We start from the raw sequence: 288,358 nt of genomic DNA, 5'->3' as shown, positions 1-288,358 counted from the left end.
ATTATATATAAAATATCTAGAACTACCTAACACATAGGAGGTGCTTTTTAAAATTGAGGTAAATTTTACATAAAATAAAATCAATAATTTTAAACTGTACAATTCCATAGCATTTAATGCATTCACATTGTTTCGTATACACCACCTCTACCTAGCTCCAAAACATTTTCTCAGACCAAAATAGAATGCTGTATTCATTAAGCAGTCACTCCCTATTCTCCCCTTCCTTCAGCACGTAGGAGCCACCAATCTGCTTTTTGTCTCTGTAGATTTAGTATCTATCTAGATATTTCATATACATAAAATCATATGAGGTGGGATCAAAAAAACCAGAAATTTGTTTGTAAAATTGTGCATTTATATTTACATGTTTAAACTTCAGTCACCTTTAAAGTACTCCCCATTTGATGCACTGCACCTATCAAGGCTTTTTTCCACTGCTCCAAACAACTTTTGAGCTCCTTGATTTTGATGCCTTTTAGTGCTTCTGCCATTTTTTGTTTCACCTCTTGCACATCAGCAAAACATTTCCCTTTGATGATTTTTTTAATCTAGGAAAACAGAAAAAAAGTCATTAGGGGCAAGATCAGGTGGATAAGGAGGGTGGGGCACAGATATCATGCTGTTTTTGGACAAAAACTGCTGAACACTCAGAGCAGTGAGGCAGTTGACATATGGCTGCCATTACTAATACAACAATGACTATTTATATTAGCTTAATAGTTGGTAGATGCCCTGGAGTGAACTTCCTCAATGACTAAGACTTCTGTCCTAGAATATGATGGATTATTATAGTAATCATATTCTAAAGGGCTCTTCAAATGAATATTAATATTTATATCCTGTAAGGTATACAAACTTTAAACACACCTCTACTATGTTTCTGATTTAAGTCTCGTCTATTGGTTGTCAAAGGAAAGAATTTGGGCATATAGAAAGCAGGAACTTTCCCTTCAGATACTTTGCCTCTTTCAAGTGTTGCTTTCTTTTTTGATAAATCTGAACATGATTATTTTAACCCTTACCATCTCCTGGCAAATACAGTTTTTCTGCTTGGACATATGAAAAATTCACTTTGGCTTGTTCATTACAAGTCAACCATGTCTGGGAAACTGGAAACTGGGATTGGAGACAGATATATTTAAATTCCATTTTGCAGCTGTTGTGCAATGATTGATTAACTTGCTGTTGGCCACAAGGGTAATTATCATAACCTAAATGGGAAATGTGTTGCCCAAACCAGCCTATAAACAGAAACTAGTGGTGACGGATTGCAGTAAGTCTGAAAAATCTGAGTTCATATTGGAATTCTTAACCTGAATGATTGCATCAAAAATTAAATCATAATTAGTCCAATTGGTGTTTATTCTTATCTCTAAAAAAGATATGTTAGATATTATAGAAAGCAATCACTTTTGCTTGTTTTTGTTCTTTCATTAACTGACCTGAAATTTATTAGTGATCATTAGTGGACGGGGAAGGTTAGTTGCTGAGAAGGGTGAGGTGGCCTGAAGATTTTAAAAACTAAATTTAAACCCAAAGAGAATACGCCTCAAGAGAGACATTTCTTGTGCATTATGGACTCTATATGATTCAAGACTCACCCAGAAAGGCAGAATATATCACATATTTGTAAAATAGTATAATTTGATACAGTGAATTGGTTTGAAATGGAAAAAAGTTAAAGGATGCTGAGTGACCTCAATAGTATTAACTGCAAGAAGCAGTTACTACTCCTCTGGTTGGTAAAACTAAAGGGAAGGAATGAAGTTACCAGAATCCTGGAGCTTAAAGGAGGGACCCCCCCCATAACTGGGGCTGGAACCTCTGAGGAGGTCCACAAGCTTATGTCAGGAGAAATTGGATGCTGTAGCGGCCTACTGCTAGAGGGAATTTGACAGGACTTGAAAACGGAAATTGAGTTCCCTTGCCCTTTATCCAACTATCTAGTCTTCTCTGACTGTTTCTCATTGGCAGAATGTTACAAAAAGCCAGACAGCAAGAAAGTCTAGTGAGTATATTTTGGAGACTCTAAATTATAGCTGAGAAAAGAGTATAGAAAGATGGACTTAGGGCTCAGAAATAATAAGCATATAACTAGCACAGATTCTTAGCAAATAAGTTGTGGGTATTGTCGTATTTGGTTAAATAGAAAAGATAGTGCATACATTTTTTTTCAAACATAAGAAATGTTTTTTAAACAAAAACGATTGTCATGTTTTTGCCTTATCATAAATTCAACTTATAACATTTATTTCACTCTGGAATTGCATTGTTGCTTTTTGTTATAAATCAAGAGGCTGTATAAATGTGGTCCATTTCTGGACTTTCTTCTGCTTCATTCAAATATATATTTGTCTATCCTCATTCAGGGATGAAACTTTTTCTCCTACTATAGCTTTAGGATTGTTCTTGGACTCTCTATATGCTTTACAGTTTTATACAATTCTTGTAATTGGCGTATACACTTCTACAAAATGTCTGCTAGGTTTTTATTGGGATCACATCAACTCTAGGAAAAAGTTACATCCAGCAGTTTAGAGATTTTGAATACATAAACATGGCATATCTTTCTATTTATTTAGATCTTATAATATTTAAACAATATCTATAGTTTTCAGGAAAAATAACTTGCATATAGGTCATTAGTATTATACTTATATAGCTTATGTTTTTGATGAAATAATAAATGTTATTTTTAAAAAGTGTTGTCTAGTTATTTGTTGCCAGTTAAAAGAAATACAATTGACTATGTATCCTGGGGACTTGTTGAATTCACTAATTAGTTCTTGTAATTTGTATATTTATTTTCTTGCATTTTCTAAATTCATAATAATGTTATCTGTGTATAATGACAGTTATACTACTTACTTTTCACTTCAGGTTTCTCTCTATCTCTCTCAGACTGTCTCTATTTTGGTATCTCTCTTCTTTTTTTTTTTTCCATGAGCCAGGGAAGGACTTCTAATATAATGTGAAATAAAAATGATGATCATGTACATCTTTTTTTTCCCTTACCTTAGGGGAAAAGTATTCAGTATTTCATAGTTGAGTCAGATATTATCTGTAGGCTTTTTGTAAACACTCTTTTGTCAGAATAAAAATGTTTCTTTGTATTTCTAGTTTGCTGAGAGACATTGCTTATGAAAATTGATAAATTTTATTAATAATTTTATATATCTAAAAAAATCAGTGCTTTTCTTCTTTGTCATTGAGGGAAATTACATAATTTTTCTAACATTAAACCAAGTAATAATTCTGAAATGAACTTTACTTGGTCATGATAGTTTATGTATTTAATGTACCATTAATGCTAACTACTATGTTTTGATTATTAATTTATGTTTATGTTCATATGAGAGTTAGACATATAATTTTATTTTTATGTAATATCCTTGCCAGGTATCAGTATTAATAATCTACTGGACATATAAAAAAACATTGAGAGGTATTTTCCTTTTTTTTTACTCTAAAAGTTTGTGATAGAGTGTTGTTTTTTTAAAATATTTGATAGAATTTACCAGTAAATTCATCAAGGTCTAGAGTTTTGTTGGTTTGTCTGTTTTGAGAAGAGAATTTTTTGAATGGCTAAAGAAACAAATAGATTTAGCAGACGAAGTGAGAGGTTCCCTGTCCCATCGCTCCCTCGGTGCAGATGAAAGAACTAACTCAGAAATGAATTTTCTGAGGAAAGAGGAGCGTGAGTGTCTCTCATAGGAGATCACTCTTTTCTCAGTCAGGGTTTTTAGTGAGTTTGCTACATGCAGAAATGCTCAGGGTGAGTATGCAGACCTCCACCAAATGGTTGGGAGTAACAACAAAGGGAAACATAAATCAGCACAGGGAGATAGGTAGCAAGACTGTGAGGTGCCAAGGCATATCACAGGAGTCCAGAAGTCTCTTTTTCCTTAAACATTTTGTTTCCACATCCTACTGATAAGATTTTTGGGATACACAGAGCAAGCAGACTTCATTAGCTTCAAAGAGCACATTGCATTCCTATTCTAATTGCATTTGCCAGCTGATTAAGGCTTATAGGACCATATTCTGGTCCTGGCTCCACACAGCGACTACAGTCTTCTGTACCATACATACTGGTCTCCCACAATGAAGGACTATATAGAATTATTTCTTATTCCAATTTCAATATGTTGCATTTTCAGTGAATATTTACATTTCAAATTAGTTGTCAAATTTCTCAACATAACTTATTCATGGTTAATACCTTTTATGTCTGTAAGATATATAATGATATTCTTTTCCTATAAGTTCTGATTTTGCTATTTCTCCACAATTTTATCTTGATGCTTTCTAATAAGGTTTTATCATTTTTAATGGTCTTTATAATGAAAGAATTTTAGGCTTCGTGGATATTCTCTATTGAAAGCCTCTTTCTTGTTTTATTTATTTCTGTTCTTATCTTTATTATTTCTGGTTTTGGTTTACTTGGATACTCTTGGTGTTCTTCCAATTTCGTGATGTCAAAGCTTAAATAATTAATTTTAAACTGCTTTTTTTTCCTCCTAAAGCTAAAAAGGAACCTCTTCTCTATGTACTGTTTTAGCTTCATCCTACAAATATTGACAAGGGTGATTTTCTTATCACTTTTCAAAATATTTTCTATTTCCATTCTGATGTCATATTTGGAAAATGAATCATCTATGTGTGTATTGATTAAGTTTCAAACAAATGAGTATTTTTAAGTTATCTTCTTTAAGATTTTTCCCATAATAGTTGGTAACTAGAGAACATATAGTGTATAATATCTATTTTTTTAAATTCATTGATATTTGTTTTGTGGCCCAGCATACTGTTTATTTGGGTAAATGTTTTATGGGCACTTAGAAATAATTTACATATTGTAGTTTCTTTGTATAGATATAAATGTGAATGTGTTCAACCTGGTTAAGAGGGTTTTTTCAAATCTATTACTTCCTGATATTTTTGTCTATATATTTCTTAATTTCTGAAAAAGATGTGTTAAAGTTTCAAAATATAATCGTAAGTTTGTATTTACTCCTTTCAGTTCACTATTTTGTCTTATGTACTGTGAAGCTGTGTTATCAACTATATGCACATTTAAGATTATGTTTCCTGTTGAATTGAACCTTTTATCACTATATAATGTTATTCTCTACCATTAGTAATTAATAGACATTTCTCAGAAGAGGAAATACAGATGTTCAATAGGCATAGAAAAAGATGATCAACTTTACTAATCATCGGAGAAATTCAAGCTAAAACTGCAATGATATATCACTTCACACTTGCCAGAATGGCTATAGTCAATAAATCAACAAACAACAAGTATTGGCAAGGATGTAGAGAAAGGGAACCTTCATGCACTATTGGTTGGAATGCAGATTGTTGCATCCACTAAGGAAAACAATATGGAGTTTCCTAAAAAAATTAAAAATGAAACTTCCTTATGACCCAATGATTTCACTACTGAGACTGTACCTGAAGAAACCTGAAACACTAATTCAAAAATATATATGCACCCTTATGTTCATTGCAATGTTATTTACAATAGTCAAGATTTGGAAGCAGCCAAAATGCCCATCAGTAGATGAGTGGATTAAAAACTGTGGTATATCTACACAATGGAATACTACTTAGCCATAAGTGTAAACACATCTGTGTTTCTTTCAGAGGACTCCAGGGGAGAAGCCATTTCTCTGTCTATTTCTAGATTCTAAAATCTATCTACTTTCCTTAAGTCATAGTCTTCTTTCTCCTTTCTTAAAGTTAATAATATCGCATTGCTCTGATTTTAATTATCTCATCACATAGTTTTCTTTGACTCCAACTAAAAAAAGTTCTCCACTTTTGGAATACATGCAATTATATTGGACTGAGCTCAATAATCCAAAATAATCTCCACATCTCCAGTTCCATCATTTTAATGACATTTACAAAATCCTCTTTGCTGAGTAAGGTAACATTCACAGGTCCCAGAGATTAGACATGAACATCTTCGGGGACTATTATCCTGCCTACCATAGGGCATTGTTTTACCTTTCACATAATTATTGATATAGTAGAATTAAAATCAGTAATTTTAATGAATTTCTCTGTTCAATGTCTGTTTTAGTCTGTTGGAGCTGCTATAACAAAAACACCTTGGATTGAGCATCCTAAACAATAAACATTTATGTCTCACAGTTCTAGAGGCTGGGAAATTTAGATCAGAGTGCTATCAAGGTCATGTTCCAGTGAGGCTCTGCTTCCAGGCGTGCCAGCTATCTTATTGCATCCTGACAGAGACCAGAGAAGAGGAGGTCATCTTCCTGGCATCTCTTCTTAGAAGGTCAATAATCCATTCATGAGGGGTCTGTTTTACCTCCAAATACCATCACATTGAAGATTTACTCTTCAATATATAAATCTTGAGGGGACACATTCAGTTCACAGCTATTTCTTAGTAACTATTCCTTTTATATTTCCCTGTGGTCATATCTGAAAAATTGTATTTTTAAAAATAATAATTTTAGTGAAGATTTTAATATTTCTATATTTATATGAGTGAGCCACATAAACTCTTAGATGTCATGTAATTTTCTCTGTATCTGCTATTTATCCATTTTTTAAATTAAATAATTGGTTTGTTTGAAGTTTCTCATAACTTTCTTGCTTTGATTAGATAATGAGTTGTATAATTAACTGCATATTCCCTGCAAAGAGAAAACTATTTAACTTTTACCACCATTTCCTCCCATAGAGCATTACTTTTAATACTGTCTTTATTCTTTCATTTTAAATTGCCTAATACTTGCTTAAGGAAAATCTTGTCTCTTCCTCGTGAATGCTTCTCCTTTCCTCCAAACAGGAAAACAGTTTCTTTCTATTTATACTTCTGTCTTTCATTCTTCCAGTTTAACAACGGCCAGATTAACCATCCGCTCCACTGCCAACATAGAATGACGGCCCAGCACATAACTTCTAGGCAATGTAACCTTAAACTCAATTATCAGCTTAAGGGAACCAATAGTTTTGGAAGAGTTCTTGAGTATCAATAGCTTACCCATTCGCCTAAGATTGTAAGATCTGTCCATGGATAAAGCAACAGCAGTAGAGAGAGTTGCACACTTGGGTCATATTATTTTGTCCCCACAGAACTACTCTCGGTGCATTTCACTTTGACATGATGAACATTGAGGAACATTACTAAAAACAGCTTGTGAATCACATTGCTGTGTTTCCTCTAGAGGCGCATTTGCAGACACTATTTACTGCATTTTGTACAGTTCTCACATGAGAACATGAGACTGGATTTTTCTTTTTCTCAGAAGAAGTAATTGTCCTCCCCAGCAAGTGATTAGTTTTTAATCTTAGGAATCTTCAGACACAGGCAATTGACAATGTTTTTTTCTTGCTTAGACTTGCAGAGAGCTCTTAGTCAATGTTGTGGTACACTTTTATTAGCCTATTTATGGTATAAATGTGGTGTACTAGTGATTCACATCTCCATCTTTTCTTTAGTATCCCCATTTTTTAAAAATTTTCTTTCTGAATTTTCAAACACAATAGAATTTTTTTCTTCTAATTGCAACTAAAAACATTTCTGATTGTTATACATATTATATATTAAATACAAGAAATTACCTAATACAAAATGATTTCTCTTCTAGTTTGGTAAGTAATTTTAATTTTAATATCCATTATTTACATTTTTAATGTGTTAAGGTAGGTGAATAATTAATAATTACAGAGATTATATTAATTTTGACTCTTTAAATGCAAACCTAGAAATCGAATGTGTCTAACTTCAATAAGAAAAGTAAGTATTGCAGCAATTTATACTCACACCATCGAAGGGAAGTTTCTAGTTTGGAAATTGATAGAAACTAAAGCAGGAATGAAACAGGGACTACAGAAGTCATATTTATAGAAAAAACACTTTGCTTATACAACACATGATCACCAATTGTTCCTGTGACTTCCATCTCTGGCTCAAAATTCAAAGCTCTAGAGGAGACCATCTGATTGAGTCACATGTCCATACCCTCGAATGTACTGGGGCGGGAGTGAGATACCCTGCCACTTCAACTGCCATAGTAGGAGGCAAACACCTGGTTTCAACAGTCCACTAGGACTACATACAGAAAGACAGTGAAAGTTTTCTGAAAAGAAATTGATGTGCTGGTAGGAAAAAGGAATAGATTCCTGTGGGACTGAAAAAAATATCCTTCACAATGAAGTAAGATACAATTTTATTTGTAACTTTTGTTTGTCACCATTGGTGACAGATGATGAGAAACCCCAGAGAAGAAAGGTAAAGGCTTTATATTTTAATCATTCTCTCCCTTCCAAATTGAGATTCAGCAACGGAGGCTATAAAGACAAGAGCAAGACAGAAAAGAGTGCTGTATTCACCTGCCTGCAGAACAGCAAGCAGTTATATTTTGGAAAATTGCAGAGAGATGAAGTAAGAAAAGCACAAAGTTTGGAGTCAGAAACCATGGACTTAAATTCTGCCTCTGCCTTTTATAAACTGTGAAAATTGGGGTTAATTATTTACCCTCTCTAACCCTCAACTCTAATATATACAGAATGGTTTCTTGTGAGCATTTAATAAATTGTGTAAACAAAATTCTTGACACATATTCCCTGCCACATATCTGACCTTTATTTTTGCTTGAAATGAAAATTCACTCACACACACACACATATATATATAGATAGATAGATTGCCCTTTGCTCATGAGCTTTGAACTTTGAACTTACCAACTTTCAAATGTAAGTTCAGTGTAAACACCTGTGCAATCTGCCCATCCCTGCTAATCACATATGTCAGTTATTTTGTTTACTATCTCTAGTGTATTGTTGTATTTAGTCTTATTGTTGATAGATTCTCATAAAGAATATTAATTCCATCATGTTCAATGAGAACAAAAGCACTGTTAGTGCCAGCAGTATTACAAGAAGAAACCAAATGTTGGAAATACAATTAGAAATATTTTCCAAGATATCAATAAGAAAAGGCCAAATGTTACTGCACGTCATCTCATGAAACTTAGGAAGAAATTATTTATAAACTGCATAATTGGAAAACAGGATTTCAAACTTATCAAAGCTTGTACATTTCAGGAGAAAAGTTTAAATATATAATGAAGAATAGAAACTGGCCAGTGCCTTGTGAAGGTTAAACTGTTACCTGTACAGTATGACAGGAATATCCAACTCAATCTTTTCCTGGTTTAATTCTCAAAAATCATGTGTAAGTAATGCTTAGATATCACTCACACTCTAACTTTCTACCTACATATGCAGGCTCCTTTTCTTAAAACTTTTGGACATGAGACTTAGGGTCATACCTCAGGGATTGGTTATAGGCTGGCATCTTTATTGTCAACTTGGACTCCTCACCAGCCACATCTAAGATATTTCTGCATGACAAACAGAAGTTGGAACTAGGTTTCATACAATCCCCTTCACAGAATCTGGTTTCAAGTTATGGTCATCTAATGAGAGACCCTTGCCAAAAATCTGGAAAGTGAAACACAAAGATAAATCATTAATCTCAGGAGACAGTTATGTACAGACAAGTAGGCTGGTGTCAGAGGTGATATTAGAAGTGAACTTCAGGCTAACCTTCTAAGAAAGAGCTGCCTTGCTGCTGTAGGCTAAGATTGCTGATGGCGGCTTTCCTAGCCTTTGTTAACTAGCACTTACAGTCATTGAGTAATTCTTTATTTTTTTTTCTTAATTGTGCCTCCTAATATAAACTGGTGTTACTGAAATACATAGAGCAATTTCTTTGTTCTCTGTGGATTCCTGACTATAATCAAAACTACTCTTAATAAAGTGAAGAAGCTGACTGCTGATCTGACTTTGTTTTATAATTTCAGCAGTGAAAAACAATGATAAACAAAGACAAGCAAATAAACAAAAATTGCAGTGAAATATAATCACATTCACTTCTACTCAGATTCTGTTCCTGAAGTAGTATGTCTGGGTGAGACTGAGGAACATGAATTTTAGTCATCTCTCCAGGATGATTTGGATGCAAGTGACCTGAGATTATAATTTGAGAAAAACTAATGTAAGGCTTTGAGTTCTATTGAAATTTAACTGTTTCCATAATGCTTTAATCCTTTCCATTTATTTATTTGTATGGATCTTAGCACAGCTTGATAGGAGACTGTCAGGAGAGGGCATGTGTGCCCTGGGAACTTGATGGAAAGATAGATAAAAATGAAGCTCGAAATTCCAAACATAGACTTGACAATTGCTTTTCCCCCTTCTGATAAACTGAGAGAAAAGAAATTGAAGAACTAGTATCAAGCATATTTCTCTTGGGAACTTCTCAAAGTTTTAAACTAGACTTGAGGAAAGAAGTAGATATCTCGACCCATTGCCATTTGTCAGTACCCATTGGTTTATTGGCATTGAGAAAGGAAGAAATGCTCTAGTTTAGAAGAACCTCTATATCAGTTCTCTTTTGCCATGATAATGCTGCACAACAAACAACTGTAAAGCCTCAGTGGCATACAACAATACACATTTATTTCAGTTCCTGGGTCTATGGATCAGTTGGAAGGGACTGCTGATATAGGCCAGACTTAACTGATCTTGGTTGGCCAAGTTTATTATACATCTGGTGGGTTAATTTGGGCTTAACTGGCCTATGGCGATCTCAGCTCTCTGGGTTCTGCTCCACATGGTCTCTCATCCTCCACCAGAAAAGCCAGGGTTTATTCTCTTTGTTGACGTATGTGCCTGAGAGAGAGTGATAGAATGGAAGGCCTTCAGAGGTTTATGCTCAGAACTGGAATATATCACTTCCACCGTGTAGCACAGGAGCTCAGCTCCAGTCAGGTTTACTTCAGATTCAGCGAAACTGAAAAACGACAGTGGATTGGAAAGGGAACTCATAAAAGTTTAATCTCACTCCTTTGGGCAAGGACAGGAACATGGAGGCCAGGGAGAATAGGTGAGTCACTGGAGCCAAGCGATCATCCACCTTCACTCTTGTCCTGCAGCGGCAGGCAAGGACATAGGGAGAACTGGGAGCCAGAATCATCTGTGATGCCTAAACAGCAAGGCCTGTATATATACATGAAGTTAACAAAGGCGGCACCCGGCCAGTCTGAGCTGTGTAATGCTTACGCAGAAAGAATTCTCTTAGATAATGGTGACCTAGGCAAATAAAAATACATGCATGTGAAGGCAACGATCCTGGCTACGGTAACCCTGACATGACACATCACATTTTTTTGGCCAAATCAAATCAAAAGGCCATCAGATTCAAAGGTAAAGAAATAACCCTCTTGATAGAATGGGCTGCAAATACATTGCAAAAGGCATGAATAAATAGAAGAAACATTGGGCTATTTTGCAATCAGTATCCACATGGGGTCAGAGTCTTGCAGGACAAAGAATGTGCTGTCTATACTACAGCCTTTGTCTGCTCTTCCTATTTCATTTGCTCCCAGCAATCTGGGAAAATAATTTTTGCCATATCTGTGGCCAATATTCGATAGAATGATTTTCTTGTTCAGCTAGTAAAGAGATGAGAGAGAACTGAATGATAACATCCCAATTCCTTTGACTACCTTGGAAAAGAAAAAAGCGTTATACTTCACATATAGGCTTCAGTGCCAAGTTAACAATAGCTACAAATTTTATTCACTGCCAATAATTCCTGGTTTTGTCTTGGTACCTGCAGAGATCCTTATTGCTAGCTAAGAAAAAAGAGAATGAGTTTTGTTTTGTTTTTCCTGTAAGTTTCAAGTTAAAAGAAAGAACACAGTTTATGGTCCTTCATAAAATACAAAGGTAAAAAATAAATGTGGGAAGAAAAAGAAAAAAAAGAGAGCAGGGGTGAACACTTCCCCTTTGTAATGAACAAGAACCTTCTGATTCTGCCCAAGACTTTTTCCTATTTATATGGCAGGTGAGTCTTTAAAATCATTATGTAGGTCCTTATGAGCCAGTTCAATATTCTGTTTTCCAGGGGACGGCTAAAGAAAATATGTTATTTGGTAAAGTTAGTTGAATAAGTTCAAGTCATGATTCCTAACTGCCAGATGACAGACCCCGAGCTATGTTAAATTCAATAAACAAGTTTAATAAACCAAACTTGTCTTCTTCTAAAGACTCAAGGAAGTTTCCAGAGGACTTGATTTATTTAATACAGCAAAGGGTTACTAAACCCTTGTAGCATGTATCTCTCTCAGTTTTAATCCTTTCATGTTTAAAAGAATAGATTCAGTTTATATTTACTCTCAGAATTTCTGTTGTGAAATGCCTTCTCCAGAATGTCAGCATTGACTAGGCAATGGAATGCATGCTAAGCAAACCCAAGATTAATTTTTAAAATATGATACTATTTATTACTAGGTTGTGTATACCCAAAGATAGCAGCAGAATATTTTTAAATATTATTTTTTGCTACCATCAATGGCAAATTCTTCCACTTACACATTCGTATTCTTCCTTCTGTGTGTGGTATTGTTGACTTTGTTCTCTTAACTTGATCAATTAAACATATTGAGGAAGGCATTGACTAGTGTGAAATGAAGCAAGGTGTTGGTAATTATGTCTCTGCTTCTCCTTTCTTCCACTTTTGAAAGTCTCCAGGTTATCCCACCTCACCCCATAGTTCTCAGTCTATTTTCATCCAGCCATTATTGCTTTCCATGTGATCTAACAGAAGAAAAAAGCTTCACACAAGGTGGCATGCACTTAATGTTTTATTAAATCTACACTTAGCATGTTTACATACCAGGCGGGCAGAACATCAGTAAAATTGTGCTCATCCACAGAAACGGCACTAGGTTAGCTACCCTCAAATGACGAAATTAAAAAAATAAATAAATAAAGGAAACAGATTTATGTTGTCCCTTATGCTGCATCCATAGTCACTCTCAATATTGACTTCAACTTCTGGCATAAATAACACCAATATCTATGTGGTCCTCCTGTAGTCATCAACCAGTCCTAAGCTCCTACCAGAATAGGGAGAGAAGGGATGTCTGGTTCACCTTCCATGTAGCCACATAACATCTCAAAGTAATAAATACCTTGTTCATTGATCCATAGCAGTCCCTAAACTAAAGGTGCATCTTGTAAGCAATGGCATGTTAGATTCAATAAAATATGGGACTAAATCTGTCATTCACTGTTCTCTTGTCTGTCCCCAGTATCCCCCAGTGACATTAACTGTGAAGCAAGATTGCCTCACATCAGACAGAGCTGCTTTGTTAAGAATCTGTACACTGACTTAAGGAAAATCCATGCTAAAAAAGATTATATAGTGACATTATGGATTATGTATAAATAAATTAGCCTTCATTTGTATAGTAACTTTTATTAGAGTCTAACATGTGCTTCATTTTAAAGGTTGAGTTTGGTTAAGACACAGTTTTGGAATGTTTCCCCAAGTTTGATGTATCTAAGAGGTTCTGGAATAGCAATTGAACATGTTCCTCCTGTACTGCCTTAACATTTGGAGGACTTGAGGTTAAAAGATTCATTATTCTGGGTAGTTCCACAAACATAACTGGGAAGATGTATGTCAGCCTCAAGCAAACAGATTTGGGATCAATATAAGGTGGAACTCTCTGGTTATCTAGACAATTCAGCATAGAGTGATCTTGTGAAATTGGGAGGTTCTTATCTCTGCAGGCATTTGAAGCAGAAGCTTCTGTGCTTCCCTCAGGAATTGTGACCAGATTGTTACTTGGGTGATACATGTAAATCCAACATCAGAGTCAAAGCTCCTGTGGCATGACAATATGTAGAACGCCAGATAGTCTATATTCAGAAGCATGTCCTAAGTACAAAAGCTATCAATTTGCCATTCCTTGAAGGAAAACAAGAGAATGAATCAATATTTCTTTCTTTTCTTTTTTTTTTTTTAGTATATATGATATTACAGTTTTATGTTCAGATATGATCTCATTTTTCTCTCCTTCAGCCCATGCCTAACACTAAAGCGTTAAAAAAAAAAAAAAGGAGACCATTGAAGATGGGCCTTTTAAAATAAAAGTGCTTTAGGTTACTTTTCAGAAACTGCTGACTTCACTAAAATAAAAATAAAAGTAAAAACTATAACCTCTGAAACAGTAGCAGCCATTGTTCAGAATACTGCCTTGATGTGGTTGGGGAAGAATTTAAAGTGTATATTACTCTGAAAAGGACTTAGTAATATCAAAATATAGAAGAATGTAACTCTAGTGGGTAATAAAATTCTCCCAAATCCTGACATGCATTTACAGCCTCATTCACAGTTTTCCTATTTCATTTGATACAATATAACCCATGAATGGAGCTCTCATAAATCCTGCCTTTCTGCCTTCTGTCCTATCTTGTATTCTTATGCCCTCCTTCCCCACCTCTATGTCTTTACTTCCTAGTTCCCTATATTCACCATCGCATAGCCAGACAAACAGCTGCCATCAGACTGGCTCTCAAAAACTCTGTCTTTTTACTCTTATTGTTACACCTTCAGATTACAGCCTGACATACACAAGTGGAAGCCTATCCTTCTCAGTGTAGGAGAAAATTACCCAAAGAGGGACAGTTGACCATGTCTCCTAAAAATTGGTTTTGTCAGGATAAGCACAGCTAAATAGGGGAACTGAGTCACACTAACCAACCTTAGGCAAGACTAGCACATACATTCCAATGTGACTGTCTGCATTTATAATCCATACATAGTTGTATCCTAAATACTTGCTAACAGGTTGTAACATTCTGTTCTGTTCACTGTATAATGTCCAAAGGAAGAAAATACCTACCATGAGAATTGTTTTGCTTATCTACTTATTTGTTTTTCTTGATAGCATCTACAAAAAAACTCTATAATTTACCTCTAACAAATATTTAACAAGTATAATCAGCCTGTTTCATGGACCATAGATCTATTTTTCTTTCTCTATTTTCTACAGACTTTTTACAGCTTCTCCAACATCTTGCATTGACTCTGACTGATTACAGGGTCCCTTCTAAGGTATCTAAGCTTAAATTTCCCTGATGCTGCTGAAAGAACCGGGCAAACTACCAACAGACATATGCAAATAACTGAGCCCAGGTGAATCTCCTCCCCTCTACCCCAACCTCTGGCTCATCAAAAACCTGGCTTCTCTATCTCCAAAACAGAATCAGAATGATTTGTTTTCAAACTAGGATCACAAATACATAAAGGATGATATACAAACCTATCTTGAAAATAAAGCATCATATACCAGGTGCTTCTCAGCCCTTGCCAGGAAGTTGTCTGTTGGTCATAAAGCCAAATGAAGCGTAACAGGCATCTTAGTTGAGTTTATACCATGATTTAAGACTAATGTGTGAAATTAAGAATTGTCCTCAGCTCTTAGGTCTGTTTATGTTTACTGAGTGGCATGTGAACTCAACCAAAACAAAATAATGATGTCCCCCAACAAAAGAATAACCTGAGGTTTCTATCAGGATTGGGTTCTGGCTGGCAAATAGAGCCATATTCAGTGTACTAGTCAGGGAAGTCTTCAAGAAAGAGTTTGCTCCAGGAAGAATGGCTCTCAGAACAAGACCACACCCAGCAACAAAGGCCTGCTGGATGGCAAGCCCCATGATCTGTGAAGTGTGGGAGTTGTATAAGAAAGTGTTTCCCCCACCCAGCCATCCTTTTGGTTATATAAAACTGCTAGTCTTCTAGGGAGTCTATTGCTGGAACAATGAGGGCATAATTGGTGACTATGACAGTCTAATAATTAAAGGCATTTACCTTATTTTCTCAATACTGTATACTTTTATGTTTCCTCTGATTTTAGGGGCAAGTTAGTAGTCCCTAAAATGAGTAATACTGAAATTCCTGCCAAGCTGTTGACACAGGGACCCAAACTCTGATATAATTTAACTTAAACACTAAATAAATATGACATTGCCTGAAACAGTAAGGTTGAGAAATAAGACTTATGCCCAATATGTTTCTAATACTTTGAAGTCAATCTTCTTGCAAAACTCTCTTTAACTAGAAGGAAGGCAGTGTTACTCTCTTGATCTTGCATTGAAATATCGTGAGCCCTGAACAAGTAAGTAGTGGTGGCAATGGCTTTAGAGAAGAAGTCCACAGAATATGTATCAATTCCAGGCTGCCACCTTGTTATGACTTTGTTAACTTTGGTTAAGTGGGGTGCCGGGGTGCTGGGTGATGAGCCACAGTTCAATAAAAGACCACAGAGATTGTGAAATAAAGATTTATCACTCACTGGGTCTGGAGAGGGTGCACAGGGAGAGGAAGGCAGAGCACAGGCACACAGAGAGATAGGACCCGGGGGACGTGCCTTTATTAAGTTCTGTGGGGGGAGTGCTTTGGGGTCCCCATGTTAAGGGCAGATTGCTCAACAGAAGCTGAAGAGTACGGTTTTGGTACCACAATGGGGGTCTTGTTTAAAGGGCACACAAGGAAAAGCGGGACACTGTTAATCACAAGGGGTATTGGGGAAGCTGTTTTGGGAACTCACCTCTGTGAGTCTGGGGGCTGTTTGTTATCTAGGGCATGCATTTGCATGGCGGTGGGTAGGAGGTTGTGTCAGTTTAAGGCCGCTTGACCAAACAAGGTGGATGCTGAGGCAGCAATACCATGGAGTAGCTTAGCTCTATTACAAACTTCTGTTATGGAAGTGGGGCATGTGACTAATTCTTGAGAGTACAGTGGGTGACACAGAGCAGCTGCCAGCCAGCAAAAGCATCTGAGCTCACAGCTGAAGAGTTGCTGGCACCAATCCAGCAAGAGAAGCCAGTCTTCTTATCCAGACCCTGTACCTATTGGCCATCCCGTCCATTTTTCACCCTTGATCTGCTGTGTTCTGTATTACAGCACTGTATGTTTCCCCTGAAGGATTCTATATCAGCTGGCATCCATCTGGGTCAAGACGATGAATAGTACCGGGGCGGGGGATTGGAGGGAGATAAAGAAGCCAGGGTATCTACCTCCACTGTACTTCTGGAAGCTTCCTGAGCAGCAGTTGTACCTCTTTCCTGAAACCAATTCCTGATAGGCTGTCCTCTTGTGGTTGCAGCTTCCACCTGTTCTTCCTTGTCTCTCCAGGTCAGGTGTGTACTGGCTTCTTGTTGCTGGTCTTAGGGTTGCTCATGATCCTCTGTTGGGGTTCTCAGCCTTCGTAGCCTGTAAGTAACTACTTCCTTGCATCCGATTTCCTTTGTTGTGAATAATTGAAGAGATGTCTACTTCTTTACTAGACCAGGGTCTGTAAATACCTCAGATGAGAGGAAACAAAGCAGGTCTGCCTAGTGGCCCCTTGGTGGCGCTATAGGGAATGCCGACAACTTCAGGACTGGGCTCAGCTACCAGGGAAAGTGAGGGATGACCAGGCTTAGTTTAAGATGCAGTTAAGTCACATCTTGGAAATTCTCAGAAACACTTGTGGAGTAATAAAATTTCATTGTGCGTAGTTGAGAGCTTGGTATCAGTGAGACCCAGGCACAAATTAATGGGACTTTATTTATACTCGTGGAGTGGTGAAAGCTGGGACATTTAGGTTGCAAAAGCATTCCATTTTGAACTGTAGTGCTATTGATTTGTCATTATGTGTAATGGCATTCAACATTCCCTTAAAAACTAATTAACACAGTTATCATTTCTTCTATGAGAAACGGAAAAGAAAACTGAAGAGATATCAGTCTGATGATGCTGTCTTTTCTGTCATTAAAGATAAGGAAAACTTTCAGACTTCAATGTCCATTTGCAGTCCTCTGGGAAAGTTCGGTGGGCTTACAGAGGACACTATAATTTAAACTCATAGGTTGATAGACACAGGCAGCCCTAGTTAAAAGCCATCAATAGCTAATGCAGTTTGGACAGTTTAATTATGTACTTGTCTAAACACTTGTCACACTTCTGGTGACTTCAAAGCAGTATAGTTGTCTTTGGCACTAAAAATTGCAAAGTGTTTATAATTACTTTTATGAGTGCTTCTTCGGAGTAGATCACCGGACCAGAAAAGAAATGAAATATGAAGAGGTTAAGTAAATTGACCAAGACTAGTCTGAATTGACAGGGAAAAAAATAATTTGAGAACAGTTAACTAAAAAGTTCATGTAAGATCTTTTGTTTGGGGGAGGAAGTGATAGGAGGCATTTAAATAACTAAACTGATTAATCACTTAAACCACAGATCTAATATTAAAATTTATGTTCCCCAAGTCAGTGACAAAATACTTAGTGTATTGCTCGATGTTATGTTTTTATTGAAATTATAAACCCTTTGCATTGTCTCGAGGAATTCTAACGCCTTATGTTTGAAGTGTTACATATTCATATCGCCACCCAGTGGGCTGCTTTGTAACGAAGGCAGACATATGGTGTAGGGAGGAAAATGTAAGATCAGATGATCCTAGAGCCGTTCATCCCTTCTGGGCACCTTATCTCTCAGTTGCTTCACCTCTAATGTTGAACCTGAAATTTTTATTCTGAATATTAACTCCCAGAGAAAGAAATTCAGGATCATGTTATTAACAGACATATCTTGCCTCAAGGAGAAACAGATGAATGAAGTTCCCAGTGGCCAGGAAAACATGAACATATGTTAAAGTCATTAATGGCTGTGTGGCTTCTGTTTGGCAGCAAGGTGTAATGACACAATTGATTCGTTTTTTCCTCATTATGAGGTGTTAACAAGGAGAGTAATTATGACAAAGAAGATGTGGATGGTGGTAGTCTTTAAATTAGAGGGAAAGGGTAAATCTAACACACAATGTATTTTTTGTATAAACTGTATTTTATACAAAATCTATTTGATAATAAATTATTAGGAGATATGTCTATTATGTTCTTAGAGATTAATCAGGACTCTGTTTTTGTGTTTTCTTTTCCATTGTCCTATAACCACTATAGGATAAAGTTATCCTTACTTAAAAAAGTGGTTTATGTTGGTCTGTTTTCATGGTAGTCAGTTATCAGGGTCGTTTCTGTAGGATATGTTTTGAAATGTAGTAGTACTTGTATGTCCAAGGTACTAAGAGTTTATGCCTTTGCCTTTAGAGACAAGAGTGTCCTTGTAACTGACAAGCATCCTTAAAAGAAACAAACCTTTTTTTGTTGCACCAGCCCCCTGCATCTGCACCTCTCCTTCAGATTTGTAACAAGAATTGCCAATAGAAAGAAATGACTGAAGCCATCCTCTGTATCATTTAAACTTTTCTAGCAATTATGAGAGCCAATAAATACTGAACATTTACTTTGTAACTGTGGGAATCTTCTGGTTATTACAAATTTTGTCTTCAGAATGAATGATATTTTGCTCTACTAAATTACCATTTTACATAATTTTTCTCATATTTTTTACTCCTTTTCTAATTAGTATTAGCTAATTGGTTAAGCATGTATAAAAGTGTAACCAAGAACTAATTACAGAATAGTCATGGGGGCATAAAGTACAACATGGGGAATGTCATCAATAATATAATTATGTATGGTGTCAGATGGGTATGAGATATATCGGGATGATTACTTACTTAGTATGTTATATGTCTAATCCCTGGGGTGTATACTTGAAACTAATGTAATATTGTATGTCAACAGTAATTGAAAATAATTAAAAAATGATTTAAAAAGAACAAAAGGGATACTTGGAATGTATAAAAATTCATTAATCCTTTTGGGCTCTTCAGTAGGCTATGAAATATATTCATATGTGTATGTATACATGTGTGAATATATATTAATGTTTAAGGGGTTATAAATATTACAAATATGCATCTCAGCTCAGTGTTTAATACTATTATTTGGCATCCTATTAAGTTGACTCTGGTGATAATGTTTTTTTCTTTTTCTATCCAAGACTTTTCATTTTATCTTTAACTTTACAAAATTATAGGTGTACATAAATTAAAAGGTCTATGTTTTTTATTAACCTTGAAAAGTTTTTTTAACCAAAAAATAATAGTCTCCTACTGCTTGCTCCTATTTCACACTCCTCAGAACACAAGAACTTGTATCTCTTGTAGATGAATCTTTGGTATATGAATGTCTTCAAATAATGTGAGTTGATATCCTTCTATAGAAGTGAGGAATCTGTTCCTTCCTTCCCTTACTTAACCCCACAGGCTGGACTTACTGTCTATATTCCACACTTGTATTCATAATATCCTAACCTTGTCATTCTGTATAGGCCATCTTCTGAGCTTGCATAATGCTATGTTAATTATAATCACAACTGAGCGATGTGGTACAATAGGATTATTTTTATTTTCCTGAACAATTTTTTCTTTTGCTTTCTCTCCAGAAAGAGATTAGGGATTGCTTTATATTTTATTAGCTTAGTTTTCTATGTTTTAAGTATAATGTACCTCAAAGCCTTTAACCAATTGCCCACATATTCTCTGAAAACACCCAAACACATCAGGTATTCCACTGAGTCTATCATCTCGAAGGATTCTCTCCCAGAACCTTCTAGCTTGTTTCTATCTAAACTGGTTATCACCAAGCCTAGAGTGCAGCTAGCATCCAAAAGTTTCCCTCCTATACGTCCTGTGTTTGGATTTTGTGCTTTCTTTAACCCTTGATTTTTTTATTGGATTACTCTCCTATTTTGTGGAGCTAGTTCTGAGAAACAAGAGAGGTAAAATTTTAAGACCTTGCCTGTCAAAATACTTTATTGTACTTTCATGTTTGATTGATAGTTTGACTGCATGTATAATTCTAGTTTGGAAATAATATTTTTCTCTGAATATTGAAAGTATTCTTTCACTGCCTTCTAGCTTTCATTGTTTCTGTTGAGAGGTATCATAATTCCTGACTTTTTGTATAAACTTGTTGTCCTGAGTCCTCTGGATTTGTATCACAGCAGACTTTGTTTCATGTCAATTTTAATCTATTGGGTGGGCATTCACTGGCCCTTTCAATCTGAAAAGTCCCTTCTCTTGTAGAAAAATTATATTGAATTATTTTATTGATTTTCCCTCCCTTGTTTTCATTCTAAATTGTTACATTTTGATGCTAGATTTTCTGAATGCTCCATAATTTCCTTATATTTCTTCTCTTTTTTCTATTTTGGTCATTTTGTTCTATTTCAACTTTATCTTCAACTCTATCTCCCAAATCTTCTATGTTGGCAGAATGTAACTTTTCTGTATTATTCCTTTTTGATTCTTTATGACTGCAAAATCAGTTCTCATCACTCTGAGAATATTAGTGACAACTCTTTTTACTAGTTTTATCTCTGAAGTCCCCATTTTCTCCAGTTTTCCCCTCTATTTTTAATGTTAGAAGATTTCCTCAAATATCCAGTAACCATTGTTAGTCATTTACATAAAACACTAAAAAACTGATTAAAAGGTCATGAGTGGAGCTTCCACATGTGTGATTTGCTGGAGGATGTCTTGGCTGATCCTTTACCTAGGAAACTGATGTCAAAATTGGGCTGGTCATATTTCCCAGAAAAGAATCTTAAAATATCTTGCTGAGCAGATAAAGACTAGTTCCCTGTGTTCTTGAAGTTAAGAGAGCTGGGAAATAACAGCATCTAGTATATATAAGATCGGTCCAGAAGGTATCCGGCCTTGTAATGTGAAAAGAGACATTTATTGAACAAAATACAAAAAACACTGTACATAGGACAATTATGCCTCAGTTCCCTTCAAAGTAGGCACCTTGGGACTTCAGTCAGTTGTCTCAGCTGCCTTCAGCTGCGCCATCGTATTTTCCTGAATCTCATTGACAGTCTTAAATCTCTTCCCTTTCAAAGGTGATTTTCGTTTTGGGAAAAGCCAAAAGTTGCAGGGCAGCAAATCTGGGCTGCAGGGGTTGGTGAGTGACCTGGATGATTTGATATTTTGCCAAAAAACTCTGCAGGAGACCTGATGCATGAGTGGACGCATTGTCGTGATGAAGCTGCCAATCGCCAGTTGCCCATAGCTGTGGCCTCCTGGATCAACTGAATAGTTTCTGCAGATGTTCAAGTTTAAAACAAAATTCGATGCAGATTCATTGATCTGCTTGCTCAGTTATTTTGAATGTGATGGCCACACAGTACACATGCTCACTCAATGATGACTACTGCCCCCTCTGACTAGTACAGTGACATCGTCATTGTTCATGCATGTGCATTCCATTCCACTCTCTTTGACTGCCATGTTACATTGATGCCTCACAAACCATTCTCATTATACTAGCAGTGGCTGGACAATTTTCGGACAGACCTCGTATAACTTCACTTCACTCCAAACTTCTCTCTCATATCTTTGCTCTCAATTATGTTGGCATTTCTCAGACAAGGGAATGGCTGTTTTATGTTTTTCAGAAAATAAACCTCCAGTCTTTTGTCATAGTAAAGGAGGGGCAACATCCCACTGTGTGAAATCTTGGGTGGGTATCTGCTTCACAAATTGATTTGTTTTAATGCAATCCCTCATGACCACTTTCAGAAGTACCTGATATGGCCGTTCTCGAAGTGAGACAAGAGCTTATACTTTCTCCCCTTGAATCTGAGTGGACTTGAGGCTGATTCTACCAATAGAGTCTGGAAGACCTGAGGCAATGTGGTTTTATAGTCTTGGTTTTGAAAGACCATGCAGGTACCATTCTGCTGGCAGAAATACTCCTATAGTCCTGAATCATCAAATAACAGCCCAACTGCTTTGAGACCACTTAAGAAACCATATCCAAGCACCCTAGTCAAAAATCCCAACAGAACCTTTTGTTGGCTGAGCCAGCCCAGTCATAGGCTGTAAGTGAAGAAGCCATCTTGAAAGTGGGTTTTCCAGCCTAACCTCCAGCCATTCATATCATCTCTGTTTTGGCCCCAGACATCACAGAGCGGAAGACAATCATTCTCACTGCATACTTTCTGAATTCTTCATCCACAGAATTTGTGAGCACAATAAAATGGCTATTGTTTTACACAAGTTTTGAGGTAGTTTGCTGTGCAGCAATAAATAATCTATATGCCCAGTATTACCGAATCAAGAGCCATTGATGGGTCTATTTACAAAAGTTGATTCTTGGGTTGCTTCAGGTTCAGGATTCTGTTTGCTCAGGTCTATTAAGTCTTTTGCCACTAGTAGAACTACGGTTTCTGTAATTTCTTTTTACTGTGCTTCCAGTCTTTGTGGGGATAGGTCTTTAAAAATAAATTTCTTTGCACTCCCCTTAGAGGAGTGTGTAAAGGATATGTCATAGGCACCAAAACCCATGTTGCCATCTTTACCCCAAAATCCGATATTATCTTCATTTGAAAATATTTCCTACTGCTCAGATATACCCCACTTAATTGAACTCCATAAGTAAAGATTGCCATGAAGTTTACTTTCTATCCTGTTAGTGGGGTTGAGTACATTTGATACCAAAGAAACTTTTCACATTCCTCATAGATGCTGCTACCAATAATCCTCTGTAACAACAGCACTTTCTTTATTTGAACTATGTCTAATTTTTAGAACTATGTTATGCCTTGCAAAATTATTTTAATTTCTATATAACCCACTTAAAATGCATTATTGAAATGTGTATCCCTTTATTTACCTTAAGAAATCAAAACACATCAAGCAGCACATATATTCATTTCATTGTAACTCTCTTGAAAAAGGAAATTTTGAGTGCAGTGTACAGATGTCATCATTCCATTTTCTTGAAAGTTCCCTAAGACCTTGCTATCTCAAGTAACACTTCAGCTTGATAACTTAACCCTCTGTCAACTAAATCCATTCACCAGATTTAACCTGAAATTTCACCTCTTTCCAGCTAGTCAGAGTGTATCTTTTTAACAATACCTCCTACAAGATAGTATCTTGATCATTTTTTTACTCTAGCTCAAGATTTATTTCTTCTAAGAAACCTTATATGATGGAATGAAAAGAGAACTGCACTTGTCTCAAAATAGCTAGGTCCATGGACCAGTTCTTTTCTTAAAGTCTTGGCTCATTTCCTCTGAGGATGGGGGTACTTTGTTACCATCTCTGAATTTTTGGATTATCGTCATTCACCTATAAATGGAAATAATAACCCCTTCCTTGGTGTTAGTGTATGTATGTGTACGTATGGAACATTGGAAAAGTTAAGGATAATAGAAAATTTGTACACAAGTGTAATGAATTATTTTAAGTTTTAAACCAAAAGTGAGGTGGCCAATAACAAGCATATAAATCACTATGCTATGTATGTCATCCTCACATATGGCTCCATTTCACATTTTCAACCTTACTTTAGCTTCTTGCTTTAAAACATTCATGGGATATGTTTCATTTTATGTTCCTTGGAAGAGTTTTGATTAAAGATGGATGTAAACTTTAAAATATATTAAGTTAGACTTCCGACCAAGATGGAGGCCGAGACAGAATTGCTGGGTCTACCTCCAGAGCTAAGAAGGAATACAAGTACCTCAGAACTAGAGAAAACCAGAAGTTACAGAAAATCAAAGTGCATGGAAGTCCAACAAACAAAGATATAAAGAAGAAATACTCACCCAGACAGGTAGGAGGGGCGGAGCCAGGGCGGAGAGGATGCAGTGTGGTGGCGGCAGCGGCAAGCCAATGGAAAGTGCAGTTATATGTTTTAAAAAGTTAGGAGAGACACCTGGGGAGCATTTCCAGCTTCTGATAAGACCCAACAGATCTTGGTCCCAGCGCCAGGGAAAATCAAGTCTCATTGCTTCTGACTGTGCAAACCAGTGGGAGTTGGGGTGGAGGAAGAAACTGCCAGTCTCTCAGCAGAGTCCGCTTGTATAAAGGACCTCTATGGTCCTAGAACATCTGCAGACCCACCCACTCTGAAAACTATAAGGCAACAGCTAAAGAGGTGCCAGTCCCATACAAAAGTGTGAGAAATGCCTAGAAAAGGGGCAAGTGCTGAGCAAGCAGCATTGTTCCTGCTCTGCCCCCTCCCCCACATACAGCACCACAGTGAGGTGAAACAGGTCACCCTGTACTGACAAGTACCTAAGGCTCTGCTCCCTATAATGTAAGAGGTGTGACAGCGCTTGCCTACATCACAGAGGCAAACACAGAAAGATGAGGAGAAAGAGAAGTATGACCCAGAAGTGGGGGGCAGATCAAGGTCCCAGTGGCACAACCAAACAATGAGCAGATAGCACGCCTAACAGATGAGGAGAGAGACAGCTTAACAGAAGCACAGTTTAAAGCATTGGTGACTAGGATGCTCACAACTCTGACAACAAAGATTAAACAGGACAGGAAAGAATAAAGGTTATCCTGGCTGAAATGAAGGAAAATCCATATGACACAAATGGTGAAGGAAAGTAAACCAGGGTTCAAATCAACAAACTGTAACATAATGAAGAAACAAACAGTCAACCCAGTACAGAAGGAGGAAATGAGAATTAAAAAAAAATGAGGAGAGGCATAGAAACCTCTGGGACAGCTATAAATGTGCCAACATCTGAATCGTAGGGTTGCCAGCAGGTGAAGAGGGAGAGCAAGAAATTGAAAAATTATGTGAAAAAATAATGAAGGAGAACTTCCTTAATTTGGGGAATGAAATGAACATACAGGTTCAGGAAGCACAGAGAGTCCCAAACAAACTAGACCCAGGGAGGACCACACCAAGACACATCATAATCAAAATGCTAAATGTTAAGGATAAAGAGAGAATCTTAAAAGAAGCAAGAGAGAAGAGGATAATTACTTACAAAGGAGTACCTATGAGACTGTCATCTGGTTTCTCAAAAGAAACTTTGCAGGCAAGAAGGGACTGCCGGGAAATATTCAAAGTGATGAAAAGCAAGGCCCTACAACCAAGATTACACTATCCAGCAAAGATATCATTCAGAATGGAAGGGCAGATAAAGTGCTTCCCAGACAGAGTAAAGCTGAAGGAATTCATCATCACCAAGCCATTATTATATGAAATGTTAAAGGGACTTATTTAAGAAAGGATATCAAAACTATGAACATTAAAATGAAAACAGTATCACAATTATCAACAACAGAAGCTAGGGAATGGAACAAAGGTAAACTAAACTGACAACTAGAGTGGGAACAGAATCATAGTTATGGGGAGCATATGGGGGGAGGGCAGCTGGGAGGGGGAAGGAAGAGAGGGAGGGAAATTGTGCAGGAATTAAGAAGCAAGGTAGGAGGGTGGGGAATAGACAGGGGGATGTTGAGAAGAGCTTTATGCACAACCCATGGACATGGACTATGGGTGGGGGACTGCTGGGGGGAGGGGGGTTGCTTGGTGGAGGGAAGCAAAGAGAAAAGAAATTGGGACAACTAACAGCATAATCAATAAAACATACAAAATATATATTAAGTTAATTAAAGAAACATGTTTAGCATAAAAATTTTGCTTCAAATTCTATTAATATTTGTTCCTACACCCTATAGTAGGCCATATTTAAGAGAACGCATGTATATTAATGGATGTGTGTATCACAACATACATTTATTATGTTGCTTAAGATTATTTCCTAAATGAATCATATCATATTATATTCCCAAATTAATTATGATTAATTTAGAATAGAGAAATTGCGTAATGTACTTTGTTCTTTTACCAAATCCAACTGGATTGAAATGGGCAATAAGCAATTTCTAAATACAAACAGACTATATTTGGCAAAATATTTTCCAGCAAAATGCCAGGTAGGGAATTGAGGATGGAGAATACCGTTTACCTCACAGTTCCAGCATTATGGCCCCATTTTATACCAGTCAGTTGTTCCTCCCTTCTCAGTTGTATGACTTCTCCAGTCTTCCTACTGAAATATATATCCTACTAAATATGTTTTAGTTTTATATTCCAATATTTACATCTGTCCCCAGTGAGTCACTTTCAGCTAGTCTGTAGTTGCCTGCAGCATTTGCTAGTTTATTTCAAAATAACATTCAGAACAACTGCCTAATGTTGTCCATATTTATTTCACTGACCCTGAAGTTGAGCATTGGCATTGGTCTTTAATTTTTAAACAAATGGTAGCTGGCAGAAGTTTGCTAATAAACCCACAAAGTACTAGATAAAGGAGGAAGTAATCCTGTCTCAAAATAGTTAACATATGGCCTTATCAGTCTAATTATATGCATTGGCTGGATAGCTTTAAAGAGCTATAGTGAATAATTCACCCACTCACATTGGATTTCACAAGCTGAAGATATTCTTTGAAGTGGATTCAGACTCAAGAATGACAGAAAATGCTTCCATCATCTTTTATTTATGAAGGAACAAAATAAAAATCTAAATAACCACAGATTCTTCATATATAATGTGCATGATTTCATTTTTTGAGTAGCCAGCCCTAAACGTATTTTTTTCTCTTGCAGCAATTTCTGTTTATGTTTCTTTTTTTTTTTTATTTTGGTTTTTCAATTACAGTTGTCCCCTTTTCCCCTAATTTCTCTCCCCCACCCAACCCACCCCCTCTCCCGCAATCATATCCTAACATCCAGAATGGAGAGTTTCAACCCCTGAAACAAAGTGTATCTGAAGAAGAATCTCCAGTAATTATGTGTCCCATGAATGAATGGCCCAGTCTATACTGTAGGAATCTGTTTATGGTATTCACAGATATTTTGGTGAAAGGCAATAAGGAAATGCAAAGAAGAGGAGCTGTGTGGCATAGATTCATGGCTAGAGCTCTGCAACAACTCTCGTCTTCATTGTGGGAGTCTCTAGGCTTAAGCTGATTATGATACAAGAATCTAATCCAATTACAAGTACATCTAGAGAACCATGTAAATTTACCCTTAGTGTGGATAACTTACATGGCTTTCAATTTTCCTGTCATGGACTAGTCATGACCTTCTTAGTACTCTACCTGTCAACAGTTTCTGAATGTCTCTCACTCTAGTCATTCCATTTACATTATAGTCCAAGTATTTAGTTCATGTCTATAGTCATGAATGTGAAGAAAAACCATATACCTATCTTCTTACACAAATTAGATTTAAGCCTTTTCCAGAACAATCCTTTTGTAAAATTAATGTCTAGTTAATTAATGATATGAATATTTTTCTATCAATATTGAACAGGAGATGATTTGACTTTTCAGTCTATTCTCCAATAATTAACACCTACGTTGGTACTGTAAACGAAAAGATGTAGTATTCATTTTGCTGACAGAATGATTTGAGACCAGGAGGAAATGCTATTTGACAACCTCTGCATATGCTTCATTCTGGGGAGAAATACATTCTGCTACCTGTCCAATCAATTATGTAGACAAAATGAATTTCATCATAATTCTGTCAACAAAATGCTAACTTGGTTAAATTATTCTCTCCACAAAATGAATTAACTTAAAAATCCTTTTGTCCACAAAATAGATTGAAGCATTTAGTGAAGCCTTGTAAATACCATCATCTGTTGGTTTAATGTGTGTAAAGCAAACATGTGGCCTGGCTATGTCAGCATGTCTCGTTTTTCAGAAGTTGTAGGCCAGTCTATTGTAGCCTCCCTTTTCATTTAAGGTCAAGGTAAGAGCAAAGACCATCATCCAGAGCGCAGTATATGGTAGATAAATACAGCACTGTCCAAAACTTCTATAAGTTTAAAAGCATGCACTTTTACAAAGTATAATCTAACAAGCTTGCCAACCAATTAAGTCTTTAATTAGGCCTCCAAATTCAACAAGTCCTTTCAGAGATAATTCTTCAGAAAGAAAAGAGACTAAGGCTTCAACTCCCCAACAAGTTGCTGCTAAAGAAAATAAAAACTTTAAGAATATTATAGCATGCAATTTTAAAAAATATCTACTGTCACCTATCATGATATTTTCTTCTCTTTTGGCACATAAGTTTTTTTTTTTTTTAAATACATGCTTTGGAAAATGCATGAGATGTGGGTACTGAATGTTTTTGTAAAAAATAAATAAAAAATAAACTAGAGAAAGAAAAAAATAGTTAGACCCAGCTTACATTACTTGATAGCAAGTTTTCTTAAAGGATTGTTCATCAATGTAATGTCCAGTAACATGTAGTTTGATGTACATTTATTTTAAAGCATTAACTTCACTTGTTTAAGAAAATATGGAATAGCAGTTTAAAAGTAATATTTTTCTTTCAATTACTGTATTTAGTAAGTCATGTAAATTGGCATGTTTCACCAAACCTAAATCCAATTAGAATAGAGAACTTTGAAACTATTAAATTTAGTCTTGAATTGCTATAAATATTTTGTTGGCTTTGGAGAGACACTGTTACCTCTTCTTATTCCAGTACTTGTCAAATTATTTAATTTGAAAGATGATCGTGCTTCACATTACATCTTCACAGGATTATCTTGTGTGATCAGAATAGAATAGACTAGACAGAGAAAAAGACTTAATGGAAAAATTAATGAACTAGTTTCCTAAACACAATATTGCTCATGATTGAGAGACATAAGCTTTAGGGGAGTTATAACTAATGGAAGGAAGGTGACATTGGAAGCAACAATACTTGCCTGATAAAGCCATGCTGTTTTTAAAAACAAAAAAATTGTGTAACAATGCTATGCCACTTAAAAAACAATGCCCTCACTTATTTCACTGCCACTGTGAAGTAAATATACCACTAACAAATGTTGTAGAAACCAGCAGATTTTCTTTATAACTACAATTGGTAATAGAACCATTTAAACAGAATATGAACTAAATTTTCCCATTTGGTTTAGACTAGACACAAAATGAAAATCAGTAAGGGAGATGTTTTATAATATATAACTTCATTGTTCTATTTCCCAAAAATAGTCAACAATTAATTGTTAAAAATTGAATAAACTATCATAAAATTTATTTTTCTCAAAGTACACCTGATTTTATGTAACTTAATCAAGATATTTTGCTTTCACCCTAAAAAAAAAAATGCTCTTCTTTTGCATAAATAGCAGCAACATGTGTAATAAAAACTACCATGGAAAATGAATTGCTGGACTTGTCTATTTTTGACTGAAGTGGAAAAATTCTCATTTGCAGAAATTGAAATAGAATTCTGATGTGATTTGTTCCTGCTTGGACCAAACATGTGCATATGAATCAACTTCTTATTCTTTTTCAGTGAGATTATTTTGTAATCTGTTTTGTATAGAAGACACAAACTTTTGTGTCTCCTTAAATCTGACTTAAAACTGTCAGATTTAAGAGAATTCCAGAGGATAATATAACCCAAGGTATACTGCTAATGACAATAAAGATAAAAGGACAATGATTGAGAAAAAGATACAAGTTGTGTATAAAGAGTAGGCTGTGACAATGGACCAACTGAGTTGACTTATGACAGTTCATGAATTCTATCAAGAAAGAATGACTAGCTGGAAGGTCATGGGCAAAGACTCAATGCATAATAAATAGCATTGTCCTTAAACTTGAATACTTTAAAATATTGTAATTCAAAACTATTATCATGATTCTCAAATTCCATGCTAGAGAGACTATATTCCACTTTTTTTCTAGTTACAAGTTAATAGTTAATCAATTGTATACTATCTATAAATATAATATTAATTAACATATAATTATATTTAGTTTTTATGCATAATTAATATGCAATGTATAACTGATGGTAATATGTTATATGATTAACTAATATATAATCTATAACAAAATATAATACTATATACTCTGAATATAATTTTACGTATATACTAAAACAAAACAGGACATGGATATATATTATAATTACACAAGCAGATATAGGTATATTACCAAAGGAAGTCTACGAACCACTGATGATTAAATATTAGTCACAGAAGCTGATTCAAAACACATCACATAAAAATGCATAGCATTTTAATCTCATACTATAGATGAGCAACAATGTGAAAATGATTTTATGATGTTATCTGTGTCCATTCTTATTTTATTTTATTTTTTGTTTTGTTTCCTTACAATAACACATATCACATTTTAATTAAAAACATGCATCTAAAACTAATATACATATTTAATAAACACATAACAGTAATATATAAAATAAAATGATGATACATATTTTTATAAACTACATTTACCTTAAATTGTTTCTCAGGCTAATATTATATAGTCCATTAGAGTTTGTATGTCTTTATGAATGTATTGCAGCAAGTAGCATCAGGAGATACTCACATATTTTAAAATTCTGTTGAATAGAAAAAATCAATCACCATTTATGCAGGAATAATATCAAAATTCTTGTACATTTTAAGGGCCAATTATGTTTAATTCACTGTTCTATTATCAGTCCTTGCACAGGGATTGGAAGATAGTGGAATGAATGATAATATAATTCTCAGCCTCTGTTTCTCTCCACATGCATATATTAGGAAACTTTCCCCTCTTTTATCCTTAATTTATCCACCTCATTGTTTCTCTTGGTCATGTGCTCTGGTCCTCCCCCTCACTGCCAGTTTTGCTCTAAGCCAGCTCTTAATTTGCTTTTAGTCAATGCGTTAAAATCAAGAACTATTTTCTCCTTTGGCGTCTCTTGTTACTAATCTGGTGGTGTTCAGCGTAAGTTTGATATTGAAAAAAGTATGCTTTTATCATTGTAGCCTCTTACCTCCTCCCAAACCATCTTCTACAACTGCTTGGGTAAAACAGAATTTACTAAGGCACAGGGTTCCTGAAGGTAGGCACAATCTCAGCAAAAACATACCCAAGTGTCAACGACATACAACTGAGACGATCGTTCAAGGGAATTGAACAAAGGGCCAAGTTACATTCTCCTCCAGCCTTATTCTTCTGTGTCAAGGCCAATAACACTTTGAATTCCAAAAGAGAAAAACAAAGTCTTTGTTACAAAGCATCTACCTTTCTTCAGGCATTCTTTCTCATCATATGTCTTAATTTTATTTATTTATATTTTTTATTTTTTGGTTTTTCAATTACAGTTGTCCCGTTTTTCCCCCATTGCTCCCACTCACCCACCTCACCCCCTCTCCCACAATCATATCCCTCCCCATTGTCCATGTCCATGAGTCATTTATACACGTTCCTTGACTAGACCCTTCCCTTACTTATCCCCCTTCTCTCCCTCCCCCCTCCCCCCATTGACTTCTATTCTGCTCTTAGTCCTATTTAGTTCATTTGTTTGTGTTGCTCTTTAGTTTCCTGTATTAGGTGATATCATATGGTATTTTTCTTTCTTTGCCTGGCTTATTTCACTAAGCATAATTCTCTCTAGTTCCATCCATGTTGTTGCAAATGGCAGGAGTTCCTTCTTTCTTTCTGCTACATAGTATTCCATTGTGTAAATGTACCACAGTTTTTTGATCCACTCATCTACAGATGGGCACTTAGGTTGTTTCCAGCACTTAGCTATTGTAAACAGTGCTGCAATGAACATAGGGGTGCATAAGTTCTTTTGAATTGGGGTTTCAAGATTCTTCAGGTATAATCCTAGTAGTGGAGTCGCTGGTTCAAAAGGCAGTTCCATTTTTAATCTTTTGAGGTAATTCCATACTGTTTTCCATAGTGGCTGCACCAGTCTGCATTCCCACCAACAGTGCAGTAGGGTTCCCGTTTCTCCACATCCTTGCCAGCACTTGTTCGTTGATTTGTTGATGATGGCAATTCTGACAGGTGTAAAGTGGTATCTCATTGTGGTTTTATTTGCATCTCTCTGATGGCTAATGATGTTGAGCACTTCTTCATGTGTCTATGGACTTTCTGTATGTCCTCTTCAGAGCAGTGTTTGTTCAGGTCCTTTGCCCATTTTTTAATTGGGTTGTTTGTTTTCTTGATGTTGAGTCATATAAGTTTTTTATATATTTTGGAAATCAGTCCCCTGTCTGTGATGTCATTGGCAAATATGTTTTCCCATATGGTTTAATTTTAATAAAGATTTGTTGCAGGTTGGTTTTCTGGAAATCAGACCAGGGGTGGAATTTTACGCACAGGTTACTTATGAAGAGATGCCCTGAGAAAGCAGCTCTTATAGACAAGAAGGAAAGAAGAAGGAGGGCAGAGGAAGAAACAAAGCTGTGAAGCAGAACTGAAGCCTTTACCAACTCCACAGCAGAAGAAGTTGAGCCACCCATGTAGTGGCCAGGACAAACTCCTCTATAATCCCACATCACACACTGTTGTACCAGTCATTGGAAAGGAGTCTCCCAGGGTGGGGCTCTAACCATGAGAAAGGTTGCTCTCTGACCCTGAATAGATACCTGAAGTGGCTGTCTGCTGACAGAACTCCCAGCAGCTGGGAATACAAGACCTTCATTGATTGGGGACCTGGAGGGAGTGTCACTAAATCCATAATGGATCTACATCAACCAATTCAATCCTTCAGCTCCAATAACAGTGAGAAGTAAATATTCTAAGGACTGGTGGCATAATCTAAAATGACGTACATGGTATTGTGTTTGTGTGTATCCAAAAGGGTGTAAAACGCAGGAGATAGGGAGCGGGGTCTTTAGACATGCATTCTTTAACAGGTTTGAAGCCTCAAGACTGCATGTCTGAAGTTTTCCCAGCACATTAGAGATAGAAAGTTTCTCTTCACTTTCCCCAGGCTTCTGGGTTGTTAACTATTGATGCATTCACACAGATTTCCACACAACAATAATTCATAGAGATGGTAAAGTCTAAATTCATACTTAGGAAGGGAAATAATTTTTCCAGTTGTAATATTAGCTATACTGATCCCACCAAAAGCAATAAATATTTATATGATCATACTCACCAGGGTTGGTCTCTTTTATTCACTCTTCTCCTTTCAAACTATGCCTTAGACGTAAGGCATAATAAATTATGTCTTCTCACCTATATTTCCTTGGAGAAATTATATTCCTTCTTTGGGATCCAGCTGTGGTGTAATGTTCTCCATAGACATTTCCTTAATTTTCAGCATTGAATTGAAACTCTCTTCTTTGTCACCATATAATATTTACTGAATAACTCCAGTCATTTATCTTAGTATAGAATAATTACTATTTGTATGGATTTCTTATCCCCTGAAGTGAAAAGACTTATAATATAGGGGCAGTGTTTTGTGTATTTTTGGCTTAACACTGACTAGACTGCTAGTTGTCACAAAGTAGGAAATAGGTATTTGTTACTGAAGGGAAAAATGACAGATACCACACAACTGAAATTCTGGACAAAGAAAATGCTCTTAAATAGAGAATTTGAGTGAAAAAATAAATTGATTAATATCCAGTTTCCATTATTTAAAAGCTTAACTACTATATGGTGGGTTGGAAAATATTGTTATGTTATCATTTTACATCCACAGGCCAATTTTATGATATAGCTACACAACAGATGTAGAAACTGAGGCTTAAAGAGGTAAAAACACAAACCTGTTGAAGGTAATACTGCTAATACAGGTGTGTGTCAGAGCCAAATGATCTGACACTGTTTTTTCTGTACACTAGGCAAGACCTTAGTGGAACCTTAACTACACAAGGTTGCTGAACTGCTTTGTTGATTTATTAGACAATATGAGAGTCAAATAGAATATTGTAGGTAAAAGAGGTATATAATTGAAAAATTTAGAGTTGTAAAACTCCTAGATATCGTAAGTACTTTTTTAATTATTATTCTACGAAGCTCCACACTTAAGGTTTTTATTATTAAATAGCTTACATAACTAATGTCCTGTTCCTTAGAATATGTGGCTCTTGATAGAAAGGCTATTCTATTATATTTTCTGTCTTCACTAGAAAAAGAAGGAAAAAGTGATTCTAGACCAATGTTTTCTATTTTGTATTATAATTGCATCTATTCCAAGAATTGTATCTTTAAAGAAATAATAGAAAAGAAGCTTGCTGTGAAAAGCAAAGAAGCATATCAGTGATAATCTTCATGTGAACAGTGTCAGTTTTTTGAGTTGCCAATGTTACACAATAATCAGTATTTGGGAGCTAAAGTGATAATTTGAGATTCTCTATATTGTATCACTAAACACCATTTCTCATCTACTTTTCTTGTATAAGATGAGAAGTTAATGTTTAGCAGAAGTTCAAATTAACAATAACAGGAGCAAAATGTTGCATTAATACTTAATGTAATGCTATTTGAGAGTACAAAAGGAATAACACCATTCAAATGCAAATGCATCTGCAAGGATGCTTTCAATGTGAACGCTCTGCAAGGAATGCCTTTATCTTGCTGGAGTTTTTCTTGTAAGAAATATGAACACTAAATAATGATAGCTTAGATTCTAATATTTCATTATGAAGCTACGATGTTTTTCTCACTTCCTATGGTTCTCTAAAATAGTAGTTCCTATATTTTTGAACTGCAAATATCAGTTGTAGGTTTACAAACTTTCTATTTTAACAAAAAAAAAGTGACAGTTTTTATAAAGCTACCATATAATGCCAACCATAATTTTAATAAATAAAAGAAATTTAACCTATTAACTACAAAAATAATAGACCTATAACTGAATATTTTTTATTTTATGAAACACTATTCAAATAATTTCCCTCTTCTTATTAAAGGACATGATATCTATATTTGACATATGGCATGATTCTGATTTTCATCTCCATTAAAAAAAAAAAAGATACACAGTTTGACCTTGGATCTGAAATGATGTCTTTTTCTATCACTCTTTCCAGTCGTCGTCGTCGGCAGCCGTCCGTCTCGAGAGACGATGGTGTAGCTTCTTAAGAGTCTATCTGCACCGCCGAGAATGGCTGCGCAGTCCGACTCGGGAGTGACATGGTATCTGTCTCCTCCCGTGTTGAATCGACATCTTGTGATGACGCTGAAGCTACAGAGCCTGGGCAGGGTGATATGGAGGGTCTGCTGTTGCCCATGCAACAGACCCCCCCTCTCTTCGCAGCTGAAGGGTCCAAGGGAAAGACGGAGTCGATACAGCTTGGGTTCAGGTGCGCCGCAGGAGTTGCCAGTGTTGACTACAACGTCAAACCGCCTTAGGGACTCCGGCTCCGGATTTTCTGTCGGGGTTTACTCCCTTAGCCTTTCCCCTGAAGGGATATGCCGCAAGGCAGCGGAGGTTTTTTTTTTTTGGAATCAGAGTTTTCCTTCTCTGATGTGCCCTGACTGGAAGATCGAACCAGCGACACTTAGCTCGCAGGCCGACGCTCAATCCACTGAGCTAAACCAGCCAGGGCACTCTTTCCAGTAATACTTACTTTAATACTAGATTTTAATTAAAAAGTTAAATACTGAGAAACTTCACTCTGCATAGTATTTCCCAGACTTTATAAATCAGAATACATTCTATGCCTCAACTTTTTTGACCACATATTTGAAAAAGTAGGTTTTTATTATAATGCTAAATTTCAATAAGAAACAAATACTCTACAAAAGAAATCAATTGAACATTTTATAACTTAGGAAAATTAACAATTTTTCAAGAGATTTGAACCAGAGGGTGCTTTTTAATAATAAAGTTATTTTATATTTTTTGGTGTTATTTACAGAACCTAATGAAAAAGGCTGCCTAATCCCCTAAGCTATTATATCACAGTATCTGAATTTATGCATATGTTCAAAATTGTTTCTTATGCTTGCAGAGAAGGACATTAGTGTCAGTGGGGAGTATGATTCACTACTTTAATATGTAATCTTTATGAATTCCAAGACATAAAACATATGATTTCCAGTAAGCAACTGGGTAAATAACAGTTGAAATAAATTGGTTAAGAGAGAATTTCCCCCTACTCGGTGATTCTCATTAATAGAACTATGTTCATTCTGAGGAAAATAAAGAACAAATAAGAATCTGAGAGATGAGTAGAAATAACAATTATAGATTTTTATGAGAAAAAAAACGATGAGCTAAAACTGAAACACTTGGCCAAACAGCAACCAGCAACGCTATATATCAATAACTATGATTACTCGACAGGTGCAAATACCAAAGAGGCAACCAAATTGTTCGGCAATTTGCACGAAATCATAAGTGGGAGTAGCTAAACACCAAATAGTTTTCTATAGAAATTTTGGAAGATGAATTATCTCTCTGACAGTTTAGAAGTAGATAATGTTGGACACTAAATCTAGCATTTCTAAGTTCCAGGAGATTATGTTTTCTCATTATTCATATAACTTTAGCCAGAAAAAGAAGCATCAAAGAACCAGTGTTTGAGCTTTTGCTATGTGAAGTTCTGAATTTCGAGGTTGAGCTATTCACCTTCATGTTGCATCTGAATCTACTCTGGAGAGGAGCTGCTTGACCAAAAATTCCTCAGGGCAGAACCTAGCCCTGTTGTCTTTTGGGACTGACTTCAGGACAGGCCATACTAATTAAGTGTGGTCAACAGGTATTTAGGAGGTCATCAGAATGTCAAGGTGTAAGGAAAGGAAATGGCACAGTCAAGGTGGAATGTTGTCTATATTTGAGAAAAGTAGTAGATAATGGCATATATGGCGCCAACTGAGCAGAGCCCAGGATTATGAGTTTTAGGTCCAAGCGGGAGGAGAGCTAGTGGCAGTAAAAATGAAATTTCTGTGAAGGACACCTGATCCTGTGAGAGTTTAAGAAAGACCTTGGAACCAGAACAAGAGTTAAGACCACTAATAGGGAATCAAAGCAGGCAATTGAACACACATGTAAAAACTAGAATATCCTCAATGGGGAAATAGGAGAGAAAACTGGAGCTGAGTCACAGGAGAATAATGGAAAACTCAAAGAAGTAAAGGCCAGCAGATGCAACAGTGACAGTTAGAGACAAGGCTGATTCATAAGCTTTAAAAACTATTATTCTGAGCTTTCTTACTTGATACCCTTCCTCTAATCTGAACCAAGCTCACATCTTTTACAAAGATGAACCAGAAAATGTGATTTAATTGCGCCCATCTCTGAAGACTCTAATCTTTATGTCAGAAGCCCAAGTTCAGTGTTTAGTGTTCAACTTATTTCAAAAACAAAGACAGTTACACATTTAAAAATTTTTCCCAAAGGTCTGTTGGAGGAAGGGAAGCTGGCCATAGGTAGCATTGGTAGTATTAATATAGAAAGTATAAAGTACAGATACTATTAGTTTCTAAAGCTATGTACTAACATGAATTGATATATTGCCACAAATTACCTGGAAAGTGTACTGTTTATATTAAAAAAAAATTTTTACCTCCAAGAAATATATTAAAGTTAGCTGAAATCAAGTTAATTTATTTAATTCAATTCATTATTGTTTATTGTTTAATATATCATAGACATTGGACTAGGCCTTGGAAATACAGGGATGAATAAAACTATGACAAATAATAGTTCCCAAATATCTTGAATCTATTCAAGAAATACATGTAATACACACATTCTAGGGCAAATATTTATGATTCAGTTATAAATGCAGTAATAGGATTATGCATACACTAACAAACTCACATACACAGGAATGTAGAATGGGAATGATTAACTCTGATTGAGGACTATGGAAAAGGTAAACAGTGAACCCCATCATTTGGACACTAATATTTTCTCAATCTCTGCAAAAGGCAAAATAAAGCATAATCATAAATATAGTGGGTTGTATGACTAATTTTTAATGGGGCAGGACTTGAGAAGAATGGTCGGCAGCCGTCCGTCTCAAGAGACGATGGTGTAGCTTCTCAAGAGTCTATCTGCACCGCCGAGAATGGCTGTGCAGTCCGACTCGGGAGTGACACGGTATCTGTCTCCTCCCGTGTTGAATCGACATCTTGCGATGACGCTGGAGTGTCCTCTCCAGTGAAGCTGAAGCTACAGAGCCTGGGCAGGGTGATATGGAGGGTCTGCTGTTGCCCAAGCAGCAGACCCCCCCTCTCTTCGCAGCTGAAGGATCCAAGGGAAAGACGGAGTCAATACAGCTTGGCCTCAGGTGCGCTGCAGGAGTTGCCGGTGTTGACTACAACATCAAACCGCCTTAGGGACTCCGGCTCCGGATTTTCTGTCGGGGTTTACTCCCTTAGCCTTTCCCCTGAAGAGGTATGCCGCAAGGCAGCGGAGGTTTTTTGGAATCAGAGTTTTCCTTCTCTGATGTGCCCTGACTGGAAGATCGAACCAGTGACTCTTAGCTCGCAGGCTGACGCTCAATCCACTGAGCCAAACCAGCCAGAAGAATAGGCTGAATTATTTTGTTAAATTTTAACAGTTAAGGACTTCTGGTCAAAATGGAGGCATAGATAGGTAGACACGTTTCACTTCCTTGAACAACCATAAGAAGGATCTCAACTAACCTCAAAACAAAAAAAATACCCAGGATGGCTAGAAAACTGAACTGTATGGAAGTCAGACAACCAAGGATTTAAAGAAGCCATATCCATCCAGACAGGTAGGAGAGCCAGAGCAGACAGAACGTGATGTGGTGGCAGCGAGGTAGTAGCAGTGAGGCTGGCAGAACAGGTGGTCCCACATTCACATGTGGTATATAAAAACTGGGAAGGATACCTTGGGAGCAAGGGACCCCAGCCTCAGGCCAGACTGCATGGCCCAGGGTTCTAGCACCAGGAAAATAAAGCCTCATAACTTTTGACTGTGAAAACCAGTGGGGGTTGGGGAGGTGGGAGAAACTGCCGATTTCTCAGGAGAGTCCATTTAAAGGGCCTGCATGGTCCTAGGTGTATGCAAACCCACCTGCTCTAAGAACCACATCCAGGGCAGCAGCCAAAGGAGCACCAGTTGCATACAGGAAGAGGGTGAAGTGACTGAAAATGTGGCAAATGTGAAGCAAGCCTCCAGCAGCCAGGTGGCAGCACTGTCCCCTCTTCAACCCCTCCCTCACATACAGAGGCACAGAGCAGTGAAGCAACTTTCCCCACCCTGGTGAATACCTAAGGCTCTTACCCATACAACTTAACAGGTGCACTAAGACTGGGATTCAAAGCAGCTCTACCTAATACTCAGGAAAAAAACACAGGGAGGCTGCCAAATTGAGGGGACAAAGAAATATGGCCCAAATGAAAGAACAGAACAATACTCCAGAAAAATAACTAAATGAAACATAGATAGCCAACCTATACAGATACAGAGTTCAAAACACTAGTGATAGAGATGCTCAGAGAACTCATTGAGTATGATAAAAGCATAAGGGAAGAAATACCAGCTACACTAAGTGAAATAAAGAAAAATCCACAGGGAACCAACAGTGAAGGCAAGGAAGCCAGGATTCAGACCAAAGATTTGGAAATTAAGGAAGAAATAAACATTCAACCAGAACAGAATGAAGAAACCAGAATTAAAAAAAATAAGGAGTAAATAAGAAAACTCTGGGACATCTCTAAACATGCCAACATCCATATCATAGGGATGCCAGAAGGATAAGAGGAAGAGCAAGAAATTGAAACTTATTTGAAAAAATAATGAAAGAAAACTTTCCTAATTTGGTGAAGGAAATAGACATACAAGTTCAGGAAGCACGGAGGTCCAAACAAGTTGGACCCAAAGAGGACCACACCAAGATACAACATAATTAAAATGTCAAAGATTAAAAATAAAGGGAGAATCTTAAAAGCAGCAAAAGAAAGGAAGAGAGCTACCTACAAATGGGTGCCAATCAGATGATTTCTCAAAAGCAAATTTGCTGTCAAGAAGGGACTGGCAAGAAGTATCCAAAGTGATAAAAAACAAGGATCTACAGCCAAGATTACTCTATACAGCAAAGCTATCATTTAGAATGAAAGGGCAGATAAAGTGCTTCCCAGACAAGGTAAAGCTAAAGGAGTTAATCATCACCAAACCCTTATTATGTAAAATGTTAAAGGGACTTATTTAAGAAAAAGAAGATAAATTTTAATAGTTAAGAATAAATCAGTAGCATTTCTAGGCTATCATCTTCTTATTTCTTCTTCCTGTCTACTTTGGTGCCACAAATTATAATACCATTTCATTCAGCACAAATGCATACAAGTGTCATAGTTAATTTTTAATCTCTGATCATAGTCCTCAGCAGTGGAACAGGAAGTCTCAGGATATAAGAAAAAGTCCTTTCATGGGCATAGAGGGCAAAGCAGAAAAAAGAATCCTGAAATTAATCAATTCTTGAGCCAAAAGAAGTAGTTTGAAGACTGTTAAGAAAACTTCTCTATTTCATTTTTTCTAATTTATGAAATTATAATCTATATAAATAAATATGATTTTAATTCATAAGAATTTTTTAATACAGAGCTATAAATCTGACTAGGGTCAAGTACATGGCTTAGTATATAATATCTTAATAAATATTCACTGAATAAGTTAATGGGCGAATGATTTGGAGAAAGAATATACTGGACAACATAAAAAATCAAAGGGATTGTTTTAATATTCCAAACCTTTCTAATGGGATTATTTTTTACTTTAGGAAGACTATCAAAGTGGTATGCGCCCATAGCATTTTTGTAGCAAAAGAGATAGTCTTGCCTATTTCAGGGAGGTAGTAGAGCTTACTTATGCTGATCCAACTTTCATATAAGGGGTGCTCTCTGATCTGCTGCTACATTATATTGCAACCTTGTGCAAATCACTTAATCCTGGTTTCCTCACTGGAGACAGAGCATGGCACTGACAGGCAGTAACATTTGGGTAGTTTGAGATCTCAGTACTCCATGCCATCCCCAAAAGTTGTTAGCATTAATCATGGTTAGCTATTTTCAATTTATCATTTTTAGTTGTAAAGGTGGACTTTATTAATAAATAAATCATTTAGCTATGAATGTGCAATAGTCCCAAACAACAACAGAATGGTTATTACCATTTTGAAAATTTTCCTCCACAAAAATTTGGTTGGGTCTGTCATATGTTTGTGCAGAAGTGGTCTATTTCAACTCAAAAAATGAAACTTTGGGATTTCTAATTGAACTCTGGAGTGAAAATGAAGCAAAGCTAAGTTACTGATCACACACCAGCATTAAAAAGTGATTTTCAGTCTTTGCAAATGGACAGTCTGAAGGCACAAAGCACGTGTTCCACTAAGCTGCAATGTTTGGTGATCAGGCACAGCAATTCCAATCTCATCTGATGCTCTGCTGTTGATTGCTGTTCTTTGTGTCATGGCTACAAAAATCTCAGAATAGCAGTTGCAGGATGAAGATGCCATAAGAGATTATAAAAAATTAGTTTAACTTTATATAGCATCCTTCATGTGCTCTGTGTTTTAAAAGAGGAAATGAGAACTCATGAAAGATATTTTGAATGATAAAAACAGAAATTAACAACATTATTTGTAGATGGATATAAGCCAGTCCAGTGGCAATGGAAACTTGTCCCACAAGGATACATGAAATACAGTCCACTGCTCTAGAGCCATTTGTAGGCATTGCAGGACCTCTGGCTCTATAAACACAGCCTTTGACTATATTCTAAAACTGCTAATAAAAACTCTGAGACCACTTCTGTTTTATTTTTATGTGAGCAGAGTTCCATAGAATTGTTTAAAAAACACTATCTTATTGACTCCCCACTTTCAATCAGTACATTAAAATAATATCACAGCTGATTTTTCTATGACTCACAACATGAGGTGGACAGAATAAGACAGGACTGAAACGGACTAACCCTAATAGCATTCTTTAGGAGTTAAAGTTTAATTGCTTGTCATTGACCCAATTATATTAATACTGTGTAATGCCTAAACACAACATATTTAATTCTTTAGCAAGCTTGAGAGGGGATTTGAGAGTTCCAGTGTAAAGTGCTTTCTCTTGTCCTTGTCTTGTAACGAAGTACTTATTATCTAACCTACTATAGACAGTACTTTGATAACAAAGGAAAATATAATTAGATGGTAAAATGCCTTATGCTAAAAACAATTAGATAATATTGATTAACTCACATGTATATTCTTTAGGAAAGCCTTTTCTGCCCACCACCACCTTTGCAATGAGGTCAGAAAACCTGCTATATATGTTCACAACACGAATTCTCCCTCATGGCACTTGAAATGGTGCTCTGATAGAACCTGTCTGGCTACTAGACCATAACCTTCAGGTTTTGCTTGACATTTTGTCACCAGAAATTAGTGCAGAGTACATTCAGTTATATTTATTGACATGATGAATAAATTATTTCACAAACAAGTACCTATATACTATCAACCACAAATGTCACCTGGCTACTATTCTTAAGTATATCCTTTTTAACAAGAAATCATCTTCATGTTAGACCCTAGATTTTAACCATATGAATTGGAGCAAATTCAGGGAACAAAGCGATCTAAGGCTTTAAGAGACAGAAGTACTAACTCACTCTCCTTTCCTTTAAGATTTTTACCGGCAATTTCCACATACCCAACTCAGAAAAGTCAAGTTTCTTTAATCCAGTTGCCTCCCATAGAGAGACACTGTGCTTCACTGAGACACCATATTTGGCTCACTTAAAACACTTCCATACACTCCAGCCAAGATGGAGGCATAGACAGACACGTGGCATCTCCCTGCACAACTAAGAAGGGATACAACTACCTCAAAACTAGAAACAACCAGAAGTTCCAGAAAACCAAACTGCATGGAAGTCCACAAAACAAAGATAAAGAAGAAATAACTCACCCAGACAGGTAGGAGGGGTGGAGCCAGGGCAGAGAGGACATGGTATGGTGGTGGCAACAGCAGCGGCAGTGGCAGGCCAATGGAAAGTGCAGCTACACATTTTAAAAAGTTGTGAGGGACACCTGGAGAGTGTCCCCAGCTTCTCACCAGACTGTGCAGATCACTGTATTAGTATTGGGGAAATTCAAACCTCATTGCTTCTGACTGCAAAAACCAGTGGGGGTTGGGGCAGAGGCAGAAACTGCCGGTCTCTCAGCAGAGTCTGCTTGTTTAAAGGGCCCCCATGGTCCTAGAAAGTCCTCAGACCCGCCCACTCTGGGAACAATGGTCAGGGTAACAACTAGAGAGGCACCAGTCCCATACAGAAGTGATAGAAGTAGCTGGAAAAGGGGCAAGTGCTGGGCAAGCAGCATATTTCCCTCTCAGACCCCTCCGCCACACATAGCACCACAACGTGGTGAATCGGGTTGCTGGTACTGATGAATACCTAAGGCTCCACCCCTTACAACATAACAGGAATGACAGCTCTACCTAAGACACAGAGGCAAACAAACACAGGAGCCTGTCAAGATGAGGAGACAGAGAAGTATGGCCCAAAAGGGGGAATGAATCAAGGTTCCAGTGGGAGAACTAAGTGATGAGAAGATAGCCAACCTGATGAGGAGATAGCCAACCTAAGAGATGCAGAACTCAAAACACTGGTGATAAAGATGCTCACAGGCTTGATAGATATGCTTGAGTATGGCAAACACATAAGAGAAGAAGTGAAGACTATGCTGAGTGAAATGAAGGAAAATCCACACAAAACCAATGGTGAAGGGAAGAAAACCAGGGTTCAGATCAAGGATTTGAAATATAAGGAAGAAAAAAACAGTCAACCAGTACAGAATGAGGAAACAAGAATTGAAAAAAAATGAGGAGAGGCTTGGGAACTCTGGGACAACTTTAAACGTGCCAACATCTGAATCACGGGGGTGCCAGAAGGAGAAGAGTAAGAGCAAGAAATTGAAAACTTATGTGAAAAAATAATGTAGAAAACTTCTCCAATTTCGTGAAGGAAATAGACATACAAGTCCAAGAAGCACGGAGAATCCCGGGAGAGCTGGACCCAGAGGGGACCACATCAAGACACATCATGAATAAAATGCCAAAGGTAAAAGATAAAGAGAGAACCCTAAAAGCAGCAAGAAAGAAGCAGAGAGTTGCCTACCAAAGGGTCCCTCTAAGACTATCAGCTGATTTCTCAAAAAAAAAAAAAAAAAAAAACTTTGCAGGCAAGAAGGGACTGGTAAGAAGTATTCAATGTGATGAAAAGCAAGTACCGACAACCAAGATTACTCTAGCCAGCAAAGCTATCATTTAGAATGGAAGGGCAGATGAAGTGCTTCCCACAAAAGGCAAAGCTAAGAGTTCATCATCACCAAGCCATTATTATATGAAATGTCAAAGGGACTTATTTAAGAAAAAGAGGATCAAAACTATAAACACTAAAATGACAACAAACTCACAGCTATCAACAACTGAATCTAAAAAATAAAAACAATATCCAACTAAGCAAACCAGAATAGGAACAGAATCATAGGTACGGGGATCATTTGGAGGGCTATCAGCTGAGAGGGGGAAGGGGGAGAAATGGGGAAATGGTACAGAGATTGAGAAACATAATCGATTGGTACAACATAGACAGGGGGAAGTTAAGAATAATACAGGAAAGGGTGAAGCCAAAGAACTTATATGCACAATCCATGGACATGAACTAAGGAGGGTGGGATTGCTGGAGAGAATGGGGGTCCTAGGCAGAGGGGAGCAAAGGGGAAAAATTGGAACTACTGTAACATAATCAATAAAATATACAAAAATAAAACATAAATAAAATAAAAATAAAACACTTCCATCCAGAAGAAAAAGAAGCAGTGTAGCCAGTGGCATTTGCCCTCAAAAAGATTTCCTCATAAGTAACAAAAATTTTAGGACAGCACTGTGATAATAATATTTTAGAGATGTAATTATATAGCGCTTTTCTGCCTAGGGGTTCAAGGCATTATTACATTTGTCCTTCTAGGTAGCTTTTTTAAAATTACAAATGGCTCATCATACAACAGCCAAAGACAAAAAGAACAATATTAATACTCAGAGACCATTTTCTTGATTCATGCATATTATTTATCCTCCCATTAAAGTTTCACCATTCAAAAGATACCAATTGAAAAACCACAATTATCCCTACTGTTTCTTAAATAAAAATAATCAGACTCCATAGTTCATTTATTCTAATAGTAATTATCCATGATTTTCTTTATTCTGAGTCTCAGATTCTCTGCAAAAAAATAATACTGACTAAAAATCATCCAGGGATATAAGCATATAAATGTTTTTATTTCATTCCCTAGTTATGTTCTTCTTGTGATCCTCACATTTTCTCCACCATCAAAATGGAGAAGTGTACAAAGTCTGTCATGTTGTCAAATGTATTTTAAAAATTAATATTTAATTGTGTGCTGAAAGTGAGAAGATAATCAAGAATGAAATATAACAAATGAAATCTTTAACATTGATGGAAAAGAGCAATACTGTCTCAGCAGCTGCCACTGTTATGAATTTGACATTCATGATTAGATTGAATACATACAATAATAATGAGCAGTAGCTATGATTATCTTCATTTTGCAGATGAGAAAACTGAAGGCCAGTGAGGTTAAATAAATTTCCCGAGATTATACAGCCAGAAGATGATGGTAAATGGTACAGTTTTATGGAAACCTAGCATTGTGATTTCAAAGTTGGTACTTTCAGTCACTGCTTTATACTAGATGATTCATTAAGTTTGTCCCCATACACAGAGGACAAGAAGAGACAGAAGAAAGAAGAAGGCAACTTTAGATTGGTAGGTGGCCAGTTTAATAAGCAAGGGAACTTACATCTGAGGCTTGTTTTGGGCAGCCACAAGACAAGTAGATCTCCTTACTCAGCCAACAGAATTTTTTTTAAAAATATATTTTATTTATTTATCTTTTGTAGAGAGAGGAAAAGGAGGGAAATAGAGAGGCAGAGAAACATTGATGTGAGAGAGAAATATTGGTTGGTTGTCTCTTATACATGCCCTGACCAAGGACTAAACCCTTACCTCAGGCATAGTGCCCTGACTGGGAATCAAACCAGCAACCTTTTGCTTTGTGGGATGACACCCAACCAAGTGAGCCACACTGGTCAGGGCACACACCAGAATCTTAAAAGTTTACATAGAGGCCATAGCTAGGTTCAGTCCCATATACCATCCAGATGGTCTCAACAACACATAGGTCTCTCAAGGCTATGTCCCTGAAAACGGCCCCCACTGTGGAAACGGTGGGTGGAACATACCTGTGTATTCCAAGGATGGGGGTGGAGTGAGGAGCCTCTGACTGCACGCACCCAGTTTGCAGGTTCACTGCAGACATGTCCTCCTGAGGACCTCCTACAACAAAGTTCTAAAGATGAGAGTCATGTATGTATATCTTTTCAACCCTACTTCCCAGGTTTTTTCCACAGAAAACATGCAAATGTTTATTGATTAATGCACGTGTCTTTCCAGGTAGGTTTTATAAAATTACAAATAGCTCATCACACAAAAGCAGTTTTTGTCATTAGACTATCCATTAAGAAGGTTGAGTTCAGTTTACCACATAACTAAATACTTTGTTTTTCAAAGAGGCAGAAAAATTAGTTGCAGGTGAAGAGAAAAAAAGTTACTGCTGCTACAAATAAAATTAGCTCCTGAGTAGGATTATATCCAGCCATGCAACAAGTTGTCTTGGAAAAAAAAAAAAAAGAGTTGATGAATTCAGTTTGTTGAAGTATAATCCCTAAGCCCAAACAAAATTTAAACATTATCAATATTATTGTATTAATTTTGCTTCTTGAATTTATTTGTTCAATACTCAACAGTTATTGAATTCCAGCTTGTACTCAACTATATTTTGCAGTTTTTAAGATTTGTAGCCCTTGATCTCAAGTTTCTCATAGTTTAAGACAATTATAACAAGTAATATTTTTGATACACAATTTAATTTTGGAAGATTTTATTAAGGGCTTAATATCAGCCTGACTCCATGCTAAATGTAATGGAGTTAGAAAAGAACTACAGTCCATGATATCAAGAATTTATAATATTTTGAAGACATAAGACTTACATAAAGTAATTTTATACAAGACAAATAGAACATATTGACAATATGATTTAAGGAGAAGTTTAGCAACATTGGATGTGTGTGATATAAAGTAGTTGCTATGAAGGGGAATTAGCGACACCCATAAATAAGTAGAAGTAAGGTGACTCAACAATGAGAAAACTGGACACGGGTTCCGAGTTTCGTTAAGTTTTAGGAGAGCAGAAAATGTGAATGTGTTAGAGGTAGGATAATTCTATGAACTTCACACAAAGATCTAAATGATTGTACTGATCTTGGGACAGAGCAAGGAGTTGACTGAGTGCAGACATGGTAGCTCTGAGGAGAAGACGATTCGCTTGGACAGGTTCGGTCACTGGGGTTTGAGTAAGAAGGAGAGGGGTAATGTTGGACAATGAGCTGTGCAGTCCAGGACAACAAGAAGCAACTGGAAAGATTAAACTCTTCTATCCCCACACCTTCCCAACTGCTAAAGCTATAATCAGAAATTTCTGTAGCGAAGGGAGTAGCCATAAAGAGATTTGTGGTTCAGGGATGGGTATGTCTCTTACTTCCAAGACATGTAAAGAGCAGTGGGTTCATGGTGGGTGGGACTAATTCTTCTTGGGATGATATCATAAAGGACCAACACCATAGTTTAAGAGAAGGCTTGAAAAATAATGGAACACTTAAGAAAAGTTTATCTTCCTTATTGGGATTTTATGCTGCGTTTGAGAGTTACTTTTTGTCCTTTTGAGGCTTGTGTTTATTTGTGTGTGTTCAGAAAGAGACACAGAAGGCAGTGTAGTTTTGGAAATGAGTACACACTAAGGAAAACCCTGTGAAAAGTTACTTCTCTCTGAGCAGTGCTGGCCGTGACTCCTATTAGGTGGCCAAAGCTCATTGGTTGTGTGTCTCTTCCCAGCTCCCATTTACTTATAGCATGATGGGAGGATTTACACCACATATATGGGCAAAACAAATAAACCTGGGTTTCTTGATTTGGAAATCCAGTTGCTAAACATTTACCATCATAACACTGTTTCTCAGGTACTTTTCCCTTGGATTGGGCAGGGAAAAGGTCATAGTTAGTGAATAAATGTAAAACCATTCCCTTGCAAATTGTAATTCTGTCATTTTCCGTTCCATTCTATAATATTTAATAGTGCCATCAACTTGAAGGCTGTGTTGTAGATACACGTGAGATATTAAAATGATGAAGGAAAATTTTCTCATAGCATATTTATCCCGGTATATCATCCGTGTGCCTCACTGTTGGCATGATTCAATAAACCCTCAGGCAAGCAACAGATCATGCTTCCTGCATAGGCCTCTTGTCCCAGCAGCTGTCAGTGTCTGCTGTTTGCTTCAGGATACAGAAGGAAAGGAATGCATATGGGAAAGAAACAGACCATGTTTTTTCTTCTCCTTGGAGCGCTTGGTTGTGCAAACTGAGGCAGTCATTCCTGTTGTCAACTCACTATTTCTGGATCTTCACCATCCAATCTCACGTTAGGATTGCAATTTCCTGTCTCTGTGAGAGACAGGGGCATGAGGTGTCCCTCGTGCGACTCGTTCTGGCCAACGTGTTATAAACATAAGTGGCATATTGTACTTGATGTTAGCACACATAACTGTTATTGTGAGACTCTCTAGAGATTTCTACCCCTTTAAAACTGTTCAAGAGAGCCGGTGCTTCATTTCCCCGGATCTCTAAGGGGCTGGGATGAGGGGAGGCCCCCCGCTGATTTGATGCAGACATGGAGTTTGAGTAAGACATAAAATTCTGTGTTACTGAGGTTTCCCTATGGTTTGTTACTGTCTCATAATCTAGCTTATTCTGATTGGAACTCTTGCCTGGAGATCTGCTACATATTTAAAGATACCAAATTCGACTCTCTGGGTGGTTCTGTGCAAAAGGACAATTAACAAAGGTAACCCTGTGATAGATGTAATCATGGTTTTCCGTCACTCATTCAGGCAACTTTAAAGTTACCTTTTATAGAAACTTGGTATTATACTGTAAAAAGTCTCTTTCTAGTATTTAAAATTTTTCAAAAGAAGTCCTAATTTTTTACAGATAAGATGTAATATATTTGATGGTAGAAAGTTAAATATACAGGAATAGCTTTGAGTTAAGTAACTAGAAATAACAATATTATCTCCATCCCCCAAATAAAACTACAGAATGAAATTTTGGTGTCATTTTCTCTCCCAGGTCTTCGGTAATTCCATTTCATCAAGGTAAGTATGAAATAATATAAAATAAGTAGAAATTTATTATAAAATTAACTATCATATTCATAATGAGAGAGAGGAGGGAATAGATTATTGACAATAGCAGATGAAACATCATTAGATATTGATGAATTTTATGGTAATATAGATTTCCATCATTGATTGATGATAGATGATACTAGGCTCCAAATTAAGAAATGTCCTGATAAAATATTGGACTTTTAGAAAATGTAACTTCAGGATGTAAATGATGATTTCTATGATACACTAAACATATTTTAACTTGGCAAATTTTCCAAAAGTCAACATATTTGGTGTTCCATAGCTCTGCTGGAGACCTGGAGGAACAAGGCTGTTCTGATTGCATTTTATAGAAATGAGTGCTTAGAGATTTGCCAAGCATAGTACATAAAGAGACAGGGAGCTGTTTTCCAAGTGCTTTATAAAAAACTCAAACCTGTTCAGTTGTCTTCAATTTTGTAGTTTATAGCTAGTATTTGGGACATCACATAAGCTTCTATTCACAAAAGTTGTATTGTCAGCCTCAACATAGGTTTAAAAACATCACAGGTTATTAGTTAGCAGACTCCCTGGGGTAAAGAAAGAAAATGCATACATGAGTAAAATAGTTTAAGGACCCTTGGCTATGACTCTCACATTTGATGAAAACTTAATTAAGAAAATGACAAATCGTTAAATAATCATAACTGCTGACTTCAGGGAGTTCCCAGAATTTGACATATTTCTGAGTCAAAAAACAGCTGTGAATGGTATAAAAGGTAACAATTTGTTTAAAGAAATGCATGTACTTCATAGAATTACATATATAAATGTATATTATACTTACAAGTGTAGATAATAGGTAGACTGGTCCCCCTACAATGACTCAATTGTCTATACATAGCAGGGCTTTTTTTCTCAGAGTAGATACTTTTATTCTTATTTTATATGAAAGAAAACAGAAACATAGAAATAATATTTAATTAAGGTCAAACAATGAAGCAAGTGGTAGCACTTGGAACTAAAATTAAAATCTGTCTCCAAAGTAGAAATGAGGAGTTATTGGTTAGTGGGTACAGAGTTTCAGTTTTGCAAAATGAACAGAGCTCTAGAGATGGATGCTTATGGTTGAATAACAATGTGAATATATTTAATGCCACCAAAATGTTAATTTAAAAAAGATTGAAATGACAAATTTTATGTTTTGTATACTTTACCATGACTTTTAAAAATGCTAGACACACAACAGACAAATCTCTAGTTCTAATTCCAGAGATTTTCCCAGTATATTCTACAGAGAACCACTAACAATTTTAACTTACATATGATTCCATGACATCGAAATAGAAAAGTAAGTGATCACCTGGTCCATGTCCCCTCATGCATGGGGATGGCACTGCTCTTGAATTTGATAATAATAACCAGGTCTGGATACACACAGAGATCCCCAAGTTCCTATCTGCACGTTATTATCTCTTCGACTTTTCTTTTACTGAAATATGGAATAGAAATACATGCACTTAGCATTGAAATTATTACCACGATAATAAGGATGGTAGGAGGAAGGCACACACATCCCCAACTTAACCACCACTCCCCACGATGCACAAACCATTTCAGCTGGAAGGGAAGGTCGATATCATTTTGTCCATTCCAAAGAAAATGTCTGAATTCTGTAATCAAATACATGTGGTGAAATATCTGACTAATTTATCCACCTCTCAGCTCTTGGAAATTCATACTAAAAATTAGATAATCAAACATTCAAAACATTTCTCTGAACATAAATAAAAGCAGAAGTCACATTAAATTGGCATTTGTCAAACCATTTTTCTTTTTCCTTTTTAACTAAACATTGTAGGAGGAAAGGTTTTGCTTCTTGGTTCCATGCTCCATAGGCTTCTGCAGTGTGCACAGCCCCTCCTGCCCACGGCGCCTGCACAGCGCCTGGTGTCAGCATCTTCTCCCTGCACACCTCTTGGGCAGTTTTGTAGCAGAGGACATCTGGCCAGACACCTTCTTATGAACAGTTTTCTGGCCCTTTCCAGAAAATCTCTGCCATGCAATAGCTGCACCTTCTCCAAGTCTGGATATCATCCCAGGTCAGGGCAGGGTGGGGAAGGGGGAGATGGATCTACTGTTGGCGTTCTATCGCAGTCCTTTTGATAATGACTGTTACATGTTGTATTTGCTATAGTCTTGTATTCTTTATATTCTCTTTGTTTCATACTAGTCAACCCCCTATAACTCCACTCCTGTGTTAATACAATAGTTAATAATTCTTTATATTAAAATTTCCCTGTTCGAATAATTGTGTGGGTTCTCTCTCCTGATTGAACCCATTCTGATACACATGGCCAGTAACTGATGCTGATTTTCAGCTAGGGGTTTAGGTGTGGCTTTACTGGGGCTACCAATGAGAACCAGCATGTGATATCTCCATGAGGTTTGGACTTCTCATGACACAGTGACTGGGGTCCAAGAGAGAATGTTCCAAGAAAACCAGGCAGGTATACAAGATTTCTTATTATCTACCCTGGGGAGTGCAAGAATATCCCTTCAGCATTATTTAGTCAAGCAAACACTAAAGCCACAGTTTCAAAGGGAAGAAAGTAGCCAAGAATTCACCTTAGTTGTATCTATCACATCATATGAGATTACATATGGTAGGTATTTTTATATGGAGACATCACATTAATAAAATAGTACATTCATCTGTTCTTCTTTTATTGATTTTTCCTTTGATTCATTTATTCATTGAATAATATTTCTCAAGTGTTTTCTCCAGGGCCAGATCTAGAAAGATACTTCCTGAAGTATAAATGCATTCTAAGACTAGCTCTACCCATAGTGAACTTTTAGTATTGTTAGGCAGGTACAATTCCTGCACAATTAGATCTAAAAACTGTAAAGTGTACCACAAAGTGTTAAATTGAATGCAATAAAGTGCCAAGTGCATAAAATTGCAGTGAGACCAAGAACAGATCCCAGGGGTCCTGACTTGCAGACCAGTGTTTGATTTACCAAAAACAAAGCAAAAGAAAATACAGTATTTAATTCAAAATAAAGGTCTGGTTGCTGAAATATTTCAGAATAGGCATCCATCATCTTTACATGTCACAACCATGTCAAGAAGTCCCAAAGGAAATTATTCCTGTGAAAACATTGGTTTTCTTTTCTTTGTTAAAAATTGTTCCAAACATCTCAGTCAACAAATAAGAGAACTGTTGTGATTAGAAGCCTCTTTTGTATACAACTGGCATCCAAACCATGTCTATTTTTGGCACAGCCATATTTTATTGACGTCATCATTTTCAACTCAAAAGCCTAAAGGGATTCAGAATCACTATACTATCAGCAAGCTTAGAGATGTAGAAACAGCTCACAGCAATGCACACCCGAAGACTGATTTCTAAACATCACTAGGCATTTTTTAGTAACAAAACTAGAACCAAAACTGACCCAAAAAAGCTATTTAGCTTTGCAGAGGCCATTATTTTCTTTACATATATTCTAGAGAGTAATTAAATTCTAAGCAGCATTAGAGTTATTTCTCACATCAAAGGTAAAAAGACTAGAAAAATCTTATCATATGATCTGTTTCTAAGTGAGGAGATAAAATAAATCGCAAAACAAGAGCCTCACCTGAGACTCCTGCTAGAAATAAGGCTTCTCTGAATGAAGATCCAGGAAATCATCTTCTACTAAGGATGCAAACTGAATTCCACTCAGGGAATTTGCTCTAGGAGACAGTTGTAAGGAAGATACAACTGCCTTTAAAGAAGCCATTTTGAGTCAGAGTGCAGAATGTCATCAAAGAATGATACAATTTTTCTCTTACTCGCTCCTGTGTACGTGGGTGATAAAGAAAAGAATTTCTCAATAAATCAGTATAACACATATTGCTCCCCAAGTGTATCCTGAAACATTGGTCCACCTCAGATTGCTACAGAGCCTCAATGTTCTTTTCCTCTTTCTTTCATCTCTACTTACTTCCTACCTCCTGAATATCTTACAAAACCAAATTCATTTAGAAACATCACAACAGTCATTTACTCTGTATTTTTCCTCATCATTAAGGATGACACTATTTTCAAAAATAAAGCCTGAATGTTGGCCTCAAATAAGCATTTATTCAAATTCTAATTCGATTATTTTGCTAAAACCTATTTGAAACAATCAGTTATTAGAACCATTAGTAATTAGAAATTACATGTGCTAAATTTTCATGCACCCCAGAATTTTGAATAGGCTGTACGATATAATAAAGAGGACTACTTAAGAGGCATTATTTAAAAAGGGATAATTTTCCCCTTTAAAATCGTATTTATAGTGAGTGTAACTTAAATGTGTCTGACTTTATGTGTTTTTGTGTGTGTGCGTGCATGTATTGGGGGTGTCTTGAATAGCGGAAGATGTTTGATGGGCAGGAAAAAATGAATAGAATGCATAGTTAGGTTGTGTAATCTGCTTCAGGGAAAATAAAATCAGCATGCTAGACTGAAAAAAAAAGTCTACACTTGTCAAGAGGTGGTACCTGGAGCAAAGAAGTGTCTATGCTCCCATCACAACCTAACCAGGTGGCTCTCTCAGTATTTTAGAGTCATCCATCTTCCAATCATAGGGGGTATAGCACTGAATTGCTGTTGTAATTTTATTTTGGTGATGATGATGAAAAAAATAACCAGTTCTTTCCCTCCTTCTTGGGGCTCTCCATTACTTGTCTAGCCCAGTTTTTTTTTTTTTTTTTTTTTTTAATCCATATCAGTTGATATAGACCAAACTGGTTATCTTTAAGTATATAGGACCTGAGAAGCCATTCTCTTAATGAGTATTTAAATATGCAGGGTTTCCTGGTAAGGATAAATTCTGAACTAGATTATTAAAAGAGTTGATGAGCATAGATAATTTAAGAAGACATTTTCAGGAATTTCAGGAAGGACATTAAAAATGACTGTCAAGATTCAAAACACAGGTCTTTTGCCAGACTATTATAATGTAATTAGTTTTTTTATGAAATATTTTATGGTTTTATTTTCAAATGTCTACTATCCTAAATCTAACCTCTTTATTAGTAGGATAACCCACACAGGGTCAACTTGCATCTATAATGGATGGAATGCTTAATACCACATTTAAAGATAATCTATCTTCTTGCTCTTGCTTATAACCACAGCTCTGGTCTCCCATTGGGCCATATTCTATAGAACTATAAGTCTCTGAAGTTATCCAGAAAGATGTCAATTAATTGAGATAAGTTTATAATTACATATTATTTATTGTCATCAGTGATATCCCATAATGATCAGGTGACATCATAACATTATTATTTTTTTTATCCTGGAATTTTCCTCCACTGTCACATTTTTAAAAATCCTATATGTTATCTAGTTAACCATATGTTACCTGTATCTATAGAGAGAGAGAAAAGGAGGGAGAGAATAGACAAAGAGATGACTACACCCTTACATACACTTCTATTCCTTAAGATACTATCTATGAAATGTAATTCTATACATCTTCAATTATGCTTGCTGTTACCTGTGTAATATTATCAGTATTTTACCAAATAACCCAGTACTTCTCTGCTCTAAGTATTTATTGAACATAAATACAGTTTCCTATAGTGCATTTTAGGATTGTCTTACCTCATTTCTCTGAATTTCTTCCATTATAGACACTCCTGGATTTTGGGGGAATTTGGGGGGCTCCAGTTAAAACTTCTGCCTACAATGGGAATTAAATACAAACTAAATAACATAAAAAGGTCAAAAGTAGTAGAAAATCATTACTCCAAAATTTGCAGAAATTATGAAGTAAGAGTGCTTTCTGTGACCCCCTCACAGAAAATGTTGGAGACATGGGATGGGGGGCATCTAAATGCTCAGTATAGTTTTTTTCATTCATACAGTATCAACAAGCTTCCCCGTTTGGCCTCCTCATTCACTGGTTGTGGCTTTTTCTTCCTTTAGGCTCACAAGCTAGAAGAGAAAAACTCAATTGTACGAAAATACGGAGTCAGCACTTAGTAAAGAGCCTATGTAAACACAGCACCTGAACTGAATGCTGACATTTCAGTACCAAAGCTTACCTGACATCAGGTTTTTCAATTAATTGCAGCAAAATAAAAGGGGAACAGCTAATCATTTGCTTTCGGAGAGTACCATGGGTTTATCCAGAGACTATATTATAATTTGCCCATAAAAACATTGTGTCACTGTTATGTTGCAGGCAAAAAAAAAATTAATAAAAGGAAAAAGAAAAAGGGAGTAGCTTTTCATTCAAACACTAAAATCAGAGGCTCCCTGTAGACACAGCATAAAAGCAGTAGGCTTTTAAAAGGCAATTTAAAGGTGACCTGTTTCTAAAACACTTTCTTTACATATTTCACACAGATTTCAACTTCTACCTCAGGAGTTACTTTTTCTGGAGTTATAGTATTTAGCTGTGACTATGTCATCTGGAACGTGAAAATCTCTTTTCTTAAAATATTTTGGTCCATGAATAATTATATATCATCCACCAAGAGCCTGCATCATAGAGGAAAAAAAAAGACATTGTTTTACACCATTAAGAGTCCCCCTTTTTCTCTTTGAAACCCTAGAACAGTCTATATTAAGGATAGAAAACATTCCTTAGCTGCAAAGAGAAGCCCAATTTTTTAACAAATGATTTATCATGTTAGAACAGAAAGCTGTGTTAGCAAACTAATGAAAATGGCTGAAAGTGTAGCCACTTTGCCTGGCAATTATATATGTGACAGATTCATTTATCTACCTGTATAGAACCTTAATTTACACCAGCACTTAACAGTTAATTGTTGAAGTGCACTTTTCAGCAATAATAGTGAGATTTTTTGAGAGTATCCTGAAACAGAAAACACTTCGAATAAACATGCATGCCACTAATTATTCAATCAAAACAACACCGAAAAGTGCCAGAGAAAAGAGATAACAGAGAAAAAAAAAAAAAAAAAAAAAACAGAAAATACGATTTGTATAAAGAACTTAAAATATCAGTTATTAAATGATAAAATGACATCGCGTTATCTCTGGACCAATGAAGGATGGATTTACAAACAGTTCTTGAAAGACACTTTTTAAAACATCTTCATAGAATACTTGTTTATACTACTTTAGAATTAAAAAAATTACTAGAAATCTTTGAATACAATTAATACCTTACAAGTGTTTGTAAGCTTCTACATTATTTTTTCAACTTTCTGTTTTATGTGCATTTATTGTCATAACTTTCTATATATTTTCTATTTTCTTTAAACTGTTACCTAATGAAAATCTCTTATTTAAGTAGATTAGTGATATAAAGAGTATTGCATAGATATTAGCAACTTCCATGCTGCACTGCTTGCCTAGTAAGCATAAAATATGAGAAAGAAATTATAAATTGTAATTGTTTACATATCAAGTCAGTAAAAAACATAATCAGAAGGATTTGAATAAGAGTATTTGGAAGTCTCTCATCATATTCAGGAGTTTTATTATGCATTTTAAATGGCACATTACCTGAGTATTTAATGAGTATCTTGGAGAAAGAAGAGGGATTCTCAAGGCAATAAAGGGAGGGCCTGAGAAACTTGGGGCAAGACAATTAAGAACAGGAATACTGACTTCAATTTACTTTCTGAGTGTTCACAAGAAAGGAATCACTATAAGCTTCAATTTTCTCAACTCTAAAAAAGAATTATGCGAGAGTGAGAGCAAGAAGGAACTGATTAATATGGACAACAGTATGGGGATTCCAGGGGGCAAGGGAGTGAGTGGCAGTGAAAGAAGTTAGAGGAGGGATAAATGGTGATAAAAATAAAATAAATAATTAAAAAGAGGATAATGATGCTTTCTTCATGAGTTGTGTGTGCCTGTGTGTGAAAGAGAGAGAGAGAGAGAGAGGGAGAGAGAGAACAATTAACTATGATATTGCAAACCACTCATTACAATCCCTCATCTTCAGCTGTTGCTCAATGCTTACAATGACCATGTCTCTCCTCTATCATGTATATACTTCAGATTTTCCTCCTTTAAGATTTTCAAAAATTTAACCAACAAATAGTGAGTAGTTCTTATAAGCAAGGATTTTGTTCAGTCTTACATCTCTGTATATAAAAAACCCTCAGATTTGTTCTTCTGTCTACTTTCCTGCCTTTCTTCCTACTCTTTCTAACGGTATTTTCCTAGATCTATCCCCAAACTGCCAACTATTGCCTATAGTTTTGCCTGTCAGTGAGTAAGAAGCAGTCACTGCTTCCTCAAATAGTCTAGGTCCTCTTCTCTTGATCCAATGCTTTCTAAGCACAGTCTGAACTCTACCATTCAGTTGTTGCCCTTTGTCAGTCATACTTACCTCTGATCCCTCCTCCAATAGGGGCACAAGGATGTACCTGGTGCCCCAAGGATCAGAGGTGCATTTATCTGGCCCAGAGCCATTATATCAAGAGCAGAATCCAAAGCCATGCTTAAGAAAGAAGAGAGAGGGAGGTTGTGAATGGTCCACTTGGGGATTTAAAAAAGCACTACATTTTTTCTGCTTATTGAATGTACCTCTTCTGCCAAAGCAAGGTTTTCATATGGCTCCCAAGAAAGCAATAGATTTGTATAGCCATACAGATCAAGTTTTCTTTTTTATTTTACTCTACCTTCTCTTGATATAGAATGTGTATATTGACTAAATTGTGCTTCATTTTTTAAATCAGGATGTTGAGACTGGACAGAATTTTCTACGTTATCTTGAACAAATGTTCACTTTACAGTTTTAATTTTACTACAAGGAACTTGAGTTCAAATAGACAAGGGAGTAAAAACTAGTATAGGATATTTCTCAAATATCTAACTTATACAGAGCATTAGGATTCTTGCCTATAGAAATCTTTATTTTACAGAAGAGGAACTGAGGTTCATAATGCTTCTGAGCCAGCTCTAACTTAACGAGCTGATAAGTGGAAGAATTAGAATTTGAACAATGTTGTACTAAAGTATTTTGACATCGTCTTTTAACATTGGAGAGATCTTCAACTTAGAGAAGTCATGTGACTTGCCCCAAATACTCTAACTAGTTAAGGTAATAGGTAAAAAAATGTAAGTTCAGACTGCTGTTTTCTATTTTAGTGCTTATTTCCACCATACCAAAATGCCTGAAACTTCTATTTCACAGACACAGTCTGTGAATATAATAAATTCTAATAAATCTATTGATTTTTTTTAATTTGGAAATTTTCTTTATTATTTTCTTAAAGGCAAGTTTTAGTGGACATGATTTGTAACATTAATTTACCTTTAGGATTTGTAAAAAAATACTTTAAAAATACAATTATAATTATCTTTTATTAGAGCTAAAGCTTTTGACATGGAGAAAGGTACATAGTGTTTTAATATTAGGGACACGTAGTCATTACATAGTCTTTCTTGAGTCTAGAAACATATAATTATATAGAAAAATGATTATTAATGAGATATTCACATATATTCCACAATCTTACACTTTTAGATTTCAATAGCTCTAAGTAACAAAAGGTTTTTTTACAAAAAATTTATCCCTCTGCAATGAAGAATTTTGAGAATTTTTATCTCCTATTTTCTGGACTTGTTCAGTGCCTCATAGATTTATTTGAGGAATAAATGAAAATGCATAAAGCTATTAGCATAGTAGCATGTGTATGTATTCTTAAGTTTAGCTTTATCCATTGCCTTGCAAAGTATATTTTCAAGTTGACTTAAACTGTTAGTTATAACAGCAGAATTTATTAAAGCTGAAACAAATATGATAAATAAAACAATATACAAAAGAATAAAGCTAGATCATTCCCTTACACCATATACAAAAATTAAGTCAAAATGGATCAAATACATTAATATGTGAGCTAAATCTATAAAACTCTTAGAAGAAAACATAGGGGCAAATCTTCATAATCTTGGATTTGGCAATGTCACCATTAAGCACAAACAACAAAGAACAAATAGATAAATTAGACTACATTAAATTAAAAAATGTGTACAACAAGAGATACTATCAAGAATGAAAAGACAACCTATAGAATAAGAGAAAATCATTTGTAAATCATATGGCTGATCAGAGTTTCATAACCAGAATACATAAATATCTCTTATAACTCAACAATAGAAAGAAAAGCAATCCAATTTTAAAATAGTCATAAGACTTGGAGACATATTTCTTCAAAAATATATACAAATGGCCAACAAATACATGAAAAGTTGCTTGAAGGCCATTAGTCATTAGAGAAATGCAAATCCAACAAAAATGAAATACCGTGTCACAGTCGCTGGATATTTATAAACAAATAAACAGAAAAAAAGCAAAAAATAATGTGTTGGCAACGTTTTGGAAAAATTAGAATCTACCTACATTCCTGGTGGAACTGTAAAATGGGATAGCCATTGTTGAAAACATTTTGACCATTCCTTAGTAAGTTAAGCATAGAATTACCATACAACATGCAATTCCAAACTTAATTATATACCTCTAAGAACTGACAAGGCAATCTTGAAGCAAAAGCTTGTGCACAAGTACTTAGAATAGAAATATACAAAATAGCCAAAGGGTGGAAACAACCCAAATGTCCATCAACTGGTGAATGGATTAACAGAATGTGGTATATCCACACAATGGGACATTATTCAGTCACATAAAATATTCAGTCACATAAAACCACAGTACTGGCACATGCTGCAACAAGGATGAACCTAAATTATATTATTTTATTTATATGAAATAACCAGAATAAGTAAATGCACAAATGAAAGCAGAATTGTGTTTGGCAGGGATTGGGAGAGAGGGGAATATAGAGTGACTGCTTAATAGATATAAGGTTTCTTTTGGGGGTGGTGAATATTTTGTAGAAATAGTGGTGATGGTTGCACAATATTGTGAATTTGCTACATGCCACTGCATTAGTGTATACTCTAGAATAGTTAAAATTATAAATCATGTTTTATATTTTACCATGATTTTAAAACACCCACACCCTTTTATGTATGTAATATATGTAATGTATATAATATGTATGCTCTCTATGTGTCTATGTATAATAATATAAATTCAATCCCCATGATAGTAACTGATAGTTTGATGAGAATATTTAATCATAATCACAGTTCATTGTTTCTACATTTAATTGATGACATGTTCAGATTTCTGATCTTTCCAATATTGTTGATCTTAGTATTCATGAACAAGTTATAAAATGCCATGTTAATGGCTTATTTACATTTAAATATGAGTCACAACAAGCAATAAAGAGAGAACAGTTTTGAGAATTTTTTGTATTTTAATGAATAATAATTCCTGCCACTTTGTTAATGAGAACACATTAAATTTCCTCAAATAATACCTTGCTTTCACATGCCCATTATCTGACATTCTTTATCTGATATTTTAATTATTAATTTATACATTTATTTTATAATTAATGTATTATTTATTATCTACTAGCATCTGTTAAGAATTATGTATACAACACAGATCCTCGCATTGAAATATCTGAGTAAAATTAATACCATAAGAGCACAGTTCACAACTATAATTCTATTACTTCAATCTTTAAAAGGTATATATGGAAAATCTGTAAGCATGTTGCTTCTGACACTCATCCAGCTAGACATTTTCATTACTGGATTAAGAAAAAATAAAAGTAATAAATGCTCAAAATATTCTAATACAAAAGTGTATATATTATAAAAAGTGAAATCTGCTTCCATAAACATCTATCCATCCACATATAATATTTTTAAACAATCATCTCAGTAATAAATGCATACAAAGTCTGTCCAGAAAAAGCTCAGCCATTGTTAATATAATGAGAACAATTTGCATAAAATTGATGTAACCTGGCAGCCAAGGAGAGTGACTGGAATGCACATGCATGAACAATGACAACTTCACTCTACTGGTCAGTGGGGGCAGTAGATGCCATTGAGTGAGCCTGTGTACTGTGTGGTCATTGCATTAAAAATGACTGAGCAAGTAGAGCAATGAATCTGCATCAGAGTTTCTGTTAAATTTGAACATTCCAATGTGGTAACTATTCAGATGATTCAGAAGGCCGCAGCTATGGGCAACTGGTGATTCGCAGCTTCATCATATCGTGCCTGCTCATGCATCATGTCTTGTGCATTTCATCTTATCCAGAGGTTTTGGTAAAACATCAAGTCACCCAGGTGACTCACCACCCGCTGCAGTCCAGATGTGGTGCCCTGTGATTTCTGGCTTTTCCCAAAACTAAAATCACCTTTGAAAGGGAAGAGATTTCAGACTGTTGATGAGATTCAGGAAAATATGATGGGGGAGCTGATGGTTTTGGAAGAACTGAATGAGGATCCAAGGTGCCTGCCTTGAAGGGGACTGAGTCATCACTGTCTTACATACAATGTTTCTTTTATCTTGTATCTTCTTCAATAAATGTCTCTAATTTTCATATTACATGGTTGGATGCCTTCTGGACAGACCTCATATTAGTCAGTTACCATGTTCCCAGTACTTTTCTAAGCACTTAATATAACTATCCCTGATTTAATCTTAATGAAAATTCTTTGTAGTATTTACTATTAATATCTTTTTCTCTAGGCAGTGTTAAAAAAGTCATGATATAAATTGCTTTTTTAAAAGACAATTATAGTTCAAAATCATTCTTCCAAATAGAACACCAAATAGTCTCTTTATTTATAGTATGCTTGGCAGAGAATGTTAGATTTTTATCAGTATCAGTATCTCTTTGCCAAAAGTAATACCATTTTTGTCAAATGACCATTGAGCATACAGGCAGTACTCTTGCTGTTAAGTTTGACCATGTGACTAAGTTCTGACCAATAAGATTTTAGCAGATGTATTTTACTGCAGCTTCTGGACTTGTTCTTAAGAAAGGGCAAGCGCCTATTCCTTACCCTTTTCCTTTCTCACATTAGTGCATTCTACATCTTGAATATGGTTATTTCCTAGCTGGATCATGAGGAGGATGGCGGGGCAGTGGAATGAATGAAATCTGAGTCCCTAGGGGCCTCATGAATAATGATGGCATACAAACCCTACATTCGTATGAGAGAGGAATCAATTTCTAAGTTGTGCCAACTATTTTAATATTATCTTTGTTTTGTGTTTTATTCTTTTTTGCTTTCTATTACTTGCAACCAAGTTATATTTTAATTAAACAGTATGAATAAACCAAATTTTAAACATTCCCTATTTTTCTATTCCTGGATATGTTTCTTCAGTCTATTTCTTTCTGCTAAAAAATATGTTGCAGAAAGTGTCCTTATTTTTATGCTAATATGGTAGTATACTAGTGATCTTCTATTACATTCGTATTCCTAGAAGAGAGTCTTAGAAGTGGAACTAGTAAGCTAAATAACTTGCACCTAGTAAATATCTGGTGGTTGTGTTCATTTTAGGGTGGTACCAAGGTCCAACAGTATATGAGGTTAACTCAAATTCCTACAGCCTTGCTAACACTGTATGTATCTTTATAATTTCTTTCCATTTTTTGTGACTAATAAGAATGCACCTCATTTATTATTTTAAAATTATTTCTTTAGTCACATAAAATTTAATAACTTCCTATTTTATAGACATTTATTTTTATTTCTAAGTCTATTCATTACCTATTTATTTTTTTGACTATTTTCATGTGGCACAGATGGTAAAAAGGTCTTTTGAGATAAAGCTATTAACCCTTTTTTACTTATGTGTGAAATATGTATGCGTTTTTAAAATTATTTTATATATCCCTTATATAATAATGACTTGAATTTGTAATAACATTTTTTTCTTTATAAATTTGTGTAAAGTTTAGTGAGAAACAATTGCAAATAATGCTTTTCTATATTATTTCTCAAAAAATATATTTATTTTCAAATGTAGATGTTATTGACTTTATTTATTTATTTATTTATTTATTTTGGTGTAGGTGTAAAACAATGATTTAATATTTTTCTTTGACTAGACAGGCACTTACTCCAGAATAATTTATGCACCAGTACATTTTTCCCCACGGATTTAAAAATCTCACCTTTATCAGAAATGTTATGGTATGATGATTTATTGCCCCAAACAGTGACATGTTTATGAAGTGTTGTAAAACATTTTGATATCTAATCAAAAGTTCTTTCCTCATAAGTTTTCTCTTTCAATTTTTTGGCAACTCTGAACTAATAATAAAATTTACACATATTAATTATTTTTCCATAATCATCTAAATGTCTTGCTTTCTTTTATTTAAAAAATGCACAATAAAAAAATCTTATAGTCATCCATTAACTATTTTTTAATGTGTTTTATTGATTATAATATTACATTTGTCCCAATTTCCCTTCCCTCTGCTCCCCTCCACCTTGTGGCCCCCCTCCCTCCAGTTGTCCCCCCCTTTTAGACCATGTCCATTAGTTGTGCATATAGTTCTTCTCAACCTCTCTCTGTCTATTCCATTCCCTCCTACCATGCTCCTTAATTTCTATATCATCTCCCTCCCTCTCCCCATTCCCCCTCCCTGTTGACCTCCCCCCAATATGTTCCCCGTACCTATAGTTCTTTTTCCACTCTCGTTGCCTGTTTAGTTTGCCTTTGTTTCAACTCCCTAGCTTCTGTTGTTTCTTGTGATGCAGTTTTCATTTTAGATTTCATAGTTTTGATTCTCTTTTTTCTAAACCAGTCCCTTTAACATCTCATATAACAGTGGTTTGGATCTAATGAACTCTTTCAGTTTTATTTTGTCCTGGAAACACTTTCTCTGCCCTTCTATTCTGAATGACAGCTTCGCTGGATAGAGTATTCGTGGTTGTAGGTTTTGGATTTTCATTACTTTGCATATTTCTTGCCAGTCCCTTCTTGCCTGCAGGGTCTCCCTTGAGAAGTCAGCTGATAGTCTAATTGGGACCCCTTTGTACATGATTCTTTTCTTCTCTCTTGCTGCTTTTAAGATTCTCTCTTTATCTTTAACTTTTGACATTTTGAATATAATGTGTCTTGGAGTGGTTCTCCCTGGGTCCAGTTTTTTTGGAATTCTCTGTGCTTCCTGGACCTGTAAGTCTATTTCCTTCCCCAAGTTTGGAAAGTTCTCCTTTATTATATTTTCACTCAATTTTTCAAGTTCTAGTTCGTCTTCTTCATTCTCTGGCAAGCCAATGATTCTTATGTTGGGCCTTTTATAGCTGTCCCAGAGGTTTCTGATCCTCTCATCGTTGCTTCCCGTTCCTTCTCTATATTCTGGTTTGTTGAAATGAACTCTGGATTTTTTTCCCTCACAATCTGTCTCGTATGTGGTTTTGTTCCTTTCGTTATGAGTGTTTTTTGCTTCTTTCTCATCTTTTTCCAGATCTTTTGTTAATTCTGTAAGCCACCTGATAACAATGGCCCTGAACTGAGCCTCTGACAGTTTTCTTATTTGTTCATCTGTCAGATTCCTCATCTGTTGCCTGATGAGCTGTGCCACCGGGATTTCTATAGTTGTCTGCCTCATTTTGACAGGTGCGTTTTGTTTTCTTGGGCCGACTATAGGGGGCAGTGCCTGTGTACTTGTCACGACCCAGCGACCAGCGCCGTTCCGCAACCTTTCTCGCTGCACTGTGGCGCTTTGTCTTCACAACCCAGCGACTGGCGCCTGTCCGCAAACTTTTTCGCAGCGCTGTGGCTCTTTCTTTGGGGGCGGGGGTCCAAGATGGATTCACACAGTTATTTCGCTAGGAGACCAGGATCCATCCTCCCGCCCCCCTGGGCCTCACTGTTCAAGGCGATGTGGTGGCTGCCTTCCCCAGCGTTGGGGTCGCGAGCTGCTGGGGTTCAACTGCAGCCAGGATTGTCCTCCCTGCCGCTGGGATTGTCCTCCCTGCCTCTGGGATTGTCCTCCCTGACGCTGGGATTGTTCTCCCTGCCGCTGTCCCTGGTGCTACCGCAAGCAGCACCGCCCCCTTTCGCTCACCCTACCTGCCCAAAGGGTGCCGCTGGTTTATAACTTCATACGTTGGGCTTCTGTGTAGCTTTATTTTCTGGAATTTCTAGTTACCTTTTATTTTTGAAGTAGTTGTATTCCTCTTTAGTTGTAGAGGGAGACCGAGCGTGTCCGTCTAAGCCTCTATCTTGGCCGGAAGTCCTCCATCCATTAACTTTTACATACAAGGAATTAAAAAATGAAACAAGTGTTATCGTGGTGCATGTTAGATGTTTTATAAAAACAGGTGGACTCAGGCAACTTTGTGTCAGCTACCAGAAAGGTTCTTTAAAAAACATTTACTTCATAATATATTCAGGGTTCAGGGCATACTCCACAATTATACTGTTTATCTTGTTGATTCCTGTCATATGTGTGTACAGTCCCTAGATATGCCACAACGAATATAAGGGAACCGTACAATTTACCCCTTGTTCTAACTATGGTAGTTCTTACAAGAGGAACCACAGGTCTAAACAAAAAATTTGATCAGGTCTTCTCAGCTGCTGTGGCCTCTTCTCTGTTACCAGCTGTACTACCCTCTTCATGTTAAGTATTATCCTACTCCATCAGGTAGGATACTGAGCAACTTCTCTGAAAAATATAGCAGCTTTATGTGAACACTCCATTTCAGCAGTGTGTATCAGCCTAGTACATTAATGCTTCCTTCCACTCAGTAATGTGATAGGTAGCTTTGTCCTACTGTAATGAAAAGAATAATATCTGAGCTTCAGTCCTACTTCTGTCATTTGTCAGTTGACTGATCTTGAAAATATCCATGTCTCCTTTGAACTCCAGTTTAGTCATGTACAACATGAGGATGATAATTTTACTTTGCCAGGCTGTTGAGTGTATTAAATGAAACAATAAGATTAAATGTTTACTATAGTACCTGACTATACCACACCCTTAACATATAGTGAACAATGATATTTTTGTCAACTTCATATGTTAACAATCATGTGTTTTATTTTGTAAAATTGGACATAGAATTCCAGTACTAATCTCCAGGAAAAGTAAGTTAAAACATACTGTTATCACAATATATAAAATATCAACATAGAAGGTATGAGGTATATGCAAAAATTTGAACTTCAGTACTTTTGTTTCTAAAGCCTTTAAACTCTTGAGTTTTATGAAGATTTAAACATTTTAAATTCAATATCAATATTAAATAAAAATTAGTTACTTGGATAATGGATGGCTCTGGTATTATACTAAATTTCACCAAAAAAAGAAGCTATATACATAATTTTGATGTCAGAGCAGATTTGTGAGAAACTGGTATTGATTTGGAAACAGCATGAGATCCTAAATTGAAAAATGTAACTTCAAATAAAAATGTACAGGTTAGAAAATTTTGGGCAACTGAATCTTTCAGAGATTCAGGAAAGTGCACTTAATTCATATTTCATCATACAAAATGATTCTCTTAAAAATTTAAAAGGGAAATTTGAAACTTCTAATCAAATAATATATACATGAGTGGCTAAAAAGTCATTTTTATTTAATTGTACATATTGTATAAAGAACACACATTGATTGATTATAATATTCTAAGCAAGTGTACAGAAACTAAATGACGTATGTGATGAAGAGTTCCCAATATTTCTTACAGTGAAATATTACTCAGGACTGAAAAGAAATAAATAATCAAGCCATAAAAGGACATGGAATAAACTTAAATGACTATTATAAGTGAAAGCAGCCAATCTAAAAAGCATGCATGCTGCATGAGTCTACTATATGACACTCTGGAAGAGTCACAACTATGGATGCAATAAAATGATCAGTAATTGCCAGAGGTTGTGGTGGGGTGTAGGGGAGGTGACTAGGCAGAGCACAGAGGATTAGGAGGGCAGTGAAAATACTACATATGGTATTATAATGATGGATACATGTCATTATACATGTGACCACATGAATAGAATGTACAACACCAAGGGTGAGCCCTAAGGTGTACTGTGGGTTTGAGGTGATTATGATATATCAATGTAGATTTATCCCTGGTAAGAAATGTAGATTTTAATGAGTAATGTTGATAATGGGAGGCTATAGATATGTGGGGGCAGAAATTATATGGGACATTTCTGTATCTTACTATAAATTTTGTTGTAACCCTAAAACTGCTCTAAAAAAATGAAGCATTATAAAAGGACATTGGAGAGTTTCTTTAAGAGTAGGAGAGAAGGGAAAAAGCACACTTATTTCTTTAAATGTATCAGTGGAAGTTTTTGTTTATGAGAGGTACAAACAACCAGGTTTTCAGATTTTCACAGAAAAAGAAAAAATATCCACAAACAAAACAACCCTGAGAGACACCATCAAAGCTTGTATTTTACTTTTAAATATGGCATAATATTAATAATTTGTATGTTCCTGAGGAAATGAGATTTTGTGTTGTCTTGTTTGTTTTTCTTGTTCAATTTCCTTAGTTGAACAAAAGCCTTCAAAATTATTTTCATTTTAACTACTTGCAAAATAACAATCACATATAATTTTTGCCCATTTTCTCCTTCATAAGGTTAAGTTCAGTTCAAACTACTTATATAAACAAAGTCGATACTTCGTTGTCCAGCTTTTGCCCATAAAATCGACCTGTGTAAATCTCTTTGTAATGCATTTTAGAAGAAAAATATTAACACTCCTTTGATAGCACGTCCAAATTTTTACTTTCAATAACAAACTTTTTACTAAATATCTTCCTTTATTTTGCTTTGTAAAACTTTATTTTATATCTAGACTATTTCTATTTATAAGAAGAACAACCCTTAATATTTTCTCATTTAATCCTAAGACTCCTTTGAATATCTTCATCAATCCAACTTTTATGTATTTATGTTAGATTTGCATTAGATATTATTTAGACTGTGCGATGAACACCCATGAGGATTTGTTGCCTTAGATATCGCCTGTTTCTTTGTCTTTCAGTCCATCCCTCCCATTGTTGTCAATCTTTGTAATACCTAATTCAAGTGTTCCTATTGCTGTGTAACTTTAAAAATTCTGATTTTTTTTTTACTTCTCCTAGCAACACACAAATAGACACAAAGAAAGACACACACACAACACACACACACACACTGACTAAAAAAGTACAAAATTCTTAACATGGCAGAAAATGCAATTTTAGCTACATCCTCCATATGCTCCAAGGCAAATCTATGTTCCAATCAAGTTGATTTGCTCATTTTTCCCCAAACACAGCTGGCATTTTCATATTACTGTGTCTTTCTACCTGTTGTTCTTGCTCCCTGAAAATGTTCTTTTTCCTTATGAACCTCACATTTTTTATGTAAGTTTTAAGGACTTCAGCAAGCAGTACTCTGTGCTCTTTCCTTTCTTCTCTAATTGCATTTGCTCATCTATCATTGTATTTACCGTATGCTATAGATGGTTTTATATTAAAACATGTGTTGCCTCTCCCTTGTGAGATGGTTCTTGAGATACTCCCTATTCTAGGGATAACAGTTTGGCCACAAGATCTGTTTTACTGTTTTATTCAATCGAACAGAGGTTTTTGTTTGTTTGTTTGTTTTGTTTTTTCTTCCTTTTTTTCCCCTCTTTGTAGAAGGCAAATAGCTTCCTCTAATTCTCAATTTCCCCTTTAGTAATATGAGACAAATAATGACAGGTAATATAGCTTAACTGCTTAACAGAGTTCTCAGAACATAGTACTTGCTTAACAAACTCTTAAAATATGTTAATAATTGTATGACGATTGTTTTTCAAGTTTATTCAAAGAAAACGGCATAAAATCAGGATATTCAGCCTATAATAGTCATTACATGTGACCACTCACTATTTTCAATGCGAATTTTGTCTTCAATGGTTTTTAGTTGGAATGTCTCATTAGACATTGTGAATGAAATTATGTAAGCCTTAACTGGGAAGAAGGGATGGTGGACTGGTTCTTTAGCAATTCTGTAACATGGCAGCATAAAAAGAAAGCAGAGGATCCCCCTATCTAGGATTATACAGGTGAGAATATATTGAAAGAACTGTCCTGGGTAGCAATACAAACCAGTATCTACCTTTCACATTGATGACATTGATGACACCTTACTGATTGTCAACTTTGGATAAGGTGGAAAATTGAAACCAATGCCAATTGAGCAGTTCTCCAATACACCATTCAACATGATTTTCAGCTTTAAGATCTGGGGAGAACAATCACACAGTGATGTATCATTCGCTCTCTCCCACAGAGCACATGTTGTCTACTCTTCTCCAAGCAAGAGGATGAGAAGAAGCCAAGAGCAGACTTGTTCAAGTTCTAGAATAGATTTCAGCATCTGAACCAAGGCCATGCTTGGCAAGCATGATTATTTTCCAGAAATAATAAAGCCAACTTATGAAAACTGCTCTTGAGTTCCAGCATACATTTAAATATAAATCACTATTTATGAAATATCAACTTATACCAGTATTCTATATGATCATCATTATCAAAAACAAATAACATAGTTTAAAGAACTAATTTAAGTTGTTAGCATTAAAAGATGTGATTTCTACTTTTTAATGGACAAAGCTTATGTGTAATTATTCTACAAAATGAATATACATATTTTTGTCACATGATAAATTAAAATTTACCTCATGTCTTCCAACAGATGTTTAGAACTAATGGGAAGTTGGATTGAAAGTTTAGTTTTGGTTAAATTAACTTTGTATTCCTCTGGGTAGATAGGGTGTGTTCATGGATTATAACAATAAATTTATTGAAAATTTATTAATCTGTACTCCAAATTCAGCAGGACATATAAAAATATCCAAAATATCCCCCTTTTATTCTTCTTTCATGTAGAATCAATAACACATTTTATTTTTATCTTAACTATATCTTATTGCATAAATTTGCTGAATATTTGTCTTTCAAAGCATGGATTAATCTAGGGAAAATATCTCACCCCCTCCCCCCAATCCCCTCATCTTAAAAGACAAGGGTGGAAAAATTAAGCTATTTGTGCAGAATATTTTAGAAGCAAATTAGGCCTGGGACAGTGTGTCTGTGATAAGAGAATCCTGTTAATGATATTTCTCTGAGATTTAGTCTGATAATGCCACTAGAATTAGATTATCCCAGACAAGTTAACTCCCATTACATCACAAGCATTCACTCACTGCCCTCTTTTGGTAGCTATTGTCAGCTGATATATTTGGAATTAAGTTTATGAATCAATCAGCAATATTGATAATGGATAATGTTCCTAACACAATGCTATTAAAATGAATATGTAGGTTTGCATTAAAGTACTTTTTCATTTCCTTTTAGTGATACTTTAATATAACTTTAAATATAACTACTTTAATATTGCAGTTGTATTATTCAAACCACTAGCATAAAAAAGCCTGATTGGAAATAAATCAGGAGGTCTAATTACAAGCCCCAGATGCTGAAACGCTCTTCCACTTCCCTGTTCACTGTAATCAGATGGCTTTGTTGTGCTTATCCAGCAATACAAAGAATTTGAGAAAATCACTGTGTTACATAATTGCTGCATTTAGCTACATTTGTTGGTTGTATTTTGGACTACTTTAATGCTGGACAATTCTGCTTTGAGGCATAGATTTATTTTTCAGACACTGCAATTGTTTAAACATTACTAGAATGTCTACATTTCTCTGTATACCGCAGATATAATTAGTAGCAATTTGACACCCTGCCTTAAGAAAGGCCTCCTACTAAAGCTTTATGAAGCTGTTTATGTGATATGATCATAGAACAATGAGAACTATACTTTATAAGCTCCGGTCATAAAACACTTGGTACCTGCTTGTTGATATGTGAAATACCACAATTGTAGACTAACTTTCCTGCTGTACCTCCAACATTTAAGTAGACACACTGTGTCCCTGGGAGTGGTTGGTCAGACGTAGGTGAAATCACTCACTTTCCCTCATGTTCTTTGTTCTCATCTGATTTGTGAACACTATCAGTGTATGAAATGACTCCTTTTTACAACTGGCAGGACAAGCTGAGGACCGTGAATATTGTCTGTGGCTATTCCAGTAGCAAGAGAAGTAAAGAATCTCCCCCTTCTTGATGGGCCAAAGCATAGCTAATGCTGCTTGCAATTTATCAGATATAAATACAATTAAAATCCGGTTTAAGTCATTTATAATAATAAAGTGTGTTAAATCAAGTCTGGGTCTTTGTTCATTTCTTCTTCTTTTGTCTTTTTTAATCACCATCCCATGCTGTAGATGTCTACTTGACTTAATTTGGGAGAAATCAGGATAGGACAGGTTAGGCTCTGCTAACAGCTCCATAATCTCAGTTTAAAACAGCAATAGTGTATTTCTGCCTCATAGCACATGCCCATGTGTGTCTGCTCCTCGCAGTTACTCAGGCTGATGGAGTGGCCTCCTTCCCTCTCATTGCCATGCCAGAATGAGAAAGAGATTGTGGATGCTCCCACTCTTGGTGACATAAGTTCTGTTCACAACTCATTGTCAAACCACAAGGGCCCAAGGAAGTCCAGTTTTGCCACATGCTTGGGAGGAGAAATGAGAGATATTTAGTGAATATCAACAACTACCTCATACCCTTTCTCCAAAAGGACCATCCAGCCCTTCGAGAGAATTGCTATGGCTTCCTGCACTTACTAGAATCTTTTACCACACTGTATTTCTCTGCAACCTACAGTTTGGTCATTCTTCTCATTCTCCTAATTGGCCACTGAGTTAACATCTTACCTTCTTTCTCCTTGTGTTTCCATTATTCACTGCTTTCAAGGAGCTAACATTCTGGAGGAGGATATGGACAAATACATTAGAAATAGCATAGTGAGATTTAAGTGCCATGAAGTACAAGTAAAGTATCACTGTCTCAGGATGGTGGAGTTACAAGAAATTCCAAAAGGGTGATAGTTGATTTGAAATAGAGAGATGAAAGATTATGCCATAAGAGTACAGCCGTGTTCAATGAAAGGAGACTGGAAGAATGCAGGGATGTGCTAATTATTCAGCACAGCCATCTAAAATTCAATTTTTCAAAAAGAATCTAATTATGTCTATCTTGGGTCATACACCTACCACTTGGCTAAAGGAGAGTAGAACAAACATCATTTTTTACAAAAACATCAATAGTATTTGCAATTAAAATGGCTGATTATTACTAAAAAACAAAGATACATGATAGGTTGTTAGATAGACCAGATGGATAGATAGCTGATAGAAAAAAGAAAAAAAAAAACAACACAATCTAGTTGTCCAGTGTAGTAAAGCAGTAACAAAAAAAAAAAAAAAGACAAGGTTTTGCATGTAAACAAAGGATTTAGATTTCATTCTCAGGGTGATTTAAAACCAACTAAAACAATATAAGAATTGAGTGATAGGTTCAGAGTGCAGTTTAGAAGGATCTCTTTTCCTCCCACAGCACCGCAGAGGATAGATTCAGTGGGACTTAAAGTAGGGAGAACTACTACTATAACTTAGTAGTAGGAGGGGACCATAAAGAAACAGTAATAGAAGTATAGGCAAGGAGAGAAAAACGAAAGATATGTAAAGAATATATAATAATCAGAAGTTAGACATTTGTAGTATACCGGGTGTTCAAACAAAGGAAAAATACAAGATGACTAGGCTTTCTGCCTTTGGCAGATGGGTTCATTGACTACAGTGAGCAGAGGAAAGGAAACCAGGTTTCCATGACGGGTGTGGCAATGAGCTCAGTCCCTCACAGCCAGCCCTCTCTCTTCACTATCTTTGCAACTGAAGGGAAATATCTAAAACAGAAAAACTATTTTATCATTAGTAATAGCTGAAAAACAGGATACCAGCCAGGCTCACACTGTTCTTAAGGGTGAGCTCATTGTTGCATATTCTATGAGATTTAGAGGAAAATTTCCAAAGAAATAACTTTTGGAAACAGCTTTGAGTCACCAAATGATTGAGTGCTGATATATAAAAACACCAACTGATAGGTAAAAAGCATAATTTTCAGAAAGAAAATAAAAAATTCCTTTCATCTGCGTCCCTGCCATGAAAGGTAGAGCAGTGTTTCAACCATCACAGAATTGACTAAGAGGACCTATGGGTGCCTCCAGTTTCAAATATTTTCACTCTTCCCCTTAACTAATTTAATCAATTAGCATGAATCCCATGTTAAGTGGGCTTCTTATGTTTTCCCTTTCAATTGTCCCCATTCTTTTACAGGTCTGCTTGGTCACAACACTATACAACTGCATTGTCCGTGCTGAGAGACGCCATGTGACTTGCTCACATTCTCCTGTGTGCCCCGCCCACATACCCAATCCTCACAGCCACTGCAAATCCATTTTAAGGAACTGTAGGAAATTCACAAATAATCATTTTAACAAATTTAACTATAAGGAAATTAAGCTTTACCTTGGATCTACCTTTCAATTGTAGGAAGTTGACTTGAGCTGAGAAAAAATATTCTTCATTCACTCATTTATTCACGCATGCATTAGTTCAGGTAATAGAAAGACTCTTACATGCAAGACACTGAGGAATTAAAATATAAATCAAATAGTGCAAGACAAGGAATATATTTCAATAATGAAAACATGACATAAAATATATACTGAGTGACAACCATTTGGAATAAAAATAATAAATTCCATTATGCTTGTTATTCCCCACAAAGATGAAGTCACTCTTTCAATTTTCCTATGAGAGGTACCATGCAATCAAATCTGACTTAGTTTTTGGAGAAAATTTTCAAATCAGGGGACAAGTGAGGAATTAGTGCAATTATGGTGAGGCCTTAGAGCAAAAAAATGTAAAACCTTAACATGTGATTTACTTGAAAATGGGTATTGCTATATTTTTATCTTTTAATTAATTAACCTTGAATTTTTAATAACAACTTTGTATATAGACTGGATTCTAAGATTATAAGTTTGATAAAGGATCAGATGACTTCTGTCACTAGAACCAATTCTTCATTATTTTACTCTTAGCATTATTCTTTCTACACGATGCCACTTAATAGACCACAAGCACACTTTCACTAGGGCCCTACTTCAGGTAAGAAATAATTTAGTTATCTAGTCAGCTTGGGTTTCTATAACAAAATACCATAGGTTGGGTGCCTTAAACAACAGACATATATTTCCTGTAGATCTGGAGGCTGGAAAGTACAAGACAAGGAACCAGAAAGTCTGCTTCATGGTAAGGAGTCCTCTTTTTAGAATGTAGGTAGCTTCCTTCTCACTGGCTGCTCACGTGGCCTTTCCTAGTGGGGTGCACATGGAGAGAGAAAGGACTCCGGTCTTTTCTACTTCTTATAGGAGCATTAAACCCGTTACAAAGGCTCTATCCTCTTGACCTCCTCTTAACCTAATTACTTTCCAAAGACCCACTTTCAAACGCCATCCCAGTAGAGACTAGGAAGTCAACATATGAATTTAGGGGAGACACAAACATTCAGTCCATAAAGTCCTCAATAGAAAAGAATGAAATGCAAAAGGCGATTTAAGTGTTTCCATCTACCCTTAACGTGAAATATACAAAAGTCTACTTTAAGAGTCAAGGGAGCTTTGGTCAAATTAGATATAATGTGTCATGTAATTCCATCTGTACATCACAAAGCATTTTTAATAAATTCTTATTTTTATGTAATTTCAAACTTAGAGAAAAACTGCAAGAATAATACAAGAATGTCCATCCATATATACTCCAACCAGATTTACCTGTTGTTAGTTGTACCTTTCTCTCTCCCTCTCTATCCCTACTTTTTATTTCTCTATCTATATTTATATACAGATATACATATGTGCATATAAGAGCCTCAGGTGGTACACAGGAAAATATTATAAACATTAAAGAGAGATATTTAATTAGGTTAGGACAAAGTCAGACCATTATAAAATATGGAGTATAAAAGAAAAGCATTTTCAATGGAGTCAAACACAAAACAAGAAAAAATAATTAAAAACAGGATAGATAGAAAATAGACAAATAGCTAAAACAAGGTCTTTTAAAAATGTAGGAAAAGGTAATTCAGTTTGAGAAAAACACAAGTTACATGTTCCATACTAAATCTGGAAAGGGAGGTTGAGTGGAGATAGGTAGAGAACCTTGGCTAATATAGATAAGAATCTATACTCTTTGGCCAGAACAGAGCTGTGATTAGTGTTGTGTTCAGAAACAGGAATGGGGGGTGTAAAAGAAATCAGTTATTAGAGTATGACAGAGACCCAGGTGATATGGTACTGGGGTCATTACTCTGGGGGCAGCAGTGGGAATGATAAATATCATACTCATGGTTGAGCTGAAAATTGAAAAGGATATGTGTATGTATTTAATAGATACGTTGTGCTCACCCACACCCTGGTTACATGGCCAGTATGCCCATTCCTTAGCTGCTATGAGTATTATTTCCTAAAGGCTTAAAGCTGCTTCATATCTCAGGAGGTTTACCTTCCACTGAACAGCAATGAGCTGGCATGGGAAGTGACCCGTCCCAGCTCTAGAAGTGCTTATAATCAGTTACTGATTGATACTGGGGTGCAAAATCCCACCTCTTTTGGTCAAGAAAAAAACAATTCTATAATTGGGTTTATGCTTCAGAGACTTGCCCCTGTTCACCCACCCTTTAGCTAAAACCACATTCTTGCTACGTTCCTTTCCCTTCTCTAGCCTACTCCTCCCAATTCTTCACTGGTATTTCCTGAAGAGCTTTCCTACAATAAATCAGCATTAAATCCCTGTTTCAGGCTGTTTCTTAGCAGCCCAATCCAATATAGTGATGTGTGTTGTCTTGGAGGCTAAAGAAACTGAAATACTGCACATGAGACACCAGAGTAACATGGGCTCTCCTTAACAGAAATCAAAATATAAGAAAGAGATTTTTTTTTAATGAAAAAAATAACAATTCGTTTAGTAAATAACAATTTGTTTCTTTTGAAGAAAGAAAAATGAAACTTGCAAAATGAAGACCTAGTTCTTGTATGGGAGGTTAGATACAAAGAGGAGGTAAAAATGAATGAATGAATGAATGAATGAATGAATGAATAATAAAAGAAAAGAAATAAAAGAGCAAAGAAAAGAGGTCCATGGGCAAAATTTTAGGAATAAATACAATCTGGGGATGTCAAGAGGAAAAACCCGTGGAAGTAATTCAAAAGAATCCATCTCCAAAGGAAATGGGATTTCCACAAAGGGAAACATATTGTAAAGAGAATTCAAAAAAGATATAACCTGAGGAAAGGTGAATGCTTTGGGCAATGAAGAGGAAGTTGAGATCAACTGACAGGTCAGTTAGTGACTTCTGTGTGTTAGTGGATAAAGAAACTGAGCTGCAAGAGACTGCGTGCATTTTAAAGGTGGAAGGCAGCCATCGTGATTGCTTCTGCCAAGCATTTACTAGACTGCATGGTTCAGAAAACACTGGGGTGTCTCTCTAGCTAGCACTCTCAGGACACAAGAACTTGAAGTTAAGCAGCAAATGGACTGTTTATAGTGGTATCAGAAAGCTCATACTTGATTGATTTATCCTTGGAGCTTCAGAGAGAACATTTCAGAAAGTCTTTTAGTCTGAAAAGTTTGCCTCTTTGATTTATTTGTATCATCTTTATTCCCACTGTCTGCTCCTAATGTTCTCTGGTCTGTGAACAAAACGGAAAGGAAACACGGTCTCAAATCTCACCCTGTTGGTATCATTTCCTATACCCTTCATGTATACGAAATTCAAATATTCTCATTTCTCTTCAAACTCCGATAATACTGTGTAATTTAAAACTGAGAAAAAAGGTTCATTTTAAAGTAGCCTATAACATGAACTTGAAACATTAAAATACTATCTCCTTAAAGCATTAGCAGTCAAAGCAGAGAAAATAATGTATTAAATTCTTAACAGCAAAGCAAAGGCTTTTCCAGAGGAACACTTATAAAAATATATACATAACATTTACATATGGTACAGAAGTAAATTACTTTGCTGAGAATCCTATTTTTATATGCATACTATCATTTTCTTCTTTGCTAATATTACTACTTTACCGTTTCTGTGACCCAGGACTACCAGAGCACTAGTGTTGTGTTGCCTTTAAGTAACTGTGAAACACATTTCAAACTGTCCAAGCATTCAGCAAAATCAGAGTTTTGTTTTTTTTTTTAATTGTTATTGTTGTTGTTTTGGTTTTAAGAGTTATAGTGGTGATACAAGTAAAACTCCATTCTATTTTGGGGGGAATAAATGGTTACCAGAGAGCAAGAGAAAGGCAGGCCCCATAACAGAATTTTACCTAGACCAAGGTTTTACTCAACATTTCCACTGAGCAGGTGAGAGAGAGAAAACAGGGCGTGAATCTGAAGACATGGATTTGTTCACCTTTAAAAAACTGATACATATAGATAATAATAAAAAAAAATTCTCCTTCTCTCTACAAACAAAAATGCTGTTAGTTTTATCCCCCAGATCAATACTAACCATTCTATATAACCAACTCAGAGCACTTGGTAATAAGCACGAGATAGTGAATTCAATTCCATTTTTGTGAGAGAGCTGCAAGTCAATATGTTTTAAAGAAAAAAAAAAAAACCCTAATTTTTAGGCAGGGCTCTGACAAGAACACATTTATAATACATCACTTTCAATATTTATATAAAGATAGTAAATGGGTCTAGTTAATGTTAAAAAATATGATACTAATTACTGTCAAATATAACACCTCTTACCCTTGAGAGTTATCACTCTTATCTGGCATAGTATTTCAAAATGTGCTTCTGCTACCTTTGTATGTGTGAAAGAATATTTGAGTTTTCAAGGGTTAAAGGGCTGCAAGATCTCTGAGTAGAAACAGCGAGGTCACATGTAATTTGGCAAACGCAGTAGAGAGAACAAAAGGGAAGAGGTGGAGAAGGGAAGAGACGAAGTGCAGAGTGGGAAGGCAAACCCAGTGGAGGAGAGCAGAGGTTGAATGTCCAATTGATTTTACGAAGGAGCAGAGGTCTGTTCCCAATACACACTTGCAATATCAATGGCTTCAATGTTTATTGCTTTCCTTTCCACATAGCATGTAGGAAGACACACTCATTAAATTGTACGAGTTGTTTTAGGAGAATTTAAGTCCACAACCTCAGCCAGCAGGCAAAGTACACTGTACATACGACTTGATATAGAATTAATTTCCATTCTATTTGATGTTCAATTGGTGCATTAAAAAAAATTTGCTACTCCAATTAAATAAAAACTGTACTTAAACTTATCACATTGACCTAGAGAGTCTCTCTTCTTCAAGACCATAAATAAGACTAAGCAGAAATCATCGCTTGGTCCAATTGTCTTCAAAAGAAGCAATACATCAAAAATCTTTCTAGTTTTTCTTCTAGACCTTAATGGTCTTACTTCTAATCTCCTCTGGGATTACCACTTGTTCATTGAAAAGTTCTTGCCTCTCACTTTGCTTCACTAGATTTAACTGGTTTCAACTCTCTCCTGTCTAGGTATCTCCAGAGTGAGACCTTTAAAAATCATTTAGACTTATGGTATATTTTACATTCAAAGACTCTAGTGGATGGCTGGGAAAAAATACTATACGTTTTAATATTTCCAGGTGTGTTTAAGACACTGGTTCTGAATTTTCTTTAGGACGTGATGATTTATAAGGTATATGAGTGTAGGGAGATGAGGGAGGGAGTCAGTTTGTCCAGGGTCTGATCACTTGGAAGCAACCATGCAAAGGGTTCTCTGAGGCATTCAGGACAGATCACAACTGTGACCTCTGGCCCGAAGTTGCTTCAGCTCCACCCATACCACCTTCAGTGCTCACCCAAAGGTGAGGCCCTGCAACTTATATGAAACTAGCAGTATGGAGAAAATTTGTTTGTGAAGAGAACAATATTTCTTAGACTTCTCTAAAGGTTGGCATCACTGTTTGAAAACCATGCCAATTTGATTTGCTTTAGAAAATGTCATATTGTTTTTTGTGTATTAAGAACTCTTTATTTCATGTGTTTCAGAGCTTTAAAAGAAAACAAAAGTATCTTTAATAGCTATTGCATAAAAATAAATAATAGCTACAATACAACTCAGGAGATCAGTTTTCTGAAACTATGACCCAAAAATAACCTCAAAAATTAAGGTTATCATATCTAGTCATCCTGAATGATGATCTAAGTTAAATTCACATCCTATTCAAATATTTATCCCACATGTGTACCTTATCACATCAAATGGCAAGTAAAGAAAAATTATGCTCATTCTCTTCCATTCATGAGAAAGTAGATATATGCTTTTTATGAAGATTGTCAAAAATAAGGAATGAAATAAAAGAGGCTTCTAATTTAACCAGAAAATAAACCTAATCAGGGAACCTCTTTCACAAGCAGTCTAGTTTAATTGATGTTTTACCAATTACCTGAGATTTCAGTAGCTGCTTAGTAGATATCAGAAATACTGAAAATAGGTGCTTATAAAAGGAAATCTAAGTTTGTAGATATTATGCTTGTTTACAGTGAGCAGTATAATGTCTTTGTTTTAGATAATAAAGCTTTTTTCCTGTCTTATAAAAACCTATACAAAGCTCTCAAAAGTAGTCAAACTTTCTTTGTAAAGATCACCAATGACCAATAATCACATCTTAAAAACTAAATGGTATCTCCTCATCTAGTTCTCTGTTTCTGAATGACACTGCTGACTATCTTCTTTATAAAATTGGAGTCTATGACAACACATTAACTGAAATCTTCCTAGGTAACTAGGGCCGGCACTTCTTCAGGCTCGGTATTTCGGTTCATCCATACAGGGTCTCATTTCCTCATTGCCACTCTTACTATCTCAGGTCAAGGCTTCACTGTTTATTTCTGGATTACCAAAATGTGTTTTGCTTATTGTTTATTTGTTTATAGTTATTCTCTCTCCAACTCCTGGTCATCCTGTACTAGGTTTGCACTGTGACTTTCTCTGGCCACAGAAATGCTGGCAGAAGTGATGGTATTTTAGTTCTCAGGCTTAGATGCCATGTTTCTATGCTGGCCCCTTGACGAACTTCTGTCATCCCCTCTAAAAAGAAGTGCCCCAAGTAATTGGTGTACTCCTAGACCACATCCCATCCTAGAATGAGAGACACAGAGGAGTCCTGAACATAACCTGCATCTGAAAGAAAACTTCCCCAGGTGCCCTGCAGACTCAGGAGTGAGAATGGTATGCTTATTGTTATAAACCATGGAGAGTTTGGATTGTTTCTTAAACTGCATTTTTGCAATAAGTACATACTTAATATAGTGCTATTATCATTGTACACTTGAAGCAAGCAAGATGCACAGGAAGCCATGTAGGCAAGGGAAGCCCAGAGACTCTGACTCGGGTCTCTTACTCAAAACTCTGTGGTCATTACGCCATCCCATTTTGCTCAAATATTTCTTACTAAGCTTCCCATGTTCTTTGAACATTTGCCATCACACAATTTTTCTCATTTCTGTTTACATAACATTTATTGACTTATTACTATGTTCTATACACAATTATGGGAGCCACTTATACAAAATTTCATCCTATATAAACGAAATATGTCTCTAGCTCCTACACAGCTTCTCTGAATGGAGTCATATCTGAAAAGGCACTGCTCATAGCAAAATTTACTTTACAAGCATTCTGATGGCTCGCAATTTCACCCGAATGAATTCCTTAGTGTCCTATAAAGCCTTATGTGATCTAGCCCTTGGCTGTCTCTTGGACCATATCTTTTACTTTTTCCCCACTTTGCTCCAATCACACTAGTCTTCATGCACCAGAGAGGTTCCTCTTTTAAAATCCTCCTGGAGGTTTGTCAACATTATTAGCATTTTCAAAGAAAAAAAATGCTTAATTTTGATCATTGTTTTTATTCATGTTTGTGTATTATTTTTTTTACTTTTCTGTATCTTATTTTATTTGATTTTATAAAATTACTATTTGCCTGACTTCTAGTATTAGATGCTTAGCTTACCCTCTCTCTTTTTTTTCTTTTCTAAATAATAGATGTAAGGCTATAAATTCTTCCCAAGAACTACTTTTTTGCATTCTACAATTTTGCTAAGAAGTCTTTTCATTCAGTTCTAAGTATATTTCCATTAAGATTTTTTCATTTGGTTCATTAGGTGTTCAGAAGTGTATATGTAATATAAAATATATCATTTTAAAAATATTATTTTGAAATTGAAATGTTTGGGGGTTGAAATGTTCTTTGGATGCCCTATTTCATTAGGCTTGTTAATTGCTTTATTAAAATCTCTATTCTCATTGATTTTTTTTGTCTGCTTGATCTACCAATAGGTAAGAGGTATGTTAAAAATCAATTTTTCAGTTTGACTACATATGTTTTAAACTATATTATTAGCTTCATAGAACATTAGAATTAGAATGCAATACTTATAAATTGAATCTTTACAAAACATATTGGACTTCTTTATCTCAATTAATGTTATTTTGCCCCCTAAAATCTATTTAGTCTGATGTTAATATATTGAATAGAAGCATTGGATTTCTTTTAGTTCTTATTGTCGGTTCATGTTTGTTGGTTTATTTTAAATTTCTATGTTCTTATAACTGTTTATGCCTCTTTTAAGGAACATATAGCTAATATTTTAAAATTTTTATTTTTCCATTAATTGGAGACTTTTTAACCTTATAAATACAGCAATGATTTTATTTACATTATTTCATTAACGTATAAGCTCCATAAAATCATGACTTTTTCTTTTGGGAACCCCTGACCCGCAGAGACCCCGTAGTGTTGCAGATGAAATGAAGATTTCCCAGGCAGCTTGTGCTGGGGAAGAGAAGACTGGCAAAGGTCTGAGAGACTAATGCCTCGATTGCCTTCCTCCAAGGTCTTTTATTGAGTGCAGTAAGCTTAAGGCCATATAGCATGCATGTAAAGCTCATCAATCAATGTTAAACAGCGCTGATGACAGAAAACAGATATTGTTCAGAGATAACAATTGAAGAAACATTGAGATCTCCCTCAGGTCAGGGTGTGTTGGACACAAAGACTTCAGATGGCCTTGAAATAGGGAGGGTGAGTTCATTTTGAGTTAAAGTGAAAACCTCTGTGGCTAGTACAATAAAGTGATCAAGCAAGGTAAAGGAACAGGGCAAGCTTCAAAGGACATAAAGCATTTTCTCATGGCCCGATTCCCACCGAGGCCCACTGGCTATAGCATTGAGGCAAATATGTACCCAGCTTTCCCGGTTTTCCGCTCAGGTCTGACAGGCTTCATTTCCTTTGCCTGGCCTGTGTGGGGCTCCAAGTCTTGATACTTTCTTTCCCAGGGGGACTGTGACATTTTTCTATTTTTCCCTGGGGTCCCTCCATGCCTAGAACCCTTACATTAGATATAATTGCTATTGATTTATTCTATCATTGCTTATTTATATAGGAACTTATTTTATTAATTTTAAGGCAATCATTCATTTTCTCTCCTCACTCTTTACTTCCCTTAAAAATCTTCTCAAATTTTCAGTGCTTTAATTTTTAATTTTTATCTGATATATATGAATATGAATATTTTATAATTTTATTTTGGTTTTCATTGTGCTTATTGAAAATGAAGATTCATGTTCTGTTCTGGAAAACTGTAAGTCATTTTCTTTTTAAATATCATTCCTCCTCCTTCATTTCGTTCTCTTCTTGTAGGACTCCAATTAAATGTATATTTTACTGTTTTACTAAGCTTTGCAACTTTCTTTACTCATCTTTGATATGTTGTTTTTGTCTGTCTGCTCAACTTCCTTAGACCTTTTATCAAGTTCACTATCACTCTAAATTCTCTATCCAGCCGTATTCAACAATCTTCATTAATTTGGTTCTAATTTTATTTCTAGAAATTCTGCTTAGATTAATTTTTAAATATGTGTGTGTTTTTTTTTGTTGTTGTACATCTGTTTCTTGCTCCTTCTTATCACCTTTTTTATCCTCCCATCTCCCACTGCAAGGTGGCACTTCCCTCACGCCTCCATTTCACTCAGCGCTCTGAAGGAGTGGAGTCTCTGATTCAGCTTCTCAGTAGCTCCCAATGTTTCTTTCTGTCCCCTCTGTATATTCATTCAGATCTAGGCTCCATGTATTGGCAAACACCCTCAAGAAAACAGTACATCATAGCTTGTTTACTGTTCTGGATCTGTCTTCATTTATAGAAAGAATTTTAACATACATTTATTTACAATTTTAGATGCTCCATATGAAAATAGTCTTCCTACATATTTTGTTCACTTATTTCCAAAAATAGATATTGTCTCCAGTATGTCCTCTATGGCTCTTGGTTCCATACTTTGTGCCTCTGAACCTACCATTCAACCTCTGCCTGTGTGCCCAGGACCTTTGCCTCTACACCCAAAGCTCCGACTCTGAGCCATTTCTGTCTTTTCCTGAAGGATAAGAAATATTTTTAACTGAATAGCTCCATCAGCCTGCTTCCTGTCTGTAGGAATTCTGGGAGTCTGACAACCTTCCTTTATTGCATTCAGACTCTGTCCTTGCAGTGCGAGCCAGCAGTGTTTCTGCTGATACAGCCTTCTCGACCTTGTGAGCCTCCCATGGATGTCACAGAAATTCACACTTTTAGACAAAAAGGTCTCCACAGGTCTTTCCGGGATGACCACATTTCTATTCCTGGCTTCTGCTCAGATGTATAATTAGGTCTGTTAGTCACATACCTCATCTCTTTATCAAAAGTCTGTCCAATCACAACATTGGTTCTCTCTCTGGGGTACACTTTTTCAACAGTGAATTTCCTAATTTTAGCATCCCTTTCAATCTGGATAGACTAAGAATCTCCCAAATCATCAAATAATGGCTCTTTTTTGCTTAACACTTCCTTCTTTAATGTATCTTTTTCTCTCTCATTTTATGATAATAAGCAGCAAAAAGGAAACCAAACTGCATCTTCCATACATTGCCTGGAACGCTCTTCAGTGAAATATCCAAGTTTACTATTTACAAGCTATGTTTTTCATCCAACTGCAGAATACAATTTTGCCAAGTTTCTTGACACTTTAATAACAAGGGTTGCCTTACCTCCAGTTTGCAATAATATGGTCCTCATTTCCTTCTGAGATCTCACAAAAGCACCTTTAATCTTCATATTTCTACCAAGATTCTGTTTATGACTATATTTTCTAAGTGATAGATGCTTTCTCTGCCATGCCCTTACCTTCCTTCTGAGCCCTTACCAGAATATGCTTTAATGCCCATGTGTTTACCAACAGTCACTTCAAGTCAATATAAACTTCTTTTTTTTTTCCTTTTATCACATGCCTCAAACTCTTCCAGCATCTACCCATTACTCAGTTGCAGGGTATTTTCATACTTTTAGGTATTTTTATAGAAGCAACCCACTTCCAGTAACAAAACCCATGTTACTTTCAGAGGGACACCAAAATGAATCACCATAATGTGATGATTGAGAAGAAGAGAAATGCATTCTCTCACAGTTCTGGAGCTCAAGTCTGCAATCGAGGTGTTGGCAGAGACGCACTCTCTTAGAAAGTTCTTGAGAGAAGTCTTCCCTTGCCTCTGGCAGCTCATGCTGGCTCCAGAAGCTGTTTGGCATATGGCAGCATAGCTCCAGTCTCTGTCTATCACTTCAGATCGCCTTCCCTGGGTCCTCCACGTTATCCTTTTTGGTATCTTATAAAAACACTTGTCATTTGATTTAGGGCACACTCTAATGCAGAGTAATCTCATTTTAAGGTCCTAACCTTAATTATGTCTGCAAAGGACCTGATTTCAAATGTGGCTACATTGTGGGGTTCTAGGTAGACATAGCTTTTCGGGGATACCACTACAGGTCTTTTCTAGTATTACATTTCTAAGGTATATTTTAGATAGATATAAGCTCACTGTTATTATAAGTATCGAAGTCTAATCTACCTGCTACATTTACTTCTAACATAACAGCAGAAAGATCAAGGGTTAAATTTTAATAAATTTGGGCCTGGAAATTGAAGCTAAATAAAATAAAAGGTGAGGGGCTTTTATGATTTTTGTTTTCTTTCTAATGTTGTAATAACATTTTAAATTACATTCCTAGAGGCACAGGTAGAAAAACATCCCAAAAATATGACAAGGCACAGTGAACACAAATGATTAAGGTCTAACCATGTGACTGCTTGAGGATAATGAAAACAACAAACCCCATGTCACCTAGTCACACTGAGACACAACAGTCTTGAGAAAAATTTCAAAACAAGCTGTTACTGCTTCAAGGCACTCAAAAAGATTTCACAGCCAGGATAAATAGAATATTTTGGTTATTCTTTCCTGGAATTAACTGGAACTCCCTTTTGCTTCCTCTTCAGTGCCTGTTACATGCATGTAAAATGGCTATCAATATGGCCTTTCCTATTATGAATTCTTGAAGCTTCACCTGGCATGTGTTCTGTTAAATTCTGGCATCATTAACAGCCAGAGAATTCCTAATGGGAATTAACTATGTTGTGGTTGATTCTAGAAGAGCACAAAAATTTAAGAGGGCAGAAAAACTTGTCCATGAGTAGATGATTTTCATCCTCATTAGTAGCTCTAAAACACAGCAAGCAGACCACATGGAAAATAAATCATGGCAGATGTTTCTCAATGATAATATCAGTTATAATGAGTGAAAGGCCTGTATCTAATTTTGATCACAACAATGTAGAGAAAGCCACAGTCAGAGCCAGTGCCAGGGCAATCGGGAGTCTGTCTTTAATACCCAATGTCAGGTGATAGCCTCCTTTCCCCACCTCATGTTTATTTGACAGAATCTATCACTCTAATCCTGTCTTCTCATGTTATTCCCCAACAATCCATGGTACTAGTGTTACAGAGTGGGGGGCTCTCCAAAAATCCCCAGAGCCTGTGGGTTGGGGAATGGGGAAAAGGGAACAGCTTTTAAGATGCCTTTGCATGACTATGGCTAGTAGCTTAGTTTCTCAGTTATGCAAATGGCTTTGGTTCTTCCAAAGCCCCAAGAAGATGGGAGGGGTTTTGACACTGGAACGGCGCAGAAAGAGCATACAGAGCCTCCAAAAGTTTCTGTGAATGGGCAGAACTGGTTATCACGCCCACTGCGTCACAGGATGCAGTCAGGGATTTAAAAGTAGGCAGCAGACATTTTGGCTAGGAGAACACCATGCATCTTTGAGAAGAGGATCTCCATGTGTCTTTCTTTGAGGAGAGGAGAAGAGGAGATCCACGTTGTTTGCAGGAAGGAAAGATCTCCATGTGGTTTTGAGGAGAGGAGATCCATGCAGTTTGCAAGGAGGGCAGAGGAGAACTCCATGCGCCTTTGAAAGAGCAAAGAGAACCATGCATGATCCAGTGCAACACAGCACATGTTTTTCTGGACTGTTATACGGAGGCTGATGACATCGTACCCCAGATCCTGAAGGAAACAGCTGACAGATAAGGGATGGGGAACTTCTGGGCATGTTTTTGGCTTATAGCCTTTTGGGGAGCAAGGGAAGGGCTAGGTCCCCTGGGAGAACAGGGCTCTGAGCTGAAATGCTCCCTGCCCTCTCCGGGTTGGAATACTGTAAATAAAGACCTGTTTTCCTCAGCACTAGCTGTTGGGTTTTACACCAAGGTGCCATGTGAAAGATCCCCCTTTTGCTCTCTAACACTAGTATAATATAAGGTCATGTAAATATTCTTCAGATTTGATTTCTATCATTATGCTTCCCTCTAACTGTCAATGGAAGAAACAGTCAAATCTGTAGAGAATTTTTATGAGTTTATTTGAGCTGAACTGATGACATATGCCAGGGGCAAGATCTCAAATGCTCCAGACAGTGATGATCTGCAGCTTTTTTTACGCATTTGTAATTAAGGAGGGGATTTTAAGGAAGATTACATGGAGGTGGGAGAAGCAAGGCAGTGATTGGATTATAAAATCATAAACTCTATATGTAGTCAAGGTTTATTTCAAAGGTGTGTTAATCTCGATGCATAGAAACAATGGACAAAGCTTGCTTAAGGCAAAGATAAACCTTAAATTGCACGCTGGAGTGTGACTACTGACCATGACCTTCCCAGATAATTTATGAGCAGACCACCCAATGGGGTTACTTTCCATAGAACCTCTTTTTTCACCTACATTATTATAGATTTCTTTTAGTTGTCCATGAATAGAGAAACAACTCTCAGTGCCAATGATGAACTTACCTTATAAATAAGTAAATTCTTGCTAGTTTGATAATTTTATAGTCAAAGCAGTGGTTTTTCTATCCTGGAAAGGAATAGGAAGAAAGATTACCGTGGGACACAAGAAAACTCTTGGGGAATGGCAGCTATATTCATTATCTTCATGGTGGCAATGACTTTACTGATGTAAGCATGCACCCAAACTTATTAAATTGTATACATTACATATGCACATTTTCTTATATATTAATTATACCCAAATAAAATAAAAAGTAAATTTAATTTGTTTAAAATTATTAAAATACAGTAAAATTAAAATTTTGATTCCTCAGTCATCCTAGCCATACATATTTTAAGTATTCGAATGCAGGGCTAGTATCTACCACCTTGGACAGCAGAGGACATTATCATCATCACAGATATTTCTATTGAACCACACTGATTTGAGCAAGATATGAACCTCCAGGTAACATGTAAGCTTTGCAGAAGACTCTCTGCCAAAAATATATGGAAAATGAGCTCTGAATGTAGCCTAATGAGGTGAGTATGGATGCGGGACGGTCAGAAGACTAAGTTAGAAGAGAAGTCTAAAGGGAGGTGGGCAATAAAAAAGAACAAGACATTATAAAACAGAGCTCAAACCATAGTTAGTCTCACTTTCTTTCCTATGAAAGCTCTGAGATATGATTGTGCTTAGCTTTAGTAAATACTGAAAAAGTTTTTTTTCCAAAGTTGCTGTACTAGTTGTGCCATTTTCATTGATACAAACACTGCTTATGCTTCTAGTTGATCCATATGTCCAGCAACACTTGCCTGCTTTGTCATTTTAGCTTTTTTGGAAGACTCTCCTGTAAATTAATATGCTCTATCTCTCTACATAATTATGTACCCTCTAATAATTTCAATATTTCATAGTTTTCTACCTAGTAGTCTTTTCTATACTTTGTTAGATTCACTCCCAGGTACTCTTTGCTTCTTGATGCTATTTCATCTGAATCATTTCACTTAAGTTATATTTTTTTATCTTATATTGGAATAAAATTAATTTTTATATTAATTTTGTATTCAAAAATCTGAATACAATTATTTCTTAATTATGCTTGTTTTTTGCATATTCTTTTAGGTTTCTCTAGCTTTCTGTAGGCTAGTTTTGCATGGCATATATTTCCCCATCTCTTTTATTTAAACCAGCGGTTCTCAACCTGTGGGTCACGACCCCTTTGGGGATCGAATGACCCTTTCACAGGGGTCACCTAAGACCATCGGAAAACACATATATAATTACATATTGTTTGATTAATCACTATGTTTTAATTATGTTCAACTTGTAACAATAAAAATACATGCTGCATATCAGATATTTACATTATGATTCATAACAGTAACAAAATTACAGTTATGAAGTAGCAACAAAAATAATTTTATGGTTGGGGGTCACCACAACATGAGGAACTGTATTAAAGGGTCGTGGCATTAAGAAGGTTGAGAACCACTGATTTAAACTAATTTGGTTTTTTATTATTAAAGTGGGTCTCTTACAAATCACATCTGTATATTTGATTAACTGAAGATGACTTAGTTGGGCAATTCTTTTTATATCCTGATCCATAATTATAATATTCATAGGAATGTTGCTACCAGTGTGGTAAAGAGAAGAAATTATTTAAATTACAACATTTTTTAAACTAGTTTCCTGAAGAATTCTTGTATGAAGGCATTGATATACATGTTCTTTAAATTTCATTATTTTAATAAATTTGTTCTTTAAAATATTTTAGTACATTTTTAAAGTATTTGAGAAGTTCCTTCTGGAGATATTTTTGACACCCAAGAATATCTCTATTTTGGTATCAAATTAAGAGTTTCTCTAGTGGTTCAAACTTTTAACTCAGAATGAATGATGAAAAACTAGTTAATATCATACTTTGGGCTTGCTGTGATTACCCCTAAAAATCTTTCTTGCAGATATAACCATGTAATGAAGTCAGATATCTACATCAACACCAAGATTCAGCTTCAGTCATATTTCATAATAGTATCTGTAGTCACATCTAAAATTCAATGGTCAAATTATTTTTGAAGGAGAAATAAGAAGTTGCAGTGTAAATGAAAGCATATTAGTCCAAACAATTTACTTGTTACTACCTTTGATAGTTAATTGAAAATGAAGAGAATAAAATGACCTTTTTCAAAGGATGGATTTGTTTGTTTGCCTATTTGTTTTACTAGACTGACATATCCAAAATAGAAAAAAGTTTTACATTTCAAATTCTTAGTATATTCTATATTAAAGAACTTGCTATATGTCTTTATAATCATTTTATACAAAATTTTTCAAAACTTTCAGCAATGTGCCTGAAAAATAAGTTTAAAACATAGATCGGGGCAATGCTGAAAGCTCAAATAGCAGAGCTCTTAGTAGGAATGTGATGTGATTTGAACTATAGTTTACAGAAAATTGATTTGGCAATAGTGTAGGATAAATAGAAATGAGTGGAAACCAGTGATGGGAAACTAGCTGAGAAGTTATTACAAATACCCAGGCGAGATGTAATGATGTGTGAACTATAATGATAAGTGTATAAATGGGACATAGGGGACAGAAAAAAGGACACATTGTGGAAATAAAACTGTGTGACTTACAAGATTTAGCAACAGACAAATTGGGGGAGAAGGAAAAGTCAAAAGTGGTACTTGAATCCAGGGACTTTGGGGACATGATTGTGCAATTTATGCTAATGGGGAAATAACTGGAAGTTACCATCAGAAGAAGAAAATAATGACTTTTTTCTTCCACTATTAAGTAACATTTGATTATATCATCTAGGGGAATAGATTCAGTTATACTTGTAGCTGTGGGACAGACAAAGAAGAAGGGCCATGTTATTGGAATGAGTTTTAAATTCATTAAATGCCAATAAAATGCAAATGTAATATAAAGGAGGAAGAAAATGGAAGCACATAGAAATTTGTGAAATTTCCATCATGGGGGAGAGGGTAGCAGTGAAAGAAAGGAGGAAGAACCAGCAAGGAGACAAAAAGCATAAGCTCCTATAAGAAAAAGTATAACCCTGTGTCTCAGAATTCCTGAGACCATTTTAAGGAGTGAAATAGTCGTTATCTTCCAGTAATGGTTTCTATCCAGTGAAGAATTTCTGAGACAGATCTCAGGGATTACTGAGGAAGTGTGTAGAAATGGAAGTTGAAAGCACAGAACTCTTTTTTTTTTTTTTTTTAATATCTTCGGATCAAGTTTGAGAAAACATTAGGTCATACCAAAGTATTTTGTTTAGTTTAGTTAGGACCGAGTACATTTGTATGTGTAAAAGAAATATTTTTTTGACAAATGGGTATTGAAGCAGTGAAATATCTATATGCAAAAAAAAAAAATTAACTAAATACACTCTTCAAAAAATTAACCCTAAAAAGACCATAGCCCTCAAAGTTACATACAAAATTATAAAAATTTTAGAAAATAACATAGGAGAAAATATAAATAACCTTGAATTTGGTGATGACTTTTTTGATGTAGATTCTAAAGCACAATTCAAAATAAAGTACTAGTAAATAGGACTTATTTAAAATTAAAACAAAAAACAAAAAAACAGGCTTGATAGATACGCTTAAGTACGGCAAACACATAAGGGAAGAAGTGAAGGCTATGCTAAATGAAACAAAGGAAAACCCACATAAAACCAACAGTGAAAGGAAGGAAACAAAAGTTCAAATCAATGATTTGGAACATAAAGAAGAAAAAAACAGTCAACCAGTACAGAATAAGGAAACGAGAATTGAAAAAAATGATCAGAGGCTTAGGAACCTCTGGGAAAACTTTAAATGTGCCAACATCCAAGCCATAGGGGTGCCAGAAGGAAACAAGAAAGAGCAAGAAATTGAAAACTTATGTGAGAAAATAATGAAGGAAAAGTCGCCAAAATTGGTGAAGGAAATAGACATCCAAGTCCAGGAAGCACAGAGAGTCCCAAACAAGCTAGACCCAAAGAGGACCACACCAAGACGCATCATAATTAAAATGCCAAAGGTTCAAGATAAAGAGAGAATCTTAAAAGCAGCAAGAGAAAAGCAGAGAGTTACCTACACAGGGGTGCCTATAAGACTGTCAGCTGATTTCTCAAAAGAAAATTTGCAGGCAAGAAGGGACTGGCAAGAAGTATTCAAGGTGATGAAAAGTAAGGACTTACAATCAATATTACTCTATCCAGCAAAGCTATCATTTAGAATGAAAGGGCAAACAAAGTGCTTCCCAGAACAGGTAAAGCTAAAAAAGTTCATCATCATTGAGCCATTATTATATGAAATATCAAAGGGACTTAAGAAAAAGAAGATCAAAACTCTGAACACTAAAATGACAACAAACTCACAACTACCAACAACTGAATCTAAAAAGTAAAAACAAAATCCAACTAAGCAAACCAGAATAGGAACAGAATAACAGAAATGGGGATCATTTGAAGGGTAACAGCTGGGAGGGAGCAGGGGGAGAAATTGGGATATGGTGCAGGGATTAAGAAGCATAATTGATTGGTACAAAATAGACAGGGGGAAGTTAAGAATAATATAGGAAAGGGTGGAGCCGAAGAACTTATATGCATGAGCCATGGACATGAACAAAGGGGAGTGGGATTGCTAGAGGGAAGGGGGTACTGGGCAGAAGGGAGCAAAGGGAAAAAATTGGGACTACTATAACAACATAACCAATAAAATATACTTAAAAAAAAAGAAGATAGATATTAAATAAACATATAAAAGGTGCTCAATATAATTTGCCATTAGGAATTTTAAATTGAAACAATAGTGCAATACCACTGCACATTATTAGAGTGGCCAAAGTCTGGGATACTGACAACACCAATTGCTGCTGAGGGTGTACAACAATATAAACTCTCATTTATTGGTGATGGGACTATAAATAGTCAATTTGAAAAACAGTTTGGCAAATTTTTATACAAGAAAACATAGTCTTATCATACAGGCCAGCGACTGTGCCCCTTGATATTGACCCAAAGGAGTTGAAAATCGCATCTACACAAAAAATTATATGACAATGGATATAGCAGCTTTATTCAAAATTGCCAAAACTTGGAAATAACTAAGCTATCTCTGTAAGTGAATGGAAAATTAAACTGTGATATACCCAAACATTGGAATATTATTCAGCACTAAAAAGAAATGAGCTATCAAGCCATAAAAACATGAAGGAAACTTAAATACATATTATGAAGTATAAAAATAAAGTCAATCTGAAAAGACTACATTTCTTATAATTTTAACTAGATGACATTCTGGAAAAGGTAAAACTATAAAATAAAACTATCAGAATTTAAGAGGGGTTGGAGAGGAAGAGGAATAATTAGACAGAGCAAAGAGGATTTTTAGGGCAGTTAAATTACTTCTATATGATAATACGATGACATATGTATTATTATACATTTGTCAAAACTCATAAACTCATAGAATGTACAATAAAAAATGTAAACTATAGACTTGGTGATAATGATATATCAATGTAGTTCATAGACTATAAAAAGTGTAGTGTTCTGCTATGCAATGTTAATAGTGGGGTGTGGGTAGATAAGCATTCTACTTTCTGCTTAGTTTTGCTGTGAATGTAAAACTGTTCTAAAATTAAAGTTTTTATTTTTAAAAGGAACAGGAAAATAAGACAGCCAGGCTGGTAGAAAAAATGCAATGAAGAAATTGAGTAATTGATAAAACAACAGCTATAAAGTGTATGTGTGAAAACTACTAGAGTCAGATTTGGCATATTGTAGATATTTAGCTACCTTTAGAGAAACTTACAAAAAATAGAGTACATCCTCCTAAATTTGGCAGGAATATCTGAAAAGTTCCATAATAATACTTATCTAAAGAATTATTTTAGGATATGTAGAAGTCTTTTCATAACACAGAAGATTACATGGCCAATATATAATATAAAATTTTAAAATACAAGCAATTTTTAGGCATTCATCTCAAGCAAGCAACTCTTCGACTCCACCCCCAGCCCACTTCCTCATATAGCTTACTATGCTAGGCTGAGGGAAGCTAATCAAAGCAAAGCTTGGATCCTAGGTAGGGGAACTGTATTTCACTGTCACAAAATCTTTTTCCAACCAACTAAACATTAAAGTCACCTGATTTTCTAGCTGGATCAAGTAGACTGAAAAATTACCTCAGAAAAAAAATAATAAACCCAAGTTACAAGAATGAAAATATAAGGAAAAAGTCACAGGAAGCTGACAAACCAATGTCATAAATGATAGAAATACTATTGACAAAACCCTTTGTTGGGGAAGGTTTTAGAAACCCTTATCACAGAATTAGTCATTTAGGATTAAATATCAGAATTGCCATAGTGAGTATGTAATATGCACTGGGATCAAAAGTACCAAGTTTGAAATCAATGAGCTAATCAAACCCTGTTAGGATAATCCCTCAGTTACTTAAAAACCATTCAACTGGGATTCAGTATCTATTGTATTATAATTTTAACTATGTTTAAAACATGGGTAACTGTGGGTAAAATAAAAACAGCTTAGGCTTTCATAAAATTCATAATATGAAAACTTCTTTCATGTATGATTTCTTGTATGCTTATAATCTTAACAGAAAAAAACTGTCTTTTGTTCAGTCCATTTTTCTGTCTTCTGTTCTCTCCTGTTTCTGTGGGAATCCTGGGGAAAGCAGTTAAGGGTTCACAAGTGGTACTCATAACTGGTATGTCCAAGGTTTAAACTTTGGTTCTGGGTCTTGTTGAAAAACAGGATAGGACCTGTTTGAATTGGTTCGACAGTTACATGGGCACTTAAATAACAATGGAAGTATCAGCAGTAAAAGCAACAGAAATTTAATAATTAATGAAACATATTAGGTTTCAAATAAGAACAATACTTACAGTATCTCATTAGAAAAAAAGGTAATGTTATGAATTGCCTCACTCTACTTTAAACAGGTTTATTATATTAGTCAATTCTTAACTCAAATTAATATTTCATGAATTCAGCTTGCAGCTATGATGAAATAACAGGGAGCATATTTACCCTGAGCCTTAAACAATTAACAAAACTGGATAAAATGTATGAATCAGTGGCTTTCAGGCATGGGGCAATGGACCACAAAGACAGTGAACTCTGAGAAAAAAGAAGAGTCATATAATGGAACTACTTTACTGAATGCAGAGAATTCCCAGGATGCAGAGCAGGAAGGGCAACCCATACAGATCCAGCAGTTATAGTTGAGAATTTGGAGAAGTCAAGAGAGCTAGAATTCAAAAAATAGAGCATGTGATATAGAGAGTTTTACAAGTAAAAAACTTTGGAGATATTCAGGTTTCTCTTAAGACTTCAGCTGAGTATCAGGGCATACATAAAAATAAACTAATAAATATATGGGAAAGATAAACAAAGGATACAGAACAATCATTCAGCTTCACACAGGACTAGCAATAATTTATTCTCTCAATGGTCAGAGAGGATAAGCTTCCTAATAAAGATTTTGAAGATACAGAAGGATATCAGCTCAGTGAAAGGACTAAATTTAGAATAAAAGCTGTTATTATCCCACCTAATAGAATCTAGCCCTGGCTAGTGTGGGTCAGTGGATTTTGTGCCTGCCTGTGAACCAAAAGGTCATCAATTTGATTCCTGATCATGGCACATGCCTGGGTTGTGGGCCAGGTCCCCTATTGGAGACATGCAAGAGGCAACCAATCGATGCTTCTCTCACACATCGATATCGATGTTTCTTTTCCTTTCTTTCTCCCTCCCTTCCCCTCTCTCTAAAAATAAATAAAATATTTCTTTGAAAGTTTAAAGGAAACTCTCAAAAGGACAAAACTTTTCATGTAGCTTTACTGTGTCTGAGAACAAAGCTAAAGTATATGCAAAGGAACACAAAATTTATGTCTGGGATCCATTAAAAATTAACAAGTAAACTACAAATAAAATATATATATATATATATATGAACAATAATAAGTAGCAAAATAAATCAATGTAAAAAACCCCAAAATGGCAGAAATTATGAAACACTTAGAAAGTACTCTATATATTAAGAATATGGAGATTAAGAAAACATGGAAGATATAAAAAAGACAAAAATTAAACTCCTAGTAATGGAAACATACAATGTCTGAGGTGAAAAATGCATGGAATGGAATTAACAGAATAGATTTCATAGAAGAAAAGATTATTGAATATAAAGAATTAACAATAGGTACCACCGGAAGTAAAAAAATGAGGAAAAACTGAAATATACTAACTTACAATTAGTGAGCTGTAAGAAAACTTTGTGTAGCCTCACATAAAAATATTTGAAGTCACAGAGTGGAGCAGGGAAAAAGAAAAAAGATACAAAGAAATAATTATGAAAAGTTTTAGAATTTAATGAACACTATACTTAGAGAAACAATTAAGCACAATCAAATTCAGATAAGTAGAGCCATAAATGTACATCATTATGAAATGACAAAATCAGTAAATAAAAAATATTCCAGCCCTGGCTGCTGTGGCTCAGTGGATTGAGCGTTGGCCTGCGATCCAAGTGTCGCTAGTTCAATTCCCAGTCAGGGTACATCACTAGGTTGCACATCAGGTCCCCAGTTGCGGACGTGAGTGAGAGGCAACCACGCAGTGATGTTTCTCTCCCTCTCTTTCTACTTTCCCCTCTTTCTAAAAGTAAAAAAATAAAATAAAACAAAACAAAACAAATAAGTAATTTCAGAAAAAGAAATATATCTATATCTATATTTATATATCTATCTATCTATATATAATATATATTCCAAGCAGCCAGAGAAAAGAGATCAATACATAGGGACATGATGATATGAATGACAATAGACTTCAAATAGAAACATTGCAAGCCAGAAGACAGTGGAACAACATCTTTAAAATCCTAAGAGAAAATCAGATAATGAAAAGATCGCTAAAAATTAAAAATAAAATGACAATTTTCCTAGACATATAAAAGTACCAGAAATCTTCAGTACCAATAGACAATGACCACACAACATGTTAGAAGAAACCCTTCAGACAGAATTAAAATTATATAAAGGGGAGATCTGGATTCAATCAAATAAATTTTAAAAGTTGGGAAAATCGATGAAACTGAGAACTGGATTTTTAAAAAAGATACATAACATTGATCAATTTTTAGCTAAAGTAATCAAGAATAAAAGGAGAGAAGATACAAATTACCAATATCAGAAATGAAAGAGTAGCTATAAATACAGATTCTACAGACCAAAAAGAAGTAAGAGTATGTTATGAACAACTTTATGCCAGTACATTTAAAAATATTTGCAATTTACAAATTCCTTAAAATTTATCCCCAAAATAACATCTAAAATCCCTTTATCTATTAAAGAAATTAAATTTGTTTCTATAAATCTTCCCAAAAAGTAAATGCTAGGAGTAAACGGCTTTACTGGTAGTTTATACCAAACATTTAGAGGATAAAAAAAGTTTTAGAATATAGAAAAGATATGAAAACTTTCCAGCCCATTGTAGATCTCACATTATTCTGATCAAAATCAGACAAATACATTACAAGAAAAGAAAACTATAAACCAATATGTTTCATGAACACACATTCAAAAATTCTTAACAAAATTTTAGCAAAGTAAATTCAACAGGATATCAAAAGGATAATACAGCATGAATTTCCAGGTCCATAGTCTCTTAATCTACAGAACTGACCCTGTCCATTATAATGTGCTTGCTCAGAAACCTTGTCAAATTTTTAGTATATTTATAAGACCTCAATGTGTAAACTATTGTTCTGTTTTTTCCTAAGAATACATAAAAATATATTAAAAATCTTCTGGATCACTTGTGTTTGAGAGGGATGAGAGCTGACATTAATTGAATACACTTAAATTTTTGGAACCATTCATGCTATTTTTCTCAAATATGCAAAATTATTCTATCAAGTAACCACATCATATAAATCTGGTTTTGTAATGCAAGGTCAACTCCTAACCATATAGGGAACATTGGCAGAAAAAGAAAAGATGGCAAAAACTCAATGATTCTTAACTGTGCAGAAATTAAAAAAAGGCAGCCAAATAACGTTTTTCTTTCTTTTTCTCTTCCATTTTTTTTCCAGCTTTAGTGAGATACTTCCCACATATAATATATGTAATATAAGGAGTAAAACATGATGATTCTATACACAAATATTTTGTAAAATGAATACCACAGTATATAACCTCTCTTCCATTTTTAAATAACTGCAATGAATTGTGACATAGAGTTGCTGGAGGGAAAGAAGTTAGTTTTCCTGATTCACTGCCTTTTCTGTAATCCTACTCACTGATAAATATCTGAACAGCATGAACCAGTACATTGCCTATCAGCAAACACTTTCTCATGGATCCCTTCCTATATGGCTCCAATACCAGACCAGACAAATTCTTGCTGGTGCCTTGTTTCAGCCAGTAACCACCACCAGCTACTTCAAAAAGATACTATCGTTGCCTGTTCTGGACTCAATTGCCCCACATTTTGGCACTCCAGAAAGGACCTCTGATTCCAGATAGTGACAAATTCCCTTATGACTCAATATTCCAGTTAATTGACATTTTGGCATTGTAGGATTTTTTTAAATCTGAGATGTAGCAAAAACATATGTTTGTGGTTAATAAAGGTCAAACTCAAGTAATTTTTGTTTTTAAAATACTTTCCTTTAATGTTAATTTTTTTAAGTAAATCAAAGTAAGTTTGTACCTGGGAGGAAAAAGTAATGAAATCAATGAAAGCATGGGAAAACAAGTTAATTCCCAATTTTTTCTTTGGATTATTAATATAATAGTAACCCATGTTTACTAAGTACTTACTGCCTTTAGGCACTGGCTTAAAAACTTTACATGGACTATTTTACTTAATATTAAGATAATAATATTAAGACAGCCCATTGAAGAAATTATTATTCTCATTTTTCTTGCAAGAAATCGGAGGTTTAGTGAGTTTCACTCATTGCCCATGGTTGCACAACAGTGTTGCAAACTGGCAGCAGAGCTGGGAAGCAAATTCACTCTGTGTCCAAAGGCATACGGTAAACCACAAGCCACGCTGCTCTTGAGAAGACATATGACCCCAACTACACAAGCATTAAAGTATAAATACAAATATGAAAACAGATTGACATGTCTAAAGACACAAAAGGCTATGAATGGTTACAATTGAAATGATCTCCACCAATAAATAAACAACTTATAATTTTTTTATCACATACAGACTAATCATTAATCAGCATTCAAAGTAAATTGTATATAATTAATTATAGAATTAATTTATAAAAATGACATTAGAAGACTATTATAAAAGACATTGATGTTCATTTGTTACTATGTAGGCACTATTCACTATCCATTATCTAGTTTCTCCTTTATAGACCTTGCTACCAAATTTTCTAAAATATTGCTTAATTTATTCACCTAAAATTTAATATCACATCAGAGTCCACTAAATTTTGTTTATAATTTAAATAGAATTTTTTTTGAGCATCACCCCATACTTTTCTGTATCAAAATGTAACTAACATGTTTCCCACATTTTTTGCTGTATTGTTTCTCACCTTAGTACTTCTGTGTGTGTGTGTGTGTGTGTGTGTGTGTGTGTTTTATTTAGGGATTCTATTTTTAATACAGACAACCCAGCAATTAGTACTCTTTTTATTAACTCTGTTCCATTCTAAAAATATGTACAAATAATATATTTTACTACAAACCTTAGATATGAAGGAAATATTACTGTTGGTACCTAACAGGATTTCTGATTGGCTGCATCTAACAGCGTTGTGGCTAAGAGATGTAAACAAACAGGTATTGATTTATCTCAAGGGGTATGAACTCTGTTGGACCCATCAAGCAATGATGCCCAACAGTACCACTGAGAAAACAGGTTCCTTCTATCTTTCTGCTCTGGCATCCCTAGCACCAGATTCTGCAACTCAATGTATTGCATTTGTTCTAAACTGAAAAAACAGCACTAAGTCCTTCCATCTTACCAAAATTAAGTAATAAAGCCATGATCACACCCAGCTGCAATAAAGACTGAAAAATATAGTTTAGATTTTGTTTTACTTAGCTCACCAGGCTTGAAGTAGAGCCAAGCAAACAAGCAGAGGGAAGAAATAGATGTTGAATGAACAAAATTACATTATCGCTTGTTTTTAATAGCACTACTATTACATATATCTCAGCTGGATAAGAAGGCCTGACCAAGTTTTTCTGACAGTAGCTGTTCTGCTTAGAATATTAGTTTCTCTCAAAGATTCTTCATAAAAGGACTTACAATGTAGACATCAATGACAAACAAGTTATATTTGGTGCTATTTTTACCCTAATGAGTTAATTTAAGGCAAAATATGAATGCCATTTGTTTCATCACACACCCCATTTCATACCGCAACTGTATGTGTGTTTGTATCTATACATTACTTATGTGCTTGTTTATTTTAAAGTCATCCTTAGGTCTTCCAGAGATCCAGTCTAGGCTGTGTATTTTTTTTTAATTTTTTGAAATATTTAAAATGTCATTATTCATGTGTGATCCACTTAACAGAACTAAAATTATATCGTCCTTATTTATTTTGTATACAACATATCCCTAAAACCTTACACAGTGAATGGGATATTATGAGGTATAAACCTATCTTAATTTAACAGTTGAAGTCGGGCTTTCAATGTCATTCATGAGCTCTTTCTCATCTCATTATTTCTATCGAATACTTAGGCTAGCTTTGATTATGGGTCAGAAACAAAAGAAAAGGCCTAAGGACTGAGTCTTAGGAAAACTCCAATTTTAGAGGTCTGGAAAACAAGGACACACAAAAGCAGAATGAAGAAAGAACCAGAAGAAGACCACAGAAATCAGCTGTCTAGAAGCCAAGCGAAGAAAGCATTCCAAAAAGAAAAGCAATCAAACAACATCAAAACAACTGACAAGTCAAGTTAGATGATGACTGAAAATTGACCACTGGATTTAGTATCCCAGATATCATTGATGACTTTGATAATAGCATTTCCAGCGAAGTAGCTCGGATGAAAACCTGTGTGCAGCATAGAATGAAAGAAAGAGAATCAGAGTGTGTGAATATTAAAAATTCAATAAATGCTGCAGTGACAAGGGGCAGAAACCTGGGATGGTGCCTAAAGAGAAGTGCAGCCTCCTGTAAGGCGACAAACTTCTTTACTCGGGACGCAGATGATAGTTGGTCACACTAAGAGGGGTGTTGTTTTGTTGCACGAGGTTGAATACATCACAGCTTGTTTATACTTTGGTGGGAAAGAGGCAGTAGAGGGGAAAATTGTTGTTGCTGGAATGAGAATGCTAAGAACGGGAATGAAGATGAAATATGACACACAATGAACATCAGGGACAGTTTCAACAGAAAGGAAGGGGATACAATCATGACTGCAGATTCCAACATGTTGGTTCAGATGTACAAACTCCCTCCTGATATCTTCCATATTCACAATGGCATCGAAAGAAAAATATCAGAGTAAGCAAAGGGAAAGGCTGTTGAAGGTTGAGGAGAAAGGAGAGAAAAAGGTAATAGTAGTGTAGGAGAATTAGAGAGTAAATGGAAAACTCAAGTATAGTACGACTGTAACTCAGTGTTAAGAACTTCTTGATAGAGGTCATGATTTTAAAGTGAGACTACTTCTTTTTATTCATTTTTCTATTGTCTATCTCCTCCATCAAAATGTATATGCCATTATGGAAGAGATTTCTAGGGTTGTGTTTTTCTTATCTTTAGACCATGTTGCCTTAAAGAATGTGGCAAAGGAGAAACTCAATATGTGTGATATATTTTCTGACTAATATAAATAATATTTTATTTTATAACTTTAACATAAAAGTAGCTAATACTAATATAAAATATTCTCATTGCTGCATGCATTAACAATATGAAATTTAAAGAATCAGAGTCTGATTAATTAAAATATTTACATGTCACTTTATCTCACAGGTGAGGCCTGGGTTGGTACTGGGAATCTCTTGTTTTTGTTGCTTTAAATCCAATTATCCTGGAAAGAAATTTTGTAATGTCTCTCCAAGTGATTAATTTCATGAGAGGTCATTTTAGTACATTTATCAACTCCTAAGTGGTTTTTAGTTGCTGTATTGGCACATGTAATGAATTTGGCTGGAAAATGAGCATTTTTTTTTTTGAGATGGAACGATGGTGTAGTACTTCTCAAACTTGACTTCAGTTACTATCACCTAGAATTCTTGAAGGAGCTATGAATTCCCAGGCCTCACTTCAAACCAATTAAATCAAGCTTTCTAGGGCAGGATCCAGATATTTGTACTTTAAAATACTTTTCTTTTTTAAGTATTTATTTGTTTGTTTGTTTGTTTATTTATTTATTTATTTTTAGAGAGAGGGGAAAGGAGGAGAGAGAGAGAGAGAGAGAGAAACATCACTGTGTGGTTGACTCTCACTTGAGCCCCCAACTGGGGACCTGATGTGCAACTTAGTCATGTATCTTGACTGGGAATCGAACCAGCTACACTTGGCTCGCAGGCCGACACTCAATCCACGGAGCCACAGCAGCCAGAGCTTAAAATACTTTTTAAGATTTTATCCTATTTTATTACTACCTTTGCTCTGGTAAATATAGGATAGAAGCCATGGTCAAGCTTGAATCTGGTAACAATGTTATTTTGCCTAAAGCACTATCACTGGTGAGGTTCATATTTTCCCCAGTCTAAAAAACCCTACAGGCATTTTGGAATCCAAACTGCCAGCTCACAGGTGTCTGAAATTTCTCTGCCTCTTTGTAAAGAGATCCTAACTGTACAGAAGTGTGATGTTACGCATTATGTTAAAAAATCCTCCACCCTGTCTTTGAGGATCTGAGCCTCAGATCTGGTCGATGCTGACAATATATGTGTAGTTAAATTTCTACCTATTTGACATGAATTATTGTCTTGCAAGGCTAAAATCTGTGAGACAGAATGGTTGAGTTTAATATAAGTGGGAGAATTAAACTTTAGCCTAAAAGTCCTTTGGGAGAACTCTGAAACAATGTACTTCTGCTTACTGGTTTTTTGAAGGATCAATTTTTCCTGGTAAAATTGAAAAATCCTCACAGAAGTCGTCTAGTGTCATGTACTCTCCCAATTCCTAGTACGAATAAACAAGCAAATGAGAACTTGATCATGAATGAAAGTGTTGGTGTAAGATAATCTGGTAGAATTCAGTTTATACCTTCTATATATATATGGGCACCCCATGATGAAAACCATCTCAAATTGACAGCTAGCATTATACTAAATTGTAGGTTGGTAATGATCCATTGGCTTTTTAAACCATGGCACGCAGTTTTAATAGAGTATAGTACTGTTTGTAGTGAGCCCTGGTTTCTCAGTACAGAACATCAAAACAACAGTAACTACTATTTGATTGAAGTCAAGCACAGGAGATTAAACTATTTTATATCTCAATATCAGAGGGATTTACATAAATAACCAGGTACAAGAAAAAAACATGTCCATTATTGTCAATAATTATTATTCTCTTGACATTTTAGTTGATTCAATACAAGAATAAGGAAAAGAGGTATAAGTATTGGAAGAAAAAATGTAAACTAATGATTTCTGGAATAAGATAGGGATGTCTAAAAACAAGATACTCAAAATTAAAACTATAGAATATACAAGCAAGTTTTTTAAAGTAGTCAAATATATATATAGCGGTTTTACTAGAACCAAAATAAACTAGTAAAAAATGCCACCAAAAAAGATATGATTGCACAGAAATAATATAAATATATTAAATTTAATTTAATAATAAGTGTGGAGAAACTATACAAACAATACAAGTCTTCCAAGAAAGATAAAATAACATTTGAGTAAAAACAGAGAACTAGCAGAGTTTGCATGGGAATAAATAGTATTATAAGTAGATCCTAAAACCTATTTATACATCTAATTCAATTCCAAACAAAATTCTCATAATATTAGTGAGCTAATGTGAAAGTACTTTCAAATATTATCTGGGAACAATGCATAAAACCAGTCAATACAATTTTTCCAAAGACTAATGAAGCAAGACTTGTCCTACTAAATATAATAAAATATTATAATAAAGAAAGAAAGAAACATTGACCAGTCGCCTTCAATTTGTGCCCTGACCAGAGATCCAACCTGCAACCTAAAAATAAAATAAAATAAAATATTGTAATTCATAGACTATCCTACTTTGAGGGATCAGAGAGTAGGACAATAGAGCAGGAGAGATAAAAAAACAAGTATATATATTTGCAATAGCCAAAATTATACTTTAAAATCCTAACCAGAACATATCGCTACTCTGCCCTGAACCTTCTCATGCCTTCCTAAATCGCTCCGAGTAAATGCAAAAGTCTTCATAATGCCCTCATCATCCTACATGACCTTTCTTACTACATGATCCTTCATGTGTTATTCCAGCCAAGTATGCTTCTGCCTCAGGCCTTTGCACTTAGTGTTGCTTGATGAAGAATGTTCTTCTCCCAAAAAAGCCATGGCTAGGTCCCTTGTTTATTCTTTGCTCAAAACTCACCACAATGGCATACATTTCCCTATCCATTTCTTATAAGATCCCTATATTCACCTCTCCTAATCTTGTTCATTGTCACCAGTAGCAAGAGACTGGTGAGAGTGAAACAGAGAAGAAGGGAAAATCAATGTAAGTGCGCGTTCTTTGGCTGGTCTCTACTAGAGAAAACTCAGGCACCATCCCACCACCAGAAATCAAGGGATGGTATAAAATACCCTTCAGACTTGTTCACCTATAAAACAAAAGAAAGAAATATTTATTCACTAATTCTAGCACCTGTAGGTTACTAACATCTTTTACGTCCAGACTGCACATGGGTGAGTGCCAAGTGCAGTCCCTCAGGTGTCCCCACTGCGATGTCTGAGATGCTCTAGGAGAGAAAGGCAGAAAAGACTCTGCAGAGACAAATCCCCACAATGACGGTTACCTCATTCATACATGGCATAAAAAGTATGCCAAGACCCTGTGCCCATACTTCGAAGTATGGGATCCCATTTGTAGACCTAGGCTTCTTAGCTTCTCCACATTGCACTCTTTCACACACAGAATAATCAGTTCAGTAAATATTGATTTTATCTTTTACTTAATAGGCATTGTAATAAGTGCTGGAATGTAAAGGTAAATAAGGCATAGCTGCCGCCATTGAGCAGCTGTCATTATAGTGCAGGACAGGTAGGTAACAATGAAATCACAATACTGTGTGATGCATGCTACAAAAATTGTTAAGTTCTAGGTGCTTTAACAGAACTTAGGAAAGATAACTGACCTGGACTTGTGGGGGTTGAGAAAGGCTCTCCAGTTCACATGAAGTCCGTATTAATCACTTCTTATATCATGTGCCATTTTGTTTATAAATATTTCTGATTCTTTGAACATAGATGAAATGCAATCCATTTTCATATGTTTTTGAACAGCATAAAGTTCTGGTAGAATCACCTTCATCTGGCAAATATCTTCTCTAATAGTAGAAAATTATAGATTTTTCAAGTTGGATTCAGATGAAAGAAAATGTGCTCATCCCTTTCACATTTTAGTAATGTTATTTAATCCATCTCACTTTCAAAATCTACTAATAAAAATTTTCCTGATGCTGATCTATAATTTTTTAATGTGTTCTTTGTGCTACAAAAATCTATAATGTAAAGTACCTTAACTATATTCCAAGTCAAACATGAAATTACCAAAACAGTATCAAAATGATATTTTGGTTATCAATATTTTGGATTGCATTGGCTGAAAACATTTTGTCCTTCTTTATAAATATCTTGTGTGTGTTAGAATAAACTTAGATCACTTAAATCCTCACTGTTATTTTTCATACCCAAGGAAAAAATAAACTTATACATAGAAAAGACTAAAGTTAGACAACATCTCTTTTGAAATACATAGGTTTTTCCCTGACACTAAAAAGATCTTAGTTTAATAAACTGGCACTTGATAAATATATTTTAGAAATTAAAATTATGCTATAATTGATAATTTCAAAGTAGCTCTATTTAAAAAATTAATTCTATGTTTGCATTCAGAAGGAAATCATCTTCAAAATTGTTCTAAACAAGAATAGCTTGTTGACAGTAGGGGATACAAACTAATTTAGCATTACTTACTTGTCAGAACTTTGGTAGCCCAAGGAAATACTAAGTTAAATAATTTATAGAAAATCTGAAGAATTAGCAGACTTCATGGTTTAGAAGAAAATAGATAGCTGCCTCAGATGATCAAACAGTGCATTTTCTAGTCTTTCACGTGGACTTACAACTGAAAGTTTCCATATGTCATTCTCATGTCATCTTCTGTGGGTAGTGTAATTTTATACTGTAACCCTCCACACCAGCACACAAAATATGAAACCTTGAGAAGAAAAGTGGAGCTCAGGATGCAGAGATTGTTGGGTTCTCCTGCTAATGCACATGCCGAGGTGTTTAACCACTATCTCTGAACATGCTCAGACCTTGTATCTTATCTCCTGTACTTAAAAAGCAGATCTTCAGAAAGGGAATGTCAAGGTGATAGCATTTTGGAATTTGTTTCTCTCAGAGGCAGCAGCATGAGCTTGAAGGTTGAAAACTTGCTCTTCCACCTATTAGTTCAGAAATACCTCCCAAGTATTGAAAAGTTTGCATTCACCCATCACTCTGATATGTCTCTTGGCTCTATACATTCTAGTCCCCACACAGCAAAGTCATTTTTTTGTTGTTGTTGTTAGTGTTAAAGATCTTATTTCTTTATTCTCTTTATTTTTAGAGATGGGGGAAGGGAGGGAGAAAAAGGGAAAGGACCATCAATGTGAGAGAGAAACATTGATCTGGTTTTCAGATCCCTCCAAGGACAAAAACTGGGGACCAAATTGGCAACCTGGGTATGGGCATGACCGAGAATTGAACTGGCAACCTTTTGCTTGCAGGATGATGCCCAACCAACTGAGCCACATTGGTCAGGGCCAGCATTATCTTTTTAATGGATCATCTCATGAGCCTGTTCTCCAAAATGTACTCTGATTTCCTTCCCATCTTAAACAGGGAAACCCATAAAGTCTTTCTATAGACTGTCAGACCTCACTGCCTCTCTAAGTCTTATTCCCTACAATTTCCCCCTCATTTTCAACCACAAATGCATGAACATAAATTCACGAAGAAACTCACGTAGTATTTGCACTGCTGTTCCCGCTTCTTAAGAGTGTTCATTTCCTAGATATCTTTATGGTTTCTCCCTAATTCATTCAGATCTCTGCTCATATATCTCCTTACCAGAGGAATTTCTCTGCCCACTAATATAAAATATCATTCTCTCCACCATCGTCTATGCCTTTCTTTGCTTTATTCTTTATAGCATTTATCACCTAACACAATAAATGTGCATTTATTTTGTCAGCGTCTTTCTTGTCTCATATGAATTGGAAGTGCCTAGGGGGCACTAACTTCATCAGTTTTGTGCAATAATATTTATACCACTGGCATCTACAGCAGTGACTGCTACATAATTGACCCTCAATAAACTGTTGCTGAAAAACAGAAAAGCGTAGAGAGAAGGGAGGGAGAGAGAAAGGTCTAATAAAGCTCTTCAGTTTTCTTAGTAAACATATATAGCCTCATTGGTCATAGCAAATGCCACAATCATTATGAAAATTCTCCCCAGTAGCAAATATGATCCACCAAAGCTGTTGCAGTATGAATTTCACTTGCCAAAGCCATTATCTCCATGCAGAAGATAAAAGAGTTTACTGAAGGATGATCAGGGAGTCCAATTCCATGTAAGCTTTGAAACAGCCATATTACAACTTCAGAACACTTCATGTCTTTCGGAGTCACTGGATATGTTTGATGCTAAGTGTAACACAATAAAACTTGGACTTATAGAATTTTCTAGAGCTATGCACTGACGCTAACTGGAACAATAATAATGATTGGAAATCCATTTGTCAGCAGACTACATGGGGCACTGACAGGAAAATGCCTTTGATTGCAAAATTGTCCAGTTTCTTTCAAGAATTTAGCAGCATAGATGTATCCTGTTTTTCAGTTCAGTAAATAGTATTTCAGGAAAACGGAAATGGAATTTTTCACTCTGGACCCTGAACTTTAGGCTCTGGAAGACTTGGGTTTATGGCATAGTCCTGTCAATCTCCATAACACCAGTTTACAGTCTGGGGAAAACTAAACCTTTTGGCCTATGAAATAAGTATCTGCCTTACTGTGTGGCTGAGAAGGTCAAACTAGTAATTTCCACATAAATGATGTACATGTGAATGTCAGGGGGAAAATTACTCCAACAATATCATAATATCACTTAATTTCTTCTCATTATTTAACATCACATTTTAAGTTATTGCATCAAGCCAAAAGCATTAAAAATATAGATGGTACAGAGTTCAAAAAGTCTAAATTTTCTATTGTGTCCTCCAGTCAGCAATGGTGATGTGCTTTCTACTTGCTGATATTTTATGCACCTGAGATTCATGGAGAACCCTGGTCTATTAATCTGATCCATGATGAGGACAAAAGTATTGTGAAATTGACTGTTCATAATACACAGTTATTCTGTGGCCGAGCTCTTTCTGGAAGATATTTTCTATTCATTTGAAAAGATCTGTGGTGCAATGTATTGTCTTTACTGAAAAAGAAAATTAGTATTAGAAAATAATTCACTCCTACTCCCTCTATCATCTTCTCATCTTCAAACGTCATTGGACAGAGTGAAGTTGTGAACCTCTGGCAGCTGGTGGTTGATTTCTGAGGTGGCCTGGCTTTGTTTCTCATCCTCCTTCATGGCACTCTGGCAAGAAGGTGGGAATTGTTTCCATGTTCACGAATTTGCCTGAGGTGACGTGGCACTCTGAGAACTCTCTGGCTGCTGTTGTCTCTGAAGTCATCTGAGAAGTCTATTGTTGAGGCTCATTGCACTATGAAAGCGGGCGCTTTTCATGTTATAATAAGTGATGTTAAACGATGACTATCAGTAAAATAGGTATCCATTATCTACTTGATATTTTCCAGGAAGCCATTTTTTTCTCATTAAAAGAGCCTTTTATACCCTCAAGGGGAAGCCAAATAGGGTATTAGAGAAGATAATTTGCAAATTTGACGGTCATTTTATTGTTAATAAGCCCTAATATAGAACTAAAATATGGGAGCTTCTGGTGCTCTAACAGCCACTCATTTGACCTCATCTTACTACTTTATCTTTATTCATATATTTCGCCTGATAAAAGAAGCTATTAGCTGCAAGACCCTACCCTTAACTGTAATAGCTTACTACTACTGATGTTAATGGTGCTCATATTTATGTAAAACTCAAGGTGTTGAACATATATGCAAAATGCAGTTTTAAAGTACTTATGTGTTACACATACACACATGTTAGCATTGCATTAAGTTCAATAAATTACCAGTAAATTTTATTAATATAAATTGTAACACAGTATGCATTATGGTTAGAGGGACCCCAGGTATGTATGTATATATATCAGCCCCTATATTCAGATGTGTACATTACTTTACCTTGCACTTTCTCTGATAATTCAAGAGGCTTTGTTTACACATTCTTCAAAGCAAAGTTCAGGCAGACATCTGTTTCCATTGCTCAAAGAAAGCCCCCTTAAAAGACAGATTGTACAGTGTACAAGGCTCAACAGCTTAGAAAATGTAGCTCTTGCAATGATCTATTAGTTATACACGGCAGATCTGTAGAACAAAAAATTTTCCATCCTGAGTCAACTAGAGGATCAGATGAGATAAATTGGTACCTGGATTTTTTTCCCCCTCTGGATTATTCAGGACAGAAAAAAATTTTTTGCTCATTTTTTTTCCCAATCAAAATTAATCTCTTTTATTATCTGATATAAGTTAATCTTTGTTAATGTTCAGACTACTAAAATGCTTCAACAGTTACAATTCCCATATTCTCTAATACAATTTAATCTTAACAAAACCTTAAAGAATTTCTGTATGCTGAAATTTTAGATGGACTGGAAGGCCAATGGAAAACATTGCTTTTGTTTTAACTGGATCTCTTGAGATGACTATCATTTCCATTTATTTGCAAGGATTTTCTCCATACCAGGTCAATAATGAGATTACATCTAACCAGTCGGTCTCAGCCATTCAGGCTGCTTTAACAAAACACCACAGACTGGGTGGCTTATAAAACGATTCTGCAGTTGGAAGTTGAAAATCAGGTGGTGGTATATTCATGTAATGACCCTTTCAAGACCACAGACTTCTTGTACCCTCACATGGAAAGGGCGAGGGAGCTCCCTTAGGCCTCTTTTGTAGAGGCATTAATCTTACTCATGACGGGTCTGCCTCACTTGTCTAATAACTTCACCAAGACCCCACCTCCTAATATCATTATATTTGGCATTAAGATCTAAGTATATGAATTTTGAAGAAACACAAATCTTCAGCCCATAGCAAATTGTCTATCACTTAGAATCACTGTTTCTGTGTAATGCTGAAATAGAGCTCCTAGATAGTACAGTGAAAAGTTAAATAAATAAACAATATCTTGAGATTCTATTCATAACAATATCCAAAATATAGAGCTACTTGGAAACATCTTAAAGAGGTGCAAAGGATTTTTGTTACTATAAATTATAAAGGTATATCAGAAGTTTTAGAGAATAGATAAATAAATGAAGAGACGTATTTGTTTCTGGATAGAAAATCTTAGAAGTCATTACTGTCCAGGTTTATCTATAGATTCATTGTAATTCTAGTCAAAATTCCAGTAGGAGTTTTTGTGGACTTTGACCAGCTGCTTCTAAATATTTCATAGAAAATCAAAGGGCCAAGCATAGATGAAGCTATTTGAAGAAGAGAAGCATTGTAGAGAAATTAGTGAAAATGGGTAACAGATTTATTTATAAAACTATGATAATTAAGGCAGTGTCATTTTATGCAGAACTATATACATGAAGAGAGCCAAGTATACATAAAATTTGACCAATATATATGATACTTGATTATGGTTAAGTTGTCATTGCAGATTAAAGATAGATAATAAATGGTACTTAAGACTACTGGTTTTCTACTTAGGAATCAGAAATGAATCTATATGCCACACAGCGCATGAAAATTGATTCCAAGTCTATTAAAGACTTAAGTGTGAAAAACAAAAACTTAAAACTGTAGAAGGACCTTTGGAAAAATATAGGAGGATATTATTTATCAAGCATAATACAAAAAGCACAAGACACAAAGAAAAATAAAACTCTTTACCGAAAGACACCATGAAGATAGTAAAAACATAATTCACAAATGAAAAAAATAAAAATAAAAATCTATAACATGTATAGCCAAAAAGTTTTGACATCTTTTCAATCAACAACAGCAAAAGATTAATAGGCTATAGAAAATGGGCAAAGGTATAAGCACATATTTTATGGAAGAAACTCAAAATGTCTAATAAACATAAAAAAATGCTCAAACTCTTATGTAATCAAAGATTAATAAAAGTAAAAATGTTTGACAATTCCAGACATTGCAGAGAAATGGAGCAAAGACACTACTCACACACAGCCAGTAAAGTATACAGTGGTACTATCAATTAGGCAATTTGTCATCATCAGATAAAGCCAGGTTGCTCATACTCTAAGATTTTTTCTTTCTTTTTTTTCTTTTTCTTTTAATATGTTTTATTGATTATGCATTACAGTTGTCCCAATTTCTTTTCCCTTTGCTCCCCTCCACCCAGTGACCCCACTCCCTCCAGTTGCCCCCCACTTATTCCATGCCCATTGGTCGTGCATATAGTTCTTCTCAACATCTTCCTGTCTACTCCACTCCCTCTTACTATGCTTCTTAATTTCTGTACCATCTCCCTCCATTACCCCTCCCCACTGATGTCCCCCCATAATGTTCCCCATACCTATAATTCTTTTCCATTCTTGTTGCCTACTTGGTTTGCCTTTGTTTTGATTCCCTAACTTCTGTTGTTGGTTGTTGTGATAGTTTTTATTTTAATGTTCATAATTTTGATCCTCTTTCTCCTAAACTAGTCCCTTTAACATTTCATATAACAATGGTTTGGATCTGATGAACTCCTTCAGTTTTACTTTGTCCTGGAAGCACTTCCTCTGCCCTTCTATTCTGAATGACAGCTTCACTGGATAGAGTAATCGTGGTTATGGGATTTTGCTTTTCATTACTTTGAATATTTCTTGCCAGTCCCTTCTTGCCTGCAGAGTTTCTTTTGAGAAGTCAGCTGATAGTCTTATTGGGACCCTCTTGAACGTAACTCTCTTATTCTCTCTTGCTGCTTTTAAGATTCTCTCTTTATCCTTAACTTTTGACATTTTGATTATAATGTGTCTTTGTGTGGTTCTCCCTGGGTCCAGTTATTTTGGAACTCTCTGTGCTTCCTGGACCTGTAAGTCTATTTCCTTCCCCAAGTTAGGAAAGTTCTGCTTCATTATTTTTTCACATAATTTTTCAATTTCTAGTTCTTCTTCACCTTCTGGCAACCCTATGATTCGGATGTTGGCTCATGTATAGCTGTCCCATAGGTTTCTGAGCCTCTCCTCATTTTCCTCACTTTTCATTTCCTTTTTCTGCACTGGTTGACTGTTCCTTCCCTATGTTCTGATTTGTTGATTTGATCCCAGGTTTACTTTCACTCATCACTAGTTTCGTATTTGTTTTCATTGATTTCAGCAGGGCTAGCCTTCATTCCTTCCCTGTCTTGTTCAAGGTCTGCTCTTAGGTCTGTAAGCATTTTTATAACCAAAGCTCTAACCTGTGCCTCAGGAAGATTTCCTGTCTGCTGAGCCGTTAGATTGGATATTTGCTGTCTCGTCAGCTGTGTCACTGGGATCTCTATCATGATATGTGCCATCCTGCCAGTTTTGTGTTTACCTTTGCTGCCTGAGCAGGGCTGTCCCACCTCCTATGCTATAGGGGACAGAGCCCCGTGCACTCATCACAACTGGGTGACCCTTCTCACCATACTGTGGCATTTTATGTGGGGGCAGGGGTCCAAGATGGATTCCTGCCATTCACTCTCCACTGAGAGACTGAGAGCCTCCTCCTCTATCTCCACACCCTCTGGCCTTCACAGTCCGAGGCAATGGGGGTCTGCCTTCCCCGGCGTTGGAATTGCAAGCTGATGGGTTTGGTCTGCAGCCAGGGGTGCTCCCCAGGCACTTCTCTCTCACCCTTAAATATGGGTATCTGTGCTTACTGTTGTCTTGCCGCCATCACCACAGCTGCCGCCACCAGCACAACTGGAGCTCTCCACCCCAGCTTCACCCCTCCTACCTATCTGGAGAAGCACCACTTCTTTATAACTTTATAACTTCCATGTTGGACTTCCATGTAGCTTTATTTTCTGGAACTGCTGGTTATTTTTGGTTTTGTGGTAGTTGTATTCCTTCTTAGCTGTGGAGGGAGATGGAGCGTGTCAGTTAGGCCCCCATCTTGGCTGGAAGTTGTCACCTCATCTTGACAGGCTCCTATTGTTTGTTTGCCTCTGCATCTTAGGTGGAGCTCTCGCTCCTGTCTGGATGAGTATTTCTTCTTTATATCTTTGTTTATGGGACTTCCATGCAGCTTGATTTTCTGGAACTTCTCGTTTTCTCTAGTTTTGAGGTAGTTGTATTCCTTCTTAGTTGTGGAGGGAGATGCAGCATGTCTGTCTATGCCTCCATCTTGGCCGGAAGTCCCCATACTCTAGGATTTTTCTTAACATACTAAGGTTAATCATCAAGAAAAAGCCATGAACATATTTGCAGAATCATTCTTTTTATTAAGTTTTATTTGTTTATTTTTAGAGAGCGGGGAGGGAGGGAGAATCAATCAGCTGCTTCTCACACATGCCTCAGCCAGGGACCAGGCCACAACCCGGGCATGTGCCCTGACCAGGAATCAAACTGGTGACCTTTAGCTTTGTGATACAATGCCCAACCAAGTATGCCACACCGGTCAGGGCACAAATAATTCTTTTTCATTAATGAAAAGAATATTTTATTCATTCAAATGTTATTAACAAGAAGATGAAATAAAATGAGATTTATTCATAAAGACATAAATAAAATTCACATGCAATGAAAATAACATTATTGCTCTAAGATTCAACATGCATGAATGTCAGAAACATAATAATAAATGAGAAAATTAAATTAAAGAATACACAGGATATATTTATATAAAAATTATAAGAATGAGAATTAAGTTACACATCATTAATGATCCATACAACTGTAGGAAAACCATAATGTCGATGAAAATAATATTGTGAACAAATATCAGAAGTATGAAACTCTCGGAAGGAGGTGAGACCAATGAAATCAGGAAGGGACACAGAGGGCCCCACATAAAACCATTTTACTTGGTAAGCTAGGAAAAGGCACATAATTGTTCATTTTAGTAGTTTCTGTACTAGTTACAAGTGTCATGTATGTTGTTTTATGTGTATGACATGTTTCACCATATTAAAGTTTTAAAAGCCTAAGACTCCAAAGGACCATTTCAAAACACGCGGTTGATCACATTAAACTATCTCATTAGCCCTTCTGCACTACATATGTTTACTTGGTCTGGTCTTCTTCCTTGATGGAGGTTAGGGTCTGAAAGCAAACTTGATGTTTATTCCCCCTTCATTTTACTGAGTAATTTGCTTTCTGGAGTGCGTGGATCTAACTTAATGAATACCTTAAACTCCGAGGGTATTTTTTTTTTCTTTTCAAAATTATACTTTAAACAAGTATTCAGTGATAATAATATTCTTTTTCAATTTAAACTTTTTTATCAGTGCCATATTTTTTATTGCCCTAAATTATTTTTTAAAGAAAAGGTGTTTTTGTGTTTTCAAGGTCAAGTATAAATTCAGACAATGTGGTATGATTCATTTGTTCACATAAAACCCTTTAATACTATGGCAGTAGATGACATTCATAGAGAGATATTAAGACTACAAATGCAAATAATCTTATCAGGGAACAGAGTAAAATCTCAATTACAAAATTTCCATAGTGTGTATAACCCACACTGGTTTAGGTTGTGTTAGACTGGAGTCAGTCAATAACAAAGAGCTTCAAAAATTTCTGTAACAAAATTCCATGCATTGCATCTTTTTCTTAGAAAGGAAGATTCAAAGGGAGGGATTAGTAAGTTAATAAGTGGTGAAAGTCTACGTTTGGCATAATCCCAGGTAACAAAAACCTGAAGGACGGCAGGTCAAACCCACTTTGAACAACCAACCTGAGCATCACACAAATGCTCTGCCTGGGCCACTCTGGGTCCATATGGTTACTGACTCCAGAAATGCTTTTACTGCTTAGCCAAGCAGCTTCTTAATACTGCTGCAGAGACAGCAGGTAATTTTTATGCAGAAAAGACCCTTCCAACCACAAGTTGCTGTTTTGTCTCACCGAGATAAAGATTTAGATATAAGCAGAGAGGTGTAAGTGCCAAAAATAAATACAACTGAGTTGGTGTGGAAATATATATGGGTGAACTCACATGTGTGTTTGCAAACTGGAGGATTTTTGAGAATTATTTATTCCTGAGAGCCCCATGCAGAAGATACTCATGAGATATTTATATGAGAACACTTTCAAAGTATCAGAAATATCTTTAGAGTTTTAAATAATATAAAATCATGAATGCATCACAAAGTTATCTCTTCTAACACATTCTTCTTAATGGAAGAACTCAGAAGCTTATTATCTTTGTTCATTCTCTATAACTACGTATCTATGATATAATTTTTTTTCAACATTTATGATTTTAAAATCCATTTCAGCCTGGCTGCTGTGGCTCAGTGGATTGAGCGTCAGGCTATGAGCCAAGTATCGCTGGTTCGATTCCCAGTCAGGGCATATGATTAGGTTGCACATCAGGTCCCCAGTTGGGGACGCAAGTGAGAAGCAACCACACAATGATGTTTCTCTCCCTTTCTTTCTCTTTTCCCCTCTCTCTAAAAATAAATAAATAAACAAACAAGTAAATAAATAATTTTAAAAATAAAATTCCTTTCATGTTCTGCTTTATTTTAATAAAAATAAGTCCTTGGTTATAGCTATTTTCTATAACTAGAATTTTTATAGGCTTTTATTCTACCCAAACATGTATGCTTTCAATTATATTTATTAATGAAAGAATATATTCATGATCTACCTGACTAGACTGATCTTTGATTTTCCTTAACTATGTAAAATAATTAATCTCTTCTATGACATTTTTTCTTTTTAATTATTTTCTAGTGAGACATAGTATTTTGATACCAATTTGAGGAAACAGAATAGTATTTAAATTTAAATGTAATCATAATCTAATCTACTTAATTTTTTAGATTCTGTTTCCTAGTGGTTTTCAGTGTCCTCCCAACTCTCTATTTTAATCTAGTAAGCAGACCAAATAGTACAAATAATTATTAGCAGGGTTATAACACAGGAGTAAAAATTCAGTTTAGAAGTTAAGCATGTTTCAACAAAAACACGATAGGCTAAACAGTGCCAACATAATAACAATGCAGCCAGTTTAAAAGGCAAAGACTTGAAATCCTATATTAGCTTTCATTTCTACTCTCATTTCATTGAACAAACCTATACAGAATACTGAGGGTCTTGATTATAGCATTGCTCATTACTAGACAGGAATTTTTACTTTAGGCAATGAAATTTGAGAAAAATAAAACAGCAGCAAAAACAATACGAGAGGCTTTCTGGAAGATTTTGCTTTCATGGATTTCTCAATGTCACTTCCTCCATACAAACAATTCACTTTTAAAGTATGTTGTGATTCTCATAACAATTCCAGAAGCTTTCATGTCCTTAAGACAAAGTGTAATTCCCTGCAGTAATATCTACTGAATACGAGGATTTTCTTTGTACACATTTACAATTTTGAATACTAAAAGATATATTTATATATAGGAGAGACTCTTTAGGGATTATAGTGACTCAGATACTACCCTGCCTAAGAAGAAAGAATTAGACTAGATTACATTTCAAGGTCACTTTTTAGATCCAGCCGGAAAAAGGGAATTTCATTTTAAGAGAAAGGCAATGGTTATAATATAGTGATCCATAAACTATGTGAAGGAAGATTTACATGTGATATCTGTCACTGCTATTTACTGGGAGTGTGACCTGAGGCAAGAAAGGCCTTCCCTGAGTCTCGAAATCCTCTTCTGTGCCATGTATTTCAGACAGCAAAAGAAATCATGTTTGCAAACAACTTTTACAAATTGATAAGGGCTCATCGGGAATCATGGACAGGCTAGGCTTTAGTTTGGTAACAAACAACCTCCCACCATCGGGGCCCTAATACCGGAAACATTTATTTCTCACACATGCAAAGATCTTCATAGACCTAGCAACTTTCATGGTAACTCTGTTCCATGGAATGACCCAGGAAACCAGATTGCTTTCATTTTGTGTCTCCACCATCCCACCACAAAGTTTCCTTCTTTGCAGGAACAGGGGAAGAGAGAGCTGAAAAGTCACCAAACTATCACTTCAACCAATTGCCTATTGATCAGAACTAAATACACAGCCCTAAAAACCTGCAATGGGGTGGGAGGCAAGGGCGTAAAAATGCAACTTTGGGAACTATCACTGTCTTTGATCCATTTCTAAAAACAATGCAAGGTAGTTTTTACTCTAAGAAGTGAGATAATATATAGAGAATCCAAGGAAGTAGACCAAAAATCGTTAACTATTCTTTAGAAATAAAATGGGAAGAGACCACCTTTTCATCTACAAAGGAAGGCAAAATTAGTGCAGGCCAATAGATACCATAGACATCATTTTAGAAATGTATTGTTTTCTCAAATATGAGGATAGTTTAGCAATTCCCCTCCCCAAGAGTGAAAAAAGTTAATTCAAACAACAGGGCAAACAAAAACAAACAAACAAACAAACAAACAAACAAAAAAAAAAAACCAGCTGAATCATGCTAGACAAAACAACATTGTATCTTAAAAATAGTTTAGTTGCCTTTGCTGTTCTTAAGGGTTTGCCAGGAAGAGAGCAAGTACTTTAAAACAATCTGGCCAGAAGGTCAGAAGTTAGAAGTCTTTGCACTCTTGTTGCATTGAGGGAGTATATTCATTATTGACATGTGAGCAATAAAACGGAAATTCACATATGCTGGCATTGCTTCTCATAGGTTTGGTAGAGCTTTAGATAATAGAGTGTAAGACCATCAGACCCTGCTGAAGAGTCTATTAAGCCTGGAGATGGACACAAAAGGTCACCAGGCCAGGGACACACGAATAGATTTGCTTGGTCAGGCAGAGAAAGCACTCCCTAACCAGATAGAGAATCCACATTCATTGTACACCATTAGGCCTCTGCGACTATGAAGGATATCAAAAATCTCAGTTCCGCATTCTACACATTATTCCATGAAAAAGTTGAAAACAATTTGCTATAATTTAAAAAGTTGATCCAATCATAGTATCCACAAGGCTCCATATTCATTCTGGGCATATCTTTAACCATTAAAAGGTTGAGAATATTATGAAATGCAAAATGGTTCCAGATTTTAAATGCTGCTATTAGATCTCTGTTTTTCACTTATTCACATGAAAAAGGCTTTTAGCTCTGTTTAGTCTTACCTGTTTTAAAAAAGAAAAATTTTAGAACACAAAACTATACATGAAAAATAGGATACTATATCAATAATATATACAAGGCAATAAATATATTCAATTAAACCATGCTTTACTAATACAAAATTTATCATCTAAATGGCTAAACATACCCCTCATTTAGGAAGACCCTGGTAAAATTGGTTAAGAACTGCTTTAAGACAATTCCAATAAAGACATGGGTCATCGTCGGCAGCCGTCCGTCTCGAGAGACGATGGTGTAGCTTCTTACGAGTCTATCTGCACCGCCAAGAATGGCTGTGCAGTCCGACTCAGGAGTGACACGGTACCAGTCTCCTCCCGTGTTAAATCGACATCTTGCGATGACGCTGGAGTGTCCTCTCCAGTGAAGCTGAAGCTACAGAGCCTGGGCAGGGTGCTATGGAGGGTCTGCTGTTGCCCATGCAGCAGACCCCCCCTCTCTTCTCAGCTGAAGGGTCCAAGGGAAAGACGGAGTCAATACAGCTTGGCTTCAGGTGCGCCGCAGGAGTTGCCGGTGTTGACTACAACGTCAAACCGCCTTAGGGACTCCGGCTCCGGATTTTCTGTCGGGGTTTACTCCCTTAGCCTTTCCCCTGAAGAGGTATGCCGCAAGGCAGCGGAGGTTTTTTGGAGTCAGAGTTTTCCTTCTCTGATGTGCCCTGACTGGAAGATCGAACCAGTGACACTTAGCTCGCAGGCCGACGCTCAATCCACTGAGCCAAACCAGCCAGGGTCATACTCCCAAGACAAAATATATTCACAAAATTTTTTTCTTATAAGTTCATGTATACTTATGTAGTATTACAAAATGGCCCAAATAAAACAAAATGTAACACCTATCTAAAATTAGATAACAGGTGATAACCCACCATATCCCCTGTTAATGGTTGAGATTCATAAGAAATTACATATATTCGAATAAAAAGGCGAATACCATTTGTTGATATCTTGGAAAACACTAATGTCCCCCTGTGCAGAGATTCCCTGGTAAATTGTGCTCCATCACACGCACACAAAAATAATGTTACTTTTCTTCCTTTCTTAGATAGGAGAAAAGAGGATGATTGTTTTGTCTCAAATAATCCATTTTTAATAACAATATAGAGATTATTTTTTATAAAATACCATAAAATAAAGTAATTATTTTTACCTAACACATCTGGGCCTGTGGACAAAACATGTTGTTGCTTAAGAAAATTAATAATTTGTGGAAACACTACTTAAGCTTTTGTATGTGGCTCTGAGAGACACTGAATATGTGGAAAGCCCAAGGAATACCAAGGAAAACAAGTTATAATCTTGGTAATTGGTGTGATCTCACTTACATTGTCGAGTACTGCTCAAAAGCAGTAGTCCATCATACTTTGGCACCAAATCAGAAGATGATATTTCTAAGAGACACTTCAAAATTTATATCTCAATAACACATTGTTGTATTGTACAGTGGGACTTACTCTCTTATAATAGTGAGAACCGTAAACACATACACATTATATAAAAATATTGAACAATAGTATTAAGGATAGCAGTCTATTCTTACACTACCTTTACCCAAGTATCTCATCCAGATAAAAAATAGGCACTATCCTACAAAATAGGTAATGTCTTAATGTTGTATACAAAACAATTATATTCACAATTTCATGCAAGTTCAGTGAATCTGAGTGGGCATACCAAAACTCTCTAAAACTCTCTTTCTCAGTTAGGCTTATTATCCACTAGTTCTAATTTAATAATTAAGTAGAAAATATCACAGACAGTGCAGTAGAGTCCCTTCATATAAAGGTGCCTACACTCTGGATTTGTCTAAGACATACCAGAGACAAGCCTATAAATGGCTATAAATGGCATTGGACATGGTGTGATAAAGAAAGCAAAGAAGTCTCCATAAGAATGTGCATCGGGGTTAGGCAGTCTGAGTGAGCATGGTTATGAAGGGACTTGGAAACTTGTCAGAAGAAGCCAGTCTGAAGAGGCTGCATGATCTTTTCTTCCAACTACAGGACACTGTGGAAAAGGCACAACTATTGAGACAGTAAAACTATGCATGTTGCTGGGGGTTGGAGGTGGAGGAGGAATGATAGATGGAGCGCAGAGGATCTTGAAAGAAGTGAAAATGCTCCATGTGATCCTCTAGTGATGCATACATGCCATTACACATTCGTCAAACCCATAGGATGTACAACATCAACAGTAAACCCTAAGATAAACTATGAATATTAGGTGATTATGATATGTCGGTGTAGGTTCATTGACAGTAACAAACTTGCCAATCGGATAGGGATGTTGATTATGGAGAAGGTTATGATGTCAGGGCAGGGGAGGAGGTCAGGGGGTAAATGGGAAATCTCTGTACTTCCCTCTCAATTTTATTGGGAATTTAAACTGTTCTAAAAAATATATGCTTCAGAAAAATTTAGGAAGGAAGCAATAGGGAGGTATTAAATACTACTTGAGTGATGAAGGAGAAATTTTAGGAAAATTAGCAGGGCTCCAAATGAGAGATCGGAACCAGTCAAGAAGTACAGTAACAAAGGGAGAGGAAATGTGAGTTAGATTAACATTCATGTAGGAACAGAAGGGTGAGTGAGTCCTAGTACATGTCCTGAGAATTGACAAGATCTGTAAGAGTACTGGATATAAGAAATGAGAGTGAGGAATTACAAATATTGTTCTCATAAATAGATTTTAAAAGAAATAATTCCAAAATTTTCTACAAAAAATTGAAATATTGCCATAACCACAGAAAAGCCAATTTGAAGAGGCGATGGAGGCAGTTGAATTTGATTCTGGACATGTTAAGTTAAAGTAACATAAGATATCCAAGAATTTCAACTTTCTCTCCTAGGGGTAAGAGTTGAAATCCTTAAAGCATAAAAATTCAGACTTAATGAGAAATTGGAAAAAAGACAAATGATAAATTTTTAATTAATGTTTCTGGTTATTCTACCAATAATTGTTGATTAAAATAGCTTTTCCTATAACAGATATTAAAAGATACAATATTTTCAGTGAAGTCTAGCTCACATTTATATTAATAAAAAACATAAGTATATTAGACCATTATCTCTGAAAATAAATCAAAATAAATACACAATTATGCACCTGCCTTGTGTTATTTTTGTAACAGAACCAAAGACTTTGAAATTCCCCAAACAGCACAATACACACACAAAAAAAGCATAACACCCCAATCCTCATGTTTTGAATTAAAATTAAAAGTATATTCCTTCTCGTTGTAATTTTCTTGTCTATCATTCCCCAAATTCCAAATTAGACGTATTTGGCACAATGCCAGAGGACAGGCCTTTAAATGATAATGAGACTCAGCTTTTACATGCAGAGCTATTGATGGTACAGACTGCAAAGCTGAGCAGTGAGAATGAAATAGAAGACAGATGTAGTTTCAGTTCTGGCAGAGTGGTTTTTAAAAAACCCTCAATTTTAAATACAGTTTAAAGGAATTAGACACACATTAAGCATCGGTGGGGGAGAGAGAGCAAGTGTCAGATGATAACACCAAATTAAACGATTTTGAGAAGCAAATGTTAAAATGGTATGCTTTAAAAACTTTTTTGGGGGGTAACCAGTTCTATGTAGTTAAATACTCCAAATATTTCACTAAGGAGTTGACAGTTGACCTCATATGTTTGTATATTAAATTGCAGGTTAAGATAGCACATGAGTTTAGTAGTAAAAATCTCATGAAACAAGTTCACATTCAAAAAAAGAATCTTCCCCTTCATTCAGATTAAACTAGACATGAGGATGAAATACAGTACCCTTGAAACAAAACATTGATATAGTCTTGAGCTATCAGCTAGCAACTGTAAAAAAGGAATATTAGAGAGTGGGCCCTCACATGTTTTAAATTTTTTTTTATTTATTTGGTTTAATGATGTTACCAAAAGGATTTCAGATAGATTTCAGAACAGCCTTCTAACCAAAAGGTATTTAAATAACATTTATAGTTTTGAATAGTCTATTTTCAATTAAGATTTTACTTGATGTTAAAAACATATCAACCTAGTTCTATGCTTGACAATTTTTAAAGGCTATATTATATACAAGTATACATGTTTATGGTGCTATAAATATTCCCCCAAATAAATTTAGTGTGGCAGATTGTCTATGGTATTGATAAACATATTTGTACATGTGGACATTACCATGAAAACAAACAAGGGAAGGGATTTTTCAATCAGGGTACATTGCAATGTGCCTTGATGAAACTAAAAAATATATATATTTTGAAGGACATTCCAAGAATGTATACCATATTAAATAAAAACTTTTCTGAAAGAAAAGGTTTACTAAGCCAAATGCCAGCCAGAAAGAGAGACCAGGTCCTGGGACATGCAGTCTGAGCCACCAGCAGCAGGACCAGATGGAAAAGGAGCGCTTGTCCACCACCCTGGGGTCGACAGGTCTCTTAGAAAAGGAGTTTGGGGAAGAAAGGTATAAGTTGTTTTGAAAGGATTTACATTGTCTATAGATAAACAGGATGAGGGCAGATGAAGAAGGGCTAGTTTTAGGATAGGTGCATGTTCTATAAGGGAGAACGCTCTTTTTGGATTGGTTGCGGACAACAGTCTGGAAATTTCATGTAAGGGCAAGATAATGTGGTGCATGGTGGTCTGCTATTTAGCTATTCTTTCTAGAAAATTATGGAAATAGGCACCTGGAGGTTAATTCAAAGGTTCCATATGCATTCAAGAGCATACGCAGTATTTTGTTGGTTTGGGGTCCACAGCTATCAACTGATAAACCCCTCTTGTCTCTTCCTTCCACCCTCCTGCCTGCTGAAATTTAACTTAGGACAGCTCAGAATTTTTCTTTTGTCAAATATAATGATAAAACAGTTCATATGCCATCTCCAAGAAACCCAACAATGGAAAAGGAGAAATTTGGGTTTTTTTAACCTTATTTTTACATTATTATAGGAGTGCTTTTGTCAATACAAATATGTACAAGTCACTCTAGTGCTCACATATAAAGTAAGTAATTGTTGATGATAACAAGTAGAGCAAGAGGATCTGACCAACCATCAACTTTTCTAACACAAGAGGCATGTAGAAACATTCACCAATTGGGATTCATGTTAGAAAAGCAGACAGTAAGTGAATATAAATGATTTAATAGCCATTTATTTGCTGAGCAATAATTTATATATCCTATATATATATTGTTTTTTAAGATGAAGAAGTATGCCACACACAAAAATAGAGACAGGCATGTGCTCACCATGTTAGAGGTTCACAGCAATGCCATTGCGTGGGCAGTTAAACTGCATGTGATCAAAACTTACTACCATAAGCTATAACCGTAGAGCTGCTGCAATGAAATATAAATATGAAATACAATCTATAAGGTACTTGCTGTGATGAGTGGGCAGAGAAAATATATATGTGCTTTTAGAAAGGTATCCACAAAGAAAACAAATAAGTGAGGAACCAAGCATTTCCTTTACTCAGGGATCCAATCAGTCTACAATCATATTGTCCTAGCCTAGGAGCCTCTAAATTAACATCTTCTTAAAAACCTCATCTATTTGCCAACTGGATTGGTTCCTAACAGAAGTTATTAATTTTATTATATAAACTACAAAGAATATTAATTGTAATTCCTTTAGCATAAATTATTCTGAAACTCATTCTTATTTAGGGCTTAAACTTAATTATATAAAAAGGCTATTAGAAGTTGAAGTTAGTTAGTAGTAAAAAATAAAATTATATTATAATCAAACCATCTACCTTAGAAAAAATATCAGAAATATTTTTAAGACAACAAACAATCCCAGATATGGACCATCCACCCATTATTGTTTTTTAAACTATCTTTGTAGAGAAATTCTCTGCTGACACATCTATTTCAAACTTGATTCTGGCAAAGGAGGATGTATGAAATCTCAAAACACTCAATCCACATAAACAAGACACATTGAATTCACAATGGAATTCCATTGATATTTCCAAGTTTCTTTCAGAAAGGCTGATATTCACAAAGCCTTAATGACCGTACTTTGCTTTCACTCCAAGTCAGTTTAGGTTCCAAGCACCAGTGATGTCATTAACATAACTTCGCATACAAGTAAAGATTACATAAGTGTCACTGCTGAGCTAGCACAGAGCAAACAGAAATAGAGGAACTCTGGATTGAAACGTCTTTCAACATCTCTTAAACAGTAGCAGGTTTTAACCTGGCGCACAAATTCTGTTAATGAGAATTTTCAACAAGATGTTTTGTTTTACATGGACATGGAATGTGCTAATGAACTTGGAGCACTTCTAAGCACGCTCCCTGCATTTTGGGATCTCGAATGCCTTTTCTTCCCTTCCAGTCTCCATTAACCAGTGAAGGGAATGAGGGAATGCAACACTATGATTTCTGTGTGGGATATTGTCTTAATTTTACAAATAATTCACAGATTTAGAGTTATGGAATTTTTGCTTGATCTAATGGCATATCCATGATTTTTACTTATTAATCTTGCCAAAAATGCTAGTGCTGCTCTTTGGGTTTTTTGTTTGTTTGTTTGTTTTGTTTTGTTTTGTTTTTACCTTTGGCTTCTTCCTGAAGTTCTTACTATTCTGGACTTGATTTCCTTTTAGATTGAGAAGACTCCCAACTATAATATATCAAAACACTTTTGTATATTTGCCATTACTTAAAAAAAACTATCCTAGAAAATGTATTAGTCAAAGTTAGTCCATTAAAATTTTAAAGAACATTTTTCTATACGATGCAGCCTTCAGGATGCTTTAACCACCCATTTTAGATTTTCATAGTATTATTACATTTTCAGTTATACCTAAAGAAATTATTCAGTTTCCAATCCACACAGGAAAGAGTCTTTTCTGTCCCTTCCTCAGGGTCACACTTTTGACTTCTACCTTCCCCTAGAAGCAAAGAATCTTTACCTGTGTCAGGGTGGCCAGAGGTTTTCTATCCCTTTCTATCTGCAGTTAAGTTTTGTATCTACTCCACCAAAAGGAGTGGCTCCTTTCCTGAGCCCTGGGGATGGGAGGGTTCTTAGTCATTCCCAGAAGATTAAGGTGTTGTATCACATGAGGCAAAGGTCCAGGGTAGGAATCTGAGTCTGACCCCTGTGTCAACCAACTGGCGATAAAACTTTGTTTAAAAGAATAGTAGGCCAGATTTCACCTGTGGGCCATAGTCTGTCAACCCTGTCTTAAAGACTTCAGTGGCGTGAGATAAAATGCAGAGGAAGAGATGAAGAAAGAAGAGGCCTCATGCTTTTTCCTGTGTACTTTTATACTATGCACAAAAGCTTAGTTTCACCTTCCCCCAAAAAAGCGCCCTACAAAACTCAAATAAATAACCACATGCTTCAAAGCGGCCAATTTCTTAATCACCAGTCCCACTACTGACAGTTACTTTACTGGGTGACAGTTAGGAGAACACACACCCGTTGTGTTCTGCTAACTCAGCGATTTTCACCCAGTGTGCTGCAAGAATTTTTTTAAACATAAAATATCTAACTAGTTAGTTAGGGGCACTGACCTCTTTTCCTTTAGAGCAGTGATTTCCAACCTTTTTCACTTTGTGGCACACATAAACTAATTACTAAAATTCTGCAGCACAATAAAAAATATATTTTTTGCCAATCTGATAAAAATAAATAGGTATAATTTTGATACACTCACACAAAACAGCTATTGTGTTTGCTATTGTCATTTATTTATTTGACAGTCTAAGGGAAAAGATGTCAGTGCCCCTGACTAAATGGTCAGGTAAGGTGTGTTTTAAAAATTCTTGCAGCCCACCAGTGTGCCTACCATGATACACTGGTTGAAAATCACTACCTTAGACTGTCAAGGGGAAAAAAAAAAGGCAATGGCCAACATAACAATAGCCATAGGTGTGAATATCCTGTCTTGAATCATAAATATATAGGTCATAATATAGTTGAGTCTCATTGGTCACATCACATGACAAGGATTGTCTGATTGGTTAATTTTTGGTACCAGAAATCCTTATATACAAGTATAGGCAACTGATTTTTTTAAAAAGTCACTTTGGAACAAAAAGCATAGATAATGGCTATTATTTTTGTAAGTTGATCAATATTTTACCTATTTTTTTTCTCAGACTGGAAAAATATATATTTTTGGTGGAATGCAGAATTTTAGTAATCAATTTACATGTGCCATTAGATGAAAGAAGTTGAAATCACTGTCATAACCTATTTTGAGGCTCTTGAAAGAAAGCAATATTACTTATTGATTGTTGTGTAGACATTTTTAGAAATGTAATAATGAGTCTGGAAAGAAAACTAGAATAAAACATTTGAGCAACAAAAATGACTTCCCTGATGTCAAATCATACTCATTTGGTTGTGACCAACTCAGCCTCATTTTATTATTTTCTTGAGCAACTCTTGGCTGTGAGAAAAGTGAAGGAATGTTCAAAAGTGAAATAAAGGGAAAGGGACACATACAAAGGTAACATGGAGTTCAAAAAAGTAAGCAATAAAATCTCAAAACATTCGATCTATGTAAACCAGACACTGGATCCACAGTGGAATTACACTTACATTTGAAGTGGTAGGTGTTTAGTGGTGGCAAATGTGGTAAGTACAAGGAGAATAAAAGAAATATTTAGATAATGTATGAGAAGAAAAGAAAATAAGGCTTTAAAATTCAAGGATTGTTGATGCAAATTTAGGATTATTTTTATATATGAATGCAGTCCATTCGTTTTGATCATTCTAAGTGAACAAATGTAGAAATGGTTGAAGTTCATGGTGAAGTTCATGGACTCACTAAATTCTCAGGGATTGGAAAAGTTTTCTCTACTTGGCAGAGTGTGAAGTATTTGGATGATCAATAGATATATTGATTGACAGACAAAGAGTCTCCTCCATCAAGTATTTCTAATCGTTTCATCTGGATTGCACCAACGGAAGGGACAAAAAGGCAGAGAAGCAAGACAGGATGTTGCTGCTACAATAACAATCAACAATACTGTTGCTACTGACAAGGAAAGGATATGGGTAAAACCTGTCAAATTCTTCAAATTTAGAAAATGTGTTCAATATAATGTGAGATTCATATTTCACAAAGTGTTTTTGTATTTCCTTTGAGTAACTCATGGTAACTAGATTCAGGCTTTTCCGGTCTGTGTCTCAAAATTTCAATTGCAATGTGACTTTTTATATTCCCGTGTGTTGCCATGTTTCCAAATCTCTCATTTTTCTCCCATCTTATCTCAAGACTGAAAGAAGCTTATCATGTTATTAGACAACAGAGCAGAACAAAACAATCCATCAAGCCACAGCACTTGGTCTTGTTTTGTAGAGAAAATCTGGTGAATTTTCTTACTGTGTGATTAGAGAAACAGAATAAGACGCCGCAGGTAGTATAATTCAGAACATGTGAAGAGTTGATGTACCTAATTAATGATAATGGAACAAAAGCAAAGCCAGTAGATCAGAAATCAAGTACTAATAAAACAACTCCTGAGAGGAGAGATTTATTAAATCACCCCAGGAATATGTAGGGGAGAAAGGATTCTGATGTAACACATGGTTTAGACAGATAATAGAAAATTTTATTCAATGAGTTACTTTTAGTCCAACTGCCATCTTACATGTAATATGCTGTCACTTTTATTAACATAAAGATATGCTACAATTTAATTCTAACATGTCACTACTATTGATTACTAAATGATACTATTAACTTATAGGGTTGGGTCTTCTCTAAAAATAGATATCTGAAATATCCATAACAACATGTTTTTAAGTAGTAGTCATAAAATATTAACCTTTGTTATCTTAAAATCTCCTCAATTACAAACTAACACAAAGAAACTTATTTTTTGTTATCACCCAAATAAATTTTAAGAAAAATGAGGATTAGTATCATTAAAATTCTTCAGGAATGAACATTGGGCTTGTCTTATCTTCAATGTTAAAAATAAATGCATTTCAGCTATGATTTGTGAGACTACTCTGGACCCAATTTACCACCTCGAGCTTAAAATTTGGGAGAAAGTTTGTTCTGCGATATACATAGTTATAAAACACAGCTGATGTGATCATTCAGATACCCATTCTAGACGACTATTGCATGCCTCAAGGGGGTAATATAAGGCACAGGGGACATAACGCCCCTGAGAAATGTAGTCATTTCCTCCACTTGCAGGGCCTGCAGCACTATTTGATTATGAAGTGCAATGTGATAATAACAGAAAAATTAGCCTCAATCCTGAGCTAGAGTGCTGCACACTAGCCAACCACTCACTACAGCGAGACACAGAGCGAGGCTTCAGGGCAAGATAACTTCTTTCGATTTTTACCTTTAAAGTTATATTTTTGGTCTGGTAAAAATAAATTCTTAGCTCTTAGGCTTTTCATAAAAATTTTAAAAGCATCATTATAATTTTTTTAAAGCATGATCCTTTTTCTTTTTTACTTTAAATTTTCTTCTTGTATATGCTAATATGAGGACTTTTTAAAAAGGAATGCAAAATAAATTTCTTCTAGACAAAAATTAATAAATTTTTTTTTAGATCAACTATGTTAAATTCTGTAGAAAGTGTGTGTCATGGGGCTTATCTAAAAAAGGAAAATGAGCCCTGGCTGCTGTGGCTCAATGGATTGAGCACCAGCCTGTGAGCCAATGGGTTGCTGGTTTGATTCCCAGTCAGGGTACATCCTTGGGTTGTGGGCCCGGCCCTCAGTTGGGGGTACATGAGAGGTTATCACACAGTGATGTTTCTTCCCCTCTCTTTCTCCCTACCCCTCTCTCTAAAAATAAATAAATAAGATCTTTAAATAAATAAATAAATGAAATTTAAAAAGGAAAATGGAAATAAGTTTTGATATTAACAGTAAAATTTAGAACAACTATCTAAAATTTTTCAATTAATAGAATGAGAAAATTTAAAGTATTTATTAAAAGGTAACATAGTACCGTTACTCTGGAGCACAGACATTGTCAGGAGGAAAATAAACTTTTATTATTCCACAGGAGTTCAGTTTCATAAATGGAGATTTGTACACTATACTTAGAGCACTTTTTTTTTATTTAAAAGTGAACACTTCTGAGATACTTAAAGCATTTTATAAGCCAATTTTGTTTATGCCACTGACATTAAACATTTAGCAAGTTGAAGCTATTTGAGAAATTATATTTGCATTGCTAATTGACATGGCCATTCTATTCTACCTCTTGAATCTGTGCATTTCCAGATGGAAGCTAGGAAGGAAGCCAGCATGCAGAAATGGGGAAATATTTGGTATTTTCTGAGACCAACTGGTTCTCACTTTGGCTGATATGAAAACTTCCTAAACTAGAGAGGAAGGCGCCACAAGCCTCACCATCGTTATAGAGATGTAAGGCGTGACCACAGAGAATAAAGGAGAAGACGGCAGTGACAGGAGAATTAGGAGTACTCCGTGTAACACTTTAAATAGAGGATTTCTTTCCCTCCGAGGATAAAGTTTTGCCCCAGCTTTCTTGACACAAAGCTCAAGCCGAAGGGCTCAACACAAGAAGAAAAGCTTTGTAATACTGAAAGAAACCAAAGTCCTTTAAAATTCTTCCAGTGTGTAGAATAAATTTCAGGGCTGCCTCTCCTGGAATCAGCCCGCCTAGGCATGCTAAAAGTGTCCGGTCTTATTTTTCACACTAAATGCATTAGAAATCCTTGACCACCCTCTGCACAGTATTAAAGTAGAACAGGTCTCTCAAAGTAGTCTTATCTTTTGTTCATATTGTCCTTGAAGTTTAAATAACAAAACTAAACCGAAAGTTTAAATCAATTTTTCATTTAAGAATTTTCAAAGGCACAAACTTCTATTGTTGTGTGGCCTGGTCTGTATCAGTCTAGAGCTTTTAATAGCTCAGCCAGAAAGCAATGGAATAGTCATATTTTACTTTCTTTCTCAACTTTAAATTGTGTTGCCACCAGTTAACTGTGCTTACTATAGGATATAAATCATACTTACTGCTCATCTTACATTCTTGCTGAATTTTACATAGAAGTTTTACTTCCTGTGGAAAATACGATGCTACTAAACTCAGGATTTTCACTGTAGTTAAATCAAATCAAACTTAACCACATGATTAAGGTTGAAATATTAGCATCCATGTTCTATTTAATTCTGTCATATATTGAATTATATCCTTTAAAACTGATGTAGCAAGAGACATGTCCCAGAAGGAATGTTGGAATTGGGACCTTTGAGTTAGAGTTTTATGTTATTTTTTCTACCCAAATTTTCACAGGAAAAATAACTCCTCTGGCAAATTGGAACTGTAGTAAAACATACAAATTAGGCCACATTGCTCGAACTTCTTTATGTCTCAGGTCACTGTGGGGAAAAGATAGTCTCTTTCATGAAGTTTAAAAGTGGGACTTTCAAACCTTTCAGGAAATGGCATTATACCAACTGAAAGGCACTAACTTTCAGTAGAGCTTTTCATGAAAGACATCGATGCAGAATACAGTCATTGCCACAGGAAAATCTTCTGTCAATCTAACCAGTGAGTACAATAAAAGATTTTTACAAAGTAAAAAGTTATGGCTCCAACTCCTCTAGTAAAATATTACTGCATACCAATTTCTGGTTTCGGGGAAAGAAGTTGAATTTGAGAAGTCCCTTCCCCTCATAACCACCAGTGGACTGAAATTAGAAAGACTGTATACATCAATTAAATAATGTTTACTACCTTGAAAAGAGATGAAGTAGGGCAAAGGGTAGAGCATCATGCAAAATGGATTATAAGGTCATTTGAAGGTCCTTTTCAAATGTACTATATATTTAGGGACCTCAGTAGAGTCATTGTTTTGCATTGGTCACCTGGTGTGAGAGATACTCTGAATTTTGAAGACATGAATTTTAATTGCTAAAATTTTGTTTAGTTTTTGTATCTATCTGCATGAGGCATATTGGTCTCTTAGTTTCTTTTCTCATAATTCCTTTGGTTTCAGTTTTGAAAGACTTCAGAACAGGCCTCTGCAATTGTTCCACTTTGATGTGGGAATTATTTTGAGCCAAAGGTGATAGAGATCCTATGGGCTCAAGAGAAACTTTTACCCCTCTCTTAAAGAATTTAAATAAGCAGCCTTGTCTATAATAAAAGTTACTAACAGAAATAACTTTTTATGACCAATGTATAGGGCAGGACAAGCTTCTAATTACTGAAAACTGCTTTCTTTATTTTCCTGAGAACTGACCTCCTCCCCACTGATGCTACAAAGTACCTTACCTCATTCTTAGCTCAGAATATCATATATATATCTCATTTTATCTTTCTGTCTCTGAACCTCTAACCTCTCATGTTAGTCAGGTATGCCATGGGGTCTCTGACACTAGCATATGCATAGAGTTCCTGTACGTATGTATGTAATTAAATTTGGTGATTTTTTTTCTCTTATCAATCTGTCTCATGTCAGTTTAACTGTTAGATCAACCAGAAGAATCTGGAAGGGTAGATTAAAGTATTATCTCCCTGACAGTATCATAGTAACACTAGCTTTTCTATTTTCTGGAAGAAGTTGTGCATAACAGATGTCATTCCTTTTGTTTTGGTAGAATTCAACAGCAAAACCATAAGGGCCTAGAGTTTTCTTTGTGGGAAGGTTTTTAACTATTAACTTAATTTTTTATATTTATTTTTATATTATACTATTACAGTTTTTCTGATTTCTCCCCCTTTGCCTCGCCTCCACCCAGCACCCCCCACTACCTCAGGCAATACCCCCACCATTTTTTACGTTAATTAATATTTGGCAAAGGAAGCAAAAATATACAATGGGGTCAGAATAGTCTATTCAATAAATGATGTTGAGAAAATTGAACAGATATTTGCCAAAAAATGAAACTAGACCACCTTCTTAACACCACACACAAGAATAAACCCAAATGAATTAAAGGCTTAAGTGTTAGACTTAAAACCATAAATTCCTAGGGAAAACCATAGACAGCAAAATTTCAGATATCTTGCATAGCAATATTTTTTTCTGATATATTGCCTTGGGCAAAAGAAACAAAAGGAAAAATAAACAAATGGGACTACATCAAACTAAAAAGTATTTGCACAGCAAAGGAAACCATCAACAAAAAGAGACAGCTCATTGAATGGGAGAACATTGTGACCTATACATCTGATAAGGGCTTAATATCCAATATTAATAAGGAATTTATAAAACTTAACATCAGAAAAAAATCCAATTTAGAAATGGGCTAAAGCCCTGAATAAACACTTCTCCAAAGAGGACATACAAATGGCCAATAGACATATGACAAGGTGCTCAATGTCACTAATGATCAGAGAATGCAAGTTAAAACCACAATGAGATACCATCTCACACCTGTCAGAATGGCTATCATCAATAAATCAAGAAACAACAAGTGCTGATGAGGATGTACAGAAAAGGGAACCCTCGTGTACTCGTCGTCGTCGGCAGCCGTCCATCTCGAGAGACGATGGTGTAGCTTCTTAAGTGTCTATCTGCACCGCCGAGAATGGCTGTGCAGTCCGACTCGGGAGTGACACGGTATCTGTCTCCTCCCGTGTTGAATCGACATCTTGCGATGACGCTGGAGTGTCCTCTCCAGTGGAGCTGAAGCTACAGAGCCTGGGCAGGGTGATATGGAGGGTCTGCTGTTGCCCATGCAGCAGACCCCCCCTCTCTTCGCAGCTGGAGGGTCCAAGGGAAAGACGGAGTCGATACAGCTTGGCTTCAGGTGCGCCGCAGGAGTTGCCGGTGTTGACTACAACGTCAAACCGCCTTAGGGACTCCGGCTCCGGATTTTCTGTCGGGGTTTACTCCCTTAGCCTTTCCCCTGAAGAGGTATGCCGCAAGGCAGCGGAGGTTTTTTGGAGTCAGAGTTTTCCTTCTCTGATGTACCCTGACTGGAAGATCGAACCAGCGACACTTAGCTCGCAGGCCGACGCTCAATCCACTGAGCTAAACCAGCCAGGGCAACCCTCGTGTACTATTGGTGGGAATACAGAATGGTGCAGCCACTATGGAAAGCATTATGGAGTTAGCCCAAAAATTAAAAATAGAACTGCCTTATGACCCAGTAATTGCACTTCTGGGAGTATATCCAATTCCACTTCTGAGAATATACACACCCTATGATCACTGCAGCATTATTTACAAGAGCCAAGACCTGGAAGCAGTCAAAATGCCCAGCAGAAGATGAGTAGATTTTAAAAGCTGTAGTACATTTACATTTGCCCAATGGAATACTACTCAGCCAATAAAAAAGAACGAAATCTTACCTTTTGTGACAGTGTGGGTGCACTTGGAGACTACAATGCTATGTGAAATAAGCCAGTCAGTGAAAGACAAGTACCATAGGATTTCACTTAGATGAACAAAATAAACTAACAAACACAGTGGAGACAGACTCATGGATACAGAAAACAGACGGACAACTGTCAGTGGGGAGGCAGTTCGGGGTTGGGTGAGAATGGTGAAGGGATTAAGGGAAAAAAGAAAAGAAAGACTCATGGACACAGGCAATAGTATGGTGATTGCCAGAAGGAAGGGACTGAGGAAGGTAGAAGAGGGTATAGCGGGGATAAATGGTGATGGAAGGAGACTTGACTTGGGGTGGTGAGCATACAATACAATATACAGATGATGTACTGCAGAATTGTACACCTAAAACCAACGTAATTTTATTAACCAATGTCATCCCAATGAATTAAATAAATAAATAAATAAATAAATAAATAAATAAAATATAAAACAGAATAAATTGAATACCAGTCACTTCTGGCATTCTCTTTTAATAATTTTTATTATATCCTTGTATTACTGGATCTATTTCAATTTCTAAAAATGAGCTCACTATAAAAAACACTTAAATAGACACTAGCTGGTTTTACCTGGCCTGGTCCCAGATCCACTAATAGATTTAAAATGTTAGTTTCCTCTAGTAGACATAAACATAATAAAAACTATTAAAATAGAAAATGTGCCACATAAAATGCCATTGTACATAGTCCCAGTAGTTCCCAGCCTGTATCCTAGGAGACACTGCCCCAGAGAAAGAAGAGCCCGGAGATGACAACTCCTGCAGCAGAACTATGTAAGACAAACACAGTGCTGGGGCACCCACCTAAGGCTCTGCAGCCGAAGTCCTTTGGCAAACTGGCTAGCTCTGCACACTTTTTCATCCGTTACTGAAGGGACTGTCTCGGTGTCCTACACAATGATGACCATTTCACTGTCATGCTTTCCCAGCATGCTTCAGTCATCTATGTTGGCAGAGCCTATAAAGAGAAACAGTGAAACTGAATATTCTTCTCATGCTGGCAGACTTTGTTAGCTGCCCTCCCCACTCAATTCTTCCTTGCTAACAAAACCCTGATTTTGCTTTAAAAAGAGGAAGGTTTCCCTAATCCAGGGGTGAATCTTGATCAGTTTAAGCCAGCCATTGCAATTTCATCATTTTTGCCAGTAATCGACTTAGGAGTAGGCACTTGACATGATTCTAGCCAGTGTGACGTGAAGAAAAGTCTGCCAAAGACCTCTGACAAAGGTTTTTTTTTTTTTTTTTTTTTTTTTTTTTTTCTTTTTACAAACTTACACAAGAACAGAATGCTGTCTCTTCCAGTCTTTGGAGAGTTTGGCTTGAGCAGTTGGATGAGGATGTGACTAGAAGAGCTGCTGCAGCCATTTTGCAGCCACTAGGAGACAGACAAGCTGAAAACGGCAAGCAGAAAGAAGAAAGACTCCGGATCCTTTAAGTTCCTGAACTAGCCAACACTAGAACCGTCTTACCTTCTGTTTCACCCATTTTCTATTTTGTGGCTCAAAGGATTCTAAGCGATGTAATCATTAAACATACAAAGAAAAGCAGACGTGCTTCCCGGTTCAGTTTTTAGACAATCAGATTCTGTAGACTTTAACTCATGGTCATATAATTATGAGTGTCAAAACCCAGGAGTAACCCCACAATCAATAGAGTCCACTTTCCAAACAGATTATCGTCAGCGGCTCTGGGTTTTCCATCCCTGCCTCACTCGTGTGGCACGCCAACAGCTTCTGTGCCAGCTCCCCTCTGTTGTGTTTTTAAATCCGAACGAGCTGAGAATGTTGACTCACATGTGAAGGGCAAGTACTTTGATATTAGTTGAACCTGTGTTTGTTGCATTCCTCTGCCTTGTATTCAGAAACTCCATCACGGTTTCTGCATTAATCACTGCGGATTCATTCTTTCAAATCCTTGAGGTACCCTACAAACCACAGAAGGGGCCTGACTGATCCCTTTTCCTTCTTGTTCCTCTGGCCCTGGTCACATACTTCAGTGCTTCTACACATGTGGAGCAGGAGGGTTGGGTTGAACAGGAGCACTGGCTACCTCTATGATGGGGACTGTCAGGGTGTCAGCTGATAACAGCCCTGCCCTGAGCCCAAGTGGATGTTGTACATGAGAAAATCTGACCCATCTTGAAGAGACTTTACTGCCAGTTGCCACAAAATTGTCATGTGGTTAATGTACAAATCTATGATAACTATGGATGTGAATGGTGCCCCACAGCGACCCTGAGTGACAGGGAATGGATGGAGCACCTCACAGACATCTGGGAGTACTAGTGGAGTTCTGTAAGGTGACAACCTTTGAAACAGTTTGCTTTGTTCACAACAAATAGTCCTTTATATGCACACTTTTTGATTACACTAGAAAATTCATAGTCATATCTTTAGGCTGGACAGTTGGCCCAGCATTAACATGTGGAAAAGTATTAAATCTTTCTCAGCTTTAATTTGCTTTTTATAAATTAAGATAATAATATAGACCTTGTGGCCTTGTTGTACGAATTAAGTAAGATCATTCGAAAGCACTTACTAATCTACAAAGTATCATGCAGATGTTAATTATTATTGACATTATTATCAAAGGCTTGTTAATTCTATAATCTTTGCACCAGACAACACTGCCATAGGAAGGGACAATTTTCTGGTAAGTAGCATTTGTACCAGAGAAGCCTCCTCTTTGGGTTAATCACCACACACAACCCCTGTGTGAACTGTAACATGGAGAGAAACAAAGTTCCCACAGAGCTGTTTTGGGACTTCACTACCCATGATCTCCAGCAGAGGACGCTCTTGGGGTGCAGGCTGCTGGATTGGGTGGTCCTCTCTGCTCTCCACTTTCAGGAAAACTGGGGATGGGAAGCCTTTTACACACACATGCACACACACACCCTTTCACACCTGTTCCCTAGTCTCCCTCCCACCAAGGTGGGCCCTACTCCTAAAGGGAGAAGTACATTCCTGTTATTCTGATCCAGAATTCTTAGAGAGAGGAGTGGTTCTTATATTTCAAGGGCTGATCTGAAGTTACCTGGGGTGCTGATTCCGAATATGTGTTGGCTACTATTTAATAGGAATGTAAAGAGAGGGCTGAGAAAATTTTAGATAAATTTAGTAAATGAGATACTGAAAATGAGATACTGAAAATGAGATCCTGTTAGATGTATTCTTGTTAAACGTCCCCATAGTCTAAAAACCCAGTTAGAACACCAGATACAACATTATTCCTTTTCTATATAACATGAGAAAGAAGAGAGAGCACTGCACGGGCCTAGAAAGATACACATTAAAGCGTTAAGAAGGGGGAGTGCCTTCTGGCAAAGAGAGGGAGGACAATATGGGGAATTCTGACCTTTTACTCCGCACATGTTTTCAGAATGTCAATTGTTTACAAAAATATGCTTTTTATTCATGTAGTACTTTTTATGGTAACTACAGTCTTTTGTTTTTATTAGGACACTGCCTTGAAAATTTTAAACCACTTAATTTTTAGAAAATGACATTTATCCCCCTTATACCTTCTTCATCTGCTAATACTAGTGAAATTTTTAAAACATTGTGCAACATACCAAAGTATAAAAGAGTATATGAAAACATGTATATATGTACATATATATGTACATATGTGTGTGTGTGTGTGTGTGTGTGTGTGTGTGTATAATATATAAACGTAGGGATACTAAACCCCACTGAATTTAACAGCCAGGCTGAAAAACAATATTACCACACCCCAGAAGCCCCCAGGTGTCTTCCATTTAATCCCTTCCCTCCCCAAGAGGGAAACTTTATAGAGGATTTGGTGTTCATTATACTCTGCATGTTTTTAGTTTATATGAAGGGAATCCTATATAATCTTTTGAGATTTACATCTTTCATTCACTATTATGTCTTAGGGATTTATCTGTGCACAGTTGTAATTATTATTTTCCTTGAATGAACAAACACATCAGAATTATTCATTCTGCTGCTGATGGATGTCCGGGTTGTTTCCAGACTTTTGCTGGGATGCACACTTATGCCCTACACAGTGTGTGTGTGTGTGTGTGTGTTCCCGGTGCACACCCAAGAGAGTTTTCCTGGGATCCTGCTGCAGAACTGGAGACCGGTGCTCCACAGCCTGGCCAAAACTTGGAGTGTATGACTTTTACATTTTGCTAATTGGTATTTTAAAAAACTCTTCTTTATTTCATTATTATATTAATGAAGATAAACATCTTTCATATATTTATGGGCCTCAGATATGCCCTCTTTGGTGATGTTCTTATACAATTTTTTAGCCCATTTTTTCTCTTGGATGTTATCTTTTCATACTAATTTATAGGAGTTCTTTGTATGTTTTAAATATTAAGTGTGCTGCAAATATCTGTTTTCAGTTTGTGGTTTATCTTTTTATTCTCTTTATAGTGTCTTTTAATGAATACAGTTCTGAATTTTAATGCAGTTGAATTCATCCCCCCTAATAGGGTTAGTTTGAAGACTGAAGGGGGTCATGATGTAAATTACTAGCAGAGCATAGGGCACATAATAAGTGCTCAGTAAATAGTAGCTACTACTAATACTGAAATGATGCTGATGCACTCCATCCCTCCTGTGCCTCTGACTTCATTCAGATGTTCATTTTCTCCTGCCCAGACAATTGCTGCAGCCCCCTAACTCTCTGGTCTCCCTGCCTCCTCTGGTCTTGCTTACCACAACCGACTCTTATTTCTGCCAGAATCTCCTTTCTAAAATACAGCTCTGATGACATCCTTCTGCCACACAGAACCCTTAATTACCTCATGCTGCTTAAAGGATAAAGGCCACACTTCCAGACACCACAACAGTGCAAACACATAGGGATGCTCAATAAATGTTGGTTGAATACTAATTTGCTTACCCACCTATATCCACTGTTGACACAGGCTGGCTAATTAGTGTAGGAGGGCTCATGGCTACCCTGTAAGGATCTTAGCAGGACTGGACACTGCACAACTCCAGGGGCACTTTCCACATGATGTTCCATGTGAATGGCACCCTAGAACACAGTGATCGTCCCTGGAGTGGAACAGTGCAGTGTCTGGGAAGAGTTCGGATTCCCAGGCAGTCTCTAACCTTGGGCACATCACATGATGACTTTGAGCCTCATTTATAAAATGAGCTAGCAAGGCCTGTACTCCTTTCCCTTACAGTTCTTAGGATGATTATAAATGTGAAGTCTTGCCTCCCCCAAATTCTCCTGCTATTACTGTCATCAGTAGTGACTGTGAGCCATAAAGACTAAAAAGAGCCGAATCACCTGCAATCAATTTCTAAGATAAAAAGCCCCCGTTTTGAGCAGTGGATGTGTGATAGGCCCAAAGATATTATTTATTTATAATTTAAGCTACATCGTTTTTCTTATGTCAATAGTAATATGCATAATAGAAGAAAATAATAGTCTAGTAAAAAAAAAAAAAAGGAGAAAATGGAAATCACCATAATCCTGCCCACACAGGAGCAAACATTATTAATTCCTTGATAAATTTTCTTCCAGAACCTACCAGGCATTTGGGATATACGTACAACTTTATAGCCCTCTTTCCTTCCCACTTAATGTGCCACAAACATCCTTTCACATGAATAAATGCACCTTCGCAGTGCAATCATTAATGGCTGCATGTTATTCTGGTGTGAGGACACACTTTAATTAATTTAACCAGCACACTCTTGCTAGCATTTCAGTTAATTCTTACTCTTCCCCATTACAAATGGGCTGCAAGGAACATCCTTGTACCTAAATCTGTGCACACATCCACACATATTTTCTCAGGTGAAATCAGAGAAATGGAACTACAGGGTCACTTGAGTTTTCCGATCTTCAAATATCTTACCTGGTAAGTGGGGATGATAATACTCTTTTTTCCTTCTCACTGCATGGTAGCAATGGGAGTTTTAAGTAAAAAAATGCACATTATAGTGTTTTCTAAAGGGAAAAATGGTATTCCAACAGAGAGATGAGAGTGGAGGCTATCACCATCGTCATGGTCATCAGTGATGCCAATAAGCTAGATACCTGAGACAGTAAGTTCAATAACCTCCAGAGGCCAGGAAACTCTCACAAAAGGGTAAAGATGGAAAAGACCTGCCCCATGTAAAATGGGCAGCCTCCACTTGCGATGATGTAATGTAAGTGGGTAATGCTAGATTTGTTATTTCAAGAAAGACAGAATAATGAATGTTTATATAAAAATCTCCTGATTTTTTAAAATGCTGTCATCTAAATAAAGACATTTAAGAAATACAAGCAGGGACAGATCAAAGAGGTAGAAAAGCTCATCTGTCCAACCAAGGGCAAGATGTTGCAACCTCTGAGATACTGTACATGAGCTTGTTCATTGAAAGAGAAAAGGTTAGACAAACATAGTGATAATATCATCATCATCAACATCACCACCACCACCAATCCAGGAAGAGACAACAGTCTTAGTTTCCCGTCCTCAGATGGAAAAGTTTGTTTCTGTGCCTCTAAAAAGAGGTGACAGACCCAAGACTTTCTTGGAAGTGGAATAATGTGTTGTGCCTAATTCATGTTCTTTACCTGGAATTTTGACATTTGAATTTTGGAAGAGACCTTTCTAAATATCTGGCCCAGATTCTCTCAACACTGTACAAGAGGAAACTGGAGAGTCTGGGAGGAGAACTGATAGCCAGGTAACATGGCGAGTTCTTGGTAGAATTGGGGCTCAGAGTCTGATTCTCAGGCCCCCACTGTCTCCACAGCTCTTCCTTTCTTTGCTTTGCAGATTCTTTTTATCCCATGAACTCTTTCAGCAATTTGAGTTCAATAAAGAGAGGCAGAAAAGGCCAAGTCTTCCCAGAGTAATATGACTTTTTCCCTCCCTGTGAATTATTTTCACAATCAATCCTCAGTCTCTTATATTCCAACCAGTTTTCTGTCTTCAAGAGAAGGTGCACAGGTGAGCAAAAGGTATCATAAAACCAGCATGCTATTATTTAAATAGGTGGTGTCTATTCCCTTCTCTTTCTATTTTTAAAAGCGAATTGTTTGACCTGAGTGAGAACTTAAGAAGCAGTCAGTAGAATCAGGGTGGGGTCATAAGCTGGTAAAGATCTCTGCTTCTTTATGGCAGCCACGAAATTGCTGATAGAAACGTATCAAAGACAAGAGTTATTGCAGAAAGAATAACATGTCAGGCAATTTTTTTATGCAGGAGAGTGAAAGAGGGGTGCATAATGGTGAGGTGCCCCAGGGAGACGGGAAAGGTCACTGAGATGAAGCTAACCTTGGGAACTTGAAAAGAGGCTTTCATTACCGCAGACAGGAAGAAAATGCACTAGCCAATCAGATGGAACAGATTGAATATGATTCCAGCCAAGAATGAATGCCATCGCATGCACGGGAACTATTGGGGGAGCTGGCGTGAAGGAATATGAGTCCTGACCCCACCCCTTAGTCCACTGTTGGACATCAACACCATTCAAAGGCAGGGATTTGTAAGATCATGATTTACATAAGAGCATCCTAAGCGAGGGTCAGGAGTGGGAAAGGTGGTAAACAGAAACCAGGGGTCTTTCTGCACAGGGCCGCTGACTGTGTTGCTGAGGTGTTTAAAAACAGTACACCATCAGCTTCATTTTTTTAAAGCAAAGGGAGGCAAAGTTTGACTTGGAGTTGATCATTGCCTTTATTGCTAGCTTTCCATAGCTGAGAGTTCACTGATAGAATTGGTTCAACTCCAAGATGCTGTCCTAGAAACAATTATTGTTTTCCACTAAAACGTAACTCTGGCAGAAAACATTAATTTAAGAGATAATTGCCTAAATGCTTCAGTATCAAGAATGTGTGTGCCCCCTCATCTTTAAACTTACAAGCACCAGAAAGGAATAAAGATAATAAGATGAAAGAAACCATAAAAGATTTGACAGAAAATGACAGAAGAGAAAGCTAGGATTATCCTGAGGGGTTTCAGGGGAAAGGCTGGTATAGTTGTCCCCTCTTATCAATGACAGATATGTTCTAAGACCCCCAGTGGATGCCAGAAACCTCAGATAGTACCAAGCCCTACGTACACTACATTCTTTCTTATACATCCTTATGATAAAGTTTAATTTATAAATTAGGCACAATAAGAGATTCACAATAACTATAACAAAATAGAACAATTATAACCATATACTGTAATAAAAGTTATCTGAATGTAGTCTCTCTCAAAATACCTTGTACTGTATTCATCCTTTTGTGATGCTATGAGGCGATAAAATGCCTACCCAATGAGGTGGAGGGAGGTGAATGACATCGGTATTCTGACAGTGTGAGGCTATATATAAGGGGGACTTGAACACCAGCACTGATACTGTGACAGTCCATCTGATAACAGAGATGTCTACTAAGGGACTAACCGACAAGGAGAATACGCAGCATGGATACAATGGACAAAGGGATGATTCACCTCCTGAGGCAGGAAGGCACAAAATTTCATCATGCTACTCAGAACAGCACACAATTTAAAACTTAGGAGCTGTTTATTTCTGGAATTTTCCATTTAATAATTTTGGACCATAGCTGATCATGGGAAACTGAAATGAGACGGTGGATAAAGGGGGCCTACTATACTAGAGTTTTCAAGTGTCACACAAAAGAGGTCCTATACTTTGCAAGTTTATTTAGATTCTAGAGTTTAAGTATTAACTATATTAGGTTTTTTGCTTGCTCTGGCTTTCTTTGCCATCCACGCTGCACTAGTCCATCAGCCAGAAACACATTCTTAATTCTTTACCTTTTATCCTACAGAATGAGAAAAAACAGCTTGTGAGCCAGGGTCTCCCTGGTTAGGTAAAAGGCTGAGTTATGCTTACCTAAAATACCAAGTCATCAATAAGTAAAAATGCCAAGTCATGCTTATCCAAAAATGCTGGGTTGTACTTACCTAAAAATGTCAAGTGATGACTTGTTAAAAATTCTGAGTCATGCTTGCCTAAAAATGCTGTTATGATTTGGTAAAAATGCTGAGTTACAATTGGGAAAATGCTGAGTCATTATTTGGTGATATGCTGAGTCATGCTTACCTAAATCTGTGGAATTATAATTTTTAAATATGCTGAGATTGCTTACCAATAATACTGATCATAATCACCATTTTTACATACTGATGGCTCAGCATTTTTAAATGACAATGAACAGCATTTTTATGAAATGGCGACCCAGCACTTTTAACAAACCACAGCTCAGCATTTTACCAAATTATGATTCAGCAGTTTTAAGAAACAATTACTCAGCTCTTTCATCAAATCATGACCCAGCATTCTTATCTCAATTTTGTTTATCTTTTTTTCTGGAGTTTTGATCTGTTCTTTCATTTGGACCATGCTTCTTTGTCTCCTCATTTTGGCAGCTTCCCTATGTTTATTTCTATGTATCAGACCTAATTTGATTCCATGTCTTGGTAGTGTGGCCTAATGTAGTAGGTGTCCTGTAGGATCCAGTGGCATAGTCTCTCCTATCACACAAGCTGGGTTCAAGGTACGTTCTTCATGTGGGCTGAGTACACCCTCTTCTTGTAGTTGAGCCCTGGTTGCTGTTGGCAGATCAATAGGAGGGATTATCCCAGCCCAGAAAGCTGCAAGGACTGGCTGTGACCACTTACCACCAACCTCTGCCCTCCAAGGAGGATCAGCTACGCAGGGGCAGAGTAGTGGTGCTCTGACATTGTCTGTAGCTGTCCCCTGGGTGTGCTGACCCTGGGTTTTCCCCAGGTGGTTCAGGCCAAAATGAGCCCCCACTTGGGTTTTATATGGGGCACCCTGCCTGAGCTATAAAGCAATCTGAGATGGCTGCTACTTGTGCTGGGCTTGGAGATTCCCAAGTGAGGCCAAGCTGTGAAACTAGGCTGGCTGCTGCTAGTGCCCAGCCTGGGACTCACTGAGGCCAGCTGTTATTTGCTTGATAGAACTTAGGAAGTTATGAAGCCTAAGCAAGACCAGCCATTCATATGGAAAAGCAGCATGGTAGGCCCATAAATTGGGAGGGGTGGAATTTCTGGGGATCTCCAAAGTGGGTCAAACAGTGTTAGCCAGGTTGAGGGAGTCTCAGATATGGTACCAGCTTGCTGGCTCTGTGGGGAGTGTTTAGAAAAGCGACAATAGCCTCTGCTCACCTTGATGCCAGACACTTCAGTTTCTCCCTGTGTACCACTGGTGCCTTTCAAGCTGCTACCTCTGTGCTGGAGCTCAGAGGGTGTAGGTCTGAATAAGTAAGTCCATGTTGGGTTCTTTAGGAGGAACTGCTTGGGACTCCAAAAGTTTCTTCCCCCAACTCAATCCCCACTGGTTTTTGCAGCTAGAAGTTGTGAGGACTTATCTTCTTGGTACTGGAACCCTGGGCTGGGGGACCTGCTGTGGGGCTGGGACTCCTCATTCCCAAGATATTTCTGCCGAATTTTTATCCACCATACGTGGATGAGGGACCAACCCATTCTGTGTCTGCATGCCTCCTACCAGTCTGGATGGATGTGGTTCCTTTAATTCCAGTTGTCAATTTTCCATTCAACTCAATTTCTGATGGTTCTGAGTGATGGTTGTTCTTTATTTTAGTTGTAATATTGATGTGGTTGTGTGAAGAGAGAAGCCATGTCTGCCTATGCTGCCATCTTGACTGGAAGTCACTTAATTTCTTTAGTAGATATTAGGCTATTCGGGTTATATATTTTATGTTAAGTAAGACTGTTATTTATGTCTTTAAATTTTTTTCTGACAAAGTTAATTATGATAATCCTTCAAAATCCTTTTAATATCTATGGAATCTATATTGTGCCATATCTATCATTCCTGATATAGATAATTAATTTTTTTCTTGATCAGTCTGGCAAGAGGTTTATCAATTTTTTGATCTTCTCCAAGAACCAACATTTGGATTCATAGATTTTGCAATATTATTTTTGTTTTTATTTCACTTACTTTTGTTCAGATTTAATTTCTTTTTTTCTTAATTTTTTTTTCCTTTGGTTACTTTGTGTTTAATTTTATTTTATTTTCCTAGTAAGTGGAAACTGGAAACTTATTTTAGAGTTTCTAATAAAATTTTTAAGTGCTATCAAATGTCCTCTAAATGCCAGTTCAGTTATCTCCACCACATAGATTTGATATTCATTCAAAACATTTTCAAATTTTCTCTGATATTTTAATATGGGTTATAGCAACATAGAAGTTATTAAGATTCCAAAAATTTGGAATTTCTTTTGGGTATTGATATCACAATTCCACAGTGGTCAGAAAACATACCTTGTTAATAGCTGAATTCTTTTAAATATATTTTGACTTATTTTATGGTCCAGAATATCATTTATCTTGTTAAATGTTCTGTGTGTACCAGGAAAAAATGTTTACTTGCTTATTTTTAGATAAAGTATTCTATAAATGTAAATTAGGTAATTTGGACTGATAGTTTATCCTGTATAACTTCAGTAATATTCTGTTCACTTTTACTGTCAATTATTGAAATAAGCATAATAAAATATATGAGTCTAATTGTGGTTCTGTCTAAATTTTTTATTCTAGCTTTATCCATTTTATTAAACTAGAACAATTCAATTCTTGCAATATTATCACTCTTCTCTCTCTTCTTTTTGTTGTCCAGAGTCACATACCCCAAATGGCTATGTTTAGACATTGATTTGGGGGATACTTTTTATTTCTTCTTCCTGCTCTAGTGAAGGGAAGAATACCTGACTCCCAAACATGCCAGTTTAGCAGGATAATTACCCTGAGCTTAAGGCAATCAAGGCGTAACTGATTCAGGAGGAGGTTTCTGTTGTTGTTTTTGTTTGTTTGTTAATTTGTTTGTTTGTTTGCTTGTTTTACCACTCCCTAACTGCCTGGAAGAACTTAGGTAGGGGACCTGTACCAGCAAGACAGTTAATACCAAAGGTAATTTCTTACATCAGAAAAATTTACATGCATGGCATGGCAAACATTTTCACCAAACATTGACTCTTCCCAAATCTCTGTGAACTGTCTTCCTCCTCTTTGTAGTACCAGACTCCTCAACACTTCTCCTTAGTTTAGGATGGTTGCTGGGCTGTGGAGGAGCCTCATCTGTGGGGTTCCAATGTGTACAAAATAAATTTCTTCTCCTGTTAATCTGTCTTATGTCAATTTGATTATTGACCAGTCAAAAACCCTAGAAAGGAATAAGGAAAAAGTTTTTCTCCCCTACACCAGGCTATTTAAGTTTTTATATCAAGAATATATTATATTTTAGAAAACTTAATAAAGTCATTTTAAAAATATAAAAACTTTTCCAGATGGACAAAAATAAATATGTATAGTCATACTTACTCTATTCAGCCTGGTTCTGTGAGATAAACCACAGAGATTTTGTAGAATGGTATAGTGGTATAGGTTTACCCACCCAGAGTAATATTGATGAAATTCAGAACACAAGGAATGGAGAGAAAAAAAATCAATGTTTGTTTCTCAAAGAACAAACATACAGGATTGCTACATCCTATGTGGTAATAATGCTAATTTATATCCAAATAATATGATCATTAGTCACTGAAAACAGAAATAGAATTATTGATTTTTTTAAATATCTCAATATAAAAGATAAGTTTAGTATCCATATTTTATATAATAAACTAAAGTAAGTGTACAATCACAAAGCACTAGTAAATGCACAATGTAAACAAACATTTATCATCTTCAAAACAATATTCTTTTGCTGATATTAATGACATCAATGTAAAATCTTTTCTATTTTTCCAATGTGTGTGAGAAGCAAGGGAGTGGGTGGTGAATATTTGTACAGATTTGTGACTATTGTAGATAATGTCTAATTACATGATAGGGTATTTGCAAATTTATAAATTATAAAGCTGTATACTATTATATTAGGAGAAACATCCATCAATTAAACAGAGACTGCTATTCTCTAATTTATAAAAATCATTATGAAAAGCTTTGACTGAAACTGACCCTCATAGGAAAATTCATGTCACATACCAAAACAGTTGTGGGGAACCAAGCACTTTAGCAGAAGTGGAAGGACTTGACTTCTCATGATTACTGGTGAAAATAAAAGTTCAGTGATCTTAGTTAATCCAGTCATGCATCACTGATAACATTAGCCCATGTTTTAGTCCTAACATATATTTAAAAATTAGTTACAAAACTATTTATTAGCTCAAGTGACTCTTTGAGTATGGGTTCTGCAGTTTTGATAAACATACCTTATTTTTAGCAACCAAAGTCTATTATACAGTCAAGGTCTATGTTTAAGTCTTTAATTTGAGTGTATAGGTCAATCGACACAGATCTTCTGTCTATTGAAGTAATTACAAATCTTATTCTAGAACTAATAAATCACAAAAGGGGACTTCTCAACAATTCAATGTACTCAGACCAATGCCTTATGCAGCTTTGTACTTAAACTCTCCAGGTTGCCAGCTTTGATTCTTGCTTTATGTATCTCTAGAGATATGTGCTCATGCTTTGTCTGCTTTAAACAGAGATAATATCTTTGCAATTATAATGTATAAGAGGAAAAATGTCCTGGGTATTTGAATCAACCTTTATTTTTTCTCTTTTCATTTGGCTATGAAACTTTTAAAATTTTAAGCCAGTAGTAGATGCTGTTTTTATCTCTCTACCACAGGAAGGCCAAATTATTCTACAATTAAGACAGAGTCATTTGTTGTCTTTCTCCTATTTTTCAGAGACTACAGCTAGTTTTGACAGTTTTATGTTGCTCATCATGTGTTAGTATGACATTCGGCAGTATAATTTATATAATGTGAGAGATACATGTTAGAGAGATTCTATACATTGTAGTTGTCTTCCTAACCTGATTCTGAATCAGGAAATCCTTAAGTCTTTCATGGTATTTTTGCAGGTTCTTTTTTCCCTAGCCAACCTCAAATCCTTTAGGATTCAGTCCAAATTTCTTTAATCTTTCTACATTTTTCCTTGGATAAGTTATCCATCTCCATGATTACAAGCACCATCACCGTCTGATGATCTGGAGATTTATAACTCAAAATATGGTATGAATTCTAGACCTCTTCTATGTTTGCCTTTCAATGTATCAAGATGAGCATGTCCAAAAGTGAATATTGGCATTTCTCTTTCAAAACTATACTTGTCCCAAATTCTGGCATCTGTAAATGTTACTTTATATGGAAAAATGGATTTTGAAGATGTGATTAAATTTGTGATCTTGAGATGAGATTATCCTGGGTTATCCAGTTGGGTCCTAAATGTAATCACAAGTATCCTGATCAAAGGGAGATGGGTGGAGATACCACTACAGACAGAAGAACAGGCAATATGGTTGAAGCAAGATGCTACCCAGCTGGCTTTGAAGATGGAGGAAAAGGTCAGGAGCCAAAGAATCTAAAAAATGGTATCTCTGGAAGATGGAGAAGCCCTGGAAACATTCTCTTCTACATCCAGTAAAGGTGCTTAGTCTTGATTTTGGACTTCAGGTTCCCAGAATGGTAAGATAATAAATTTGTATGTATGTGTTTCTTAAACCACCAGGTTTATGGTAACTTGTTGCAGAAGCAAAAGGAAACTTAATATTGTTAGTAATCATACACATATTTGAGTCATTAGAATCCCATCCATACCTGTGAGTTCTAATCAGAAGTTGGGCTAGAAAACTAAGAGTAGCAATACAGATGGCATTAGACAGGATGCAATTCTAGAGTCAAAAAAAAAAAAAAAAAGGTGCTTAAAAGAAGGTGGGGGCTTGGGCAGAGCACAGTTGAGAGCAACACAAATTTTATTCCACTTCTTAATATTGTGTATGCTACTTAATTCTTACCAAATGTATCTTACCATACTTGGTCACATAATAAGTAACAAAGTCAGCACCTTCCAACTTGACAGTGAAGTGGAGATTCACTCTCCTGTTTCTCCTAGAATACGTAGAGAGAACAGCCTCTAATAAGAAGAATGCAAAAAAGAAATGCTATAACACTTTCTTTTCAAAGCAGTGGGAAAATGACTGACCCACATCAGGTGTTCAGATGTCGTTCCTTTTCATTTGTGTCAGAATAAACACCTCTTATTGAATCCACAGGGTTTGTCACCTGAATTTCATATTCAGAATAACCTAACACTATGGAGGCATACAAAAGAAATAAAAGAATTCTAGCTTATCTTACTACTCACATTGACTTCAAGTTTCAAGATATATATGTACTTATACTTGTTCAATCTTTCAAACCAACATATCAGAATAATCTAAAGCAGCATTTACAAAGAGAAGTAGTTCAATGCAATTCATTAGGAAAGCTTTCTGGAAGAGGTAAATTTTAAGGAGTGTTTTATCCAAAAGATAGACATTGATTGACAAAGAGAAAAAAAAAAAGAAAGAACTTTCTGCTACTACTGAATTCAGAGCCAAGAGGAAAGCAGTGTGTCACAAAAGGCTGGGGATTTCACCACAGACCAACATGAAGTAATAATGTAAGTGACATCTCTGTGGTTTAAGCTGGAGAGAGCAAGCAGAATCTGAGTACATTTTAAACCCCATTACGGCACTTTGTTTAATGGCAGGTGTGAAACACCCCTGCTAAATCATTCCTGGCATAATCAATGTAGTCACTGCCGTGTCTAACTGCATTTTCGTTGGTTTGCTGCCTTAGCACATTTCCAGGGTTATCCCTGCCTCTCCTTCACCAGCTCCCTCCTAAAATGCTCTGGTAATCATCCTTTACTGAACTTGAAGGCTGTGTCCTCTTCCGAACGTTCATCTATGCCAATGGCCTTCTGAGTTTAATGGCATGTAATTACTGTTCCCTCCTTAAACTGTGTAACTTCTGTAACTGTAAAAGTAAGCAGTATTCTGCCAAAATCCCTTCCTTCTAGGAGGAACAGGAAAGCAAAGCAAGGTTATTGGTATCCATGCCAAACAGAAAGACACTGACAAAGCCAATTCATCCTCTTGTCTGTGGGATCAAATTAAAGGCACAAGCCAAGGCTTTCCCTGAGCCTTGACCTGGCTGGGGCAATGTGAAACAGCCTTATCCCTCATTTGTGTCAGTTGAAACAGGGTCGTTTTGAGAGTGAGACAAATTTGGGCTATTTATTTCTGTTAATACAATCAATTATTATGACAGTTCATCAGGGTTGGGAGTGAGTAAAATTTCTAAGGATGCTGTGTCAATAAGAATTCATTTATGAATAGCTCTGTAGATTAGTGTCAGAACACTAATATTAAACCATTCTTGACCTCATCACATATAAATACATCCACATGTAAATGTAAATCAGTCAATATATATAATTTGTCAAGCTCCCACACAATTTTTATAACATTTAGGTAATTCTCTCCTGACAAATGAAATAAAATAATAAAATAAAACAAAACAAAAAACTAAAATATTTGTAAAAACATTGACAAATACTGTTAATGTTATCTTTGGTAGATGTTAACTGTCAATAAAAAATAAAAAATACTAAAGAATACTCCAGAGCAAATATCACTAAAATATTTTTTCAAATGAATAAAATATCTACAGAAGAGTAAAATTTTATTCTAAATATTTGCCTTCAATGTTTATTTTGGTAATAAATTACTCAAAGAGAATATACTATTAATATGATCATTAGCACCCTGAGGCTATTTCACACATTTTAATATATGTGTCTGGCATAAAGAAGTTATTTACATGTTCTGCTTGCCAAGTAAACATCAAATCGCAGCCTTCACAATGGAGTAGCAATGAAAACTTCCAAGTGTAGAATCTTTCACACAATGTGAATGTATCTCAAGCTGTCTCCTAGCAGTCAAATTGTCCATATATATGGCCATATTTCCCTCTCCTGGATTGTAGTAGTCATCAAGGTAGATTGCTGGGAAGCACAGGTGACTGTGGTGATGGAGAGACTCCAAGTGCTACAACTTGAACCCCACCTCAGTGTTCACACCAGACCACTCACAGTCTGCTGCTCCTGGTCTGACTGAGCACGGAAGGTGTATTAGAGGAGAGTAGCAGGATCCTCGCCTGCTTGAGCATTCCTACATATGGATTCCCCTAACCCTCACCTTAAGCCAGGAGACCCCCGGCAAATCTACGTGAAACTCTCAGGACAACACTGCAGTCTGAGGCCCTTCCTCTCCAATCCTTCCTTTGCTCACTTACAATTGAGATGTGAACTTTCTCTCTGCCTACTCCTGTTCTTGTGCTTTTTATCCTGCACAGGCATTTACCCCATCAATCTGCAAAGTTAGCTCAGTCTTGCCATCTGCTTCTTGGAGAGCCTACATTAAAACAGGTGGTTCCGGGATTGGGGTGAAAGAAGGACTGACTTCCCATGACCCCTGGGGGACTCAGAGCTTCCCATCCCCATAACTCTAAGCTTTACAGTGTTAGAAGTCTTGGTCCCCCAAAAGAATACACTTTTTCCATGGGACATAGCAAGGCTTTCATTAAGTTACAAAGTACAGCTCCTACTAGGGCACTTTGGAAGTAGTTAAGAAAGGCTTATCACCCTGGCAGGGTAAATTGGGCAGCAAGAGAAGATGGCTGCTTTTATATACAAAGGTAATGGAGGAATGCACATGAAACCCAGGGAATTCACACAGGTCCCTCTAGGTCCTCCTGTCACTAGTAACTGGGAATAGAAACATGAAGCTACTGGTACTAAGAAATGTATCATCACTAAAGGCTCAGACTTCTCAGGAGTAAAGTTTGTATCATCTCTTCAAGACCTACCCAAGTACCAGGCCCAAGTATCAAGGGAAATGACAATTGAGAGGATGAAAACTCATCTCACTAACTACTAACATGCCTCTTCCAAGTTTCCTCCCCAGAATAATGGCCCTTGAGAACCATATGATAATTGCCCACATCTAGGCGAAGAGTTGGATCTCTGCATCTAAAGATACCTGATGGAAGTGTCTTGCCCAGATGTCCCTTAATGAACACCTGCTGTGGGAGGAGAGTAGGTTCACAGACTTTGAATGAGCCACAGCATTCATGCCAACCCACGTGTCCCCTGGGCACCCCCAGCCATTACTCCATCCCTGCGAAGTGTGCTAGAACCTGGTCATCCTTGGCCCAAAATGATGACTCTAACAGGAAACTTTTATCTGAGCACTCCTGATTAGCTTGGACAAAACTCAGAACTGTGCATCCCCGCAAAACATTTTCTACTAATTTCTTCCTTACCATCTTCCTCCTCTCGAAGACATCAGGTCTGCAACGCAATCTGGAGATCTTCTTGTCTAATGCCACTCCTCCTCCTTTGTGTTTCACAAGCATTTCCCCAATAAAGAGCTCACATATCTAGTCCAGCCTTGGCATTTGCTTCTCAGAGGACATAAACTGACACAATTTCTTAATCAAAAGAGGTCTTTTAATTTAATTGGTTCAACATACCATGAGCAGGTACACTGTGTCACTTCCTTGACGCTGTTTTTCCATCAAAGGCAGTCCCAACTGCATTGTGTTCCAATGTCTTTACGTGGTCGATTAAAAAAAAAAGTGAATAATCTTTTAAAAACTTGTTTCTTCAATATGGCTAGGCTTCCCTTAGATCCGAAGTAGGAATAAACGAGGGTTCTACTCAGCATTTCCAAAAGTGCTCTTTGTTTTCCACAACTGTAAATATTAGTTTTTTCTATGACACATTTAATTATAATTTGAAAACAAAACTGCTTCTCCTTTACTAGGTTTTTATGTCACCTAAAGTTTATGCTATAAAACATGACAGTAGCATGCAACTTTTCAGTTTGTGCATTGAGCCTTTATTTTATTTACAAAACTCAGCCAAATTGATTCCAAGTTTTAACACTATGGCCCAAGCTTTGTCTTCACAAACTTAGGTTTTTGAAATATATATGTAAGAGTTTTGTATTCATTGAGAAAGAAGTCATTTTTTTTCCATAGAAAACTGGAAAAATCCTTAAAAGCCCAGAGTAGGAAAAAATGATTCCTAATCACACTGAACATGCTTCATTATTATTGATATTTAATACATAAAAAATTTAGTAGTATTTTTCTTTGCATACATAAACCCTAATACATAAATACATAACTATAAAGATTTAGCATTTACACACACAAGTCTGAGTGTTTTGCACAGACTATAAGCTATTTCTTGACTGATATTTTTGCTAAACCAAGTTCTATTAACATTTATTAACATTTTTAATGGAATATAAAAATATCAGAAGTACTATGATTTATTTAACCAAATCTGTGATATTGAAAGTTTAAGGTTCTTTATCATATGATCTTATATGTGGAATATAATAAACACAATCACCTAACCAACAAAATAGTAGCAGAAGCTTAGATATATGAAACAGATTGACAGCTTCTGGAAAGAGCAGTAGGGGGAACTGGATGAAAGATGGTAAGGGGATTAACCAAAGAACATTTGTGCACAGTGCATGGACACAAACAACAATGTGGGGATTGATTTAGGAGAGGATAGAGTGTGCCTGGGTGGAGGTAGGGAAAGGGAGAGAAAGTGGGAACAAATGTAATAGCATAAACAATAAAAATAAATTAAAAAAAACACAAAGTTCAAGAAAATAATAATAATTCTAAAATACATTCCTATACAAATATCTTTGATATGTCTCTCAGGATGAATTTATGGAATTCTAGATCAAATTTCTTTATATATATTTTTAGGCTCTCAATCTATACTAGAAATGTATATTTCAAGAAAAGTTGTAGCAAGTCAAACTTTTCTAGTATTGTCCCAATCTTTAGTAATATTTATTTTTTCTCAATTTTATTAATAACATGTCTTTGTGTTTTAATTTATATTTATGAATTTTTAATTGTTTTTCTCAATTTTGCTACACTGAAATAAGGGGCAGGAGAGAATGAACTTTCAAGCTAATCAAATTTATGTTTGAGTTCTGGTTCTGACATTTACTAGTTATGTGACTTGGAACCAGTCATTTAAACTTTTAGATTCAGAGTTTTTGTTTATTTTCTGTGAAATTGAGAAAATAATATCTATATCACTGAGTGGTAGTGAGCATGACATGAGATAATAAAACATTTTTAAGACATTGTCTAGCATATGCTAAGAGTTTAAAATACTAGTTATTATTGGCATATAAATTTTGAATCTCTTTGGTTGTGGTTAAATTTCTATTCGTGTTTCTTCTCATTGTTCTCTTTGAGGTACATGATTGTCTATTCAGACACACTAAAGTCAGTGATTCTATCCAGTACTAAGCTTAACTAATAATATCAAGAATACAGGTAACTGCAAGGCACTGGCAAAGAATATTTATAATGTTAAATGATGCTGAGATAATTGGTTAACTTTTCAGAAATATTTTTTTAAGAAAGAGCTTTACTTCTTACAATAAAGGTCTGAAACTACCACTGCCACTCCTCAGGCCCTCCTTTGCTGGGTGACATTGTACTCTTTCTCAGACAGGGCATGTGAAGTCTCTAAGTTATGCAATCAGGACATTTCTTACACAGTAGGAAGCTCTCTTGGCTCTAAAACACTCCACTTTATACTCAATTATGTAACTAATGTGATATTTTCCAGAGAGTTACATTTCATAAATATATAGAGTCTAGGTTGGATCCCCTTAAGTATTTATTCTTAAACTATGTACATCCTTCTAAAACACTGCATGGGCTCAACCACCAGTAAAAAGTACTAATGTGTTTGTAAGGAGGTGTGTTATTAATATGTTTAAAAGAGATTAGACGAGAGCTAAAATTTATCCTTACTATTTAATTTGTAAAAATATTTGACAAAAAATAAAATAAATTAAACTATTTGCCATATATGTCACAAATATTTCTCCCCAGAATTTTATTTTCCCTTGAATATAATTAGTGACATTTTTTGACCAACGAAGAACATATATTGTGCTATTATTTCTTTAGTCAATTCTATCATTTCTTTTTTGTTTAAGAATTCAGCCTGTGGGTTATAATTAAATAGCCTTAGCCCCTTTTAAAACTAAAGGAACATTAAATTTATAGTTTAGAACTTGTAACATTAAAGTATCTGGAGATAATTTTGTTGTAAGAAGTAAAGCTCTTTCTTAAAAAAAATTTCTGAAAAGTTAACCAATTATCTCAGCATCATTTAACATTATAAATATTCTTTGTTCTCATTTATGTGAAATAATAGGACTAGCAGATTACACATATGTACAATATACGTAATTAGCCTCCTTCTTGACTTTCTATTTTGTTCCCCTGACCTCTCTCATCTCATACGAGTTTTTTCATTCCCCCTTTATTCCAGAAATCTTTACTCTTATTTAATATCTGGCAGAGTAATTGCTACTATCCCTGCCCCTCAGCACCCCACTTCATTATTCTTTAGTTGTTTGATTTCCTTTGCTATTCTTATTCATGCCATTAGATACCATTTTGCTCCATATTGTTTAGTAACCCCTAAAATCCTGCCTGTATTTTTATTAGAATTGTATTCCTTTAATATATTTTGTAGAGAAAAGTAAATAATTTTCTATTTCTCAATTTTAATACCCAGTACATGGTATACATCTCTCCATTTATTCCACTATTTAATATTATTCAGAAAAAATTTAAATATATCTTACCCATGCCCTATCTATATCTTGCCCAATTTTCTCCTGTATGTTTGTGGTTTGACCCTATTAAGAATGGTATTTTTTCCCATTATATTTGTAAATGGTTATTGATGACCGCCTTTTCTAGATTTATCAAGTGGGAATTCATTAACATTATAACACACACTAGATTTTACCAACAACTGGCAAAAGACACAAGAATTAAACAACAGTCACCAGTGCAGCATCTGTATTTGTACCTACCAACCTGGTACACAGCATCCTAAAAGTCTCCTCTTCCACACTGAAGAACAGTTTGGCTTCATAGTGACAGACAACACCTAACTATATATGTGGTACAAGTTAGCCTATGGAGGACCAGGTACTACTCATTACTGTGGTGTTATTAGTTTTCAAACTTCACTAGTAACATAGCTAGGGAACTTATATGAATAATGTTCATTCTGACATGCAGGTGTGGCTCCTAAATTGAGATTGTTTACAATAAATTTAGAAAGAACAGATACATTCTGCTGAAATCATTCTTGGAAAAAAATTTGACATGGCAGATGATTATAGCCCCTCTGTTATCTTCCAAACACTAACACCACCAGCACACTTAGAAAAGACCATGATCCAAGTGGGACAGATATTTCCAGTAAAGTAAGGACCAAGATATCTTGTTCTGTTGCGATTTAAAAAATATATTTGATGACAATTATTATTGTTCCCTCTATATTATTGCTTATATTATCTCCCACATTATTATTTTTCTCTGTATGTGTTTTGTTTTTTCCTTATTTAGAGATTATGCTTAATCTCTCATTTTTAGTTCAAGAACCAAAACTGTTCGTATAGCAAGTCTATTATAAATTAAGTCCTTATTTTCCAGACGGATACAATTGCTAACAAATGTTTATTCAGTGACTGACAAATAACATGGAGTATATAAGTTTCTATAAATATATTAATGAGCAAGGCAGATATTTTAAACTTGTCAAAAATTGCTTTAGGCCAGCATATGGTCTATTTTGGTGAATTCTCCAGGTGTACTTGAAAATAATGTGTACTCTCTTGCTCATTGGTGGAGTCAATTTAGTTGTAGCATTGTTGTTAGGGTTATCTCTAATCTTACTGACTTTTTATTTAGTCCATCAAATACCTAGGGAAAGGTATTTAAATCCTCAACTAAAATTATAGATTCATTTATTTATAATTTTAATCCTCTCTTCAGGGGAAAGGCTAGGGGAGTAAACCCCGACAGAAAATCCGGAGCCGGAGTCCCTAAGGCGGTTTGACATTGTGGTCAACACCGGCAACTCCTGCGGCGCACCTGAAGCCAAGCTGTATTGACTTCGTCTTTCCCTTGGACCCTTCAGCTGCGAAGAAAGGGGGGGTCTGCTGCATGGGCAACAGCAGATCCTCCATATCACCCTGCCCAGGCTCTGTAGCTTCAGTTTCACTGGAGAGGACACTCCAGCGTCATCGCAAGATGTCGACTCAACACGGGAGGAGACAGATACCGGTTATAAGCTCATCCAATTGGCGAAGGAAACGAGCGTCAGGGGTCTCCTCTGACGGTGGGAGAGGTCATCGCACCTCACTGGACAGCTACCGACCGCCTCAAGCTGGGCAGCCCCAGCCAATTAGGTGCCGTCTCGCCATGGCTCGCCTGCCCCACTGGGTGCGTGGGGATCAGAGAGGCGCCTCTCGAAAAGTGGGCCACAAAACACCCGCACCAGTTAATTCCAAGCAAACAACAAGAAAGAAGCCTCCAGCTCTTCGTCTCGCTAGCTGGAACATCAGGACCATGTGCCCCGGACTTACTGCAGACCTTCCGTGGATCAATGGTGCCAGGAAAACCGCCGTCATCGACAGGGAACTGGCATGACTAAACATCGACATTGCGGCTCTACAGGAGACCCGGTTGGCCGACAACGGAACTATCAGAGAAACCAACTACACCTTCTACTGGCAAGGGAAGTCTCCGGACCAACCAAGACAGCACGGTGTTGGGTTCGCTGTGAAGAACACACTTGTTAACTCCATAGAGCCACCCACAGGAGGCACAGAGAGATTACTTACCCTCCGATTGTCAACAACTTTCGGCCCAGTCAGCATTCTTAGCGCGTACGCCCCAACCCTCTGCGCCACCATCGAAGAGAAAGAACAGTTCTACCATGCACTGGACGAAGCGTTATCCAAGATCCCCAGAAGTAACGCTCTCTATCTCCTTGGAGACTTCAACGCAAGAGTAGGAGCCGACCACATGGCCTGGCCCACCTGCCTTGGAAACTTTGGGAGAGGAAAGATCAATGAGAATGGTCAGCGACTGCTTGAGCTTTCGTGTCACCATGGCCTGTGCGTGACAAACACATTCTTCAAGTGCAAAGAGATCCACCAGGTGTCATGGAGGCACCCCCGCTCCCGTCATTGGCACCAGCTTGACCTCGTCATCACCAGAAGAACGGATATTGGCAGCACCCTCCTCACCCGCAGCTACCACAGTGCAGACTGCGACACGGACCATGCCCTCGTGGTAAGCAAGGTGCGCATAATGCCGAAGAGGTTGCACCACTCCAAGATGAAGGGTCGCCCACGCATCAACACCGGTTGTGCCAGCAACCCAGTTAAGACCCAGCAATTCATCAACAAGATGGAAGATGCACTCGGTGAGGGAGTGGCGGCAGATGACATTATCGAATCCAATTGGCCACGTCTCCGCGACGCCATATACAACTCCGCCATTATTGCTTACGGGAAGAAAGAGCGGAAGAACGCTGACTGGTACGAGGCTCACTGGGAAGAAATGGAACCCGTGATCAAGGCTAAGAGGAAGGCCCTACTGGCTTACAAGGTCACGCCCACTCCCAGTACACTTCAAGCTCTACGGGCTGCCAGGAACAAAGTCCAGAAGACCGCCCGCCACTGTGCCAACACCTATTGGCTAAACCTGTGCAGAAGCATTCAGGAAGCCGCCGATATAGGCAACGTACGAGGAATGTATGAGGGTATCAAGAAGGCAACAGGCCCAATCCCCTCCAAGATCGCCCCCCTTAAGTCCAAGACAGGTGAGGTCATCACTGACCAGGAACAGCAAATGCGGCGGTGGACCGAGCACTACCTCGAGCTGTACGCAATGAAGAACACCGTAACAGACACTGCTCTTAACGCCATCCCAGACCTACCAGTCATGGAGGAGCTAGACACCCCACCTACTGCGGCAGAGCTCAGCAAAGCCATCGACCGCCTCGCTTGCAGGAAAGCACCAGGAAGCGACGGAATCCCTCCAGAAATCCTAAAGAGCGGGAAACCAGTCCTGCTACAGCCGCTCCACCATCTACTCTGTCGCTGCTGGAAGGAGGGTTACATCCCCCAGGATATGAGAGATGCCAACATTATCACCATGTACAAGAACAAAGGAGACCGCAGCGACTGCAACAACTACCGGGGCATCTCTCTCCTCAGCGTCGTCGGCAAAGTATTCGCCCGGGTCGCTCTTGCCCGCCTGCAGACCCTTGCTTCCCGCGTCTACCCAGAGTCCCAGTGTGGCTTCAGAGCTGGCCGATCAACAGTGGACATGATCTTCTCCCTACGCCAGCTGCAGGAGAAGTGTCACGAGCAGCATAAACCACTCTACCTCGCCTTTATCGACCTTATGAAGGCGTTTGATCTGGTCGGTCGAAGCGGTCTCTTCAGCTTGCTACGGAAGATTGGCTGTCCACCACATCTGCTTGCTGTGGTCATGTCCTTTCACGACAACATGCACAGCACGGTGTCCTACAACGGCGCAACCTCTGAGGCCTTCCCAGTCAGCAGCGGAGTAAAGCAGGGCTGCGTACTCGCGCCTACGCTGTTCGGAATCTTCTTCTCCAAGCTCCTCCAATACGCCTTTAAGGACTGCAGCGAGGGTGTCTTCATTCACACCAGATTCGATGGCAAGCTCTACAACCTGGCCCGTCTACGAGCCAAGACCAAAGTCAAAGAGGTGCTCATCCATGAGATGCTCTTCGTCGACGACGCAGCTTTGACATCACACTCCGAAGAGGGACTCCAGCAACTAGTCACTTGCCTTTCCCACACATGCAAGGAGTTCGGACTAGCCATCAGCCTGACGAAGACGAATGTTATGGCTCAAGGCACGGGGACTCCCCCATGCATCACCATCGACGGGTACACCCTGGAGGTTGTCAACGACTTCACTTACCTCGGGTCCACCATCTCGAGCTCTCTGTCAGTCGACTTGGAGGTCAACCGGAGAATCGCCAGGGCAGCCACAGTTATGGCCAAACTGAACCGGCGAGTATGGAACAATTCCAGCCTCACTGAGAAAACCAGACTGCGCATCTACCAAGCCTGCGTGCTCAGCACTCTCCTCTATGGCAGCGAGACGTGGACCACCTATGCAAGGCACGAAAGGAAACTCAACAGCTTCCACATGAGGTGCCTGCGACGCGTCCTGCATGTCGCCTGGCAGGATAAGGTCCCCAACACCGAGGTGCTGAAGCGAGCCAACATGAGCAGTTTGCATGCAGTTCTTAGCGAGAGATGCCTCAGGTGGCTCGGCCATGTCAAAAGAATGGATGCAGGCCGTATCCCCAAAGACCTCCTCTACGGCGAGCTAGCAGAAGGCCAGAGGATGACAGGGCGCCCAAAACTGCGGTTCAAAGACATCTGCAAAAAGGACATGACACAATGCTCCATCAATCTCAACACATGGGAAGTTCAAGCAGACGACCGCCTAGCCTGGAGGCTCGCGGTCAGGCAAGGTACATCACGCGCAGAGGCTGCGCGCAACGAGGAGGCGGTCCAGAAAAGATCGAGGCGGAAGCAGCGTCAGCAGCAGCAACAACAGCCATCTGCCTTCACCTGTAACAAGTGCAGCAGGGATTGTCACTCCCGAGTCGGACTGCTCAGCCATTCTCGGCGGTGCAGATAGACTCTCAGGAAGCTACGCCATCGTCTCTCGAGATGGACGGCTGCCGACGACGAATTCTCTCATATTTTACTTCATGAATTTGTAATATTTTCTATGAGGTACAAATGCATTAAGGGCTATGATGTATTTTGAATAATTGACCCCTTTGTCATTACGTAACATCCTCCTTACCCCTAATGATTTGTTCTTTATTTTTAATCTTGGAAAATTCTTAACCAGTGGTTCTTCAAATATTTCCTCTCTCCCATCCTCTTATAACATTCTGAAATTCTACTTACATGTCGTCGGCAGCCGTCCGTCTCGAGAGACGATGGTGTAGCTTCCCGAGAGTCTATCTGCACCGCCAAGAATGGCTGTGCAGTCCAACTCGGGAGTGACACGGTATCTGTCTCCTCCCGTGTTGAATCGACATCTTGTGATGACGCTGGAGTGGCCTCTCCAGTGAAGCTGAAGCTACAGAGCCTGGGCAGGGTGATATGGAGGGTCTGCTGTTGCCCATGAAGCAGACCCCCCCTCTCTTCGCAGCTGAGGGATCCAAGGGAAAGACGGAGTCAATACAGCTTGGCTTCAGGTGCGCCGCAGGAGTTGCCGGTGTTGACTACAACGTCAAACCGCCTTAGGGACTCCGGCTCCGGATTTTCTGTCGGGGTTTACTCCCTTAGCCTTTCCCCTGAAGAGGTATGCCGCAAGGCAGCGGAGGTTTTTTGGAGTCAGAGTTTTCCTTCTCTGAACTTACATGTACTTTAAATCATTTTATATTATTCCAGAGTTCTTGGATGCTCTGTTTTGGTTTTTTGTTTTCCCCTTGTTCTTTTCTCTTATGGTGTTTCAGTTCCTGTCATTTCTGTAGATTGTCTTCCTATTCGCTGACTCTTTTCTCAGCTGTGTTGAGTCTTTGATGAGATCTTCAAAGGCACATTTCATCACTGTTGCCACATTTCTCATTTCTAGCATTTCCATTATTTTTCTTAAATTCTTTATCTCTCTGCTGATCTTGCTTATTTATCACCATATGCTTTAGGAAGTTTACCATATTAATCATAGTGATTCGTAATTACTTCTATGCCTTTTCAGATAGTTCCAATATTTTTCATATCTGAATCTAGTTCTGATGACTCTCTTGTATCTTGAATTGTGTTGTTTCTTTATTTCTATATTGTGGGTTTCATATGTGTATTTTTATTGATAGCTAGACCTATGTGTAGGAAAATAAAGACTGAGGTAAGAGATTTTTTCTGAGAAGTAGGTTCATCTTTTTCAGATAGGCCTTCAAAGCAGGGGTTTCAGTTAGCCTCATGAGGTAGGCAGCCTTTACAGTTTATTCTGTCCATGTTTACACTCAGCAAGTTACAGACTCTACATGTTTTTAGCAATACTTTTGTTTGGCCTCTGACTTCTTTTTGTTTGTTTGTTTTTGTTTTCATTTGTCTGTTTTTTAAAATACCTGTTTCACACTCAACTTTAATCTATCCTTTGACCTTGCCTCAGGAAAGGTGGTTTTTTCCTAAGTTACTTGTTACTTGATATTATCCTGGCAGTGGGAACTGAGAGAGCATCCTGAGTGGATCTGATAAAATCTCAGGCAGATATCACGTCCTATGAGCCCAGAAAGCTTAGTTTTCTCAGTGATCCTTCCTCCATTGGCCTAGCAGATAGTCCTATCCCTCTTCCTATAATGGGAATGATGGGGAGTTTCCCCTATGTTCTCTTTTATTTTATTTTTTTTAATTGCAACTCATTTCGTCCAATGCTCTAAGAACAACTTTCTTCACAGATAAATAAGTTTATTTCCTAGGGGCAATAAAGAGGCATGTGTCCCAGCAGAGTCCTGTCTTTCTCATAGTTGTTCCCTTCCTCTCTCAGGTTTACACTGCAGGGGAAACTTTCTTAAGAGATTTCCCTTTCTTTTTGTTCGTTTGTTTACTTACTTATTATTTAGTTATTTATGATCACTTAATGGATTTCTTACAGGAAAAGCCTGCAAGAGGATGTGTATATATCTTTCTTTTTCACAGCTATCTTTCCCATACATGTTTGACTGCCCTCCATCAACTTGCCACTCATCCTGGCTAAACTCTGCTTCCTAATATCCGGCAGCACCTGGCCAGAAAAACAACTTAACGGTTTACCTCTCCCTGCAGGTGCTTGTCTCTCCTTATATTTTGAGCCACTTGATTCCCTTGTGATTTCAACACTTTATGGATTTAAGAAAAACATGAAATTGATGTTTTGGGGGTTATTTTTATTGTATGTTTGGGACCAATGCCCCTTCTAATCCTCAACATCCTTGAATGAAAAACAGAAGCTGTCATATAAACTCTATAAAGGAAATATTATAAAACTATACATACCAATAGGCTTTATAATTATGAGTAGTGTCTACCTGTTTGTTAGGTCAGTTGTTAACTAAGTATTTATTTAGTTCCTATTCTGAAAACGTATGTCCTCAACAATCATTAGCCATATAAAAAACCTCTTGTCAATCAGAGATGATGTATATGAAAATACTGTAATAACTATAACAAAAAGAGAAAAAGAATCTCAACATTATTTCTAGTATTAAGATATGGATTTATATGTCCCAAATAATTCATGTGAATTAAATCCAAGTCTGATAAACAAAATTATAGAAATTAAGTGTGGATTAAATTTTACAATTTTTTTTATTATAAAGTGTGAATCAGCAAAGACTTTCAATTCTACTATTATATTATATAAATACTTTTAGAAAAGCAACAAGAGCTTCTGATTTTTTGATAATTGTTAATATAATAGTTTATATTCATATTTTAAATATATTTCATACTAAATAACAAAGCAGAAGTTGTACAAAGTTATCTGTTGAAAATGATTTTTTTTTCCTGTTTCAATCATCAAACACCTTTGGTCTGTATCTGTCATTGTCATTAGACAAAGGTTAAGCATCCAGCAAGTCAGGGCATAAAGTCAAATGTCATAGGAGAATGTTGTTCAGTACATAAAAGAAGAGAAAAATGCAGTCATTGGCCATATATAATCCAGGGAAATTGTGTGAGTAATTGGAAGTATCTACCAAAAAACAAACAAATATATATGTGTAGTTTATCTTAAAGTTTGGTTGAAAGCCAAAAGCTGCTAAGGAACTTCAAGGGAAGGAAATTTTCTCAAACATAAACTATACTCCAAGAAAAAGCAGAAATGAGTAATTTTATCATACTATTTTGTCCTCAATAAATACATGACCTTCCTGCTTAAACATGAGCAAATAACCTCTACTTTATAAGCAAAACCAGTCCTAGGCTTAGCCTATAATCAACTACCATTTGGTGAAACCAAGAATAGAATGTAGCTTTATGTCTGAGCAGTGTAGTTAATTTTGACAGTCAGACTTCTTAGGGCTTTCCTCATCAAAAGCTCAGCACATAAACACACTGCCTGCAGTCCTGCATTGATTGTCAGCACAATTAATTGCCAGGAAAACTGCAGCTTTATTAAGTGCATGGTACGAACAATAAAAACACCACTATTTATAGCACATAGCATGGTGGGACATCTATACAAATAAAATATAACACTAATAAACAAAAGGCCACCCAGTAGTCCCACAAAACATCAATAAATTTGTTTTAATGCCAAGCCGCAACAGGATACTCAAATGTCCCTGGGCGTAAGACACCACAACCTCTCCTAAAAGACAAGAGCCTTTTGTGTGGTGTGAAAAGCGGATGTCAGCCAGTCTCTTAAGAATCATTTCTGATAGCTTCAAATCTCCATTGCTCCTATACTAAACTACAGAATTGCTGCCTAGACAGAGAGAGTAGAGAAACATCAGAGAGTCCAGTTATAGTCAGTACTGAAGAATATCTTATAATTTAATCAGTGGGTGATATTTTAAAAACAGATACATCTTTATACATCTAGAGGATTATAAAAGACATATTAGTAGAAATGTCAATCTGGTAGTAAAGGCTAAACTGTATACATCACAACTTCAGATTATTGTTTTGAAATGAAGGGAAAGTAGTTATTCTCCTTTATTTATATAGATATTTATTATGCAAGTTAGCAATATAGAATTGCATAAATATTAAAGAAGCTAACTCATTTGAGAAAGGAAAGAAAGCGGAGTAAGATTATGGAGAATAAAATGTGTTAAACACTGCAGAAAATATTTGGGGACCAATATTTACCTCCAATACAATGTTAATTTGTTCCTTCATATAGAAATATGACCATAACTGTGGCCAAAATGCCTATGCAATAAAGTATGTCTGTACTAGAAAGACTTTAAAAATATGTTCAGAACATTAAATTAGAAGAAAATATAATTAATTTTTATTAAAAACCTTATTTTTATCATCATTCCTCAGATTGGCAGTATGAGGTACATAGAATATTGTAATATAAGGACATTGACCTTGGCAGTAGTAATGCTGAGAACCAAATCCCATTCTGATATATTGGGTTATATTGTATGTGCCTTGTAGAACACACAGAGACAGATGGATGGTGTAAGAACACAATTGCAAAGAAAATTAACAGTTGAAATATAAGTTGGTATTTCCTTTATTTCATATGTATCACATACATTATGTGTATTAATTATATACTTTAATGCAGACACAGGCACAGAAGCAATTTTAAAGATCATTGTGAAACAAACTATTAATTTAACAAAAGAAACCTGAGATTCAGTGAGGCTAAATGACTTGTCCAAGTCCACTTGCTGGTTGGTTACAGAAGCAGAATAGAACTATTCCTAATCCTTTTTCCTTCAGCCGTATGGTATAAACAAGGCACTATGCAACAAGTAACTATGGTACTTGAGTTCCTCACAAACTGTAACAGTAGATATTTTTGAGAGAGAAAAGCACAGAATTTCTAAAACGCAGAACTGAACTGAAGTTCAAAAATCTTTAAGTTGCTTTAACTTGTCGCACCACAATAAAACTTATTAACTACAAAAAACAAAAAAATAAAATAAAACACACCTTCAGCAAAAGAGAAAAAGAAGTTGAGAAAGAACAAAACACACACACACATATTACCATACCTGACTTCGAAAATATAATTCATTGAGACATCATCACTCTGGTCACCTGATTGGGTTCCTTAATTTAGACAACAGCAAATTCATGTGACAAAAGTAAGAACACAGTAAGTACAGACAGAGCCAAATCATGAATATATTTGTATTTTTTGTTCCTTGAAAGCCCAAATCTATATTGAGAGATAGATTATGTGATATATGTCTTAAAATGTTGAGCCACTAGAAAATTTTAATACAACTCCCTTCTCTAGTTGAATATCAGGAAAATAATATCAATCTATGAGAAACTTGACTTACAAGCACTTTTTTAGTCAGTCAATGACAACCATTGAAGGTTCACCGTTTTCTAGACACTGGGCTAAGTGGAATAGTAACAAATAAGGCAGCATTCATGTACTTAACGGATTTAGATCTTCCAGGTATAAACATTTGTAATTTGGACTAAATTTAAAATTTAGATTGGCCTGTTTTCATATGCATGCATATGTAATATATAAATACATATATATTTTAATTAACTTATTTATTTCTGGTTTTGTGATGTTGAGAAGATGCCAGTTAGTCTTGGCCTCAGTTTGCTCATTTTTAATTTGTAACTAGGACAGTTCGCAAGACATTTGTTGGAACTAAGCAAAATACTACTTTTAAAGTGCTAATCACATAGAGAATAGTCAATAAATTCTGGTACTTTTAAGAATTGCAATTCTGCAAAAGTCAAGCTTTCCAGAAGCAGGAAGACCCCAGTCAGCTTGATTCAATTGGTGAAATTTAAAACCCTTTCTGAAATGATTCTGTTGCTATTAAGAAAGTTACTTGAATTAATTTCAGAACTTAAAATAAATTTCTTAAGATAAAGAAAATGTTGTAGTTTATTTTAGGGTTCCACAAACTTTTAAGAGAGCAACACATTTTATGGCTTTCTGTTTTTTAAAATATTTTCTTAAGACAGAACAAAAACCTAACAGTATATAAATCATGGAAAGCAATATGCCTCCAGTAGCTATTTTAACAAAAGGCTACCCAAATTCTATGTACAGGCCCATATACATCAACATGAGGGAAGTAATTTTTCTCTGACTACTGTGTCCAGCTCTTTCAACAGCTATGTTCTTGGTGCTGGAAGGGTCTTGTATTAAGAAACAAAAAGCAAGTAGTGAGCCGACCTTCCACTAGGTGGCCTTTGTTGCCGCCAAGTCACTCCGCTAATCTTTCTGTCTTAAACTGGTAGGACAGACAACTATAGAACCAAACAGAATAAAATGCTGTTATTATAAAACTGTAACATTGGACAGAAATGTATCATCGTCTTTAAAAAGAAAACACATAAAAATTTTTGGTGGATACTATTTTTTATTTCAAAAAAAAGAAAGTAACATTTTTTACATGCTAATACCGTTATGTGTAGCTCTGACTCTCTTAATGAACAAGTCATACTAATTTACAGGACCTATGACATTCAAAATATATACAGTAGACAGATGAGTAATATTATGATCTCATTAAAGGAAAGAAGGGATTAATCTGTGATTACACTAGCCGCCAAAAGGTGAATTTTTTATTCCTTAGGTTTGAACATTGCCACAGCTTTCCTTCATCTTAGATTGCCCCCTTTTGTGGTGTGCTGCAATAATTGCCTCATTTGGGGGCTGTCCCTGGTGGGTGTTTTTGGCAGACCAGAGGAACTGCTCTCTGGAATCTGTGTTCACCGCCACACTCTCCTTAAACCTGGAAGACATCCAAGTAGCACATCTGTTACTCCGTTACTCCACTGAACCAGAAGCTGGCCCAAAGAATGGGATTAGAAAAACCAGGTTGTGAAGCCCTTTTTTCTTTCTTTTTTCTCCTCACCTCTTTCATCTTCTCAACAAGCAGGTTTTTGACTACTTAATGGTAGAAAATTTATTAGCTGTAAACACTCCTGAGATTATATTTGTCAAACATTTTCTTCAAATCTTTAAACAACATTGCCTTTCTACATCTTAAACTTTGTTCTGAATAATAATCTTTTTATTTTATAACAGCTTTAGTTTACTGAAAAATTATGATGTTAGTACTGAGAGTTCCCGTATGCACCATATCAAGTTTCCACTGTTATTACCATTTTATGTTAGTCTTGTATATTTGTTACAGTAGCAATCTTTTTCTTTCATGGATTGTGATTTATACCTAAAAAGTCATCAATAAACACTGGGTCACATAGACTTTTTTCTTGAAGTTTTATAATTTTACATGTTACATTGAGCTTTATGATCCATTTTTGATTTATATTTGTGAAAAGTATGAGGTCTGCATATAGATTTATCTTTTTGCATATGGACATACAATCATTCAAACAATATTTGTTGAAAAGCCTCTTATTTCTTCATCAAATCGCTTTTGCTTTTTTGTGAAATATCAGTTAACTATTTTGTGCGAGTCTATTTCTGGACTCTCTCTGTTATTCTATTGATCTATGGATCTATTTTTTCACCAATACTATGCTGTCTTATTTACTGTACTCTTATGGTCAGTGTTGACATTGGGTATGTGAGTCTTTCATCTTTGCTCTTTCCTTTAGTATTGTATGGGTTTTCTAGATCTTTTGCCTTTTTGTGTATATTTTAGAATTCAATTGTTAATATTCACAAAATAGCTTACTGGGATTTTGATTGGATTTCATTGATTCCACAGATCAAATGGGAAGAATGAATATCTTAACAACACTGAGTATTCGAATTATAAAAACAAAATATCTCTCCATTTACTTAGAGCTTCTTTGATTAATATCAAAATTTTGGTTTTCTGTATATATATCTGGAATACACTTTATCTGAGTTATATTTAGTATTTCATTTTTGGTGCCATTGTAAATGCATTATAAATATATCACCTTTAAGTTCTCAAGTCCATTTGTTTATTGTTGTTATAGAGAAAAGTAATGGACTTTTGAATATTAATCTTGTATCCTATAACCTTGCTATACTTATTTCCAGGAATATTTAAAATTTATTCTTTTGGAATTTTTTACATAGACGACCATGTCATCTGCAAAAAAAGAGAGGTTTATTCCCAATCTGTGTACATTGTATTTCTTTTCTTTTTATTGAACTACTGAAGACTTCTGTACAATGTTAAATAGAATGATAAGAGAAGATATTCTTGCTTTATTCCCAGTCTTAGAGGAAAAGTATTCAATTTCTTATCAGTAAACATGATGTTATCTGTAGGGTTTTTTTCTTCTAGATTTACTTTATCAAGTTAAGGTAATTACCCACAATCCCTGAGAGCTTTTAATCATTAATGGGTGATGGACTTCGTTAAATTGCTATTTCTGCATCAATTGATACGTCATTTTTTTCTTCTTTATCCTGTTGATATGGTGTATTGTATTGATTTTGTCTGGTGGACTATTTTTTAGAGCAGTTTTACGTTCACTGAGCATAAGGTACAGAGATTTGCCATGTACTTCACATATGCACAGTCTCCCTTGCTATCAACAGTCTGTATGAGTGGTATGTTTGTCAAAACCAATTAAACTACATTGACACATCATTATTGCCCAAAGTTCACAGTTTACATTAAAGTTAACTCTTCATGCTGTATACTACATGGATTTTGACAAGTGTATAATGACATGTGTGGACTATTATAGTATCTACAGAGTAGTTGCACTGACTTAAAAATACTCTGGGCTCTGACTATTCATCTTTCTCCCAACCTCTGGCAACCACTGTTTGTTTGACCAGATCCATAGCTTAGCATTTCCATAATGTCATATAGGGGAAGCCATACAGTATGTAGCCACTTCAGATTGGCTTCCTTCCTTAGAAATAGGCATCTGAAGTTCCTCCATGTCTTTCCAGAGCTTGATGGCTTTTTTTTTTTTTTAGTGCTGAATAATATTCCTTTGTCTGGTTGTACCACAGTTTTACCTGTTTACCTACTGAAGGACATTCTGGTTGCTTTCAAGTTTTGGAAATTATGGGAAAAGCAGCCATAAACATCCTCATGCAGGTTTTTTTGTGGACGTACATTTTCAGCTCCCTTGGATAAATTCCATGGAGCATAATTGATAGATCACATGGTAAGAGTATGTTTAGTTTTGTTTAAAAAAAGAAAGAAAGAAAGAAACACCAGACTATTTTCCAAATGGTTGTATCATTTTGCATTTCCACCTGCAATGAATAAGAGTTCTTGTTGCTCCACATCTTATCAGCATTTGTGGTTGTCACTGTTTTAGATTTCAGTGATTCTAATAGATTTATAGTGGTATCTCATTGTTGTCCTAGTTTGCACTACCTAATGAGGACCTTTTCATATGTATATTTGCCACTTGATTATTTTCCTTATGTTTCTAATTTTTATAGATATTTTTGCTATCAAAAGGTTTCTTTTTTCAAGCCTGCAGAGTTCTACAGGGAAGGCTAACCTCGGCCAGTGTGCAGAATGTTCTTGCCTTCCCACCCCCTGCCCCCCGCCACTTCTCCCCAACCCCTTCAGTCCCCACAGTGTGCCTTTTTCAGGCCTTCCAGCCTTCAGTATGAAGTGCAGAAGTTTGACAGATCAAAACCGAAGAAAACTAATACTGAAGAAAAAAAATACTCTCTCCTCCAAGAAAACAGTCCAGCAGGAGAAAGAGTGTGTTCAAACATCATAAAATTAGGCTCTTCTCCCAAGAGCAAATGCCAACATTGCCTGAGTGTCTCAGTTTTTGCCTAGTTTTTGTAAACTTCTGTGTTGTAGAGATTTTAGGCATCCGCTGATGTCTTCTCACTCATACTTCCTGCCTAAGAAATCAGGGGTAACCGATGTAGCCTTAACTACGTTTTTAAACTTTCCATTGGTGCATAACTTCCAGCTGGCAGATGCTGTTGATAATGTCACTATTAATGACCTTTGCATGCATAGTCTTTGCACCCGCTACAGGATAAGTCACTTGTAACCGTCTATCACGGATGCCTTCCTTGCTCTATAATCTTCATGAAGTGACATGATTTTGCAGCTTCTCTCAGTTTATTTTCATTTCTAATGTAGCAATAAAATAATGCATGTAACCACAAAAAAATAAGCTTTCTTTTTCTATACTGTTTCTTATTCTTCCCAATTTGATTAAACCCAGAAAATATAGACTTCTCATACTAAGATGATAAATATTTGATAAAACAAATACACATTCTAGGCTTATGATAAAAATAGGAAGAGTTCAATAGGTTGAATGTTGTTTAATCCTGATCAAGAAAGCATTAATATTGGCAGAGGGTTCTTAAGCAGGCTTTCTTGGCCCTTCCATAGCTTCAGGATGCTACTGAATGAATTTTGTATGCCTGCATCAGAGTGCCAGGTAGTTTTTCAATATGGCACTGCTCGTTCATATCAAGCTTTGTGTGTGGTAACAGACTGAAAAACTTACCTAAGCCTCCATAGCTAATCACGTATTTTCAAGGACCCAACAGCACAACAAATTTTAACCTGTGAGAGTTTGTAGTGTAATTACTTGTTTGACAAATGTTCAGTATTTATATTAATCATGCTTACTGGGCATAAGATAGAGATATAGTCTAATACACAACAAAGAAAACTATTCCTCCCCAGACTCCTGGAGTATCTCCATTCATTTTCACTTTTGAATTAAAATTTTTCCCAAAATCTAGAAAATAATGTTAACTTCCTCTTGTGTACCTACTCCTCTTCTTTCTTTTTCTTTTCTCGTCTTTCTTTTTACTCTCTACTTTCTCCCAAACAGCCTTTAGAAATGTGAGTGTAAGAGGAATTATGCTGCAAGAGTGTTCTTCATAAAAGAACAGCTTTTAATTAAATTAGAAAAAAATACCGCCACAGGCAACACTTAAACTGACAAGTAATGCATTCTATTAATCTTTGCAGAGAGGCACTGTACACTGCACTTAATTTAATTAGGTAGAGAAAAGGCCTGTTCAGTCCTAGGGGGGTTACCAATGTCCTTTTAAATTGAGGACACAGCATTTATATAAAGTCATTTTAATATCAGGCAATACATTTCTAAACAGTAATTTAAAAATATTACTTGCTGTTATTAAACAATACCTTGTTGTAACTTTTCACTTTATGAGAGGACCTTTCATTTCTCAGAGAAATTCCACCCTCCAACAGGCCTTTTGCTCCCCGCCAATAATTTATTGACTTTGAAAGTATTAAATAATTAGGACTAGGTTCCTGGGCAAACAACTGCACTAGGGAAATACACGTCAAAGCTATATTACAATGGATAATGTATTTGGATTATGTCTCACTTCTGGGCCATGGTAGTGAGTGATAACAAATAACTTTTATATTAAAAATTATATTACAGCTGTGAAGTAGGTTATATTCTGATGTCACTCCTGGCAATACAGATACAGAAAGAAAAACACTAGGATATTTTAGTCATCTTTTTAAATTTCAAATCTTACTTTCCAACACTTCAAAATCTTCACTGAATATTTCTACCCCTTTTGACCACCTCAGGAAATTAGATAGCTTATTAATCTGTCACAATTCTAAATTATAATAGAAATATCAGCCAGGGATCATCTGAGCAACCAAAAGCAAGTAACTAGTGTTCAAAAAAGCAACTTCTTATACTAAGAAATGTTCCATTTCATGGAGGTTTGTTTTTACCCAGAATCTCAGATAACACTGTTGCATTATCTCTAGGGAGTGTTATGATTCAAAGAAAGGATATATATATATATATATATATATATTAATCTTTGCAGAGAGGCACTGTATATATATATATATATATAAATTTCTTGGATTTTTATCTGTTCATGGGAGTACCTAAACGTAGACTCTAGCATAGGGGATAGTGATTTATTTGAACTAGTCTAACCAGGTTCTTCCTGACAACATAAAGCTTCAAGTCCAACAGTCCTGGCGGTTGTTTTTATCTGTACTTTTAGGTTGAAGTGAAGGTTGGAGCAATTTTGAAGCAAAGTGGGACTACTGAATAAGGGATTAATAGCAGGGATACTAATCTCACTTTTGCTTAGCGATCAGTACAACAAAACAGCCTTCCCAATTATAAAGATAATATATGTTGACGAAATTAGTCCACCACAAACGGTGCAAATTTACTTTCAGCAACAGCTAGGAAGCATCCAATTTTCAGCGCTGATCTGAAAACCCAAGCAGATATTTGATTTAAAATTACCATTTGGGGACAAATTAAAAAGTTCATTTTCAAGCAGAATGTTTCTGGTGTTCATTTGCACAGAGACTTATATAACTGGTCAAAATTCTTCCCATGTTTCTGTAAGGAGGATTTATTGTTAAATGCTTAGTACAGAATCAGGACAAAGGAAGCACACAAAGGTGAGTATTATCACTACTCGGGAGGTAGGCTATCAGGATTAGGAACCTAGGCTTTGTTGCCAGGTAGACTTGGATTCAAATCCTTGTTCTGTTATGTATTCACTGAATAATATTAGGCTTATAGCTTAACCACTAGAGATTCAGAAATTTGTTTTTAAAATGTTAATAACAAATATGCAATGTTGTTGCATAACAATTCAATTTTAAAATGTATCCAAAATATGTATTACTCAACTTCCTTACAGTAAGTACTAAATAAGTGTTGGATGTTATTTTATTTATGGCAATAAACAGGCTTTCAAATTTGTCCGCATTTCTTTTTTTTTTTTAATTATTTATTTGTTTGTTTATTTATTTATTTTTTTAGAGAGGGGGGAAAGGAGGAAGAGAGGAAGAGAAACATCACTGTGTGGTTGTCTCTCACTCACTCCCCCAACTGGGGACCTGACGTGCAACCTAGTAATGTGCTCTGACTGGGAATAGAACCAGCAACGCTTGGCTCGCAGGCCAACGCTCAATCCACTGAGCCAAGCAGCCAGGTATGTTTGTATTTCTTGATGATTTAAATTAACTTCTCTCGCTAGAGTTAACAGAAAACCTGATTCAAATGATTTTAAACATAGAGGTAATGTATGAATCTAGAAGTAGAATAATTTCAAAAGTTGTTATTATAGACTTAAAGATATCTTCAATAACAAAGTTTTTCCATATATATATTTTTTTTTTCTCTGCAATGCACTGTTTTGACTTTTGTCCCCAAACTTGTATCTTCATGATCATTTGGTGGCTGCCACAGCTCTGCCACGAAATGATCTGTCACAGGACATTGTGCAATGAACAGAACTGGGAAAGTGAGTGTCAAGAACTGTAGAGGGTCTGTGATTTCCCACTATTTTGCAGGGTAGTGAATTAGCCTGCCACGTTTCCATGGATCTGACAGAAGACGTGAGAACCCCTGAGTGAGTGAGAGAGTTTGTTACTCACAACAAAAACAATAGTCACTATGTCATCATTTGTTTGAGCTATTTCCCAAAAGTGTCAATTCCTACAGGGCAATGTGAGAAGGGCCTGGTGATGCCTGCATGCTTACTGGTTGTCTTATAAGAAAGGAACCCTGATAGCAAAGAATCATAATCTTTTATACTAGACTTTGAGCTGACCTATTTGATGTTGTGCCAGAGGGTGACATGATCTTTATTAGTCTGGACAGTCAATAAACCTGCTTTTTGCTTCAAAACTATTTCTATCTCTGAAGGCTATTCACCAAACAAATCCCTTAAAAGATAGTCTGGAATAAAAGAGCAATTAGTAGAGAAACACAATAGCTCCCATGCAGAGAGCACACTCCATCCTCATGCCCCTTGTACAAAGTAACAGAATCTTGCTCAAAGGTTTCCTAAAAGGCTTTGTTTCATTCAATATATTTGACCCTTACTTGCATTCTTAATTCCAACACTAGCACGGGAAATATGAGTGTCATCATTGACTTTCGCTAATCAGGATTTCATGTCTAGGACTAAATAGGGGCCAGACTTCCCTGCAGTACATGGTTCCTCCACATCTGAAAAAAAAAAAAATGGAGTTTTCCTTAAAAAGCGAAAATGAAGAAATATTATTAGGCATGTAACCACCTAATAAAAGCCGCATACCTTTGTGTGTGTGTATTGATTAGTCAGGATAAATTATCCTTTAAACAAAAGAAGAAAGAAGACTGGACTTGGGTTGGTGAACATACAATACAATATACAGATGATATGTCATAGAATTGTACACTTGGGACCTATATAATTATATTAATCAAAGTCATTCTAAAAATTCAGTTGAAATTTTAAAAAAGAAAAACCTCCTTATAAATATAGCTGCATTAAAGCAATTGCAATAGGTAGCAAATAGGCTCTTTATTTTGAATTTTGAGAAATGTATGTGAGTTTATGAGAGAGAAATAGAGATTCTACTAGTAACAGTGATTATCTATGAGTAATGATTGTCCTGCTGTTATTTCATCTTCATTCTCTCATTTTCCCACACTGAACATATATTGTATTACCTAATTTTTAGTAGATGGACATTAGAAGTTATTAAATTATGTAACATGTTATCTTTAGCTTTATAATAAAGGATAGCTATATGGGATACTCTCTTAAGAAGTCATAGAATATTAATTATGTTGCCACTTAATTTTGTTTTGTTGTTGTGCAACATTAATTTCCTAAGAACATATATTATTGCTAAAAGTCTTAAAAACAATTATCTACTATAGCTACCCACATTGTGTGGTACTTTCATCATAAACTTCGGTGTTTCATTTATCTTATTAAGTGTTTTTTGGCAAAACCAAATAAAAATCAACTTAGATAAGCCCATGTCATAGAAGATTTCCTACAGAGTTCTAAAATTTCTGTTACAAGTTATAAATCTGTGTTACCTGTATGTTCTCATATGCTTTATTCTTGTTTTTTGCAATAATTAAATATAGTATTGCACAAACTGTTGAACACATTATCTTGACTATTTCACATGCAGAAAATAAAGAATGAAAGAATAAGATAGAAGCTACCCTTATTACCTGTATAATTATGCTATTGAAAAGCTGGACAACAATTATATAGACTCTTGATAGTTTTCTTTCTGTGTGAACTCACCAAGAAAGAAGAATCAGGAAGTAATTCTTTTGTGCGGAATGTTACTTCTAAAATATGGAGACACCTCAAAATGGTTAAACCTCAGTTCAATGTCAAATTTCTGCTAAGAGAATCCTAGGCCTGTGCAAATTCTTTACTAGTGTTTCTCCTTACAATGAACATAATAATCCATTCTACAACTCTGCAGTGAGTACTTATTATTTCCTGTGGATACTAAGATGAATAAGATCGTTTCTGATCTCAAGGGCATTTACACAGAAAACTGCAATTAATGGGATTATTGCCATAATAAAAGTTTATGCACGATGCAAAAAGGAAATTTAACTACCTGATGGTCAAGGAAAGTTCCCAAAAAGTGCCTCGAAGTTATGATTTTAAATAAGTGAGTGGAAAAAAAAAATAAGTGAGTGGAAGGGTGGTAAAGAACCTTCTAGTATAGAACATCATGAACAAAAGCATAAAGGCTTAGGAAAATATGCTAGGGATCTAACTATTCAGAGGTGGCTGTGATGATGTTCTGCAGGAATTTAGAAAGAGAAGTAATAAATTTTCCCTCTATGAGTCTAACTATTATATCAAACCATAAAAGGCTATATAAATGCAAACTATTCAGGAAAAACTGAATGATTCTCAAGAAAAATGGCCCGTATTTTTCTTAAAATTAATAGTATACATAAAGAAGCAAGAAAGGTTTTGGTCTTCCCTGGAAATGCAGGGCAAAGAAGAAAAAAATTGACAGGTTCAGTACTTAGTACACAAAATTAGAATTCTATGCTTAAAAGGCTAGGGTGAGATCTTTTACTACAGTAATTCATCAAAGGAATAACTATCTTCCCGTGAGCTCCCTTAAGAGAAAGCCCAAGAAAATTTTACTCTTGTAATCACACTTAACCCCTTCCCAACAAGCGTGTGGACATTTTGATTATAAAGCTGGTGTGTTTAGAAATTAGAACTTCCCTGCCTTAGTTTAAGTCTCTCCCAAAATCAAACCCTGAGCCAAGAATTTGGGAAGCACTAGTGAGCAAAGGGGGAAGTGTGAGTGGAAAGGGCCACCAATATTGAATCCTATGGGGACCATCTAAGAGATCAAGTATTATAGGTATCAAGATTCTCACTGAATGGTGGGAAATTAGTTCATTTATCCTGGTCTCTTATCTCCCATTACTGGTGGTTGCCCCCAGGGTGGTTACCTCTACTGACCTCACCCCACACATACACATACTTCCGGGGTACCTCAATGCAGAGAAGCAGACTACTGGTAAGTATGAGAAAACCCAAAACAGAGAAGGAGTGAGAGTCAAGAACTTCAAGTAGGAAGCTGTCAGCTTGATGGTACGAGAGCTGCAGGTAAACTTGGGTGAAGCAAGAGAGCGTGGGGAAGCATCTGCTTCAGCTGCTCATGCCTCACATGAAATCCTCCCTGTTACATTTACTCAGCATGTGGCCAGTCAAAAACCTCTTGACAAAATAAAACTTAAAGCAAATGTTTAATGAAACTTCTTACATCTCTTACTTCTGCAGCTCATTCTGTGAGTATAAATGGGCCTGACCTAAATTCCCTTCACTTCTTATAGTTCATCCATTGGTCCAGATTAACTTGCCCAGTGGCGTGAAGAGAACTTTATTCCTCACGGGTTGAAGTCTCAGGTCACCTGTTCTCATCAGGCCATGGTTGGTGCAATTAGGTATTAGAGTGTTCTAATAATTAAACAAGCAATTTGTATACACTTCTTATTTGCAAAAAGAAAGCAAAACCACTTAAATGAGATAACCTATCTGAAAGTCACGTGTGTGAGTATGTTTGTGTGCGTGTGTGTGTGTATGTGTGTTGAGACTGTTTGATTAGGATGTGAATTAAATAAGATTAATTTTTCAGGACATGTTTAACTCCATATTACACATATAAAACATAAGCAATGGTTAAATAGAAAACTGTACTGTTACATGGCACCTCTGGTTATACAGGTTCAAAATTCTATATAGTTAGAATTCCCTTATTTATTATATCAGAAAAGATATATAACAATATGCCTATAAAAATAGATATGATCCCTATTTATTCACTTAAATATTTAACTTCATTTTGTGTGGCTACCCATTGCCTTATAGAATCTTGGATCCAGTCATATTCTAATAAACTACCTCAGGCTATTCAAAGCCTTCCTTGTGAAAAGAAGTATTTCTATTGTCATAAACTGTCCTCTTTGGATGTTGCTTTTATTAATGTTACTTTCTCCCTCTTTCTAGAAATACATCTTTGTAATTCTATCTATATATTTTATTATTACTCTAATTGGTTTTCCCAACTTAGCAAAATCTCTCACATTGTATTATGAAGAAGTTTTTCCTTGAGGCTCAGTTTTAATATGAGGCACAGACAGAATACTTACTATTAGCCACATGCCAAGTGGAAGAATATCAAAATATATTATAAAATGCAGCTAGGGAAACATGCTGATATTCAGACAAAGAAGCTGAAGAATAAGGGAAAGCATACATTGCAAAATGATTAAAATAATCTCTAATCATCCTACGAAAGAAAGCCTTTGAAGTTTTCTGTTGCTAATTGTCTATTGAAATATCTTAGCTATTTTCTTTCATTAGAAGCTCATTTACAATGAAATAATGTAAAAGTATTTTTAGATGTTTATAATTTAGGGGTAGGGAAGTTTACCTGGGTGTCTATACTATAGTCAGGAATATATCAGTCAGGAAAAAAACTGTTAATAGAATGACACCTTTTTATTCCACCTAAAGGGCATTTCTGCTTCTGAATATGTTTTAGAAAAGCACTAGAAACAAATTAACATCATGTTCCATCCTGAGAACCAGTGAACAGGTGTGTATGAGCTCCATCCTTGATGAAAATCACTAGAAAATAAGTTCCTTTTTTAACTGATAACTTACAAGTAGAGTTTTAAATTTTCAGTCGGTTTTGTTCAGAGGAAATGAAGAAGGATTGCTGGGAATGATTTAGGGAAGCACAGAGTAAGCTTTCCCATACTGGTTTGATTATACAGTCATGGAAGAACAATTTACTGAGCTCTCGATTTGTCTTATGTTTCTATTGCAATCTCTTTTTCTTTCTTTCTCTAATAAGACAGTCAGGTCAGGAGACGTCTGTGTGTAGCAGTTCATTGAAGAGATTATGCTCGGTTGGTATGTCAGGGGTAGGTGAAGAGCAGAAAGTAGGGAGAAGGATAGGAGGAAATAATGTGAGAGAAATAAGAAGGATTCCCAAGTCTGAGGAACAGCAGAATTAAGTGGACAGAAACATAAGGACATGTAGCTCATCATACAGAGCCCTGAGAAAGTCTCTGGACCAAAGAAGGAGATGGCTACAGAGGTAGGTAAGCTAGGCCCTGGCGCCAAGCTTCTGGACTTCTGCAAGGATGCTCATGACAGGGTGTGGGATAATAGAAACAGAGTTGCTGGGTTGTGTGGGACCACACGTGCTTAGAGAGTAAAGATAATCTATCGGTAGGATGCACTGTCCATGAAAGATCGCTTACTTACTAGTAATCATACCATCCTCAAGATTCTTGGGCAGTCCAAAAGCAGAAGAGTGCATTCCTTAAGCACTTGAGTTTGCAGGTAAGACTCATGATGTTGTCATGTTTTTATGATTACAACTTAAGTTTCCAAGTTTTTCCTATTTTTTATTTCTCATTGACTGGTATATAAACACCTCACATAGTCATCATGATTTTCTTGAACTCCAGATTTCTTCTTATTGACCACAATTTATCAACCTGTTTTCTAAAATTTTAGGATTCCCAACTCTAACCTACACACAGTTGCATACACACATACTAGAGTTTTCTTTATTCCCCATTGCTCCTGTACATGGGCCATGTGGGCTAATTTCCCTTCAGATTAGTGGAAGCTGACAATCATAGGCAGGCTTCTGTTTTTGCAATAGTGCTTTCCCATCCATTTTAAAGTTAGTGCTGTGTCTACAGATGATTTCTTCCTTGTACTAGCACTTCCTGGTTTAAAAAATCAAATCATTTTTGTAACATTAGAAGTGTTTCTATAAGGGTTTTGCATATACAACAGATACACAAAAGACAAAAAGAAGAGAAGCAAAGCATACCACTGTGGGAAATCATTAATTCACATAGCAAGACAGCGAAGAGGAAGAAAAGAACAAGGAAATTACAAAACAGCCAGAAAACGATAAGATATTCTTAGTAAATCTTACCTGTCAATAATTACTTTAAAGGCAAATAGTAGCCAAAAGAGAGCTTATATCAGACAAAATAGACTTAAAGCCAAAAATTAACAAGAAACAAAGAGGGCCATCATATAATGATAAAGGGACCAATTCATCAATATAATATAAAAGTTATAAACAAATATGCACTCAACATCACAGAACCTAAATATATTAAGCAAATACAAACAAATCTGGATGAAGAAATAGACAACAATATGATAAATAAATACAAACATATATCAAAGTTTATAGATAATATCTAAAGATGAAAGCAATCACTAAAGCATGACTATAAATAGGTTTAAGAAAAAAAGATCTGAGGTCTGAGCTTTGAGAGCTTCAATGTTTACAGGTATTTTAGAGGTAAAGAAGATAAGGAGAAGCCAGTAAATGAAAGTAATATAGTGGCCTATGAGATAGGAAGAAAATATAGGGGAGTGTAGTGTTTTATAAATTATTTCCAACACAGTGCTTCAAGGAGAAAAGAGTATCCATATATGTCAAATGCTGCAGCTAAGTCAAGTCAGACACTGAAAATTGACAATTGAATCAACTGGGAGGTAACAGATGACTGTGAAAAGAATAGTTTTAGTGGTCTGATGCTGGCAAAATTCTCATTAAAAAACTTAAGCCTTTTGGCACTTTCTAAAATATCTGCACACAGGAAAAGGTGAAGAGAACATTTGCCTTTCATAAGCCTGGTGAAATGTCACCTCAGTTCCAAACACCTTGTTTCTATAAGCCCTCCTTTAAAATGTGCACAGTCCAAGATTCCCCTGCCTTTCCAAAAACTGTTTACAGTTCACAAGAAAGTTGTTCCCTGTATTCACACATAAACATACATACATACACAGAAACACACATATGTGTTTACATAAACATATTTATATATTAAATATCTATGCCCTAAATTGTATAGTTTATATACTATATTTTATGTTTATAAATTTATAAACATGGAACGTATTACATGCATATGAGTAAATTCATTTGGGGAGTTTGTTTCCTTAGGAATTGAAACTTTATTAGCAAAGAGTGGACAGAGAAATGGCATAGTAACTGAAAGAGAATTGAGAGTGTGTTAATATAGAAGAAATTGAATTATATTAACATGACACAATTTCTTCCATATTAAAATATATTATCAGTAGAGAACTAAAAATGAATGCTTCAAGAGAGAATTGCAAGCTATTTACAAAATTCCTACTTAAAATATATGCTCTGAGTAAATGCCTAGAGACTCCTAGATAAGGACAGATCTATTACTATGTGCTTTCATATAGCTTATATTTTTCTTATTTTAGTTTTCATCACATTTAGTGATTAATATTTGTATAAATCACCTTCACATTAGGTTTTAAGTTCTGCAAAAGAAGAAACAAAATCTATTTTATTTACCAAAATAATATCAATAATAGTGTATAGTAGGACCTTATTAATTCTGCAATGAAAATAACAATTGCAAATATATTTTAAGTTTGCAATATACAAAGCTGAAAATATATATTTTGATAGTTAAAATATTTATTATTTCAAAGTGTTAACTTTTGTGTAGAACTAAAATTTACTGCACAAAATTAAAAAAAAAATCATGCAATGATTTCAAAGTGTTTATCAATGGTACAAAGGACAAATAATATAATTAAAATTGTATCCCTGCCCTGGCTGGTGAACCAAAGTGTTGATAGTGTGATTCCCAGCCAGGGCACATGCCTGGGTTGCCTGCCAGGTCCCCAGTTGGGGGCGCGTGACAGGTAAATACACATTGATGTTTCTCTCCTTCTCTTTCTCCCTTCCTTTCCCTCTTTATAAAAATGAATTTAAAAAATTGTTTAAAACATTGGCTTCCCTTTAGAAGACTAAGTAAAGTCTGTAGATAGAAAAATATTAGTAGATTTTAATAAGAGAAATAAGTGTGCTTTTGCAAATTACTTGTTTATACAATCAAATAGGTAACTAATGATTTGCCCACTGGCCCATTTTTAGTATTGAGAATTCCCTCCCCTCTAACACAGCAATGTAAAATATAAAATATAATCCATATAATCAACCTATAATGCAACAGATAGCATAGGGAAAAACTAAGGACACAGGTCCCAGAGGCAGACCGCCTGGGGACAAATTCCAACATACCCATTTGCTAGCCTTATGTCAGTGGGCAAGCTGCTCTCCTCTGTAATCTCCATTCTTCATCTTTAAGGTGGAATAACAATAGCATCTGCCTCATAACGAGAGCATTCAGTGACAACATATGTAGCTCATCAAAACTTGGCACATAGGAAACCCATGATAAACATAATATTATTTTAAATGATTGTTGGCATTGCATTTCCTCCTTTACCTGCTTTACTTAGATTGCAAAATAGATAAAACAAATACTAGGCAGTACTACCCCATTATGGCTGACTCCTGGTTGTTTTCCAAGATCTGTCCTCCACTCCCTCCACAGAAACAGTTACTTGCTCCCACGGCTCCCAGACACCCTGTATTTTCAGCTTCCTGACTGCCATGCAACTAAATTCTCTACACATTATATGAGTGAAAGTGATACAAGGCATTTCCAGGAAGATACTTGAGAAGAGCAGGGTCCCTGTCCCATTGTCCCTGTCTCATCATTCTTCCCAATAACCAGAATGCAAATGACCACAGCAACCTTGGAAGTCCCAAGTGAAGCCACCATACAAGTTTTCTAATGCTGTCATAGCAGATTACAATTCAGGGGCTTAAAATAACACAGATTTTTCACCTTACAGTTCTTGAGGTAAGAAGTCTAAAACAGTCTCAGTGACTTGATGTCAAGGCGTTCACAGGGTTGATTTCTTCTGCATGAAGACTATCTGGATGACATTCTAGGGGAGTCTCTGTTTCCTTGCCTTTTCTGGATTCTAGAAGCAACCTGCTCTCTTTGGTCTGTGGTCCCTTGCTACATCTTGAAAGTCAGCAGTATATCATCATCAAATGTTTCTCTGAATCTGTCACCTCGGCTTCCATTTTCATTTCCTTCTCTGACTCTGCTTCTGTTGTCACATGGTCTTTTCTGACTTTGACCTCCCCATCTCCCTCTCATAAAGCCCCTGAAAATTATATTAGGCCCATGTGGATAAATCAGGGTCATTTTAAGATTCTTAATCATGTCTGCAGAGCTTACTTTTTGGTTTGATTTTTTCTTTTGTCACATAAGGTAACATGATCTCAGGATTTAGGGATTAGAATGTGGACATCTGGCATTATCTGGCCGACCACAGCCACCATGAACCTAAATGCCTAAATGCCCTGGTGGAGCAGAGACATCCACCAATCTAACAACACTCTTCATGTACTGTTACTTGTTACTAAAAGCCAAATTTCTTTGTTGTATAACCGCCGGATTGGTCATGGTGGCTGGTGGTGCTAACTTTGTAGTCACTACCATCCTAAGCTACCCTAATACACCCATTTTGCAGTTCTGTATAATTTAGCATAGAATATTTAGAATTGTTAAAGTGATTAACTGTAGCAATTTATAATGTTATATAATATATTTTTATGTGAAGTCATTTTCTATAATAACATAGCATTTATTCTGTGGTAATTTTTAACTTACTTGTGCTGTTTATTTTCTAAATAATTTTTTAATACTGAAGACTATCTTTTTAAAGAAAGTAACCTCAGAAATTAAATGTAAAGTGAGGCTGTGATCCTCTGTAAGTGTGAAAACTGATGATCTTGACCTGTGAATTCCAGATGGATCATTAAAAAAAATAAATCCTGCCAGTTTTATCTAATTCCATACTGTGTGCTCCATCTGTTAGCCCACTGGCTTTGGTTAGGGGCTGCTTGTGTGGCTTATTCTCCGCTAGTCCACAGAGACAAAATTCATCTGACATACACACATATTATGTGTAAGGGCATGTATTTAGAATGTATATTAGAAGAATTCAAGGACAGACTATAAATAAGGAAAATAAGATATTTAAAGCAAAAAACTAGCTTACCAAATTTAGAAAACATAAACAAGCAACTGAAATAACTAACCAGTCCTAAGTTTTAGGGATAGACATCAAGTACTTATTTTTTCATTTTGCATTTAGGTTAGAATTCTGATCTAAAGCATTTATAAATTTCAGCTTGAAAGCTACTGATTTATGATTAAAGCTCTTAACAAGCATATAGTCAAAAGATGCTAGAAATGGTATCAGGAATTGCTAAGCCAGTCTCTAAAATGCAATCAGAATTGGGCTTAAAACTATCCAATTTGGTGGGTTAGCTCAGTGTTTCATTCAAAATGATGAGTTATGTGACAAAATGACTGTTTAAATTTCCAAAATACATATGTTCTCATTTTAATTAACAAGGACAAGTATTAGGATGATAAAACAAAGGAAATATGCTTGCATGCTAAACAGTAGCATCTGGAATTTTCTGCATCCTGCACATTACCTGACACATAGTGTATGCTTAATTAGAAACTATAGAGTTAAAACATGGATGTCACTATGACAATAAATAAATCACAGGGTAGCAGATTAAAGGGTGACATCTTTATTTGTGGTCTTTATTATTTATTGTAGCAAGGTCTATGGGGTTCTGAACCCACTTCATGTTCTGCTCTTCCATCATATATGTGGTTGAAATACAGATGGTAAGAATTAAAGCAGTTGGGATATAAACACAATTTAAAAGCAGACTTGCATATTTTATGTCACCATTTTAGACAGACCAAGAAAGTGACAGGTATAGTGGGAATGCAGGCACTAGCTAGGCATTGTTCACTATGGGAACCCAGCAGTGACATTTGCAATGACAGAAGCTAGTAATGATGGAAGGAGAAGACCATAAGGATGATAAAATGTCTAACTCAGTGCTTGTATGTTGGCTCTGGTCCAAAGATCCACCTCTGAACTTTGTGGGCTACAAGCAGAGGTCTCTCTTCACCTTGGGATATATTTTTTGCTTCCCAAGTAAACACATGTCCTGAGGATTGATAAACTACGAGGCTTTGGTGTCTACAGGTTGTGTCAGGGAGCAACACCCTTGCCAGAACTTTCAGTGACCTCTTAGAGAACATAGGCTGCAGAGGTAGCAATCAGCATACCTCAGGGGACTTTGTCAGCCATGGTCAGGAACTGGAACTAGCATGAAGGAACATGGTGGGTTCTGTGACAATGGAAAAACTCTTCATGAATCCAAAAGGGTTGTGTCCTAAAACCCCAAGAAATCCCAGAGTACGAGACTGAGGAAGACTTTCCGTCAAAGATAGGCAGATTGAGGTAGAAATTGGTGACACATTGGTTACTATTAAATGTAATTTGGGGGACAAGGGATTCAGCGAGGGGTCAAGCTAAGAAATGTGTGGGCTAATGGTCTTTGATCAAGAATTTTTCAGGTTATGGCTTGAGGAAGAAAATAGCCAAAGGAAGAGGCAAACTTAGGTGTTAACTAATGGCAATACTCTACAAAAAAAAAAAAAGAAAGAAAGAAAAGTCAGAAAACTTAAAATACTAAAATAATCAAAATTCAATAAAATATCTGACTCAAATATTATGAGAAAACATCACATTTAAAAATATAGAAAGTAAAAAGCAAGAAAGCATTTTCTTAATATTAAAAGTTGCAATAGAAGTAATGGAGTTATAGCTGGTGAACTTCATCTATGATTCTAACATATGATGTAGAAAATGAAGAATTTGAGCATACCAAGTGTTTTATTTTCCTTGAATTGTTGCAGAAACTGCTTTTTCTGCCAGAAATTCTATATTTTGAGCATATTCCCTTGTGCCATTCTGTTGGACTGACTAGACCCAATGAATCATTTCTCTCTGGATAGTCTAGGCTTCAGGTGTACCAGACAATGATAATTTGCATGGTAATAAAAGAAATGAGTTTGCATGTACTGTTCCAAAGTACAAGCAGAACTTCTGCCGGAACATTCACTAAGTGTGGGATTCAGGGGTCTCGACAAAAAAGCCTCTGTATTTCCCCCAAGCATTAAACAGATTTTAAGACTTGGTATCATTGATTCGCCCCCTGCTGGCCACACAGGATGCTGTTGACAGGGGATTAACGGCACCCATTCCCCCACATCGATGTGCTATTCCCCATACCACGTTTTTTTTAATTAAAGAAAAAGTATTAAAATAAGACAAAGCTTATTTGTAGAGCAGTTTTAGGTTCACAGAAAAATTAAAGGTACAGAGACTTCCCATAGACCCGCATGTCCCCACACACGCACAGCCTCCCCCGCTCTCGGCATCTTGCCCCAGAGGGCTACATTTCTTGCAACTGATGGTCCTACACTGACACATCACTATCACCCAAAGTCCATAGTTTACATCCGGGTTCCCTCTTGGTGTTACACATTCTGTGAGTTTTAACAAATTGTATAATGACATTTAGTATCATACAGAATAATCTTACTGTCCTTAAAACGTTTGTGCTTTGCCCATCCATCCCTCCCTTCCTCCCAGTCTCTGGCAACCACCAACCTTTTCACTATCTCCATATTTTTGCCTTTTCCATAATGTCATTCAGTTAAAATCATGTAGTCTGTAGCCTTTTCAGATTAGCTTCTTTTACTTAGTAATATGCATATAAAGTTATTTTATGTCTCTTCATGGCTTGGTAGCTCATTTCTTTCTAGCATTCAACAATCTTCCATTGTCTGGGTGTAACACCATTTATTTATTCATCTGCTGAAGGACATCATGTTTCCTTCAAAATTGTGGCAATTATGAAAAAGCTGCTATGGATATTTATGTGCAGGTTTTGCGTAAACTTAAGTTATCAACTCCTTTGGGAAAATATCAAGGAGCACAACTGCTAGATCATAGGATAAGAGTAGTTTAGTTTTGTAAGAAACTGCCACAGTGTTTTCCAAAGTGGCTGTATCATTTTGCGTTCTCACAACCAGTAAATGAGAGTTCCCATTGTTCCACATCTTTGGCAGTAGTTGGTGTGTTCAGGGTTTTGGATCTTAGTGATTCTATGGGTGCATAGAGGTATCTCATTATGGCTTTAGTTCACAGTTCCTTCACGGTAGATGAGGTTGAGCACTATTTCATGTGTTTACTTGTCATCTCTGTATCTTCTTTGTTAAAGTATCTGTTCAGCTCTTTTGTCTATTTTTTAAATAGGATTTTTATTTCCTTATTGTTGAGCTTTAAGAGTTCTTTTGTATAATTTGGAAAATTGTTCTTTACCCAATAATGTGTTTTACAAATATTTTCTCCCAATGTGTACAGGTCTTCTTCTCTTGACTCATTCCACTTTTGATAATTAAGTTTGTTTGGGAAATAAAGTCTATGAAAACAAAAATAATACAAACAAAAAGTGTCTCTTAACGCATCACTTTTCTACTCCTACTTAGAGATAGTGCCTTCCCATACTTTCGCAAATGTCCCATGACTGACATCAAATCTCCCTGCTTCCGTAAGGCTACTTACTAAACTGCAGTTTGTTTGCATTGCGGTTGGTCCTCTACCATTCCTTTCAGGAAACTTTAGATTCTTCAAAACCATCTTTTTATAAAGAAAGCTGTGGCCCAGAAGGGAACTGCATACATGAGGTGCTTGGTGTTGAACATGCAGATTGACATAAAGAACACAGACTGAAATAGGAGATGGGAGCTCAGTCTCAACTCTGCAATTCCTAACAGCAGGATTCTTGAGCATGTTTTTCAGCATCTTCACACCCCTATTTCCTTATTCAAATAGGAATTCAAATAACTGCTATGCCCACTTCAGATTGCAAGGCACAAATATGTGCCTACTGTAGGAGCTGTAAAGTGCCATAAAATTTTAATTATGATTATTACAAATACACAATAATATGCCCTTAACAACATTCTCTAGGTCAGCCGCCTTTGCATTATAACCGTGCTCCCCAATATATATGATTTCTTCTGTCATGTTTGTTGGCCTGTGACTGGCAAGCAATTACACTGCGTAATTCCATTTTAGGAGAAGATAATAAAACGTGATATCGTAACTACCCACAGAGTCTCAAACGTATTTATGTTTCCTCTAATAACCTGGTGTGATGCTGTTAATCTTGACAAAGGCTGCCTGGCAGGTGCTAGGGAGCTGAATCTTCATATTCTTTCACTGTTTGCTGACTCTTCCACAGGGAAAATTCCAAGGTATTAAAATGTAATAGCCCTGCTCTATTTTTAATTACATTTACTTTATCAGAGGAACAATCAGATGCATAATAAATACTGGGAACAGACCTACCCCTATTACTTCATCGAAGATCTGGAACATTTCATCATTTATAAAATGGGTCATGAAAAGCCACTCCTTCACTTTTCTTCACCAGGAGAAGTTAAAAAACAATGTAAAGGATTAAGAGAAATGTACCATTTCCAGAGGGACTCAGGACTTCATTGATGGTTTCCCTTCAATACAGTTAATCTTTTTGTTCTGAAGCTCATCCTCACAAACTTTATGTAAATAAGTAGGTACCCACTGGGTAAGTATCAGGATGAAAACTCCAAACTTCTTTCTTCCATATAAAGTACAGAATCTCCATAAATGTATAATATATAAATTTCCTTTAGATGAACTCTGCAGATTGTAAGGTATCAATATACATAATTCTCACAGTTCTGAAAAAAAAAATAGGTTGTGTCCCTTGGTTGACCAAATCAAACCAGTTTCTTTCAATACACAACATTATAAAAACTGTAATTTCATGCATTATTATGTGCAAATAGAATTTAAGAATGCCTTTCATTTTATGTATAAAGGAAGGTATACACCATAGAAGAAGAGTAATATATTTTTCACATTTATCATAAAGTTGTTTTCCAATCCCACTTGTGAACAGAGTCTACATTTTGGGCAAATGGCCATTATCATTAATCACCTAGAGCTGCTGGAACATGGCAGAGTGTGAAGTGTAGATTGTCTTTTTATCCCCCGCCCCCCTTTCTATTTTGAGAGAAGGATTGTGTTATAGCTTTCAAACACTGTAGGGAACTATTACACACTGAGGGCACAGAGGCAAGCAGGGCAAATGATTGAAGAGATTATTAGAGAATAAGCTATGTGAGGGTGCTTGATTTGAAAGTGTCAGACATCAAGATTACGTGTTGATTTTTATTCATATAAAATGCTACCCCAGTAAATACTTTGGTTCCTTCTTAATCAACAGGAATTTCTATTTAAAAATAGTCAATGACCTTCACCCCAATAAGTATAGTTGCACTTTAAAAAAGAAAAAAATAAAACATTACTTATGAAGAGTTTAATTCTATTTCCCAACTTTAGAAAAACTGAAAAAGGAAGTTATTAAATATGCTCAGATTTTTGGTTTGCTTAAATCTGCCTGCCTCAGAATCTGTAGATATGTTCTGGTTTTGTTCACTTTATCCCCTTCCAATTCTTATGATAAAATGAGAGAAAATGGTAGGAAAGAAGGTGAAGGGATTAGCCAAAGAACATATATGCAAACGCATTGACACAAACAACAGAGTGGTGATGGGGGGTGGGGCTGGGTGGAGGTGGGGAAAGGGGGTGGTGGGTGGGAAGGCAACATCTGTAATAGTGTCAACTATAAAAATAAAGTTAAAAATAATAAGAAATGGAAATATGTAAAAATACATTTATCATCTATTTTAATAAGCCAAAATCAATTAAAAGTATTCATGGTTATGGACAATGGTGTGGTGAATGGGGGAGGGGGTTGTGGGGAGGCAGAAGAGGATATAAGGGGGGTAAATGATGACTGGAAAAAATACAATAAAAATAATTTTTTTAATATTCCTTAAGAAACAATATTCAATAGATTCAATAAATATGTGTACAGCACTTACTATGAATAAGGCATTATGTTAGCCACTGGAGATAAACTAGGGAAGAAAATAGTTTCATTTCCTGTGAAGTTTATAGAGTCATGAAATATAAAAAATAAAAATTAATTACATTTTTATAGGTGTTAAAAAAGATAAATAAAAGGAACTATAGAAATTATTGCTGTTTGAGTAAGATGGGTAAGAGGAGAGGTAAGGAAAGATTCACCAATAAAATTGAAATTACAACCTGAAGAATAAGTAGAATGCCCATGGGAATAGGGATGGTGGGAGTGGGTTCTAGAAAGACAGCTTAGCCTATGTAGAAGCCCTGAGGAAATAAAGCAAATGACATCTTAAGGAACAGAAAGACAATATGTCTACAGCTTCCGGGTGGGTGGCATTAGGTGAGGCTGGAGAAGTAGGCAGTGACAGGTCACACAAGGCTCTGAGTCATGTTAACTATTGGAGACTTTACAAGGACAATAGAAAGCCATTAAGGGCTTTAAACAACAAGGTAACTAAATTTTATAAAGTTTACTATAGCTTCGTTATAGAATATAGAGGGAGACCAGAGTTTTACAGAGATTCGTATTAATGAGGAACAGCAAAATTCCCCCCACTCTACGTGTATTAGGTGAGAATTTCACAAAGATATGTAAGTTTCAATATTATAATTTTTAAGTGTTTTGCTCCCTAGTGGCTTTGACAAGGTTGTTCGATGAAAACAGAGATAAGTGCACAGAATGGAAATATATTAATAAAACTAGAAAATAAAATATAGTGTTTATCTGAAGGGGAATGAAAGAGCAGAGAAAGTCAAGATTAGTCCAGATTTCACACTGAGGGCCTAAGAGCCACTGGATCATCCTGGGTGATCACCCTAAAACAGGAGTTTGGGGAATAATTAACAGTGTCTAGCCCTATGATTAATATAAAAGAAAATAAGACATTCCCTGGCCCTCACACAATTAGTTAAATGTCTGAATCTAAATTCTACAAACAAAATAGAGACTATTTAAGAAATAAATGATATAACACTGGTTTTATGGATAATACAAACACTGAATAAGCTGAAATTATCAGAAAAGAACCATGATAGGCCTGACAGGTGTGGTTCAGTGGGCTAGGTATCAACTAGGACACCAAAAGGTTGCCAGCGTGACTCCCAGTCAGGGCACATGCCTGGGTTGCAGGCCAGGTCCCCAGTTGGGGGAGTATGACAGGCAACTGATCAACGTTTCTCTCCTCTTTCTCCCTCCCATCCCCTCTCTCTAAAATAAATTAATAACATATCTTATAAAATAAAAGAGTCATTATGGATATTGTGTCATTTGATCTGTGCCCTAATGTAGTGGCTTTGGAACTGAGTGAAGGAAGGGACATAGGGCAGTTATGCTTAATTGAAGTACAGGTTTCCTATGGAAGAGAAGAGATTCAAAGAATGATTCTGGTTGGGCTCAAAAGCCAGAAATAGAGGCTTGGACCCACTATAGCAAATATTATAGAACGATTGTAGCAGGAAATTGGATGTCCCTACTGATGTTAGTAAGTGACAGGCTGAAATTGACTGGCTGAAGGTCAGATTGAAGGCAGAGAGTGTAGACAGTATGTCTGTGAAGGAACTCCTGGCATAAATCAACACAGCTTTGGACCACAGAAATGTTAGTAGAATAGACAGGGAGAGTGATTGTTTTTAAAAAATATATTGTGAATTATTTTTTAAAAACAGATTAGATACAGAATTAAGATAATTAGCATGTGTGTGCCCACTACCCAGCTTTATCAGTTTTACTAGTATTTTTTATTTGCTTCTGGCCTTTTTTCCAAAAAATTTTCAAAGAACATGTAAATAACATTTTAATTTGTTTCTCAAAGGATAACTGTGTAAACTAAGTTTTATCAATTCCATGAGTCCATCTATATTTTTACTGCATATTTAAATATGAGTGCTATAATTTTTATTTTGTTGGTTTCTATAATTCATATAAATGACAGAAACAGTACATATTATGAAATGTATTCTTTTCACTCAACACTATATATCTAACATTTAGTCATGTTAATAGATAATACTTGTTTTTTCTAAACACTGTTGGTTTTATGTTACAACTATAATATGACATTCATTGATAGGCATTTAGGATGCTTTTAGTTTTGGCTATTTAAAGCAATGCCTCAACATTCTTATAAGAAGTAGAATTTGAAGATTCTTTTATGGTAAGAGCATCTTCACATATATTAGCTGCTGTTAACTTATGCTCCAAAATGGCTGATTCTGTTTTCATTAATTGCATTCCATACGTACTAGTATATTTTCATTTCTGTATCAATGGTTTGACAATTTAATAAGCATGAAATGCTCTAATTGGCATTTCAAGTTTTATTTACATTATTACAAGTTTATAGGCCCATTTTCCCTATTTGGAAAGTGTTCGTGAATTTTGCATATTTTTCCATTGTGTTCTTTGTCTCCGTATTGATTTATAGGAATTTAACTAGTATTTTGTTAGTTCTGAATTTTGCAAAGCCAGCTTAATTCCAAAATTTTTACTTTTAATCTTTATGCACCCTTCATTGAATATGTAAAAAAATGTTGTATACGTATTTTTTAATGTTTGCAATTTTCTTTTACTTACTAAGAAATCTGTATTATTTAGAGGCCTTAAATTTAGCTGTTCACATTGAGGACATTTATCTACCTGAAAATCACGTTGGTGTGTGGTGACTGTGGCTTTTGTCTTGGGAGTGTTCTCGCCTTCTTTTCTGGAACCCTCAGTCTGGGGTAGCCAGCTGCCGTGGCATGAGGCAGTTGTGTGGAGAGGCCCAGGTGAGTAAGCTTGGAAGCGTCTTCTGAGGCCTACTCACGGTCATGTGCGTGAGCTTAGAAGCAAATAAGATGCATCAAAAATGTGGACAGACACAGGACTAGAGATCACTGGCATGAAGATACTTTAATAATAGTGGTCTTTGGATTTGAACTGGATAGGAAGAATATTGATGATAATGATGACAATGTTTCAGACAGATATGGAAGTGGATGGATTCTTTGAAGAGACTGAGGTGGGAAAGCAGATAAGATACAGAGATGTAACATGGAGAAGTTTAAAAAGAACTTTAAAACCAAAAGCAGAGACTAAAAGGAAAGTTATGTGATGTGACATGCAATAAATACTGGGTATTAAGAATCAATGAGTTCATGGTATTTAATTCTTTAAACTAAACACTTGATGCAAATGCAGAGGACATGTTGGGATACCTGCTTGAATTTTTAGTTTTGTTAGCATTGAAAAAGCAACAAAATGTTTTGCTTATTTTCCACTTTCTTTTTAAACCCAAATCATTTCCACAAGATTTTGAAGTACTTTAAGGAAGTTTAAGACTAATATTATGCTTGTACTTAATAAATATAATTATTCTTAACTTGCTTGCTAGAAAAGAGTTTGTAAAAAATTTAGGAAATATAAAAACTGTATTTGTATGTGTTTATAAAATTTGTGTTCTTTTAGAAAGGAATGATAATAAACTAAATAATTACTTCTCAGAACATAACACAGTGTAATCTAATTAGATGTTTTATTGCTGTTAAAGTCAGCTTATCAAAGAATGGAAGTAACAGAGAAACACAGTAAAGTTCTAAATTAGAATCTTGCATAAACTATTTTAAACCAATCAATTATTTTAATTAAAATGTTCAGTTCTTATTTAAAGTCTAAGTTTTCATAAACAGATACAATGTTTTGCTATAGTGGTATTCTTTTTTTTTAAGTTTAATATATCCATTATTCCTCACATAGGCTTAAATTCAGTCAGTAATTGTTTTTTATAATAACACAAGCTCTCATAGCATAACTCCTTTCTTACATTGGAAAATAATAATTATTTTTTAAAGTAAAAATAGTATTCTAGTTCATAAATTTCATCATTATCATATATTTTAATTAACCATAACTTGTGTGTGTGTGTGTGTGTATTTGAACATTTTCATTATTTCCATTGCCCAGAAAGATTATATAGAACAACCTAAACTAAGCGGACTAATACCTATCATACTAACAGAAATGGTATTTAGCTTAGTAGCAGAATAAATAATATGATACCATGAAAATCACCTGACAACAACCTTGTAGCAAAAGCAATCGTGTTGACTCCGGAAAAGTAGAATTGAATATTTCCAACCAAAAAGTTGACATTCTGCATGTCCTTGGGAAAGTCAAATGAATTTCCAGTATCAAGATATTAGTAATTTCTTAATATTGCATAAAATCATAACAGTATTGATATTTTTGCAATTTTCATTTTTCATTGGATGCATGTTATATGGTGAATTATGTGGTATACTGCCCTTTTTTATTCCAAAATATTTCTTTTTATGTAATTTATTCACTTTATAATCTTTATCACAGGGCCTAGCATCATGTGTATAAATGAGAGTAATAGATAAACTATGGCTTTAATTAGATAACTTTTAGAAAAATCAGTTTTTAATAGGATAGTTACATGAGCATGAGAATGTCTGTTGGCTTGATTTACTGATATATTCCAAACACACAAAATAATGAGTGGCAAGAAGTAGATACACAAGAGATAATCATTGGATGAACTGTGGAATGGAAGACAATTGCACTAGTTGCTGATACTAAGTTCTTATTCCTCTCAACTTTATAAACATCATTTGAAGGCTATCAAATGTGTTTAAGTGGTATCTCAAAACTACATTAAAATTCTCTAAAACTCTATGTATTAAACACTAACATAACAGCATAGCCTATGTGTGTCTAACACTATGAAAATGCATCATATTTATGTTGTGAGGGTGAAAGTGTATTTAGTCAATTGTCATACAAGAAGAGAGCCCTCTCAGACTCCAAGTTTAGCATAAACTACAGCCACTTAGCTTAGTATAATGGTAAGAATTCTTCATTGTTAGCCTCCATCAGGTCTCCCCTGTAGGCAGGTGATATTTTAAATTGTGTATATATAATCACTTAGCCAAAGGCAAGCACAGAAAATGTGTTAATTTTCTATGAAATTTGACCTAGATTATTAGTGCTTAGATATGTAAAATGAAGATACTAGTGACTTACATGGAGTTTTGTAACCTATAAAAATTTCACTTAACCGTTTTAGGTATAATACAGTTTTAGAGCCTCTAATTTACATATATAAGCTAAGTAAAAATTTAGATTGCTAAATTAAAATGTAAGAATTTTGTATTACAGAAGGAACTCATGTATACTTAGTGTTTATCATCAGTATAACTAAGGTATTTATTTATATATATTTGTGTGTAAATATATATACATATAAAATATATTTAGAAAGACTGACAGGGACAGAGAGAGAACACACTAAAGTATGTTTCCCAAAGGTCTAAACAGTTTTCCTTTGATCACTCTAACTAATCTATTGAAGAAGTAAGCATTCAGAGAATAAACAAAAATCATACTTGTTGCTTCACAATGAGCAGACTGATGACACTAACTATACAATTATATGCATTTCAGAATTTTTATTTACCCAACCAAAGGTCCAAGCATTTTTTTAAAGGCCAAAGAAAGCAGAACCTTGGAAAAAGAATGTGAAGAAATAAAATTTTTAATGAAACTTTAGAGCAGCCATCAATTTGACTCCAGACAAAAAATGAAATTAAATGACAACAAATTCAGAAGATTGCGGAAAGAGAATGATTAGAAATGGGAAAAAGAGCAAAACTCAGTGAGCTTAATCAAATCGAGTCCCAGATGTGAGTAATCAACACACTAATCAGCACGGAACAACACTGTGCAGGAAATGTGTTAGAACTGCCACCGGAAAGGGGCTAGAGCCTCTTCTCACAGAGCACAGATTCCAGTTCATCTGATGCTACTACCCCTTTCAGAGTCAAAAGTAGGTGCTTCTTGGAAGCTTAGTCCTTCCAATAACTATCTATAAATAGTGGGCAAAGACCTCTAACAGAATCTGCTTATACTTTCTGCGACTTGTATTTAGTCACAGACAACAAAATGTTACCCCTTTAAAGTTTGATGTTTAGACTCACTTTTCACCCTACCTAAAAATGAGAATTTTCATTATGACTACATTGAACAAATGTGTTTGAATTATTAAATTAATTAATGTTATTAGTAAATATCACTTGTAACTCCTTCATAAAGATCATTTAAGATATCACTGAGTTGCCCTTAGTGCAACTTCAACAGGGGGATTGGCCAGATCAATGGGGAGCAGAGAAGGGATCACAGAGGGGGCATGAAAGGCTGCCTTCCCTGGAGAATGGAGGTTGCCCAGGCAACAGTAAACAAACCAGTGGGGGGCGGGGGGGATAGCATGCATAGCCCCAGCAACTGAACAGCAACAGCCAACAATGCAACAGCAGCAGGGCGACTCAACAGTGTAGCACTAGATCCTGTGCTCCCCCAGGTGGATCCCCCAAGATGGCTCAGGAAGTGCCAGAGGCAGCAGCAACCCCCATAGCCTTTCCACAGCCTCTGGCAACGATAAGCAAAACCCATGGGGCTCCAGCGGAATGCTTCACCGGGGGCCAAGACACTTGGTGCCCTGCACTGGGCTAGAAACTCCTGCCCCTTCTGGGCGACGGTGACCAAGGAGCAACAGAGGTGCCGTGAAAGGCATGATGGAAGATAGCCTGGATGACCGGTGTATGTGCTAGCCTAGTAAAACGTTTGCACTGGGGAAAAAATACCTCCTACTGGCTTCTGGTGCACGTGAGGCTTGGGGCTGGGATTTCAACTACGGAGTAAGCGTGTTAGCCCGGGACTTTTTCCTTCCTCCTCTGGAGACGGGCCAGGGGCGAGGGACCAGGAAACCGTGCGGCCAGGCGCCGAGGCCGCATCCCTCCCACACAGCAGCGGCCGTTGCCTTCCTGGCAGCCCTGCTCCATCCAGCCGACGCATGGATGCCCTGGTGAGCCCGCGGCCTCTGCAGCCACGCAAGCGCTGGGCCGGCGCAGTGGCTGGGGGAAGGGGCATGCTGCAAGAAAGATGCCGCATGCACAGACTCTGAAAGAGGCCTGGAGCTGCACTGTGACCAGAGACCCACCAAGCCACCTGGATGATCAGCCGCAGCTACCTGCATGTGGCAAAGAATGGGATATTTTAAATGGGAGAAGGGATTCCAGGCGCATCCTTGAACTGAGCTGACTAGGGGTGAAGGAGTTATTTACCTTTGGGTGTTTTAAAGGAAATAAGCATTGATGCAGAAGCCCATTATTCTTCTAAAATTGTATAGCCTTTAAATAAGCAACCCCTTTCCTTTGTCACCAAACCTCTACCTCCGGAGTTTATTGGCGCTGAGCAGCAGAGCCGCAGTGGCTGGAGTAGACATATTATGGAAAAGACACAGTAGCCTTGACCAACATCGCTTAATAAGAATGATTGTAAGTTATTCGCCTCATCACTAAGGCTAATAACTTACAATCATTCTTATTAAAGGCAAATTATTATGTAGCAGAGCCAGGGGAATAGGGACCCCTTTTCCTGAGGTTCAACCCTAGCATCCTATGATACAATTTCATTCACAAGAATATATTAAGGAAATACTGAATGAAACAAGCAAATGTATATGATGACCATTCCAAAGATGTTTACAGTAGAAAAAAGTAAAACAAAATAGATTTCTGATAAACAAAATAAATGTGATAAAATAAGTTCTTGTACATCCACATTATGGATGCTGCCACTAAAACATTTTCAAAAATAGTTAATGATGGGAAAATACACTTAGGAGTAAGTAAAAAGTCATTATATACTATTCATTATAGGATATAACATTAATTTTGTTAAAAATATGAATAGCTAGTAAAATTTAATGTATATGTAATAAAAACTTTAATATTTTCTCAGAAGGTGGTCTTTTTTTCTAGGAAATCTGCTTGAGTGAGCTGTTTAATTTCATGAATGTAAAACAAGTCCCCAGTCGTTACCTTGGAGAAATGCGTGAAGACAGTATTTACCTGACTGTGAGCGGCAATATTTAGGCTGAGAATGCAATGTAAATTATGCATATTTTCTAGCAGTTTTGGCTGTAAATGCTTTTCTGCTTCTTCGGTAAAGTGTTCTTTACTGTTTAAAGGTTTGGAAAATATTTAATGCCTGAATATTTTATCCATTCTTCTGAAGATACATATCTGCACATGCACATATATGTGCACATATTTTTGTTTAAATAGTTGCTCACAGAAAATCTAGGACTGAGATTTTGAAAAAAACGAGACAGGACACAAAGACATGCAGGAATGACTACCTCATGTAGAAGAAAAAACAAACTAAAGGAATCGCACTAGCATGCTTGGTTCTTTAGATATTCAGCTTTTATCTAAGACTAGATATCTGAGTACATACTGGTATTGATGGAATGTTTTAATTGTCCTGCCTGATCAGAGAACTGGGACCCAACTATGCCTACAAGAGGAGTTCTTCTTACAGAGGGTTTAAAGTCTTAGGCTATGGCAAATCCTGGTGTAAGAAATAGAGTTGTGAAGGTAAATCTTAGGCAGTGAGAAAGGGATTTCCTTTGCTTTTTGAGATAGATGTCCAGACTTTGGACAGACATGCATGATGAGTACAATCCACGGAAAGAACTAAGCTGCACTTTGGCATAGACTGGCGAACAGGAGCTAAGCAGAGAGGCATCTGACCTGTGTTTCCTTGGTGTTATGTTTGTAGATGCCAAGAGCAGCCTAATCTAATAGAACTTTATAAATTATTTTCCATGTTTTACTTCCTGGCGTGTATTCCTGAACCTAATTGCGTTTTGTTATGTGTCAAATCTATAGTGCCATAGGAAATGAATAATGGGTCCTGCCCTACCCTTGGGCTGGAGAGGAAAAGAATGAGTATTACCCCCTCTCTTAAGGCCATTGATGATAGTAAAAGGGCCAGTCTTGAGGATGGGATTTTTAGGCAGCTGCTGAGAGTCCCAATATAACATAGAACCAAAAATATCACGTAAAACGTAATGAGACTGGGAAAATGTAATTACTTTTCAAGTAAAGTATACTTACCCTCAGTGCTTGAAATGAATATTTGAAAAGTCACTAGTGTTGAATTTAAAACCCACAAGAAACACACATGTTTAAGGGTGGATTGCTAAAGATGATGCTCCAATTAATTTTAAAACTTTGAAATGCAGAGGAAGGTATGCAATTCTGGATCCAGCTCCATACAATCACATACAATCACCTCCCCTAGACACGATCAGCCTCTTCTCTAATAATAAAAGATATTTAGAAATGATCACTTTGTCACCAAACCACAAGCCTTCCCATAGTGTGTCCACTCCCAAGACAATGCCCTGGCAGCCAGCCACATGCTGAGTCTGACTCTGGGGATCCTAGTGAGCCCTAAGGATGGTTGGGCCCAGCACGGAGCCCAACCCCCAAAGGCTGCACACGCAGGGGTGTGATTGGATGAAGAGGTGACTGAAGCTGAGGAAGCATAATGGTCATATTCCCGAGCACAGGACAGATTTTTGGAAGAACCCTTGAAGAAAGACTAAAAATAGGGCCTCAACCACTGTAATTCCTGGCATTGAAAGTTACTGTCTTTCTTCCCACATCAACTCCCTGAGCCAGAGATTTTTGATTTCTGGTCACTGTTAGGCTTCTAGTGACTAAAAAGGTGCTTTTAAAATACTAGGTGTTGATTATTATTTAAGAATATGTGAAAGTGACCTCATTTTATACTCATGTGCAAGAAGAAGCTAAGACCTTAGGGCTTAATATATAAATCAATACAGGTTGGGGCAAAAGTAGGCTTATAGTTATGAGTACATAAAGCACAGTTTATTCTTATATCATTATTTATTAACTATTGTATTATTTTCCATATGAAAAACTGTAATTACTTTCCAAGCACACTTTCCAAATAGAATACCTGCTGTCAATGCTTGAAAGGAATATTTGACAAATCCCTAGTGTTGAGTTTAAAACCCACTTTGCCCTACCCTTATATACATACTTATGTACGTATATATGCACCACACATACCTCTGAAAGATACTTCAAGGAAATTTGCTAAAATATCGATAGTATTTATACCTGGTTCAAGTTATTACAAGTCTTTATTTTTTCCTTTTTCATATTTTTCTATATCTGTAAATTCTCTTCCTAATTTGAATTAACCAAACAATACTACCTAAAGAAATGAAATTCCAAATCCACAAAAATATGCCTAATGATATGAATTAAACAAAAATACTTAATATATAGCAGGGTTATGATCACAAATGTCTTACTTTTAAAATTGTCCAATATCTCAAACCCTGTTCCATGTTTCCTAAACACAGGTCTCTTACATCTATGACTACCAAGTTCCATATCAGAAAGTAGCATTCTAAAAGGAAGAGATTTGAAAACTAATAAGGGAAAAAAGCATCTATTACTTTCCCAAACCTGCAGAATGGAAGATAAAAACAAATAATGGTCAAACTACACTGACTGGTATTAAACACATATAAATGATGCCTTTTTTCCCCTGTACAGAAATTGGATGGACATTGAAAATCTATGCCTTTGATTTCTTTTGTGTTTCAAAATAACCACATCACTGATGGACACATTGTTATTTTAACTTGGCTAATACTTTTAGCTAGGAATAATTTTATAATTTCAGCTGGAAACTAAGTTTTATCTTCCTAAATAAAACCTGTGCATTTTTCCTCTGATACTTTATCTGTTGATGTAACATTTTCTACCTTTAAAAAAAATAAATTATCCTCTCATGTACTGATCAAAGACCTTCTATAGGGAAGAAAGAAGAGATCTACACAGATCAGCCATTTTAATGAAGAAGACATATTCCCTAGTCTGATTCTGCTTTGATATCTTTCACAAATAAATTAAAGGGCAATAAAATATCAGAAGAAAGGAGGACAGATACCTTCCATTATCAATGGCTTTTGACCTCCCCCCATACACATATCATTTTTAGGAAGGCAGAAGTATGCTTACTGAGGAGTACAGTGGAATTGAGCAAACATGAGGGCTGTTTTCATGAGTCTTCATTATCAATTGAAAATTAAAGTACTAGAAAAAGGCTTTCATCCAAGAGATTTGTATAGCTCTAGATTCTGAATTCTTTAAATGAAAGCACTTTCTGGAGACTCCTGAAGACTACTGACCTAACAGTGACTTCTGAAAGATACTGAAGCAAGCTGAACTTCAAACATCCCTCTAATTAAGAATCTTCCTTTCAAAAACAAAGTTGAAAGTGGACAGGTACATCTCCCAGACTAACTAGAGGTCCACTTCTCTGTGTTTATTCATACAAGAAATACACACTGATTGCCTACTCCAGGCACTGGATCTTCAGTGATTGAAAAGGGAGACGGGATTTATAACCTAGCATAGAGTACATTCCAATGGGATAGATAAAAAACAAAAGTAAACAAACAAACGACAAAGAGAAATGCAGACAAGTTGGGGCCCTGAAGGACATGAAGAGGATGTCATGGCTGGGATAAAGAAAAGCAATGGGGACATGGCTGGTCAGTCAACACCACTGCAAGGGGAAGGCCTTAGTGGCCAAGTGTAGAATGGTGGGGAGTGGAAATGTTCAAGAGCAAAGCAAAGGAGTGAAATTATTTGGGGATGAACAAATTATTCTTTTGAATATTCTTTAAAATGTGCTTAAATCACACACATTCAATTCACCTGTGTGTATGAATTTAATCAATATACTTTCATAGTAACTCACTACAGAACTTTGAGGAGCAATCTTACAGGATAACAGGAACATGAAGGAGTCATTTAGATACTTTAAAGGTTTGTATCCCTCTCCAGAAAAAAAGATCCAGAACCAATGTAATATGAGTCTATGTGTCTTTCTTCAGTCTTCAGAACGATGATCCCTGGGTCTTTTAAAACAAGGAACAAACATAAAGGACCCATGGGCATGGACAACAGGGTGGGGATTGACTGTGGGAGATGGTTGGGGGGGCAGGCAAGGGAGAGCAATGGGGGAAAATTGGGACAACTGTAATTGAACAACAATAAAATTTTAAAATGAGGAAAAAAAAAAGAAAAGAAAACTAAGAAAAATAAATAAATAGAGCCAAGGTCAACCAGATATTTTCCAAATTGGGTCTATGTAATTGGGGCATCCTGGTTTCCCTAGAACAGTTGTTTTCTATTTGTAATATTCATAAAAATGTCCTGATATACTTGTAAATATTTGATGTCCTGGGTCTTACGCTAAAGATTTGAATTATTGAATTTTAATGTGGAGTCCTGGAAATCACCTTCTTGGGTGGTGCTGATGCAGATAATCTAAGAACCATGCTTTGAGAAAATCTACTCTCAAAATCTCTTCTCCTCAGCAGTATGTCCTGGACTTTGCCTAAGACTTGACATTGCAGGTGATTTAGCCTGAAATTGTGATTGTGGCCCAGCACACTTGGTCCTGTCCCATCCTGGGGCCACTGCTAATGCACAAATACTTTTGTGTACGTTAGAAAAATTTTCTCCCATCTGGATAAGAGTTTACATAAAGGTTCCTTTCCTCTAGCAGAGATAGCTCTGAACCGAGATGAACAGTTTGGCTAGGGCAAAACGAACTGAATTTCAGCTTCATTAACCATTTGGACTGGGTTGGACCTTACAATAGAAGCCTCACAATGGCAGATGACAGTCCTGCCATTTTCCCTGGTCACATAAACCAAAATGAAAATTTGCATTAAAACCAGGAGTGCAAAATTATTGTAAAATTAAGATGAAATCCCTTGCAAAGATTCTTGTCATACTGTCTTTCTCCTATTTTTCAGATACTACAGCTAATGTTAATGGTTTTATGTTGCTCATCATGTGTTGGTATTTTATTTGGCAGTATAATTTATATAATGTGAGAGACACATGTTAGAGATATTTTATATATTGTAGTTATTTACTAATCTGAATCTGGGAAATCCTCAGCCCTTTCTTGATATCTTTTGCAGATTCCTTCTCTACCAACCAACCTCAAATCCTTCAGGATTCAGGCCAAATCTCTTTTATCTCTCAATCGCTATCCAATAATCTATAAATTTATAACTCAGAATAAAGTATGAATTCGAGACCTCTTACATATTTTCATTTGAATGTATCAAGATCAGCATGTCCAAAAGTGAATACTGACCTATATCTTTCAAAATTGTACTTGCCCCAATCTCCACGCTCAATCAATCAAAGTTGAAATACATGTGACATTCTTGATTCTTTTCGTTCATTAGTCTACATCCTTTAGGGTCTAAAGAGTAGAGGAGAATACACTTAGGAATTTACAGCAAAGAACATCTAATGCAATGAATTGGTTACACAAGTGATAGAAGAACTGAAAAGCTGAGCAGAAATTGATGGTACAGGATTAGCAGCAGAGCCCAATGAGGATATGGTGTTGCTTGGAACTAGAGGCTAGGAACATCTAACAGAAAAATGAAACCAAAACTAGACAATCTGGTGTGAGATGAAGCCATAGGTAAAATGGTATACCTACAGAAATGATCTTCCAATCTCCAACTGGTGCCTGGTGTCAGTAGAAGCTCCATACAGCAGGGAAACCATCTGAAATGCAGAACAGAGAAGGGGAAGGATGAGCAATGAATCTGAGTGCACAATCAACAATACAAATACTTCTAAAATTTGTCTAACACCTTCATCCAAGCCATTAGTATTGCTCCAGCAGGCTTATAACACGTCCCTATCCAGGTGGTGCTCCATAGAGCAGCCAGAGTAATTATTTTTCAAATACAAATTGGACCCTTTTCAAATGTAGGTGTCTACCTTCCCTCTTTTCCCATTTGCTTAAAGCACATCAGTGACATCCTATTGCACTCAAGTTACAAACACTTAACCAAGGGCTCTAAATCTATCTAATTTAGGCCCTGCTAATAGTTTCAAACTCATCTCCAACCACTATCCACCTCATACAATCCATTCCAGAGATGCTAGCCTCCTTTTTAGCTCCTGGAATATACCAAACTTTCTTCATCCCTAAAACCTTAACAGTCTTGCCACCATTAATTATCAAATGGATGGCTCCTTCTCATTTTCCAAAGCTGATACAATGCCACAACTTTAGATGACCTGCCCAGGTGACCACATTCAAGTACCACCTGTCCTGCCACCCTGTCTTTTACCTTCCCAGCATCTTTCTCAGTTTATACTTCTGGTTTTTTTGTGTTTATGTATGCCCATCTTTCACCATTAAACTATAGGCATCATGAGATAAAGAATCCATACTATTTCAACTTATAATATATACTCAGAATATATCAGAGTATTTGATACACTCAAAATGATTATAAAATAAAGAAATAAATATATGAATCCAGAGAGGGCTTAAAGATGAATTGGAAGCAGTGTTAATTAAGAGAAAGTACAAATAAGAAATAAAATATCAGGTTTCTAGTATTTTTGTCTTTCTAAATAGTTATTATAGAACATGGCAATTATAGTACTAAGAATATTAATATCATAAATACTTCGGAAGGAAAAGTTTCCAGTCTGTGTTATTGAAATCCAATAATTATGTATACTTTTAGTGGTATAATGAGTTAGTTTTTTTTTATTACTTCTAACAGAGCAGCGTTTCTGAAGTTTCTGACTTAGTGAGCCTGGGATGGATTTGAGATTCTAATTTTAACAATTTTCCAGGTGATTCCCAAGTTACTGGTCCAAGGACCACATTTTGAGTAGCAAGTGAACCATCAAGTTGATGAATTAGATTTACATGGATGTTTTCCAATGTCCAAACCTTTTAGCTTCTCTGCATTCTGAGCTGAACATAGAGAGAAACCACAAAATCAATAAGATACAATGTTCAATTAGTCTAATCAATTTCTAGGTCACATTTTGTTCCTCTGGAATTATGGTCTTAACCTCTATTTACTTTATAACAGCATTTTCTAAGAGATTTTGTAGTCCAAATTTTCATCATTAAAGCATTAACTAACCCATGTTTGAGGACTCACAATTAACGTACAAATCAATACTGGTAACCTTCACTTGTATAGTGCTTTACAGCTTACATAGAACTTGCAGGTATATTATTGCATTTAATCCTCGTGGCAATCCAAGCTGTTGCCAAGGCAAGAATTATTAACCTTATACTATAGAAAAATAAAGCTGATGTAGATACACATTAACTGAGATAATAATCAGTAATATGTTCATAACTTTACATTTATAAATCACTTTAATATGCATTAACTAATTTGATTTGCATAATGATCCTCAAAAGCAGGTAAGTATCTGTGCTTGGTGAGCGGTCATATGCAGCTCTGGTGCTCCAAAACATTTTTTTTCACATCAGTTTTGTTGTATCTGTCCCCTTGGGTAACTTTAAAATATATAGACTATGGAAATACGAAAATCTGGATTTGCATCCTTGCTCTACCATTCACTCCCTGTGAGACTTTGTGCAAGTAATACAACTACTATGAGACCCTGTGATCATATCTGTAAATTGCGAGAAATAATAACTTTTTTAGAGCAAACCACATTTCTTTCCCCAGGATTCCAAAAATATGATATCCACTCTCCTCCTGAGGAAGGAACAGTTTTGAAAGAATACTTTGGAATGATCTGTCTCTACACCCCTTATGTTATACACACCTCCCTGCAGGAGCTAGAGATTGATTTATCTGAAGAGATGGAAAGAGTCTAACACATTACTCCCCTTCTACTGTTGGGAAGGGTTAAGTTATTCCCATCTATTGTCAATATCTTCAGTGAAGAACTATAGCATTGTCCCCCTGATTCATGCATTAATGTCCCTGATTGGGTCTGAAGGTTTTCTTTTAGTAATAATTCTGGAGCCCCAAATCAGTCAAAATTTAGAATTGGAGTTTCTTTGAGTTCAAAGTTATTCTCTCATGCAACTGTCAAGGTGCTGTTGCTGAGTACTTTATCTACCTGAAGGTAGGTTACATGGTCTAAATTCAGGATAAAAAGTACTATACCAGAGGCCCATTTAATAGTTGCTTTATCCAATCCTGTATTGCAACTGAAAAGTGGATATTTTAACCCTTCCCAAATGCATATGTCTACTTCTCAATCGGTTTAGTGCTTAGCAAAGAGGTAGGGTGTAATTAATTTTCATTTTTCAATAAAAACCCAACTACTACTTGAAGACTTGTATGAGAGCTAAAGACATACAGTTGATCTTTGAACAATGCAGAAGTTAGAAGTGCAGACCCACATATAATGCTAACTCCCCAAAAACTTAACTACTGATAGCTTACCACTGACCAGAAGCCATACAGATAACATAAATAGTCAATTAACATATGTTTATATGCTGTATGTCTTACTTACTATATTCTTGCTACAATAAACTAGCAAAAAGAAATTGTTATTAAGAAAATCATAAGAAAGGGAAAATAACTTATAGTACTCTATTTATATATCTTTTTTAATCCTCAAATAAGTGGACATATGCAGTTGAAACCCATGTGGTTCAAGGATCATCTGTACTGTACTGCATTATACATAATACTCAGTTAGTTGAGACCATATAAAAGGTACCCCATCATTTATGAAGCTGTGTGTAACAGTTCTTAATTTTAATTTAACAGATGAATAGAACAAATTCTTGAATATTATCTTTAGCTCTGTTGAACAGTTTAGGATTGAGAAGCTTAAACAAAGAAATTTTCCAAAGACCATATATTTAATAAGTATCATGGATAAGACTTAAAGCAAGGAATTGTTTTATTTATATGTATGCCTTTTCCATTTGTGATCATTACCTTTTAATCTCCATAATCCCACCTTTTCTATTGATATGAAAGGTAAACAAAGTATAATACCCAAATCTACAATGTATATACTCCTCAGATATATACTTGGAAATTTTACTATTTGTTAAATATCATTTGTGGGCACCATCAATTTTTTAATTATATATTTGTGTTAAATTTCTCTTAACTTACAAATTACCCACAATCAAACTTTACTACATAATACAACAATTATATATATGATACATATGCATTTTTAGATTTCATCTTGAGTCAGAGATTACATAAAAGAAAAAATAAAAGTTAGAACATAAACTTATAAGATATCCCCTGATGGTAGTACCATCTGCTCTCCAGATAAAATGAACAACAATGGGATGAACTTGGGCCATAGCACTGAATGAATGTCTCTGGAGTAGTAATCAAATATCCACCAGAACCAGGATGCTCAGGGTCATGTTAAGGCCAGAAAGGTTTTACTGAATCAGAAATATCATTGATATTACACAGCTAAAAATATCCTGTTGCTAAATAAGAAACTTAAAAACTTAAAAGAGAAAGAAGGCCAAATATCTTTTCCCACTTCAGTCTAGATGAAGAACAAAGGAACTCTGAAAATGAGCCTAAAAGACTCATTGAAAAAGTAATTTGGAATAAAATTATACAGGAACATGCAAGGTATGTACATCAAGTTTATTTGTTACCTTTAATTTATTTGTGAATGTTTACATGGAAAGATATAATGACTCTTAGTATTAGCCCAAAGTGTAGATTTTCAACATTCTGAAAAGTTAAATACAGCCTTAACAAGTACTCAGAATTTAAAGGATCTGCTAAATTCCTGATGCATTCATCTTAGGTGAGTCCCGGAAATGATAAAAGACAAAAGGACCAATAATCCCATATAGTATTATGATTATTTTCTAAAGCAGTTCATGAAATTACCCCATTGTTACCAGTGGACAGTTGGTCAGAGCCAAGTTGGTCAGAGCCCAGGGAGTTTCCACTCATAGGCCAAAATGGCTGCAGGGGAAGGCTTTTACACTGAGCAAGCAAAAGCCCTTCTCCCCCACCTGCCCCTCCAGTACCAGATTGGAGGTGGGACCAGAGATGAGCAGGCACACATACCATAGAAGTTAAAATGGCACAGGGGGAGGTGCTAGACCAAAGAGGCTTGTCAGTCTAGCCAGGAGAAAGAAGGAATTGGTTGGGAGGTGGACCCGCCTGAAGTACAAGGATGTTTGGGAAATTGATTGGTCATTTTGAGAAAGCACTTGGTTAGTTCCACACCCTAGGTTAATATAAAGCCAGGGCAGCAAAGAACACTCTCTTGCTCATGGCTCTGCCTGGTGACCTGCACTTGGACAGTGGACTTGCCTGTTCTCTCCATAGGCCATGTGGTCTTAGCTGCCACGTGGCCCATGGCTTCCAGGAGGGAATCTCTCTCTCTCTCTCTCTCTCTCTCTCTCTCTCTCTCTCTCTCTCTCTCTCTCTCTCTCGGAGTCTCTCTGTCTCTCTCTGTCTCTCTCTCTCTCTGTCTCTGTCTCTGTCTCTGTCTCTCTCTCTCCCTCTCTCCCTCTCTCCCTCTCCCTCTCTCTCGCTCCCCCTAACCTGGTGAAGCATTCACTACTGGGTTTGTGCTCTTTATCCTGGGAGCACGCAGCCTTGCAGCCTCAGAGCCACATGGCCCATAGTCTCCAGGAAGAAGCCTGAAATGAACAGCAACTGCGAATAAGACAAGCTAATTGGATGACCACCTAGCAGCCATGCTCAGGCACCACGGGATGGTACTTTAAAATGGAGCAGGAACATTAGACACTGGCTTTTGTTTTGGACTTGTTAATGATGGTTGGACTCTGTCTGGGTTTTGTGGAGGAGATGAGCTTTGACACAGGGGGTCCACCATGCTCCGAGATGGTGCAGCATCTGAATAAAATCTCTTTTTGAATAAAATCTCTTTCCTTTTTCACCACCAACTGCCTCATGAGTTTGGATTTTGTGGCGGCAGGAAGACAAATGCCCTCTTTTTTTCAGTAACACCATGATTAAGTTAATAAGTGTCTTATTTACTTTCTTCTTTTAATATATTTAATTCAATTTAGCAAATGCACATTAAGTGTTTATAGGAGAAGTAAAATGAGCAAGACACCATTCTGATTCTCAAGGGCACTCACATTAATATGGAAGTTAGACCCTGTAACAATTTACTACAACCAGAAAAATAACAATAATAGCATAATAGAGGTATATATATGCATCTACCAAGCTTGCATACTCAGCACTCTCCTCTATGGCAGCGAGACGTGGACCACCTACGCAAGGCACGAAAGGAAACTCAACAGCTTCCACATGAGGTGCCTGCGATGCGTCCTGCATGTCGCCTGGCAGGATAAGGTCCCCAACACCGAGGTGCTGAAGCGAGCCAACATGAGCAGTTTGCATGCAGTTCTTAGTGAGAGACGCCTCAGGTGGCTCGGCCATGTCAAAAGAATGGATGCAGGCCGTATTCCCAAAGACCTTCTCTACGGCGAGCTAGCAGAAGGCCAGAGGATGACAGGGCACCCAAAACTGCGGTTCAAAGACATCTGCAAAAAGGACATGACACAATGCTCCATCAATCTCAACACATGGGAAGTTCAAGCAGACGACCGCCTAGCCTGGAGGCTCGCGGTCAGACAAGGTACGTCACGCGCAGAGGCTGCGCGCAATGAGGAGGCGGTCCAGAAAAGATCGAGGCGGAAGCAGCATCAACAGCAGCAACAACAGCCATCTGCCTTCACCTGTAACAAGTGCGGCAGGGATTGTCACTCCCGAGTCGGACTGCACAGCCATTCTCAGCGGTGCAGATAGACTCTCAAGAAGCTACGCCATCGTCTCTCGAGACGGACGGCTGCCGATGATAGAGGTATATATAAAGTATACGGCATCAACCATGATGAGGCAGGAAGAAGAGAGCATGGCAAGAAAAGAAAACACAAAAGATTAAATAACATGAATGCAAACTGATACAGTTCTCAAATACTGAACTTTCTCCAGAATACCCATTAAAACACACAGTCCTTATTCTCAAAATTCAAATCACAAAATCCAGTGCTATGACCTAAATCTGGGTGGGGGTTGCAGTGTTTTCTGAAGTACTGAACACACAATGTGTCAAACATTTGGAAGGTACTCAGTGATAGCTATTGGTGAAAGTGACATCTCTGATAGGTCATATATCCTCCAAAGGTTTCTAATTGTAGATCAGTGATTATCAAAAAATAATTAAGTGAATATTCACAATAGTAGGAAAGATAGCACGCAAGAAAAGAAGGGAAATCTGTTAGTCATGTGGGATGACTAGGAAATAGAGCAGAAAAACGTCAGTGTCAGGAAAGGTATAAAACGAGGTAACATGCTAGCTTCTGTGCAAGCATTTTCATTAAAACATGCCAGGTCTGGCAAATAGTGAGGAAATTGTTATTTTTAGGGTTCAGAGAGTATATTCTCAGGTCCTAGGAAATGGTGTGAATTCAGTGGGCTTCATGGGAAAAATCTATTACATTATACAGAAAGCAAATGACAAGTGAGTCAGAGTAAAAGCTTTTCATATTCAAAAAAGAAAGAAAGTAATGAAGAGGAAAATAAGGAAGAAATCCTTACTTCCCATGACTTAACTGTATTTTTTCAATGGACTTCATGTAACATGAGGAATACGAGAAATTCCCAATATCTTTCTTTTCAAAATAAAGATCATATATCACTTCAGAAATAAATGTAGGAAATATTATTTTAAAACCCTACAATAAATTGAAAAAAATAGGCTCTGATAAGAGGATGAACATGAGAAAAAATGTTTCAAAATAAAAAAAGAACATTAATTAAAGGTAGTAGTGACTTTGAATTTTCATGTGTATGGCATATAAAATATATCACATTATTGGAGGTAAGATGAACAGGTATTATTTTACAAAAGAGAAATGAAAGAAAGTTAAATGTATTGAGTATCTTCTCTTTCTTATAATCCCGTGAAAACAAGTTGCCAAGTGGTACAAATTAAATTTAAAAGAAAAAAAGAAGGTATTTCAAGGCATCAAAAAAGGAGGCATCAAAGCAGCCAGGACTTGAGGGTCCTTAAGAAAATAAAGGACATTGAGATGAGTCCAGTATTTGGTGGTGTTTTACTCCATATTATTTGCTCATTGGTAGGTAACATAAGACCAAGAAGCTAAAAAGTGGAGCAGAGATTAGTGGTTGAAAGCCTGAAAACCTGAGCCAAGTTTTCTGCAGTCTTAAAGGGATCTGGAAACAAATATTAAGTTTGTAACCTACAAAACAACCCAGATTAGAGGCCAACACACTGGGCAGAAGGAAAATGCAATAAGGTAAGCCCTACATTTTGCAGCTTTTTCCCCCTAGAGGCATTTGACAATTTATAAACAGCATATAATGAGGGGCTAAGAACTACACAGTGATATAACATTTCTAAAAAAAATAATTTCAGCAAACAAAATCCATTGATATTTAAAAATGAGAATATGTCCCAACATATTTCACAAATCAAGGTTATATAAAATCAATCAATGAATATCATAACACTAACTTAATAACAGAGTAAAGTCATACAATCATCTCTATGCAGAAAACTGATAGAATTAATGAGTTAATTTGCTCAATTTTTGCATATAAATTCAATATAAAATATTAACATCAATTTTATTTATGTACACCAGAAAATAATAAAGTTTGATAAATGATATAATGTATAGTAACATCAGGAAACATCAAATACTCAATAATAACTCTAACAAATTATATAAATTATATACACAACTATAAATCACTATTGAGAAAATTAAAGACCTAATAAATGGTAGACTATGTAATGTCAATTTTCCCCAAATGGATTAATTATTCATGCAATTACACCAAGTTTTTTGGTGACAATTAACATGTTGAATCTAAAAGTTATATGAAAGTGGAATGAACAAAAATAACCAAGCTAATCTTAAAAATAAAAGTTGAAGGACTTATACAATCAGCTATCTTGATTTATCATGTAATTCATAGTTATTCAGGCAAAACGGTAATTATATATATTTATGCCAATGGAATAATATAGAATTCAGAAGCAAAATCACATCTGTTTAGGCACTTGATATATTACAAAATTGTCATTGTCCTGCAGTGTTGATAGAATGCTCTTTTTACTAAGTAGTGCTAGGTCAATTGGGTACACATGAAGGAAAAAAAATTTATTATTTTATCTCATATAGCATGTGGTTTTAGCAGCCATGCACTCTCACTATTCCAGATTTCAAATCTGTTTGAGAAGTACAAGTTAGCCCCTTCTAAGTGTACTGGAAAACTGTCCAAGACAACCCAAGAAAAGATCTGATTCACTGGGGTGAAGCACCACCATGAGACATAAATTAACAGCACACAGCCTTGATGGGTAAAAACTTGCCTAAACTTCAAGGACATGACTACCAGTGTATTTGGAGTTAGTATTAATAACAGATTGCACATATATTATCTCATTTTTTCAAAACCTTTATTCTCAGAGAAGGAAAACTCTGACTCCAAAAACCTCCGCTGCCTTGCGGCATACCTCTTCAGGGGAAAGGCTAAGGAGAAGGGAAACTCTGACTCCAAACCTCCGCTGCCTTGTGGCATACCTCCTCAGGGGAAAGGCTAAGGGAGTAAACCCCGACAGAAAATCCGGAGCCGGAGTCCCTAAGGCGGTTTGACGTTGTAGTCAACACCGGCAACTCCTGCGGCGCACCTGAAGCCAAGCTGTATTGACTCTGTCTTTCCCCTTGGATCCTTCAGCTGCGAAGAGAGGGGGGGTCTGCTGCATGGGCAACAGCTGGCCCTCCATATCACCCTGCCCAGGCTTTGTAGCTTCACTGGAGAGGACACTCCAGCGTCATCGCAAGATGTCGACTCAACACGGGAGGAGACAGATACCGGTTATAAGCTCATCCGATTGGCGAAGGAAACGAGCGCCAGGGGTCTCCTCTGACGGTGGGAGAGGTCATCGCACCTCACTGGACAGCTACCGCCCGCCTCAAGCTGGGCAGCCCCCAGCCAATTAGGTGCCGTCTCACCATGGCTCACCTGCCACACTGGGTGCGTGGGGATCAGAGAGGCATCTCTTGAAAAGTGGGCCACAAAACACTCGCACCAGGCAATTCCAAGCAAACAACAAGAAAGAAGCCTCCAGCTCTTCGCCTCGCTAGCTGGAACATCAGGACCATGTGTCCCGGACTTACTGCAGACCTTCCGTGGATCAATGGTGCCAGGAAAACCGCCGTCATCGACAGGGAACTGGCACGACTAAACATCGACATTGCGGCTCTACAGGAGACCCGGTTGGCCGACAACGGAACTATCAGAAAAACCAACTACACCTTCTACTGGCAAGGGAAGTCTCCAGACCAACCAAGACAGCACGGTGTTGGGTTCGCTGTGAAGAACACGCTTGTTTACTCCATAGAGCCACCCACAGGAGGCACAGAGAGATTACTTACCCTCCGATTGTCAACAACTTTCGGCCCAGTCAGCATTCTTAGCGCGTATGCCCCAACCCTCTGCGCCACCACCGAAGAGAAAGAACAGTTCTACCATGCACTGGACGAAGCATTATCCAAGATCCCGAGAAGTAACGCTCTTTATCTCCTTGGAGACTTCAATGCAAGAGTAGGAGCCGACCACATGGCCTGGCCCACCTGCCTCAGAAACTTTGGGAAAGGAAAGATCAATGAGAATGGTCAGCGACTGCTTGAGCTTTCGTGTCACCATGGCCTATGCGTGACAAACACATTCTTCAAGTGCAAAGAGATCCACCAGGTGTCATGGAGGCACCCCCGCTCCCGTCACTGGCACCAGCTTGACCTCGTCATCACCAGAAGAACGGATATTGGCAGCACCCTCCTCACCCGCAGCTACCACAGTGCAGACTGCGACACGGACCATGCCCTCGTGGTAAGAAAGGTGCGCATAATGCTGAAGAGGTTGCACCACTCCAAGATGAAGGGTCGCCCACGCATCAACACCAGTTGTGCCAGCAACCCAGTTAAGACCCAGCAATTCATCAACAGGATGGAAGATGCACTCGGCGAGGGAATGGCGGCAGATGACATTATCGAATCCAATTGGTCACGTCTCCGCGACGCTATATACAACTCCGCCATTATTGCTTATGGGAAGAAAGAGCGGAAGAACGCTGACTGGTACGAGGCTCACTGGGAAGAAATGGAACCCGTGATCGAGGCTAAGAGGAAGGCCCTACTGGCTTACAAGGTCACGCCCACTCCCAGTACACTTCAAGCTCTACGGGCTGCCAGGAACAAAGTCCAGAAGACCGCCCGCCACTGTGCCAACACCTATTGGCTAAACCTGTGCAGAAGCATCCAGGAAGCCGCCGATATAGGCAACGCACGAGGAATGTATGAGGGTATCAAGAAGGCAACAGGCCCAATCCCCTCCAAGATCGCCCCCCTTAAGTCCAAGACAGGTGAGGTCATCACTGACCAGGAACAGCAAATGCGGCGGTGGACCGAGCACTACCTCGAGCTGTACGCGACGAGGAACACCGTAACAGACACTGCTCTTAACGCCATCCCAGACCTACCAGTCATGGAGGAGCTAGACACCCCACCTACTGCGGCAGAGCTCGGCAAAGCCATCGACCGCCTCGCTTGCGGGAAAGCACCAGGAAGCGACGGAATCCCTCCAGAAATCCTAAAGAGCGGGAAACCAGTCCTGCTACAGCCGCTCCACCATCTACTCTGTCTCTGCTGGAAGGAGGGTTACATCCCCCAGGATATGAGAGACGCCAACATTATCACCATGTACAAGAACAAAGGAGACCGCAGCGACTGCAACAACTACCGGGGCATCTCTCTCCTCAGCGTCGTCGGCAAAGTATTCGCCCGGGTCGCTCTTGCCCGCCTGCAGACCCTTGCTTCCCACGTCTACCCAGAGTCCCAGTGTGGCTTCAGAGCTGGCCGATCAACAGTGGACATGATCTTCTCCCTACGCCAGCTGCAGGAGAAGTGTCACGAGCAGCATAAACCACTCTACCTCGCCTTTATCGACCTCACGAAGGCGTTTGATCTGGTCAGTCGAAGCGGACTCTTCAGCTTGCTACGGAAGATTGGCTGTCCACCACATCTGCTTGCTGTGGTCATGTCCTTTCACGACAACATGCACAGCACGGTGTCCTACAACGGCGCAACCTCTGAGGCCTTCCCAGTCAGCAGCGGAGTAAAGCAGGGCTGCGTCCTCGCGCCTACGCTGTTCGGAATCTTCTTCTCCATGCTCCTCCAATATGCCTTTAAGGACTGCAGCGAGGGTGTCTTCATTCACACCAGATCCGATGGCAAGCTCTACAACCTGGCCCGCCTACGAGCCAAGACCAAAGTCAAAGAGGTGCTCATCCGTGAGATGCTCTTCGCCGACGACGCAGCCTTGACATCACACTCCGAAGAGGGACTCCAGCAGCTAGTCACTTGCCTTTCCCACGCATGCAAGGAGTTCGGACTAGCCATCAGCCTGACGAAGACGAACGTTATGGCTCAAGGCATGGAGACTCCCCCATGCATCACCATCGACGGATACACCCTGGAGGTTGTCAACGACTTCACTTACCTCGGGTCCACCATCTCGAGCTCTCTGTCAGTCGACTTGGAGGTCAACCGGAGAATCGCCAGGGCAGCCACAGTTATGGCCAAACTGAACCGGTGAGTGTGGAACAATTCCAGCCTCACTGAGAAAACCAGACTGCGCATCTACCAAGCCTGCGTACTCAGCACTCTCCTCTATGGCAGCGAGACATGAACCACCTACGCAAGGCACGAAAGGAAACTCAACAACTTCCACATGAGGTGCCTGCGACGTGTCCTGCATGTCGCCTGGCAGGATAAGGTTCCCAACACCGAGGTGCTGAAGCGAGCCAACATGAGCAGTTTGCATGCAGTTCTTAGTGAGAGACGCCTCAGGTGGCTCGGCCATGTCAAAAGAATGGATGCAGGCCGTATTCCCAAAGACCTCCTCTACGGCGAGCTAGCAGAAGGCCAGAGGATGACAGGGCGCCCAAAACTGCGGTTCAAAGACATCTGCAAAAATGATATGACACAATGCTCCATCAATCTCAACACATGGGAAGTTCAAGCAGATGACCGCCTAGCCTGGAGGCTCGCGGTCAGGCAAGGTACGTCACGCGCAGAGGCTGCGCGCAACGAGGAGGCGGCCCAGAAAAGATCGAGGCGGAAGCAGCGTCAGCAGCAGCAACAACAGCCATCTGCCTTCACCTGTAACAAGTGCGGTAGGGATTGTCACTCCCGAGTCGGACTGCACAGCCATTCTCAGCGGTGCAGATAGACTCTCAAGAAGCTACGCCATCGTCTCTCGAGACGGACGACTGCCGATGATGATGATGATGACGATGACGATGATTAATAACAGAAAGATAGCTTTATGTCCAAAAATTATCATTAATGCACTCACAGAGGGTAACATCTAAAGATCAAACTAGGTGAATAGTATGAAAAATTCTTAATCATTGCAAGCATGACCATGCAGTCTGTGGCATACTTAGTGCCTTTATTACTATGGATTTTATCACCTGCTTCCCACTCCATCTGTCATTCAAACTCTCTAGCACTTTTAGAAAAGCAAGGAAAATACGTGTCCATAAATAATACTATTCGTGAGAAAGGCTGATGAGAACATTGGCAATTATAATTCTGGGAAAGGCTAGATACATTAGCTGATATAATTGTGGGTTATTGAGAGTTTAATATACTGCTTTGGGTGGGTTTTTTTTTTTTTTTTTTTTTTTTTTTGTATCAGAACCAGAGAAAATTGGGATTAATTACTCTAAACAAGAGAAAAACAAACACAAAATAGCAAATCAAAGTGACTGTATGTATTAATCACTTGGGGGCATATCGGGAGCATTTTTATGAAAGAAATTGAGTATCATTCTTTAACAAACAGGAGGAAATTAATACAATTATTTTAACTTGACATCCAAATAAATATTCACACATCAAATGTCTAGGGGATCTCCTATGGTACCTTTTCATTCTATGCTTCTGCCATCACATCCCAATAGTATTATAAAATTATTTTGAGATTATAAAAGAAATACTTTGATTTTGCCAGTAATGAATGTAGATGCCAAACATGTATTTAAATATGGGACATCCACAATGATGTAACTGAGACTCTCAAAGCCTTCAGATGGTAAAATGTATTGGTTCTGTCCTCTCTTTTTGCTTCATGTCCTCCCTCTGACTTCCCTACTTCTTGCCTACACCATTACAACTGGCTTCTAATTGATTTGTCTGCCAACCATCATCACACCCCTCACAGAACAACCCGACATACATTTGTCAGAATAATTTTTTATTTCAGTTCTAATTGCCTCATTTTTCCACTCAAAATAAATTAACACATAAAATATTGTTCTGTGGTTTAACGAGACTTATGTTGCTTCCAATGCTCCTTTAAGCCCTTTGGTTTCTAAGCCAAAATTACAGCTAACATGAATAACCATTAACATGTATTGATTGCTTACTCTGTGTCAGGCAGTATACTGAGCACTTAATATGCATTACACCTCGCAATGCTCCCTAGGATCCAATGAGGAGTTCTGGGGAACCAGCACAGAGAGATGATGAAACGCATTTGTTGAAAATGGCGAAGCTGCTTTCACCCTGTGTCCCCCGTGACTGCATGGAGTAGAGCCTGCCCACTATCTCATTATAGGACCAAGAAATAAACTCTTTTATTCCAGCCATTACACTTTTGCATCTGTTCATTACAGAGGTTTGGCATACCCTAACTAATTCCTTTACTACAGATAAGAAAATGAGACTTAGGATATGAAATTTGCTCAATTTTTCATAGCTAGTAAGTGGTAGAACTGGGATTGAATTAAAATTGTCTACTTCTGAGAGCAAATGTTCTTAACCACTTACTTCATCACAATGCCCTGGAAGTGACAAGCTCTGTGAAAAATCAAAGCTTTAACCTCAGTCCCACTCCCCAGCATTACCATTTCCTTGGCTCTTAGCCTTGAGTGTTTTCCACATGAAATGCAATTACTGTCATTAAAATACTACCAGTTGCTCAAGGATCTGCTCATGCGCTTCTCCCTCAATGAGCAGTCCCCTCAATGCAATAATCTCACCATGTGATAGCCTGCTTTTTAACTTTCTTAGACTACATGACAATCTATCTTGCTTACAATGTGCTTCAAATTTTTTCATCTCCCTATTAAATAATAAAGATTTTTTCTTCTGCGAAAGGTAATCTGGTGCTTTCTCCACAGCCATGTCCCTTTCTTTTTAGTACCAGAGCTACGAATTTGGTCAAGGGCCAGTGTGACCAGCTCCAGAAAAAAAGATCCAGATGGCAGAGCATGATAATCTCCGAAACCAGGGTTATCTGTTGCTCCTTCTCAGGTACTCACTTTCCCAGCATTTCTTGCGGCTAAGAGTTGCCAGGTAACATGACTCGAACTAAAGAAAAATAAGGGAAGGTCTGCCAAGAAAGCAGACTAGTAGTTTCTTCTAGGAAGATTTTTCTCCTCTCTAAAAGAGAGAGACTGATTAAGGAAGAAAATCTGTTCCCTCCTTTCTGATTTAGGAGATGTGTGAGAATGTGAGTTTAATGGCTGTAAAAACCCTTATAAAATCACAAGATAGCCAGAATAAGGACAGAAATCCATGATTCTGGAAATAGAAGAAGAAAAATACAAAAAGGGCCTGATCTTTTATAACGTGCTTGAGTTCCCTCACCAACTCAGAGACTGCCTACCTAACTCTTACTATGCAAAGTAACTGTCTCTAGGAGCCACTCTTAGTCATGTAGTAATCATTATTGATACAGAACAACACCTGAAACAGCATCTGACTGTGGTCACTAAGACTGTTCACAAATATTCCAGTTCCCCTTCATCCAGGTTCACAGTAGAATTAATTATACTTCCTCACTGTATGCTGTTTGGCGCATGGCCATGTAACTTGCCTTGGTTAACAAAATGTGAGGAGAAGTGGTGTGGTCACCTCTAGGTGAAAGATTTATGCATGTACAGCTCCTTTTGTTCTTTCTCCTGGTTTGTGTGTAAACCAAGTCTCAATTAACCTGGGTTACTGAATAAGTATGATGAGCAGAGCTCCTCTATTGACCTACATTGGAAATGTAGAAAAGCAAGAAACAAATCCTTGTTTTATAAAGCCACTGAGATTTTGTAGTTGTTTTATGTGCAGTATAACATAGCCTCTCTCAGCTCAGCCTGACATAATAGAATCAATGGCCATGAAGGGACAATACAGTCTTTCTTTCTCTGGAATCTGTTGTACTAATTTCATTAACATGTATTAAATATTAGAAGCACTGAAACATAAGATCAGTAAGAACAATTTTAAAACATTATTCAATATAATATTCTTATGCATAGTAGCATTTCAATTCTTATTCTAAAGAAAGTAGGAAGAAAATATTTATTGAATGCATACTAGACAGAAAACAAAAATTATAAATGAAAGATTCAAGAACATGTTGAATGTTGTTCCAGACACACACACACACACACACACACACACAAAGAATGATGGTACATTTATTAAAATATATTTCTAAACAAGAATATTTTAAATAAAATTTCATGTTAAAGTTTTGGGACTGTAATTAAATATTAAGTAATTCTTAAAGACTATTTTTCTTTCTTATCACTGTGGAAAGATGCTAATCAAGTTTTGAACCTTGATATAATTAGTGATAATGATAGTAAAATTCACATAAAAAGCCTTAAATATGTTATAGCAATCACTAACCCCTCAAAATTTAAGTATATATTTTACTACTCTAAAATACAGGCTAATTTATATTAAATTATATTAACTTTTATTTGTATCACAGATGCCTTTGAAATTTTTATAAGCCAATATATTTAGAATTAAATGATACCAATTGTTTAGAGAAAATCAACATAAGGAATCAGAACTGAGCTGTGATGGCTACTTGTGTCTACTTGCTAGTCTAGGGACCCCTATCGTTTGGTCAAGCACTAGTCTAGATATTCATGTGAAAATTTTTTATATGTGATTAATATTAAAATCAGTAAGCTGTGTAAAATAGATTTTCCCCTGTCATATGGGTCAGCCCCATCTAATCAGTTGAAAGCCTTAAGAGAAAAAGAATGAGATGCCCCAGAGTAGGAAGATATTTTGCCTCCCTTCCTTTGAACTGGAAAGAGCTCTTCCTTGGGTCTCTAACCTATGGTCTTGCCAGCCCTGCAATCATATTAGCCAATTCCTTAAAATCTCATAGACAGCTAGCTAGATAGATTAATACATGATGGATAGATGACAGGTAGATGATAGATAGATGATTGATAGATAGATAGATAATTTGGTTCTACATATAAATAGTGTGTGTGAGCTTGTGTGTGCATACATGTGCATAAATTGGCTCTGATTCTCTGAAAATCTTTGACTAGTATGCTAGTTATTTTAAGTTTGGTGTCATATGTCTTAAAAAGTCCTAGTGGTTAAAGGTATGGCAGCCAAAATTAGGAGCTCTATAAAATAGAATCATGGTAACATAGAAAAAATGCAAAGTATAAATCAACCTTATCTCTGAAATCTCAATGTTGATAAGGGTGCAAGATTATAAGGTTTATATATACATAAAGACATCCACAACCAGAACTCCGCTGCTTATAAAACTTATATAAAATCTTTTGGCAGGCTTCTAGATCATGTTACCAAATTTGATGACTAAGTAAGGTATCACTTGCAAACTGTTATAGGTAATTTATAAGCACTAGACCAAAAGTTGAAAGAAATGAATAAAAGAGGCATCATAATATATTAAAGCCTGCACTTTCTCTTCACAGCAGAGAAAGCATCACACTGAAGAGATTGCTATTATACCATAGATTAGTTCCTGAAATGACACTGCTGAAAATATTATTTTTAACATTATTATCATCTAGAAACCCATATTGTTATGTGCCTGGGCACATAAAAGGCATTCTCCCAGGACTCAATGTCAGTGATAGGAGAGGTAGATGATAATGCAAGTGCATGTTCAAAGTCGAACATTTCCTTTGAGACTTCATAGAATTTAGTTCCAGCAACATAAAGTCACTTTTATGAATTTAGTATTATATAGAGAAATAAGCAAAGGTGTCCAATTCTGTAGTCCTGAGTGTGAATCTCTGTTTTAAATATTTACTCAGTTGAAGACCATGAGAAATTATTGTAATGCTCTGTTCCTCAATTACTTCATATATGAAATAAGGAGGGGCAGTATTCCTTTGAAAGCTTAAGGGAATTAGTTAGCTAATATTCAAGTAAGCATACCCATGAAAGATGCAGGTATTGAGTATAACATTGAATAAAATCCAAGGATGGTGCCATTAATAAGGATATATTAATTACTGAATTTCTTAAAATTTTAAAACTTTATTTAGAGATAAATTAATATAAAATTGTAATTGAAAAATATACCCCTTTCACATTATAAAGAAAAAGGATTATATATTTTATGGTACAAAGAGGAGGAGAATCAAATGCTATTTGGTATCTCAAATTTAGAAAAATGACTGAATTGTCAAGAAAATTAGTTTTCTAGCTGAAATTGACAACACATATTGAATAAGGTGGTGATGTTATGAGACGGGTATATGAGAAATATCAGAGAAAAAAGTAACTTTCCTACAAATGAACACAGAAGCTAATGCTCTAGTGGAACAGTTCAGAGACAGTTCTTACCTGAAAAATAAATTCTATATAAACCAGAAATGTTCTGGTCTTTATTGGTTACTTCAGTAAGTTTGTATATGCACATCTTACAGAGGATATTAATAGTTGTGCTTCAAAAATAAGTTTAACCTGTGTACTGTTTTTAAGACAAAAATACTTAGAAAATTTAGGCAAATAACATGAATATAATTGAGAAAAATACCACCCTTCTATCCTAGAGGCATTTCTTTGGAGGGCTTTGATAAAGGTGTCAATATACTGGGTAATAGAGATAACAGCTTATTAAGAAGGAGAAAAATATATGCCAGTTCGAATTCATGGCTGTAAGTACATCAGGAACACAGCTATAGAGTCTTCTGGTTATCTTATGGTTCATCAGCAACCTATTCTGACAAGCATCTCTGGGAATTGGATCATTTTTGAGAGAATAGCAGAAGGAATTAATGCTCAAAGGTAAATTATGCCTTACTGAGCAGTAAGCTGCTTTAATTAACAAGCCAAGCAAAAAGGAGGTTACTAAAATAGTAGAAACTATTATAGACATTGATGAGAATGCTCTAGCAAATAAGACTCCAAACAAAAAAGCAGCTGTTTTTAGTCTGTTCATAGAAACAGAGAAGAGAATGGTGATGTTTACTCTGAACCTTAAACAGAGGTAGGATTAGACCATATGGGTTAAGTGTCCCTTACACCAAAGAGCTCTAACCCAAGTAATAGCCCTAGCTGAGAACTACCACTGGGGAAGCAATGTATATTATTATCCCCTTTACAAATTGTAGATGTCTTTATCAAAAAATTTTTTTAAATCACAGCACAATTTGCATAGACTTGAGAAAACTAACTGGAACAGTGACTACATTCATACACACAAGCTATAAATACATATGCATATGCACAATATACTAGAAAATTATACATGCTTATACACATATTTAGAGAGTACAATCCATGAAAATTTAGCCAGCTCAATCTTGGCTCACTAGGACCTAGAACAGTCTGTTGTTGTTTGTCTACCATGATGGAACTACTGCTCCTTAACCATTTTCAAACAGGCAGATAGAGGCCCATTTCTCCCACTGCTCCTGACAGTGGGGCTTTGCTGAACACCTTGTTCTATACCTAAATAATTATTTAAAAAGCAGAGACAGCGACTTTATGAACTTGAGTTAAAAAGCTATAGAACCTTCACCCTGCTTGAGTCAAAATATTGTAGAGCATATAAGAGGAAAGCAGTCTTCTGTAAAAAATCAATTCTCAGTTGTCAAAGTCTGTATTTTCAAATTCATAAGCAAAATTTAAGAACTGGTAATAAGTCTGTGAAGCAAAAGTCTGACCTCCCAGTGAAATAAGATGACATCAAAGGAGAATGAAGGAAGGCAATTGTAGCAAGGCCATTCTCTGAGTCACACTGATCGAGATTAGACTTAGTTTCTTAAAAAGGGGAATAGGAGACTACTTGGGTATCCTTTATCATTTATTACATAAATAAGTATGCTCACTAAATGCAGTATTCTTCTTACTGCACACAGTGGGTCCAGTCATTGTCAACAAATTCTATTGCCTTCCTTATCAAGTCTATAGATGAAGAACATTGTCACATAAGATTAAACAGGTGGTTGAATCAGGCAGAAAATACATCTCTGTTATCATACTTGGTACACAGTATTTCTTGCAGAATGAAGACTGGCTGTGTGTCACATGATAACAGCTACCTGTGACATGTAAACATATATCAAGTGTTTTAAATCTGAATATCAAGAACTTTTATTACAGAACCTTTGGGAATCTGTAAGCCTCTTGAAACTACAGTATATGCAAAATGTATATGTATTTGCATTTCTCTGGAAGAAGATTCCTCAGCTCTCGTCATTTTCTCATAGGAAGCTGTGACCCTCCCCCCCCCCAAAAAGGTAAGAACTACTAAGCTATAAAACTATACCAAGAAAAGCATGTATATGCCACTTCAAAATGCATGTTGAAGAGCAAAGAGCCTCTCATCGTCTTAATTAAAAAGAAAGAAAAAATGAAAAAACAAGAATTCATTGGGGGAGAAAGCAAAAGAATAGAACTACTCTAAATAGTCATAGAGAAAAAATCTCTCCCACCGTAATGTCCAGACCCCAAATTATATTATTCTTGAATTTTTCCTGGTTTGTGTTTAAAGGAAAATCAATCAGCTAAAACACAAAGGCAACAAACAAGCAGGAATAAACTGTGGGCTTGTATTTGTTGCAACAAATTTTTATTTTTTAAATTTTATTATGAATACAGTTTTTTTTCAATGCATTAGGTAAATAGATTTTCATTTCTTAATTTTTCAGGAAAAATGAAGAACTGATCGCTAATTAAAACATTTAGCAAACATAGTAGAGAGGTCAAAGGATAAAGTTGAGCTCACTTCAAAATTAAAAAGAAAACAAAAAGAGAAAAAGGAAAACTGAAAAAAAATCTAAAATTGCAGTGTTAAGCTAAATATAATTAGACCTAACTTGGCCCTTCTCCCAGAGTTCATAAACCCACATTAAGGAGCTCTCTGGGAAATGATATAGTCACATTGTATCTCCCTTTAATGACTTTGTTAAATAGCCAGCCCTGTCCTACCTGCTCTCAATGTTTTTCTATTTATATCATTCACCTTTCCTTTTAAGCATGTGACTGTTAGCCTACATCTGAAGTGTTTATTAGAGCAACTTGAAATCAAAGCAAAATAACTTCTAAAATGGCTCAGGTTTGCAAATAGAAGAACCATGACTGTGATGTTAAGATCAATCACTATTTGTCCATTTGAGTCCATTTATACCTCAGTCCCTATTTTATGGAACTAGGAATGAACAAAGAGAAAAATACTGGAAATATGAGGAAATGTCATTTTTTTTTAAATTTAACTGAAAGAAAAACAAGTTGCATTCAGGATGGAATAATTTTTCTTTAAGTAATTAAGTACTACATAAGAGAAAAATCTAGTTTTCTAAGGTTTAAACCCCAGTAGAAACTTCCAGCTTTAACTCCCTCATGTAAAGAGCTTGGAAGTTGTCCTTCTCATCCTTACCAAAAAAAAAAAAAAAGAGAGAGAACAAAAACAATAACAACAAACTGAAAATTGTGCTATTTCCTGGCCCTGTAGAAGAACTAAGGTTTCCAGGCGAACCTGAAATCTGGAGACCGAAGAGATCTGCTTACCTGAAGGAGAAGATTTTGGAGCCATAGAGTGCAGAAAAATTAAGTGGTAATTTTGACAAATTGATGAAGGCTGAGTGTGGTCTATTTAAAAATGAGAAACTCCTGGGAATCCACAGTTAAAAGGGATCCCACACTTTCATGGCCGAGAACTTTCTAAACTTAAGGGGAGACACCAAACCACAAGTTCAGAAAATTCCAGGACACCAAGCAGGATAAACAACAAAAATAAATAAATAAACAAACAAAAGCTACACCTAGACATATTAAATTCAAACTGCAAAAAAAGAAAAAAAAGAAAAAAAAGAAAATTCTGAAAGAGAAAAGAGGACCTGGGGAGGGGGCGGAGGGAATGCCTTAGCTATATCAGAACAAGGATAAGAATTACAGTGGACTTCTCATCAGAAATCATGCAAGAGAAAAAGAGAGAGGAGTCAAGTATTTAAAGTGTTAAGAAAAAGAAAATCACCACATAAAACTCCTTACCTGGTATAATTACACTTACAAGTACAAGAAAAAAATCAAGACATTTTTAGACAAAGAAGAACTGAGGGAATTCATTGCCATCAGAAGTCCCCTGCTAAAAAAGTTGTTCAAGGAAAAGGAAGAAAAATAAGTAAGAAGCTCAGATCTACATTAAGAAAGAAAGAATGTTGGAGAAGGAATAAATAAAAGAAAAGTAAAATACACTATAAAACAACTCACAACCACTAACACTTAGAAAATGCATATAATTTTTTGGTAATGATAACGGTTTTTCATCTAAGTACAAATCCGATACTCAATGCAAAAAAAAAAAAAAAAAAGTTTCCAGAATCCATCTCACAAAATTGGAGCCTGCACTCTTGTTTTCCGTGATAGCCCCAAGTAGGAAATCTATTGTTATTCAGAAGACATGGGTGGGTGTTTTGAGAAAGGCAGATGGAACGGAGAGAACAGGAATAGAATGAAGCTCGTGGTTTCAGCTTCAGCATGTGTGTGAAGCCATGCTAGCTATCCAGAATTATTTATCCGTGGGATGAAGACACCTTTAAATAATACTGCACCACTTGATGTGGACTACAGTTCTCTGATAGTATCCCCTCCATTTTGTATGACATTCCTGTCATGCATTTTCACTTATTTGTATGCTGTAATCATGTAATACATTATTATTTTTACTTTAAACCAAGTCTTCCTCCTCCAGGAGGACTGCTGGAAAGGCTGCAGTCTTAGGCCCTCACTCAGCTGCATGGGAATGCGTGCTGAGCCTGAAACACTTCCTCACTCACAGTTGAGGAGTCCTACGCCCGCGCTGGGCTTATGGCCTTGTGTGGGGATCTGTCTTTCCTTGTTTCACCCCCAACATGTGCTCTCCTGTATAAAGTGAGTGCATCATAGGGAACCCGGCCAACCACACTGCTCTATCTGTCCTCATGAGGAGGGGACAGAGTTCCCTCCACTGCAGCACAAGATGAATGCATGTGGAAACTCACTCACAGTGAGAGATGGATCCCCACTATCTGTTCTGATTTTGCTCCGTCTCTTCCCTATGTGAGTAAAGCATTGTTGCATACAGCGCTTTGTTTCGTTTCCTTTGACAACGCAGATACCAAGTTGCAACGTTCTGAAGTATTTCGAATTCTCTCTCTGGTGATTGGCACAGAGCTGATTTTTGCTCTCCCAAGTGTTTTGGAAATAGCAGTCCTCTTCTGGGGCTGGTAACCGGTGCATGGTGCTCTGCTCAACAATAATACCTTCTGAGGCCTCTGTTCCCCCAGCTTCTTGTATCCTAAGTTCCTCCCTAAGAAATTACAATTTCTTCTCTGTGAGTTTCTAACACCTTCTTTGCCTCGTAGATTGCATGAGAGACCAGTGAATTTGTAGTTTATCTCTGGAATAATAAGGTTCTTTTAGTTTACATTACATTTGTGAATTTTTCTGGTTGTTAGTTAATAATACAGCAAAGAATAATCAATATATTCCAGGTGTCTTTGACTATCTTAATACAATGAAATAAAGCATAAGAATTAACCTATTTAGCATAAAACTTTGGCAATATTGAAAACACATTAAAAATTTTCTTTCCCTGATAGCCAAGTAATTTTAGCATGAGTTATACAGGTAATTTATCAGATCGTTCTTTATGAGAATAGTTTTTAATCTGATTTTGTGTAAATTAGAAGAAAATTAAGTACTAATCACGTAGAAAATATTAAATTTAGACAGTAATTATAATCCCAAAGAATTAAAATGATATGAAAGAGGGTTTATGAGGGTAGATTAAAGGAATAGTATATGTTATCTGGGAAAAGAGACCATTCTCCAGGTACATTAATAATAATTATTACATACATGATAGATTCTGATATGCAAGATGTTGACCAGCTGTTCCTCATTTCCACTGAGCACCACTATGAGGAAATATATTTTAAAACGCAGCAGAATTTTTTTAACAACATCAGCAGAATTGTTTTAGGAAATCCTTTTTAAAGCGAAGAGCAATTATTAACATTTAAAAATGTAATCATAAGAACTGTGAAGCTTCTGTTCTCAAGTAATGTGTTATAAATTAGAATAGAGACTAAATCTAATGGTTGAACACTTGATAGTCAGTAAAGTTCTTACCAAGGAGCACTTACCCTCTCGTGGTAAAGTTTTCCCTGTAAGACTAAACTATTGCAGTGTGCCTTAGATCAATATTTCACTTTCTTAGATGTGATATTCTCCTTAAGTGTTTCATTGTTACCACATTGTCACATTTTATTTATTTGTGATCTACCTGCTTTTTTCTGTAAATTGGTGGAGTAAATGCTTTACAATGTCACTCTGAGCCCAACGTCACTCTGAGCCCTACGTCACTAGCCAGCACCGTGCCCGGTTTACCATTATAATCTCCTCCTACCCCCTAAACCTCACCATCCCCTTCAGTCAGAGTGGCCTTTGCTGTGCCAAGAATATGCCGGCACTGGCTGTCCCTTCTGTCAGGGACTCCTTTTCCCATATACGGTTATGACTACCCCTCTTCTTTCAGGAATTTGCTGAAATGTTACTTCTCATGAAGTGATCCCTGATAACCCTGTTTAATTCTGAAGTCTGCGCTCTTCATCACCATCCCCTGAGCACTTGCAATTTTCCTTTTCCTGAATTTCTTGTACCTTTTTACAAAAATATTAATCACATTCTAACATACAATAGCATTATTTATCATGCTTATTATCTATGGTGTGATTTTCTTCTTTACTAGAATACAATGTATTTTTTACACACATAAGAAATATTATCTGTTATTGGAATATAAATATACTAAGTTCCTAAAATAGTGACTGGCACTGATTATATATCCATTGAATAAATGAATAAATAAATGAATGGTAAAGATAGATTCAACTGCTAACCCAAATTGAGTCAATGAATACCCAGTTATATATAATTTCAAAATGTCTTTTCTACTGTTTATGCCATGGGGATTCTGAGGTTCAAGCGCAATGACTTGCAAGCATAAGAAATAGGCAGACATACACACATATAGACAAGTAAAACTGGTGCCCTTGGAAGGTAATATAATGGCAGACACTGTTGATATAGGTTTTATACACTTGCAACCGCAAATAGTTACCTTAGAATTGTGTTAGCCTTGATATACCATATTTATTTAATAGTGGTTCCTGGTACTATTAATTTTAGGTATTGTGATTGCTAATTGGCAAGTCAAGAAGAGAAGTTATTTTAACACTCAAAACTGATTTAAAGGAAAAATGAACTATAGATATGTCACATAGGATGGATGTTAAATTGAGTGAAACTATTCATCTACTGCTTGCCCTTCAGTACCCATTCTAAAACCACACTATTACTTAAGCTATTCTATTTACTAAATTTTTTTTATAAACCAGGAATTAAATTAGTTTCTATATATGTATTATCTCTAGTTCTCTAGTAATTGTTATAAATTAAATATTGTTATCCTATTTTACAAAAATATAATAATGAGACTCAAAGAAGTTAGTTAAGTTCTCCAAACTTGCTCAGCTAAAACATAGAAAAGCCTGGATTCAAGCCAAGGCTATTGGGGTTGTTCAAGACCCCTGTTCTTTTCCATTAGAGTAGGCTGCCTCCCTTACTTATGATTGTTTTTGCCACCATGAGCAGGGGCATTGCACCAGACCACCAGTTCAATAGTAGTTTGGCTGCATGGCAGCCACCATGAGAATGAACTTGAGGAGGTGGAAAAAGCCTGAGATCCCTCAGACCTCTTTGCCCCTGTCACATCATGAGCTTGGGCAAGAGCCGAGATCATGAATTCATGCCCATTTGACTGTTTACTCTGTATGTTGATCTTTCAGGCAAATGGGTCAGGATTGCAAGCCAAAAAAATCCCATAATGCACCATGAAACATTCTGAGATGCTTTGGTGAATCAAGCCTCCAGGAGACAGCATAGTTAGAGCTTCTCCATATGTGAAAGGCATTTTGTTTGTTTGTTTTATTTTGTTGCAAATTAACAATAAGATCTTGTTGGATATAAATTACATTTCAAGACCATGTAAAAGCTGTCAAAACATTATATATGATCTCTACACACAAGTGGTACTGTAATCATTGTGTGCCTTTTCTTTAACACGCTCATCCTCTACCCTACACACTTTACTCTTGCCTTTCCTATACCTAAAACCTCTGACTGATACTCGCTGGTGCAACTTGAGACCCAGGTGTTGAAGGTGCTCTAATTAATCATAAACATAATCATTTATTTGTTCACGAGCTGCTCATTTCCTACCTTCGAATGTCTGAGTCACAATAAAAACAAAAACCAACAAATACTTGAATTTAAGTAGAATCCATTCATGTAATCTAATAGAATTTATTGGAAAACAGTCACATCTGCTATTGAGTGAAGACAACATGTGTTATCTACCTTCAAGGAGTTTATAATCTATGGATTGTGGGTCCTGCATGTAGTTGGGTGGTGGGTAGAGAGGTCACTTCACCTATCTCCATCTATAAACATAATAATAATAGTAATTATAAAATAGGAAGAGATTAAAATATACCTCTCAACATTGCAGCATTTAGCAAAGAATAGACAAGCCCATGCACATGACATGCTCCCCATGTCGCCCAGCTCCCCTTACAGTTAGGCAGGTCCATGTGACTATTTCTTGCCAATGGTTTATCAGAGGTGTCACGAGTCATGTCCAGATCAAAACAACTAAAAAGTGCAGTCTGACCCTACTAGTGTTTTCTCTTCTGTGAAAGTGGAGTCTTGTCTTGGGATGCAGCACAAAGAGTTGGGAGCACCTACATCTCTAAGTAACCACAGGGAAGATCTATAACAAAGTTTTCATGTGTGAGAACTATACTCATTTGTTAAGCTATCAAGAATTTCAGTTTGCTTGTCACTTACATACATACAGCCTTTCTCAAAGAACAAAATGGTCTGATATAGAAAAAAACACTGGATACAATAAATCTTTGCCTCAAAAAATTTCATGAACACTCCATTCCAATTAGCAGTTTGAAATTGGGTGCAGGATTGTATGGTAAAAGTGACAGTTGGGAATTTAGCAGCTAGGGGACACAAGAAGCATGATGAAGGTGGGATAGAGTTTCATGAAGTGGAGGAGAAAGGAGAGAGCTATTTATGCAGGTAAGGAAAATTACATGAGTACAGGCAAGATGGGGTGGGAGGAGCATGGTAAGTTACTGGTAGTGAGATCCGCATGCTTGGTGCAGATAATTCGAGTTGCAGAGCATTATCAAATTATGAGATAATTAACATATTTAAGGAGTGGGCAGAATTTAGATATCATTCAAAAGCAAACAGAGGGCCTTCCGGCCAAGATGGGGGCTTAGACAGACACACTCGGTCTCCCTCTACAACTAGAGAGGAATACAACTACCTCAAAACAAAAGATAACTAAAAATTCCAGAAAATAAAACTACACAGAAGCCCAACGTACAAAGTTATAAACCAGCGGCGCTCGTCGGGCAGGTAAGAGGAACGAAGGTGGGCGGTGCTGTTTGCAGTGGCACCAGGGACAGCAGCAGGGAGAACAGTCCTGGCTTCAGTCGAGCCGCAGCAGCTCCCGACCTCAACACTGGGAAAAGCAGCCACCGCATTGCCTTGGATGGTGAGGCCCAGAGGGAGGGAGGACGGACCCGAGTCTCCCAGCAAAGAGTAACGGCAGGAATCTATCTTGGACCCCGCCCCCACACAAGGCACCACAGCGCTGTGAAATAGGTTGCGGATCACCACCGGTCGCTGGGCAGTGACGACAAAGTGCCACAGCACCGCAAAATAGGTTGCAGATCGCCGCCAATCACTGGGTCGTGACGAGTACACAGGCACTGCCCCTATAGCTGGCACAAGAAAACAAAACGCATCTGTCAAAATGAGGTGGACAACTATAGAAATCCCGGTGGCACAGCTCACCAGGCAACAGATGAAGAATCTGACAGATGAACAAATAAGAAACCTGTCAGAGGCTCAGTTCAGGGCCATTGTTATCAGGTGGCTTACAGAATTAACAAAAGATTTGGAAAAAGATGAGAAAAAATTGAAAAACACTCATACTGAAAAGAACAAAACCACATACAAGACAGATAGTGAGGAAATAAAATCCAGAGTTCAAATCAACAAACCGGAACATAGAGAAGGAACAATCAACCAGTGCGGAGAGAGGAAACAGGAAGCAAAGAAAATGAGGAGAGGATCAGAAGCCTTTGGGACAGCTATAAGAGACGGAACATAAGAATAATAGGATTGCCAGAGGGCGAAGAAGAAGAACTAGAAATTGAAAAATTAAGTGAAAATATAATAAAGCAGAACTTCCCAAACTTGGGGAAGGAAATAGACTTACAGGTCCAGGAAGCACAGAGAGTTCCAGAAAAACTGGACCCAAGGAGAACCACACTAAGACACATTATAATCAAAATGTCAAAAGTTAAAGATAAAGAGAGAATCTTAAAAGCAGCAAGAGAGAAGAAAAGAATCATATACAAAGGGGTCCCAATTAGACTATCAGCTGACTTCTCAAAGGAGACCCTGCAGGCAAGAAGGGATGGCAAGAAATATTCAAAGTAATGAAAATCCAAAACCTACAACCACGAATACTCTATCCAGCGACATTGTCATTCGGAATAGAAGGGCAGAGAAAGTGTTTCCAGGACAAAATAAAATTGAAAGAGTTCGTTAGATCCAAACCACTATTATATGAGGTGTTAAAGGGACTAGTTTAGAAAAAGGAGGATCAAAGCTATGAACACTAAAATGAAAACTGTATCACAACAATCAACAACAGAAGCTAGGGAATTGAAACAAAGGCAAACTAAATAGGCAACGAGAGTGGAAAAAGAACTCTAGGTATGGGGAAGGGGAAGGGGGAGAGGGAGGGAGATGGTACAGGAATTAAGAAGCATAGTAGGAGGGAATGGAGTAGACAGGAAGAGGCTAAGAAAAACTATATCACCAATGGTCATGGACTAAAAGCGGGGGACAACTGGAGGGAGGGGGGTCACCGGGTGGAGGGGAGCAGAGGGAAGGGAAATTGGGACAACTGTAACAGTATAATCAATAAAACATGTTTTAAAAAAAAGAAAAGAAAAAATACAATAAAAATTTTTTAAATTAAAGAAATTTAAAAAAAATTTTTTTTAAAGCAAACAGAGGAGACGGTGAAGATTGGGTTAATTATAAAAGCGGTGATTGAGGGGAGTGCCTGGGCTGAGCATTTATACAACATTAGAAAACTGTTTCCCAACTGCGGCTGCACATTAGAATCAAACAGAGAATGCTCCAATGCTGCAGAGGCCTCTCCACTAACTCCTGATTTCATTGGCACATCTGGACATCAGCTGGCTTGCAAAGCTGAGCAGGTGATTCTAACTATTCCAAACTGCAAACAGCATTAAAAGGGTTTTATCCTCTAGAAATCCCATTAAGAGGATGACACATGACACTTTTTTGGGTGTGATAATACCAAGAAAATTCTGCTTATTTCACTCAGGGTTTGAGGTAGAAGCGATTAAAGGGCAAGTGATACTCTGGATCTTGCTTTGCCATTTTAATTCGTCCCCCAACATCAAAGCAAGAACAAACTACATTGGGGAGGGGGCACTTTCTTTTCTCCATGTTCTCTTAATTCAGGGTTCTACAGCGTTAGTTGAGGAGTAGGATCACACAAATTTCTCTCTGTGTTCCACCTCATGCAGCTACCCCATGCTTTAGGCCCTGGATATAACCAACATATGAAATATTGAAATTTTCAGTAATTTGTTTCAGTTACTTGTACAAACCTCTAAGTGGTTTGACCAAACCTCTTGTGCTTCTATACTTTCATTGATTTCCTAACTCTGTAGAATACAACAGTTATCTGAATAGGTCCAATCACAAATCACATATACAATAGTCCTCCCCTATCCCGGGGAAAACATTCCATGACCCCCACTGAATGCCTGAAATAGTATGTGTATATATAATATATAGTATCTATCTATATATGTATACATATATACCCATACATATACACATAGAAGTCTGTCCAGAAAAAGTCTAGCCATTGCTAATATAATGAGAATGGTTTGTGCAACATCAATGTAACCTGACAGCCAAGGAGAGTGAATAGGAATGCACATGTGTGAATAATGACAACTTCACTGTACTAGTCAGTGAGGGCAGTAGATGCCATTGAATGAGTGTGTGTGCTTTGTGGCCATCACATTCAAAATGAATTAGCAAGTAGGGAAATGAATCTGCATCAAATTTTGCAATAAGCATGATCATTCCTTTGTGGAAACTATTTGGATGATTCAGAGCCACAGCTCTGGGCAACTGGTGACTGGCAGCTTCATCACCATAACGCACCCACTCACGCATCAGGTCTCATGCAGAGTTTTTTGGTGAAATACCAAACCACCCAGATGACTCAGCTCCCCTACAGCCCAGATTTGGTGCCTTGTGACTTCTGGCTTTTCCCAAAACTGAAGTCACCTTTGAAAGGGAAGAGATTTCAGACTGTCGGTGAGATTTGGGAAAATATGATGGGGCAGCTGATGGCAACTGTGAGAATTGCATGAGGTCCCAAGGTACCTACTTTAAAGAAAACTGATGCATCATTGTCCTATGTACAATGTTTCTTGTATCTTGTATCTTCTTCAATAAATCTCTCTATTTTTCAAAGTATATGCCTGGATACCCTATGGGCAGACCATATATGCGGGTACAGAAAAAAAATTCTATATATTTTATGTTTTTTCCTATACATGCATACCTTTTCACTCAAAAGAAACACTTTGTGACTTCTCTTCAGCATTTCTAAATTGTAAAATCAATATTCCTGTGCTTTGGTGCCATTATGAAGTTAAAGAATTACTTGAACACAAGCACTGTAATACCGTGACAGGTGATATAACTGAGATGGCTACTAAGTGACTAACAGGCAGGTAGGGTGTACACTGTGGAGATGCTGAACAAAGAGATGATTCACATCTCAGGCAGGACCAAGTGGGAGGGTGCAAGACTTCATCACATCACTCAGAAGGGACACAATTTAAAACTTACCAACTGTTAACTTCTAGAGTGTTCCATTTAATATTTTTGGGCCATGGTTAAGCAGGTTAACTGAAACTGTAGAAAGCAAAACTGCAGAAAAGGGGAAGTGGACTACAGTACAAATTATAATGTACCAATATAGTAGTGTTTTTAAGTATTTATGGCATTCATTTGCTCCTAACTCACTTTCTAATACTCCCAGCAATTGCCCAAATGCATATCCCAGATATGCACACAATATCTGAATCAGGGTGAGCTAAAAAAAAAAAAAAAAAAAAGAATTGAACACCAATCAGCTTTTCCAAAATATACGGACTTCAGCTGGATGGCATATTTACTCACCAGAGACTTTCTGATGATTGCAATCAATTTTTTTAAAGGTTAACAGAACTCCCTTTAGCTTTTTAAGAAAATTATCCCAATCATCAAGAGGTGTGCAGGCCAGAGACCCTTGCATGTTCAGCCTTATAATTTTGCAGACATTCCCTAGGTTTTAAAAAGAACTGAGTATCTTTTCCATGATGACACATATTTATTTGGCCCATGTACTGAGGTGTTTGTGTGTTTATTGAGGAGAGCTTTTTGTTTTACTCTTTCTGGGTAGCTGGCTTTCAAACACTCCCTGCCCACATAGGAAGCCGTTTCAATCTAAAAAAGCCACTCTCCAAAGAGCATGGAGCTGATGCAATATTTATGAAATCTAAAACCCCCACTCTTGATCTTTTTAATAATGATCCCAGAGGAAGGTCTCGAGGCTAATAAAGAGGGAAGGGAGAAGGAAACAGCTTATATGAGAGTCTAACAGTCTGCTCTCAGCAGACTGCTAAAATGTAAACAGCGAGGTGATCAATGACAGACTCTGTTTCTAATTGAATTCTCAAAATGCATATTAATGAATGCTCTTTGAAAAAGTATATTATATTGACACCGGCACTTAGGCAAATGGAAGCTACCGTAATTTTAGATTCAGCTTCCCACTCAGCTGGGCTTCCTGACTAAGAAATACTTGCCTAGTTAATGGTTAGAGCTGTGTGGCTCATTTTTAAAATAATCTGGAATGAGGACTTGAAAAAATAAAACAACTCCCCCAACATAAACAGGTCAAATGTGGCTCTCAACTCATCCCCAAAGGGTCTCTTAGAAAGACTCACAGCTGCTCAGTTTTATAGGGCCACCTGTCATATTGATGAAAAGGATGGGATCGCTCTGAATAGCAAGGGAAAAAAGCCAACCTCCTGGAAATGAGCATGAAAAACTGAAAAGATTAGTATTCAGGATCTCAATTCTATGAAACAACTGTGCAACATAAAGCAAATTCATGAGTCCAAGAAGAAACAAAATTAGAACTGGCCTAATTCAAATTGAATATTCTTCTGAGGGCAGTAGCACAGTAAAATGCCATCTTTCTTTTATTAAGTAAGTGGCTATATGGATGTGATGGAGCATAAATTAAAAGGCAAAATAGTAATAGGAGATGAGATTGGTGAGCTGGTCAGAAGCTAGGTTATGCAGAGTGCTGTCAATCTTGAATACCATACAGGCTGGTGGCTTTCAGAACTCATAAAGGCAGTCAGTTCTCTTCCTTCCACCCCCTTCATCATTTTACCCCAAATGAAATGCCATGCATAACTACAATATATAAAAATATAAAAGTAGAGCTATTCTAGTTAAGAAGGGAAGGCAAAGTAAGAATGCAGTGAGAAGACAGAAAATGTACTATCTCTGCCCGCTTAAATTCCCCCAATAAGCCCCATCATCACTACATGGATTCTGAGTCATTTCCAATGAACCTTAAAGCTTTCATAGAATCATTTTTGCAAACTACTTGTGTGTACATTAAAAAGTATTTGAAAGTTTTAAGCAAAAGATGGGCATGTCCAGATGATGATTTCCATGTTGAGCATCATTCTGAGATGGGTAAAGAGGATGGATTTGAGCTTGTGAGCTTGAGGGTAGGAATAAGCTTGGTGACTGTTGTGTTGGATGGATAAAGAAGGCTAGCAGCCCTAACTAGGACAAATATCATCAGAATGAAGGGAACAGTAGATGTATTTGGGAAGCAATATGAGACTTGATGACTGCTTGGACATGGGAAACTTGGGGGTAAAGAGAGTTCAAGGATATATCCTAAGTTTGTTCCAAGCACTATGACTGGGTAGATGTACGGGGAATATAAGTGGAATAAAAATATGTTTGTTAAGGGAAATAAATTAATTTTTAGTTACTATAGGTTGCAGTGCTTGAGATGTTCAGTCAATAATACTATATATGAGTCTAAGTCTTGAAAGACTATTTTATTTTGGACATTTATATTTTTCAGCATTAATATATAAATGGTAACTAAAATCATAGTAAGGTGAAAGACAGAAAAGAAGAATATATTTAGACTTGACATCTATGAGCCAATGACATTTAAGGAATAGATAATGCAAAGAAGGTGTATGACAGAATCAGAAAAGATAAAATATGAGAAAATAAGGAAAAAGGAGACTCTCCCACAAAAAAATACCCACAAAGTTTTAAGAAGGAAGAAGAGAAATGCAACAGAGAGGTCAACAAAGGTAAACAATCAACTGCATCTTTGGGTTTAACATTAAGGAAATTATTTGGAGACCATAACAAAAAAGTCAAAAGCCAGATGACTGATGAGTGAATGGCAGATTAAAAGGAGCTGGTGACAAGTATTAGAAATGAAAGAAAAAAAAAGAACAATTGCATCATAGAAGAGAGTAGTCTAGCATGCAAGACAATGGTATGCAATCAGTATTAAAGAGCTAACTGACCCAATGACCACCAGAATGAGTAAATGAAATTAACACGGAGAATAGTGTAACAGGTAGGGTGAAAGGTAAGAAACATAACATACTTATAATGATTATATTACTTTTATGTTCATCAAGCTACTTCAAATCCTTTGGGGAATTATAGGAGAAATTATTCAATCAATCAGCAATCCTTATATTATTCAAACTTTCCACAAATCTTACCACAGTTCCTTATCCTGGGACTTATAAGGAAAGGGATGAGAAAGGAAGGGAATTGAGCTAACATTTATTCATTGAGAGTACTTTGCTTGTGTTATTGCATTTGATCTTTGAACAAGCCTGTGAGGCAAATATTATTATTTCATCATCTTACAAATTAGGAAACTGAAGTTCAGAGGGATTAAGTGATTTGCCTGAGGTCTTACATCATAATTTAAGTGGTACTATTTTCAGCTGTCAAAATCAGCTACTATAAATACTGTATAAAAGAAGAAAATAGCTCTATGAGTACAATTCAAAAACTGTTCTGACTGAGGAAATTGAGTGGCAATAGAATATGTTTAGAAAAAGAGCACAGGAAAGTAGCAAAATCTCCAAACACTGAAGTATATACAGGACAAGACCATAGGTTTGGAATCAGATTGTGTGTGTTCTATGTTATTAAGCAGGTGGTTTATCATCATCATGCCCCAATGATGTCCTCATCTGATAAATGAGAATCAGTATCTTCCTCCCTGATGCATAATATAACTTACACAAAATACCTGGCAAAGTGCCTGCCATATAGTAAATACCTAATTTGTGACAGATATTTTAATCATTGGTGTCATTATTATCTTTTACTAGAGTAACATAAAGGAAGAAAATTATAACAGATATTCCTTTTTGAAAGTGTTTGGAGATTTTATGATTATAAAATACCATGCTGATGCTACAAAACTTTATTTCAGAGTATGTTCTACCTGAATGATGCCAGAGGTCTCATGGGTGAAAGATATATGTTGGCTGCCAAAGGGTATGAAAGTCAAGCCAGATTTCTCAGAGATCTATGCCTGAAACTCATGAAAGAACAAAAATAATTTCCATATTTACACTATAGAGATTGTGCAATGAAAACATCATTGAGCTCAGTAGATGAATGATAAGGCAGCTTGATCTGGAATAGTGGGTATTCATAATATACAAATGTAGTCATGCTGTTAATATATGATGGGTCAGTGCTGCTTCTAACAGTTATACCCTGCTGTGGAATGAATCAGTGTACTCATCTTAGAAAACACTTCTCTTCCGACCTGAAAACTCAAAGGAAGAGAAAGCAATTCTATTCCTCTGGATGTTCTAGAGGATAACTATTCTTAAAGAAGTGACATTAGCACCCTACCCCCATAAAGTTAACCACTGAAGACTCTACCCTGGACACGATGCATAGCCTCCTTGATTCAGCCAATCTCTAGATGAATGCAACCCTGGAAAGGGTTTATCAACGGTGAAGATGACAATTTTCACTCAACATGAATGGCCCTGTCTAAATAGAATGGAAGGGCAGATGTAATTCTAGAAACAAATCCACATGACAAGAAAAATAAGATTCTGGGGGAAATTGGGAAGACAATGTAAAGTTATTTATTGAGCATGGAAGCTTGACCTTTGAGTGGCAAAATTTGTCCTGTGACAGAAACAAATTCCTTAAAGGGTGCCTATGGGAGTCCAGCAGCACATAAAAGTAAGATAGAGCAGAGGGCTAGAAATGATGAAAAGACAACCTGGGCATAGCTTTAGTCTAAGGAAACATTTTATTAGCTTGGGATAAATAGAACAGCAAATAATTTTCTCCCCCTCCTTTTTGTTTTCACTGCCTCTAAATATAAATATCACCTATGACAGTGAACAGAAATCCAGCAGAAAGACATAAGTGGTTGAAAGAATAATCATGTGCAAATAGATAAATAAGTAAACAAACAAAGAAGGATATAAAGGCAATGTGTCCCTAGACACAACTATAAAAGGAAATACATTAGTGTGCTTAAGATCCTAGGGACTAGCACCAAACTGTCTATGACTCAATCCTAGTTCCCATCACATGTTAACAGGGTGGCTTTCAGCAAGTCGCTTAAGTTATTTCAGCCACGGTTTTCTTGCCTGTGAAAAAGAGATTACACTGTACCTATGTCACAATCATATGATAAAGAAAAACATTTTTCCTCTTTCTTAGCTGGGAGTTCTTCTAGGGTTCAGAGTATATTCTATGTCTTCATCTTTATATACCCAAGTCCTAAGGGATGGCCTGGTGCATCGTAGGCATTAAAATATTTGTTGAATAAATATGGGAGAAGTTAGTCTTTTAATGCAACCTGAATACATAAGAATTTCTGCATAATACACTCAAATTCATATTTTACATAATGTCAAACAGAATCAAGAATAGTTATATGATCCTTAGCTGTGCATCTCTGGTAAATTACTTAACAAGAAGCATAAACACTGTAATCAAACCTTGGTAAGCCATAATAGACAGGGATAGGGAAGAAGAGTTTATTAAAAAGAGTTTAACATGGAAAAGTATAATAGGCACTCAAAAATCACATTGCTCTTTAGTATTATTAGCTATATAAAATTAGGCTGTCAGATGCTGCTTTATGAATAGTCAGTAAGGAAGAGAAAGACTCACAGGGGACAAATCACTGTCATTCACAGAAGACTACCTGGCAGTCTAAGAATTAAGTTCACTCTTCAGGGCATGCTATCCTCAGCTGTTATAAATATGCTGAATGCCTCTGTCAGCAGGCTCAATAAAGAGGCTGCCTCCACCAATATGGTGTTTATAAGGTGAAATCTGTTGCTCAGAGGGGAAGGGAACAAAGACATTTTGTTTCCAATTATTGTCACTTTGCCTTTTAGCTCAGCCCAGCAATTTCTTGACCAGTAAGACAGAAAGAATTCTGAACAGTAGCGTAACTAAACAAAATCCCTCTAACTAAACGACACTTGGCAAGGGCAGAGGACACCCAGAATCCAGTTTAGAGCAAGTTGTCCCTACATGGAGTCAGCATCTTAGAATTTGGAGGATTAGAAAAAACTTTTGCATGTGCAGATGATTCTACTGCCTCTCCTGAGTCACTTTAAAGCTTTAGCTGTCTATGAATTTTCTCAGGGGCTCACTGATTTACTACTCCTCATGATATGACAGAAAATAAAAAGAGATCTCTGAAGTGACCAGTCTTTTGTAGGTGGTGTACAATAGCAGTTCCTTGATCTATTTTTCTGCCTGCTGTCCTAATCAAATGTATGATTTACTTGCATACCTGGCATCACTTGAAATTTTCAAGTTTACACATTCAACCTATAAGTTACCAGAGGTCAGAAAGAAGTGGTTTATGCATATAGACTGTATTCAGAAAAATTCCAGAATTTTCTTTGTCAAGTTATGGCAGTGGCAATTATAATAAAGCCCGTTTGTAGCTATCCTTTAGTCCTGGTTCTGAAATCAAAGAACCTTCTGGAACTCTGAGATTGAAGAAGTCAGGGGCAAGGGCAGAATGGCCACCAAGCTGTCCACAGGGAACAAATGAAAACATTGTCGCACAAATTAGAATAAAAAATAGGAAAGACGATATTTTTATAGTCATTTGCAGACTATATGGATGTTGTCCTAGAATCTTCCATTGGGAATTACCAGGCTGTTTCCTACCTTAGGAGCTGTTAGACTCTGGGAGCCCCTGTGAAGTAGTCAAGGGTCTTTAAATTCAAATGCAAAAGAAGCATTGTTAGTAAAATGAATAAATATTTTTGCATATAAATGTGCTTTCCAAATGTATACTGACACTAATAAATACACAACTTTATTTAAAATAGTTCCTAAAAGCATAATATTTATTGATTGTTACATACTTTTTTATAAAAGTTGAACAGACAGCAAGATTGTGAGAAACTATAAAAATGTTGATAATCAAGTGAGTTTTTCTTATTCAAAAGAGTTTAGAAGCACCTCCAAAGAGAAAACAATAACTTGGTAAGCATTAAAACAGATTGGAAAAAAAAACAAAAAGGGAAAAGAAGGAAAAATGTTTCAGCAACCAAACTTGCCACCCAAAGAAGAGATCAGGAGTTACCAAGACTTATCCCAGAGGCCCTGAAACCTATCTACCTCCATACAGTACCAGCATTGTGCTGGAAGATACATATTAAGGTGGCTATCTCACTAGCATTTTGATATTTTTGTCCTTTATTCTTCCTTTATATGACAACTATATCTAAACACTAAATTTGCTGATCTTCTATAACAGCGTAAGTTTATGACACTTTCATAAAGCAATTACACTTACTTACTCATTTTTATATTTGCTCTATCACCTCTTTAGAGAGCTTAGTCATAGATGGGTGGCTTATCCTGACATGCTGGGATTTTTTTTAAACATTTCTTGTGGTAGGTGAAATGCTCTATACATTTTAATATCTGAATATATACTCCAAGCCTACCTCAATTTACCAACCAGTATAGAAGGTGCAATCTAAGTGTTCAGGTAGAAAAGAATCATTTACATAGAGAAATAGTTCTTGATAGTAGCAACTAAAATGATGTGTATTTTACTCACTCGGGTGGTGAGACAGAATGCTTTCCTCTACTAATGACCTTTTCATTGTGTCAGGTGTCATGTAGAACTCAACATTGTAGTTATTGACTATAAGACTTCTAAAGGCAGACGTTTAGTCCTTTTTTGCATACTATGTTGCATCATTACCATCTAGCATAATAACTAGTATATTGTAGATGTTAGTTTATAAATGAATGAATGAGTAAGTCAGTTATGAAGAATTTAGTGACCCAGTCAACCCACTTTGGCCTGAAATAATTAGCTCAGTAGTGGGATAGGGGAAACAAGGCTTTAGAACCCATACCACACTCACCTCTTCTCCCAAGTTATTTCAAACAAATATAACATCTAAGTTAAAACAGCCTACTTTCTTTCTCTGCAAACTTTAGTTTAAGAACAGTCAATTGACGCATCCTTCCAAGATGACTACTCAACCCAAGTTTGTTTTGCAATAAAATTGTAGAACTCAATTAAGTCAGCAATAAGCCAAATCTATAATTTTACTTATTCTCATTTTCTTCCTAAATACTTGGTTAAAATTTCCAGAAATTCTGTACATGTCTTCCATAACATTGCCTTTCTCAATTACTCTAAATCATTAGAATATAGGCTTTACAAGGACAATGATTTTTAGCCATTTTGTTTAATGGCTCATTCCAGGGACCAAAAACAATGCCCAGCATATAATAGAGACTAAACAAATATTTGTTTCATTTTTTCATGTTCCATTTACCTCAGTTTGTTTTGACACACCATAGACTCCGATGCTTCATGCCACCATGTAATACTCTGTTTACAACTTACTCCTTGTTACCTGACTTGATATCTTATTTTCCAAATTATGTTTTCCACACTCAAAATCCATTAGAAAAAGAGAACACTATCATCAATACAGTGGAGACATTTTGTTGTTAACTGTACTCCTACTGAGATTGTCCCTCTGGGTGCTCAATACTGACACAGTGTAAGACCCTCATACTGAGTGACAGAACAGAAAGGTGCCAAAACATGAAGGTGAAATAATACCTACCACTCTGGCAGTTACACTTTGGAAAGCACGTCTATATATACCACCTTGTTTTGTAGAGTCAGACAAACCTCATTTCCTCAACATTCAGAAAGAGACACCGAGATAACTTGCCTGAGGAACACACAGTTAACAAAAGTATGACCCTGTCCCGACCCATTTCCCTTGGAAATGTGCTTTCCATTTAGCACTTTAGGTCCAAATGTACTTCACAGAGTTATACACTTAGCAAGTTAAAAATTACATACTAAATAGAAGCAAGGATATGTCCCATATATGCAATCCCAAATTCCTGTGCAAAAGCTTTAATAAGAAAACTGAGGAGTAAAATGATAGAATAAAGAACAAGCTGTAATCTCTTAGAGATGAGCCTTCTACTATGAAAAAATCCATGTGCAGTAAAAATTGGAAAACTGCAGAAGGCAGAGAAGTATGGAAAACCTTTCAAAGTGAAGGAGATAATTGTAATTCTGCAGGGATGCACAGCCTCCAGACCATGTGGCAGCTGCTCTCTAGACCTCTGTCACACTCTGCTCTGCATGCCCCTGAAGTCAGTAGGGGAAGGAGGCCTTCTTTCCTTTCTCACTAATCATCCTTGACATCCAGTTGGCACACCTATCAGAGACACTCTATCTGTGGCTTTCTAGGTCAGCCTGGCACTGTGCAAGGAGAGCGTTGGTATTTACAGGGAGTCTAGGATTGTAATTAGAGCTACTTTACATTGTTTGGGGGAGCTCTGGGATACCTGGCCTAGGATCTGATTTGCAGGTGTGTTCCTGTGTCTTTTAAGGGAGACAGATTCAACTTGAAGTTAAAAAGCTTAAACTGTAGGGCCCATCACTATCATGGGTCCATTCCAAGACCTTGGGAAAAGTTCTAGTAATATTTGTACAGTCACATATTTTGTAAAATTTATACAACTGCTATACATTTCTGCCCTAACTACACTTCCATTATATTTTTCCTGATATTTGGTGACATTGAAGTAGTTACTGGAACTTTTTGGAACTGGCTAAAGGTAGATTAAACTTGAGATACATTAATGGGTTTTATAGAATATGTATTTGCAGTTTACAGTCACTTCCCTGTAAAGTTATACTACTGCTAAAAAGATTGCCCAGCTACTAAGTGTAAGAGGTGGAACTTCGATTGACCTTTGTCTGATTCCAATGCTAATGAACTTAACACTACACCCTATCATCATTTATAAGTTAAGTGATCCTTCAAAAGGCATTTGATTTCTTAACCTAAAGGCAGAAGAGAGCTTCAGTCTCTTACCAACATTTGACACCAGTTTACATTTCTTGACCTGGCCCACTAGCCTTATTGCTGATTGCTTCTTCTTTGTACACACCATAAATAAGCTACAATTCCCTATATGTTTTCCATGCCGGTCTTCTTGTACACACTCTTTTCTTGGCCTGAGATGGCCTGATCTAATATTTCTACAAATTCTTATTAAGTTGTTACAGATTTGACATTAAGTATTGACACTGACAAATATAAATTCATAATATACTAATACTATGAGAGGACACCAATTACAATTGCTTGAGAATCGTCAAATCAAACAATATTTAAGACTACTCATAGTATAGAGAAATTTGTGATGTTTTGAAATCTTACAGCTCAAATAAGAATTATTTTTCCTGAATTGAACAATTCCAACTATTTACATGACAGAACCAATAGTTGCAGAAATAAAAAACTTTTATGAGTTGCCAATAATCAAACAATTTTTAATCAACTTTGGTAAAGAGAAGACAATTGTTTTCTCTTTTCTCTATAGAAAATGGTATTGCAAAATTGTTGTCAAAGATCATGCAGTCAAAACATAGGTAAAATATATTAGTGTGTCAAACATTTTAATTACTAAAGAAGTATGCTATTTTTCTGGGTTTTGTGATTGTGTTTTTAGTATTTGTCATCTTGTTAGCATTTGTAATTTGCTGTGGTTTCTCTTTGTTTCTTCCTTTCTTCTTTTCTTTCTTTTTACATAAATATTATTTTATTTTTGGTATTTTTATTCTTTTTCTTAAAGAAGACCATCAAATTTATCAGCTTCAGGCTCCACAAGACCTGAGTTGGCTTTGTTAGAAGGGGGCCTATGGTTTTACAAATTAATGTTACTTCAAATTTTTTAATTAAAAAAAGGGAGAAAGAAAGAAAAAAAGAAAGCACTAGGAGTCTCAAGACTCTGGCATCTAGAGAGGATGAAACTCACTTAGAGCTCAAGGAACATAAAGGGTGAGGCAAAAGCAGGTCTACAGTTGTTAGTACGTGAAACACAGAGATTATTCTTGTATTATTAATTATTGTATTATTTTCCATACAAATAACTGTAAATCCACTGTTGCCCCATGCTATGTATTCCTGGGGAGTCAGGAGCATGACACAAGATGCTCTTTGAATTTGTTTCTTTAGACAGTCCCAAACAACATAGAGAATTCTTAGGCAAGCTGCTCTCAACAGACGTGCATTTCAGTGGTGTTGAATTTTCTAGAAAGGATGGGGAAGTTCCCACAGCATGCCTCATGGAGTTACCAAGAGGTACTGCTGAAACTGGGACATATGAAGTCCTCTTTGGTAAGTCAATGGTGACACAGGGGCCAAGTAGTAGTCTATTGAAGTTATTGATCCATAGGATGCTAAGGGCAGGGTGAGAACTAGAGCATCAATCCTCAGTGGGAGCCACATCACACATAGGGGATGTTTGGGAAATTTGTAGAGATATTTTGGGGTGTTGCAATGACTGTGGTGCACTATCAGCTCCATTGAGCAGGGGCAGGATCCTAGATGGTCTTCAAAGTGCAGAACAGACACTATTCCTTGCTCTGCATTAGTTTCAAATGTTCTATTGAATGTCGATGCTGAGAGGGTGATCACTCTCTTTATAATTATCTGAGGTTGTAATATAAACATAAAGTACTTTTGTGTAGTTTTAATGTAAACTGAATTTTATATTACGTGAATGATAAGAATACGTTTATAACTTCCCTGAGATTTGCTAATCTATCCCAAACATCACGGCCCTCTTGGCAAGGCAGCACATGTTATTTCCATTGCTAATATACTGTTTGTACCTACGTCACTCTGTATTTGCGGTTGCTGTACTTATAGGAACTGTACTCATACACAAAAATACACTTACCTTTCACTGACTTCAAATTGTCATTGTAAGAAAAAGGGTTTTTTAATCTTAAAACCCATTCACTATAAATATGTGCAATCACCTCACTAGTTCATTATTTATTCTCTTGGGGTGGTTCCTCAACATGCTCATATTGTCAGAGATAATTGGGAGACACTCACATAGTTATTTTGTCCACTGAAAATTGGTTTCTCCAATATGGGAGAGTGAAGTGGCATGTTGAAGCAAGTAATAAAGGCAGAACAGAATTTATAAGAAAAGGAAGGAGGCTGTAGTCTGAAAAACAGTCAATCTTGTGTGAACAAATTTTTGGCTAAGCCTAGTAGCTGGAAACTAATATGGAAGCATTTTGACTTTGAGTAGGACAACAAAAATATTAAAAAAGATGATTTCAGTTATTTATGGCCCTCTAGAAAGCATAGCAAGTTTTAGATGTAGGCATTTATGACAGGCTACGTTATGTCCCCTTGCTTAGGTCTACACCACAAGCTTCATTAGAGCTTTTAAATATTGACATATATAATATTCTATTTTAAATTACTTTACTTCTCTTTTATATTGCTCTATGAATACCATATTGAGTTTTTAGGAGTAAGGTAAAATAGATTAGATTTATTATCTATGATGATTTTTATATCATAAAAATAAGGGGGTGTTACAAAATTACTCACTATGAAAGAGGAGAGTTGAGTTTGATAGAGCTGAGGCCTGTGAGCAGAGAGGGAAGCTAGGGGGGTGCTCATGCCTACAGGCCTTTAGTGGGATTCTGCACTGGCCCACAGGAGTCTCCAACAGGCAGGAAGAAGTTGCTAACAGATTACCTCCCATATGTGAAAAATTCAATTAATTTCTAACATATGGATAAATAAATTTCAATTTTTTTAGGTTTCACAACCTCATGTGTCTCTGGAAGGAAGTAGAGACTTTTTATTTGGTTTGGTTTGTGTTTTAAGTAAAAATTCCGATGAATAAAGAGATGTTTTGAGAAGTTTGTTATTTCAGAGAAAACTGTAGGTAGAGAAGCGAGTGAATGAAACTCAAATTTTCCCCTCAGCAACTCTTCAAGTTTAGCCTGAGAAAGCTCAATTTAGAATCTTTTAAAAATCAATTATTTTAAATTTTACTAGAAATAAAAGCAGAAGTAGCTGCATATGCCGTAATTAACAAAGGTAAGGTTCTTTGTCAACTTCTAATAACAGCTTCTAGTAACCAAAAATAGCTAAGCCACGTTAGATGTGCTTGCAGCCAAATAATTATGTCTTTACATAGTAAATGGCCAAATTAATCTCGATATTGTGTTACTCCAGAGAATGTGTTTCACATATTAGTGTATAGACTCTGTCATTAATAGTCACATCATGATTTTTCTCAAAATGATGGAGACTGCCATTCATATATATGTGTGTACATGTGCATGCATGCATGTTTGGGTAAATGTTTATCATACATACATATTTATCCACAGACTATTGCTCTCCCTCCCAAAGTAATAGATTAATGCCCGTAATAAGTTTGTACTAGAACCACAATGCTGTTATCCTTGAAAAGCTTCACAAAAGACTATTCATTTTGTTGCAGTGTTTAGAATTTCACCTTGTTAAGATATAGAGTAACCAAGCATTTATAACTAATAGCAGACTGTATTTAAATTGAGAATTTTGTTTATTAAAATAGATCACAATGAATATGATATAATAAATCATAAACCAAGAAGAGATATTTTTACAAAGCATGTAACAAATAATTTGTATCCCAAATTTAACTAAATTCAAAATACCAATATGAAAATGACAAAAACTATAAGAGAAAAGAACAAAAGCCAATTCCTGAACACCAGTGGCATAGATCACTCTATGACAAATACAAAAAAATGTTTACTTAGGGAAAGCCAAACTCATGTAATCATAGAAATACAAAGGGAAGTCAAAGTGAGATATCCTTTTAAAGCCAGTAGGTTGGCAAAGATTTAAAATTCTAAGGATATCAAGAATGGACACATACATGGAATACTGGGAACCAGTGAAAGCACTGAGGATTGCGTTAGGGCTTGGTACAAACACTGTCAAATGATTTAGCATTAGCTGCTAAATCACCTTAGCTGCTAAATTGTAGTGCACATTTACTACAATCCAGAAATGTCATGTGTAATCCATAGAGTCTTGTTTTCAATTAAAAGAAGGAAGAAAAGAGAGAGGAGGATAAAAGAGTAACAATCTAAATGTGTCTATCAACACACACTATATTTTCCTATTTAAACAATGAAATACTATACAGTAGTGAAAATGAAAGAATGGCATTATTCTCATTTGCTCGAAGAAAATTTAAGCACTACACTGGGAGAAAAATAAGTCACAGAAGGATACATAACACATTTATACAACATATTCAAAAACAAGGCTAAAATATATTATTTATAGTACATATCTCCTTACATCACTGTACTGTGTATCATGTGATAACACATATATCACTTGTATATATATAGGTGATAAAAATATAATGAAGAACAAGGGAATAGTAAACACAAAAGTCAGGACAATGGTTATATCTCTTGGGAGAGACAAAGAGATATGTTCTAGTAGGATAATAAACAGAGTTTAAGAGGAATTGGCAATGCTCATTTTTTATAGCTGAATGGCAACTCTAATTTTATTATTCAAAGAAAAAATGATTTATTATTTCTAATACTTATAACTCTGTTACTTATGTTAGGTGTAAATTGATTTAAAAAAATAAAAATATTAAAAAAAATAAAATATTAGTTAAAAATAATATGTAGAAAACTATGCATGGCCAATGTTAATTGTGTAGCCTCAGTCCTCCAAGCCCTGGATATTTGCACAGTAGCAGAGCATCACAGGTGTCTATCCAATCCCTCTGCTCAGAAAAGAACAATGCCTAGAAAATAACTCTCAAAATACATACTGTAGTTTTCCTCTGGCTTCTAACAGATGGTGGATGGGTATCAGAACCAAGTGATCTTAAAAGTAACAAATTACATGTATGAGAGTAGTTGAATAAAAAAAAATATTTCATAAAAGGAGGGGCATTGGAAGTGTGCACGATATGTGGAATTTGGACGTGGGAAACCCCTCAGAAACTTATGAGCCAACAGTTGTTGCCATGGGGCTCCTTGCCACCAGCCTCGTTAAACAGTCAGACAAGCATGACATGAGCTGTAGTCACACACCTGAAAGGAACAGGCTGCTATCATGTGGTTCTATTTCACTTGTTTGTTGAGAAAAGATGTTTGAATGACTCTCGCTTAGATCTAGCTTCCCCTAAGAGCAGACACCAGGAGAGCAGCTGGATATGTTAACGGACATTCTCTAGAAGTGATGAGAATATGACGCACTTCTGTTATCATAAAGCTTCACCAATATCCAGTACTGAGTCTCCATCAGTTCTTCATCCCCCATTTGGTTACCTCCACCTCCTTGGCAACAGGGGATAGAGAACATTCCTCCTACAGTCCCCATCTATGCTGCTTCCAGAAGCAGAACTCGAGCAATAAAAAGAAAGGTCACCACAGAAAGACTGTAGATCCAGAGATGCATACCCTACTGCAGGGAAGGCATAGCCACATCCATTGACAACCAGTAAAGGCCTCACCAGAGGGTTTGGTGATGAGCATAGGTTCCAATAGGGTAGGCATGGGTACCCTGGCCCAGGGTGGGTAATGGCAGACAGCCACATTTGGTTCCTGGAAACCAAGGAGCAGGCAATCTTTGAGGTTACACTGAGGGAGGTGGACAGTATCCAGGAGGTCTGGGAGGACATCTGAGTCACTGCTGTACTCTGGTGCTCTGGTATGAAACTCAAGGGCTTAGGCAACAAGAACAAGAGAAGATACTGGTCTCAGAGGACCTGGGAATGAGAAATGAAAGTGTAAAGAAGGTAAAAGTACAGGAAAATTAATCAGGCATCTAGTCTCAGAAACTGAGGTACAAAATACAAGACTGGTTAGAAATAAGAGGAAAAGCAGGCACAGGTTGAAGGAGAAAGCAGGTCAGAAGCTATCAACAACATAAGTGATGTGATGCACATACGCTTTCTCTGTGGCTGGGCTGGGGCTTGGCAGAATTCCCTTCATGTGAGGAAGCCCAAAGCTAAAGCAGACACGGACTTGCAAATGCAAGAAAAGTGTCCCTCTAGGGATGAAAGTGAAGAAAAAGCTGGGAGTATAAAAGTCTCTTGTTTCATTCCAGTAGATGACAACTTCCTACAGCCCTGAGGAGCAGTAGAGGAACTGTCTGACCAAAGCAGGGCTTTAAAGATGATTAAGGAGGGCAGAGAACCAAAATGTGTGGTCCTAGCTGTTTCTGTCCAGTACTGGAGCATTGTCTGGAACCAGCAGCACATACTAGGCAGTGCCTAATAGTCTTCACTAAATGCTATTGAATGAATGGACAAATTGATTTGTGTGGGCAGGATTGCTCTTCCGCATAACGACCCAATTTGTCAGGTGCCATACCAAGGTTGCAAAGAAATTTCCTGATGGGAAGATTGAAATCTGCAGCAAAATTTATCTCCTCCAAAAATATAACCATGAGAGTAAACCAACCTGATGCTTGGAGAGTTCCAATTCTCAGGGGAAAAAAAAAAAAAAAAAAAAAAAAATATATATATATATATATATATATACACACATATTGTTCAGATCCCTCCAAACTAGGCCAACAATATCGCAACGCCTTCATTCCAAGCAGCTCCTGAAGCTCATTCCCATATGAGAGCTTGCTAGACATACAGATACATAATTCACACAGGTCGAGCTCAAGCTTCTTAAGTATAGTTTGATCTTCCTAAGTTACAAAATGACAATATTCATACACACAGCACATATTTTATAATTAAGTCACAAAACAATTGTGAGTAAAGATTTTGATCTGTCTATACGTACAGTATCAATTCAAATGACACTCTCATGGTTAAAATGCTTATCAGTACAACTTTCCTTCAAAATTCTCATTTCCCAAATCACCTGCTCCTACCAACACCTGCTTATACCCTCTCTTAATGATATGGTCATTTTACATGCCCCGCTTGGCTCAGTGGATTGAGCGTCGGCCTGCGAGCTAAGTGTCGCTGGTTCGATCCTCCAGTCAGGGCACATCAGAGAAGGAAAACTCTGACTCCAAAAAACCTCCGCTGCCTTGCGGCATACCTCTTCAGGGGAAAGGCTAAGGGAGTAAACCCCGACAGAAAATCTGGAGCCGGAGTCCCTAAGGTGGTTTGACGTTGTAGTCAACACCGGCAACTCCTGCGGCGCACCTGAAGCCAAGCTGTATTGACTCCGTCTTTCCCTTGGACCCTTCAGCTGCGAAGAGAGGGGGGGTCTGCTGCATGGGCAACAGCAGACCCTCCATATCACCCTGCCCAGGCTCTGTAGCTTCAGCTTCACTGGAGAGGACACTCCAGCGTCATCGCAAGATGTCGATTCAACATGGGAGGAGACAGATACCGTGTCACTCCCGAGTCGGACTGCACAGCCATTCTCGGCGGTGCAGATAGACTCTTAAGAAGCTACACCATCGTCTCTCGAGACGGACGGCTGCCGACGACGACAACGACATGCCCCGCTAGCATTATAAATGAACATATATTCCAGATAACATCTCCTCTTAGTTTTCTTCAAAGTTGTGCCTCTGTTGGGACAAACTTCAACACAAATTTACTGTCTGAGATTCAGCTTCTCTTGCCAGCTCTTGGCTTCCTTCTTACTGGGGCTCTATTTCTCTCTGGAAATTACTAGAAGTTCCAATGATAAGGATAAGTGGATAGAGAAAACTTACCAGGAAACATTATATTTCCCAAAAGTTCCTCAGCATCAGCATATGCAGATATGTTATAGGATGGCATAATAATTACTTCATTCATTCATTCACTTTTTTACTGTTGGATAGTGATTACCTTGTACAGTGGATATTTAGAGTGGTTTGAAGTCCGATACTATACCAGCTAGTCTCAGAATGAACACAGTCCAATCATGAGGCCAACTATTTTGTGTCACTTGTCAGCCTGAAAAACCATTCAGTGTCTCCAACAAGGCTCTTTTGGTGTGCAATCAACTCATGAAAATCATTAATAATCAAGAGCACTAAAAGTTCTCTTCAGCCTTTTGGAAGTTAATGAAAACAACTTGTGATCTAAAAATCAGTTAATTTTTTTAAAAAAATGTTTTTGGGATCTCTTTATTAAGACCTTGATAAGCAGAATTCAAGACTAAAAATCCTAAACCTGCCCTGGCTGGCATGACTCAGTTGGTTGAGCATCATCCCATAAAGCCAAAGGTTGCCGGTTCTATTCCCAGTCAGGGTACATGTCTGGGTTGCAGGCCTGGTCCCCGATTGGTGTGCATGTGGGAGGCAACAAATCCATGCTTCTCTCACACATCAATGTTTCTCTTCCTCTCTTTCTCTCTGCCTTCACCTCTCCCTAAAATAAATAAATGAAATCTTTTAAAAAAATAAAAATAAAAATTCTAAACTTCCTTGCTGGTTATAGCTTAGATCTACACCTACAAGACAACATCCCAGGCACAAATCTGTGTGAAAATGGACATCATCAAAACATTCAACTTGGTAAAAAGTAACACAGGATCTCTATGCGACTTTTTATTTGTATGTTTTCAAGATATTTTTCTTTAGCCTAAGATGGTAACCCTGCTTAACAGTAACAGGCAGGATATTACTTGCTACCAAAGAATTGAAATAAAATGAATCAACTGAATTGGATTCTTTGCCTTAAAAGTGCTTATACTGCTAATCTTCCCTCTCTAGCAGCAGCTGGAGAAAGGCAGGGAAAAAACCAAGTTTCAGTTCAGCTTTCCTTTGCAGACTGACTGGCTCCAGATGCTAGGATTACTCTGGGAATGTAATTAGTTTCAATTAACGAACATCTGGCCAAATATCAACATTACATTTGGAGTTCAGGTAAAGGAAAGCACATTCCTACAGAGCAGGCTTGTTTACTGAACAGTCTGAAGAAGGTTAAGAAATCTTATTTAGGCCATTGAGAAAGAACTAATTTATCAGAAGTGGCTTTTCAAACATATTCTTGGAGATTTTCTCCAGCCCTAGGTTTCTGGATTAACCTTCAGTACAATTATATGAACCAAAATCTGTTTACATAATGCCAGGTCAAATCCTATCCCAGCAAATACCAAGTCAGCTAAAATCTCTTCATGTCTCAATTACAGCCAACAGTTCATCTATTTCAAGAAAAAAAAATTAAATCTATTTTCAATATGACAAAAGGAGCATCCCTGAATTGGCTGTAATGGGATTTGAGTGGCTCTTTCATAAGAGAATATGTTTGAGGGAAGAATTTGGCTTCGTAATAATTATGAGCAATTCTTTACAAGGGAGCTGTATAGAACAATATAGATGCTGAATCTCTAGCTTGATGTGCTTTATGTAGAGATCAAACAAAATGCTGCCAGGCTTAGTGGAAATAAAAGTCATGCTTCATTAAAGAGAGCTCTTTCTGCGCATGTGCTTACGAAGCCATCAGCACAATAGACTTCTCTTCAGATTTAGGGAATATGGACCTACCAGTGCAAAGAACATTGTCAACATAGACAGCAAATTTCATTCTGTAACTTTTAAAAGGTAAATAACTCATATCTTGTAAGACCTAAGTGACAAAATACTTGGTCTCTTGCTCATTTCCATGTGGTTAGCATTCAGGTAAAATTACCTTTAATAATCATTCATAGTAAGGAATCAAATTCAGAAAGTGTACTCAACCTTAAGGGGTTATAAATTTGATGGAAATGGGGCATTAAGCCCTCCACTAAATGAAGGTTTGTGAAGCATTTTGACATTCTACCTTCCTGTTCCACAGAGAGTTAGACCAATTGCAGGATATCACATTTTACTTCCTGAAGGTAACTTTCTCAATATACATATTCTGTGAGTGAAGGAGGCTACCGTTAGTGACAAATTACTATCTAGTCAGTCTATTAGCATCACTGTTATATTCCTCATGTGCTGGTCCAGGTACACAGGTCATACACATAGAATAAGCAACACAGAACTGAGGAACATATACACTAAAGTCACTGAGAAACAACTTCAAATTTATAATCTTTGCCTTTTTGCACACTAAATTTTCCCATTTAGAAACAAAAACCAACACACACACACACACACACACACACAAACATACACATACACCCCACAAAGAGATTTCTTTAACACTATTAACCTCTCTATAATTATGGGCAAAATTTCAGATGGAATAACTTACACTGACTTGTTCTATTTTCTCCTCACTTTCTTCTCTTTAAACCATGCTCTATCTTTACTTTACAAAAAAAGTTGTTTTTAATGTTTTTCTTATGTTATCTCTATGCTGAACACAATTAATCTTCCCTTTACTTGTAAATATTGTGCTATATTGGCTTTCAACCTACCAGGTTCTTGCTCTATTCCCAACTTCTCACTCATTTCTATCCTATCTGCTGGCTCACCTTCCACCATATTCTCTTAAATGTTGGTGTTGCCTTGGGTGTCCTTATGCTATACCATCTCCATGGCCAATCTCATTTATTACTTCAACCATCACCTCTGTGTTAACAACTAACAAATCTATATCTTTAGCCTCTGTCTTTTCAAGCTTTGCACCTGTATTTCTAACTGCCTACTTCTTACTCAGCCCTATGATTGTTCCCTAGATATCTCAGACTCACTACATCTAAAATGAACCTTCTTGACTCTCCTCTTTACGAATTAGCTGCTGCTACTAAATTCCCAATGTAATGTATCCCATTATTATTTATACAGCTTCCCAAGCCAGAAACATGAGTATCTATCATTCCAATTTCCTCTACCTTCCTATTACTGCTTTCGATCAGGTCATCCCAATAATGAGTACAACAGTCTCATACCAGCCATCTTGCACAGTCTAAATGCAAGTCTGATTATGTTACTTTCTGGATTAAAGCTATAAATGGCAATTAAATATTTTCAGGATGAAAATAAAATTCTTTTCCTTAGGAAGTACCGCCTCTTTTTGATCAGATCCATATCAACTTTTCAGGAGTTGGATACGACCAGCTCTGGTGTGCTTGATGTTCATTTGTCAGCTAGGTTACACTGGGACTGTTTTTTCATATAGAATCCAGGTTAGAATTGACTGAATGTGAAATCATGAGAGATTTGAGAGGCAGAAGTGAAGCAACCAGCATTGCACTGTGAAGGTCATTGTTATTTATCAACAATGAGAGACAGGTGCATCCATGCTGGGAAGTTCCAGTTTGGTCTCTTTCCATTCCACTGCCAGCTTTCCTTCCTTCTGCCAAACATATTAAATGACAGAGGCCTCATTCTGACAGGTGGACACTTTACTGCAAACCCACAAAGGTGGCAGCCACAAAGATTAACAAATGTTTACAGACTTTTACACTAGCTTTTCTTTGCAGCTCTATGCCAGAAGCGTCTCACAGACTTTTTTGCCAGCTCCATACCAGTACTGGTTAATAACATTTTTCTTATCCTTTAACTCTCTTTTTTGGACCTTTACCTCCCCAATTCCTATAATTGTGTAAGGTCTAAATCTTATGATAAATTCTTTATGCCATAATACTTACTCTCTGGCTGATCCCTGACCCAAACACCTGGGGACAATCTTCACAGACCATAATGATGAACTTGAGGTCCTCCAAATGTTCTCAGCTTATAAGTGCTTGTGCCCTTGCTATTTCCTTGATCTGCAATATATTTGCCCATATTAGTTGTCTGCCCATGTTTCTCTGATTAACTTCTGTCGCTCTCCAGCTCCACTCCATTATCAACTCCTATTGGACGGATTTCCCCAATATATATGTGATAACTGACATTTTTATATCAGTAATAGTCAGCTCTCCAAATCCATGGAGTCAACCAACTGTGGGTCAAAAATATTTGGGAAAAAAAGTACAACATTGTTGCTAATATGTGCTATGTAGTTAGGCCTATGAGGGTTGTGCCTGTACTAAACATGTAGTCTTTCTTGTCATTATTCCCTATACAATAAAGTATAACAAATATTTATATAACATCTACATTGTATTAGGTATTATAAGTAATCTAGATATGATTTAAAATATTCAAAAGGATGTGTGTAGGTTATATGTAAATAAGGGACTTGAACGTCCATGGATTTGGGTATTTGAAGGGGGCCCTAAAGAAATCCTCCTGCAGATATTGAAAAATAATTGTATTATTACATATAATAATTACTAGTTTACCTAATTTTGTAAAATACCTAATTATTTAATTTATCCCTTGTCACCTTCCCACAACTATGAGATCTCTGAAAGTAGGCACAATGTGTATGTAGTATCTTTAAACCCTGGTACAGAACTTACCAATGAGATCTAAAATAGTAGTCAGATAAACCACACCAGCCAACCAAGTCATCTGACATCCAGGCGTATGGAACTACACTCTTCTTTATTTTTGTGACCTCAAAAGGCCCCTTTATAACTAAAATGATACTTTGATAACAAGTAGAGATCTTTTGCAGAGTTCAAAACTCAAGTTCAGTGCCCAAAGGACTGCTATTGCTACTTCCATTTCATCTTACAACCTGCTTAACATCCTCCAGGCATACTTCATCCTCTGTAGCAGCAGTTTTTAAGGTAGGCTCTTCAAATCCCTCAGTTTCTCTGGAATGGCTTCAATGGTCCCTGCAGGAAAGAAGTAGAAATTGGTAAATCCTAGATGGCAGAATGTGAGGTATCTTACTCTATACTCTTATTATCTGAGGTTCTTTTCCAGGCTTCTGTCAGGAAAAAAAAAAAAAAATGATGTCTTTTGTTTAAGATAAATTAAAAATCACTGGCCTACAGTATACTGTTAAAACTCCTTAGAAGAGCTGGTCAAGAGTCCCAGGAACTATCATCCCTTACCTATCCCTTCTTTTACCACAACCTCTCTAACTTTACATTCTACTAGTTTGCAACCTAGAGCATAGTTTATGCTTATTTTGCCTTGGTTCACACGATTCCCTCTGCTTGGAATTTCCCTCTCACTTCTTGCCTAACTAACTCTACTTAGGTGTCTAAAATAAGCTCAGACATCATCATTTCCAGAAAGTCTTTTCTGAGACCACAGGATGGGGGGAGGGGTCCATCCTCTCTACTCTTGTAGTGCCCAAAACACAGTTCTATTGTAACACAGCATTATGGTCTTAATGCCTTAATACATGCGTGATGGTTAATTTTATGTATCAACTTGACCAGGCTAAAGGATGTCTTGATAGCTGGTAAAATACTATTTCTGGGCAAGTCTAAGAAGGTGTCTCTGGAAAATATTAGCATTTGAATCAGTGGACTGAGTGAAGAAGATTGCCCTCACTGATGTGGGTGGGCACTGATTAATCCCTTGAGGGCCTGAATAGAACAAAAAGGTGAAGAAAGAACAATGGTCTTCTCTTACTTATGCTGAACTTTTCATCTTATCTTGCCCTTGAACTCCTGATTCTCAGGCTTTATACTCAGACTGGAACTTCTGCTATTGGCACCCTTGGGATTTGAACTTGAACAGCACTACCAGCTTTCTTGGGCCTCCAAGTTGCAGATGGCAGGTTGTGGGACTTCTCCACCTACATAATTACATAACAAATTTCTTTCTATATATCTCTCTATATATATTTTATTGGTCTCTTTCTGTGGAGAACTCTGATTAATATACCATATAAATAGCATATGTTAATGCATATTAAATGTGACACCAAAGGAAACTGGCCAGCAGAGTGCATTTGCTCTACAAAGTCCCCCATCATATTGCAACCTGTTTGTTGTTTTCAGATTTCTATGGCAATGAGAATTTTTAAATAAGACATTTCTTTCAAAGAATAGCACTTATTTCTAAGTATACACCATCTACTCAGTCAACTTAATTAGTATTTATTTTGCACCAACTAAATGCAAGTCACTGAATAGAGCCTTAACAGACATATAAAATGAAAAAGGCATGGTCCTTGCCCTTCAGGAGCTCATAATCTAAAAATATACATTAACAATTCAGAATGGAGGCAGATGGTGATAAGTGCTGTAATAGAGGCACTTACAACGTGTTAAGGAAGCATAAAGCAGGGACAGATTAATTCCAACCATGGAGTAATAAAACACATCAGTAACTATATCTTTCACTGCTCACCAAGAAAGTATTTTATGACCCAAGCCAAAGGATGCATTTCTTTGTAAAATACCAGAGCTTATTCAAAAAAAATAAATAAATAAATAACAACAACAACAACAACAAAAAAAAAACTAATAGATATGGCTTGTGTTGGCAAGAATAGAATTTAACAATAGAAGTGACCCTGCCTATATGTGTTTTACACAGCAATCAGAGGAAACCCGTGGGTCTCTTTATTTAAAGGGCTCTCAGTCTGTTTGGAAGAGACTGTTCAAGGTTCTGTCTACAACTCCATGTATATTCATAGCATTTCTTTTCAGTCCACTGTGTGCTTAAAGTGAGACTTTGAATAGTCAGTTGAAGTAGGAAATGTTGCTTTCAAAGGATATAGCTCAGGCCTAACCAATGAAGACTGAAGGCAAAACAGATTTTTCTTTTTCCGTATTTTATTTTAACAAGAAGCAACTACAGCAACTTAGCTAGTTGAAATCTGGATTCAAAGTACTTAACAGGCTGTGAATGGGGCCAACAATACTAAATGACTTCTTTTATGCACCGAACACATCGATTAGGTGCCCGCCCTGCTGTACCCGACTGACTACAGTGGTTAATCTAGAAATCACAGTGCAAGTGCAGACAATTCATACTAAAGGGCCAATTTATAGAATTTGTCCTGTTGTTTACAGATTGGTAGTATGCTCTATAACAAAAGAAAGCAGATCGTTTATACTAAAAATATTTTAAAACAAAAAAATCTTTATTTAACATAAATTATATATGTGGTATATTTTTACATAATTTTCTTTAAAAATTTTTGCAAGTTTCTGAAGGAAGATATAGCCATGGGGGGAAAATATGTAAAGGGATACAAGGTCAATACATTGTTATTTTTAAAAGCTATTTCCCTGGGAAAATATCCATATCACACAGCAGAGAACAGGTGGGGTTTGCTGAAAGGCAGTAGGCCAATGAAAAGTCTGGATTATGTGAAATCTTGAATCTGCTTTAGAGAGAATGAAAAATCGAGGAGGAAGTATCTATGACCTTATTGCCTCCTTATTTCTTTAAACCCTTTCTCCTTCAAATATTTCATCACTCCAGCATCCTCAACCTTTTATTCTCCAATATCAACTTCCCCTAAATAGATGTTTATTTATTATGCTTCATAAGTGACATCCATGTAGCATATGTTCAATTTCAAGTTATAAATGTTACTAAATAAGCTTTATACATAAAATTTTTCTAGAATTATAGCACAGGTGGTATTTGTTACAAGTCAAAGGTGGTATGTATACATACACATATATACAAACATATAATCATGTTTCTAATAAGAACCCACTGATCTAACAAATGGCTAGAATTAAGTCTCTTGGCATTTAGTTTTTAAGTCTGAATCTTCACCATCCAAGAAGTTTTAAAATGAACTTGCAAAAAAAAATAAAATTCATTGATTCCCATTCCTATTACCTTCAAAATGAAAATGATGAGGAGGATGAAGATAACTACAATTTCCTGAGGCACAGCATGAGTATTGTATTCAGATAGGTCTAAGATTATATCTCAGATATAATTTCTCTTTCCTCATAAACTTGAACTCTAAATTTAAAGAAACGTTTATAGTACTCTGAAAACAGCCTCTAGACAATATTTTGATTATGTCCCATAACAGACATCCCAACTTAATCTCTACATCACCTGGCAGGTGTACAGCCACAGTGTCATGGGGAAATGCTTCAGAGATGTTAAGTGTAGCATTTTATGTCTTAAAGCAGCAGCTTATTACTCACCTCATTGTCATAGCTTCCCTGAAAGACTTGTTTTTAATTATTTAAGTTATGAAGGCTTTCCTCAAATGACAAAAGTACATATTAAAATCAGTTCAAAAGCTTAAGGATATTCATTGGAGTTTAAATAAAGATTCAGAGAATTGTGTAAAAGCGATGATTAACTACCAAACTTCTTTTAGCTCAATATATACGTTGTGAATTTATCTTTTAATGAATACAGGCAATTGTTGACAGACATGAAACAAATAGTAGACACACTTCTCATGTTTATTAAATTGATATTTCTACATTTTTTAACCAAGCAGTGATTCTAGTTGATTTTTAGGCAATTCCCAATGTTATCCAGTTGGAACAATCTTAGACTTTGGCAAGTGCAGCCCAGGTTTCCATCTAGATTTCATATCTCTCAAGACCTCAGACAAGCGCTTAGTCCTGAAGGGACTGTGCTTAGAAAGTGTGGTTCATTTCCCATAATACTAGCTAAGCATTCAAATACACAGTTAAGAATGAAAAACGAATAAACGAATTGGACTTGCCAAACCTGCGTCACCAGTCAGAGAAGCAAGGAAGGGGAATAAAGAGACCCAGCATCCCAGGGCACATCCCAGGGCAACACTAAAGCACACGGTTTAAGAAAAATCCCTTTGCCTCCAGTTATCCACCATGGACATCGATGTTACAGTTCTCGTAGTGAGGGGAGACACACACTCAGGCCAGGGGCCAGCACTAAAGAATCACCACGGAAGCAACCCTCAGCTCACTCTATTCTCCTCTAATGCAGGACTGCACAGAGATTGCTGACAATGTCAGGCTGAATCACGTTGTGCTGGGCGGGCAGGAGGTGTTCTCCTGACTAGGGACAGAAGTTCATGAGGGACACAAATGAGACTGTCATAGTTATTCCACTTGTGTGCTAAAACAGATTGAAATGCCAAAGGTCATGGGGTGGGAGATGGACAAAGCACTAGACGCTGGACCACTCAGCCTTCTTTCTCGGCTAAGTCATGGGGACACAGCTGAGGCGGGCATCCTTCCCAGCTCTCACTAGGGAGAATCCTCAACACACACCACTGAACGCAATGAAAAAGAGAAAACTCATTACAATTCCTTTTGGTTTAGCTTTAAAGTGCTTTGGGGAACTTCAGCCTGTTATTTTAAGCAGTACCGTCTCATGCCATAGATGAATATATTTTTTTATTCCTCCCTGTCTACCTAACACCTCCTCATAAAATACCCTCCCACCCTTCACTGGCAAGCATTCCCATAGTGTCCCCCCTGCAAAGAGCAATTAAACCCATTACCCTTTAGCAAGGCCACGCAGGCACAATGGTCACTGACAGCCTGTGAAATTGTCATCAGATAATTAGCGTCAAGGTGGCTCAGAGATTCTGTGGAGAGCAGCCAGAGGAATTCAGCCTGGAGCCCTGAAAGCTGCTCTAGCACAATCAGGAATCCTACACGCTCTCAGGGAATCCTGACTCCGGACTTTCCTTAATGATCAGTTGTTAGTGGAACAAAGTCTTCTGGGACTTCTCCTAGGGGAAGGCAGCTGCCTGTGAGTCCTTTTTCTGCAATATTTAACTGCCACCAGAATGGGAGTTCTTAATATGGACGACTCCCAGGAACCTGGAGGGAATTAGAGTATTACTGTCATTTACATATCATTAAAGAAAACCCCATGGCAAAGGCAAGATGCTATCCAGACACTAGCAATGTGACAGTCATTAATATCCTGTGGCAAATCCCAGTCTTGTCAGTCTTCCTTGTCTCTGGGTACCACCTGGTCTGAGAGCCCAGTTTGGAGACACCCATGATACAGCACATGCTGTTTAGCACTCCTTCTCCACCACAGGCTCTGTGAGGTGTAAGGGCAGTTTTCATGAGCCATGTCAGTCTATTAACCTTAGAATATGGTATTTTCCAGTCTTGCAGGTAAGAAGTGGAGGTAGATAATCCCCAGTGTGCAATGGAGAGAGCGGCATTTGAAGGTTCCTGGCTGGGCTGAGGCAGGGCAGCCTTGCCCCACCCTCCCTCAGCACACCTTTAAACTGCAACAGCTTCCCAGGTTTGCCTTTCCTGCTCATCTCAAAGAAGCACAGGAAGTGGATCAATGGGGTGTAAATTAGCAAATAGTCATTGAATGCTTGCTGTAGGTAAGGTTTCCACAGAAGAGAGAAAGGGGAGCTATGAAGTCATTCTCTGTACAAAATTAAAAAGGAGAAAAAAAAGGAAGCAAAAGCTTATTTGCTGGCATATTTATATTTAATGAAGTCAATGGTTTTGTACCAGCAATCAATTAATTTTATGAACTCTTGGTTTATAAACATTTAGAGGGAAAAATATAAGGTAGACACCTAGCGCATAGACTATAAAGAGCTGCGATGGACCCTAAAGATGATCTTGGTTAACCCTCTCCATGTACTGATATGGGACACAAAAGCTCTGGGCAGAAAGAGGCTGAGAGAGAGCACACCAGGGAAAGCACTGAGGAACCACTTCTACAAGGAACAAATAAGTTGATCGACTTAAAATTAACCACGGAGTCTGTTGCAGACACACTAGTGTCTAGATTCCCAAACCTGCAGTCAGCCCATTTATGCAGAAAAAGTGTCAGGGAACCACTATGGTAGTAAAAATATTTATCCACAGACAATAAAAGGATAATTGAAGAGGAAAAGGGAAGCACTAAACAGGCCCCATAAATCCTGAGTAATTCAAAGTACAGGGAAGATAGGCCAAGAAAATTCTTTTCAGGTTAAAACTGTTTTTATATACTTTCAAGTAAATGTAGAAATACAACTAATAGAATATTATCTCATAGAGCTACTTTCAGATTAACCTTTTGAAAACAAGCATCCTTTGCTTTATATTTGGGTATGCCTTCTAGAAAGGTCCGTGGTCGGGGCGAGAGTTTTTAAAGCCTCCAGCTATATTTTATCTCTTTTTAATACAGATTTCCCTTTAAGCCTGTGCCATTAGGTGTGAGCCAACAAGACTTATTGCCTAAACGAGGAAAGAAGAACGATGTCATATAGAGAAACATCCACTTCAAAGGAATAAAAACTAGGGAAATAAAACCTTGCTTTGGAGAGAGTGGCTACGTGTGTTTTTGGGGAAAGGTTGGTGGATCCTGGACAGAAAAACAATGGACAGATTGTGGAGTGAGATATAACTGGTTTTAATTTCTTCTTTAAACTCAAAGCCTGGAGTGAATGGCTGGTAGAGGAGGAAGACTAGAGAGGTAGATACAGCTCAGGAGGTTCAGGGATGTCCAAGCGCACAGAAACAAAGCTCTGCTGCTCTGCACACAGACTGGGGGAAAGTGGATGTTTTAAGGAAGCCTTGGTTTGTGCACAATGCTGAATTCCACGGGGTGGCACCCTCTCCAAGAAGCAGTTGTGGCTGGGCAGGGCCTGAGAGCAGCTCCGAGTCACACATGCTGCAGGTGCATATGCCGAGAAGCAGTGAAGGATCCATCCGAGTGTGTTTGTGTGTGTGTGTGTGTGTGTGTGTGTGTGTGTGAGAGAGACAGAGAGAGAGACAGAGAGACAGAGAGACAGAGAGACAGAGACATACAAACTTGCACTGGGCTCATACTTACTGAGAGAATTAATAGACTGAAGTCAGTCTGGGCTAGAAACAAGACCTCTGAAACCCATGGTTCTTCATATGCAGACCCCTTATATTCCCAGACTTTCCACTGCATCTCCCTTTGGTTTGTTGCTCTAACTGAAAGTTGGCTGTGCCTTAGGACACCACCTCTAAGTGGTGGTGGTTTTCCCTTCCACATCCTTCACATTCCTGCCTTTGCAGGGAGTGTAGGAGGGTGCTCTTTGGGCTCCTCCAATTTTCTTAAAATCTCATTCCACCTGACAGGACCACCCACTTATACCTCCTTATCACAGTAATCCAGACTCATATAGGTGGAGGATGATCATAGTTCCCTTTTACTGCATGAAACTGTAAGACTCTGGTTCAGTAACCTTCGTACAAATACTGCTTGTGGCATAACTGGTATTCCCATATCGACATAGTTACATAAAACAGCTTCCAATATGCTTGCCTTTAAACTCCTTAACTGCTTCTTCATCTGCTCCTCCCTGATGGTGTCTTCCAGTTGCTCCTGCAATACAACTAGAAGTTGTCTTTGACTCCTTTTTTTTTTTTTTTTTCACTACCATGATCCTGTCAACTTGTTGGCTACCTACCTCACCCTCCAGGTAGCCCATGTGCTTCCACGGATGCCTCCTACTGCAGAGAGGCAGAGCGAAGTCTTGATTTACTGAGGCAAACTGCGTACCCCAAGCCACAGTGATCATTTCAGAGATGGGAACCTGATCCATATGGCTCAATAGATATAAGATGTTTGTGTAGGAAGTGTCTTTCTTGATCACTGCAGAGAACTATCTGAAGAAGGTCTTAACTCTTTTTCTGGACAATGTGGTATAGAGATTCAGCATCTAAAGTTTCTGTAGCCACTGTTCTGCTCTGAGGCTGTATACTCCTGGATCAAACGACACCCAAAGTTAGGTGAGCAAATGAATTGCATTCTCTCTTGTCTGATGCACTAAGCCAAAAAATGGTTTTGACAAAGCAGAGGCAAGACTTACTAAAATAAATAAGGAACCACAACTCTGGTTGAGACACACCAATACGCTTTTGGAAGAGGCCCACTTTGTTTTTTGAATCACTGTTGGTAAATTAAGTAAAAAATAAATCAATGACAAGTTTTTTAGTGTCACTGCCTTTGAAAAGCTTAGTATCCCTGAAAACTTTAATCTCACTAATCACCTTAGTTGGGGGCAGGGCGTGGTATTTGTTATAGCAGCTGGCACTATCCTAACTAATATAAACTTATAAACCCTAATAAGAAGTTTGGATTCTATCCTTCATGCAACAGGGAAAGCCATAGCAAGGTAAAACCAGCAAACAAGAAGCATAAGCCTTTTTGTACTCTGCAAAAAAATTCAAGTGTCAAGAACAGATTCAGACTAAAAAAGGGGCTCTAATATATAGACAAATATGTTTTAAAATGCTATGTTCACATAAATGACCAAAGCGGTTATTATATGTGAGATCTCCTTATGTGCTATGGATGTCCCCTATATTTCTTTCTTTTAGTTTTTTCTGATAATCACTTAGACAATTATTGATTCAGAAACACAACCAAGACAACTTTCAGGTAAACTTTACTTTTGTAACTTCACTCAAAAAATTATATATTACTCTGGCTTTTTAATTAAAGTAGGTTTTATGCTTTCTATTGTACCTACCGTGGGCCAGCAACAGGGACATGCAACCTGTGCAATGACAGAGGTCACAGGCTTAGCGGGGCACAGTCTTGGTTTAATGCTCTTTTGTTGCTATTCTCAACTTCTTAGTTTTTGAACAAGGCATCCACGTTTTCCTTTGCTCTGGGTTTCATCACCACTGTGCACACACGTGTACGCACATTGACAGACTCTCCTTAACCAAAGTAGAGTTGAGCTCTTCTGAGCCAGCATTGTGACTCGGCCTCTGTTCCCCCACCACTCCTGTCTTTGCCCTGCTCATACATCTGGTCTTAGCAATGAATTCTGCTACATGGGTTTAAAGAGGATCATTCATTCTTGATACCTGATCAAGTTCTTTATCTCCCACCTCTGATGTCGAAGTCCTTGGCCAGCCTTTAGCAAGAATCTCCTTACCCTTGTTGTGTCCTCATAATGTTTTATCCACTAAGCCCTTCACTCTGCTTGTTGGCTTATTTAATTTTTATAATAACCCTGTGGAGGATTATTATTCCTACTTACAGGTGAGGCAGGGAGAGAGTTTAAGTAATTTCTTTCAAGAGACTGGACAAGGATTTGAATACACAAACTATGAAACTTTTAACTGCTTTAATATACTATAGAAATGTTTTAAGTAGACTGTAGATATATGTTTAAAAAGGGGGAGAGGACAGAATACACTTTACCTGGTTCTCCTTTCTGGTACAAATAGGCAGCATTGTTTCAATAAGAACCATAAGATGTAGTCCAAATGAGTATTAAAAGCCACAGAGAACAATGACTTTCCTTGAATGAAATGTAAGGATATGTGGCTTTACTAAGAGAAACAAATTTACTTCAAATTATACTTTGCTAATATTGTACCAGGCAGCCATGGAAACTAAAATATATGCACAATATTCCCCTTAATCTCCTTAAATATCAAATTTTGACTCAACCAGTTGTTTAACATTCATAACATAATGTTACAGGAGTTGGGGATGAATTATTAATCAGAAACTGAAAAAATTCGTAATTACATATTTATAAAAGTAATCCCTATATTTGGTTCTACACTTATTGAGAAGAAAAGGCAGCTGAATCTTAGCTAGACGAATCCAGCTGCCAGCTCTTTTCATTGCAGCAAGAAACAATAGCAGATGAGATATCTTTTAAATATGCTTAAGATGCACATTTAAAAAATACTTTGGTATTTCTAAAAAATAAGCTGTGAAGTATTAATAAACTATGGTGCTACTAATATCAATTCATTAGTAAGAAGCAAAGAACATATTTCAATTTTTTACAGAAAGGTTAATTCCTGCTGTCTCAGGTTGATTGCCCTGAAACAGGATGCGTTTTTCTTCCCAAACCTCCTCCCCACTGTTTTGCCACCTACTTCTTCAGGACGCTCTTTTCAAATCAGTGCTCTACTTTCTTTATACTTTCAGGAGATGAATCACACTGGCAATAGCTCATTTCATATTTCAGCTTACTGATATAACGGTACCAATAAGTTTCATTTTTCTACACTATAGGATAGCGATGAAAAAATGTCATTGCATTTATCTTCAAGCTATTCATGTTTTCTTTTCTTATCATCAGATTTGTCCTCTTTGGGGATTATTTCTTTTAAATTATGATTGTATTTTCCCCATTTGCAATAAACCATATAAAAATTATTTTGTTTCTCTGATAATACTATTTCCCTCATGCCCTGCTTTAACCTTCCCTTGCTTGAATCACATGGGAAATGAACCCCGTCATTCCAAAGTAATTTCAGAGGTTCCTTCTGAAGAGGCCTTTCCTGTGCCCACACTTTCCTGACAAACACAGTGGAGATCGAAGGCCTCACCTAAATTTCCTTTTATTGTAGCTCTGATCACACATTATTATGTAATTTTTGCATGTTTCCTGACTGGGTCTTTGACCTCAGCTATGTAGGGAAAATAATTTCCCTCTACTCTTCTCTGTTCTTGTCTGAGACCACTGTAATAAAAAACAGATTAACAAGGGAAAAGCAGACATTTATTAACATGTGTACCTCATATAAACATGAATGAGACTCAGGGAAAAAAAATAAGTAACCCAATGAGTTGACTTTAGAACTCAGGCTTAAATGTCATCTTACTAGGGAAGGAGGAAGAGGCCGAACAGAAAAATGAAGGCCTCATGGAGGAAAATAAATGATTTGGGGAAAGGTGAATGGGCCCTTAGAAGAATAGATGGGAGAAATGACAGTTTCTGAGAAACTTTGTCTGGGTGTGGTGTCGACTTCTAGTCTTTTCTCCCATGACAAAATCTTTCCTGGTTGATGAACTCCTGGGGATTTATGACAATTGTGTTCCTTTTGAAGCAGATAAGAGAAGTTCAGAGAAATTCTCTCCCTGCATTTGCTGTTTTTCGAGTTCTTATAGCTCAAAATAATTAATATATCAAAGCAGCATATTTTAGGATGGCATGTCCTGAACTCCGGCAATCATATTTTGGGATGACATTCTCTGCTACCCTTCCATTTCTATCACAGTCTAATACAAAGTAATAAATGTGTTTTTTAAGAGTTTTGAAGAAAATAGACATTTTAGGAAATCGTCCTGGGTCATATTTGGGTTATTGCATGAGGGTCACTTTATCATGTGCACAATGGACGAAGTTGCTGTGGACTTAGTACGTACACACTGTGATGGGTAGAGGAACTCCTGATGATTATGTGAAGACTCTACAGTGACTGAGCGAGAAGACTCCCAGCCTTTGTTTTGGTTGCACCTGCTGTTGGGGTCCGTCAGCTGGGGCTGAACCCCTTGTGACTCCTGGACGAAGTTTATACTTAGCATTGGAGAAAAATTTCCTAATACCTTGTTTGGGGGGTTTTGTTTTTTTTCTCCTCACTTCATTTCATAAAGGAAAGATGCTGGGGGGAAAAAAAGGGCCAACAAATATAGTAGCCAGATGAGTTGGGTTTGTTACCTAGTATTTGAATACAGTACTGGAGTTTGCCTCAAACAGGTGTTTCCTTGGAATGCTTTAGGGTAACTTATGAAGAACTTACCTATAATACCAACAACCTAACAAAAAACTACCTGATGGTTCCTTTAGGAAACAGAATCATTCCTGAAGGCTAGCATTTACCCTTCTTTTCTGCAAAATGATCCATGTTATAACTGCCCATAAGCCCTGTCTCTGGGACTAAGCACAACGAATTTTTCCTCTTCAGGATATCCCACCCACGATGGCATGTGGGCTGTCCTCATGTTCTAAACTTCATCTCGGCCATGTGAAAATATTATTTGTGGATCTACAAGTAAAAATATTTAAGAAAAAATTTTGGTGATAAGTAATTTTATAAAACTATAACTGTCAGTGCTCTGAGTGTGTATGTGCAATAATATAAGGTTTAGCTATATGGTGAATTTTGAGTAAAGTAATAATACTTTATAAGAGTAGCAACTATTAAATATTCATTAATTGCTTATATAAAAGAATATATTTTCACAATAACAAAATGACATCTAAGCTTTTACGCATTATGTCATTCTGTATCTCCTATAAAGAAATTAATCCATGTTCTTTCAGAAGTCTTTATTCACAATGTTCTTTTTTGTTCTAAGTTTTATAAAAAGCTAAGTTTCTTTTGGGCTATTATGATATTATGCAAAAAATGACCAAACATATTTGCACTGGTTTAGAGTGTTGGTGTGGCTGAACATATAGGCTACAAAGCACCACCGTTTTGTGTGTGTGTGTGTCTGTGTGTGTGTGTGTGTGGCCTGGAAGGGAGAATCCTCAAAAATAAGATCTAGTATTTTCCAGAAAGAGATAAAGTCAGGAATATTGGAGAAACTCACATAGACATTGAGTCAGACACATTGCACCGTATCTATTATGATTCCAGAAGAAGAAAGGAGTGACCTCAAATAAAAGCTTCCAAACTAAACCTTCCAGGACAGATGTTTTAAATTGCAGGTGCTAGTTTTCTGTCTGGCTGCTTCCCATCTGGGCAACTGTATATTCCAAAATGAGTATCAACAGAGGTTGATTTATTTAGCAATAGGTAACAATTACCCACAATACCTAGAGGACAGCTAATGTGTTATAAGTTTGGAGAAACATCTAAACACTCAAGCTAAATATTCAAATGAAACATACTACTACTTTGAAAAAATAGGTTCAAACAGGTTGAATATACCAGCCCCCACCAAAAAAAAAAAAAAAAAACACCTGACATTAGTAAAAGGATTATTTTTCTTTGACATTTATTTAAAATTTGGAACACCATGTATTTATTCTTAGGTATCTGAGTCATGAGGTAGGTTCACAAATCAGTGCATTCCCTTTATTTAAATGACCTAATAATCTGTCATTTGTATTTTACAATACAGAAAAAGAATTTAATTTAATGTCTTCACAGTTTAACCACTGATCTAGATTCTTTTATATGCCAGTAAATTTCATAACATTCGCTCATAGAAAGCAAATATAAAGTTCGTCCTTGCAGGATCTATAAACTCATTTATGTGACTAATCACCAACAGATTATGACGGTGATATAGCTTCACAAATCCCTGAAGTGTGAAACTGAACAGAGAAATTAAATAAATCACAGTCAAACTAAGCAAATCTCTCTTCTCATTTGATTTTACATGAAATTCCACAAGGTCATTTAACTTACCCTGAAGTTGCCAGGGTTACCCAAGTCGTGATTACTAAATTCCCTGCCTTTTGGAGAAAAATCAGTTGCTGAAATTGCCACTGCTGACACAGCCACTTGACTGTGAGATAACGTAGTCCCTTAACATAATTGCAGAATGCCCCCATCTGACACACCCTCTAGTGGAGGAAAGACGACGGCCCGTTGACAGTACTTGCTGGAGGCGTGGATTATGCTTCACATATCTAACAACATACAGCTGTACTTCCAATATTCTTGCCAGACCCCATATTCTGAGTTTTGGGTTACAAAAATAGGGTCATTATAACCCAAAGGATCCCAATGAATATCACCCAATTCTAGGTGCCTGGTAATTTAGACAGTGAGAAAGAGATGTAGGTGTTTTATATACAATAAACTATGGTTCAGCGTCAGAACGCTGATCCCTCTGGAGTTTCTCCCATCACTCATTGCAGACTGTAGTTAGAAAAGGATCTGCCAAGAGTAATTTTATGGCAAAAAGGTCTGTTTCTGAATGCCTGTTCATCTTTTGCCTCTTACACTGTTCCGACACAAAACAATTCCTAACAACAAAGCAGAGCCTCTCTTCTAAGAACTCGCCATGCAGAAATCAGAACATATTGCAGCCCTTCATATTCAATGTCTCTTGAGATTTTGCTAAACATGAAATAAAATTGTATTTACTTGTACTTTCTAGTTCATCCATCTTTAGTTTCAGCTTTTAATGATTACTAATCAGATCAAAAAAGGAGTAAGATTGACTTATAGCCTATTTATTTTGCCAAGGTCATTTTCCAACTCTACATTTTATCTTAAGATTCATAATCACTTCTTCAAATATATTGGCTTTCTCCTTAATTTAATTTACCCTATTGTAAACAGTGGCTTAATACTGAATGATCTTATTTATATATAAACAATCATTTATGGGAACTATTGTTGCCAAATCATAAAGTTCCTGCTTTAGCCCAAGGTGGTTCAGCCACAATTAAATAAAGTCCTTTGCAATTAACAGGCATAGACCAGATCAAGTTCTAAGAAATAAAATATATTGTTTAAAAATGTAACAAACTGCCCTGGCCAGGTGGCTTTGTTGGTTGGAGCATCATCTCACACACCAAAAGGCTGTGGGTTGGACCCCTGTCAGTGCACATATCTAGGTCCCCAGTGGCCCCAGTAGGGTATGAACAAGAGTTAATAGATGGATGTTTCTCCCTCACATAGATGTTCCTCTCTTTCACACACATAGATTTTTTTCTTTCTTCCTTTCTTTCTTTCTTTCTTTCTTTCTTTCTTTCTTTCTTTCTTTCTTTCTTTCTTTCTTTCTTTCTTTCATTCTTTCTTTCTTCCCTTTTTCCTTTCTTCCTTTCTTCTTTTTTTTCTTCTTTCCTTCCTTTCTCTCTCTCTCTGTCTCCCTTTCTCACTCTCCCCCTCACCCTTCTCTCTCTCTGAAATCAATAAATATATCCTTGACATGGCTGGTGTGGCTCAGTTGTTTGAGCACTGGCCTGTGAATGGAAACGTTGCCGGTTGGATTCCTGGTCAAGGCACGTGCCTGGGTTGTAGGCCATGTCCCCAGTTGGGGAGCATGTGGGAGGCAACCACCAATGTTCTTTCAAACATTGTCTTCCTCTTCCCCTCGCTCTAAAAATAAAAATAATAAAATCCTTTTTATTAAGGAAAATGTTTTAAAATAATAATAAAAAAAAAAAACTGAATATATCCTAAGGTGAGGATTAAAAATTTTTTTAACAAACTAAAAATTGTAATTAATTTAATGAGAAAATCCCATTTGACCCATTCACTCATTCACTAACCCATTCACTCATCAAATCTTTACTGAACAACTTCTTTGGAACATCTTACAGGAGCCAGGGACCAGGGACGGGGGGGGGGGGTGGGGGGGGGGGGAGTCACAGCCTGTACCTTCTTGGAGTATATACCTTAGTATTAAAAGACAGGCTAAACTTACTAAATAAATAAAATATATAATATGTCAAATGGTAATGAGTCATGCCAAAAAATAAAGTAAGGAAGTGGTGTAGGAAATCCAGGGTCAAGATGGGGTAGGTCTAGAAGGGCTCAGGAAGGTAATAGGGAAGGACCCTCTGAAAGAAGGCATGTGAGCAAGTATTGAACAGAGACGAAGGAACAAGCCATGCAAATATCCATGGAACATTTCAGACAGACCACAGACATGAGTCTGAAACCAAGGGCGCCAGGGAAAAAGGATTAGCGATAGAGCAACAGCGAGTGCTGTAGGTCAGGGATGAAGGGGCATTACCATGCACAGCACTAGGGGCTAGCCTGCCATGAAGTTATCAAACTAAAAGGAGGTTCATTTGCCCGCATGCATCAAAGCCCAATAGAATGTAAACAGGAGTTTGCAGCAAAGAAAGTAAAGGTCTCTTTAAGGAAATTGCTCCAAGCCTGGAGAAAATGACATGCTCTCGCCCTAAAACCTGGCTCCTAATGACCTGCACCAGGGCAGATTATATAGGGGAAAAAAATGCTAATTGTGGTGACTAATAAAGTGGGGGTTGTAGGCTCTACTGATTGGTAGGGGCCAGGGTAGGGAGTAGCCGGTCATTGCATCAGATCCTGATGTAAACCGTGGTGTCTTCTGTCCAGTTTCATGATGTTGTCAAGGTCAGTAGGTCATTCTGCTTTCGTGTGCCTGGGGCTGAAACACACCTGAGGTTGAAACATTATCTTTAGTTGAAGGAAACTATTGCCTTGATCAACCAACCTGAGGCTTTATTCTTAAGACAGATTGATGCTGATCAAAACCTAATGTCTTAAGGGAATGAATGCATAGTGTGCCTTGCTATTTGAAATAAGGAAAAAGTTATGTTAAAGGAATGAAGTTCCGGTGTGGTGACAATGGTAGGAACTATGAGTTTACACTCGGTGAAGTGGGAAGACATGGAAGGGTTTTGAGCAAAGGAATGACACTATCTAGATGAAGTATCACTGTGAGGAAACAGTTTTGAAAGAACAGCAGAGCAGAGAAGACTTCTTGCTGTCCAGGACTGTCAGGCAGACCATTTCATCTATCTTTTTCTAATGAAAATCCTCAGCACCTGTTTCCTCCTGTGGCAAAAACAAAAGTGTACCTATCATACCTTCCAAAGTGAAGATCCCCTACAGATACCAAGGCAACTTCTTGCATGTTAAGAGTCATTCTGTCAACGCAACCAAGGCTCCCTCTGGGCATAAATGCTTTGAGAGAGCTTCTTAATTGCATTTAATTAAAGAGGATGTAAACAATCTTAATTTAAGATGTCTATGTGAGGATGGATTTTAATTATTTAATATTAAATTTAAAAACCCTCCTCTATAAGTGGATTTCTTTTCTCATATGAAATGTTTATGTAACAATATTCTCTGGACTGGGCATATGGTGAGGTAGTCTCATAACCAAGTAAATATAAGCAATTGAAATCTGACACATGCTTAGAATGCTATAATATTGGTATTAAAGAAGTTATATGCCTTAAAATCCAGAACTATAGATGAAAAAAACTTAAAAGCATCTTTACGCTTCAGAAAGGTTTCTTTATTCTACAAAACAAATCACTATAGGATTCCATCAAACAGAAAGTTCCCTTAGTAGAGTATTAATATATTGATGTCAACATATTTACAGAAATATTGTTATACTTTAAAATATGAAATTTCTAACCTGTGCTACTGAAACAGAACTCATGGGTTGTTCAGATGAAAGCAAAACCCCCAGGCTGTTCAATTACCAGGGGCTTGATTGCCCACCGCCGAAAAGCATAACTGCCAATGCCAGAGTTTGGTGAAAAGGAAAGGAATTTTTTATTTAAAGGTTATACAGATTTAGACTAATGGCGGATTTCTACCATTAAGTCTTACTTTCTTTGAAACACCCACAAACACATAGTTCTGCCTCCCCCTGCCAAACCAGGCTAGTTTTAGAATAGAAAAGTCAAAAATACCGTTTCCCTCTAGGCCAATAGAAATCTGTGGCTCTGCATTTACCAGACACAGTTCAACTTTACCGGCAGCTCCCAATCATTCATGCCTGTCTGGGGTGGTTTTGCCTGTGTCATAGTGTTTTCAGCTCTTAATCCTGGAGCATGTGGCCCCTTCTTACCCACCTGACCTTAAGGCCAACTTGTAAGGTGCTTTTGCTCTCTTTCAACGACATGACTCTCTTTCTACCTCCTTGTAAACCACATGGTATTTCTCCTGGCTAATGGCTGCCACCTTATTTTTAAATGCTTGACCGCGGCCTGTGACACAATGGATATGGTAACCAGTGGCGGCCACTTGTAGAATTTTTCACAGGCCCCATCAGCTGTTTGTCACCATTCTAGGGTCAAAGCCCCTCACATCTCCTTGGCGTGTGGCATGGCCATAGCTATTTACATATTAAGAAACTAGGTATTTCTTAGGAAAATGGCTGTGCTACACTGAGTCCCCTCCCCCATCCCCAAACCATGGGCTGGGGGGAATTTGGGGGGACCCTGTTCTGTAACACTACTAGGGTTTATTAGGTTTCCTAGAACCTGTAAAACCCATGAAATTATATGCAGAGTTTTGTGTGTGTGTTTATGTGTAATATGAATAGTCCTGAAAAGAGTGGTCATAGATTTCACTAGAGTTTAAAGAGAATCTTTACCTAAAATAATTTAAGAACTATGATATAGTCACCAGAAGAAATGATTATAGTCACCAGAAAAGTAAGAGTTTAAGCAAATATTTTAGTATTTATTCTGAAATCCCATTTAGGTTTATTTATTTTTTATTTACTTTTTTTTTTTTTTTGAAATTTTTCTTCTTTTTTTTAAATTTTATTTTTTGGTTTTTCAGTTACAGTTGTCCCATTTTTTCCCCATTGCTCCCCCACACCCAGCCCACACCTTCTCCCACAATCATGTCCCTCCCCCTTGTCCATGTCCATGAGTCATTTATACACGTTCCTTGACTAGACCCTTCCCTTACTTATCCCCCTTCTCTCCCTCGCCCCCAATTGACTGCTTTTCTGCTCCTTGTCCTATTTAGTTTGTTTGTTTATGTTGTTCTTTAGTTTCTTGTATTAGGTAATATCATGTGATATTTTTCTTTCTTTGCTAGGTTTATTTTTTACATGCAGAGTCCTATAGTTCTAACAAAGGCAAAATCTAACCCTCTTAAAACTTTTGTTCTTCTTTAAAAGATAAATAAAATCTAGACCAAAGAGTTCAGGGAAAAGGCAAAGAAGTGGGCTGAGTGAAGGTCTGAAGCCCAGTCACATGGAATTAAGTAAAAGAGAATTTTTTCTAAGGAATCAGGAGAAGTGCACTGACCCTGAGTGCCAGAAGCAATACAGCTGGTATAGGAACCAAAATGTGCTTTTTGCTCTCCCCCTCTCTCTCTTCAACTCTGCAATAAACCCGATCCACTCTTCAGTCTGCCAACTGTCTCCAACAAGCTTCTAATAATTTTTTGCCCCCCAAACATTTGGTAATGATTGGCTTTGTATTGTCATGACACCGAAGCTGAATTCTCAGTTCACCATGCATCTCAGACTCCAAGCTCATTCAGCCTATTTCTTTTAAGAAGAATCAATTCTTTTGAGAAAGAGAACATGATATTCACAGACTGCATTCTGAATCCATCTGATATCAGACTGGCACATCCAAAGATGGCCGCATAGGCTGGCAGTCAGACCCATCTGTCTATCTCAGGAGTCCATGACATATAGCTCAAACCAATCAGTGCTAAGTTTTATCTTTATCTTGTAAAATACCAAGGATATAATTGGCACTCATTAAATATTAGTGCATTCACCACACACGCCCACCATTAGTTTTAGACACACAGTCACCAAGAACAACAACTTAAAAGGTTTCTTCTTGTACAGGACTGCCAAAGGGACAAAGAAAAATGTAAGCCTTCTTCCTGTCCTCAGGGTCCTAAAAATCTATTACAATATAAAATAGTATGTGATAATGCCCAACTGGTGATCCATACGGAAGTGCTATATTTAGAATAACTGACACCTGAGGCAGATTATTTTAACACACCCCTCCTCTATATGACAAAATTATATCCAGTAATGAGATTTACATTAGCATTTTATAGTAACAAGTTTTTTAATGAATGTCATATTTAAATGGAATACACCAGGAGAACTCCTGGTGTATCTGTAATGGGTCAGAGATATTTAAGTTTGCATTGATAACTGTTCTTGTCTTCACCCACATGCTACCACATAGTCCTCCATTTAAGCAGTAGATTTGAAAGAAATTATGAAAGCACAATGATTGTAAAATGGAAAAAATAAAGAATCTGAGTGACTTTGAATTTGTCATTCGGAGATTTGTGTTTCACATTTAAAAAGTAAAGGATAGTGACTAGAGTGAACATTTAAAAATCAGTCCTAGCTGACTGAATATATTGAAGACCTCCTTAGTTTATCTATTGAAATGAACATGTATATCTGAGACTGCATGTCTTAAGTCAACTGTAGTTACATACCTATTATTAAAACTCCAAAGTAACTCACTTAGAGAAACAAATGGTTTTTCAGGCAGGAGTATTTTATCATTGACATTGTTTAGAATTACCATCCCACGGTGATAATGAAAAGTAGACTGAGCTTGAGTCTGTGTCATTATCGTCTTATATTCTCCATAGACAATACTCCCAGGACACTGCCCCTTCTGCATCTAATGCCCTGCCTTGGTTTGTGATGTCAGAGACCAAGTGCTCGAGCCATGGAGGGAAAGGGGGCTTTAATTTCAGTATTATTTAGGACATAAACACCAGAAGACAAGTTATAAAAAAAAGTTATAGAGTTAATGGCTTAAGATGTTATTGAGGTTCCTGAGAACTATGCTGTCATGAAAGGCTAAGAAGTATTGTCAGGACCTTCTCATGTTCTACCACTCACTTATGTCTCTTCTGTGTGGTGCCCATTCTCAGGCAAGCTGGCCTCCCCAAGTGCCAGGGTATCAACTAATATCCCCCAGCCCTTCTCTTATCCTCTAAGCAAACCAGCAGAAAGAATTTGTTTTCTCCCTGTCACTCTAACTCTGAATGAATCACATGCCTGTCCTAAACCAATCACTGAGATCAGGTATATACAGGAACTTGATACATCTGGTGACAATGTCCAGCCTTGGAACCAAGAGTCAGTTAAACAGCAGTCCAACAATAAAAATGACAGTGAGAGTGCCTTCATTAAGGGAGGAGAAAAAGGAGCACTCCCTACCTCAGTCAAGTCAAACAGTTTTGTATAATGGTTGGAACTGTTATACTTTGTGCTAGTTTCTGTGCTAATCAGTAAAATAGAAAAAGCAGTACATCCTTCACAGTGTGTGATAAGTATTAAGTGAAAAAATGCATGTAAAAAACCTTACATGGCACTGAACATGTATTAAATAAAGAATAATTATTAAGAGTAACTTTGAATGAGTGCTTACTATGAGCTAAATTAAGCCTTTAAATAAATTATATTGTGTTCACATTATTATCACAATAATGCTAAGATGGTATAATTTGTGTCAGTTTGGCTAGGCTATCATGCCAAGTTATTTGGTTGAACACCAACCCAGATGTCGCTGTCAATATTTTTTAAGATGTGATTACATTTAAATCGATAAACTTTGAGAAAAGCAGATTACCCTTCATAACGTATGTGGGCCTCACACAGTCAGTTAGTGGCTACGAAAGACTGAGGTGCACTGAAGGCAACTGTGCCCAAGATTACTTTTGGACTCAATCTCGAAACTCTTGTCAACATTTCCAATCTGATAAGATAAGATGAACTGAGATAAGATGAGATAAGATCATTTGCAGTATGGTGTGGAAATAGAGGTATGTATAGATAATATCACCACTGAATATTCCTAATCAAATACTTATAAGAGACAAGATTCTGGCTGATCATGTATTTGATACCTTACAATTGCAATTTTAAACTGGTGTGCCACTAGAATTTTTAAAACATGCAATACCTACTATTTAGTTAGGAGCACTGACTACTTGTCCTTAGTGTCAATTTAAAAAATGACAATAACCAACATAACAATAGCCATTCAATGTGAATGAATCAAAATTATACTTATCTTTTTGTCAGACTGGCCAAAAATACGTATTTTCTGGAATACCACAGACTTCAGTAATTAGTTAATGTGTGCTAGGGGATGAAAAGATTGAAAATCACTGCCTTAGAACATTATTGACAAACAAGTGAGTACAATGAGATTGGCCCCTTGATCCTAATTGTGCTGGACAAATGGAGGAGAGAAAAGGCACAGCTCAGGTGTTCACATTCTCAGCTCAGGCACTGCATAAATGATCTGCAGCTCTCTGTGTCCACCCTGAAAGAAACCCTTAGCTCCTTTAGCTGCAGGGTGAGATGCTGAAGACTAAACCCAGATCTTATTCTGTGAATAGAATTACAACATGAACTGAAGTCCCCATCTCACAGGCAATCTGCTTTTTAAATGAGGGCATGAACTGGGAAGAAATGAGATCCTGAAAATTAGAAAGGGGACATACAGGAAGATCCTGATGAAGCTGAGGACACTGAATCTCTAAATTCTGGCAAGATTTCTTTGCTAGTAGAAGCAGCCCCTTGACCCAGCTTTGCCTAAGGCAACTGAGAAAGCCTCCCCTCAGAAATTGCCTTGCAAGACACAGCAAGTTCACCTCATGACCCTCCCCCATTACCCATCTTTAGTTCTAACCCTAAACTAGACTTAAGTTTAGAACCTGAATCAAGTTCCAGCAGGCCCAAAGAGGCTATATGCAAATTTTGACCCATGATGAGATGAACTACACTAAAAGAACTACATAATTTTTTTCTAATTTATATAGACAGAAATCTGGGGGGCGGGGGTGCTGTGAAAATGGATATTAACTGCAAAACTTATTGATGGGGCCCTACTATGCAGAAATGCCGAATTTAATGTTACAGTTTGGTGGGTGAGAAAGGGCTCTAACAGTTTGTTTGATTGATTGGCTGACTCATGGACCAAAATGTAGCCTATAATAAATAAGGTAAAATGTCAACACTGTCTTGGTATACACTAGAGGAAGGGATCTAGACGCTGAGGGAGATTTGAATGTTAGAGTATATTTATCACCCACCCTGGACAAATTTTCACAATGATTGTGAGGAATAAATTTGTGAGTGGAGCTCCAGCATCCTTGAAGAGCTCTATGGTTGCTCTTTTCTGTAGGTCAGAAATTACAGTGGGAATTGTAGCCACTGAATCAGAAACCCTAAGTGCAATAGAAGTCACTGGATCATGTAGTGGCAGGGGTCAAGGAGAGCATGTACTTGCCAAAGGCAAGATGGGCAGTTACCATAATGGACAGCAGAGTCAAAGCAGTAATGATAATAGTCTGACTCACACAGACCTATGATTACAGTTATCCTGGAAGTGAAGTACATCGGCAGTCAATGAAGTTCTTACTTCATCTGTGTAAGTGGAAGTTTTAGAGCAAGTCAACCGAGGTATAACTTGACTCATAAAAAAAGTAAATTCTCGATTAATTCTCTAGAGAATCCTGACGAATAGAGGGTTTTCCTGCTATAAGATAATTTCTATTCTCCTTATTGAATAGATAAAGTGAATGAGGCTCAAACAATTTAAGTGAATTATACAGCTTCATATATAGAGGAATTCTGTAGAACTGGGATTTTAACCATGATCTAGAAAAAAATCTAGAATCAAAATCACTTAACTCCAGCTCCAAGCAGAATTCCTGACTTAGTAAGTATTCAATAAATATTTGTTCAAAAACATTTAAGGTGGATTCAAAAATATCATCTAAAAATATTATATTTTTATTAACACAGCAATAATTATAAAAATAATTACTGAAAATAGTCTAATAAATATGAACTCATAAAAACATAGTCTTAAAGTTACTAATATACCTGATTTGATAGATGGTTAGAGGCAGAAGAAGTAAGATGGAAGTTGGATGATGACCATAGAAGAATTTTAAGATTGGTGTTCTCTGTGGAAGATCAGGACTTGCTTTACATTACCTTTTGCTCTTGCTAAATATAGTAGAGGAAAATAAAGAAAATTATAATTTAAAAAAAAACCACCTTCTTGTAATATAATTTTTCTGCCAACTTTCTTTTCTTACCTTTGATCTACATAACAAACTTTGAAAAAGAATAGAAATCGAAGAAGATACAAATAAGTGGAGGCACACACCATATTCATGGATAGGAATAATTAACATCATTAAAATGTCCAAAGCAATCTATTCATTCAACACTATTCCTATCAAGATTCCAATTATGTAGTTCACAGAGGTAGAAGAAATATTTCAAAAATTTATATGGAACCACAAAAGTCCCCACATAGCAACAGTGATCCTGAGAAAGAAGAACAAAGTTGGAGGGATCACACTGTCTAATTTCAAACTATACTATAAAGCCATAGTAATCAAAACAGCATAGTACTGGCATAAAAACAGACACATATATCAATGAAACAGAATAGAGAGCCCAGAAATAAACCTATACCTTTATGGTCAATTAATATTCAACAGGAAGCAAATATATACAATGGGATAAAGATAGTTTATTTAATCAATGGTGTTATGAAAATTGGACAGATATGTGCAGAAAAATGAAACTAGACCACCTTCTTACACCACACACAAGAAGAAATTCAAAATGGATCAAAGACTTAAATATTAGGCCCCAAACCATAAAAACATAGAAGAAAACATAAACAGCAAAATCTCGGACATTGTTTTTAAAAATATTTTATTTTATATATCTCCCCAGACAGAAGAAACAAAAGAAAAGATAAACAAATGGGGCTAAATCAAACTAAAAAGGTTTTGTACAGCAAAGGAAAATATCAACAAAATAAAAAGACAACCCATGGAACAGGAGAACATATTTGCTGATACATCTGATAAGAGGTTAATAACCAAAATTTATAAAGAACTTTCAAAAATCAACACCAGAAATCAAACCACCAAATTAATAAGTGGGCAAAGGACCTGAATAGACGCTTATCCAAAGAGGACATACAGATGGCCAATAGACGTATAAAAAGATGCTCAACATCACTAATCATCAGAGAAATGGAAATTAAAACCACAACAAGATACCATCTCACACCTGTCAGAATGGCCATCATCAATAAATCAACAAACAACAAGTGCTGGAAAGGATGTGGAGAAAGGGGTACCTTTTTGCACTGTTGATGGAATGCAGAATTGTACAGTCACTGTGGAAAGCAGTATGGAGATACTTCCAAAAATTAAAAATGGATCTGTCTTTAGATCCAGTGATTCCACGTCTGGAAATATATCCAAAGGAACCCAAAACACTAATTTGAAAGAACATAAGCAGCCCTATGTTCACTGCAGCATTACTTACAGTCGCCAAGATATGGAAGCAGCTCAAGTATCCATCAGTAGATGTGTAGATAAAATAACTATGGGACATTTACTCAATGGAATACTACTCAGCCATAAAAAAGATTTTACCCTTTGTGACAGTATGGATGAACTTGGAGAACATTATGCTAAGTGAAATAAGCCAATCATAGAAAGGCATATATCATATGATTTTAGCCATATGTGGAATCTAATGAACAAACTGAACTAACAAGGAAAACGGGGACAGACTCATGGATAGAGAGATCAGGACAACAGCTAGTAAGAGGAGGAGGTTAGGCAATGGAAGGATTGAACAAAAAGAAAAAAAGGACTCATGGGCATGGACAACAGTGTGGTGATTGCTTGGGGGAGGGGGTGTAAGGGAATTAAATGGTAATGGAAAAAATACAATAAAGATTAAGCTAGGAAAAAAAATGGCTGAATGAGTACAGCAACAAATCTGCCTCAAATTTTGCATCAAGCTTGAACATTCCTCTGTAGAAACTGTTTGGATGATTCAGAGGCCGCAGCTATGGGCAACTGGTGATTGGCAGCTTCATCGCAACAATGCATCTGCTAATGCATCACGTCTCATACAGAGATTTTTGGCAAAACATCAAATCACCCAGATGATTCAGCCCTCCTACACACCAGATTTGGCACCATGAGACTTCTGGCTTTTCCCAAAACTAAAATCACCTTTGAAAGGGAAAAGAGTTCAGGCCATTGATGAGATTTGGGGAAATACAATGGGGCAGCTGATACCAATTGAGAGATTTTGTGAGGTACCAAGGTGCCTACTTTGAAGGGGACTGAGGCATCATTGTCCTATGTGCAAAGTTTCTTATATCTTGTATCTTTTCAATAAATGTCTCTATTTTTCATAGTGTGTGGCTGGATACTTTCTGGACATATATGTGTTTCTCTGTCACACATGCATACATATACTCACATACATATATATGTGTGTATGTGTATATATATACACATATATATACTTTCACAAATAAACCTACTTTTGTCCCACACTGTATACATATACTATTAAATATATATGAGATAAAATGAAGAATCTTTCTCATATGTTAAAGAGTAATTTTCAGAACAATGAATAGTTAGATGCATGTATTTGGGGGGCTGCATTTCTTCATTGCTTTTTAGTATTTTCCAGATATGAACACAAATGTCCATACCTAGATTCCTTAAAATTGTACCTGACCTCCATGGAACATATTTTGTGTTATCACTATTACTGTATATATGTTCTATAAAAATAAGGAAGAGAGAGTTTTAGATTTAGCAATTTTGGTATTTGAAATACAGGCCAGATAATGCTTTCATTTAAGGCCAAATGCCCACAATGACCAGGCAGTGAAGTGGGCTAGTATTAAAAAGAACACAGAAGGTAGAGTGTTAAAGTAGAGAGTGTGGCCCATGTGAAGGGTGCAAAAGCTCTGCATTCTAGTTGAGATTTGCCATGTGGTAACTTGACCAAGCATTGCTGGACACCTTGAATTTTCAAGAAAGCCAGAAATCCCAATTTTTAAAAAATTATTTTAAAATATGAATAACAAAATTTTAACATTCAAAACTGGTAGGTAATGGAAACCTGGATAAGCACTGTCTTCAGACCTCTTGCCAGTAGCTTGCAATTTCTTGGTGAAACAATCCTTAAAATTAATTTCATGTCATACAACCTTCTTTAACTAATGGGAATAGAGTTCTATGCATCTCAGATGCTTCGACATAGAATTGTGAATTATGATTCAGTTTATGAAAACTAATACAGAAAATAAATACACATCCTGCTGTAAAACCATGCAAACTAATTGAGCAATCTTACCTTACACAGGCAACAGTACTGGGTTGGGCTTATTTGAATTAGGCAAACACACAGTGCTCTGACAGGCAGAACATATCCCAAGAAGAAAAATATCAGGAAATATATTATACAAGCAATTTTGTTATGATCACAAACTGTTTCAAATCAACATCATCAATCTGTTTTAAATAAGCAATAAACAACTAATTAAATTCAGAATCATAACAGATTCAATAGTTAAAATTCTTGCTGGCAAACCAACTATTCTTCATCTAGAAATAAATCTTGAGTTGACATGCACATAAGTTATAGCTTCTAGGTTTCTACACACCCACCTCCCTTCTACAAAAACAAGGAAAACATCATTTAGTTATTTCACGAGTACAATTATAGAATGCAATCTAGTTGAAAGTCCTGTCAACTTCCTAGCTCACAAATACTAAGAGGTTTGGCTAGTGAAGTCAGCTTTACTGGCCATCCTTGTAACCTTCCTGGAGCTATCCCTGATATTTATTTTTTCACTCTGGAAATTAAGTCTACCCACACAGGGAGGCTGACATGACTGTTAACTATATTTAAATCAAAGCTTCAATATGCAAAGGAATTAACATTTCCCTAAGTACAAATTCCCCAAGGCTTCTGAAAATTCCCCTGCTTCTAGACCTCCAGTTGGCCTCAACACCTAACCTTCTTACTGCTTATGTCTTTTTTTTTTTTTTTAAGAAAATTTTAATCCTCACCTAAGGATATGTTCACTGATTTGAGAGATAGAGAGGAAGGGAGAAAGGGAAGGGGGTTGGGGGGAGACAGCCACATGAGAAAGAAACATTGATCGCTGCCTCCTGTATGAGCCCTGACCTGGAAGTGAACACACAGCCTCGGTATGTGCCCTGACTGAGGATCTAATCCACAAACGTCTGGGGTATGGGCTGATGCTCCACCAACTGAGTCACATGGCCAGGACCTATATCTTTTTCTCCATGCCTCAAATATAGCATTATTATAACACTTATCACAAATATTGCCTTGTTTTTAAATAACTTATGTATGTGTTTTTCTCCACTGATTTGTACCTGGAAAGTAGTGATTTGGTCTTATTTATATCTAATTGTTTATCTATAGAAGATCAACCCACTGTAGGTATAAAAGTAACTACCCCCTTTTTGTTTTTTGGTTGGTACCAAAAACTGGCTACAGCTGGCACCCAACAATTTTGTAAGAGAGATATCATCTTGCAGTTGAATCACACAGAAGAGCTTTTGAATTTCACATTTGTCAACAGAAGATAGCTCTTAAGAATGGGGTGATGAAACATATACAAACATTCATCCTTTAAATAGTTTGGAAAGTGACAAGAGCAATTATCACATTATATGAAAATCATTGTTTATGTCTTCACAAAAATACAATCCCTTAGAATACTAATCATGTTACAATCTCTTCACTAAGCACAATATAAAATGTGACATTTACGATATACTCAATAAATATTGACTGTCTATTTATATAATGACAATCAATTTGAATAAAAATAATACCACCACCCTCATAATTATATCTAATAAAATATATAGTAAGAGGACTTCCAGGTAGCCAAGATAACGGTGGCTGCCTAAATCCAAATCTCTCCATACATCCTCTGAAATTATACAGACTAATAAAATGAACAAATAAAACTATACAGATGCCATGTTTTCAGTACAACTAGACAATAGTGAACTTAACCAACTTCAGATTACCCAAATTAAAGACAACAATTTATAATGCTGAAAGTCACAATTCAAAATGAAACAGTTGTGACTCTCTATCAAATAAAATAGTAACCACTGTTAATAATTAGAACTATGGAAGCTACAATGAGACAAACACTAATAATAAAAGATTTTAATATACTACTTTCAATACAGGAACAAATGAAATGCACAAAAATAAACTAGAAATATTATAAACAATACTCTGTTCAAAACAAAATAAAACTAAAAATTAAAAATAAAATTGCAAAGGTCTTCCTATACAGAAATTCAAAACAGCACACTGAACAGCTCTTGTATAAAAAACAAAGTACAAACCAAAATGATAAAAATTTTTCTTATCAATACATTTGAAAAATCCCATGTATCATAACTTCTGGGCTCCGCTGAAAGCAGTGATCACATAAAAATTTATAAATGAAAACTCATAATAGTCAGAAAAGCAAAATTAACTATATTAATTAAATTCATCAATGAAAAGCTAAGAAATAACAAAGAAAACCACAAAGAAGGAAATATTAAAACACAAAAATTAATGAGTAAAAGTAGCACTGTTCAATAGAACATTCAAGTATCTATATATATGAAATGTAATCAAAAGTAATAAAAAACAGCAAACAATATGGGTGAATATCAAAAACATTGAAAGATGCCAGATATAAAATAAAAGGGAAACTCTAGTCTCGCTATCGCTAGGAGATCGGTTTTGCCTGGGTTTAAGGCGAGGCAAGAGGACCTACTACGGAGAGCACAAGGAACTTTTTTGGAGTGATTGGCAGCACAGTTCCATAATTTAATGGTAGCGTGGTTGCATGGGTATTTATATTTTTCAAAATTCATTAAATTGTGCCCTTACAGTGGTTGCATGTGTATATGTAAGTTATACCTCAATTTGATTTAATACAAGTATCTATAAATCTATGCTGATAGAAATTAACTAACTTAGGGAGGTGAAGCAAATCTTTTCCAACTAACAAATGTAGAAACAATGTTAAAGTTACAAAATTAACATTGGTGCCCATAATAATGAGTCAAATATGTAAGAATCATTATTGGATAATAAAACAAAAGGTTGAAAGTTTGATAAAAAGCAAACTACACAGTTCTAAATTATCTTCCTACAAATTACTTAGTAAAGAGGAAAATAATACATTTTTAGTGGATAAACCAGGCAAACACCACCTTAGCTAAGTGACCAAAGTTAGCATCTCTGGTCATGGGTCAAACCAACATCATATTCCTCCATTACGATGCAGTGAGGTCATACCCTCACACTGTGATGCTTCTGCCACAGATCTATTTAGATCATATAAAAACAGCAAACATTAAAAAGATAACAGATATCTGTTTGTAGAAACATGGATTGCCTAAAAACAAAACAGTTGATATGAAAGTTGACATAACTTACAAAAGCATATTAAAATACCAATTTAATAAACAGGGAATTAATAATACACTGTCTTCCTTGCCAGGTACAATCTCTTAAATAAACATGTATTCTTCATTGCTCTAAGGATCTTTAAATTTTTTATATCCTGAATCTAATTATGTGGAAACATCAGACAAGTCCAAATTGAGCTCAATTTTACAAAATAGCTAGTTTATACTCTTAATAACAAGGTCCTGAATGACAAAGAAATATTGAGAGCTATTCCAGATCAAAGAGATGGACAACTAAACTCAATGTGATTTTGGACTGGATTTTATTAGACCAGATGAAAATATGTGCACATATACATAAATATATATTTATTTTATGTACCCTGGCTGGTTTGGCTCAGTGGATTGAGCGTCGGCCTGCGAGCTAAGTGTCGCTGGTTCGATCTTCCAGTCAGGGCACATCAGAGAAGGAAAACTCTGATTCCAAAAAACCTCCGCTGCCTTGCGGCATACCTCTTCAGGGGAAAGGCTAGGGGAGTAAACCCCGACAGAAAATCCGGAGCCGGAGTCCCTAAGGCGGTTTGACGTTGTAGTCAACACTGGCAACTCCTGCGGCGCACCTGAAGCCAAGCTGTATTGACTCCGTCTTTCCCTTGGATCCTTCAGCTGCGAAGAGAGGGGGGGTCTGCTGCATGGGCAACAGCAGACCCTCCATATCACCCTGCCCAGGCTCTGTAGCTTCAGCTTCACTGGAGAGGACACTCCAGCTTCATCGCAAGATGTCGATTCAACACGGAAGGAGACAGATACCGTGTCACTCCCGAGTCGGACTGCACAACCATTCTCGGCGGTGCAGATAGACTCTTAAGAAGCTACACCATCGTCTCTCGAGACGGACGGCTGCCGACGATATTTAGCCTTTAATTTTCCAATAGTAAAGTACCTGGGGTTTGCATCAAAATAATATGGAAAAGAAAGTAGCTGAGGGTATAAGTGAAAGACTTGCTGTGAGTTATTAATTGTTAAAGTGCTGTGTTATGAGTTCATGAAAGTTCTTTATATTTTTTATTTTATAGTTATCTACTTTCATTTTATATTTAAAATGAAAGCATTATATTTTAAATGAGGCAAGCCTTCATGAGACTGATATAAAACTACGTGCAAAATACACTGAGGTTAAAAAAGAGATACAGAAGATACGGATAGTATGCTAACATTTGGACTTAAAAGTGGGGTGTGGAGGAATAAACATATTTGTTTATATACATATACAAACATATATATAGTAAATGTTCAATGGAAAATATTTTAAAATATATTTTATTCTTAGAAAGTTTTTCTGCCAAGCAAGTAATTGATCATAATATGAAATCAATTTACTTAAAAAAATTAGTACTGAAGAAATGATTATAAAAATGTTTACCTAATGATCTGCAAGAGTGGTGGCACAGGTGCACCACCCTTTAACCAAAACTTTTGGGCCCTCCGCCAGTGAGGCTCAGTTGGCTGGAGCATCATCCCATAAACTGAAAGGTGGTGGTTTCAATCCCCAGTCTGAGAGTGTATGAGATGCAATTGATCAATGTTTCTCTCTTACATTGACCTCTCTTTCTCTCACTCCTTTCCTCTCACACTAATCAATAAACATGTCCTCAGGTGAGGACAAATAAAAATAATAATTTAAAAACTCTTGGGCTACATTTTAGAATTCAGAATTATTCAGATTTTAGAAAGATAATACACAGCAAAATCTAGTAGAGAGTTTGTCTATCTCTATTCCAAACCTCCACTGAGGTCTGAGGCAGCATCCCATGATTAAACACATATATTCTGTAGTAAAATATATGAATATTCAAATCAAATATAGCTCTTAAAAGGTTATAAGTCAACTCAGCTGAGGTCAGATTGTATAAACAAATTACTTAAAAGAAAGATTTTAGTTGTCTGAGATTTGGTGTTACAGAATTGTAGGTAAAAACCATGAATCTCTATTTGCAGAGCTACTAACAGAACTGGGCATACAGAGAATTCTTTATGTATTAACTGAGTGACTGCTTGATCGAAGAAAATTTTCATCAAAATATTCTTGTCTTTTTCTAAAAGTCCAATGTGTACATCACCCAACATTAAGTTCAGTAAGTCAGCTATGAACTCTTGTGCTTTTCTAGACAAAAATAAAAATAAAAAGATCTGATTGGACTACCAATCAGGGTTACTTACTCAGCAGGTTGCCTCATTAAGAAATCTGTAATAGTTTCTATGTCTGGATTTGATTCTCATTAAGAATTCTTGCTTCAGTTTTTCCCAGATTCTCAAAATATAAAGGAACATAGGCATAAAGAGGATTTTATTAAAAATAAAGAGGAGAAAGAAAAATGCTGTCCTCCACCCAGATTCACTGGAACTTTTGTAATTCGAAGTGCACTTTTGTAATCAGCATTTCATAAAAAGCTTTGTTTTAATTGTTGTATGTACTTCTTTTTAATACTATTAATATAATTCAAACACTGTGTAAACTTTACCTTTTCCAAGAAACACATGTCCAGATAATTTTCTGGATGTTATTGGATTAAAGAGTCTTCAGAAAATCATTTTTTAAACAAAAGGTCAATAAATAACATGTTTGGTTGTAGCTCTGTTTCTCTGGGTTTACACTAATTACTTAACTCTATTTAATTGACTAGAGAAACTAGCAGAATGCTTTGATAGTCTGGGTGAAAGGTTTTATAATCATGCTGACAATTATTATTAATAATTACAACAGTAATTCAGTATAACTTCATTTTGCATTTACTAAAATCAATAAGGAAAACCACATACTGAGTTTGCAAAAACATTATTTATAATCAATTGTAATTTCTTTCTCGGCAATTTTTTTGGCATACATACATCAAAAGCTATGGATATTTGAAGCCCAGAAGCTCAGAAATAAAATGCAATAATCCAACAGGTATTTTAAAAGAGGAAAGCATTTGTATTCATAAGCAGAAATCTCATCATTATCTCAAATCCCATATTCTCCTTGGCTAAAGTCACTTTTAGAAAGACAATCAATAAAAGAAGATAAATTTGGGGAAAATTGTTGTTTTCCAAATATTAAAGAATTTTCCAGTTTCAAATGTCATATAGTACTCCAATAACTCTATATGAGGTTTTTACTTTCACCTTTCAGGATACAGAAATATTAGCATTTAACATCAAGACCAAGAAAGAATAGTAAATTTAAAACTTGACTATTCTCTAATTGATGTCTTAAAAGTTCACAAAATGGATTCAACTGCTTAAAAAAAAAAAAAAGCGGCATTCATTTTCAAAGCCTCACACTTGACCTACTATGTCTGATAAAAGTGGTACTAGGAACTGTTTTCTATTCCTTTAAAT

This window comes from Furipterus horrens, unplaced genomic scaffold, assembly GCF_987537825.1.
Source record: "Furipterus horrens unplaced genomic scaffold, mFurHor1.1.pri manual_scaffold_1, whole genome shotgun sequence".
NCBI lineage: Eukaryota > Metazoa > Chordata > Mammalia > Chiroptera > Furipteridae > Furipterus > Furipterus horrens.
Note: the sequence above shows the minus strand (reverse complement) of the source record.